Genomic DNA, 275,139 nt, shown 5'->3' with positions numbered 1-275,139 from the left:
TGCGATATTGGCTAAGAAAAACTGCAGGTTTGGGGGGTTGTCCTTTCTGATACTTAGGGGGTTTCTTCCCCTTTTCCTTTGTTTTAGGTTAGCGTTGTTACACTGACGATGAGGAGGTACCTAGGTTTCATCCTTATTGGGACCTTCAGGCATAGATAGCCAGATATTGTTGTATGGGGTTCAAATTCAATTCAGGGGCCTTCACACTTTAGATGACAGTATACAGTGTGTTTGCTTTAGAGGCTATCCAGGTCCTGGTGTTCAACCTTAGACTCACTCTTGCATTCTCCATTCCTGCCCAGTCCATGTTCATATGCTCTCATTCCATAAATTGAAGATGCCCACATCCTTTCTACATAAAATATTATTGGATTAGAAATATTAGAATACATAGAAATATGTAGCAAAGTCAATCGAAAGACATTTGTTCATGTATGAGCTATATGGTGGAGTGAATAAACCAATTTATTTCCTCTACTTCCAAGAAAATCTTCAAAATCTTCAATCTTTGTTCTGTTGATATGGCTTTCACAGATTAGCCATTCTCCTTGCTGGCTCAGATCAAAGGCCCATCTAGGGTAACGTTCTTCATCAACCCAAATTAGTTGCCCTTCAGCTTATTGTTAGGATAGGAGGGAAATAAGGTAAGGAAAGATACACTATTCTGAAAAGTGGATTTTAATTTTTTCCAGATATTAAAATTACCAACTATTGATAAACCCAGTCTCAAATCTAATCATTTACTTTAAAAAAATGTAATATGGCAAATGTCAGATCTTAAACCATTACAGTAAGTCATTGTAAGGAAAAAGAACAAGAGGACAACCAGCAGCAAGGTGGATGGACTCAATTACAGTGGCAATGGGTGTGCCACTTAAACACCAAGTTATGGACAGATCATCATGGAGAAAATTTATTTATATGGTCTCTAAGAGTAGACATTGATTTGATAGCTCATAATCAATCAAAAGTGAATTATGCTCCCAGACAGGCTTATAATTAAAATCCATACAAAATAGTATCTTTTCTGGCAACTTTTATTAAAAGGCACAAGCTTATACAAGAGGGGCAGGGCTGGGATTGCAACATCACACCCACCATCTTGCAGATTTTGATCCTCCCTGTAGACACTACTGAATTCTAGTGTGATTATGTTGAGACACTTTTTTTGTTTACATCTTCTATAATATCATAAACCAACATCATGATTCCACTTCTTTTATTGCATCAAGCTAAAAAGCTTCAATCTTTAGCCCTTTGGGAAGCTAGAACCTATGTCCTCATGTGATCCTGTTAGTTCATTGTTCTGTTCCTTATTCAAATCAATTGTATTCTTAGGAGGCAATTAATGTGTTCCACTGTTAAATGTAGGCATATCAGGAGATAGACAGACAGACATTATTTTAGTTTCATAGAATTTCAAATAATGAAGTTGCTAATGTTCCCTTGCTGTATCACTCAGAGCTGATGTTTCAATGGGCTTGTCCCTATAGGCTAATAATGCTAAGTACTGCAAAACACACAGCTTCTACTAGACTGGGTCTTTATGGCAATGTTAATTTTACTTAAAAGTTCCAACAGAGCCAGTTCTTAACAGAGATTTTAAAAATCCCTTTAAATTTTAAGATTTTTTCCTCTTTCTGAAATAACTTCTTTTTATGCCTGAAAGCGTATGAATAACATTAGTAGCATAATAATTGCAGTTTTACTTTCATATTCAAACAAAATAAAACAGTTCAAATCAACGATTCAAAATAAGGATTTCTCTGCAACAATTTCAAGGATGAACTAAAAGTACCAATTTTCAGTGATAATAGTGCCATAACAGCCAATAGTGCTTCTGGATTAAAACTGATGCTGAGCAAATTCCTTAACAACTGATATGCGCAGGAATGTTTTTGCCATTTAGAATATGTTTACAGGATCCACAACAAGTAAATTATACTCATTTAAAGTGACTGCAATGACAGTAAAGATAAATGCTTATGTAAGAATTACTGATAGCTTGGATGGAGTGGTATCATATCCCATGTATGATAAGAGCAGAGGGCAAATGTTTAGAATTGTCTATGCAGTCAGAACAAAAAGATTTCATGTCTTAAAATGTTGCTACTGTGGCTGTTCTGGGACAGAAGAGGGCATTTTAGGACGTGGTCTAAACAGTCAGTGAATAGTTGAGTTGGCAAACAATTCCCAAAGACGACTGCCAGCTGGAATGGCTTCAGAAGATCTCTAGAGGGTCAGCTGCACACTCATAGCACCAACGTCTTGCTTTTACAAGCATTAATGAAGTAAAACAGAAAACACAGCAAACAAAATGTTCTTCTTACAGCAGGGACTTGTGAGGAGAGCTGGCCCCACTCCCACCTATTGGAGCCAAAGCTTATGATCTAGTTTCTCAAGTATGCAACAGATTTCTAAGAAGTACAGAAATGCATTGTCTTCTGCATCCTATAGTCCCACATAGGTCTATTATTCACATGGCCACCTAGAGGTTAAGCTCAAACATTACACTAAAAAGCCCTCCTGACCACATACTGTGATGGAATCCAAGGCTCAACTTTATAGGTGGATAGTGAACATTTCACAAGTTAATTTTAACTTATTGCATGCAGAGAAAAGACAACAAAAGTATTAAATAATATAGCCATGCGGGAATCCTGTTCTTCAACACACAGATCAAAAATGCTATGCTAAGCTGTATATCAAGAAAGCTGAAACCAGAATTAAGTGGGCAAATTTGGGCATTTGTCAAATTTTATATATTTTACTTGCTTGTACAAAGTACAGTAAACAAAGCTGTGCATCCAAGTTCTGACCACTGGAAGTGGTTTCAGCCACCATTCTACTTTCTGAGCTTTTAAGAGACAGTGCCTACCTATTTGCAAAGTCCAAAGAATTAGACATTTACTTCTCAAAACAGCCAAATCTGTTAGAATGCAGAAAGTGAGTCCTGTGCCCACTTAACATATAATTCAGAGTCTCACAAGTTGTCTATGACTCTCTTCTACAAGAGGAAACCAAAAGATATGGTACAAGTAGAACTTCCTGTTATGAGGCATGAAAGATGTGACTTAAACTGCCATCCTATTCACCTGAGAGTGAATCCCATCCAACTAAATGGGATTTATTTATAGGGTGAAGAGACATAGAGCTGTCATTGATCAAGAGTGACACAGATTCCAGTCAATCAGTCCATTGTAAGACAATACAGTGCTGTACTATAGTTATATCTCAGTTTAATCCCTGAGTATTGTTACTGAGTATTGCTGTTTTCTTTTTTGGTGAGCTATTAGCATCTCACCCTTCTAGCTAGCTTGCTTGAAGTACTTGGGTGTGCTCATGTGAAAGCTGTGATTCAAGTTATAACTGTGTCCTTCTTTGTAGGATACAAACCTGTGCAAAAGTAGTAATTCGGAAGACCTCACACAAATATTCTAATCCTTCCCCAAGCATGTACTTTTACATCATAATTAATACATCACTAGTGGCAGCAAAGTTTAGTATTATTTTGACATTAGTTTATTTAACTGTTTTTTCACCCATTTCACACTTTTCTGTTTTCTTGATACACTTACTTGGAACTAATGATATAACCTTAAAGGTAGTCCTCGACTTACAACCACAATTGAGACTGGTAATCCTGGCACTCCCCATTGCCATTGCTAAGTGAATTTCACCAGTCATTAGCTGAGGACCCACCCCAATCCAAGACATTCTGGGCTTGGTTCCTCTGAGCCTCAGCAAGGTAAAGACTGCCTCCAACTCCCTCCACCTGCCTATCTCCCCCCCACAACTCTGCCCTTTTGGCCGTACTGCACCCTCCTTGTGGGTCAGCAAGCAGCCTCAAAACCACACAGTTCTGGGGCTGTTTGCCACACTGTGGCTCAGGGGCTTCTTGGTCCTCCTTTGCTCACTTGCATGCACCAGCCCCTTTCTTCCCCCCTTTGCTCACTCACAAGCACCAGGCCCCTCCTTTCATCTTCACTCACTCAAGGACTCCCCAGGGGTGCTTCTGGCATGCGCTCTGCAGCTCACATTGGAAGCTGCTAGCCGTTGGTGAGGCTTTCTCCTTCCTCCTGCAAAGCCCCAGAGCCACAGCATAGTGTGAAGGGGCGTGGTGCGTGCGAGTGAGCAAAGGGGGGGAAGAAGGGTGTGGTGCATGCATGTGAGCGAAGGGGGAAGGAGGATGCTGGTGCATGTGAGCGAGGGTGGTGTGTGTGTGTGCAAGAAAGCGAAGGGGAAGAAGGGCACTGGTGTGTGTGAGCAAAGGAGGGAAGGAAGGTACAGTGCATGTGAGCAAAGAAAGGCTTGGGGGGTAGCAGAGACTTCCCCAAGTGACTTGCGACCTCCCCTGCCGACTTCCCCATTGACTTTGCTTATGGGAAACAGCACGGAAGGTTGCAAATGGTGATCACGCAATCGCGGGGTGCTTGGCAACTGGTCATAAGTGTGAACGGGTTGCCAAGCACCCAGATCACAATCATGTGACCATGTGGGCACTGCAATGGCCATAACTTTGGGGACCAGTCATAAGTCCATTGTTTCAGCACCATTATAACTTCGAACAGTCACTGAACAAATGGTTGGTCGCTGAACAAATGGTCATAACTCAAGGACTACCTGTATATTACAGTTACTTGGGAATAAGTCCTATGGAGCTCAGGAAAATTTCCTTCTGAGTAAATGATATTGCATTGTAAACTTTAGAGACATATATGCAATTGTTCTGTGGTGCCTCACTGGCCTTATTTAAATCTACACATGAAAAAGTAACCATAAATCTACCACAATCTCTATTCTCCTTAATATAGGAAAGGATCATTTAACTCTAAGAGATATGAACAGCTAATCTGAAGCGACTCATTTTTCATATTTTCTTGTGAAACATGGATTGCCATTCTCAAGTTATTCAATCAAAAAGAAGATAATTTATTTTTAAAATACACTAACCTTAAACTGAAATGTATTTCCTCAGGAACTTCAGTAGGGTTAGTGGTGGCTTTTTCATTGTCAGTGTAATTCTCTGGGTCACCTAGAAATCCAAATTTTCCTATTTCAAGTTCCAAAGTTCAGATGAGCATGAGAAATCTGGGCAAAACCCAGCCTGCAGTAAATACATTTCCCCCCCAATCATCACTGTACATCTGCTCATTATTCAGATTACTGCCTGGCTTTGAGGAGTATGTTCTAGAATTTACAAGGCAGCATTTGTTGGTCAATATAATTAAATCAGGACTTAACCTGCAACAAAAGACAGCAGTATAGTTCAAGAGAAGTGCCTTCTCTATTGCAATACTTGGGGACAACACTGGAAAAAGCCTTCCCCTTGGGGACCTTCCCCTTGGGATCCATTTGACCCCCCCACACTTTGGCTGTGTTTAAAAAAGCCCAGAAAACCTGGCTCTCCCCCCACCCCACCTTGGGCTAGATGGGTGGCAGGTCCTGGGTGCTGTATTGTTTTTAAAATGAAAGTCCTCTTCTTCTCGATGCCTATTATTTTGTACTTGTAACTTTTTTAGTAATGATTTCATTCTTGTATGCTGCCAAGTTGTCATGGAGTTGGGTGGCCTTATAAATAAATAAAAGAAGAAATAAGACAGGACTGTGCTCAATAACCTCAAATGCTGAATTTTTCCACTCATCCCGGTCCTCTTCCCAGCCTTTAGAAAGCTTATCAGAAGTGTCCATAACTGCAGAGGAGCAAAAACCTAGATGCTTCAATCTCCTTACATGTGGAACCTTTATCAAAAAGGAGGGTTCAAGGGAGGGACTATAAAGAAGGGCCAAGCTTGTCTATCTGCTCTATTCTATGTCTGTAATTCTTTTTAGATATTATTTCTTTGCAGTAACAGTGACCTTTTCTGAGGGATCTTGGCCCCAGAGATTCTAAGATGGGAAGTTTTCTGCTTTGGGTAAGAAGCAACAGAGTAAGCTGTGAGAGATGAATTTGTATAGAGCAGAGAGAGATTCTCTTTTAAATTCACATTTGGTGCCAACATGAATTTGAGATGAATCAGGGGGCATAAAAGAGAACATCAGATTTCAGGAAGGCAATCTTGACACTGATTTGACATTTCACTTTTCAATCCATTGTGAAAATGAAGTAACAGTAGGGGAAGTTTATGAGCCCCCTCGTGCCTTAAGATGGTGTTGATAAATTCTACATCAATCAAAAGGAAGAGGAAGCCCATCTGTGATCTAGTCCCAGAATAAAAAGGTTGATCTGATATCTAAAACACAATTGGTTGGAAGCTGGTTATTGTATTCTGTTCTAGAGAATGTCAGGATATGATGGTGGTGGTGGGTCTATTAATGGCTCTGTAGTTGAGGACACGTCTATCCAGGTTTGGATTATACCATTTGTACTCTCTGCAGAAGCAGAGAACCAACAGGATTTATGCTTGGGATTGTGGGATCTGAGTGGTTCCATTTAGGGGCTATTCTGTAGTAAGAATGGCAGGATGGTACGTTCAGATAACTGTTGGGACTTTTTTAGTGATTTTTATCAGGATGCCCATTCTGCGAAGAGAAAACACCTATACAGTTTTTTAGACCTGTCCCATGAAAAGTGAACTGGATTAGTAAGCTTCATCAGTGATGGGACAGAAAAATTAGAGCAATGATAGTCCCCACTATAACTGAAGAGGATAATTCATTTCCTAATCTTCTGTACTACAAAACATTTGCTCTAATTGTTTGCCATGTCCCTAGTCCTGGCTATGTATTTTCTAATGATAATATGAATATCCATGCAGGTTGTCATAGTGGGAGATAGGGATGGCCTCGAACAGTTCCTAGAAACAGTCAGGGAAGGAACTTGAGACAAAACAATTAAAGTATCCATTCAAACTTACCTTATCAATCCACAGTACATTAAACAGCTGCACCACTGGTCATAATCTGTGTTGCCAGTATCTTAAGCACCAGGATAACAAATAGAGAAACGGATAACATATTTTTACAGTTCCTACAAAAGTATCTTTTACTTTTACTCCTGAACCAGCATTCATAAGAGTTTATTGTTAAGACTGATAAGTAGGGTGATCAGATTTAAAAAAAAAAAAAAAGTGAAAAGAGAATCTTTAATGGTTGCATACAAAAAGCTAGGTGGAGCTTCAATCATACTCTCATGGCCATCTTGACTTTGTTGACCACATCTTGTAGACACCCCTGGAAAGCTGTAGTTTGCCAACTACTGAACACAAAAGAGATGTAGAGCATAAATACAATCAGCCTATATTATTTTGGTCTTATAATTAATTATAATACTGGTTGATACAGTCACAAAAAAAATGGTCATACCTTCACATTGACATTTACAATTAATCGTAAATAATCTCCAGAACCCAGCACTGACATGATGAATGCTAGGAACACAACCTGTTTAGAACTCATCTTCAATAGTTCAGAAATTGCTTGGAGCTTTCCACCCAAGTCATCTCTGAAAAACAAAATATATTTTTGAAAGCTTTGTTTCTACTTAAATTGTGAGAAATGCTAGAGGAATTCACATATATCTTGGCTAATATCATCTGGAATCAATCAATGAATATTTTTTAACGGATCGTACTGGTGGACAATTTTTTACCCATAAATAAATAAATAAATATTGCAGCATTCACATGAGGTAGGATCTCTTAATGACCAATTGTTGGATCTCACGCTATCTAACTTAAATGTTGTATTTTAAACATCAGCAACCATTGCTATCTTCAAGAATTTGCTTAAACCTCTCTTAGGATAAGTTTGTCATATCACACTAAATCAGAAACATTTGAAAGGAGCTCCAGATCCATTTGCTCCCACATCAGCTGTATTCATGAGCCAACCCAATTTATTTTTAGCTTGCTGCAAGGCATTTGCAGAAACTCCTCCCTTATAGTGCCTCCCATCCCCTGAGCTTCAAGCCTTTGAAGGGGAAAGGTGTCTTGATGCTTTTTCAACTCCTTCTCCCCATAGAAACCACTGAGATTTTTCTGCATACAACTAGAACAGTGCACAAAGCCTGGTCATGGATGAGCAAGGCAAAAATGCAAGCAATTTATTTATCTACTGCATGGAGTGGGAGTGTGGGAATGTTTATTATTGCTGGAAAGCCAGCATCTTGGGTAGAGCACTGCTTTTTGATTCTAGTTCTCAGTATAGAAGTCCGCAGGCTTGAAAATGATTATGGATCTTCATAAAGAATCAAAGAGCACATTTCTACTGCACTGTCTGTTTGCTTTTTCTAACAAGGCAGCATGTTTTGTATACATACTCTTCATTTCCAAAATGAGCAATCACAAAATTCACCAGTTTCCCTATGAAGTTCACAGTCATGAAAATGGCTGATGCTATCTCCCCTTCAGAAGGAAGAAGATGGTAACTGGATTTCACTATTTGGTACCTTGACAAAACCATCATTCTGCAACATAACATAATAAAACTCCTGGATAGTGTTAGTTCTAAAATGTAACATTAACTAAATTTAGCACTGGGTGTTTAATGATTTAAGGCAGTATTACTGGCCCAGCAATGGAAAGACAACATAGTCTGTATTACAGGTAGTTCTCACTTAATGACCATTTGTTTAGTGACCATTCAAAGTTACAACAGGCTGAACAAAAGGACTTACAACTGGTCCTCGCACTTACAACCGTTACAGCACCCCCATGCTCATGTGGTCATGATCTGGATGCTTGGCAACCAGCTCGCACTTATGACGATTGCAGCATCCTGGGGTCACACAATCGCCATTTGTGACCTTCCCAGCTGGCTTCCAGCAAGCAAAATCAGTGGGGTACTATGTGACTCACTTAACGACCATGTGATATGCTTAACGGCCGCAGTCATTCACTTAATGGTAGCTGCAAAACAGGTTGTAAAATCGTGTGCGACTTGCTTAACAACCAGCCCACTTAACAATGAATTTTCTGGTCCCTATTGTGGTCATTAAGCGAGGATTACCTGTACACTTAACAAGGGGGAGAAGTAAATGCAGAATTAAAAGGAAAAAAAAAAGGGGTAGGTGGGAAAACCCTGGACATATTATTACAAATCTGTATTTCATGGCAACATGGGGAAAACACATACAGGTAGTCCTCACTTAATGGCAGCAACTGGGATCAGCAACTCTGTCACTAAGCAACACAGTTGTTAAGTGAAACATGACCTGACTGCACTGGACTTAAGTGAATCACCTGCAGTCATTAAGCACGACATCATGTGACCACAACTTGCAACTTACTGCCAGCTTCTCCACTGATTTTGCTTGCTGGAAGTTGCTGGCTGTAAAGCTTGCAAATGGCAATCACATGACTGCAGGATGCTGCGACGTTATGATTGCAAGCCATTGCCAAGCATCCAAATTGCAATGATGTGACCATGGGGACATTATGACGGCCACAACTTCGAGGACCAGCTATAAAATTACTTTTTCAATGCTGTCATGAATTTGAACGGTCACCAAAGTCTACCTGTAAAACCAGTTGCTTCCACTTTAATTAAAAATGATAGAGAAAGTTGTGGAGCTGATTTATTTAAATATTGAGTCATATTTCTAACTAATAGCCCTAAAGGCAAAATATAAAAACAATATCGTAACAAAATTATGTTTTTCACATTACCCTGATCCTGCCTTAATACCAGACTGATCCACACAATAGGCTATGCATAGTTGTGACCTTCATCCTTTAGTTTATTATATTGATATCTTTAAGAGTTGAGTACTTAATAGTATAACAATCTGGATGACAGCAAAGAGATACTTTTACACTTCTCTTTTCTGCAATCTAGTGGTCATCATCTGGTTGCCCTAATTTTAACCAATTATTTACAGTGTGTTCTATTTAGCACATAAGATCTAGGGATTGTGTTAGGATTTTGGCCACAACTGTAATTTATCAAGCCTAGAATTTGTCTGAAGGGAAAGATTAGGCAGGCAGACTTCTCAAATCAAGACATACCATAAATGGAAAAGGAATGCTTTTGACTGTATTGGGAAGTTTTAGAAATAAGCTGAAAACCTATACTCTCTGTACTGAGCTTTTTATTCTTGTTACATAATCTGGAGTCATAAATTTAAAAAAAAAAATTTCAAAGTGTGTCAACAGCTTAGCATATTGATTTTTTCAAAGTTTCAGTAGGAGTGTTCACAGGGTGCAGTTAAAAAGTCATGACGGCAGCCGTGATGGTGCAACTGGAGCTCTGCCCGTTTTTATGTGCTTTACAACTGCCATCTTGACTTTCCTGACCACTCCCTGAGGACATCCCTGAATTTCAGAAAGCCAGTTTGAACACAATGAAGGGTTGCAAGCTTGGATTGAAAGCTGTATGGCCTTTTCAAGTTTCAAGAAATGCTTTCAGATCAAAGTTTGCTTAACAATACATTTCACAAAGAGTAAAGATCTTTACATTATTGAAACCAGTGCTTCAAATAAGCAGTTTCAAGGGAAGTCTTTTTACAGCAAGGTTTATTTGTTAGTCAGCAACATACCAAGTATTCTTCTGTTGGAATAATATTACACTAAGAGCAGGTAAAAACACCTTGGTGGATCTTGAAATAGCTAAGCAGCATTGGGCTTGGCTATGAGACCACCAAAAAGCTGTAGACTAGATTGAAAAGTCAGAGCATTTTAAAAAAATCCCAGAGGCAACATTGACAAACCACTTCCATTTGTTGACCCCTTGCAAAATAAAACAAATATGGGCATATCCATGTAGACACTAGATTTTGAAGAAGCGGAATATGAAGAGTATTGACGCTTTTGAACGTTGGTATTGGAGAAGACTCCTGAGAATACTGTGGACAGCCAAGAAAACAAACAATGGAGCACTGAACAATCAACCCAGAGTTCTCACATGAGGCACAAATGACCAGGCTCAACTTCGGACGCATTATACAAAGACCTAGCTCTCTGGAGAAGGCACCTAATGCTGGGAAAAGTGGAAGGAAAGAAAGGAAGAGGACAACCAGCAGCAGGGTGGATGGACTCAGTTACAGTAGCAATGGGGGTGCCATTGAAAGAGTTGAAAGACCAGGTTAGGGACAGATCATCATGGAGAAAATCTATCTATGTGGTCACTAGGAGTCAAGAGTGACTTGATGACACATCATCAATCAATCAATCGCAGGGTATAGTCCTTAGCAGATGATTTCCTTACACCTGGGGAAACATTTTCTCTTGCTCATACATATGTTACAGGCTGTGCATGCTTTGAAAATGACTTGGAACAGGTTCTTTAGAACACAAGTGCAAACTCAGCACCTCTTTGAGGCAGCCACATCTTTGTTCAGGTTATTGTGCAAGCCTGAAGTTGCATTAAAGACATGGCCACTTTAATGAACTGACTCCTTAAAGCAGCCATTTTTTTTTCAGGCTCCTGCAGAAGTCTCAAAGACTGAGGTGCTGTACTCATGCTCCTACACATTCCAAAGAACCTTTTTGCAGCATGTATTGCCTTTGCACATATATTTGTGCTAAGGTTTATGTGGAGCTTAGAGAAAGAATATGGTGTAACGTGTACATTGCCAAACAAAGCAAAGCAAAATGGCAGCACAGATCTGCATTACATTTTCATGTGAAAATGCAAGTCTTATACAACACCACTCACCACAGCAGTGAAGAATGAGATAATACTGTTAGTCAAGCACTAAGTCTTCATGGGGAATCACAAATCTCCTTTACTTCACTTCTCATGCTTTTTATTTTTACGCTGAAATTAGAGTGGGCCATCTTTCATACAGATGATTCTTTCAAATAAGGGGTCAATCTTTTTGTAAAACAGCATCCATTCACCATAGGGCTGTGTTTGTGGGTGAGCTAGAAAAAAGGAAGTATTAGAAGAACATCTGGCAATTTGAAAAAGACACACACAGAGAGTTGACTTTGGAATGGCAGCACTTTCTTTTGGAGTAGCAGATGTATCATTCACATAAATACGAGCTCTCTTCCCCAGATGATGCTATCCCTAAATACTTTGTACCATCCACACTTTTAGTTTTCCCAGCTTGCATTTCTGGGAACTGTGCTTCTTTGGAAGAGAAAACAGGTGGGAAAAAATTGTGCTGATGGGCAAGGGATTTGCCTTTTTATTTGCATTCCATGGCAGCAATTTTCTGATAATGCTTAGGGTCAAAATTCACAACATCTCAGTTAAATCACAAAGTAGGACAGCCTGATATAAAACCTTAATACAATGCAACAATCCCACTGCAATTCATTCAGTGTCCATGTCCTTTATTTACCTTTTTAATAAAATAGGACTACTCACCCCCAAGAATGATCTTGTTTACTTGGGCCAAAATCTGTATAAAAGCCAAGTTTTTGTCCCAACCACATGGCTGGATCACATTTTCCAATGCACAACCTTGAGGCATCACTCTCCACAATTGTAATAAAATCTGCACCTAGGAAACAAACGTGTTTTGAAACAGCATACCAGTAATCCTTCAGCCATGAATCTGCAGGCAAAAATTATGATATGAGCAGAGCAGAAAACTGGGATTTCAGTTAATTACACTATCCTCCCATCAAAACAAAAACATTAAAGGCCTTCATTCTTCCATTTATGCATTGGCTCACAGACATTATGCATTGGCATGGTTGATATATAATATTAATATGGTTTGTTTCTTCTTAGCATAGTACTATGAATCGAGTCTCTGTAGTTCGTTCAACAAAAAATGTTGTTAAATAAATCTTGAGTTAGCAGTTTGTGTGAACTGTACCATTGAGTGAAAGTTTTTAGATGCAAAAGACAAACATTCTAGGTTGGGTCCAGATTGGAACAAACCTATTGACCTTGATTCCATTTAGTTGTCATTCCAGTAGGTTTTTTTATTCAATGTTTAATAATATTTTATACTATCTTTCAAGCTTCCGCCAAGCAATTCTGTCTGGTTAAAATTTGATAACAACTAACAAAAACCGTAAAAGAATAGTATGTAACATTTAAAATAATAAGATGAAAACAGGTATCTGTTCATTTATATATTATTCTTGTTATTTAAAGCAATATCTGGATTAATACTCTGAATATTAGTTTAGGCTAAGGATATTGAAATAATAAAACATGTTAATATTTTTATGTAATCATTTCAGATGGATGGCTGACTCTTCTGAGACTATTACCAATCTATCTTAAAAATGAGTATTACACAGTAAGCTAATAATATATATAGTTAACATGATGGCAGTACGTTAGGGGGCTCTCATACAGTACCCTAACTGAGTTTGCAATCAGTTGCAGTGTGATAATTTAAATAATACAGTTTAAGGCTAAAGAACTGATCTTTTTAGCTCACAGCCTTCACCATTATGTTACAGCAGCTGTCACTCCAACTTGCTTCAACAGCATCTTCAGTCTTCAATCAAAAGTGAAATGTCTGTTCTATCATTCTAATAGCATATGAAATGCTTAGCAACAGAGGACATGTTTTGCATGTAGAAAATCTCCAAGGATCAAATACTGTAATGTGAAACATCTCTGCCTGTTACTTCATCAAAGCTGATTACCCTTTCCAATGATATGTTACTTAAACTCTCTTTTGACCATGCTGGCTGTGATTTCTGGAAGCTGCAGTCTCAGTCTCCAGAACTGGATCACCAAGCTGAGGAAGGATAACACACTGAATGGATGGATGACCATGGATAAACAATTTCACCTAGCTTAATTCTGCTTACATGACAAGATGTAATTATTGATGATTTTTGTTTGAGCTGAGAGTAGCTCCAAGCTCAGTGCCAATCGTTGGACAATGACTTCAATTACCATTATGGCTCTTAGGCCTTAGCAAAGAAAGTATCTTTCACTGTACTGCAAGTGGAAGAACCTACTATGAATACCAAGAGACCCACAATATGGAGACATATATTCGTTGAAAGTACCTGCTTGATTCAACAAAATGGCAGATCGTTCTAAGTTAAATCATCTTTCATTATCATAACCAAATCTCAATGGCCAAATAAAAGCAGAGAAATCTTTCTTTGGTGGCTGAAGATAATTGAAAAGAAAAAAAAATCCTGCTGGATTTTGTCATAGCATTTCACTCATCTATCTTTCCCTCTAGGTAGCTAAAAACAAAGATACTGACGGCATAACAGAGATTGGCAGAATTAGAAAATGTATATTAATCCCAAAAAGGAAGGAAAATTGTGACTCAAAATAAAATAATTATCCCAATTCTAATCTCCAGGTAGAACTGAATCTAAACACGTAACCACATTACCTTAATTCACGTTGTATTAATTATCAGAATTCACACCTGGGTATAACAGTAAATCTCAGTTTGCAAACACTTAACCCCTTATTTATGTATGGGGTTGAGTATGACTTGGCTGAAGACTCAGATACAACTGAGATCAATTAGAAACTCTACAATGACCTTTACTTGTGAAATTATTAATAACGTCAAGTACAATACTGAGATACTTTATAGATAATAAGTAGGAAAAATATACAGCATAAATCTGCCTAAACATTTCACCTATGTACTGGTCACCTTACTAATTAATGATCTGTAAATGAATCTGAACTCTTCCATTTGCAAGGACCAAACAGGGAGTTTTACACATTATTATGGACATGATATTGTATAATTAATTCATATATTATATGAATAGTATTGTATTATATTAATGGTTGGTGATTTGATGATGCTCTCTCTATGTTTTAACTATATATATATATATATATATATATATATATATATATATATATATAGTTATATATATATATATATAGTTTATATATATATATAGAGAGAGAGAGAGTGTGTGTGTGTGTGTGTGTGTGTGTAGTGAGATGGGAAGTGTACACATTTGATAAATAAATAAATGTTGAATAGTACTGTGTATAATTCTGTTCACTCCTTTCAAATTATTATTTATATGGCAATGACTGCATGCCTCAACAGATGGCAGCATCTAACCAATCTTAGCTGAACTGGAACAAAACTGGTTAGTGCTTGGATAGTCAACCACCTGGGAATTCTAGGGTTGATAGTTAACCTGGGATATCAAAAAACATGCAAAAGAAAACAATGGCTTACAATTTCTTCAACAGTGCCAAGATTATTGTATGAATTAGTCAGTAGGAGTCAAACTCTACTTAAAGGCATCTTTTCTTTACCTTAATGAATGCATTAATACAATGTATTAGTAATATGGTTAAAAAAATAGAATTACTTACTCCATGGCCCAGTTTTTTCACATAGGCTTTATATCGCAGTCCTAATCCCAATAAACCTATATTTACAAACAGCCATAAAATTAGAAAGAGACGATATTAAAAATGCATCTGGCATAATATTAAAGGAAAATGAAGTCTTTAAATATTAATCTGTGCTTTAGTTTATAAACATGCAGATCCAAATTAACATTGCAAAATTTCATCACAAAATGAACAAGCGCAATATGTAGAGGCAGAATTACATTCACTCAAGTACAGTATTTTAATTTGATAATGTTTGACAATACAGTATTGTGATACACAATTCCAATTCTTCAAGTTACCCATTGTTGGTTTTCTTATAAAACAATGTTTCTCAAACTTGGCAACTTTAAGATGTGTGACTTCAACTCCCAGAATTCCCCAGCCAGCCAGTTTGAAAAACACTGTTATAAAGGCTTACTGGAATTTCGTAATATTTTTAATTATTGACATGTATCCTAGTTGAGTATAAACTTCACTGCTCCCTTATTAAAAATCTCTAGAGTTCTGGCATTCCAAAATTTTGCTAATTAACAGACACCAAAACCAGCTGTGAACTGGTTTTTTAAATTTTATTACAAAAATAGAAAAAATACATAACAGTGCTTTAACATAAAAGTGAAACAGTACAATAAAAAAGTTAATATATCACTATAATAGTACACAGTTTCAGTTCTATATATGGTTATCTAATACAAATATATCTGTACTTGAATAACATTTGTAACAGAGTTATATGACTAACCTGTTTTTTTTTTAACCCAGTGTATTCTGTATAAATGAGTCCCATATTTCATTATACTTGTCCATACAAAGTCTACGTCTATAGGCAATCCGCTTGTAAGTAGCAAGTGCAATCAGGTCCTCAATCCATTGACTAAATGGGGCCATACATTTATCTTTCCAATGTTGCAATATCAGCCTTAGTAAGGGCATGGAGAATCCATTTACATTGCCCAGTTGTCAAGTTCCATATACTAGGTATATTGTTCAAAAGACTATTATCCTCTGAAAATTTTAGCTTTTGTTGCATAATCATATTTATATAGTCCAATACTTTCTCCCAAAACTTGATAAGTATAGGACATTGTAAAAACATACATTTTAAAGAAGCATTGTCCTTATTACATCTCCAACAAAATGTTGTTTTTCACAGTCCTTTTCTATAGAGACATAGTGGACTCCAATGAATTCTAAATATTATTTTTTGCTGTATAAGTTGTAATTTAAGGTCCATTGACACTCTTGGTATAGAAGTTAAAACACTCTCGCATTGTCTAGGCAATATAGAAACCTCTGATTCTTTATTTCACTCATCTCTTAGCATCTGCATATCAAATTGATTTATTGATAACAAATATCTATAAAAGCTAATCGTTTTTCTAGTTCTAAAGGATTTAACAAGTTGTTCTAATATCTCAGGTGTCTCAGAAGCTGAGAATCCTGCTGGTTCAAACAATGTTATTAACAAATGTTGTGATTGTAAAGATTGCCATTGGGATACCTCTGATAGATGATATTTATCTCTTAACACACCATATGTTACAAATTCATCATCATCATCTATCAGTTGGTCCAAAGTCAATATCCCCGCTTCCATCCAATTTTTCCATATCCTCATCTTTTCCCAATTTTTAAAGTTGGGTTTCCCCATAAAGTCACTTTGGCATGGGAAAAAGGGTCAAATCTTTTTTTATTAGACATTACATTCCATAGCTTTCTAATTGACGTAATTGTTTCCAGAGATATTAGAGTTTTAGTGTATTTCGATCCTAATAGTGTCCATCCAACCAAAGGTGTTATATGAGTGTATTCCAAAGTTGCCCAAATCAGAAAATTAACACTTGTTGGCTTCCAGTATTTAATACTTGACAATAGGTAAGCATGATGATATAGCTCCAGATCTGGAAGACCAAGTGCTCCCTCATTAATGGATAATTGCATTTTCTGTAAAGATATTCTCAGAATTGAAGAACCCCATATAAATTTTCTGAACAAAGAATTTTCTGAGAATATTTTACCAGCTGTGAACTCTGTGTCTATCTTTGTTTTACACTATAATATGAAGGGCATTGTTTTGATACACAATTTTACACTCTCATAATATGTGGGCATGCATGTGATAGTGCACTCTATCTTATTTACAAAGGATTAACTTGCTTTGTAAAGAGCACAGTATTTCTTTCCCCCACCTTATCCTTTTGTTGAATGCCTGATTGCCTTCTAAGAGACCACAGCAGTCCCCCACCCCATTTCCTTAGAAGCAATTAGCCATATGCCTGAAGCCATAAATTAGATCGGTACCAGGCAAAGAAGTTGCAACGAGAGAGGCCCTAAATTCCAAAGAAGTTAGGTATTTAAACTTAGATTCACCTCTTTAGGCCCACCTTTACTTTTCCCTGGGTCATCCCAAAATTCCCTTGTATGGATATAAGGGGATATACTATCTGAAATATCTGAATATGCCTATAAAATCTTTGTTGCTTGCTTTGCAAGGTGTGGTTCTGGGCAACACTCCTTGAGCCATCCAGAAGGTTTCCTTGGCCAATAAAACCTCTGTTTATTAAAAGCCTCATCTCAAGTCTTCTTATTTGGCTTTACTGAAACTTGGGAAATAAAAGGTGCCATACATTTTTGGCGAGCCAGCCAGGAGTCCCGAAGGCAGGGATTCCTTGGGGAGGCTGCTTTTAGCCCCTCTCTAAATTGCCTTCACTACAACGGATGGAGGAAATCGACAGGGACCTTTAACAACGTCAAGTGCGCGCCTGGAAAGTTTTCCAGTGACCTTGTGCTGGGCACCGTCGACAGACTCCGCTCCAGCTGAACCTGAACGCTCAAAATTGAGGCTTTTTCTTTTATATTTGTTGTATAAAGTGGATTTGGGGAAACTGGAAAAGGGTGAGTATGCTTTTATTAGGTGGGGAGAGCTGCCTTGAGAGTGTGTGAGTGAGACATGGGAAATTCCACTAGGGGCTTGCCTACGAAGTGAGTGCAGTATGTGTGCTTGTTGGAATATATTGTCCTAGAGGAGGATTCTAGGTTAGGAGGACTCACCGTTACATGGAGAAGGATTTCACATTAGGGAGGGTACACTGGCCAGACCCCGAGCTGATGAAAGGAAAAATCGGGCCGAGAAATCCCTAGAAATCCCGAGCTGAACCCCTGCGTCGAGGGAAAGACGGACAGGGAGGGAAAATAAAGAGCCCGAGAAATTCTCCAGGTGAAGTTCACAGAAACCCCGAGTTGAAGGAAAGACCCGAGAAATCCTTTAGTTAACAGAAGGCTTAGAAAAAGGAAAAAAAAAAAAAAAAAAGGAAAAAGAAGAAAATCCACTAGGTGGCACTATGGGAAATTACAACAGCCATCTGAGTGAAACAGCAACGAAGGAATCCATAGCAAAAAGAAGTTTTACCCCATTGCAATGCGTTATCAGGCACTGGGAAATTTTAAAACCCAGAGTAGCAATGGAGATGAATTTTAAAAAGAATAAACTAAAAACTCTCTGTGAATTCATTTGGCCACATTATCATATTGGTCCAAATGTAGGATCTTGGCCACCAGAGGGTACTGTTGATGGAGAGTTTATAAATATTTTTGCCAGTTTTTTGGCTTCAAGCGGTAGGCTTGAGGAAGAGGTTTATGCCAAATTTTTCTTTAACCTCTATTTTCGCCCAGACATTCAAGATCTATGTGGGCTGAAAACCAATCCTGCAAAACTTTTTTCCCTGCGGCCAAGAGCTGAGCAGGACACAGAAACAAAGCTAAAGCACAAAACAGAAGAGGAGGAGGAATCCCCCCCCCATTGTACTCTAACGGCTCCTCCTCCGCCCCCTGCATCAGCTCCTCAGGCAACTCCATCGCTAGCCCCCACGGGCTCTGCTGTTGCAGCAACCCCCGCAGCTGGGACTGCTCCCCCACTGCCTTTAACCTCTGCAGCTGCTTTTCAGCCAGCTTCTCAAGAATCTTTAGTGGCAGCTTTGCAATTGCCAGCGGCTGTGAGTAGCCCTTCACATACCAGGACGGGACTTGTTACAACACTGACTGTCCTGATATTTTTGTTGCTTCACTACGGGGGCAGGACCCTAATCTCCTTGCCCCTCTTAGAAAAGTACCAATGGGCAACCAATTGGCTTTTATTCACACCCCTTTCACCACTAGTGATTTATTTAACTGGAGAGAAGGACTGCCTCCTTATCGTGAGTCTCCCCAGCAATATGTGGATCTTGTTCAACACATTATTTTTACTCACAAGCCTACTATCCCAGATCTTTTTACTTTGCTATCAATCTTCTTATCATCAGAAGAAAAATGCCAAGTGCTTAAAGCAGCTACTGAAGCATACACAGCTGCAAGGGATTTGGATGTGCAGGCTGGTCGCCCACTCGGTGCGTGGCCAGCTGCTGAAAATGTTCTGGTACCGAGTTATGAGGCTAATCCCAATACCCCAGATGGGGCACTAGTTTTGGAAAGGGTTAGAACTGCTTTCCTTCAGGGACTGCGATTGGGTGTGCTAAAGACAGTGAATTTTCATTGTGTCCATCAAATTGTCCAGGAATCTAAAGAATCCCCTAGGGAATTCCTGACACGCCTTAAAGATGGCCACCGCTGCTTCACTGATCTTGACCCAGAAGCCCCTGCCAATGAAGTTATGATCAAAGCTGCTTTTGTTGGCCAAAGTGCTCCAGATATTAGGAAAAAGCTCCAGAAGTTACCTGCCCCATCAACCCAAAATTTTGAAACTCCTATCTAGATGGCTTTCACTGTTTATTCTCAGAGAGAGCTCGAAGAAGAAGAAAAAAGATGAAAAGAAGGAAGATAAGAGAATGCATAAACAAGCATTTCTTCTTGCACTGGCCATTTGCCCACAAAGCAAAGGGAGGCAGGAATCCTCCCCCTCAGAGACTCATATAGAAAGATCAATGTGCAAAATGTGAGCAAATCGGCCAGTGGAGAAATTAATGTTTGTGGAATGCCAAGCCTGATGCCCAACCTTCAAGGGCCAACAGAGGCTGAAAAAGACCAACACTGCAAGACCAAAAACCAGAGAGAAGCAGACCTCAAAACTCCCAACAGAGGTCTGGACTCCTTTTTCTTTTTAAGTGCTCAAGCCTCTGAATTTTACCCTGAGAACAGTTCATATTGAAGGGACTCCAGATGACTTTTGTTTTCCCCCGATCCTCTGGCTGAGTTAAATGTCAACCCTGTCATTTTCTCATTGATACGGGTGCAACTTATATTGTTTTAAATGACAAAAATATTCCTAGTCTGACCATTTCCTCTGCTCCTGTAATTGGTGCAACAGGAGTTATAGAAATGCCACCAATCAGCTAACTTTTTTCAGTTGTTGCTCCCAGGGACCTCAACTGGATCATTCTTTTTTGTTTATGCCACATTGTCCCATCAATCTTCTTGGTTGGGACCTTTTAGTAAAATTAAGAGCTACCATTTAATTCAATGATCAAGGCTTGAGTCTTCACATTCCCCCAGAACAGGCTTATTTTTGTTTTTATCCAAGCCAACTGAAGCCAGCCCACTTGATAACACCCAGATTGACCCACGGGTGTGGTATCAAGGGAAACCAGGGTTTGCTCAATTTGTCAAGCCCCACATGGCTCAGTTGTTCCCTGAGGCACAACCCATCTCAATCAAGCAATGTCCTATCAGATGGGAAGCATGCCTGGGAATTAAAATATTAATTGACCATCTTGTCTAGTGACTAAGTATGGTATACAGTTATTGAAAAACAAGGATGCATATTAGGAGTCCTTACCCAGAAATTAAGACCTGAAAAGGATTCCTATTGCTTATCTATCCAAAAGTCATGGATGCTGTTGTAAAAGGCTGCCTTCGTTCAATTGCAGCTACCACGCTTTTAATTCAAAAGATGTCTGCACCCCCCATTCTGTTCAAACATTGCTAGAACAAAAACTTCCTGCATGGGCTACTTCAGCCCGATTGACTAAATATGCCAGCTTAATTTTGGAAAATGATTCAGTTAAACTGTTTCGCTGTGAACAGCTCAACCCAGCCACCCTCCTGCTTCGACCATCAGAGGAGGCTAGCTCATCAGAAGGCCCCCATGACTGCCATCAGGTTTTAGAGACTATTCTTGGAATTCGCCCTGACCTCCAAGTTGAACCTTTTAACTTGGCAGAATGTCAGTTTTCGACTGATGGTTCTTCTTTTGTTGAAAATGGGGTCCGCCAGACAGGTTTGGCTGTGGTCACCACTGATGGACCTATTTTACTACGTAAGCTGCCCTCTCACTGGTCAGCCCAAGCAGCTGGACTGTTAGCCCTCATAGAAGCTTCTTATCTTGCCAACATTTTTACTGACAGCTGCTCACACACGTGCTGCTTTTTGGAAGGCCCGAGGATATGTGGAATGGAAAAGCTCTGAAAATGAAATCTCTTTTTGATCTACCCAATTAGCAACAGTTTATTGCAGAGGCCACCAGACTGATCGAGGTGAAATCTCCCGAGGCAATCGTGCTGCTGATTATTGGGCAAAACAAGCTGCTTGTGGGGGTGATGTCATGCCTGCAGAACCTCACCAACTTTTGCCCCTCATTCCTGTAGACCATGATCGCCCATTTCCCCTATGATTAGAGAGATCATCTTGATCCACGTGGAAAGATGGGTGGTGGATTGTTAACAATCGTGTTCAACTACCTCTTCAAATCCTGTGAAAGTGGCTTTCTCAAAGATACAGCAACAAGAAGCTGAGGCACCTATGCCAATCAGCTGCAGCTCAATATGCTATCTGCCACAGAAATAATCCAAAGAGTGATAAACTTACCCCTCCAGGCCACCTCCATACTGCTCAATACCCAGGAAAAGCCTGGCAAGTGGACTTTACTGAACTTCCCAAAAAGGGACCCAAAAATCATCTTTTAATCTTTGTGGATTTGTTCTCCGGATGGCCTGAAGCCTTCCCTGCTTCATTTCAGCTTGCGGGGAAAAATGGTTAGGGCCTACTGGAGCACATCATCCCAAGATTTTCAGTCCCTAAAAGATTAAATCAGATAACAGCCGGCACTTCACCTTTGAAGTCATTCAGCAAGTCAGTAAATTCCTGGACATTCCTTGGTATTCACATTCTAATTACAAGCCTCAGGTTTCAGCCAGGGCTGAAGACATGAAAGGGGGCTGAAAATCATACTTTAAAAGCTCAGCTTGCAAAGCGACTCAGTTGCCGTGGCCCAAAAAATACTGCCCCTTGCCTTAACATATATCAGGGCTATGCCCAGAGGGCCACTATTGCCGTCCCCCTTCGAAATGCTTTAGGGGAGACCGGTTGTACTCCATGAAGTGCAAACTGTATGGACAGGTGAAGTTGGCGCATGTTCCATATTTCCCTGCAGGTCCAAGATGCCTTGCCAATTGCTCCTGACGTACCACCCATCGCCCAGCCAGGCTAGTGGGTCAGAGTGAAGGAGCTGTTCCCATCCTGCACTGATCTGAAGTGGTCCGAGTCGAAGCAAGTCCTACTGAACATGCCAACTGCTGTAAAAATTGAGGGCATCAAAGCTTGGGTGCACGGATCCAGGATCAAGCAGGTGAAGGAACCCCCAGACATTTGGCAAGTTTCCTCGGTCGACAGACTCAAATTAAAATTGCAGCGCTCTCTAGCTTCTCCAACAGATCTTTTCAAAGACTGATTAGGTCCACCGGTAGCGACCTAATTCAAGAACAACCAGAAGATTTGGCATCATAGATTCTACCAGCCACACGACCCCTAGACGTCCTGGCTTTGTCACAAACTAAGTTGTGAAACTGATATTGTTTTTATTGTGTTGATTGTTTGTTCTGAAATACTTTTCCTTTGTTGTTGGTTTCCCCATGTTTTGGGGAAGAGAATTACTATTTACTGGAGGGAAGATGTCTTAATGCCCTGGATGCCCAGGGACAGATCAAAGAGTGTTTGTTTGAAAAATTTGATCATAAGCCTATTGATAATTGAAGTGTTCCTTTTGGTTGACAATACTGATGCTTATATCCAAAGGTATAGAGTTTGGAAATCACCCCGCCTGCACTGACTTATAAGGTAATACGTAGAAAAGATAAAGAGGAGTTTGTGTCCCGTTTATGGCTTAATAAGACATATAATGCATACTGTGATTTTGTCCCAAACTCTGCTGCAGGAATGCAACCCCAAAATAGTAAAGGATTGTTGGATATGTTTACCTATAGCCCCAGGGGTTCACTAAGCCCTTCCTGTCCCAGCAGAATGATGGTACAAAATCAGGACTAAGTTGGTTTTCACTGGGAAAAAATCCCAGAGTGGAATTGCTCAAGCTTATTTTGATACACTTAAGAGGATGATATTGGGAATGGGACTGAAACAGGGCCCCCCATAGATGGGCCTGTTGTTATTGGAGTAGAAATGTTGGATAAAACCACCAATATGTGTTCAGCAACATGATCCTCATGAACTTAAGAAAGGAGTAGAAGTGGGAAGAATTGATGTGAATGCTTGTTCTATGGTGATTTCAATGGTTTGTAATCATACCCTCACGATGATGAAAGCTACAGTGGGGCAAAAAAGTATTTAGTCAGCCACCAATTGTGCAAATTCTCCCACTTAAAAAGATGAGAGAGGCCTGTAATTTTCATCATAGGTATACCTCAACTATGAGAGACAAAATGAGAAAAAAAATCCAGAAAATCACATTGTCTGATTTTTAAAGAATTTATTTGCAAATCATGGTGGAAAAAAAGTATTTGGTCACCTACAAACAAGCAAGATGTCTGGCTCTCACAGACCTGTAACTACTTCTTTAAGAGGCTCCTCTGTCCTCCACTCGTTACCTGTAGTAATGGCACCTGTTTGACCTTGTTATCAGTATAAGACACCTGTCCACAACCTCAAACAGTCACACTCCAAACTCCACTATGGCCAAGACCAAAGAGCTGTTGAAGGACACCAGAAACAAAATTGTAGACCTGCACCAGGCTGGGAAGACTGAATCTGCAATAGGCAAGCAGCTTGGTGTGAAGAAATCAACTGTGGGAGCAATAATTAGAAAATGGAAGACATACAAGACCACTGATAATCTCCCTTGATCTGGGGCTCCATGCAAGATCTCACCCTGTGGGGTCAAAATTATCACAAGAACAGTGAGCAAAAATCCCAGAACCACACAGGGAGACCTAGTGAATGACCTGCAGAGAGCTGGGACCAAAGTAACAAAGGCTACCATCAGTAACACACTATGCTGCCAGGGACTCAAATCCTGCAGTGCCAGACGTGTCCCCCTGCTTAAGCCAGTACATGTCCGGGCCAGTCTGAAGTTTGCTAGAGAGCATTTGGATGATCCAGAAGAGGATTGGGAGAATGTCATATGGTCAGATGAAACCAAAGTAGAATGTTTTGGTCTAAACTCAACTCGTTGTGTTTGGAGGAGAGAGAATGCTGAGTTGCATCCAAAGAACACCATACGTACTGTGAAGCATGGGGGTGGAAACATCATGCTTTGGGGCTGTTTTTCTGCAAAGGGACCAGGATGACTGATCCGTGTAAAGGAAAGAATGAATGGGGCCATGTATCGTGAGATTTTGAGTGAACACCACCTTCCATCAGCAAGGGCATTGAAGATGAAACGTGGCTGGGTCTTTCAGCATGACAATGATCCCAAACACACCGCCCGGGCAACGAAGGAGTGGCTTCATAAGAAGCATTTCAAGGTCCCGGAGTGGCCTAGCCAGTCTCCAGATCTCAACCCCATGGAAAACCTCTGGAGGGAGTTGAAAGTCCGTGTTGCCCAGCGACAGCCCCAAAACATCACTGCTCTAGAGGAGATCTGCATGGAGGAATGGGCCAAAATACCAGCAACAGTGTGTGAAAATGTTGTGAAGACTTACAGAAAACGTTTGACCTCTGTCATTGCCAACAAAGGATATAGAACAAAGTACTGAGATGAACTTTTGATATTGACCAAATACTTATTTTCCACCATGATTTGCAAATAAATTCTTTACAAATCAGACAATGTGATTTTCTGGATTTTTTTCCCCATTTTGTCTCTCATAGTTGAGGTATACCTATGATGAAAATTACAGGCCTCTCTCATCTTTTTAAGTGGGAGAACTTGCACAATTGGTGGCTGACTAAATACTTTTTTGCCCCACTGTATTCTTGTAGCTTAAGTCTCTCATTATCCGTAGGTTCTGCTTACAAGTACTAGAAATGTTACGTATTGGGAATTTGAGAACCACCATTTTAAAAACTAAACACATTATGCAAAACAGCAGAGCTTGACCACACACTTTCAACTGGACCATACAACTTTTCCCAGGATCAAACATGGTTTAACATTGAGCACGAACTGGCCCATCAGATTCAAATAACAATTTTCTCCCTGAGAGTTTTTTGTTTAGAGAATGCATATAAAAGCTCCTGATATATAAATTATAACAGTCTGTTCATAGAAGAAAAGCAGATATGACTTAAAATTCTGTGTATTTTTAGATAATGAAATCAAAGTCCATTCTCAAAGTCATTTGCATTACAGTATTTCCTCATTTTGACCCATCCTTTCCTGTCACAGAAATTATGTGGATTGCAAAATATAATAGGGGAACTTTTATTTCATCAGCAAAAAAAATGTCTGTTTAGTTACAGGTTTGTTCTCTTCTTTTTATTTTACATCCATCTATATTGACCCTTCACATAATAGCATATAAGTCATTAGAGCCAGTCCCAGTTGATAATCCTTTGAAATTTATTTTTTATTTTTTACAATGTGTTTTATTGCTATATTCTCACAAGATTAAAATATTGGGCCCAACACTAAATATTTTAATCATGGTTTATTTAATATGACCAAACAGCTGGGTTTGTTTAATGTTAAACCATGAACCATTGTTCATAAACCATAGTGGCTAGGATTACCCAGAACACTAAACCCAAAATGAACAATTCATTTACTAGTAGCATGTGTGAACGCAGCCATGGAAACATTGCCTGATTCAAACATTTTTAAACTTTGCTTTTTAGCTTGGGGTTGTCTTTTGTCTGTTTTTAAATTAAGGATTGTTTTGTTCATTGTGTATGCATAAAACAAATTAATAAAAAAAAAACAGCACAAACTTGCAAGATTCTGTTATTATAGCCTCTCTTAATAAAAGTACAGGTTGTCCTCACTTAGCTACCATTCATTCAGCGACCGTTCAAAGTTACGATGATACTGAACAAGGAGACTTACAGCCAGTCCTCAAAGTTGTGGCTGTTGCAGTGTCCCCGTGGTCACAATATGGGCACTTGGCAATTGGCACACATTTACAATGGTCGCAGTGTCCCATGGTCACATAATCACCATTTGCAACTTTCACTGCCAGCTTCTGACAACCAAAGTCAATAGGGAAGCTGGCAAGAAGTTGCAAGTCAGAGTCATGTGACATTGCACTTAATGTCGTGATTCACTTAACAACTGCAACCAGAACTGCCATCATTATATGCGGTCACATGATTTTTCATTTTACCACCATGCTCCCAGTCCCAATTACATCCGTTAACTGAGGACTACTTGTGGTTTTAGACTTCCTGCAAGCTTGATTCTTGGTCTGGTCTACCTGGTGGAGCTGATACCCACCCACACAGTGCACTAACTCAGTATTAACTGAACCATGGTTTATCAAATTGATCCACAAAATAGGGCTGGGATATTGACCAGGATTACTATTCTTGAACAAACTGGGGCTATGCTATCCTTGGTGGTGCTAGACAATCAAGCTTTCCTTGTATTTAATAGAAGCAATGTAGGCCTGTTGTATTGAAGCACTCTTCGCATACATTCAAAAGAGAAAACTTCCTTAAAACATTAGGACTTACTAGAAAAAATAAGGATATTCAAGCCTCATAACTGTAATTTAAAATAATGTTACAGCTGAGGGGGTGGTTCTGCGGTTTGGTTTTTAGGAGTGAACATGAGATCAAGTCTCTAATTTGGAAATAAGACTAAATGTTTGAGAACACTGGTGCTTGCAGTTTCATCATTTTTAAAAAATCAATTTTCTTTCAAATGCCAAATATGTACCAAATATGCAGAATGGCTGGAATCCCCAACGTAAATTAATCCCCAGCACTTCTACATATACAGGCAGTGTTTTTTTGACACACTAACCAATGGCTTATTTAACCTTGTTTTTCTAAATTAGACCCATTTTCTGGGGGTTGTACACAAGGTCCACTATGTTGAGCTCACAGACTCTTGAGCAGCCTTCCCAAACACAGATGTGCTCCAAATGTGTTGGATTTCAATTCCCATAATCCTCCACTAGCACGCTCCAGAATTACGAAGCTACCAGGATTGTGCTGAGAAACGCAACAAGCTCCGAATTGGCTCCGGGGGCATCCACAGAGGGGAGGGGAGGTCAAGAAAGTCAAGATGGAGGCTTTGAGGCACAATGGAAGCCCTGTCCCTTTGGTATGAAGGACATCCATAAAGCAGACGACGCTTCGACTGCAGAATCACGGTCACCGTTTTGATATTTTTGTCCCCCCCCCCAAGAAAACCCTGCCATTCTAACCACAAGAATGCGTGACTTGTTTGGGACTTACGGTAACATGAGGCCTAAGAACTGTAAATTAAAGCACGGCTAAGAAAACCGGGCTGAGCGTATTACTCAACCCACACGTGAGAGGCTGGACCTAAATGGATACCCGCAGACTCTCCTAGCGCCTCGGCCCGCTCTCCTCTTCCCGCGCCCAAACCCTCCTGCTCTTTCCACAGGGGCGGCGCGAACGGTAAAAGCAGCCTCGCTTTCTCGGAGCGGCCTTTCAGCTAGTCCGAGAGACGCGTCTGCTTCTCCGGCCCAGCTTTCCCGGGCAGGACAAAGCTCCGCAGCGGGGCCAGATCGCAAAGACGCCCGTCGTCCAAACGGGGGTTCCTCCGCGGGGCAATCAGACCCCAAGAGGTGGGGACCGAGGAGGCGGAGGAAAGCGGCGGAAGAGGCGGAGAGCAATCAGCGGGCGCCCGGATGGAAGGTAGGGGAGCGGGGCGCCGAGCAGCGTGGGGTGGCGGGGTGCCGGGGCGAGCTCCGCCCCGCAAGCCTGCCCTGCAAGGTCGCCCCTCCTGGGAGGCGAGGGGGGCTGAGTGGCGAGAGCCGCCCATTGCACGCTTTCCGGGTCGATAGTGGCACCTCCTTATTCCCAACCAGCCGTATGTAGGATTGCCGTCTTCCTATAGAGTACGTCTTAAAGTTGCCAAGGTGGAGAAACACTGCTGTCGAGTTAAAATCAGGCCCAGGAACGATTGCAGGAGGATGGTCGTGTGAATGTGTTGCAGTAACAATAACAAGAGGCCGTGACTTCCCGTGACGCGAGCAACGTGATTTATTTAAACAGCGCCTGTGGCTTTCTAAGCAGGACTTTTCGTCGTAGCTCGGGGCCTCGGTTTTTACTCACCAGAGGTTCTCCTGATTCCCCGATGGCTGCACCTGCCATCGGACCCTGATGGGATTCCCTGGCCCAGAGGGGAAGGTTAGGGAAGTCGGCTTTATGCTAAGATATGTTTGTTGCAGGGATACAGTAGGGATTTATTTCAACAACAACTTGGCAAGGCAGTTCATCTGGAGATGCTGCTTGTAGCTTATCGCACTTTCCTGAAACCCAGTGGTGAAAGTGGATCCCAGGGAATCTGCTTTTGTAAATACCAGGTTTTCATGGTTTCTTTCAAACCAGGATGGTGGGTATGCTAGTTAGAGCTGTAAGAGTCCCAGATCCCAGTTGCTGGAGCAGTGTTTCTCAACCTTGGTGGCTTTAAGACGTGTGGACTTCAACTCCCAAAATCCCCCAGCCCAGCAGTGCTGGGCTAGGGGATTCTGGGAGTCGAAGTCCGCACATCTTAAGGTCGCCAAGATTGAGAAACACTGTGCTGCAGTATTCGGGGTGAGGGGTAAATGTTTTAACTAAAGTGCCCAAAGTTCCACTGAAGTTCTCCATTAAGGCCCTTTCTCTGGTGATGGAAGGGAGTGGCATGAAGTGTCCTCACTTCTCCATCACTTCTGGCAGGAGGTAGTTGCTGAACCAAAATGGCAGAGATAACAAACCCAGATGGGAACAAAGAAAAAGAAGAAAAGGGGGCTTCAGTCACACTCACCAAAGGCCTTGGTGAAGAGCCAGGCCTTCCGGGCCCTTTGAAACACCAATAGGGTAGGGGCTGTTCAAATCTTGGGGCAACCTCATTCCAGAAGGTAGACACTGCCTCAGAGAAGGTGGGGTCTTAATAGATGGCATTGTTTAATCAAAGGAATCCAGATCACACCAACCCTGCAAGATGGAACTGGCCAGGCAGATAGTATAGGAGGCAGGCAGTCCTTCAAGTAACCAGGCCCTATGCCATGTAGGTAGCAACCTGCATCTTGAGTCGTACTTGGAGCAAACTGGCAACCAGTGCAACTCACGAAGCAGAGGTATGACATGGGCACACCAAGACATGCCCATCACCACCCGTGTCACTGCATTCTGGACCAATTGGAGCTTCTGGATGGACTTCAAAATCAACCTTACAACTGTATAGTAAAAAGGGCATTTGAAGTTGTCTTAAAATGCACACTGGATTATTTTATGAATTCTTTTCTTGTAGGACACTCACATTTTGGGAGGTACAGATTTGTTGGAACTACTGAAAAAAACATGGTTTCTACTCCAGTAGATCCTCAGGCTTCTTCAACAGAAAATAAGAGCCAGGTTAGTCCTTTCTTTTCTGCAGAGAAATGTTTGCACTGGGTCAAAGGCTGATCAGATGGACCAACTCTATTGGTAGGTTGTGTCATGCGATTGTAATTCAGTATTCTAGCAGCAGTGTTACAGTAATATGTATTACATTAAATCTAAACTAAACTATTTTCTCCCCTAACTTTAATTTTTTTAATTGACTTGTTTCAGAAAGTTATATAAGATTTTGATGAGCTTCAACCAAAGAGATGATTAACTAAATCATAGACCATAACTTTTTACACTTTCAAGAATTTTCTGTTTTGGCACAGAAAAAAAATCCCGATTTTTTTTTTCCTTTGTAGTTCAACATACTGTTCTCATACAATGATTTATTTAGGTTTTTATTTTCAGAACTTACTCAATTATCCAACATATCTTAATACTGAAGACATTGAAAATATCAATCAACAATGTAAAGAAGAAAGTTTCTGGTACAGAGGTATACTTGTTTGTTCTTGATACTATAAGAAATATAACTGTATTTTTGTCTGCATTTCTTTGTTCTACTATTGTCAAGTTCACTTGAGGATTACTAATATTTGGAAAAGACAACACGTTCCGTCCCAAGGACCATATTCATCGCTTAGTGGGGGCTGTAGATGTAAATGTATTTTATTTATTCCTTCCATATATATCCTGCTACAGTCCAGTAAGACTCTCAGCAATTCACAAGCAATAAATAGCACATAAAATATCCACAGCGCTTTTTAAAAATAGAAACAGCCAAAATAAATCACTGAAAATAATTTTAAAAACCCAATCTTGATGAATAATAACTTCAGTTCATTATACTCAATCATGATAATTCCATATATGTATGCATGCAGTCATTCTTCCTCTCCACGTGCATGCTCATGGATAAACATCTGTCTCCCGGCATTATCGTTCCTGCCCCCGGCCGTCCCTTAATAATCTGGGTATCCTAGGTTTCACAAGATTTAAATCCCAAACTGAGATTACATTCCAATAACAACCATTTTCAGAGACTGCATTTGGACATTTATTGTCTTTATCATTGTAAGGAATTATGTTAGATACAACCAACCTGCCCTCCCCACCATCCCCATTTCATCCCAATTTAAATCCTACATCAGTCTGGCTGCTCTGTATGTCTAGTGAAGGGAGCTGCAGCCCACGAAAGCTGATGCCTTTTAATTAAATCTGTTAGTTGGAAAAGGTGCTACCAGACCCCTCCTGTTTTTTCACTCCTTCAGTAGGATTGCAATATCAGAAACTTTTGCTTCCATTTTTAATTAACCAGTTTATCCTTACTTTAAAAGGTGCTTTATTCAAACAAACCACATTTCATTGACTAAAGTTTGAAGCTGATTTGTTTCAGAGGGTCATAGCTAAGACTAGTCTAATGTTTCAAATCTCTTTGTAGCCATATTTGAAGAAGGTAAAGAAGAAAAAGATGACTCTGGGTCTTATCTAGTTCATTTTCATAAAGAGAAGCCATGATGATTATGCCCAAATGTATTCAGTGGTAAATTTGGATGTTTTTTTCCCCTCATTTTACTAACTAGAGGGAGATATAAGGCATTTGCTTACTGAATCTTCTCTTCATGGTGCAGACAATCAGATGAAAACTTCTAATATTAGTTTCCTGAACTAGGAAACTATGATTAGCAGCTTCAGAACAAGCCAGGATGTTACAAACTTCAATCTGCTGCTTCATTGGGAGTGGAGGCTCATTGGAATGTACACCAAGGCTGAAATTGTTTGTTGCAATGTTTGTTTACAGCGCTTCCTCTGTCTCTTGGAAGTATGCTTATTGCTCAAGGACTAGTTACTAAAGGTAAGCAGATTTTTTAATTAAAAATGTGCAGAGAATTTTCAGAAACTATCAGTTACTGACCATTTCCATGTAATAAATATTGGGGGGCGGGGAACGAATCTGCATGACAGTGAAACTACAAAAAGCTGGAAATCTAAAGATTTCATGTGCAGAATATGTGACATCTCTGCACATTTTACCCACAATTGAGAGTACCTCTGTCTTTCAGAGGTACTTTTTCATATCCATCTTGAAACAATGCCTTCCACAGTGAATGCTTTTGTATTGCTTAAGATTTTTAGCTGCCTGTAATGGTGCCTTCAACAGTTAGAGCGAGCAGAAGAGGTTTTTCTTAAATTCAGAAATAAAATATATACCCACCATTTTTTTTTCATTTTCATGTTTACTCTGAAAGAAAGCATGTTGGAAAGTAAGAATTCATATAAAAATTTAAGTACCTTTCCTTCAAAATTTGCCTACAGGAATCGTGACTTCAGTTTGAAATGTTCCCGTTTATCTTTTTCATCAAAAAATATTATATTGGTAATGAGCAATCTGTCCCTTTGTCTTTTTTCTTACAAGTGCACATTACAGTTGGACTTCCAGTTTAACAAATGTGCTTAAGGTGGTAATGTTCATCATGCCTTGAGTTTTGACTGATTGTGACAACCTTTGCAGCTAGAGGAGGTGAGGTCAGCTTTTCTGTAATGTATTAACCAAGCAAAGCTGGTTTTGGTTTAGTGCATTGTATGCATCCCACAATTTTGATTTTTAAACTGGCTTATATCCAAGTGTGATATGTGAACCCATTCAGTTATATCTTAATCAACAAAACCCAATGATATAAACATAGTTGATCCATGAATCAGATCAAGATTTCTCTCTAATGAAATGCACAAACCTGGTGCTTCGTTTTCTGCTGGCCTAGATTTTTTTTCTAAAAATGATTTCTTTTTCTAGGTGTTATCAAGACTGGTTCCTTGAATACAGTAGTGTGTAAGTTTTGAAAGATTGAAATTACAGAAGGAAAACTCTAATTAATATATAATTAGTATAAGTTAATGTCCCTGAAACCTTCTGTACTTATTTTATTTTTATATTATTTATCAAAATTGTATGTCTGCCCATCTTACAAAAAAGGGACTACCTGCACTCAAATACAGAGCATTGGGAAATCCACAAATCAGCCCTTCAAGGTAGGCCCGGTGAGGAAGCAGACAGCCCAAAGATTCCAGGAATGCCATCTTATTGTTGTAAGAGAATTTTGAAAGCCTGAGCACGTTTTCCCTCTGCCCCCTCTTACACCAAACAGACTCAAGGCAGGATTATTTGGATCTTCTTTCTCACACCTTTTCCTTTCCTAGCACTGAGTTGTCTTTTATTTTGCTTTAACTATTCCTGTTCTTCAAAGTTAGCTACACATTCCTTTACCTCAAGAGAACTTAAAGCATTTAAATTTTAGTAGATTGCATAGTTGCACTGAGAGTTTTGAAATAATTGTTATTCTTATGAATTAAGGACCCACAGTCCATGCTTCTTGCATGATTTATTTTATTTAAAATATTTATAGCTTGCCCACTGTGGGGCCTGTTGCTTTATGCAATGAGGTTTTAATTGTGACAAGTATCCAACTTTAACATTAAAAGACAAATAGCCGATGGTATTTCTAACTCCCACTCTCAAAACGACAATCAATAAAACATTGTTAGAGCAGATTTCCCATGTTACAGATCAATGCAGGGGGAAAAAAATCTGAGGAACATTTGTCAAAAGTTACTGATGCTGTTGCTCTTCCTTTGTAGTTGTTGGTGCTTTGGCGTTTTTTGCTGGGAAAATGTCGTATATTAAAAAATGCACCCAGAATTTTAGAAGTGTTCTTCTGCCACAGGGACCAGAACAGAACAGGTTTGTTTGGAATCCATACTTAAGATGATAATTTGGTTTCTTAGAGCAGTGTTTCTCAACCTTAGAAACTTTAAGATGTGTGGACTTCAACTCCCAGAATTCCCCAGCCGGCATATAAATGTAATAAATAAATAAATAAAGTTGAGAAACACTGGCTTACAGTGATAAGGTGGTTCAGATATTTCTATGTGGATTATGTATGCCTGCCTTTTGGTCTTTCAGTATAATTGGAGGACCATGGTTGGTGTTACCATTCTGACTCCTGTGTTCAATAGTCTTGATCATCTGCCCTGCCCTCTCTTCTTCCTTTTCCTGTTTTAATGACAAATCATATGGGACTTTGAATTCAGCAATCTTGTATTTTATGATTTTGGCCATTGTGTGTGAAAGGAGGAAACAGTGGATGATTCCAAACTTTGGGTTTGACTCTTGTATTGTTAAAGTGTGATTTAGCATTACATCTGAATATTACCATGGTTTTCAAAGAACTTTTCAAGTGTTACTCTCTGTAGGTGAAAACAGAACTGATGTGGAAAAATTAAGATGAATCCCTGTTGATGTATTTATTATACATGAATCATGTATATGAATCATGAATCAGACTCAGTTCCTCTCAAGTTATGTTCCTGGTTTGAATACTTTTTTTCAGGATTGAAAGAGCAATGATTGGTCCAAGAACTGGATCCTAGTATCACTGAATGGTTCTACGTACAAAAAGAGCACTGTCAGGAAATCCTAAGAAAAGTACGATAAGGCAATTTTCATAGATTTTCTTCTGTTCTCATCCATGCTCAGTAAAACTTCTGAAGACACAATTTGGGACAACAGGGAAACTGTTGATGGCAGAAAGAATCTGTGAAAACCACTATAATAATAGGAAGAAGAAGAAGAAGAAGAAGAAGAAGAAGAAGTGCCTTGGGCACAATCCCAAAACATCTGGAGTACCACTTGAATACCATCAGCATTGACAAAATCACCATCAGTCCATTGCAAAGACAGCTTTACTTAGAACAGCTTACATCCTGCGATGATACCTTTATCACCATCAGACAACATCTGCCTATCCCAGGACCTTGGGAAGGATTAGACAGGTGGATAAAAATGCCAAATCCAGTCCAAACATCTGGCTGACTATGCAACCAACAATAATAATAATGTCAACCTCAAGTGCATGGGAACTGTTCCCCCTCATGAAGATCATCATCAATCCCAAGAGAACATAGTTATTTGTATCAGATTGGAACTATGGCCACCTAGCAATACAGAATCATGGAATACGCTATTGTAGTTTTTGAGAAATGACCATTAGACTTTAGACTTGCTTGAGCCTGGCAGTGACTTAACCTAGTCTAACATTTTGTGTCACATAGAAGCCAATGTAATGCTTTCAGGAAATGGATAAGCGTAGATAGGAGGCTCTTTAGGAAGATCAGTGAAGAAGCAATGGAAGATTGACTAGTGACTATTATCCTGACAAAGTGGCATCATGGCGTGGTGGGGATGAGTAGATGAGCTTAGTGTCATTTTTGGTTTGTGTTTTGTTGTATGTTTTTAACTTTAATTATAGTATTGAGGTCTGGTAAGCTGCTCAGAGTTAACAGATTGAAGCCTCATAGAAACCTGTGTAATGAATGAATGAATGACAGCCTTTATCTATTATTGCTCCATAAAGCTGCTATTTAAGGCACACATTTTGTAATTTCAGAGGTAAAATTATGATTTTATAGTTTAGCATTATGAGTATAATACTGGGCTTTTTCAATAAACCATAATACATTTTTTTAATTTACTCCTAATGTTTTTAGGAAAAGTTCTCCCACAGATGAAGAATGCAAAGCAAATCTTCAAACAAAAAAATCAGATACTTCTATTTCTTAAGACAGGTACACGTTACTAAAGTTAATATTTTAATCACATTGATGTATCTCCATTCTTACCTTGCAAATAGAAAATTATGATAAATATTGGAATAAAATGATGATTCCTGTGCACTGGTATATCTGGTTCTTTTCTCTAAATACAAAGAATTCTCGTTTTTCATGGTAGTTATGTTCTGTAAAATTGCCGCAAATATTGAATTAGTGAATGCTGAAACCTCAGCTGGGAACCTGTGTGTCAGGCAATTTTGCCACTCCGCATGTCCATGAATAAGCATTGTAAGTATCAATTTTGTGGTTACAAATAAAGTTTTGCAAGTAAGCAAATTCACATATATGGAGTCTGTGAATAATGAGAATTGCCGGTAACATGACTGGTTGTCAGTTAAATTGACAACGGTATTTATTCTTAGGTTATCTTAGTATTGTGTGTTAAATTATAATTGTACTTAATTGATTACCTGATTTATTTTTTGTTATTGCTTCTCTGAATGCCACCTGTTTGGCAGGACACAGTATATATATCCCTTTCTGGCCTGCAGATCCAGTAACATTGGTGTAGAACTTGCAAACCAGCAGCAGTGCTTCTGCTGCTAGGGAAATTGATGGTGCTCTCCTGCAGATTATGGTTTTTTAATAGTTTTTATTGTTTTAATGATTTTGGTTATGTTTTTGGTTATTTTTTTTTTTTACTTACAAAAACAATACAAAAAAATAACCAAAAACACAACAACAAAAATGTGCTATCTCCAGATTAACTTTGTAAGCTGCCCAGGGTTAAAGAAGCAAGATGGACGGCAATATAAATTTAAGAAATAAAATAAAAATAAAATAAATATATTAAAATAAATATATTTAAACATGTCCATTTCCAAATTGATGCCAAATAATAGAAGAGGTGTGGCTGGTTTTTAAACACAAACTGCCCAGTATTGCAGTATCAGCCACTAAGTGTAGTTTGAAAAATATCAGAAAACAAAATCTCTCCAATGTTGCTGGCATCTTGATTGGAAGGGAATATATTAGAAATATGGTTCTGCTGCCCTTCCTGAACTGGGATGTGTGGCATCAATTCATTTGTCTACTCAGCCTCTTCCTTCCCTGCTTTCCATCCTGTGTTCTAACACGCTCTGAGAGGGAGCGAAAGACCCCTCTGGATTGGCTATTTTGTTTGTTAGATTCTCATTTAAGCAACAATAGAATTGAACCTAACATTTTGAAAAACACTACAGATTGCATCAAAGTATTTGTTAAACAAAAAGGGTTTCGGTCTTAGGCTGATTACTTAATATTAAGATCTCCGTTGTATTGTGACTTAGTGTTTTTTGTACACCTTGATAAAGGAAAAAAATCTTACGCTCATTAACGTTGGCATTCTAAATTGTAATTAACATTGATATAATCTTTTTTTATCTTCAACAGTCTAAGATACCTAAACATTAAGAGTGTTAGTCATCTTCAAACAATACTGTACAAATATCACTGTGTTGAAACAATATAATGTATTAAGATTCATAACATAAAAACAAACAAAAAACACGTATATATTTAAAAAAGCAACAATAAACAATAGAGAGCAACGCTCTTGCTTGACCTTAAGTATTCTCACAGACTTAAAACTCCACATATTCACTTTGGACATAAACAGCATCATGTTCACTATAAACATGCAGCCATTTTGATGTGCAAATGATGATGGTTCTTCAAAGAAGAATTGTTGCTATTTGCACCAATTCCCCTGTCCTTTTTCTCCATTTCAAAGAAGTTCCAAATCTTCATTTAGCTAGTGGTGCTGTTTCAGAAACATTAAAGGAATCCCACGTTCTGCATGTTTTCAAACAAGCTTTCTTTTTTTAGTAAATATTTCATGCTTTCACATCCCACTCGTTCTCTAAAGTTGGAATGTTTTAGCATCGCATTTTTGTTTAAAATCTCCTTTACTTAAAAAAGATATCAGAAACTTTTGAGGTATAGCTCACTTTAACATCAAAATGGCCAAAGACCATTTAATGAGTGAGCCTTTCTGTTTCAGAAATATGGAAGAGACCATTTTGTCAGAGTGTCTGTGCTATAAGACAGTCTCACCATTCTGTAAAAATCTGCCTTCATCCAGTAACATTATTTTTAAATAAAATTTGACACTTTATCATGGATGGTGGAACACAATACTACGTTTATGTTTTGGAAATTTTCTTTCAACAGCATTATTACCACTGCAAAGAACTTTTGGTCCCAGATTTTAAGACTGCCCCGTCATGAGTGTGGGGGGAGAATAAGGGGATATTTGCCCCCCCCCAGAAGCCCTCATATTTCCCATGATTCAGGACCAGGCACAGGTGGGTGCTGCCTCATGCAGACATGGTTCACATAGCATGTTAGGGGAAGTAGCTATGTACTGCATGGTTGAGACCTGGTTGCTGGGCAGTCAAATCTCAGCTGTGTCTTCCTGGTCATGGCCCAACAAGTAAAGGGGAACCCATCAGGTGCAGTTTGTGGGCATCAGCTTCATTGATTAGAAACTGCATCTAACTGGGCATGATGTTCTTGGTCTGGAGGGGACCAATACCAGGATTGTTCCAGCTGGTACCAAAATTGCCACCATCACTCTTTGGATGAGTGTTCTAAGACTGCTGATTAGTTACCCTGGAGTGCAAAGAGATGGTGGATACTAAACTAAGCACTTGATCCCTTAGTAGAGTTCCCTAATCAATGGAACTGTATTGTCAACCCTACAAGGTAAAAAGACCAGGAAACTGACACCACAGGATGACTATGTTTTAAAACTATATTTTATTGAGATAGGCTATAGTAACAGAATCTTGCAAGTCTGCCCTTCCTCTCATATCCCAAAGGAGTCAGGGAGATGCCAATCTGAGTCTCTAATACTTTCCCATTCCCCTGGGCTTAACTCATGTTCCTTCATGTTGTTGTCCTAATGGCTCCTGGATGCCTTTTTCAAGGTCATTTCCATGGCTCCCTACATTTACCTAGCTTTTTTTGTTCAAGTGGCTTTTGTTCAAGTGTGTATGTATGTGTGTGTTCATTTTTACAAGTACAATAGTCTTATTTTACTAGTTCAGCATTTTTTACTGCTTATTAAGTGAGAATTCAATTTCATTTGCAACCAGGATATTAATAAAACACTAATTTTAAACATGCTTTTAAGGCCTTTATTTTAAGCTTTTCATTCTGTTTTTGTTTTCTCCTCCCTTTTGGCATATTTTCTAGAACCATTTGAATCTGTTTTCAGGCCTAATTTTAAGTACAGAAACTGTCTTTGTCATCATGTGAGATGATTTGCACTGGGAAAGGGACAGGCGAAGTAGGACTTAAGATCTCTCCAGTAATTTTTTTATTCATCATGGGATCTTTTCTGGATAGACTGCCCAAGTTAGGATGTAGGACATAAAATGATCTACTTCTCTGTTCTGGAAAGGATTGTTTTCTCATTGAAGATACAAAATTTGGCTTCTTCCTAAACAAACACCATTAATAAAGTTTCTGGGGAAAAGCCATGATAGAGGCAAAAAATCAGGAGGTTAGTAATACCTTATTCAAATAACACATTTCATTGCTGATAGGATCCTGGTTTTCTTGGACAAAACTGCTTTTCTAGATCCATTTCAATTCAATTTCAGCCTGGCTGTGGAACAGAAACTGTCTTGGTCACCCTTTGGGATGACCTGTGCTGGGATAAAAATGGAAATGCAATCCTTTTGGTCCTCCTGGGCCTCTCAGCAGCTTTCAGTACCAACAACCATGGTATCCTTCTGGTCAGGCTGTCCGAGTTGAATGTGGGGGCACTGTGCTACAGTAATTCTGCTCCTAGCTGGATGGCCATTTTCAGAAGGTGGTGCTGGAGGATTAGTCTTCTGCCTCACGGCAGTTGGGTTATGGAGTCCTTCAGGGCTCCATGTTATTTCCTGTGCTCTTTAACATCTACATGTAACTGCTGGGGATGTGGGCTGAGGTGTCATCAATATGCAGATGATACCCAGCTCTACTTCTTCTTTTAATCTAAGACAGGTGAGGTGGTTTGTGTTGGCACTTGGGCAACGGACTGGATGAGAGCCAATAAACTGAGACTGAATCAAGGCAAGACAGAGATACTATGTGTGGGTGGTACACCTGTCCAGCTGAGTGGTGCACTGCCTGCCTGGAGGGGTCCAGGTTTGCCCTAAAGGAACAGGTTCACAGTTTGGAGGTGCTCCTAGATCCATCACAGTCACTAAGCACAGAGTGTTTTTTTATCAGCTTTGGCTGATTTACCAACTGCCCTGCAACAGTTATTCATGCTCTGGTAACTTCCCAGTTGGATTACTGCAATGTGTTGTACATGGAAACTTCAGTTAGCTGAAAATTGAGCAGCTAGACTGCTTACTGGGACTAGCCAATATGATATGCCAGTTTTTTGCCATCTACAGTGGCTACCAGACTTTTTCCGAACCCAATTCAAAGTGCTGACTTTGGCAGTTAAAGCCCTAAATGGCTTAACACCAAATCACCTGAAGGAGCACCTTCTCCCATATGTACCTACCAGGACTTCAAGATCATCTAATGAGCCCCTCCTCCAATTTTCCTCACTAGAGGTAGTAAGGTGGGTCTCTACAAGGGGGATGCCCACATTGATAAACTCCCTCCCAGAGAGGCTCAACTGGCACCCACATTAGCATCATTTTGGTGCCAGGTGAAGACCTTCCCCAGGTTTTTTAATTGGCTTTCAATTGTACTTTAATTCTTAGTTTTTGAATGACCACCATGCTGCTGCCTAGTTTATATTGTGTTTTTATTTTGTATTTTATTTGATTTTATCATATATGTTTTTACTCAGATTGTATTTTGTAGTGTGTTTTATTGGAAGCTGCCAGAGAGATTGAGCTATTGGGTGGTTTAAAATGTTTAATAAATAAAATTTATTCATTTTATGAGATTCAAAAAGCCACCAACTCCCAAATGACTATCTTTGCATTACTGCATCCATTAATGAATAAAGTGACTGCATTATTGAAATGCATTTTCACAGGGCAGACTTTGAAAATGATCCAGAACCTAACTGGGTCTATGTTTGTGCTCTGCCATCTGATCTCACTATCTGTTTGTAGAACCCCTTCAGAGGCTGGGACCAGTTAGCTGAGACCATTTCCTCCTATATTTATCTTCCCAGATCCCAAGCCATACTCTGCGTGCTCCGTCAGATGAGACAGGTGATTATAAGAAAGGCCTAATCAGGGTTGACATTCTAGTTGTATAGAAGGCCCTTCCTAGAAAGGCTCATTTGATACCTAATTTAGGTTCCCTTGGGTACCAATAGAGGCAAATATGTGTAGTTCAGGGTTGAACTGTGGAGTCCTTGGGGTTCTCTGAGCTTGGTTCTTTTCTTGCAAACGCTTCGTTACCTGGCTAAGTAACATCTTCACTGCTAGAATGGGATGAGGTTTGCTCTCTATTTATCTGCTGTGGCATGCCCTGCCAGTGTTGGTGGGGGTGGAGGTTTTGTTTTGTTCCTCTGGTAGTTCCTTGATTAGGGTATTGTTTACTGCTTGATTGTGTGCTTGGTGGTAATCTCTGCTTATCTGGGTGATGATTGCTGGTGAAATGTCCTGGTCTTTTGTCTTCTATTGCCTCTCTTGAATAGTGTGTAGATGCTGTTTATCTCTACGTGTCTGTTGATTGCTGCCTTGTCTGAATACCAAGCTTCCAAAAATTCCCTTGCAGTTTTGGATTTAGCTTGGTCTAAAATGCTGAGAGTTTCCCAGTTAAAACTATGATTAAGTCTGTCCATGTGTTGTGAGATTAAGGAGTTTTCATCATGTCTTCTGACTGCTAGTTGGTGTTCTTGGATGTGCTCTGCCAGCCTTCTGCCTGTCTGTCCTACATAGTGTTTGTTACAGTCCTCACACTATATGTTGTAGATGACTCCTGTTTTTTCTTCTTGTGCTACTGGGTCTTTTGGTTTACTTAAGATATTTTGGAGGGCTTTAGTTGGTTTGTGTGCTATGGAGATACCATGTGGCCGTAATGGTCTGTTGGTCGTTTCTGAGACATTTCTGATGTATGGCAGTGTGATCCTTTTCATAGCTTGTGTTGGTTGTATTGTAGTAGGTTGAGTGGTCTGGGACTTTTTGATAAAGTTGTGTGAATATTGTTGGAAGTTGTATGAACATTTTGTTGGAAGATGTTATATAGGTGGTCTGTTTCCTTTTTCTGCTGTTCTGGGTTGCTCCAATGCGTTTGTGCTCGCTTAAATAATGTTCTTACACAGCTCCTCTTGTGGAAGGTTGGATTGTTACTTTGGTAATGGAGTACTTGATTAGTGTGGGCTGTCTTCCAATAAACTTAGGTTTCTAATTTACTGTTGTTTCCTCTGCTGATGAGGATATCTAGGAAGGCTGGTGTGTTGTTGTTTTCTTCCTCTCTGGTGAATTTTATTCCTTTGAAGATTTTTTTTTAACTTTTATTAAGATATATAAAAAGTACAATTAAAATACAAATCAGAAAGCATAGAAGAGAGAGAAGATAGAACTACAAGAAAAAGACAAAAACTAAAAAAGTGAGATCAAGTAGAAAGATGAAACAAAGTGATTCCCAACTATCTCCAATACAGATATAAGTGCAAATTAAAAAAAAAAATCTCTTACCACTATTTAATCCTAATTCACATTATTTCTATCAACACAAACCATCTAATCATTAAATCCCACAATCGAAGCTTCATTTTTTCCCAACCCAAGCACGTAATCTAGGAAGGGTTGCCATGAGGAGACAAATTTGGAAACAGTATTATCTCTTATTAGGGCTGTTAGCTTTGCCATTTGAGCCAAGTCCATTAGTTTAATAATCCACTCTTCCACTGTAGGTATTTGTGAGTCTTTCCATCTTTGCGCATATAACAGTCTTGCAGCTGTGATCATATATAGAAGCAAAGATCTATATTGTTTCTCCAATCCTTTCTCCATCAAACCCAGTAGGAACAATTTTGGTTTTTTTTTTAATAATCACTTTAAGAATTTTTTTGAATAGCAATGCATATCTGGTCCCAAAATTTTTTAGCCTTTTCACAAGTCCACCAAAGATGATAAAAGGTTCCTTCACGCCGAGAACATTTCCAATAAACATCTGTTATACCAGTATACATTTCTGATAATTTATCAGGAGTTAAATACCAGCAGTACATTTTATAAAAATTCTCTTTTAAGTTATAATTCAACGTAAATTTCAAACCTTTGTTCCACATATTTTCCCATTGTTCCAACATGATATTGTATCCAAAGTTTTTAACCCATTTAATCATACAATCCTTGACTTGTTCGTCTTCTAAGTTCATCTGTAACAACGTCTTATACATTTTAGCAATAACATGCTCATCATTTATACAGAGTTGAGTCTCAAAATAAGTTATTTCATTAACAAATCTATAATTCTTTTTATCCAACTTAAAATGTTCAAACAATTGCATATGAGTAAACCAGTGACATGTAAAACCTAAGTCTAACTGTTCTCTTGTTTTAAAACTTGGTTCACCCTCCTCAAAATTTAATAAATCTTTATAGTTTAACCACTTCATTTCTCCCACATTTTCTCTTCTAGTAAATGCTTCCTGAGGTGACAACCACAAAGGTACATCAGGAGACAATCTTACCTTATACTTATTCCAAATCCGCAGTAAGGCATTCCTAATATAATGGTTCTTAAAATCCTTATTAACTTTAACTTTATCATACCACAAATAGGCATGCCACCAAAATCTTAATTCATAACCTTCAAGTTGTAATAATTCTTTATTCTCCAAGGTTATCCATCCAGAGCAAACAACAAGCATCAAAATACAGTTTTAAATTAGGCAGACCCAAGCCTCCTCGTTCATTGGCATCTTCTAACAATTTATCCCCTTCATGGATCACTGCCTTGTCGTGGCGAAGGGGCTTGCGTAACTCAGTGAAGCCATGAGCTATACCGTGCAGGGCCACCCAAGACGGACAGGTCATGACAGAGAGTTCTGACAAAATGTGGTCCACCGGAGAAGGAAATGGCAACCCACTCCAGTATCCTTGCCAAGAAAACCCCATGGACAGTGTTAAAAGGCTAAAAGATATGACACCGGAAGATGAGCCCCTCAGGTCGGAAGGTGTCCAATATGCTACTGGGGAAGAGCGGAGGGCATTTCCAAGTAGCTGCAGAAAGAGTGAAGCGGCTGGGCCAAAGCCAAAAGGACGTTCAGCTGTGGATGTATCTGGAAGCGAAAAGAAGGTCCGATGCTGTAAAGAACAATATTGTATAGGTACCTGGAATGTAAGATCTATGAACCAAGGCAAGCTGGATGTGGTCAAACATGAGATGACAAGATTGAATGTCGACATCTTGGGAATCAGCGAATTGAAATGGACGGGAATGGGTGAATTTAATTCAGGTGACCATTATATCTACTACTGTGGCCAAGAAACCCTTAGAAGAAATGGAGTTGCACTCATAGTCAATAAGAGAGTGGGAAAGGCAGTAATGGGGTACAACCTCAAAAATGACAGAATGATCTCAGTGCGTATCCAAGGCAAACCATTCAACATCACAGTAATCCAAGTCTATGCCCCAACCACTGATGCCGAAGAAGCTGAAGTTGACCGGTTCTATGAAGTCCTACAACACCTTCTAGAACTAGCACCAAAAAAAGATGTCCTTTTCATCATAGGGGATTGGAATGCTAAAGTAGGAAGTCAAGGAGTAATCGGAATAACAGGCAAGTTTGGCCTTGAAGCACAAAATGAAGCAGGGCAAAGGCTAACAGAATTCTGTCAAGAGAACAAGCTAGTCATAGCAAACACTCTTTTCCAACAACCCAAGAGACGACTCTACACATGGACATCACCAGATGGTCAATACCGAAACCAGATTGATTACATACTTTGCAGCCAAAGATGGAGAAGCTCTATACAGACAGCAAAAACAAGACCAGGAGTTGACTGTGGCTCAGATCATGAGCTTCTTACTGCAAAATTTAGGCTTAAATTGAAGAATGTAGGGAAAACCACTAGACCACTCAGGTATGACTTAGATCATATTCCTTGTGAGCACACAGTGAAGGTGATGAATAGATTTAGAGGATTAGATTTGGTAGACAGAGTGCCTGAAGAACTATGGACGGAGGTCTGTAACATTGTACAGGAGGCAGCAACTAAAACCATCCCAAGGAAAAAGAAATGCAAGAAAGCAAAATGGCTGTCTGATGAGGCATTACAAATAGCTGTGGAAAGAAGGAATGCGAAAAGCAAGGGTGAAAGGGAAAGATATAAGCAACTGAATGCAGATTTCCAGAGAATAGCAAGGAGAGATAAGAAGGCCTTCTTAAATGAACAATGCAAAGAAATTGAGGAAAACAATAGAATGGGGAAGACTAGTGATCTCTTCAAGAAAATTGGAGATATCAAAGGAACGTTTAGTGCAAAGATGGGCATGATAAAGGACAAAAAAGGCAGGGACCTAACAGAAGCAGAAGAGATTAAGAAGAGGTGGCAAGAATACACAGAAGAACTATACAAGAAAGATCTTAATGTCCCTGATGTCCATGCTGGTATGGTCACTGACCTTGAGCCAGACATCCTAGAGAGTGAAGTCAAGTGGGCCTTAGGAAGCATTGCTAACAACAAAGCTAGTGGAGATGACAGTATTCCAGCTGAGTTATTTAAAATACTAAAAGATGATGCTGTTAAAGTGCTGCACTCAATATGCCAGCAAGTTTGGAAAACGCAACAGTGTCCACGGGATTGGAAAAGGTCAGTTTACGTTCCAATTCCAAAGAAGGGCAATGCCAAAGAATGCTCAAACTATCGCACAATTGCACTCATTTCACATGCTAGCAAGGTTATGCTCAAAATCCTACAAGCTAGGCTTCAGCAGTACATGAACCGAGAACTACCGGATGTACAAGCTGGGTTTCGAAGAGGCAGAGGAAGTAGAGATCAAATCACCAACATTTGCTGGATCATGGAGAAAGCACGAGAGTTCCAGAAAAACATCTACTTCTGCTTCATTGACTATGCAAAAGCCTTTGATTGTGTGGATCACAACAAACTGTGGCAAATTCTTAAAGAGATGGGGGTACCAGACCATCTTACCTGTCTCCTGAGAAATCTGTATGCGGGCCAAGAAGCAACAGTTAGAACCAGTCACGGAACAACCGATTGGTTCAAAATAGGGAAAGGAGTACGACAAGGCTGTATACTGTCACCCTGCTTATTTAACCTACATGCAGAGTACATCATGAGAAATGCCAGGCTGGAAGAATCACAAGCCGAAATTAAGATTGCAGGGAGAATCATCAACAACCTCAGATATGCAGACGATACCACCCTAATGGCAGAAAGTGAAGAAGAACTAAAGAGCCTCTTGATGAGGGTGAAAGAGGAGAGTGCGAAAGCTGGCTTGAAACTCAACATTAAAAAAATTAAGATCATGGCATCTGGACCCATCAATTCCTGGCAAATAGAAGGGGTAGAAATGGAAGCAGTAACAGACTTCATTTATTTGGGCTCCAAGATCACCGCAGATGGAGATTGCAGCCATGAAATTAAAAGACACTTGCTCCTTGGGAGGAAAGCTATGGCAAACCTAGATAGCATATTAAAAAGCAGAGATGTCACCTTGCCGACAAAGATCCGCATAGTCAAAGCTATGGTTTTTCCAGTAGTAATGTATGGCTGTGAGAGCTGGACCATAGCTGTGAGAGCTGGACCATAAAGAAGGCTGAGCGCCGAAGAATTGATGCCTTTGAACTGTGGTGCTGGAGAAGACTCTTAAGAGTCCCCTGGACTGCTAGGAGGTCAAACCAGTCAATCTTAAAGGAAATCAACCCTGATTGCTCATTGGAAGGACTGATAATGAAGCTCAAGCTCAGATACTTTGGTCACCTAATGCGAAGAGAGGAGTCTTTGGAAAAGACCCTGATGCTGGGAAAGATTGAAGGCAAAAGGAGAAGAGGACGGCAGAGGATGAGATGGTTAGATAGCATCACTGAAGCAATGAGCATGAAACTGAGCAAACTCAGGGAGGCAGTGAAGGACAGGAAGGCCTGGCGCAATATGGTTCATGGGGTCACAAAGAGTCGGACATGACTTAACGACTGAACAACAACAACAATTTATATTTCATTCTTGGTTTTTTTGCCTTGCCAAATGAACTTAGATATATCTCTCTGCCACAGTTTAAACAGTAAATCTGTAGTCAAAATTGGCATAGTCTGAAAAAGAAACAACATCCTAGGCAAAACGTTCATTTTAATCACTGAAATTCTCCCCATGAGACACAATTGTAATTTTTCCCATCTTACCAAATCTTTTTTCACTTCATTCCAAATTTTGCCATAGTTATTCTGGAACAACACACTATTTTTAGTAGATAGAATCACCCCCAAATATCTCACCTTTTTTTCAGTCCTGAAACCCGTCTTGCTCATCAATGAATCTTGATCAGGCAGAGTCATGTTTATAATTAACATTTTTTGTTTTTGTTTGTTTATTTTAAAACCCACCAGTGAACCAAATTCCTTCAGTTTCTTCGTCAAATACTCAGCAGATACCAGAGGGTCTTGTAGTATCAAAATTAAATCATCAGCAAAAGCCCTCAATTTAAAAACCTCTTGTTTAATCTTTAAGCCCTTTCTTTGTTCATCCCTTCTAATGTCTCTATTAAGAACTTTGAGAACCAAAATAAAGAGCAAAGGCGACAAAGGGCAACCTTGTTTTGTTCCTTTTTGTATATGACATGAGTCAGTTAATTCTGACTTAATTCAGTTTATTGTGAATCGCCCAGAGTTCCCCATTGGGGGGAGATGGGCGGTTGAAAAAATTAATAAATAAAATAAATAAATAAATTCTTCATTCACAATAATACTAGCCTCCTGAGGCGTATATATTGACTTTATTCCCTGTATAAAATGTTCTCCAAAGTCCATACTTTCCAAAACTTTAAACATCCAATTCAAATTGGATGCTTTGGATGCTTTCATGCTTTGGATCCAACTCAAATTGGATGTTTGGATGCTTTCTCTGCATCCAAAAAAATAAGAGCCGTTTGACATTCATTATGATATTGTAAATGTTCTATAATCTCCAGCATGACTCTAACATTATCTCTTAATTGTCTTTTAGGCAAAAATCCACATCGATCATGATGAATAAATTCCTGCAAAATATTTTTCAACCTTTCTGCCAACACTGAAGCAAATATTTTATAATCATTGTTCAACAATGAAATTGGTCTATAATTCTTAATTAAAAGAGGATCCTGTCCTTCTTTAGGTAGAAATGCAATGTTGGCTTCCTTCCATGAGTCAGGCATTGCTACACCCAGGAATATGGAGTTCATCAATCTTTTAAAAGGTAAAAGAATCTCATCTTCAAAACATTTATAATATATTGCAGGTAATCCATCAGGTCCTGGTGCTTTTCCTAGTTTGGTTCTCCTTATGGCTTCAACTATTTCAAAAGTAGTTATAGGACTGTTCAATATTAATTTCTGTGGCTGTGAAAGTTTTGGTAATTTTTGCTTGTTCAAATATTCATCAACCTTTTCTAAAGAAATTTCTTGTTTTTTATATAAGTTAGAAAAGAAATTATGAAATGCTTTTTAAATTTTTTCATTGTCCAATAGTTCCACATTTCCTTCTTGAATTTTAGAAATAATTTTCTTGTCTCTCTCTTTCCTTAATTTATACGCTAAGCATCTTCCTGGTTTATTTGCAAATTCAAAGTGTCTCTGTTTAGCATATCTTAATTTCATTTCAGTTTCTTTCACAATCAACATTGAAATTTGTTGATGTAGTAACTTGAGTTGATAAACAGTTCCTTCTCCTTCAACTTAATCTGATCTAAAATCATTTGTAATTTTTGCTGATACTTTTTCTAAAGAATACGATTATGATAAATAAAATTTCCCCTCATAACCGCTTTACTGGTACCCCACACTGTTTTTAAAACTACATCTTTATCTAGATTGATCTCAAAAAAGTCCTTTAATTTCTTCTTACAGTCCTGCACAACACTTTCTTTTTGCAAAATAGATTCATTCAGTTTCCATCTAAAAGACCTAGTAAATTTTTTAATTATCATACTTACAGGATTATGATCTGAAAAAGTCTTTGGTAAAGTATCCACTGTAGAAATTTTATTTGCCAAGTCCATTGAAACCCATATCATATCAATTCTTGAAAAAGATTTATGTCTCTCTGGATAAAAAGTAAAATCTTTTGCCAGTCCATTTTTATATCTCCATGAGTCCATCAGTACCAAATTATCCATTAAATCAAAAAAGGACTTTGGTAATTTTCCTTGCTTGATTTTAATTTGCTTTTCAGATGTTCTATCAATTAATGGTTAAGCAACTCCATTCCAATCTCCCATCAGACACCAACTTTGGTACAAGAAAGCTGACAATTCATTCAGAAGCTGCATAAAAAAATTGCTCATCATCATTCAGAGCATATACTCCCACAACAATCATTTTAAGTCCACGAATCTCCACTTCAACAACTACATTATCTACCATAATCATCTGTTAACAATAAACGTGGTTTCAAGTGATTTTTAGCATATAATACAATTCCATTTATTTTCTTCAAATTGGCTGAAACAAATTCCTGTCCCAAATTATTTATCAAATATTTTGTATCTTTCTTCTTAATATGTGTTTCTTGCAAACAAATTACATCATATTTCAATTTATTCAAATAGTGAAAGACCTTTTTTCTTTTCTGTGGAGCATTTGCCCCATTTATATTCCATGTAAGACATTTCAAAGCCATCTTTATGCAGATGATTCACCAGTCTTTAGGAATAACAGCTGTCTCTTCCCCATATGTAACCACATCCATTTGCTTAGTTCCAGATGTATCCTGTTCCAAGTTGGTTCCAAATCTGGCTAAAAAGTCCTTAGCCTTAGAAATCAAAGTTAATTTAAATCTTTGTTGGTGGTAGGAAAAAGTTATCCCTTCCAGTTTTTCCCAACAAAAGGGAATTTTGTTTTTTTTCAAAACATTTGTCAGAAATGCATATTCTTTTCTCTTCCTTAAAATCCTTACTGGTATTTCTTTGAGGACCATTATATCCACACTTTCAATATTAAGTTTAGAGTCAAAATGCGCTTGCAAAATCAAATCCTTTTTCTCCTAGAGAACTGTACCGGCACATCTCTTGGCTTACCATGTACAATTGCATATCTGGAGTTTATGTGAAAAACTTTTTCTATCTCATCCAACATTTTATCTTCTTCCCAGTCAATTAGTTCTGCCATGGTACATGTAATCATATTTGTTTTCTTCTTTAACTTCAGGGATTCCCCTAAGCCTCAGACAGAACTCTCTGTCTCTCAACTCCAATAATGCAATTTTGTCCAGTTCTTTTTCCCTTTCATTTTCCAGCAAGTCTATTATTAAGATTTTTAATCCCTCCTTCTAATTTCTTCTCCATTATTTCAATTTTCTGATCAATTTTTTGATCTAACCTTTTTTCAAGTTCAAGAAACTTTAAATCAAGTGCTTGAGTAACACTTTGGATGATCATTTGTGTTGTTTTTAATGTATATTTTTCAAACATACCTTTTATCCAGTCAACATCACCAGAGCCACATCTTGTTAACTTTCTGGTGGCCATTATCTTTATTTCTATCTTCTTTCCCCCCCTTACTTAGAAGGAGAGAGAAAAAGGCTATTTCTTCCTTTCAGTAATCCAATAATCCAAATATAATACTTTGGCTCCCTCTTGTGGCCCAAGATAGTATTCCCAACAATCAAATGTAACCAGATATCCACAACTAGAAACAAAGCAGAAGGAGAGGAAATCTACAGCCAATCACAGCGTAGGAAAATCAGCATCTAAAAATAGAACACTCCAACTCCACAGGAAACCACTTATATAAAAATCTTCCTTTTCAAGAACAAAGGTAAGGTATACCTAGAAAAATAGTCTCCTGAAAATATACAAAACTTTCTACAGCACTTTAAAGCTTCAGAGTTGTGTGCTCATATTTCAATCCTTCCAATCCTGTACAACACACTTAGAAATCCCAAAAAATAATGAAAAGCCAACCAAGAGAAGTATTACTGTAATGGGGATAACCTCTTTAAATTCTTTGAATAATAAACAACAAAGGTGATTTTAGAAGTGGGGTGGCCGGAAGTAGTGTCTCTTTAAGGAGGCTTTAAGCGCGGCTCTGACAAACTGTTCCATCCACTTCCCAGCTGGTTGATCACCGTCCGATCGCATCCGACAAACGTTTGATAAGCTATAGCAGTCCGGAAGACAAGAGGTCCAATTCAAGGCTTCTCCCTGCCTGGAAAATGCTTCGTGTCCTGGAAAAAATTCCTGGGACACCTGGGTAACCACGCTTATAATTTCGGATTCAGCAGAGCTTCAGCCGGAATTAACCTTCTGCCATTGTTCCTCCACCGGAAGTCCTTTGAAGATGTTGTTTATGGTTTCATTATTTACTGCTTGATTGTGTGCCTGAGATTACCAGCAGGCACACAAGCAAGCAGTAAACAATATCCTAATCAAGGAACTACCAGAGGAACAAAACAAACCCCCCACCCCCACCAACACTGGCAAGGCATGCCAGAGTATATAGAGAGCAAATCCCATCCCATTACAGCACTGAAGATGTTACCTAGCTGGGTAATGAAACGTTTGCAAGAAAAGAACCAAGCTCAGAGAACTCCAAGAACTCCACAGTTCCTTTGGGTGCTAGTAACTTTTTGATCCTCTTTTCATGGTTTTAGAATATCAATCTTTTATTAACTTATAATGTTATATCCTTAATTGTTGTTGTTATTGATTTTATCCTGTTGTACTGTTCTCTGCTGCTAGCTGATTTTGTATGCTTCTCTTGTTATAGCACAATTTAAAACAAAAAATAATTTAAATAGCCCAACTTCAGTGCAGGTTCATATGAACATTTCAAGTTAAAGTAATTGAATTTCCAGCATCTGCTTAGGTTTTCCTCACTGTTACCCACCAGGAAGACCTCAAGTTCCATAATATCAGTGAGCTGGGTGACATGATGCCCCACACAGATAATTTTGATTTTATGAAGTTGAAGAGGAACCAAAAGCACTGTACTTTGTTTTTTCAGCAAGTCTGCCTATTACTTTCTTCCAAGACTGCAATATAGTAATCAACTATACACATTCCTGATTAACAAGGGCCATTGAAGAGTTGTTCTGCATAATATTGGGTATGGTACATATTAACCATCTAGAAACTAGAAGTGTGCAAAATAGTTTGTGCACCAACTGGTTTTCAGATGGTTCATGCCCAGAAAAAAACTGGGAGATTTTGTTCCAGGTAAGGGCCCAAACATGATTGTTTTGGGTGGCAGAAATGTTTGAGCAAGGTGGGCATAAGAACAGGAAAAAGCTAAAGACATCAGCCATGACTAAGGGGAGGGAGAACACTAGGAAGAGCTGGTAGGCAGGATGGACTAGAGAGAGATGTCACACTGGGAAGACAGGGGAAGGGAGCGGGACTGTACACCAGTAAAATTATTCCAGGTTCTCTGTATGTTTTGCTTTAGCTGAAGCCTGGAGCAACAAAAACATTCCAGATTTTGTTTCTGCCTAGCTGCAGCCAATCCAGACTGGTTCATCAGAACTTCTATTCTGAGCCCAAAGCAAAATACACTTTCCACTTTGTACACACTCTTCATGTAACAAACTCTTTCTGAAAAAAAAAGAGTGAAAAAGGGAAACAAATATATCTTTATTGTAGATGTATTATATCTCCATTTGACAGTAGAACATTCAGCTATTTGACCAACAGTGATTAAGCTGAAATAACGGACCAAAGACAGGTCTTGAAGAAGTGCAAAATTTTCACTCTTCCCAAACATCTCCATACTTATTAACCTTGGCTGGAAAAAGAAGAGAAAAAAAAAGTCATGCACATAAGACCTAATCCTGCAGCCCACTTTACCAACAAACATTAAGAACAGGATGGACCGCTTGCCAAAACAGCATACATTATTGTGGCAATGTGCCAACACTACTGTATGTTTCTACTGTATAGCCATTGCTTTCACTAGGTTTAAAACATCACTACAAGTAGTCCTCACTTACCAACCACTCATTCAGTGACCGTTCAAAGTTACAATGGTGCTGAATAATGAGACTTGCAACTGGTCCTCAAAGTTATGGCTATGAGCATCCCCATGGTCACAATTATGATACGGGTGCTTGGCAACTGGCGAGCATTTATGACAGTCACAGCATCCTATGGTCACATGATTACCATCTGTGACCTTCACAGCCAGCTTCTGTCAGCAAAGTCAATGGGCAAGCCAGCAGGATGTCACAAGTCATGGTGACGTGACATTGTGCTTAACAACATGGGCAATTTGCTTAACAACCACAGCTGGAACTGACGTGGTAAGCTGGCAGGTCACGTGAAGTTTCACTTTATGACTGCACTGCTTAGCGACAAAGTTGCCGGTCCCAACTGTGATTGGTAAGTGAGGACTACCTGTACTGTATCATATTTAGAGAGGTATGAATTGCACTGGTTCTGATACTGGGGACAAGTATCAGAATCTGGTACTATAATTCTGTTTTATTTGCTTGTCTAGATGTTGTTGCATATCTGCTGAAACATATTTGGCTGGTTGAGTTAGGTTTCTACAAAATGCTACCATTAAGTTGAAGACATACACCAACATGTGGAAGTGTAGGTAAGGAATGTTCTACAAATCATACTGCTCGGTCAGTCCACTAATATATTCCTTCCTCCATCTTGTTTCATAGTAGCTCTTGTATGAAAAAATGCCTGAAAGTATGTACTAAAAAGATAGAAGACACTCAATTTCTCTTTTTTCCTCAGATCACATTTTCTTTTAAGTAAGAATAGTCTGACTAGCTTGCCTATTTCATTTCTTAATTTTTCTATAAAGTATCATTTCTAATAAGAAAAACCATCTCAAGATTTGGTGCCAAGCTCAGTTTCCTTCCAGCAGAATGATAAACAGAAGAAAACAAAAAGAGCCTCTGCATTCATAAGTTTTTCTTAAAAAGTTGTTTTCAAATATACAACTGAAAGAAAAAGATCCCTGGCTGATGTCAAACTGATGTCTCTTAAAAGGGAGGGCTTTCCATTTTCCTTAACATGACGTCCTGCTGACCCATTTTGTTAACCTCCCTTAAATTACTTTCTTCTTACAGAAAACATTTTTTTCCTTCCTAGCCCAAGTGAGTGCCATTCATCTCTCCCAACTTGCATGCCTGAGTTATTTATTAGTGCTAAATCAGTAAGATTTTTAATCTTTTGGGTAAGTTGAACATCTAGTCATTCCTCTTTTGCTCATGTTACCTATTTTTTTTCTCTAATCCTCTAAATTCTCCAGTTTCTTTCACGCTTTTTTAAAATGTCAGGATAGATCATAAACTAGTTTTTTACTATTAATTTCCAAATCTTGGAGGGTTTTATGGTGCAATAAACCCTTTCTTTTTTGGTTTACAGTAAAATCTTGATTTATGGGCTTCTTGGATCAAGGTTTACATACTTAGTAGTTAAGTTCTCCAGACTTTAGGAGATCAGTGCCAAGACACCGATCAGATTTTCTGCAGAGTTTGCCCCATGTCCAGGGCAATACCTTAGTATTGACTACTAAGTATGTAAATCATGATTTAACAGAAGACAGTTTAGCAGACTTAACATATAACAGACAAATTTTTGCTTGAACTTCACTACCATTTGATGGACTACTCTTAATTAAATCAAGATTTTACTGCAAATACCACCATTTACATCAATTACATAATCATGGAAATAATGTCAATTGATAAAAATAATGTAAATTTGGATTTGAGAGACATTCAGATTCAACAGGCACCCTAATGGTCTCTTAAACTGGGTATTTATTCACCTGCATAATAATAAGGATGGGGCAAATGGAAACAGCATGTACAAGCATTCTGTTCATTCATAATTTGGACTGTTAAGTCTTATTTCATATTTTAAATCAGTCTTCCAGATTGGACTAGAAGATTTCTTAGCAATGGTCAAGGTGCCTCATGAATTCTGAAAGTTCAAGTCCCTCCAGATTGTGGAGTGCCTCTATGAAAAAGTAATGTGCACGAACAGCCATCGGCTTTATTATATAATCCCACCCACCCTTTATAGAATACAAATATTTATACTCTTACCTACCAAAGAGAGAAAATTCATTTTCACTGCTTTAGTTTGGCCATCAATTAATAGACCTTACTTTACATATGTTTAATTGTATATATTTATTTGTTTCTGTGGGAGTAGGTATGGGCCATAGTCAAAGTAGAAAGAAGCAATAATGGAACACAACAGCCAAAAACAAAATTGTCCAGTGCATGGATTTATATTCCTATACTTCATTTCACAGGCTGCCAGTTATCATAAAATCAGCCTTATATAGAAATATTTAAACCCATGTCCTCTCTATAGATAAAAAAGGAAAGCATGCAAAATGTAACATGCAATAAATAAACATCTTAGCTGTAACAATAAAAGTGTAAATGAAGTATTTAAGTGTAAATTACCAGCCAGATTTATACAATTGTTTATGAAAAAAGTTGCCTGGGAAACATGACTTAAGTCAACCTTGTTTGCTGGTAATAATCCAATAACTTGATTTAAATCAAAGTGCCTTGAGTGCTTGTTCTTTCTTTTTTGATTTGAGGTCTCTGTACCAAATAATGCAAGGTATACATTTGCTTTATTGGCTACACAGATTTTTCTATATTAAAAAATGCTAAAACTCTACAAGTAACTTTAAAATGATGATCCCAACAAAAGGAAATGATGTGTATAAAAATAAGTAAAAAAAGAATACTGTTTCTTGTTCATGGCTTGGTGTATTCCAAGCACAACTAAATACATAATTAAATACAAGACTTTGGGTCCTTAGCACAATTGCTGCAATGTTGCATTACTATGTTCCCTACTGAATATTTACCTTTCTCCTTTACTGGGGCTGGGGCTGCTGGAGATGCAGATTTCTGCATTACTCCTGCCTCATATCCTTCTCTGTTTCTGCTCCTAAGTTCTTCATATGTGATTCTTTTCTTTTTCGGAGCTTCTTCCACACGTTCAGGCTCTTAAAGCGAAGAAGAAATACCCCCCAAATAAATTAATAGGTCTTGCTGCACATGGATGGAAAGTATATACTGAAAAGTATATTTATCAGTCTTTATGATTTCAGCAAGAGTTTTGACTTTGGTGGAAATTTAAATAGGCATTATTGAAATTATAGTTGATATAAATTCAAATGACCTACCCCGTGTCTGATTTAGAATGTTCAACATAACATCTATACTGTATATCTCAATGCTGACCAAAATTCAGAAGTTGCATCAGTTTCCATCTGATTTTCAAAGCAGCAAATTTCAAAGAGGGTACATGAATTGGGAATTCATGTCATTTTTATGGTGTCTATTAATGTGTTGGTTTCATGGCTTGGCATCCCTAGGCCTGTGGGACCACCCTCTCTAATCAGCTCCAGCCCAATCAGTTAGATGTACCAGGGAGAAACTGCTGCAAATGTTGCACTTTCAGGAGGTTCAGGGAGCCGAGGCAAGGAGGTGCTGCTTTTCTGCTGCAGTGCTGAAACCGTGGTGCAGCCTCCCTGTGGAGATCAGGCTCTTTGCCCTTGAAGCCCAAGCTGTTTCAGAGAGCCTTTCCATGATTTGATTTGATGTTGCCAACTTTCTCTGTTCTTTTTTCTTTGTATTATTGTACTGCTGTGTTTTTATTTTTCGTACTATATATGTTTTATATTTTATTTTTTCTGTGTAAGCCACTGAGAGCCATTTGGATTGCATTACTGATTACTGAATAGAGATCAGTTTAATAAATAAAAAATAAATAAATGTGCAATCTAGTAAACAAAGTTGATTAAATATTTCTGCCTATATAATGTTTGAGTCAGATGTGTTAAATGTTACTGCAGTGTGTAGTTCTGAGTCCACAAGCAAATATTTTCATCTTCCCAGCAAAAAGTTCTCATGCAATTCACCTATAAGCTTATCCTTATCCAACCCTAAATATCAACCTTATAAGTCAATTCAAACTGATACTAGAATTGACAGAATCTGCAAAGCAACAGGTGCCATCCAGTGCTGACTGTCTCTTGGGGGTGGGGCAAATTCCTCCTCCTCCTACAGTCTCTGTATCTGTTCAGGAGAGTTGGAGGATCCTCTGGACCAAAACTGGGGAGTATAAGAGGATGCAAAAGGAAGAGAGCAAAAATAAGTGCGTTTAGAAGACTGCCTCCGTGAGATACATTCCATTAACCGATAATCCAGGACTAAAAATGCTTCACACGTACACATGCCAGTTGTCCCAAGCTTTCTGAAATTCTTTTTTCCCAGCCAGATTTCAAGACCAGAAGTTCCATAGTCAAGGAGGAAAACCCAAAGCCCACTGATGAAATCTCATGGGCAGAATTGGCAAGAAGAGAAAGGACTAACTGTTGCCAAATTTTAGACATATGGGAATCATGTTTATTAGTGCAATACAACTCCCTAGTTTTCCTACTTATCATGCACTGACACTTCAAATCTAAATAAGCTAAAGAAGAATCTAAGTATTAACTACAGGAGTCTAAGTTCTAAGACAAAGGCTACCTTGAGGGATGCTGTCTGTAATTCCACTTGGAGCAGACTCATTCATGGAAGAGCTAAATGGGATTGTTTCATAAAAGCTTGGAGACTCTGGCACATCTGTCGCTGGAGCCCTTTCAGGGGAGGAGGGTCTTCTTGAAGGTTCTGAGTGTTGTTTTCTAAGTCTGTGGAAGAAGAGAGATTGCAAGCACTCTTCTTGCAGTAGGAAGATTAAAGGGGCTAACTTCACTGTTGAAGCAGATGAAATTTTCATTCAACTCAGTAGTTCAAGGGAAAAGAGAATTGTTCTCTATCCTCTGCCATAGTTTTTATACTATTATTAAAAGGGAATTTTGTATGTGTGGGAACTATGTAAAGGTTAACCACAAAACTATGTAAAGGTTAACCACAAAATTCTAACCGTGTTTTCAAACTCAAAAAACTTGGTCATTTTACAAAATGTTTCTTTCTAATTCTTATACTATCATCTAATTTTTTAACTTATGTTTATAGGTGAAGAAAATACACACACACACACACACACGGAAAACATACATAAGCAAAAAGGAATCAATGACAAATTAGCCTCCCAATGCACACTTAAACAGATGAGAAATTTGGTTACACAGGCTAACATTATACTGAAAAAAACAGCTACAAGCATCATAAGCCTATCACAACCATTACTTCTGAAGTAGTATAAAAGAAGCATGCTTAATTTTGAGAAATTAAGGTATATTTGAATTAATCATCCACAACATCTTTAGCAGAAAGTTCTTTCTATTCTTCCATTCCTAACATGTTAAAAAGTTTCATATTTTTCTCTATATTTAACTCAAAACTTGTGTTAAATTTTAGAGAATAACACCTTAAGGACATACATACTAAGCTGAATGTGGTTTGTTTGGTTTTGATACACCAAAACACAAACTGGGTCAGTGAATAAGCTGGGTATAAAGCACTAGAATACAGTCTGAAATTATGACATTGTTGGCTTACTGACTCTAATTATTTTGACTGCCAGAGAAATAAGCCATTAATACATAAATAGTCTTCACCCAAAAATTGCATTCCCACTGTCTATACGAATGTTTTCCAACCTTGGTAAATGGACTTGAACTCCCAGAATCTCAGCTGGCATGGCCAGTGCCGAGAATTCTAGGAGATGAAGTACACACATCTGGAAGCCACCATGGTTGGGAAACCCTAGTCTGTTTCTTAGTTCAGCACATAAACAGCCTGGGCCTATTCAGTTTTACCATGCTATACAAGCACATTGTTTTAATACTTATTAATACTTTTAGTTAAAACCAGTTAAGAATCTTGCCCCAGTTGGACTTGATGGCACAATCCTTCATTGTAGAACAACAATACTAGATGTAGCCTTCTACTCAAATTCAATTCAAAATGTTGTTGATGACCCACAAAACCCTTTACTGCATAGAACCAGGTTACATCACAGTTTGCCATACTTAAACCTGCCATAAGAAGATTGCAAAAACCATGTCCCACCCCATATGAGATGAGGGGGACACGGACCAAGCAACAGGCCTTCTCTGTTGCAACTCCTCTGCTTTGGAACTTCTCGTCTCTGAAGTTTCAAGCAGCCCTTTCCTTCCTCACATTTCATAAAACTGTTAAAACAACACTATTCCACCATGCTTTTAACCAGGAATGAATGTTTCTGGATGGGCATCTGGGGGACTTTAATTTTATGTCTTTAAAAAAAAAAGTATTTTCACTGTCATATTCTGCCCAATTTGTGGATTACAAATTTAAAAAATAAATAATATATTTTTTAACCACAAATATTTTAATAAATATTTTCCAACCACCCACTCTCTCAAGCAAGACTACCTTTTGGAGGACTGTGAATAAATGTCCAATGTTTTCATTTGTATATATTTTTAAACCCACAAACATGTTTTCTGATTTTAAAGAAAAGGCAAATGTACATAAATACAATCAATATTATCCACCAAGTCCATTTTGTCCCAGTCTAAAAGAAAATGTCAATTTAATATTTTTAAAAGTCTCAGAATTCAAGCTGATACCACTCATATGTAGAGCACGCTCATTTTCTGAAGACATATCATGAATTATTGCAACAGAAAAGCAGCATACAGTGTCACCCTATTATTTTAAAGCGGGTTTCCTTTCTAGAAATGAAAATCAAACTCAATAAAAATTCTTACTGTAATTCATTCTTCATAATTTCTCCCAGTGGTGAATCCTCTAGGTTCATAAACTTCTCTTTGCATACATTTATATAAGATATCTTCCCAGCAAACCATCCACAGATGCCTGCAACTTATTTACAAAGGAAGGCAAATACTGTTTTAAGCTGTTTGACACTATGGCATTTTAAACAAAAGAATATAGTTAAAACAGAATCCATGAAAATCACACACACAAAGCCAAATAATCTCTTGCTTAAAACAAGTGTTTAACTTTCTACAGCTTTTTTCTCCACATTTCTTGATAACACACACAGGTCTTATAAAACTACTAAGTAAAGAGGTCAGCAACAGAAAACTCAGATTTGCCTATTTTAATACAACAGAGTAAATTATCATTAACTTTTAAGCAAACACCTCTATTTTCTATCTGTTGTTCAGCAAGATGGTGATATCACTTGGTGAGATCACTATTACAAGTCTAGAGCTGAAATTCTTACTACAGTTTAGGTTCATAGCCAAGTATACATGGATAGGACTATAGCTTTCCTACTTTTCCTATTTGTATCTCTATTTTTTTTAGAACTTAAAGAAAATGAGAAACATATATATTCCCTTAGTTTACTTGGCATACAGTCTGAGACCACTGAGTACATGAATGTCTTACCAGGTGATACAAATGATGACATGTCTGACAACTTAAGTCACCCAAATGCTGCAATTTGTGTATTTGTGTTAACAGTTGAAATGCAAGCCATAATGGTGGCATTTGTGTGGTGTCATTGCACATGTATCATTTTGGGGTCAGTGCTTATTGCTATAGACCAGGGTTCTATATTGACCTCCAAGGGTTGATGGGACTACACAAGGGGTTGATGCTATTCTTATTATTCATAGTACTATTAGCTAAATTAGTATTTAATAAAATATTTTCATATAATAAATGTTTAGGGGTTAATGAAGGGGTCAATGAGTTGAAGAGTTTGGGGACCCCTGCTATAGATACTGTTTACACAGGTCCACTTGCATCTAAATTTTGAACCTTGATACTACTGACCTATTACATTGACCTGCTTCCCATGCCACATTTCTTACATCATTTGTTAAAATGCACAGAATATTTCCTCTCTCATTAAATAACAATGGCAATCCTCACCCTCAGCTATGATCCATTAAGTACAACTGAAGTCTGATATGAATGCAAACTCACATGCCATTTTTGGTACAGCGCCAAACTTTGGATGAGGTGTAATAATTCCTGATAATAAATATTAAGAGGGGAAAAAAGTAAAGTTACTATACAAAAACATTAAGTAAAAAAATGACCAGGCAATTATTTCACCTTCAGCATGTATATATCACTTAGGTTCATTTTTTCCCCCAACTAGGACATGCAATAAAAAGGGCATAATTAGGGATTTGCAAAATATGTCAATCTAGAAATGGAATTCTTCTCCAGAATTTCTAAACACCATATATCAGTTAAGATATCTAAATTGCAAGGTTTTAATAATACTAATACTCAAAATTCTGAGGTATCAGTTCCGTAACATATTCATATTTTATGTGGATATTTTTAAAAAGTACATTATTTTCTTCACCAGCTTTTTAAGAAAAGAAAATTATATAAAACAATGCCACAATCAAAAGCAGTATATGAAGGCAAAATAATACAAAGGAAAAATTATAAATGGCAGACTTTCAAATTTAAAGGTACTGGGAACATACCTTTACGAATTAATATATGAGTGAGCGCTATGGCAAAACTTGAAAAAGGCAAACCTAAGAGACAAGAAAAAAATTAACATTTGTGGGGAGGTAAAAGTTCAGTATATTCTAAGCAACAAGTGCTAAACGTGTTTAGGATGGTACAAAACAGGATTCTTTCAAATCAAAACACTTTCAAGTCAGTAGTGGATTAATTATTGGATTTAAATCAAGGGAACTCATGTACAAATCTTTCTCTGACCAAGTTCATTAGATGACCTCTACCTAAATCAAATTACTTCACAGAGTTACTGTAAGAACTTACAGTTCTTAAATCTAAGCTTCTGGAAGCTGCTTCTTAGCTTCTAGAAGGAAAGATGAAATAAAAATACAACATACAAGCTGGATTCATACATTTGCTGAGCCATAATGTGGCTTAATTCTGGTTATCATGATATGGGAATCCAGTCACTGTAGCCCCTCAATAAGAGTCTATGGCTTAGCATATGTACACGTTGGCACAAAGTGTGGAGTATGAGATACATAATTCAGGATTCCTTGTACTTCAACAGTAGAAAGTAGAATTAAATCCTGCTTCAAATGAAAAATTGTACCACCATCTCCTCCGCTATTGCATAAATTCTAGGACACATATATTACATTGCCACATGGGACACTGAAATATTTTCACACAGCCTTGAACCTACAAATATTTTATAATTGGTATTAAATTTTTCACCCTCTTGGAATCAATTTCTCATGTCTTGAAAGAAAATTCTGTAAAACCAATGGATCATAGATGTGTGAATTATATGGAAGTGTTTCCCCCTGCCCCCAACAATTACCAGTAATGTTACTAAACTGTGTAAATTTGCATGAGCTATATTATTTATAAAATCAATTACTGATTATTTGGCAAAAGGTGACATTGCTCAGCAAAACAACAAATAAGCACAAGCAAGGTGTATTTTTTGGAACATTTTACTTACATCTGTATAAGAAGCTCTCTCTCATGCATTCTTGGCTTACTCTGTATTCTTCTGCTGTGAGTTCATATGATTTATCTAGCTTGTACTTTTATTAAAAAGAAAACAAAAATAAAATATTAAGAGTTTGAAGTATCTCAGCTGTAATAAATATCAGCAACAATAAAACAAACATAAATGTTTGCTGTTATTTTATACTTAAGATTAATTCAAAAAACTTATAACCATGTTCATGCTTATGTAGATGTCTGCATCCTCCAGAGAAAACTGGAGTGTGGAATTATGACACAATTTCTATTTCCTCCCATTTGCTTTGTATACATATCCCTGTACAATACCTGTACACTTTCAGATATATGCTGTGATAAATGTATTAGTATGCCACAGAAGCTGCAACCATTCTTGATACAAAACTCTTTTAGCCAGACTTTGGGTAATTCTATACTAAGAAAAATAATAGAGAATATCCAAGAACAGCATTTTAATATAGTCTGTATTCCAAGGACATCATCATTAGTTTCAGACATCCAGTGCCACTTTTTATTTGAACAGTACTGCCAAGCGTGCTGACACTTTTGAAATTGAGTGTTCACAGTACACCAGGGAGAGGGGAGTACATTTCATGGCACTGCAATTGTCTATCATAAAGACATTCTGTGAAGTCCTTGGAAAGACATTTCTCACTTTGTAGCACTTCATTATTCTTTGGGTGATCAAAGCTTCTATGCAGCTGACTGGCTAACATTTTTAACTGTTTGCAGTAGTAATACACATTGCTCCAATAAAACCCTTAATACAGCATTCTTGCTCAGGTAAGGATTATATCACATAAAGAGTTGTTTGATCTGCTGGCTATTTATTTTATGCTACTCTGTTTTATAGGGGTTTATCCTGTACTGCCACATCTTACTCTAAAAAGATTTAATATCAACAGTATTTATTTATTTATTTATTTATTTATTAAACTTGTCCCCGCCCATCTCCCCCCAATGGGGGACTCTGGGCAGCTTACAACATATTAAAACAATAAATAAATATACAGTTAAAATTTATAAGATGACACATTTACAAAGAATACAGGGAAAAGGAAAGATCCAGGAGGCCGATGGAAGCAACACCAGGCCTCTAGGGGGCTAGCCAACCCCACATCTGATGACCTCCCTCCCCACACCAGGCCAGATGGCAGAGCCAGGTCTTCAAGTCCCTCCGAAAGGCCGAGTGAGGGGGCCTGTCTCACCTCCGAGGGCAAGATGTTCCAAAGGGCAGGGGCTACCGCAGAGAAGGCCCGCCTTCTGGACCCCGCTAGTCGGAGTTCTTTTGCCGAAGGGGTCCGGAGCATGCCCTCTCTATGTGATCGGGTGGGACAGGTTGAAATCGTGGGGGAGAGGCGGTCCCTCAGGTAACAGTAAATATAATTCTTATGGTTAGAAATTAATCCTATAAATTTTTACAATTCTGCATTACTCATCCTTATAACACTGATATTAACATGTTATTCTATACCTTAAATTCTTATTCCTGGGTTGGTTGTAATTCTAGATGTTTTATACTGGTTTACAACCAAAACAAAGATCGACTGATTCACTGTCCTAGAGAAGCCTGTATGTTTAAACCCTTTTAAAGACCGGTCTGCATAAAGTTATCCACCAACACAGGAGCACAGTAGGTTTAGCTGCTATTCGCTCGCTCTAAAACTATGAAGCTTGGGATTGCGCTGATGCCTAACCTAACTCCGCATGTTCTTTCTTCCCTTCTGGGTCCGAATGAGAGCAATCATTATCAGTCCTGGAAAAAAAAAAGCAAGAACCTCAACGTCAGGCCTCTAGAGATAATCTTCCAATTTCTCGTCCGATATGGAAGAACCAGGCGGGAGAAGACATGCTCGATCCTTAACTCCCCCCCTCGCTTCCCCGACATTGAGAAAGGTAAAAGGTACCTTGCCAGTGATCCCGTCGATGGGACCGTGGGACCCAGGGCCTCGCGGCTGACCAGGCGATTCCATAGGTCGGTCTATGGGGCAGAGACACCGGGGGGGGAAACACCTGGCGCTCCTACGCAGGGGGTCCCAGGTAACAGGGCAAAAAGCCCAGCGACCGGAACTCCGGCTCAGAAACCGGAAGGGCACTAGGTAGGACGCACGCCGGGCAAATTGTAGTTTCCATAGAAAAACGGCGGCTAGATGGACCCCGGAAACAGTGCGAAGGGGGCGAGGAAAGGAGCCGCAAAATCTCACCATAGAGGTAAAGCTTATGGAGCCAATGAAGGCGCATAGGTTATTCCGGTTCTCATGATACTTCTGCAGGCAAGGGGCGAGAGTGGGCGATGATGCAGGGATCCACGTTTAAACGTTTAGTAAAAAAGCTTTCAGGGCAATGCTTTCAATTAATTGCACACTCGACTCCAAATGGTTGCTTTGGAGTTGCATGACAATCCTTTAGTAGTTACTGAAACAGAAATACGGATTTGTGGCGTGGGGGGTGTTTGTTTTGCCCAAACAGGCTCTACTGAGGCTGACATGCGTGGGCAAGAAAAGGTCAGTCAGCAAAGAAATTTGAAACTAGCATTCAGGGTAGGATTTTAATAATAGCTTAAATAAGAATTACAAGGGGTGTTTGGGAAACTTCGTGTATTTGCTTCATTTGAAAGTTTTAAAAAATACAGCTAGTTCATACTAATCCACCACTAACAGTTTAAAACAACTTTTTTCTCCATAGGATTACATCAGTATTTCTCAACCTTGGCAACTTTAAGATGAGTGGACTTCAACTCTCAGAATTCCCCAGCCAGCATGCTGGCTGGGGAATTCTGGCAGCTGAAGCTCATTCATGCTGGCTAGGGAATTCTGGGAGTTGAAATCCATGCATTTTAAAGTTGCCAAGGTTGAGAAACACTGGATTACATGGTATTTTCAGACAAGCATAAAAGAAAGGTTCTATATGGACAGTGAAAAAAACTAGTAAAAAAAAAGTATGGGGGAAGCATGTTTGTTGATTATCCAAATTTATATCCCGTCTTTCAGTGTAAAACATTTTTCCTTGGATCACCTTAAAGGCCTGTTATATTGAGTTTAAAACTGAGTCCTGTTACCTATGATTTTAGCTGAGCATTCCTTTGAAAAACAATAGATTTAGCACAGGTTTAAATCTACCCTTGGCTTCCTAGTTGAGCTGGGGAACTTGCAATCTCTTATCCCACCCCACCCTACAGGGTTGTTTGATAATGGGGAAAAATTGAGGGAGTGCTGTGTACATTGCCTTGGGTTCCAGAAGGAAAGGCTATCCATGTAACTAATAAGTACATTTTAAAAAGCAAGCATACAACTGATGTAGTTCCTAGTACTGTATACAGGGTTTTATGTGGAAAAATCATAGCATGGTTAGAGGTGGTGCCATTTTCTTCACATTGTCAGAAAACGACAGACACGGGTTCGGTTGTCCAGTAGACAGAAGTTTTTATTAGGCACGTTTGCAAAGGTGGGTCCCTCCCGCAGCAATGGAGGAACCCCGAAACAAGGTCTGACAGGTTTTTATACCCCCTATCTGTCCTCCCCCTCCTAAGAGGGCTTGGCTCACAATCTCACCTTTTTTTTTTTACCGCCCCGGAGCGCCGCTAATTAACCGCAAAACCGCAGACATTCCACTTTCTGAATCCAATCAGCGCAATACACATTCCAATACCCACTTGACCCAACAGCCGCCCCCTGCCGTTTCTCTTCACTCTGGTGCGAACGTGCCTTCTGCCTACAGTATTTCCTCCCTCCTGCCGTCCCTCTTCACTCTGGTGCGAGTGTGCCCTCTGCCCATCCTCCCTCCTGCCGTCCCCCCCAAGGCTGCCCCATGGTGCACAGCGCTCTCCCCTAGCAAACATGGTTTGTTTGAGGCCCTCACTTCTCCCTGCCTTCTCACAATCCCCCCTTTTTCTTTTCACGCCTCTGTTGGGCCTCAAACCTGGCTAACAGGATTGCTCCCTCGTCCCGGACCCATGGCTTCACACACTGGGACAGGTAATTCCCACAAGCAGGGAGACATTGCATTAAGCAACATACTAGGACCAGTAAGGCAATGAAGCCAGTAGCTAGCACAGAAAGTTGTTTTAACCAAGCAAAGTTAGGTTAACCCTAACTAGTGAGCCACAACCAATTCCATCCCTCTGGATCCTCGGATATGCGAGAGGCTAAGGTCTTCAACTTGGCTAGTTTTGCTTCAATATAATTCTCATTGTTGGTTAGGTTAAAGCAACAAAGACCTTGAAAAGATTCACAGCCTTGTCCTGCCCTTAATAGGAGATAGTCTATAGCTATCCGATTTTGAATGACCGCCCTCCTGATCTCAGTGACTTCTTCAGTGAGAGCTGCAATGAGAGAGGATGTAAGGTTGACACTTTTAGCCAGGAGGCAGGCCACCTTCCTTAGGTCCAGGTAAGCTCTTCCACTTAGTGCAGGAACCCCTACTAAGGAGAGGGCCAGAGCCATGGCTTCTGTTTCGGACAAGAGTGTCACATCACTCTCACAATCAGATGGCAGCTCCCTTTTTCTTTTTTCTTTTGATGGGTGCGCTTGCATTGGAGGCAGGGCATATAGAGAGGTCAGGCGCCCTACGGCACAAGGGCCCCCTGAACTATAGGCTGGAACATAGGTATAAGCTTCATGTCCACATAACAAAAAGAAACCTTTAGGTAGGTATAGAGGGGTTGAAGCGTAAGAGATATTATAGACCCCTCCACAAGTGAAAGCAGGACCTTTTGAGGGCAATGGGTGGGTACGGTTCTGGGTATTGTTGAAATATACACACTGAGTTGCATTGGTTATCCCCAAGAGATTTAGAGCCATTTGCCTTTGATTAGTCCAGGGTCTTGGTATGGGAGAAGACCCAAAATGATAGAACATCCCCCCCCCACGGGGGATCATCCCCAGTGATATCAATATTCGCTATCTGAGTAACATTCTTCAGTGCTTCCAAGCTGATGGGCATTCCAAAGAAACAGGTGGAAGTGACACCATTCACAGTCAAGAGTTGCCCCACACAAAAAGTTGTGCTGTTCAAAGCTGTCTGTGCCAATTCTACAAAAAAATTGTTGTTAGAGCTGTGCTGTAGAGCATCTAAGCAGTGACATAACAGAATAACCTGGATGCAAGCCTTTATGTTGGTCATCTCCTCCCCTGCCTTAGTTCAGTTCCTTTTAAGTTTTACTTTGAGTCCGTCTCCCGGTTGGGCAGTCCACGGTCGGGGGTCGGGAGCTCGCTTAACCCGATGGTAGTGGGTCCAACCCCCCTGTCAGGTCCGAACCGCTGATTCAATTGTCAGGAGAACTTGGTATGGTCCCTCCCAAGACGGTTTCAGCTTCTCATCCTTCCACGTCTTTATCAGGACCCAATCCCCTGGCTTATGGGGGTGTTGGTCTTCCAGCAAGGGGGGCCGTTTTGCGAGGAGTCCCTGTTTTCTTAAAGATAAGAGAGATTGTGACAGTACCAGGAGATACTTTCTCAGGAAGGCATCCTTTAGCTTGGGGATAGGCTCTCCCATTGGAGCCAGGAAAGGTCTTCCCATCATCAGCTCGAATGGGGAGACCCCCACATCCTTGCGAGGGGCTGTCCGCATTTGAAGCAGGGCAACCGGAAGTGTCTTTGTCCAAGGTAGCCCTGTTTCCAATCCCAGTTTGGTGAGATGTTGCTTCAATACCCAGTTAGCCCTTTCCACTTTCCCACTGGATTCAGGATGCCAAGGGGTGTGGAGTTCCCATTGAACCCCCAGGCTTTGCATGACCTCCTGCAGCACCTTGTGGGTGAAGTGGGTCCCCCTGTCGGAATCCAGACTCTCTACTATCCCATACCGGGGAATGATCTGTTCCAGGAGAACTTTTGCTACTACCTGTGCAGTTGCCCTCCGGCTGGGCACCGCTTCCACCCAGCCAGTGAGGTGATCTTTGAGTACCAACAGGTACTTCAACCCAGCCACAGGAGGGAGTTTCGTAAAGTCCACCTGGACTTGCTGAAAGGGCCACACTGCCAAGGGCCTTCCTCCCCTCTCCCTTCTCCTCATGGCTTTGCGATTGGTTTTCTGACAAATCAGGCATTTCCAGCACACAGCCTGCGCCTCTGTCCACATCCCCAGGCTCCAGTACCACGGCTTTACAGTGTCTATCAAAGCCTGCACCCCCCCAGTGAGACCCTTCGTGCAGTTTCTCCAACATCCCCTTCATGTCAGCACGGCTCACTACTGGGGTCCCCTCAATTGTAACCCAACGACCTGCTTCCTCCCTGCAACCTTCCCTTTCCAGCAGCACCTCGTCCAACTTCCCTGGCACCCAAGCCGGAGGTTCTTCTATCTGGGGGATTGCAATCATGATGGCAATGGGGACACCCTCCGCTGCCTCCTTTGCTACTCGATCAGCAAGTCGGTTCCCTCTTGCCTCCATCGAGTCCCCCTTCTGATGTCCCATTACATGCACCACTGCAATCCTGTCGGGTTCTTGAAGAGCTTCCATCATCCCCTCTATCAGTTGCCGAGCTTTCACCTCCTTCCCAGCAGTTGTGAGTAAACCCCGTTCCAGCCAAATTTTCCCGAAAGTGTGCACTACTCCCCAGGCGTATCGCGAGTCTGTGTAGACGGTGAGGGACACTCCCTTTCCCAACTCTAGTGCCCGTTTCAAAGCGTGCACTTCACACAGCTGAGCCGACCAGTCCGCTGGTAGTGCCCCCTTCTCTATTGTCTCTCCCTCCACCATCACTATCGCATATCCTGACTTCCTTTGTCCCTGCTCTACTCGGCTAGACCCATCCACAAACCAGACCTCACCCTCCTCCAGCGGGACCTCCTGCAGGTCCTCCTGGGTCTTTGTTTGCAGCTGCAACAGGGTGGAGCACTCGTGCTCCGCCGGCTCCCATTCTTTCTGCTCCCCCGCAAGAAACTCCGCTGGGTTCAAATTCCTGTCTGTTCCTACCACCACATCAGGACTTATCCGGAGAACTGTCTCATATTTCAACATCCTCCCTTCTGTCATCCAAGCAGCCGCCTGCTGACTAAGCACACTTAAGATCTGATGGGGTGAATGGACAATCACAGGGCTCCCAAAAGTGAGTTTTTTCCCTTCTGTCACTAACACAGCAGCGGCAGCCACTGCCTGCACACAAGTCGGCCATCCCCTCACCACCGGTTCTAGGGCTTTGCTCAGGAAGGCCACTGGTTGATATTTCCCAGCCCGTCTCTGAGTCAGCACTCCAATGGCGGTTCCCCCATGGGCTGTAACGTACAGGTGAAAGGGGAGGGCCAGGTTCGGTAGAGCCAGAGCCAGAGCCAGGGCCGTCACCAGGCTCCTTCGTAATTCTCCCCACTTCTCTGTGTCCCCGTCTGTCCATTCTACCCTGTCAGATGATCCTTTCAACTTCTCATACAGAAACTGAGCCTTGCTCATGTACTCATCTATCCATAGCCGGCAATATCCTACTAGACCCAGAAACCGCCGCACCTCCGTTTTAGTATGAGGAGGCTTCAACTGCATTATCCCCTGTATCCGAGAAGGATCAATCAACTTCTCACGCTTCCGGAGTACATGTCCTAAATACTTGACCTCCCTTTCCACAAATTGGACCTTCCCTTTTGACACCTTCAATCCTTCCTCAGCCAACCAGTTCAATAAAGCCACTGAGTCTTCTCTCACCTTTACTTCCTTCTCTCCAGACACCAACAAATCATCCACATACTGCAGCACCCGAGAACCCCCAGGGGCCCGGAACCCCTGGAGTTTCTCTTCCAATGCCTGTCCAAACAAGAGGGGGCTCTCGGTGTACCCCTGGGGCAGCACCATCCATCTCAGTTGTTGCTTCCTCCCAGTCTCCGGATCTTCCCACTCAAAAGCGAACAGATCCCTACTTTCCTCTGCCAGAGGGCATGACCAAAAAGCATCCTTCAAGTCTATCACCGTGAACCGCCAATCCCCGGGAGGGATCTTCCCCATCAAAGTGTAGGGGTCAGGCACTACCGGGGTCCGGGCCAAGACCAAATCGTTGACCCTCCTCAGATCCTGCACCAGCCTGTAACTATTGTCCTTCTTCTTCACAGCTAAGATAGGGGAGTTGAAGGGGGACATAGCCGGTTCCAACAGCCCTTGCCGCCTCAGCCCATCTATGATGGGCTTCAGCCCACGCCTCCCATCCCGGGACAGCGGGTATTGGGCTTGCCGCAAACCCGTCACCCCCGGTTTCAAGGGGATGCTAATTGGGGCGATGCGAAACTGACCCGCCCCCCCTTCTCCTGCCCATACCTCAGGGTTCACAACCTCCATGTCCGCCTCCCGCAACAAACACATCCTTTCTGCCTGTTCCACATTCCACAACTCCACTCCTAGACTACCCATTAGATCCCTTCCCAGCAAGTTCACTCCCGCCTGTGGGATCAGTAACACATCTGCAGTTACCTCCTTCCCATTCCACTCCAGTCTCACTCCCTCCAGTACGTCTGCCTTGACTGGAGAGCCTCCCACCCCCATCACCGATACCGATGCGCCCCGGGATTTCGCAATCCCTGGGATCGGTTGGCACAGCGATGTTCGAGAGGCTCCGGTATCCACGAGGAACTGCCGTTCCTCGCCGGTGGGACCCACCGTGATGTTTACCAAGGGTTCCCCGTGGGTCCCGGTTGGGGAACCATGACCCCCCTAGTCGTACAGGGGGAAACTCCTCTCACCCGTGGGGCGATCCACCTGGCAGTCCCGAGCAAAGTGTCCTACCCACCTGCAGCAGAAACAACCTTGCCTATCCCCAGTCCACCTCTCCCTTCTGGGGTCGACGCCACCTCTCCGGGGCCAAGGTCCCCGGACCAGATGGGGAGAAGGTCGCGCCTCCCTCAGTCCCTCCCCCTTCGTCTCATTCTTGGCTGCCGCCTGAACGGCTGCCATCATCATTTAAGTTTTCTGCCTGGTCTTCGCCTCCTCCCTTCCCACATAGGTCTGTTGAGCAATCCTTAGGAGTTCCCCTATCCCCTGTTCGGTCCAACCCTCCTGTTTTTGTATCTTCTTCTGAATGTCTGGCCACGCTTTGGTGACGAACTGCATTTTTAACAAGGTCTCAAAGGCTGGGGTGTCCGGAGTCACGCCCGAGAATTTGGTTAGGCCAACCCGGATCCTCTCACAAAAATCTCCGGGCGATTCATCCTTCCCCTGGGTTACCTCAAAAGCCTTGGTCAAATTCTTCCCCTGGGGCACTGCTGTTCGGATGCCCTCCAAAATCATCTCTTTCATGTCTCTCATGTTCTGCCGGTGTGCGGCATTATTGGGATCCCAATTTGGGTCTGCCAGAGGGAATTTAGTATCTGCGGCCAGGGCATTTGGGACATTTGCATTCCTTCGCTCCCAAGCCCCGAGCGCAGCTCGCCGAATCTGGCCCCTCTCTTCTGGCGTATAGAGGTGGGCTAAAATGTAATTCAGTTCCCCCCAGGAGTATTCCACCGGGCCAAGAAAAAGTTCCAATTGTTCGGTGGCGTTATGGGCGTTCTCTTGCATACAAGGGAGGGTCTTTTTTAATTCCCTCAACTCACTGGGTTTGATGGGAACCGTTACGTAACTGGTGACGGCCACCCCCTGTGCGTTCGTTCCGTTCGGGACCTCCCGGACAGGGAAGGCACTGGCCGACCTTAGAATAAAGGGCAAGTTCTGAATGTCTTGGTTCAGCTGGTCCAGCTCTTTCCGCAGCCCGGGATAGGGTGGGGGTGCCGGAGGGGGAGTGGTAGGAAGAGGAGGAGGAGGAGGAGGAGGTGGCGGCCCCCATTGGGGTCCAGTCAGCCAGAGGTCCTCCTCATCCTCCTGTTCTTTTTGGACAAAAATTTTGGCTAACTTGGGTCGAGGCCCCTCCCAATGAACATGGAACCAGACTTCCACATAGGGTTCCTGTGTTAACATTTTATGTTCCACAATGTAGTTTTTTAGTTGGGTCACCCAGTAATTACTGGGAATTCCAAGAGTATCCCAATGGTAGGGGAATTCGGGGTCCACTAGTGGATATTTTGGGCATTCTTTAGTGCACAAAGTTATCATGGTCGGTTTTTCCAGACCCCTGGTGAATGGACACAACCAGGGTGTCTCCCATTGTTGCAACAATTGTCCTAATGGAGAATCCATGGGGATTCCCCCTACTGCGTTTTTCCCATTGGCCCCTGGCCTTATACTCTTACTCTGCGCCTTACCCATCCTTCCTGACTACGTTTCCCACCTTACAGAAGGTCCCGGACTCTTCTGTCCCCTTGCGGCGTCCAACGCCTCGTAACCACGCTAATCTCCCTGAGATTATGGGTAGGCTGTACTCACCAGACCTCCTGGAGGTCCCCTCATCAGCCGACTTCCTCTTTACTTCTGTCTGACTGGTGATTGGAGTCCCGTCCCGGACCCGACTCCGGGGAAAACGGGAGACACCTCAACGGGGTGTTACGGCCGATTACTCACCGGTTCCCCACAGTCTGGTCCACGTCGAGGACTCCTGCCTGGCTCGCCAATTTTGTCAGAAAACGACAGAAACGGGTTCGGTTGTCCAGTAGACAGAAGTTTTTATTAGGCACGTTTGCAAAGGTGGGTCCCTCCCGCAGCAATGGAGGAACCCTGAAACAAGGTCTGACAGGCTTTTTATACCCCCTATCTGTCCTCCCCCTCCTACGAGGGCTTGGCTCACAATCTCACCGTTTTTTACCGCCCCGGAGCACCACTAATTAACCGCAAAACCGCAGACATTCCACTTTCCGAATCCAATCAGCGCAATACACATTCCAATCCCCACTTGACCCGACAGCCGCCCCCTGCCGTTTCTCTTCACTCTGGTGCGAACGTGCCTCTTGCCTGCAGTCTTTCCTCCCTCCTGCCGTCCCTCTTCACTCTGGTGCGAGTGTGCCTTCTGCCCATCCTCCCTCCTGCCGTCCCCCCCAAGGCTGCCCCATGGTGCACAGCGCTCTCCCCTAGCAAACATGGTTCGTTTGAGGCCCTCACTTCTCCCTGCCTTCTCACAACATGAAGCAATTAGCATGCCAACAATGGAGGTATTCCTGTACCACCCATTTGTTCCTTCAACTTGCAGCTATTTAATGGTGCTGGAGAAGAGACAGTACCTTGGAATTGCAAGATTTTATTGCCTATGTGAGGACAATGAATAAAGGACATAGAAGACACTTAGTTAATGCATTCCGATTGAAGGCACTTTGCGATCTTTCCTTCACAACTACATTAATGTGCTTTCCTTCAGTTCCTGAGGTGGCACAAAAATATGCCACCGTACTTTGCACTGCCCTCACTGGCTCAGCAATGAGGCCAGAGATTGGTGTTATCCTTGCAAATGAGTTTAGAAGAGCACATGGTAGATTCCCATCTGCTGAAACGGCCACCTACTGCTCTTCTAAACAGAGGAGGCAAGTTTTGACTTCCAGGGAAGAAATGGCAAACTGAAGACAGCTCCGTGAAAAACAGAGCCGACAACCACGGCAGAATGAAGAGATAGTGAGTAACCGGCTCTTTGTAATTCCTCTCCAGACAAGGAGAGGACTTGACCCTGCCCACAAGTGCTCCAGACAGTTGCTCCTTGCAAGGAGACTGCAAGACAGTGGTCTCTGGTGGGTTTAGAGCTCTGGGTGACAAGGGAATAGCCATCTTGCTAAAACCACAGTCAGCGCCTTCAAAAGGACACTGGTTCACATGCTTCCTTTTCTAATCACTTTCAGAAATTGCTTGTTAACTGATTTTCAGCTATTAGAAATGTTTGGATCAACAAGCTTTACACCAGGTGAGTTTCCTTCAATCCTTAGCGAAGTAGTTTTAAATACAAGTTTAAGGACTTAATTTTTTTTTTCTGGAACAAACAGCAAAAGGGTGATTAAAATTTTGATTTTAGAAAGATACAAATGGACTAAGGGTCCAGATAAATTTGAAATAAGATTTTGGAATTAATTATAAAGAATCCTTCCTGTGGGAAAATTTTTTGTTTTGTTTCCCATGGGGGAAAAAACATAATAAGACAAGACTTTAAAAATTGAACACTAGAGAGAACAAGAAGGAACTAAAGGAGAAGAACACTCCAACTCGATTTTCTAATACAGAATAAAGCAAAATATTTTAACATTGGACATACTGAAGAATATTTTCGAACAAAGGACCGAGAAGTTAATTTTAAGAGCGTCTGCCTGTACAGATAGACTGTGTTTAAAAGATGGTATGGAAGAGATACAAGTTTTACCTGACATGATTGAGACTGATTTAAAAATGGCAGGCTATAAGAATGACATGGAAAAAGATGTTACACTGGATATAGAAAGGAAACTGGCTGATGTCTTAATAATTAAAAGGGATATACAAATAAGAAACCAAGAGAGTGACCTGGATAATTTTCCTATATTGGATTTACAAAAGAGGCTTGTTAAAGCTTTGAAGAATTTTGTGAGAAGGGACAAAGAAATAATTAAAAGAAATAAAGTTCTAGGACATTATTTGAAGGGACTAAAGATCAATATTGTTAGACGTAAAAGGAAGGAATATAAAGTTGGCTTATTTGATCAAGGTTAAAGTAGATATGTTGTTATCTCTGGTAACACTTAATGGAGTTTTGCTGACATCAGGACTGAACAATGAGGCTTTAAGGATTTGTTTATAGTTGAGAGATGAGATATGGGAAGAAGAGATCATTTGTTGTACTGTATTTAAGAGAAGGTGATAAATTACTAAAATTATTTATACTTCTTGTGAGAAAGGGGGAAGTCACTTCTTGATATATTTATTTCTTTTTATTTGCTATATTCTTTTTTTCTTTCTTTTCTATTTTTCTTTCTATTTTTTTCTTTTCTGCACCTTCCATTTTTTCTTTTTTTAATTTGTATTAATTTTTATTGTTGTAAATTGTAATCTTTAATAAAATTACTATGAAAAAAGAAACAGAGGAGGCAAGTTTTGACAGATCACTAACCTGCCTATCAAAATCTGGTCCACAGCTAGCATATCTGTGAGAGAGGATTGACCAGGCACCACTACAATGCAGATTAGGTGCTGTTCTAATCTGACCTGTGTAGGGAGTTCTGCCCAGTAAAGCCACCCTACCACAGGAAAAAGTGGAAGTGCTATTTTTAAACACATATGGTGCAGTCTTTGAGAAGCCCATGATATCTGTTGATGAAGATTCTCAGTCATCCAGGTGGAATTATCTGGAGGTTGAGTCATGGCAACTGGACTTCTTTTCTTTTGGTTAGATATGTTTCGCTGCTTCTCCAAGCAGCTTCTTCAGTCTAGAAAGTTGGTTGGGGGGACCCCATAAATGTCTTCCAGGGTAACTGCGTTTCTCACTAACATGATGAGCTCATTGAAGGGACAATAGGAGATGTGATTAGTAGAGTCTTTGGGATGTGGATGTTTTACTCTAAATCCCCAAGTGGGTTGTTAAGGGCTGCCTCCCTAGTGAACTTGTGGTCTTAATCTTCCTGGGGACTGATGAAAGAGCAGCATGAAAAATGGGAGACAAGTTGTGTCTGAGGCCTCCACCGCTATTGAGGGGAGGATTTTCCGGTCTGGCATGCGCGCATGCACACACACACTTCTGCTGGCCTGAAAAATGGGCAGGTGGTATGATTTGTAAACTAGTGTGTGCAAGTTAAGTGTCTGGCCTTAAGCTAAAATGGTCATGGGGTAGAGGGAGCTCATGGGGCATCCTGTAGCAACCTAAACTGGCCAACAGAAGCTGGGCAGATCCTAACCTCTCATTGCATCCCCAGCAGCATTGATGATGACAAGACTTGCATCAGAAGAAAAGGAAAAACATTACTTTAACATCTTAATACAACTTGAGGCTGCCTCTGTGCCTGTGAATGAATCAATGGCCACATCATGAGGATAATTCCTTTAGGAACAGTTAACAAGACAGTTGGTGCCAAGATTAGCAAGCTATGAGTGAATATAATTGCAGAGTTTTAACTGTGCACATACTTCTGACCCTCCTGATTCTTGATTACCACTTTGGAATGCCATCCTTGGTCCTTGATTGCCAGAACGGAACTCCTTGGTGGTTTTGACAAAGCATTTGCCTCTGATCTACTTGGGAGTGAAAGCCAGTTTCTCTCGATCCTGGAATCCAACAGCTTTAGATGCAAAGCTTACTAAGGCTCTATAAAAGAAGACTGAGTATACACAGAGGAGTTATTAAGGAAAATGGGAGAAGCTATAACTACATGTACAGAAGACACAGAAAAAGCTAAACGACATAAAACCAGAAGATTGCAGACACACAGAAAGAGCAAAACATGCACTCAGCAGATAAAGCTGTTATTGAAGAAAAAGGTAGCATTCTGGTGTAGTGGTTAAGGTGCTGCGTTAGAAACCAGGAGACGGTGGGTTCTGGGCCTCCCTTAGGTGTGAAAGCCATCTGGGTGACTTGGAGCCAGTCACTCTCTCTCAGCCCAACCCATCTCACAGGGTTGTTGTTGTTGTGGAGTATTAGGTATGTTCACCACCTTGAGTTATATATAAAAAAGGTGGGATAAAAATCTAATCATCATAATCAACTACCAAGTCTATGAAAACAAATCCCTTTCCAAGCCATAAAGAACTTCCTTGTCTCCTGAAATGTTTACTGGAGAACATTATATATGTCTGTATGTCTGTGAATATATGCTCTGTATATTTTTGTTTATTTTTTTAGCTTTATTTTTTTTTCTTTTATAATTTGTGCATTCTTTTTCTTTGGTTTTCATATTTAGTTGTTAAAAAAGCAACTTCCTTGTCTAGTCTAACAAAAGGAATGGACTGTCAGTCTGGAGTCTGAACTCAACAAAAGGATTTGAATCTCTGAGCTGAGTGCCAAAATCGAAGGAAGGAAGGAAGGAAGGAAGGAAGGAAGGAAGGAAGGAAGGAAGGAAGGAAGGAAGGAAGGAAGGAAGGAAGGAAGGAAGGAAGGAAGGAAGGAAGGAAGGAAGGAAGGAAGGAAGGAAGGAAGGAAGGAAGGAAGGAAGGAAGGAAGGAAGGAAGGAAGATCATTATAGATAAATATTAGTTTCTAACTTCCTCTTTGTTGTATAGTACCATCTTTCAATTTCAAGGATTTAGGCAAGGAAGAAATGACAAAATGAACAAACAAACCTAAATGTTCCTGAAGCTTCTCTAGTCTATTTAATGGTATATATTTGTATAAATAAAATTATTTTATTTATAAAATATTATTTAATAAAATATTATTTTATTAAATAATATTTGAATTTTCTAAATATTTTTGTTGCTTTCTATTAAGGAACAATAAGGTTAAATACTGAGGACCCCAAGACAGCAGCCGTCTAATAAGTTAAGGTGGGACTCCTTGGAACTCCATCCTTAGTGCACATAGACCTTCATACAGCTTGCTAACCTGTTTAGCCAAAGGTTATTTATTTATTTATTCAACTTATTCAGCTGCTCATCTCAAATACATGACTCTGGGTGGCTAACAATGATTAAAATCAAGATTAAGGCATCATAAACAAACCAATAAATTACATATATAGCAGTTGAGATTAAAAAAAAACAACCAACACAACAATTGATACAAGCATGATGTAGGCTCAACCACACAGCAAGGGCCCCAGGCTCAGTAGCAAAAAAGGTCATCAAGGCCTTACAAATGTCCAGCAGGGTGAGGGCAATTCTAGTTTCTGAGGGGATGATATTCCAGAGGGCAGACACCACAGCAGAAAAGGTTCTCTTCTTAGGCCCCAGCAGATTACCCTCCTTAATGGAGAGAAGTCCAGCCCAGTGCAGAACACAGATATCAAGTTCTCAATGTACCTCTGTCAGCCTCTTTCCACCTTTTCAAACCAATGTATTCTCAGCCATACTTTTCCCAGCCTTTGGGGACATTCTTGTCCATGTTGATATAATAATCTTGTCTGGCAAAAGCACTGCTCATCCTATCTCATCAGTTTCTCTCTAATGTGTCCTGCCTGCTGGATATTATAGCCCTGCTGGTCCCAAAACCAACACTAAATATAGCAGAATTAAACAAAAATGAATAAGCAATTGACTAATTTTTCTAGCTTTCTATGAACATTCTAAGTGTTTTCTTCATGATCAATATCTCTTCCCTTGCTAAAAACTAGTTAAAATAATTATATATTAAACATCATTGTTCCAGTAACTTTATGGGCAATACTTAAGTAAATAAATAAAGAGGGGACACTGAGGGGTCCAGTTAAATTTCCCACCTAGCTTGTCTAGCTCATTTGTTAATGCCATAATCACTGTTATAAAACTGATTTATCTGCCTTTTTCAAAGCTCTTCCATTTTGGCCTTCTTCTGTTGCACCAACGAACATGTTCTTCCCCATAAGCTTTTCTGTGGAAGTTGCAGTTTGAAATGTAATTTTTAATGTAACAGAAGAGGTAAAGTTACGGTTTGCATGGGTATTATTAATTGTGCTTAATTTAATTTGATGTCAGTTTAAATGTAAATTATTTTCCTTCTTTTTTGTCCTGGCCACATCTCACCCACTTTTTAGAATGATCCTGCCGCAGCTTATAAATAAAAGCATGGCCCTCAGCCATAAGCTATACCTCCTTTTCTACACAAATGTACTGTATTATCTATTTAATACACATGAAAATTGCACCTAATAGGCTACCAGACAACATATAAAAGAAATATAATAGTACAGTAATCATTTTAAACATTTTTAATCACATGCAGTTAAAGAAGCATCAAATTATCAGTACAGTAATATTAAATAATGAAATAGAAAGGTACATAAACATTAAATATCATTAAAATTCTGATCGAAGAGAACAATTTTCACTTAAAGCATAACAGGGAACAGACCTCTCCACTAATCAGGGTTTACTGCAGAGAAGTCCTATCTCAAGCATCTATCATCCTAGTTTCTTTGGATCATGGGAAAAATAACATATTGCATATAATTAGCAGATTTGTATAGAAAGAAGTGATCAAAAGCTCTTAGCTCCAAACTATTTATTTAATACAAAATAATGTATTTTAAAAAATTAGAGATTGCATGTCTGAAAAGTAAGAACCAAATTACAGTCAGAACCAATCAAAGCCTCTTGCTCATTCCTGACTGTATAATATCCATCTTCACATTGGTCCAATAGAGATCTTTATAGTTGTGTCAAATCTACCAAATACTATTACCATAGTATGAATATAAATTGAATATAGTCACATCACTTTTCAGCTGAATCAAGAGAATGCACACTCACATGTACACCTGGATATACAGTATATAGGTGATGGGAGAAAGATGCTCACTATCTATGAACTATTGCAAAAAATATCCTCAGGTTCCTCAGAAACATAATTCTGAAGTTATATATATCAACAATTACAAATATTCAAACCGTTAAAAACACTGGAATCACTTGAACTCTCTGAAAATTTCTATAAACACTAACCTAATAAGGAACCAGTTAGTGACGTACGTTCCAGAACACCTATAAATAGTATGAAAAACAAAGCTGCAGGCAGATGTGGCTGATAATGACTAAAGAATTTCCTTTTCCAACAGTGGGTTCACCATGCCGATTATGAAACTTGTATCCTGAGATTTTTCAGTTGAAGTCATTTGCTGCTGGCCTCAAAATATTAATCCAAGCAACTTTCCCTAACCTTTCATTTTCCAACTCAGCTATGTTATTTATTTACCTGTTTGTTCATTTATTCATTCATTTTATTTGCTCTGTAAATAAAATGAATGTTTGTTCATTTATTCATTCATTACATTTGCCCCCTTGCCACTGCATACAGCAAAGCAATTAAAAACCATACTATTGCAATGTGTGTTCAGCTCAAACTTATTGTTTGTGGCTATTCCTCTTGGACATGGATTGTATTGTAGTTTTTATTTTACCATAATTATTAACATTTTACTTGGTTGTTGTCTGTCCAGAATCCTAATTGCTTGGAGCTGCCTACAAATATTTATATATATTTGTCTATTTATTTATTGTATTTACCTGAAAGGAAGATTAGATTTCCCCCCCAAATAATTTACTTTTAAAAATGGGAGCTCATCTTACTTACAGAGAATATGATAATGGGAGTAAACACATTTTTCCTCCTAATCCTCTTTTGGAGTGAGGATGGAGAGGGTAGGGGGAGAGCAGAAGGTCATCTCAGATTTTGATTCATCTTCCCTTCAGGTAATTGCAGATTATTTCCAATAATCAGACAATTTCAGATTACTGTCTTTTTCTCTGTGATCATTAAACTCAATTGATGGAATGATCACATCTCTACAAGTGTTTACAGCAGTAGATATTATGAATAGCTTTGACAGGGTTGTGAAAATAAGCATACTGTAGCTGTTATAAAATGTAGCATATGGCGATGCTAAAGTACATAATTGAGTAACGTAAAAGGGCTCTCTTTAAATTCAGTCAAAAAGCCTGGAAAATTCAGTACTTTATCTAGTGTGAATAATTATCTAATGTGAATAATTTCTGGCATAGACCCATATCTGCATATTTGACATTACATAGGTTCCCCAAAATGAAAACAAAAACACCTCTCTCTCTCTCTCTTTCTTCAAGTATTATTTAAGAAAAAGAAATATTATTTTGGTATCTATAGAAGAAGATCTTAATGGGCAGTAAACCTTATGTAACAGTTGCTTAGAAAGTATAAATATGGTGTTGATATACTACCAGAATAACCACTATAATTCTCAATCCATGTTCTGCTCAAGATAGGATGAGGAACTACAATAGAAATAATAAAAAATGCTGGAAAAATCTTTGAGAACAGTGCCTCTAGTCCCCAGCCCTTGGAGGTGGTCCAGATGAATATCATGGTCAATGGCATCAAAGACTGACTAGAGAACTGACAGGACCAAGAGGCATATGACACACCCCACCGGTCCTGACAAGGATCATCTGCACGGGTAACCATACAGGAAATCTACAGTACTTCCTCATGCTCTCCAACAGATATCTGGCCATCCTAAACAAGCCCCTGGCTCACAGTCCATCGAGACAATAAAAGAAGAAAAGTAAAACCATTTCACCCCCTTTATTGCTGCAGAGTTGACCTAAATGTGAACTCTGCTCCATGATCAATCAGATTCATTTTTTGTCTTTCTCTGCATGCATCCCAGGCATTGCTTCTATCATTTCATCTCCCAAGGTGCCTCAGGAACTGCTTGGGAGCAATCACACTGAGAGTCTGAGTAATCCCAGTACCAGATGTCAACCAGGCAATCAGCAGAACTATCTGCCAGATTGCTGGGGAACTCCACAAGCACCTGCCAAAATTCATCTAGATTGATCCATGAGATGTTTGATGTGGACCATCTTACTAGGCCTGTTTGTCCCACAGAGATCCTGAGTGACAGTCAACATAATTTGGACCATTAAATTATTACTTTCTTGATTTTTAATTATTTGAGGGGTAGAACTCTCCTGGAAGAATATTCAATATATCTCTCTAAAAGAACAATTTCTCCTCTGTAGAGAACCATCAAGAAAACTATTCTGTGTGTTGTAGAATGTATACTTCAGCTACAAAATCAGCCACCCATTTCCCACACCATTATTAAATATTTAAATATAATGTTTAACTAATTAGTTGATTTTAGTTATTTATTAATATCTGCAGATTTATTTATCTGTTTATTTATTTATCATTTTCATTTATCATTTATTTATCATTTATCATTATCATTTATCTATTTATTTATCATTATTTATTATCTGCAGCATTATTATTATCTGCAGATCCCTCTCATCCTGGATATAAATTGTTTCAACTTCTTCCCTCAGGACGGCGTTACAAAGCACCGTATGTTAAAACACCTAGACACCAGAACAGTTTTTTCCCTCGTGCCATTGCTCTGTTGAACACCTAATTAATGCAGCATGATATACTGATTGACATTGCATGATAAGATATGACTGCTAACACGTGACTGATAATGCCGTGTTAAATGTGAATATATGTTGGATAATAGCTTCTCCTTTTAAAAATGAATATATATTAGTCAATAGCTGCAGTATTATTCTTCCTCCAATTCTCCTCTTCTGACTGCAGTGTTTTAGTATATAATGTTATTAGTTTTATTATTCTTTATTTCCTGATGCTATGCAAATACACTGAGAGCTCTTTGCACCAAAGTCAAATTCCTTGTATATCTAATCATACTTGGCCAATAAACCTGTTGTTCTGTTCTGTTCTGTTCTGTTCTATTCATCACTGTGTTTGGTGATGACATAAAGCAAGACTGGGATGGGGTACATCCATCCTGGCCTTCCTCAATCTCTTAGTAGTTTATGATACCATCAATCATGGTATCTGCTGGACTGGCTCACAGCTGGGAGTGGGGGGCATGGTGTTACAGTGGTTTTCCTTCCTCCAATCCCTTTTGATGAGGGTGGGGGCAAAAGGTCTAGCTTTCAGCTCTTGTAGGGTGTTTCTGGCTTGGTCTTTCCCTGTTGTTGTTGTTGTTTAGTCGTTAAGTCATGTCCGACTCTTCGTGACCCCATGAACCATATTGCGCCAGGCCTTCCTGTCCTTCACTGCCTCCCTGAGTTTGCTCAGTTTCATGCTCATTGCTTCAGTGATGCTATCTAACCATCTCATCCTCTGCCGTCCTCTTCTCCTTTTGCCTTCAATCTTTCCCAGCATCAGGGTCTTCTCCAAAGAGATCTCTCTTCGCATTAGGTGACCAAAGTATCTGAGCTTGAGCTTCATTATCGATCCTTCCAATGAGCAATCAGGGTTGATTTCCTTTAAGATTGACTGGTTTGACCTCCTAGCAGTCCAGGGGACTCTCAAGAGTCTTCTCCAGCACCACAGTTCAAAGGCATCAATTCTTCGGCGCTCAGTGTTTAACATCTACGGTAAGGAAGCTAGGTAGGGTCATCTGTCAGTACAGAGTTAGGTGTCATCAGTTATATATCTCAAACCTTGGCAGACAAAGCAATGTCACTGAGATTCTGTCTCAGTGTCTGGAGATTATAGAGGTCTGGATGGGGGAGTACAGGCTCAGACTTAACTCTAGCAATGCCAAAGTAACTGTGGATTTGAAGGCTACCTGGATCCAGAGAATTTCTGTCTTTGGTTCTGGATAGGGTGTACTACCCTAGAGAGATCTGGTGCAGAGTTTAGGGGTCCTCCTGGATTCATGTCTGCTGCTTGAAATGCTGTTGTGGCTCAGAGGACCTTTGCACAAATCTATTGTGTGCCAATTGTGCCCTTTCTGAATTGAGAGGCCCTACTCACAATTGCTCATGTCTTGGTCACTTCTTGTATGGATTACTGCAATGCGCTATACATGAGGTTACTCTTGAAGACTACTCGGAAGCTAAAACTGGTCTAAAATGCCGCAGGGTGAGTGGTTATAGGTGTACCTCCGAGCACCCATGTAATACTGCTGCTTTTCGGACTACACTGGTAACCAATAGGCTTCTGGGTTCAATTCAAGGTTGTTATCTATACTGTAAAGCCTCCATGGCCCAGTACCTAGTTACCTGTGGGACTGCCCATCTCCAATTACTTCTGCCCATCTGATAAGATTTGACAGGATAGGCATGCTCTGAGTCCTTTCATTTAAGCCATGTCATTGGGCAGTGCCCAGGAGACATGACTTCTCTGTAGTTGTGCCTGCTCTACAGAACAGACTTCCCCTGAAAGTCAGATGGCCCTGATCTGGCCTGCTTGTCAGAATACCCTGACAATGTGGTTTTCTCCCAGGGCACTGAAATGGGAGGTTTTACAAGTCTATGGACTGTTTTTGATTGTTTTTAGTTTTTGAAATTGCTTCTAGGGCAATATGCTTTATTATATTATACATTTAATGCATTTTGATCCTTATTTGCTGTTTTTAAATCTGAGTTGCACATTGATAGGGCAGCTATATAAATTGATCTTGTACTGTAAATAAATAGTAAGGCGAACTACCTGCTTGAAGTATGGGAGCATAGTAAGACTGATGAGGGAAGCAATATAAAATTGTTGGCAAGTTCATCTGCCAGCTCTATTTCAGAAGGTTTATCTCACATGAAAAAGGTAAAAAAATAGAAGGAATTTGGTAGCACCTTGTACAACTAACACAAAAGGCATAAGCTTTTGTGAACTGCAGTGTTACTACCGTTTCTCCAGTTTGTGTATACTTTGTATACAGAAAATACTTTTTTTAAACTGAGAATTTATCGGTTTCTTTTATTTATTCTATTTTCATATTTTAAGATTCTCATTTTGGTTACTTATTATTATTGCAATTCCTTAGTTTACATTTATAAGTAAAATATGGCACTTATGACAGAGGAATTTCTCCAGTGCTAATGAAACTCTCACCAACCATTCATGCCTTGGCAGAAAACTATATTGGCAGATAAATTAACTGTATACATTGCTGATCCCAGTCCTTCCACAAACTGCTTCTCTTCCATCACTGCAATCACCTGTTCCCTCCCTGCAAGGTGATGTAAGACAGAGGCTAATAGTCTTGAGGCTGTCCTTGGATGACTACTTCAACACCAGTATAGCTAAGCATGATTTAAGCCTGTCTCACTCATGGACTAGGGATGAGATGACGGCAACATCATGGGGACATAGAGAAAAAAGATGTTGCAGGTCACGTTGGAACTATACTTAAGTACAAATGGGAAAATTGTCCATATTCATGAGTGAACTGACAAAAGACTTATGATAGACTTTCCTGTCCTGGAATCATATAGCATTTCTTTTATTTGCCCTAACTGTTAACTCCAATAAATTGATAGTTACTGTCCTTGAGTTCTCAGTGATATAAATTATTAGGTGTTAGTCTAACCTGTTCTGATTGCCTTGCTGGTGGCACATCCTGTTGGCTCCTCTGATTCCTGTAGATATTTAGAGGCTGTATCATTTTGGGAGGCAACTATAAAAATTGTGTACAAATTCCGACTTAGTTTGCACATGACATTAAGCCGCTGATGAACAATTATTTAATAAATCAGCCACAGTTGGCTGGCCAGCTCAATACCCTAATACATAAATCATGATTTGCAAGCTATAGTACCTTGGTTCACCCAGCACATTAATTAATTGCTTTGGTTTTGGTTTACTTAGCATGACATGTGAACCTTCTATTGGAAAGTAGAATTAGAAACTTGACATGGAATACTACTTGTTCTAGTATAGTGGCAGTGGAATATTCTTCATAAAATATACTCAATTCAGTTTTTATTTTGGTTATTGATCAATACTCAAGTTCCTTGATGCAACAGAAAACAAAAACAATTATACAAAATGAATACGTAATGAAACGTTTGCAAGAAAACAACCAAGCTCAGAGAACCCCAAGGACTCCACAACAACAACTATCGAAGTGGGATATGGATTCATCCAGAAAAACATTAAAAAATGTAATACAGTGGAAATGAATTGCTTAAGAATTATGTGTGCTAGATCAAGAATTAATGAGTGCTGATGAAATATGGACTGAATACAAAAGTATGTTGAGGTGGCTTAGTCATGAATGAATATCAAATTGCAAAACAAGTATCTGAAGGAAGAGCAAACAGATCCTGAGGGCGGAGAAGACAGAGCAAGTTGTAATTGGACAGAACAAATGAGATCCTAAGAGACAGGTGTGAAGTTTAAAGAACAAAAGGTAATGCATTTAGCAGTACGTAAACTTGGTGGAAGCAATGATTATTCACAAGGATAAAAAGGTATGAAGAGTTTACGTTAAACTAGGTTTGTATTTTCCCTCTCATTTCTTACTTTTAATTTCTTTTGCGTTTTATTTTTTACTCCTTTTCAGAGTTTTGCATAAAGTTGCTTACCCCGAGTTGGATAAATAGGTTTGTAAGAAAGCCTGTATGGTGCAGATGCTTTGTTGTTGCTTTTTTGCTGCAAAAGCCTAACATTACAACTACCCTTCAGACTTCTGCAAAACAATAAAAACGTGTAACAGAAAAAATTTAAACCCTACTATTAGGTAATTTACACCTTGCCTGCCAGCAAGAACTATTGTTCAGGTAGCTGCAAACCAGTTAAGACACCTCTATTCTTTACATCAGTTTTTCAACCTTGGCAACTTTAAGATGTGCGGACTTTAACTCCCAAAATTCCCCAGCCAGCATGCCGACTGGGGAGTTCTAGAAGTTAAAGTCCACACATTTTAAAGCTGCCAAGGTTGACAACGCTGCTTTATATCAACCAACGGGAGCTGGGCGGTCCCTTCACCCGTTCATGAGCTCGAGGACAGGCTGGTGAAGTTTAGGAGTGACTTCCATCTTGACCAATGACATGGAAACGACAGTGCCCAAAGCACCAATAGCAACGAGCATTGCCATCCCTGTGATGCGATTGGCGGCTCAGATGTCCCGCCTTTGCGCAAGGGCTCGGCGGTGAGACTCCCTTGGCCTACCAGCCAGTCAGAAGGAAGGAGAAACGCGGAGACAGAGGAGTAGCATGGCTTTCGACGAATGAGCGCGCGAAATGTTTGTTCCTGTTTAAGAGAAGCACTCCAATGGGGAAGGCGCTGGGGCGGGAAAACGGCGCTGGGCTGCTGAGTTCTCGGGAGAGGGAAGGAGCGGGGAGAAAGCCCCAGGGAGACGCCGATCGAGCCCTTCAGTCGCTCTCAGACCCGAAAGGGACCCGGCAACAGGCATCGCGGCGTGGGTGGGCGGCGAGGCTGGTCGCCGGCATGGAGGGGGGGTCTCTGGGCTGAGTCCGAAGCATCCACCACCCCGGAGGAGGCGGAGGAGGAGAAAGCGCCTTCTTCAGCTCTGAGGAGGACCGCTCCCGCCGCCGTCAGGTAAGGCGCCTCCTCAGGGGGCAGCGCTTGCGGCGGAGCATCCTGCACGGGGGAAAGGGCGCCGCGATGTGGAGCTCGACCCACCTGCTCAGAAGAGAATAACCGTGCGGGAGCCAGACAAACCTCGCTCAACCGCTTCTCCCTCACCGGCAGCCCGCCTCCTTCCTCTGCCGCCGCCCGCCGCTTTTGTTCAGGGCCGGCCGAGAGCCTGGGCTTGTGTAGTGCCTTGAGGCGGTTATTCCCCCCCGCCCCTCTGTTGCCCCTAGAAACGGGAGTGCGAGGAGGGGGGCTCGTTCTCCCTCCTTCCCTCCCTCTCTCTGGCCAGTTGCCCCCCCATCGCCTCCCCCGTGGCTCCGCTCCTCTCCGCGGGGCTCGCGCTGGACCCTCTCGAAGGCTCCCAGGACGGCGCCTCTCCTGGGTGCGAGCGTGAAGACGCCCCTGCCGGGCCGGGCCCCTCCCCTGCTTTTCTGGGCAAGAAGGCATCGCCCGCGAACTTTCTCCTCCCGGGGGGCTGCGAGACGACTTTCCTCCTGCCAGGCGGGCTCCCCCGCGCCGAGACACGCGAAACGTGAGGATGTGGGCGTGACCTTTCTCGCTTGCCCGTCGTTCCGGCTGCGGTTGCATTGCCTCGGGCCAGCCACTCCCAAACGGTGACTTTATTTTGAGCGGAACGGGAGCCACTGGCGGTGACTGGGTGGGTGGTTTGGGGGTGGGGTAATGGAGTGCCTGTGAAGCCATGGGAAAGGGGAGAGAGGGCTGTTGATCGGCTGTTGCTGGGAGCGGGGGACGCGTAGCGTGGGTACTAAACTACACGTGTGATGAGAGAACAAGGGCTCTCTGTGGAGGGCAAACAGGGAACGGGTGAGACAATGGGTCTTTCTTAAGTCGGCTAGCTCTTCCAGAGGCCTGACTTGGATGCGAAGAGTTCTTTAAAAAGTTGCAGGGACAAGGCACGGCTATTCCAAAGAAAAACTCAGCAATCTTTGGGGTAGAGCGCGGTTTGCTTTGGGTCTTGTTGTGCAGTCCAGGGGTACGAAAGATGGCAATTCTGAAGAGTGGAAATGAAACATTTTAGGAAACGCTCATCTTCTCTCCCACCCCCCCACCCCGAAACGAAGAGTTTATTCCTTCCTGAGTAAACGGGAATCAGTTGTGGTGGTTGCATAAATAAGCTTTCCGAGCAGATTTTGTAGGGATATGTGTTCTAATATACTGGCAGCTGTGTGCAACACACCTTTAGGAGAGACTTGAAGATTTCCAAATATGGACTCAAATCTTGGTTCCAGATTGGTTGTTTCTGATCTCATGACAATGATGAGACATCTCCATTTAGTGGCGATGCTTTCTTGCTCTCTCTGTAGAACTTATTTACAATTAGAAACTTCAAGATGTTTATTACTGGTATTACAGTTCCTGTTGTTATGATATTGAAATGATACATGGGCAGTAATATATGAACAAATGGTAATAAGAGATGGGATCTATTTCCTTAAAATTTTGGCTTCTTTCACCTAGAGAAGCAAATGTTTGAAGTTGTTAGCGTTTTAGGTTTCTTCATAGATTTGTTTGGGCTGGGGGATGCTATTCTCAGGTGGGCCCATTCTGGAATGTTTTCTCCACCAACTCTTGTATGTATGTATGTTTGATGTATTTCTTGTGAGGAGAAAAATAATTTCTTCTCTCATCCCTCCCATCTTGTCTTCAGTTTAATGATGCCCTGATATTTTGCTTTTATTTCTTAGGGGGGGAAAGGTTGGAATTCTAGTTCAGTAAGATCTGGAGGAACATACATTTGCTATACTTCAAATATCAGAGAGTGTACACTAGATAATTGTTTTAAAGGGGGGGTTGTGTACAATCACAGAAATAGTCCAATCCATTATTTATGAGCTTTAGAAAAGGACAAATATAAACAATAAAATTGTGGCAAATAATAGGTGTTGTTATAGACAAGAACTGATTTGGACTCGGGAGACTTTTGTTTCCGCAATATGTTACTATATGACAGTGCTCTTACTGCAGTTGTAACTTAAGTAAGCTGTATAAAAACCTTTCCAAATCTCCACAGAAGGTAGCATAAGTGCTGAAAAAAATAGTAACGATCAAACCCAGTGATGCATTGGTTGGGTCCTGATAACACCAATTTACATGGTATTTTTTTACAACTATAAAAATATAGATGCATTACCTTTAGTGATAAGGCATTCATTCTAATGTTTAGGCTCATACCTGCCAACATATTAGGAGTTGTTATTTTTCAGTTGACAAAAAGCCAGGTGAATGATATAGAAGGAAATTGGAATCAGTATGAAGAAACTTCTGTATATTGTCTGTACAGGTGGTCCTCGCTTAACAACCACTTGTTTAACAATGTTTGAATTTACAACGGTGTTGAACGAGTGGTACTTACGACTGGTTCTTGTACTTATGACAGTCGCAGCGTCCCCTTGGTCACACGATTGCAATCCAGGTGCTCAGCAACTGGCTTGCAATTACAACATTGCAGCATCCCATGGTCATGTGATCACCATTTGCGACCCTCATTGCTGACAAGCAAAGTCAGTGGGGAAGGCGGCAGGAGTTGTAAATGGCAGCCATGTGACATTGCACTTAACGGTGCAGGATTTGCTTAATGATGGCAATTGGAAGTGCTGTCACTAAGCTGTGCAGTCATGCGACGTCACACTTAACGATTGCATTGCTTAGCAACAGAAATTCCAGTCCCAATCACTGTCATTAACTGAAGACTACCTATATATTACTTTTAAATGGTCTTTTAGCTATTGTCACAATAATAATTTATTAACCTTGTATGCCACCATGCAGTTATACATACAGTACTGCTTTCAAACATGTTGCAATGCATATAACTTGATGATACTTATCCTCAAGTTAACAACTATATTGTATGTCTCTTACTGGAACTTGTCCAGAAAAAAATATCAGTTTGTTCAATCAGGGTTTATTTAATAAACCACAATGGTTGGATTGACACAGTATGTTAAATTATAGTATAGCATGATATATGAAGGGAGTCTTTATATCCTGTTTTCTGGATATTTGCCTTCCTAATATTTATGTCTCATAGATACTCCAACACTCCTGGACTTAGAGTCTGCTCTAGATATTACCATAGCTGTTTCTTGGGGGTTCTTTTGTATTTATGGGGTGCCATCATTTACAAAATCTTTACAGACATAAATGACTGTAATGTCTGATCAATGCAGGTGCTCATTTTTTGTTTTTTTAGAAGTTATTGAAAGCGACAATATAAATCAAGAGATTATTTGCAGTGTTTGCTCGTATAATGCTTAGTATGTTTTTGTTCCTGCCATATTCACAAAGATAGGAAATGCCTAGCTAATTCCATCATAATACTGACTTCTGGGATATTCTGTGATACTGAGTGGACAAGTTTGCAAAAATCATTTGTTAAGGCATTAGAATGCATATGGGTAGAAGAGTATTGTATTTCAGGAAATATTGTTTCAAGAATGATTTGTGATGCAAAATAAGCTTTGGCTGTGTTCATACAATGATTATAGTGATGCTTTACAGTTTGAGCACCTGCAGTCCAAAGTACAGGCGGAACTGTGAGAAATGCAGGACAAATGGTGGCAGAGAAAGGCTGAGCAGGTGGAACACTGTGCAGAATGCATGTAACCAGAGAGTTCTTCAGTGCCATAAAATCAATTTATAGTCCTTCTAAATCAGGATGTTCCCCCCCTGCTGTCAACTGATGGGTTGAGCCTGATCAAAGACCAGGAAAGTCTGAACCGCTGGGCTGAACACTTTTCCAACGTACTCAATAGGCCATCCACGGTTGATTGTGATGTCTTACGGTAGATTCCTCAGCTACCAGTCTTGCATGCCCTAGACCTCCCTCCCTCTACTGATGAGATCAAGAAAGCGATCTCACAGATGAACTCAAATAAAAGCAACAGGACAGGATGGCATTCCTGCTGAGATCTACAGAGCACTAGATCCAAACACCTTACAGGCATTCCAAGACATCTTGGAAGACATTTGGTCCACAGAGAAGATTCCTGATGACTTCTGCGATGCCCTCATTGTGGCTCTCTACAAAATAAGGGAAGCAAATCAGACTGCAGAAACTACAGACGTATCTCACTGCTGTCCATTGCAGGCAAGATCTTTGCCTGCATTCTCCTGAACAGACTTGTCACTGTCTCGGAAAGGAACCTCCCAGAGACACAGTGTGGCTTTTGGCCAGAACGGAGTACAGCAGACATGATATTTGGCATGAGGCAAGTCCAGGAGAAGTGCATCAAGCAGAACAAGCCTCTTTACTCCATCTTCATTGACCTGACAAAGGCATTTGACACTAAACAGGGAGACTCTCTGGATCATCCTGAGATGTTATGAATGCCTGAGGAAATTCGTGAAGTTGATTCAGCTACTCCATAATGGAATGATGGGACAGGTTCTTTACAAAAGTGATACATCAGCTGCATTTGCCATTTCCAGTGGAGTAAAACTGGGTTGTATGCTAGGTCCAGTCCTGTTCATTCTGTTCTTCACTCCATGTCATGTGTTGTCCAGGGTCTGAAGGAGAGAGTGTACATCAGGTGCCAGTTGGATGACTCTCTCTTTGACCTTTGCCGCTTAAACGCACAGACGAAGTGCTCCATACAGTTGCCCAAGAAACTCTCTTTGCTGATGACTGTGCACTCCTGGTGACCAAAGACAGTGATCTACAGTTGATGCTGAACAAATTCTTAGAGGCTGCTAGGTACTTTGGCCTGACTATCAACTTGAACAAGATACTAGCCGGTGCCAAATACCAACCCTGTAGAACCAAAAATCACTGTTGATGACACACAGCTGACAGATGTAAACAGCTTCAAATACTTGGGAAGCATCATCTCGAGCAATGGGTGTTTGGACAAAGAAATGGACTCCAGGATCAGTAAGGTCAGATAGACACTGGGGTGGCTGCATACTAGAGTGCTTAATCAATACAACATCTATATCTCCACAAAGCTGAAAGTCTGCAGAGCTATGGTCATCCTTTCTCACTTATATGGATGTGAGTCCTGGACTCTGTACTGAAGGCACATCAAAGAACTGGAGAAATTTCGCATGCATGCTCTCTGCTCCGTCCTCGGCATTCATTGGTAAGACTGTGTCTCCAACCTGGAGGTCTTAGATTGAGCCGAGTCCACCAGAATTGAGCCCCTGATTATCAGAGCCCAGATGTGGTGGGTCAGACATGTCATCCGAATGGATGACCACTGTATGCCTTGCCAGTTGCTCTATAGTGTACTAGAGTCTGGGAAGATCTCAAGGTCAACCACGCAAGCACTACAAAGATGCTGCGAAAGAAAACCTACACCACTGTGACATCCAGCCAAGGGAACTAGAAGCTGCGGCTGCTGACAGAACCTGCCAAGCCTCCACCGGCTTTGAAGACAGGCACTGCCAAAAACTGATAGAAAACTCTGAGTGGCTTCACAGAATAACACCCACAGTTACTACAACAATGGACTTTCAATGTGTCAGGTTCGGTCAGCACGAGGTTTCAGGGAAGCACGGGGCTGCAGGGAAGCTCGCAACCAGACCACGCGGAATCCACCGGCGGTAGCTAGCGGGGAAAAGAGGAACCGAAAGCGCCGCTAATTAACGAGCCACCTGCGGCCAGCTAAACAGGAAAACCGCAGCGGAAGCTTTTAATTACGAACTGATAACGGCGCGAGCAAGCAAGGAACGGGGCCGCAGGGCAGCGAAACAAGATCGCAACGCAGCACAGAACCCGCGGGTCTGCACGTAGCAGGGAGGGGCCAACCCAGCCGGAGGGGGACTGGCAATCAAGGACAATGGACTCTGACCGACCCTGCCATCATGAACGATCAGGGGGGACATTTGGGGGCCTAATTGCCCACAGCCGCAACGCGATCACGAGGCGGGAAAAAGCGCGGGAAGGGGGAATATAACAAGTGATGCAATTGTACCAAGCCAGTCCTGGCTTTGCTTGTGACTACTACGTTACGCATGAGTAAACCTTCTTTGTGAACCACACGTGTCACGAGAGTTTCTCTGTCGAACGGGGCAAATCTCACATAAAGCCAGGACTCACCGTCAGCGCTACCCGGTACCACCGAGGAGCGTTTTCTTTCTCAATACAGGCATGACCAGCGACGAGGAATCCGTGGGTCAGCTGGAGCGCGAGGGATCCAGGCTCGCGGAAGGGCGGTCGGAGCCGCCCGGGAGCGACGGGGCAGCGGCCAGGGCCGGGCGCACTCCATCCGAGCGGTGGTCGATGGGCGTGAATCAAGGACCAGACGATTCGGGCGTTACGATGACCCGGGGTTCGGGGTTCCGGGACCGAGAGTGGAGCGAGAAATTCGCCCGACTAGAGGAGAGAGTCGAGCGACGCCTAGACGCCGTGGAGGCGATGCTCCAGACCCTACTGCAGAGAGTGGGGCCACCGGCGGTAAACGAGGAGGCGAGCGACAGGTGGGGCGGTCCGACACCCCCGCCGGCACCACCCACGGCGCCCCGGTCGGAGGACCAACGGGCGGCAGACGCCCTGAGACTTCGAGGTATCACTGGGAAGTTCTCAGGGGACCCCGAACAGCTGCCGCACTTTCTGACGCACGTCAGGGGGTTCATGCAGAGGGGTGGTCACCTATTCGCTAGAGACGAGGACAGGGTATCCTACGTGGCCGAGCTGCTAGATGGCCAAGCCGCCAGCTGGGTGATCGGGCTGTACGATGCCAACGCGGCGGAACTACGGAGTTTCCCGGACTTCATGCAGGCGCTCCGGGACAGATTCGAGGACACATTGAGCGCCAAGCGGGCGGAGGACGACATCCTACAATTCAGGCAGCGGGGCAAATCGGTATCAGAATATGCCCTGGAGTTCCGGAGGTTGGCCGAGAAGCTCGCGGACTGGCCGGAGTCCCTGAAGGTGAAGTATTTTAAGAGGGGACTCAACCCAGAGATCCTGGAACGGGCACTGGGGCGGGACGACCCGGCCACAGTGAAGGATTGGATCTGGCTGGCCGGAACGGCGGAATCGGCGTGGCGGCAGATCCAACAGAGCACAAGACGACGGGACCAGACGAGGGACCGGCCGAGGGAGAGGACCCCGAGGAGAGACGGAGCGGTCGACGGCAGTCCACCGGGAGGCGAGAGGCGACCAGAGCCCCGAATCTGTGTTTCCGATGCGGAGGCAGAGGCCACCGAGCGGCGCAGTGCCCGACGGAGCGGGAAGGCGCCCCACCACGGCCCGAAGTCAAAACCCCGCGTGCGAACGGGAAAAGGACCGGTGACCGACCGCGGAAGGGGGCAGTGGCGGCGGTGACCGAGAAAGGACGCGGGGGTGGTCGACCCCAGAGACAGCATCCTCCGGAGAGGACTCGGAGCCGGCGGGAAACGGCGCGCTCGCACTGAACGGCGTCCCAGTGCGAGCAGGGAGTCGAGGCGCGCGGACCCAATAGGAGACGAGGACTGCCCACCGTTCCGGGTGAGGATACACGTCCGGGGGTGAGATCCGGAGGGGAGGCGCAGCTACGGGCGCTACTGGACTCGGGCTGCACCCACTGCTTGATGCACCCAGCGGTGGTCTCGGGGCTCGGGCTACAGCTGAGGCGCCTCCGGGAGCCCATTTCATTCAGCCAGTTAGATGGCACGCTGGCAGGGGGGGGACCAGCTCAGTATTACACCGAGCCGGTCCAGATGACGATCGGGAGTCACCGGGAAGAACTGAGGTTCGTGGTGGTCCCGGTGGCCGACTACGCGGTGGTACTCGGCTTGGCGTGGCTGCGGCGGCGGAACCCACGAGTCGACTGGACGGCGGAGGCAGTGCGGTTCGGGGTCGACAGACCGGCGAGGGCGAGAGCAGAGGGGACCGAGCCGTGGAGACGGAGGCAGCCGCAACCACCGGCGGACAAGCGGAGGGTCCGGGACACCGGGAGACGGGACGAGAGCAGATGGGGCCCGAGACCCGGGCGGCGACAGCAACAGCAGCAGCAGCAGCGCCGGGACCCCGGAGACCCGCCACGATCCCGAGGCGAGGGGAGGCAGCGGCGACTGGCGAGGCAACCGCAAAGCGAGGGGCCGGACCCGGGAACCCCCGACGGGCGGCGGAATCCCGAGGCAGTATCGAGACCTGGCGGCAGCGTTCGGGGAGAAGGAGTCTGACCAGCTCCCACCACACCGGCCCAGTGATTGCGCCATCGAGCTAGAGCCAGGAGCGACCCTGCCTAAGCCAAAAATGTACTCCCTGTCGAGGAGGGAGATGGGAGCCCTGCGCGAGTTCATAGACAAGAACCTAGCACGGGGATTCATCCAACCCGCGAAGTCACCATTAGCGGCCCCGGTGTTATTCCGGGAGAAGAAGGACGGCTCGCTCCGTATGTGCGTAGACTACCGGGGGCTGAACGCAATCAGCACGGAGTACAAATACCCCCTCCCCTGATGAAGGACTTGATGTCGCATCTGTCGAAGGGGAGGGTGTTCACAAAACTGGACTTGCGCGAAGCCTACTTCAGAGTTAGGATCCGCGCAAAAGATGAGTGGAAGACGGCGTTCAACACCCCGCTCGGAAGCTACCAGTTTTCCGTGATGCCGTTCGGATTAAAAGGGGCCCCGGGGGTATTTATGCAGCTAATTAATGAGGTGCTGCACGACCTACTCTACCGGGGCGTCCTGGTCTACCTGGACGACATCCTCATCTACACCGAGACCCTGGCGGAGCACGTGAGCCTGGTGCGCACGGTGCTCCAGAGACTGCTGAAGGCACAGCTGTACGCAAAGCTCTCAAAATGCGAGTTCCATCGAGAGCAACTAGACTACCTCGGCTACCGAATATCCAGCCGGGGAATTGAGATGGACCCGGCGAAAGTAAGGGATGTCCTGGGCTGGGAAGCGCCGCGAACCCGGAGGCAACTCCAAAGCTTCCTAGGGTTTGCGAACTTCTATCGTCAGTTCATCCCGAACTTCGCCCAAATCGCCCTTCCCCTAACCGACCTGCTAAAAACCAAGGGCACTGGGAACCCCCCAAGCCCAGCATGGCACTCGCGTGGACTGCAGAATGCCAGGGGGCGTTTGAGGAACTAAAACAGCGGTTCACCGCGGAACCGATCCTGCGCCATCCCGACCCAGACCGGCGGTTTATAATCCAAGTGGATGCATCAGACGTGGCAACGGGAGCAGTCCTGCTCCAACCCAGCCCGGAGGGCCATCCACCCGTGCGCCTACGCCTCCCGCAAATTCACCGAGACGGAGAGGAGGTGGATGGTGTGGGAGAAAGAGGCGTACGCGGTCAAGTGGGCGCTGGCCACGTGGAGGCATCTACTGGAGGGGGCAACTGAACCGTTCGAGGTGTGGACGGACCATAAGAACCTCGAGGCCCTGAAGACCCCGCGTAAGCTATCCCCCAAACAGGCACGGTGGTCCCAATACTTCGGGAGGTTCAGGTTCACACTGAAACACATCCCCGGGAAGCGCAACTTCTTAGCGGATGGACTGTCTCGCATGCCCCAACACGCCAGCCTACGGGAGGAGATCGTGGACTCCGTCATCCCCGCCAGCAGGCTGGCTGCAAAGGCGGTGACCCGAAGCCAGACCAAGGGGGAGCGACGGGACGCGGCGTCTGAAGTAAGGCAAGGGTTCGCGGAGGCAGCGGAGCGGGACGGTTGGCTCAAGCAGAACCGAGAGGCGCTAACCGGCCAAGAGGGGTTGTGGTGGCACGAAGGAAAGCTGTACGTGCCCGAGGGTTGCCGACGGGAGGTCATGGAGAGAGCCCACGACAGCCGGAGCGCGGGGCATTACGGCTTCGTAAAGACACTCCACTTAATCCGGCGGCAGTTTTGGTGGCCCACGCTCCGGAAGGACGTGGAGGCGTACTCAGAGGGTTGCCCGGTGTGCGCAACGGCGAAAGGAGCCAAAGGCAAACCTAGAGGCCTACTCCAGCCGGTAGCGGAACCCGACGGCCCTTGGCAAGAGGTCGCCATGGACTTCATAGTGGAGCTCCCGGAGAGTAAGGGGAAGACCGCCATTTGGGTGGTCACGGACTTATTCTCCAAACAAGCGCACTTTGTAGCGTGCCGGCGAGTCCCCACGGCCGAGGGGCTGGCGAAACTGTTCGTGCAACATGTCTACCGACTCCACGGCGCACCTCGACGTATCGTCAGCGATCGGGGCGGCAACTTCATCGCGCGGTTCTGGCGGGAGTTCCTGAAGCGGGTGGGGACGAAACAAGCCCTATCCTCCGCGGCGCACCCGCAGACGGACGGAGCCACGGAACGCCTGAACGGGGGCTCGAACAGTACCTGCGCTGCTACGTGGGGCACCAACAGGACGATTGGGCGGAGCTACTACCATTCGCGGAGGTGGCATACAACAACGCCGTCCACAAGAGCACCGGGTTCTCTCCGTTCAAAGTAGCCACCGGGAGAGAATTCGTCCCCATGCCGGAGCTGCCTCAGCCGGAATCCCAGATCAACTCCCTGGACGCCTGGTTCGCCCAAATCGACGAGACCCGGCGAGCGGCGCACGCGGCATTGCAAAGAGCCAAAGCCGACTACAAGAAGCACGCGGACCGCAAGAGGCTCCCCGAGGAAAAGTGGAAAGTGGGGGACCAGGTGTATCTGTCAACCAAAAACCTAAAGACGCACCAGGCATCGACAAACTCAGCCCGAGGTTTGTGGGGCCGTTCCCATTTCGGAGATCATCAATCCGGTGACCGTCAGGCTGACGCTCCCGAAAAGCCTCGGGAAGATCCACCCGGTGTTCCATTGCAGCCTGCTAAAGTTGCACCAGCCGGGGAACGCCTGGCACAAGGCGGAGGGAGTACCACCACCCATCATGGTCGGGGGAGCAGCATTTCGAAATCAACCGGATACTGGACGCCCGGAGGCACAAGGGGCAGACCCAGCTCCTAGTGCAATGGAAACATTTCCCCAAGTCCCACAGCGAATGGGTGAGTAAAGCCCACATAAGGGCGCCGGACCTAGTGCGGGACTTTTACAGTAAATACCCCGGGAAGCCGAAATAGGACCGAGGGGGGGGAGTTGTCTTCAGGGGGGCGGCATGTCAGGTTCGGTCAGCACGAGGTTTCAGGGAAGCACGGGGCTGCAGGGAAGCTCGCAACCAGACCACGCGGAATCCACCGGCGGTAGCTAGCGGGGAAAAGAGGAACCGAAAGCGCCGCTAATTAACGAGCCACCTGCGGCCAGCTAAACAGGAAAACCGCAGCGGAAGCTTTTAATTACGAACTGATAACGGCGCGAGCAAGCAAGGAACGGGGCCGCAGGGCAGCGAAACAAGATCGCAACGCAGCACAGAACCCGCGGGTCTGCACGTAGCAGGGAGGGGCCAACCCAGCCGGAGGGGGACTGGCAATCAAGGACAATGGACTCTGACCGACCCTGCCATCATGAACGATCAGGGGGGACATTGGGGGGCCTAATTGCCCACAGCCGCAACGCGATCACGAGGCGGGAAAAAGCGCGGGAAGGGGGGAATATAACAAGTGATGCAATTGTACCAAGCCAGTCCTGGCTTTGCTTGTGACTACTACGTTACGCATGAGTAAACCTTCTTTGTGAACCACACGTGTCACGAGAGTTTCTCTGTCGAACGGGGCAAATCTCACACAATGCTCCCATTTTTGCACTTCCAGACTGGGACTGTAGAGCCACTTCCGTGTCCACAGATGACCTGCACAAAAGCGTGTCTTCTTCGAACCCGAAGGACTACCTTATATAGTGATGCTATATGTAATTCCAGCATAACAAAAGAGAAGGCATTAAGCAAAGAAATGTGCTGTGTATGTGAAGAATCCTTTCTTCCTCCTGGGGAACTATAAGCAAAATAGCTGATTTATCTCCTTTGGAAATCACTTAAAAAAAATTGAGTTCTCCCAGATCAGATTCATGAAAATAAAGTAGGCTTGTATGAAGAAGTTCATATATAGTTTGCTTGTAGTTTTTGGTGCAGTATATTTTCCAGATTTTTCTGAATAAAATATAGTAACTAATAAACTGTATGATTAATCTGATTTACCTTATAGAAACATGTGCTTAAAAATGACTGACCTTTTTAGCAGCTATTTATAATTACTTCAATTCTACTTTGAAAACATAGGCATCACTTACTAATAATCTTTAACTCACTAATGTTGTCTATATCAGCTGTATGTATAGTCCAAAGAACTGGTTACTTTAGGTAACCCACCATACTTGCATTGGTTTCCTCTTCTAAGCAAGCTAAAGAAAAGGCTTAGTAGCTTAAATTGTGTTTTGCGGGGGGGCATATAAAGTATTATCTCCAACTTTTTCAGCAGAAATTTGTTTTCCTTTTATGAGGAACATTTATTTTGAGTCAAAATACTAATTTCAGAAATTTATATTTTGCTTTTTTGCCAATAGCCTACAAAGGAAACAAACTGTACAAATAGAATAAAATGACTGGTATTTCAAAATTTAAAAACCAATAGCGCCACTTTATTAATACAATACTATGCTGCAGCACAGTAAAGTTCACTTCAATTTTTTTCTGGCAGATATCCCAACACCCTGGATCAGATTGGGAGCAGGTATGTAGAGGCTGCAATGGAAAGACGATACTTTTCAGCAACTTTTATTGAGTATAACTGATAACTTCAATAAATGACATAGTTGCATTTGGTATAAACATTCCATACCTTTCATATCCTATCTTGTACCTGGTAAGCTGCTTTCAAAGTAGAGTTGCTTGCCTGCCTAACAACACTTGAAATTGATCAAAAATGCCAAAAACATTCTCCTGTGGATTTTATGCAAATATTGAACAGCATTAGGGACAAAAAAAAAAACCCTCTCAACAATTCTACCATACTCCAAGGAAAAGTAGTATTTCTTTCTGTTCCTATCGTAGTGATTGGAAATTGCCTTGCCAGATAGGAACAGAGGTCCTGAGTAAGATGCCTTAAATCCTGGATCTCTGTAGTTGAATGGGAGTTAATGGGGGGTTGAGCTGAGAGGCTGTTTGGTCTGGAGGTTGTGAGCTACCTAGGATCATTATATGAGATAGGTAGCCGTATATGTTCTGTAAATAAATTCCTCCTTTTACATAATTCTCTTGTCCACCAGCCTTTAGTCCCCAAAGTGGATCTGAAGCTAATATAAAATTGTCTTTGTAACTTTTTTCTGGAATTACTTTGGACCCAAATCAATTTCTATAGGTTTGGGTTGTCTTTTCTTACTACAAAAGCTGATGTGACAGTTACAACTAGGTATTTGCTTATATGTTTTTTCTTGCATTATATGTGGCATAAATTATGTTTTACAGCTTTCCAAATACTATGCAATTGCTAGTGTAAAACTGAAAAAAAAAGTTAAGGTGTTTAATAGGATTTGAGCATTCTTAAATTGTTGATTCTTTGATAATTTAAGTTCTTTCTAATACAAGTTGTACAGATTCTTACAAATGTCATTATATTCAAAAGTGTGTTTCCTGATGCATAGACATATTTCAAATGGGCCTAAAGGTGACTGGATTTATTGCTTTAATAGTTTCAGCTGTGGATACCTGTTCTTCCCTTGTATGCTTGATTTCATTAGATATTCCTGGCTGACACTTGAAGTATCCTGTCATATCTTCAGAATCCCACATTTTTAAAGAATCTATCTTTGTTGGAAAAACCACCATGTGTGTTGTGAGACCTTAAAGATTAACAAATTTATTAACTCATAAGTTTTTTATGGATCATGGACACAACTGTTTCTGGAGGTAGGGAATAGAATACTATTAGACTAATAACTATTAGAGCAGTAGTTTGTTATGATACTGGCATTCTTACATTGATATGCAATAAATCTTGGGCTATGTTTAATTCATGAGAAATGGTAATAAATCTCTTACAGTACTGAATTCTAGCACAGCTGTTCCCTGATGGAATAGGTCTTTGTAATTACATTTTTTCCAAGTATATTTGGGAATTGAAATGTTTTTCCATTGATTTTGCAATCATTTATTCTTTTGCATAGAGATTGGCTAGTTTGCCAGTAAAGTGTAGTGGGGCATTGCTGACAGATGAACACACTGAAGGATGAGGTTTATTTCCACTAATGGCATTGGTGATATTATTGGGTCCTTTAATATTTCTATAATGGTTTGGAGGATGGAGTTGGTGTCTGTGACATTGCATCAAAGTTAATCTGAAGAATATTGGTGATATCTGATTTTTCTGTTCAGTACCACTTGTAATTGAAGATACTCTTCTGCTTCATTTTGGAAGTTTTCTGGTATTTTTATATGCAACATTAATAGTTTAACGCTGTTAATACTACTGGATTATGTATATTAAACCTTTGGACACTCTCTGCTTTTGCCTGTCCTGTGTTGTGAAACAGATTTTTATCTTGTTTTTCTGGATATCCCCAATCAGGAAGTAGAATCAATTGTGCATAAAATGTGGAGGATGATTAAGAGGGAGTCGGTTTCCCATGTTTAACTATTTCCCATTGTTTACTGCTGAAAGGAAATCAGTAAATTCTTACATCAGAATGCTTGTAAAAGTGTTTTGAGTATAGCTTTGTTTATATCTTAGCCTTTTTGTAATAACTAACAGTTTTTGGTTTTGTTTCCTTAAAACTAAATGAGATGTAAATACTGTTGTTGCATGTTGAGACCTGAATTGTTATAAACAGTCAAAATGCTTGAGGGGCCTCCAGGGTGAAATTATTATGTTTTAAATATGAACATGGTTGTATCTCCTAATAGAAAAGAGGGATGGATGGAAGGGGGCATATTGCAGATCAAGCAAGTTAAAGCAAGTACTACAAATACTATACATACTTAGTTAAAAACTGAGACACAATTTAAACAAATATGTATGGTATCTATGTATCTTTCCAACTGGTCACTGTTAGTACATTTTGGAAATGGAATTAAATATACAGTGGTACCTCGGGTCATGAACTTAATTCGTTCCGCGACTCTGGTTGCAACCCGAATTGGTCGCGTCCCGAATCAAATTTTCCCATAAGGTTCAATGTAATTACGGTTAATCTGTTCTGAACCATATGTATTTTTTTTTAAACCACAAAAATATGAAACAAAATACAGTACAGTGCAGTACAAAGAGAGAGAACGCTAACCTTGCTCGAGGCGACTTCTGGCATGGAGAACAGGAAGGCGGGTGGGGAGCCGGTTATTGCTTGGAGGGAGAGTCCCCCTCCCTACAGGAAGTCACGACCACGTGTCACGGCAGGGAAAATGGCCGCGGATCCTGTTCATCACCCGATGCGGAGTTCGCGGACAGAAGCAAAATTTTGCCAACGGTGCTGTTCGTGACCTGAATTGGTCGTGAGCAGAAGCGTTCGTGACCCGAGGTACCACTGTATCTATCTTGCTTGCACTGTTTGAATGCAGAATAAATAACATTCCACAGTATGTGAAACTATGAGATAAGTGGTCCTTAGAATAGGCCCACAAGAGAGTCTGGGAATCTAAGGAGGCCTGTTGCAGTTTTGTGTCCTTTGTGCACTGCCTAAATAGAAAGAAAATAGATGAGCTCATTGCTAAGTAGAATTGCTAGATTGCATTAAGTAGGACTGAGGTCAGATGACTTGCTTTTTAGGAAAGTGATAATTGAAAGACAATACATTTGTTTTCTTATGTCAAACCTGCTGACCAATCAGATTAATTAAATAGAAGCTACCTTTAAAATAATAAATACAGAATAGCTTTTCACTAATATCATTTTTCTCCTTTTCTTCACTTCTCTAAATAAATTCTATATAATCTTTGCCCAGATTACCATGAAAACTTTTCATCTTTCTGCTTTTATTGCATACTGGGGTCATAATGCAATTATGGATCCATCTTGGGTGGCTTGGAAATTATGTTAGTTTTCCCTAAGTATTTTCTTCTTACCATTAGTTATGTCTACTACTGTGTTATGTCTACTATTGGATTACTGTGAGAAGATATTTTATTACTGTGAATTTTCATAGGAGATTTAGAGAGCAAGGGCATCCTGCCTACCAAGTCCACATATGCAGTGCTGAGAGGAACACTACTGGAGACAGAATTATTTCTTCTTTTAGAAAGGGAAAAATCTCTAGGCCAACCCTTCCAAAATGAAGGAATGCCTTCCATTAGGTCTTATATGAGATTATATTAGAATTCCATTTATAGAATGGATTGTAAGGGACCAGTAACATACTGTTCCAAATCTTTCTCCAGAACATTCTATCAGAATCTACATTAATTGATCATACATTTAACAAGTGTTTTATAAAAGTATATGTAAGTGTGCAGCAGATAACAACAAAACCTTTAAATCAAGAGTGGGCAACCAATAATCCCCACTGATGATGTGTGCTTAAAAAAAAATGAATGTCACAATTTTTTCCCATTTTAAGGGTAGAAAATATGAAAATATAGTGTATGCTGTAAAATAGATATATCACAGTTTAAAAAAATCAAAACAGTATCTCCAAAGTTCCAAAACAACTCCCTCACATTTAAGTCTGACTATATGATATGACTTCACTCCCTTTGTGTCCCTCAGCCTGCCCAGAATTGTTAAGTGAAGAACTTTGTTTTCCAGCCTGCTTTAAATATGTCTGTGAATTCTGCTTCCTGAGGGAGCCAGCAGTTATTTTCCTTTGAAGTCGCTTTCCTATCACTTGGTATGTTACAAGTGCATTCCTCAAGATCCCTGGAGGTAATAAACTTAGACATGTAATTTCCCAATTTGTGCCCATGAAAAGAAGGAAACAAGGAGCCCAATTTTATATTTAGCTGTTCTATCCAACTGAAATAAGAGTATGGTTCACGTTGAGTTTATGCTAATTACTTTCCTTGAAATAAACTGAATTAAGTATGGGAGTAAAAGCTCCTGAACTTGTTAGAAAATAGACTTATGGTAGCAATCAAGATTGCCCTGAGTAAAGGGCTATCTTATGAAAAAGTACAGCTGTGTGCCTACTTACAGTTCCCCCAGTTTCAATATTGTATGAATGTTACAGCGCAATTCTTAAGTACGTAGGAATGGGCGTTCTACTGTTTGGCTCTCAGGCTGTGGAATGTACTTCCTTAGGGAGACACATTTAACTTGTACCCTTTCTCTATTTAGGAATATGGTAAAAATCTCTTCTGCAAATATTTAATAGTTAATTTGTTCTAATGATTACTTTGAATTCTATTTTAACTGTAATAATGTTGTAAACTTATTAAAATGTTGTATATTTGTATATTTTAATCTTGATAGGATAGGAATTCAATAAATAAGAGATTTGATGACTAATCTGTTTTTGAGATTATCCTCAACCATCCTCAAGAAGTACTGCCCTATAGAAAAAAAGAATTGTTGGCCATGGTTCTAAACATGGGATCCAAAAATTCAAAACCTTGGTGAAGACAAAAGGCACTGCCTTGTTATACAGATTCTATAGGCCTTTTTTTATATCCACTAGCATCACTGCTGAGGATGCACATCTGTTGGTGGATTTTAAGAATGTCATACTTTTGTTGAATCAAAAGTATAGTCTCTTGACGCCCATATGTGGTACAAGTAGAGGCGAATATGTGTAGCTCAGGGTTGAACTGTGGAGTCCTTGGGGTTCTCTGAGCTTGGTTCTTTTCTTGCATCTGAGTTCTCAGTGAACATTGAGAAAGAAACTATGAAATACTGTAATGCCCATGGAGGAAAACAGAGGCAGTACCTACTAGTCTAATGGGTTCTTTTTTGAGACTCAGAAAATTAGTCTTTGTGATGGTTGATGTTCAAAGCCAATTTCAGGAGGAATTGGGAAGAGTTCAGGAAATCTTTTGGATATTCTTGAAAATATGCCTTCTCTCCATCTGTTATGCAATTCCTGGAAAAGATACAGCTGCTTGCAGATAGGTGCTATATTCCAGAGAATCCTTTCTGAAATTGAATCAAAAGCTTGCACACTATCGTGGCCAGCAACTTTATGGATAGATTTCTTTCAGCTCTCTTTCTGGAGATAGATGATAGTTCTCTTTGTTGGGAATTGGGTTTTGCTCCAGCTGTGAAAAACGGCTAGAGTTGTGGCTGTTCCCCACAAATCTAACTAGAATTATTCACCTGAAGAGCCAGGGAAGCCAAGGTTTAAACTGTGACACTATCTACAGTATTAACTACAGACTTAGATATTCACGCTGTTGAGAAAATTGTGTAAGACTACATTGGGTTGTAGCTGAACCTGAAGAAAAATGGAGTTTTGCATTCTGAGTCTGCTTCTATGAATTGCCTTTGTCTGAAATCATTTGAATCAAGGTATTAGTTTCCCATTCCTGAAGAATAGCCAGGAAAATTCATAGGCTTTATCTTAATTAGAAATATTAAAAAGACACTAATAAATGATTAAATTAGCCTGATTAATTTCAAAATATGACTGGCAATTGGTCTTGGGTGTGAATAAAATTATAGCTTTTTGCCATAGATTTCAGAGTGTGTTGGGTTTTGTATTCCTTTCTTCTCTTTTGAAAAGAGAGAACATTCAGCTTCTGTGTTTCCTGGCAAAAACATCAGAATGCATAACAGGGTAGAAAACTATCCATAATAGGAAGGATGGATGGGAAAGAAAATTGGAAGTCTCCTTATGAGGTCTTGATCCCAGCACTGTTTACTTTGGAGAAATGAAAGAACTTAAAAACAAATGTCTGTAAAAGGCAAGCTTTTATCTTAGAAACATTACCCAGAAACCTTAAATACTTATCTCTCTGCAATCCTGTTTGTCTTGAATCCAGTTCCTGTTGCTTCGAGGCACATTGGTAATGGATGAAAATTATTTCTGTTCACCCTGATTTGTTTGTAGTTTTATGCAGGAAAATGATCTGCATATGAGAAGATGTTTCTGAAAGTTCCTTGGAACAGAGATGAATAAATACTGTAGATGAATGAGTCCTACATTTTGAGCTTTGTAAAGGGTTGCTAACATAGTTTGCTGGTTAATTGTTTATTGTTGGGCATAGAGGGACATCTGCAAGACTTTTTTAAAAACTAGGAAACTCTTGGTAAGGAATCTCAAAGTAAATTATTTCTGAAATTAATATTATTTAATATTAGAAAAGCAAACAAACTCTAAAGCATTGTAAGTTTTCCTTGGATATAATTCCCTTTTATAGTCCAAACTGGCAGGAATGGGGAAGAAGAAAATAAACTACAAGAGAGATTTAGAATGGTCTGTCTAAAAGAAAGTTAAGAATCCAACTAAGTATAATTGAATGTAGTGCTAGTATTACATTTGTTAAATGCAGATTTTTTTTAAAAAATCTTGTTTTATTATCAGGTCCATAAGATAATACAAGATCCTGTATCCAAGTTTTAATGTGAAAGCAGGATTTTGTAAGCTGAGTCTGCATGCAGTCCCAGACCCTATTTTGTAGCTATCAGAATAGCTTCAGATTATGCTGGTGAAATTCAGTAATTCAGTTGCTCACTCTTGTTCAACAGATGTAGAAGTCTCAGTATTGTTTAATCCATCTGTTTTCCACAAACATCCTAGACATCAGAAAGGGGGAAAGCTGCCTGAAAGGTTTTGGCCATGATGTCACTAACTATGGCCTTTGCAGTCCCTAAAGGCCAAAATAATAATAAAAATGTAGAACCTAGCATGCCACCCCCCTCCAATTTTCTATATCCATATTATAGGATCAATTTATCTGAAAGTTAAATAATTTGCTTTTGAAAATATGACATACACATTACAGTGGAACCTCGGTTTACGAACTTAATTCGTTCCATGACTCTGGTTGCAACCCAAATTGGTCGCAACCCGAAGGAAATTTCCCCATAAGGTTCAATGTAATTACCATTAATCCATTCTGGCGTGGAGGACAGGGAGGCGGCTATTGCTTGGAGGGAGAGTCCCCCTCCCTACGACCACGTGTCGGGGCGGAAAATGGCCGCGGACCACGTGTCAAGGGCGGAAAAATGGCCGCGGACCGTGTCACGGGAGGGAAAATGGCCGCGTATCCTGTTCGTACCCCAAGGTGGAGTTCGCAAACCGAAGCAAAATTTTGCGGCCGGAGCTGGTCGTAACCCGAAAAGTTCGTTAACAGAAGCGTTCATAACCCGAGGTTCCACTGTATATATCTCTAATCCCAACTATAGATTGGAAAGTTTGTCAGTCAAGGGCAAAGCTACAGTGTAATGTGATTCAAGTCTATTAAAAAATCTGTCTAGTTTCAGTGGATCTTAAATGTGTGAAGGATTGCAGCTTTAATTGGTGCTCTTTTTCTTGCCAGAATGGAGCTGCAACAAGACAGGACTGTAACATAAGAACTGGAGTTTCTCCAGGGACAGTTTTATTTCCAGCAGCAGTTACTGTCATCAGCAAGTATGAGGTTTTGGAAACTTAATGAATGACAGAAAAATTTACTTATTGTAAGTACTTATTTAGCAGTTATCATAAGGAAGACAGCCCATAGGATGTAGGATATGTAAAATATAGGAATACTTTGTTTCTCTTGTATTAATTCACAGTGCCAAACTACCTGTGGCTTAAAAAGAAATGAAGAAGTGTCTCCTGACTGGAATTGGGGCAGCTTTATCAAGATAGTAGAATTATCTGCTTTTTCTTATTTGAAATTGCTCCCTTCCAGCTGCTATTAACTCTTTGATTGGGAAACGTTTTTTCTCTCCCCCAGTATTTCTTAACAATTGAATATTTGTTTGGCAGTAACATCAGTTGAGAGATGAAGTCATTTTCTTCATTCAACACTGTTGTCTGCTTATATTATTTTCCCTTGAGTTCCTTAAAAAAACAACAGGAGATCCAGTGTTGGATCTTTGTATACATTCTTACTGAGTGGAAAAAGAGACCCTAGATGTTTTCAGAAACACATTGGCAGATCAATTTTTGAAAATATATTTAGAACAGGTTGAAAAGTGTTAGAGTTAATTTAATAGCTGTTCCTGTCATTAGAATTGTTTGTCTAGAAACCCCAGAAACTGTTATATTGCTGAGTACTGAGCCATATTACAGTTCTGTGATGACTGGCAATAGCTCTCCAGAGTTCAGACAGCCTATCGTCAAAGGAAAAATTAATACTGGGATTGAACCTAGCATCTCTGTGTGCAAAGCATTTTCTCACCATCTAAGAATTTATTATTTTTTTTTCGCCTTCAAATGTTAACACGAAGTCAGTACAGATCAAATGTAAGTTAAGCACATTGAAGGATTAGTAGTGTTCATGGAGTGCTTTACAGTGCCATCTGATGGCAAAATAATAATTTTTTATTGCCTAGTTTCCCTTTAAAGATGGTGCTCATAATTTTAAAAAGTAGACCTGGGTCTGTAGCATCAGTAAAGAGATACAAATACGATTCTCCTCTGCCCCTATATTGTGTCCAAATGGTCCATTTATTTTCTACCTGAATGAGAAGAGTGGAATGACAATTCCTTCTTCATTGAGGGTGAAATGTTGGCTGGCCTGCCATACTCCTTAAAGTGATAGTGCTTAAATCTAGGAACTGCCACTGGCCTTCTCAATGGATTTTTCAGATTCTTGAGGAAGGCTTACAACCATGTAGAAAAAACGACTGCTTTTAAGAGCTGGTTTGGGTTATTAACATAGCATAGTAAGGAACGTTAAAAAGTTTGCCCTTGGAGAAAAACAAGAGAAATTAACTGGATAAATTGTCAGTGTTCAATAGGAATGAATCAGTGGTTGAGTTACTGCTGTTTAGGAACTTTACCGCAGATTAATAAATAGTGGGGCTGTCCCAGCATATTGGTGACACAATATATACAGTAGTTCACATTAATGGATTTGGTGTTTTTTCATTATCAGGAACATGATATACTATATACATGGTATTCTTTTAGTCCCTTGTTTACTTTCTGTAGAGGTTTAAAACCTGAAGCACCCATTTTTCTCTACAGGATTATTATCCTTTCTGAAGGCTTGTGGAATCTGAGGGCATCTTGTCCACTAGGAATTTACAGTTAGGATGCTGGCAGTCCTGTTGAAGCCATAGTTGTTTTGTGGAATTGGGAGAGGTCTTGAGTGATAGAAACAGTTGCTTCCAGGTGTACTTTTGTGCAGTACAGAGTATACACAGCTGCCTGCAATGAAGCAGCAAACCACGGGGCAGGAGCAAAACAAAATATAGTGTAAATCTGACCAAATGTAGTAAAGCTCATTATCAAGCTTGTAACAGGAAAGTTGATAGACTGCTTGATTGCTGCCATTTTATCATGAGAATGTCATCCAGTGAAATAGTCTGGAGGAATAGTGGACTTGTTTCAGCTTGTTGAAGAATATGATTAGAAAGAATCCTTGGAGACTTGCTGGAGTATCTGCTAAGTATTTTGAGGGTAATTGCTTGTAATTAGTGTTGCAATTCAGCCAAGGCATATATCTTAAAATGCAAAATTAAAATAAAATTAAAATTTAATAGGTCTTAAAATTAGACCTATTTCATGGATTTTAGTGGACCGTAGCACATTGCCTATTAATTTTGCCTGTTTTGACATATAACAGTTAATAGAAGGGCTGGATCAAAAAAATAATTGTCTTTCTATGATAAGGTGCATTCCTAGCTTCTTGAAGGAGGTAATTGGAAGATAATGCCTAAACTATCTCCTATTGAAACTATCTTCTAGGGCAACTGTTATATGAAACTGATTGTCTGCATACATTTTAATTTCTTTCCTCACGTTTAGTTTTTGTTTATCAATTGCTTTAGTTTCCCTTTGTTTTCAACACTTTGTCCTCCATTTTAAGTTTCACCTACTGTAGTTTTATTTTGGATGGGCTTTTGCAGTTAGAGATTAAGAGCACAGTGTGTCATTCAACTTGCTTTGAATAAGACCACATTCCTCCTGAAGGATTAGGACTGCAATTTAAGGGTATCCATTTGGATTTGGAGAGGTGTCATTTTTGATTCTCAATGGGGAGCACTCCTAGAATGGTGTGCTGTTGTGCAATTGGGAGTCCTTTTGGACTTGCAGCTCCTGCTCGAGAGCAGGTGAGACCTGTAGCTAAGGGGCCTTTGTGCCCATTCTTGGCCCAAGAGGCCTTGCTCAGTCATCCATACCTTGGTCACTTCCTGGTTGGATTACTGCATTATGCTCTACAGGGTCTGCTCTTGAAGACCATCTGGAAATTATAACTCATCCAGAATGTAGCAGTGCACGCAGTTATGGGCGCCCTTGGGCTATCCGTATTACATCACTACTGCACAAACTGCCCTGGCTTCCAGTTTATTTCCAGGTGCAGTTCAAGATGCTGGTTATCACTTTTCAAGCCCTGGAGCCAGGTTGTCTGGGAAACCACCTCTCCCTGAGGGCATAGGGTGGGCATGCTCCAGGTCCCTTCTGTTAAATGTTGAAGGCCTGGGGAGCATGCCTTTTCAGTAGCATCCCCTGCCCTGTGGAACACCCTCCCCCTAACTGTTCTAGTAGACCTTTAAAAGCTGGCTTTCCCCCCAGGCATTGAGCTAAGGGGAAGTTAGAGGCCTAGCAATTGTGATTGCTTAAGTATTAGGGAGTGTTGGTTTATGGTGCCAGGAACTGTTTTTTAGATGCTGGTTTTTATTGTTTCTTTTATGTTTTTATTGCTGTTGATGTGAGCTACCCAGACTAATGGTACATACATAAGCTGGCGGCCATATAAGTCACATGCATACATACATACTCTTTGCTCAACTCATGTAATTTGAATTATTTTCTATTCAAAAAAATGCACAGCTTCTGACAAAAATAGGCTTGCTGCAGTTATCCATAGTCTATTACCCTTCCGGTTAGATGAATATCGAGAAATCTACTAAGACGCCTTCTTTGTTTATAATTTAACTGAACTGCTGAGTGTTTTGAAACTATTATTTATCTATCTTTGGTTCTGTATGTGGATATGGTGCCCTTTACATTCTTTGCTGAAAAGGTACTTCAGGATGTGCATAAACCTGCATATTCCATCTGACAGTTTCTCCTTAAAGAAGCTTGCATAGCTTGCATGATAGCTGCACAATCCCAGGAAAATATATGCTTGAATTAAGAAGGTGCCAGCTGAGGGTGACATAATGCTTTGGAGCACATGTGAGTGTGCTGTTTTTATTTATTTACAAAGTGACTCTGGGTGGTACACAAAAATGAACTACAAAAACAATACAATACTTTAAAAACCAACTAAAACCATAAAATGGCACCAGACTAAAATATACTGCAACACAGCAATTGGGACTACTCTCATCCAGATCCAAAGCCCTGGGCAAGGAGTCAGGTCTTGACAGCCTAAAGGCCTGCAGGATCAGGACCAACCATATATCAGAAGGCAGGTTATTCCAAAAAGCAGGGGCTGCCACCAAGAACTGCCTCTGAGGTCCCATAAGGTGACATTGTGTCAGTGAGGGGACTCAGTGTAAGATAGATACTCTAGGGGGGAGGCAGTCCTGCAAATAACCCAGTCCTTTGCCATATGGGGCTTCTTAGGTGATAACCACCTTGAATTCTACCCAGAAGCCTGATGGGAACCAGTACAGCTTGTGAAGTACAGATGGGTATAATGAGGAACTCTCATAACTACAGCCTAGCCGCCTAGAGTCACTTGTATAGTGAGATGGGTGGCATATATAAATTTGAAAAATAAATAAAATATCCCCATAACTACCAGTGCCACTATGTCCTGGGCCAATTGAAGGTTCCAGATGTTTTCCAAGGGCAGCTCCATGTAGAGCATGTTGCAGTAGTCCAATCAGGAGGTGACTAAGTCATGAGTGACTATGTTGGTGATTCCTTAATTCAGAGACCACCCATGATCAGGCAGCTACTGTATGAATCCAGGAAAAGATGAGGGTTCCCCCCCCCCCCAGGAAGTGTTGGTGGGTGCAGTGTGTACGTACTTATCCAGACGATCTTTTTGGCTGTTGATCCAAAGCATTGAACATTGTACAGTAGAACTACAGATGATCCATTTTAAACTTCAAATTTGTCCATTTCCTATGATGGTTATGTAACTTAATTCACATTTCTCTTTGACTCTTTATTGCCAGATCCTTGCTTTCTAACAAAGGCTTTTGAATAACTTACTTATTATGAAGATAAGCCACAGTAGGGCTTGAGTTCATATACTCCCATCTCTTTATTCTAATGTAAATTGCACAGCTGTGGCTGATTAAAGCAGGTTGTGATGGTTTTTTAAACCTGTGGGAAAGCTTAACCATAGCTAAAGGAAACAACCTTATCAACAGTGGTGTACTGTTATGGCTAACAGTAAATGCTTAAACATAGTTTAATATTTGAACAAGTGGCAAGATGTGATTATTCAGAAATGGAAGCTTCCATATTCTTCATAGCCACTTTGGATGGAGTAGCTGCAAGCTTGAAGCTTCCCTAGCCTTATTTGTACTATGGGTAGGCTCCTTACTTTTATTGATTAAAAAAAAGAGTAGAAGAGTGTTCATAGAAAACAACTTGTATGACCAGCTGTGTTAGATAACTTCAATCTGTCAAACTTTATTATGGGTCATTGGCCCAGACTTCATTAAAAGAAAATGTTAATTTCTTTTAGAGAATTTGCTCTCTCATTTTTCTTTGGCTTCTTTTCTCTAATTTATTCTGCCTTCTTTTTCATTCCCAAAATGAAGGCAGAAAAAGTTAAGCAAAAACAACCAATGGAACTTCCCAAAGTCCTGTATTGAAATCTGTCTAGACAAAGGGAGGTGCTGTAGGCCAGATCAAAGATTGGTTCAGCTTAGAGGACAGCTACTTTATGTCCCTACTGGTTTCATTTGCTGTGAGTAGAAAAGATCACAAGTATAAGACTTAATTAAGAACTTGTTTCTCATACACTGCTAATTGTTTAATACTAATAACAGTCTAATAGCAAGCTAGAACCCAAACAACACTGGACCCTGCTTTGTAACACATGATTCAGTTTTGAATGAATAACTCTGGCAGTCTGTTTGAAAAGTTGCATCTTAAATCATGTTCTAGTTGCAGTCATGAATGAACAGATCCATTTGATCTGGTTTTCTTGATAAATTCACTCCTATAGGTCAAGAGCATCAAGCTGATAGTTGCTGATTTCACCAAGTCCTTGCTGGTGCTGAGCAGTTTCATTTGCTTTGCAGCACCAAGCAACATAAGGAGCAAGGCTAGCTTGTGGCACAAAACATACTTTTTTGGCTGGAATGCCTGATTGTAGTTTAAGTTATTGTTTCCTTTTCAAGGAAATTCTGCTCTGTGTTAACCAAAGTGCTTTGTTTAGGTTGAAGTTATCTCTTTAATTTATTTTGCTTTAGCGATTTATTTACTGAGTATGTTACCACTATACCATAATCAATGAGATATGTAAAACCTATTATCTAAAAAAATCTGCTCTATTTTTAGGCTATACAAGTTGAAATTTGTGTGTGTGTGTGTGTAATACACGCACACCCCGAGTAAATTCACATTACCTAGCCGGGTAATGAAACGTTTACAAGAAAAGAACCAAGCTCAGAGAACACCAAGGACTCCATACTATATTATAAATAAAGTTACAATCATTAATAAAATGCAGAGTAAATTGCTCAGCTCCACTTTAGTATTCTTTATGGGGTAGTTTTCCGTTTTTAAGACAGAAATTGTTTGAGACTGCAGAGTTTCTACAGGATTTTCAATTAAACTGCATCATTCATCACCTGAATATTTAATTGTTCTGACACAGCTACTTCAAAGAATTGTTCAATTGCCTCTGTCTTTTTCACATATTGAAGCCAGACTTTCTGCAAAGCACAATCACAATCCTTAATAACAGACTAAGTACACAGGGAAGTAAGTGTGTTTGTGTTGTGACGCAGAAATATCTGGGCAAAGCTCCTGTGAGCCTACAGGAAAGGGATAGGTCAGATGCTGAGTGTTAGAAAGAGGCGGGAGGAGGGGGTGAATCTCAAAGGTAGTGGAAATCTCACATACTCATTCAAGGTCTAACTCATCCCTTGCTGTCAAATCAGTTCATTTCAATTCATCATGCCCCATGTCTTAGCATGCTTGCGCAGAATTTATCAACAGGATCATGGCAGCCCACATTTGGGTTGCAACTTGCAGATTAAGAACCACTAATCAGACTAAAGCAAATAGATTAGTTGAAATGAAAGCAAATATGATATGTAGTAAACTAAAGTAGCTTGAAGTAACAAATTGTCAGCCGTCCCAGGTAAACCAGGCAGGAAACAAGACTAGATGAATTAATTCTACTTTATTATAAGGCTACATTAACATATTCTTGCAAGTCTGAGAGCACATATCTCCCGCCCTCCCTATTTATCTCCTGAGTAGTTATGGCGGGTCTTTCCTAAGTTTCTTTCTTTGACTGTTACCCTGTTGCGGACTCCTTTCTCTTTTATCTGATCATTCCCTAGGCGGCATCTCTTTCCCCCATCTTCCAAAGCCACCCTCACATTCCATCCCATGAATATATAGATACAGGTAGTCTTGGACTTATAACTATCCATTTAACAACCTTACAACAGCACTAAAAAAAAGTGATGACCGGTCCTCACACTTAGACTGTCAAAGCGTCCCCGGGGTCACATGATCAAAATTGGGTTGCTTGACAACCGGCATGTATTTATGATGGTTGCAGCATCCTGGGGACACGTGATTGCCATTTGCAACCTTCCGAGGGGGCTTCTGACAAGCAAAGTCAATGAGGGAAGCTGGATTCACTTAACGACCCCAGTAAAAAGGTTGTAAAATCAGGTGTGACTCACTTAACAACTGCATTGCTTAGTGATGGAAGTTTCTGTCCCAGTTGTGGTGATAAGTTGAGGACTACCTGTATAATTCTTTTCTGCTTAATTTAGGCAAGGTATACTGTATATCTCCTATCTCAAAATGAGCCAGTTTGATATAGTGATTAAGGCATCAGGCTAGAAACCAGAAGACCATGAATTCTAGTCCGGCCTAGCCACAAAGCAAGCTGAGTGACCTTGGCTCAGTCACTTTCTCTCAGCCCTGGGAAGGAGCCAGTAGCAAACTACTTCTGAAAAACCTTGCCAAGAAAACTGCAGGGACTTGTCCAGGCAGTCTCCAAGAATCAGATACGATTGAATGGATAAAAAAACAATTGTAAATCTCTTATCTCAAAATGTTATATTTGTGTACCAAGACTTACCCTTGTTTATTTCAGTGTGTACCATCAGAGTTAAAAGGTCAGTGAAATGGCATTACAGTGGTACCTCGGGATACGAACTTAATCCGTTCCGTGACTCTGGTTGCAACTCGAGTTGGTCTCAAGTCGAGGTAAAGTTTCCCATAAGGTTCAATGTAAATACGGTTAATCCGTTCCGCCTTCCGAATTTGATCGCAACCCGAGGGAATTTTCTCTTCAGAGCCTTACTCCCACCAAGCCTGCTCTGCATTTTCTTTGGAGCCATGCTAACACGCACACCAAAAACCTTCGCAAAACACCGCAAAACACACCACAAGCCTCACCGAACATCTCCTTGCTACCATGACCTCGCCCACAGGAAGCCGCGACCGCATGGCAGCAGGGAAAATGGCCACGAATCCGGTTCGTAAGTCGAGGCGAGTTCGTAACCCGAGGTAAATTTTCCCTGCTGAAGCTGGTCGTAACCCGAAATGTTCGTTAGTAGAGGCGTTCGTATCCCGAGGTACCACTGTACTTGATAAGTTTGCTGTATACTTATTTTACATGTTGTTGTATCTCTATGGATACTGCCCTATTCACCATTTTAGAGTCAAAGGAAAAAAGTACAGTGGTACCTCGGTTCACGAACGCTTCTGTTCACGAACAATTCGGTTCACGAACAGCTCTGTTTGCAAAATTTTGCCTCCGTTCGTGAACGCCGGATCGGGTTACGAACAGGATCCACGGCCATTTTCCCTCCCGTGACACGCCGCGGCTTCCTGTAGGGAGGGGGACTCTCCCTCCAAGCAGTAACCGCCTCCCCGCCCGCCTTCCTGTCCTCCACCCCAGAAGTGTTGAGCAAGGTTAGCTTTTTCTCTCTTCGTACTGTATTTTGTTTCATATTTTTGCGGTTTAAAAAAAAAACCATATGGTTCAGAACGGATTAACCGTAATTACATTGAACCTTATGGGGAAATTTGATTTGGGACATGATCAAAAATCGATTGGCGACCAAATTCGGAGGGGTCAGAACAGATTAACCGTATTTACATTGAACCTTATGGGAAAATTTGATTTGGTTCACGACCAATTCGGTTCGCGACCAGAGTCGCGGAATGAATTAAGTTCCTGAACCAAGATACCACTGTACTTGGTGGGGGGAGGGGGAATGTTTCCATAGCACTCGTCAGCAGCTCCTTAAAGCAGCTGTGTCTTGTCTTAGAACCACGTGGTTGCCCTCTGCAGCAGCATAAACCCTGGTTTAAGATGTTGAGAAACTTCATGTGCACACCCACGCATGCTACTTCGGTTTGAATATGAAGCCCACAACTCCAGCGGATACTTGCTGGAGTTCTGCTCTAATCCCAGCATGAGTCCTGATTGGAATGAGGCTGTTCAGGATGGTTTTAAACTAGTAGCAGGACAAAGTTGGCTAACATTCAGAGTCTTCTTCAAAGCCTTTCAGGGCCCTGTTAATGCTTTATCCCTCAGTAGAAGTGTAGCTTTGTTTTAAATGTTATAATTGTTTTGTGAAAAATAGTGGTGAAAAATAAAGTTATGGGCCCTTAAAAGAAAATTAAAGGCATAGCACAGTAATATCTATGAATATAATGTTCTAATTTTCATGCAAATTTCATCTTTCTGATTTTAATTAAAAAATTAAAATAATGTATCTATTAAAAATATTTCTAAAGTTAGATAATGTGAAGATGAAGCTTTGCATTTCCTGAGTAAGGCTGGAAAATTGGGCATCAGATGGGACAAGTTATTGCCAGACCAAACACGAGATGGGGAATTGGCAGCAAAATGTGTGAGGTAGGCCTTTTACAGACCTAATTGTTATATTAGAATTGGCAGTTATAATTGTCTCTTCCAGAATTTCTCTTTTACTTTGAGGTGTTACAACCTATTACCAATAGATGTCAGCCTAACAAATATCTTCCGTACAGCAACGATTTTTGTCAAGAAACATATATTCAGTGTTTAGTGATAAATTGCTCTGATATCTTTGAAGTCATTTTAGGTTTGGTTTGATGCCAAATTAGATCTTATTTGATTCTCTCATTACCAAAATCCAGAGAGGTGTGTTTTTTTAAATTAAATTAAATTTCTTCTTTTTTATTATTCCATAAAAGTATGCTAGTGCCAATATATTCAGTTTAATAAAACTGTAATAGATGTTGGAAAATTACTGTGGGTAATTTCCAGTTTAGTTTGCACCCAGCACACTTCTAGTCAATCCCTATATCCAAATCTATTTATTTACTATTTATTTATTTAAATTAAGAGCAAGCATACATATCTTTAAGTTCAGTTGGCAAAAATAAATAGGTGGGTGTTTGTTTATTAAACATAAAACAACAAAACAGTTTACTAGCAAAACAGGAAGAGAAAAATATGAAGCTGAAAAAAGCTGAAAAAAAAGCTTACCTTATCTGTATTTCTAAATAGCTATATTTAAAGGGCACAGAATTTTCCTGAGTCACTGGAAACAGTACTGTTGGTAATTAGCATGGACAATCCCAAAGGGAGTAGCTTTTGGTTATTCCAGCTTTAACCTTTTTTGTACCTAGTAGTAGCAGAATAGAAATGGAAAATAGGACACCAGGTGACCCGTCCTTTGTTCTGCACCATGAAGAAACAATTTGATGGATGTATCCAACATTCCCCTTTCCCATCAGCTCTGTGCACTGAATTACTATAATTGGTTGTACCATCATAATCCCTGAGCTGCCACCATATAATCTGTTCAGTGGTATATAAGTTTTACTTGTCCCTTTTCTTACATGTCTTTCACATAGTGTAGTTTAACATCTGTGTATTTCATGTTGGGTCTGGGTTGCTTTGTGCTGGCAATTCTTTTACATTCCAAGTTGTCCTCAAATAATGTGATTGGGATTGGTTATTTATTTATTTTATTTTGCAGTCTATAGTAGTTTGTACAACCACACACATTCCCTGCATGCTTGTTCTCTTTGTGACTTTCCTAGATATATCTAAGTGATGCTCATAAACATAGGCTGATTTGTATATAAGTATTGCAGTTCATTCAGGTTAATATTTTATCTATTAAAATGAGCAACACAATGTTTTTAAGTCCCAAACTCCGTAGCCTTTTGTTCCTGTTTGATAGTTTAGCATTATTCCTAACTGGGTTCTGCAGTTTATTCCTTTTTTCATTAAGGATAGATGCATAAGCTTTACATCAAAATACCTTTAGGAGAGGTTTGGGTTTGCTCCCATTCCATAACTCATATGAGGTTTTACCTGCACCTTTTGCTGGGAAATTATTTTGCACGTAAGTAGCCGTGTTAAGTACTTCTCTCCCAAAATAGTCTGGTAACCTTGCATCAACCAGAAAGATACTTTATCATACTTTAATTCTTTATTTCTACAACCTCATTTTGTTCAGGGCCCTAACTTAATGTTTTTTCAAATAATTGTTGTTCAAATAATTTTAAAATTCCCAGTTGCAATATTCTCCCCGTTATCAGACTTTAATGTATTTATTTTTATTTTTTAATTTGTATTAAAAGTTTTATATGTAAATAATTTGTATTAAAGTTTTAATAACAATTAAAGAAAATACAAACTAATTCAAAAAGAAGGGAAAGTAAAAAAAAAGTGTACAGTAAAAAAGAGGAAAGAAAAAGAATAAGGGATAGAAAAAAAAGAAATATTTAAAGAAGTAGCTCCTGATCTTCATCACAAGTACAAACTTAATAATTCATCTCCTATAATGTTACATGCAGCTATCTCTTCTTCCCATAACCCATCCCTTATCCATATGCAAATACATGAATCATTAGCATTTCAGTCCTAGTGTCACCAAAAAGTCCGTAAAGGGATCCCAGATTTATACAAATATGTCCTAACCTTGATCAAACAAACCAACTTTGTACTTTCCTTTTGCTTCTAACAATCTTAATCTTAATTCATTCAGATGTTGTCATAGGATTTGATCTCTCTTCTGTTTTTCTTTTTCCCATCTTGAAGATTTCTTCAAGACTTTAACCAACTTTTGTAAGTCCAGTAAAAAGTCCTTATCCAGGTCAATTTCTTGGCTTGTCATTTGTATTTCCACTTTAGTTGTTTCCTCTGTCTTATAGTTCATTTTTTTAAAAATTTTTCCAGTCCTTCAGCAAATTCTTTATTTATCAGGCAAAATTTGTTTCATCTTTTTATCTTGTAAATCTTCCAAGATGTTCTCTTTTGCATCAGTAATTTCTGCTTTAATATCTTTGGGACATAATCAATTCATAGAAGTATACATCATTGCTGAGATTGTAGCTGCTATTTTTTGACCCCGTTCTTCAAAAATCTCATAACATATTTCAAATGTTAAAGTGTTTACTGTCATTTTGCAAGTTCCAGTGCTGACTAAAGACAAGAGACAGGCTTACCCCCCTGTTTTTCCTTTTTCCTTTTTGCCTGGAATCTTTAGTCCCCTCTAGTGTTCAATTTCTGAAATGTTAAAGTTTCCAGTTTCTGTTTTGAGTTAGGATAGACTAAACATGTCGGTTCCCATGAATGTTCTGTTTATTTATATAATCATTTCCAAAATCTTACAGTAAAAGTCCTAATATTCCATTGTTCCAAGTTTGTCTGGTCCCTTAATGCTTTTATAACCTCTTAAATCAGATTCTTATTTAGCTTTTTGCCGTTTATTTCTAATTCTTTAAGTTCTTAAGTTTATTGTTAGTTTTTCTTTTATTCAGGAACAAAAATAAACTCACCAGATGGCTTTTCAAACTTGTCGTTTTGAAGATCTCTAATATCCTTACGGTAGTTGAATAGGTAATTTCCAAAAGTGATTGGAAAGTGAGTTAGCAAATTCAGTGTCCTTTAAAGGCTCCGCTGTGGTTGAGAGCATGATGGTTCTCGTCTCCCAGTGCCCAAACCCACCCGAAACTGTTGTCCTGGGGTGTCCTCATGAGGCCCAGCTGTCCAGAGCACAAGTGAGTGATCTCCTGTCTTCTCTTTATCCAAAGAGATTCCATGGGGCTGGTCTACTCACCGGTCCTTTGGTCTTAGCTGCTGTCATAATTTCTGCACATTTGAAGATGTCTTAGCTCTCCATTCCTCACCCAGAAGCTTAATGTATTTATTTTTCTGTTGAATGTGTTTTCTGTGTATGCACAGTGCAGTTTGGATTTCTCAAATACTTCACTCCTGATTAACAGGTCATGTGAAAAAGTAAGTATAATCCTTTGAAATGCAAAATTTGCATTTATGTTTATTTAAATTACACAACAGACTACAAAATATAAATGATACATGAAATTTGTTATATTATATTCCCTTTATCAGTATTGTTGAAATGAAGATCAAATACAGTATCTATATGTTGAAATATGTTGAAAAAGTCAAAAATGTCAATGTAATTCCCTTTGTTTCTCACAAGGACAAACATTCAATCAGTTGCTTAGTCCTTATCCTTTATTTTCTTAATGTCAGAGTCGTCTCTGTGACCAAATCTATGCAATTTGTAGGATTATTATCTGTGCATCCTGCTATTCTGTTTGTTTTAGATTGCATAAACTCCAGCAAATTAGATTCATTGTGCCTTTCCATTAGCTTTATTACATGGTCCTTTCTAACAGTCCAAAATCCATTTTTTAGCACAAGTTTACGACCACAATATATAAGGTAACATAGACTTAGGTAATTTGCATCCAATTCAGGTAGATAATATACTTGAATATTCCTGTTTTCATTATGATTTATCAGGTGTTTTAGCTCAGTACTGCCTTTTCCATATACTTCAATCAATATTCCATAAGCTAAATTAACTTTTCCCTGGTAAGCTTCATCAAAGCTTATAAGCATATCTTTTTTGCAGATATATTGACTATACACTATCCAGCAAAAATCTGTTTTTCTTTTCAAATTCAAAATCATGTCCAGTTTCAAGTAAGGATTCATTTATTAACATAAGCTCTGTTTCTTTGTCTGCACCTCGATGGTTTTGCAATTCCAGGACAGACTTGATTTTTTAAAAAATACTTTTGATTTCATCTGTTGTATGGGTCTCACCATGTAAACTCTGCATTCTACTTTAATATGGCCCTTTCTGTTGCAGTAATGACAGATTATATTTCTCCCTTTAACTTTGTATAGAGAATTCCCTTCAGTTGCATCTTTCAGATCATGCTGGTATGCCTCCAGTGTGGCAATTACATGCTCGAGAAATTTCATCATGAAGTTTGATTCACTCTACAATATATTTAGTTTTCTGATAACAAACTTAATAACAGTTCCCTGTTTGTGACTGGAGTGCTCTAGCTGCTCAGAGCCCAGCTCTGGCTCCCTGTTGGGCACACAACCCTCTTGTTGGAAAACCATAATAGGAAATTTCCAATTTAGTTTACACCCAACATACTCCCAGTCAGTCTTTACATCCAGATCACAGCAAACACATATGCCACTCAATAGAGCTAACAAAAAATACAGCTAGATGTTTATTTATTAAATATCAGTAAACATCGCAATAGAGTTAACTGACAAAATGGAATAAAAGGCAGGCAAAAGCAGGGAGACAGACATGAACATGTCAACAGTCCAGAAGGGAGTGGTTTTTGATTGTTCCAGCTTTAACCCTTTTATGTACATAGTAGTAACAGAATAGAGATGGAAAATGGGACTCCAGGTGGTCCCTCCTCTACTGTGTCTCATGAAGGAACTGTTTGGGGGAACAAGGATGATGTATCCAACAATGGAGACAATAGTTTTCTTGTTTAATTATCTCTTTATTTGCATTCCCATCCCCTACCCCCAAAATCAACAAATGGGTAATATCTTTATTAGAAACAAGTGAACTGTTATAGCAATGATAATATTTGGAGTTGTGGAGAACTCTTTATCAGATTAAATGGATTTAATCCAACCATGGGATGCAGGAAAAAGCAAACTCAAAACTGAACAAAATATTTTGGTCATGTGGTTTTCATTTTAGACACTCCAGTGCTGCAATTTCAAGGAGTAAGCAGTGTTTTCATAACCCAGATGTGTTTCCAACCTTGGTGAAAAACACAGATTGTTGGATAGCCTAAATTAATACAAATTGTATTAATAATAGTAATTGTAGTAGTAAACGGTGATTAATTTTAAGTAATGGATCATCTCTGAAGTGTTATCATTTGGAGGGAAGCAGGACCTTCAAAATAGAAAGATTCTGTTCTGAGGAAGAAAAAAGAATTGACCGGTTTTGCAGTTCCAATAATGTTTGCATCAGCTTTCTTATCAAGGCATCTACCATCAGGCAAGGGGAATGTTTGAGCCCATTATTATTACCATTATTAAAGGATGTTATTTTAGTCAACATTATTACAAAACTTAGGAAAGGCTGGTAAGATGGATAATAATATGCTAAGAAATAGAAACTAATATCATAGGCATGTGTATAAATGTTTCTCTTTATGTTTGAGGAAACATGCAGTAATTAATTTGCATGTTTTTCTAAATTTTCTGTTTGGATTTGTGACTTCAGCTTTTCTACAAAACCTATTATGTATTTTGTTTTGCCATTGACTTGTATACTAAGCTTCATAATATTGCATTTTCTTAATTCTTGAACGGAAAATTTGCAGTATCCTTAGTTCACTGAATATGCTTGTGTTTCTTATTTAAAGTGTATGTTCAGCAGAATGCTGTCAGATCCAATGGTAAGTAAGAACATTGCTTTATCAGCACAAAGATACAAATTTTTATCAGGTTAAACTCAGGTGACATTTGTTACATTTCAGTACTATATATAACCTTTTTTTAGCAATTGGTAAAAATTTAACAGAATTTCAAGGATGCTGTAACATGGAATTACTGTCCTAAAATGTATTGTTAAATGTGGCCTTAGCATTCGAAATCTGCTGCAGTGTGGGTATTTTTTTCTCTCAAGTATCCTGCTATGCTGTTAGAAATAAAAAAAAAAACCATCACCACCAAATGGAATCACCAGTGACTACTTCGTGATTGATGGTTAATCTGTTCTTACCTTTGTTTATATATTGAGGTTTACATAGAAGTCCATTCACACTGCTCAAAAGCTCAGACCTGCCCTCCATGCATCCACTGCTGTTGCTTTGTGCTGTATGAGAAAATAGTTGCTAATGCCTGGAAAAAAGAGTTCTCCCTTCTGTAGAATTAGTTGCATCATCCAGTTCTTATTTGTTAACTTGGGATTTGCCAAAGATAGTTCACCCTGAAGGGACAATATAAAAGGGGAGAGATAAATTCAGTGGTCAGCTGTGTGTACAAGTCCTTCCCTCTTCTTTTCAGTGATACAAGTTTTTAAATTCTATTGAAGGTACTACATGACTGTTTGGCATAGCTTTTTTCTTGATTCAAGAGTTTTGTGCACAGTGTTAGTTTTGATACTGATATTGTTGGCTATCTTGGGCTATTTTTATGAAAGTTCAAGCACAGTCTTTAAGTAACTTTGAAACCTGAAAGTTCTATGATAATCTATCTGCCATTTCTGTATTTATTGCTAATCCAATAGAATAGCCTGCAAAAATAGAATGTGCTGTGCAAAGTAGCCATAGAGAAAGATTTCCAGAGGAGATTACAGTAAATGAGTGATTTTATTTAATAAAAATATTACAAAACCCTAATTTTTAAAAATTCCTTATATCATTATATGTTGTTAGGATGTAAACAGTGCTAGTGAATCTAGTATAGGTTAATTCAGATATCGCTCAGAACTATGATTGCCGAGGACCAGAAAATTGTTGCTAGCATTTGCAATAGGACTTCCATTCTGCCAACTTGTTTTGAGAAAGCCATAATTCTGGTATACTGTAAAGCCTCAGTATTACTGTCTGAGTAATGCTGCTGCTTTCTAGGAGTACTGGCAGGTAAGACTTCAGGTTAGGGACAACTGTAACTTATCCTGTTGCTCAGAAGCTAGATAACAATAGAAGCTTCACATACCTGACACTGCTAGTTAGGCTCCTTTATTGTACACAGGAAGCCATACAGATGCAGATGATCTGCCTCTACAGAACACAGAAATCAAGCTGTCTATATTTGTCATCTCCAGGTTTTAGCACTCAAGCCTGTTCCCTGCCTTTTCAAATCAACGATTTTTGGCTTTTCTTTTCTTAGCCTTGGGGTTAGAATGTACCTGCTCAGTGTCCACACAATGATTCTCTCTGACCTGAGCTATGGTAGTTGCCACCTCTCCCCTTCAGCCCTTACCTAAGAAACACTCTCTTACCACACTTTGTGGTGAATTCATTGCATCCATGATATAATATAGTGCAAAACTTATTTTTCCGGGTGGTATTGTTGAATCGTCTGTGTAGTTTTCATAGTCAAACTGTTGATGGTCTGTGAATAAAGCTGAATGCTAAAAGGAAGTTTCCCACCTTCATAGGCTCTTTAATAAGGGTAACTTGATTCAAGTATATAAACCCAAAGTCAGATGTCTCTTTCTACTTCCCTCTGGTGTAAATACCAGTATGTATCTGTGTGTGTATATATAATTCTTGATTTCTTCATTAGAGACTTTGAATTGAAAATCTGTGCGAATTTCTGTCCTGATAAATGCAGAAAGATGTGTAACTTTAGGCAGTATAATTAGCCTTAGCTTCAACAATTTCTTGTTCTGAAAGTATTTTACTTAAATTTTAAAGCTGGCAAATTTACATACATAACCATCACACTGCTCTGGAGTAAATGCAGAAGACAAGGCCTGTAAGACCTGTAAACAAATAAAAGCAAATATGTAAGAAATAGTAAGCCACAGAAATTAAAGGCATGAGATAAGAGAAATGTAGTTAATTCTAGTTTACACCAACACCATTACTATACCTCTCCATGCCTTTCCATCCTTGTAAGCTATTCTTGCTTCCACTTCATTAATGCACCACTTCCTGTACTGCCTTTTGTTCTTTAAACTTCTCTTATTTCTCTTTTTGAAGATCTCCCCTTTTTCTCAGCTTGACCACTCTTCTTTCATATGGTTGTTTTGCGGTTTAATCCTCATTCATTTTCTGTATGTGACCTTTGTACTGATCACTCACTTTAGTATCCAATCCACATTCATTCACCACTCTTGACCCTATCTCTTCTTGTTTTACTTAAGTAATCCATTCCTATTGGATTCAGCTTTTTTTTCCTTGGTATACCTAACTGTCACTTTCATAAAACAAAATGGGCAGAAGCCCCTTTTCATATCTTTTCACAAATACTAATTCCTTGACAGACTACACATTACCCCATTATGTTTCTACCAGCATTTGCACATCTTTAAATATTTCCATTCCATTTTTCCTTCTTTATTAAGCATATGAATTCATGTGCTTGCTCTAGGTTTCTCCATTTAGGAATAACTTGGAATAATTCACTGTTTTTCCTGTCAACTACCTTGGTTTTTGATACTTTAATTTTAGATCCATACTCCTTGTTGCATTGTGTAATTTGATAGTCATTGCAAATAATTTGAGTTCTTTGCAGCATGATTTAACTGCACACAAAATTGCATGTCCCCAACCAACACATATCTAACCTCACCACAAGCTCTCCTTATAAATTTATCCATAAATACATTAAACTCAAGGTAACATCACACATCTCTGCTTAATGTTGAACCATTTGCTGAGCTTTTTATTTTCCATATGGTTTATTTTTATCAGGTATTCCGGTTGCTTCATTCAGCAGCTAATCTTCAACATCATCTTTGTACAAAACATTCCACAATTAAAACTGATTAGTTTCTGTCATATGCTTTTTCAAAACAAGCAGTTACACAGGAAACGTCCTTTTCTCACATTCAGACATTTCTCAATGACCCATGAAGAGCAAAAATATGAATTGCCCACTTTTACCTTGCAATGTTTCATGTTACTTATAGTCATGAAAAGAGTTAAGTGACAGCAAACAGATTTATCTGGAAAAAAAATAAGTGAAATATTTTATATTATGTAAATGTGTCTGACTACTTTAGTGGTTATTAGTGTATACTTTTTTTCTTTGCTAAGGTTTCATCTTCCTACATGATGGTATATATCTCAGAATTCAGCTCATCCCAGTATTTACAAATATAGATAGATGGTTTTTGGCTGAAACTGTGGTAAGTATGATTGTTTGAACTAATTTCCTTCCTTCCTTCCTTCCTTCCTTTCCACATAAAACAAAAGCAGGTCTGAACCAGTCCCTAAATACACATAGGCTAGAATTCTTCAGAGACCTGTCTCATTAATGCTATTCTGTTTGAAATATGTATTATATGTGGTAGTAAACATTGCTTTGCACATTCATTTGAGTAAGAAAAATGAAAGCTGCACACCTGGTTCCTAAATTTCTCCATGAATAAAATATAAATAATGCAGTATTACAGAAAATACCTTGTATAAAGTGTTGTGACTTAAATTACTATTTATGGACAGCCTTTTTGAGGCAGAATGATATTTTGTTAAAAAAATAATTACAACTTAATTTGTGTTATAGACTGAATGGATTCTTAGCACAGAGTATTGGAAACCTTGGTAACTATATTTGCAAGGGCCACAAACATTTCATAATGATAACTGTTATCTTTTGAGTGCAGAAGTATACTCCTCCCTTACAAGATAAAACTAAAAATTCCAGCTAATTAGATAGAAATATGTCTTTATATGTATGCATGTAGTATATTTATATTTTTTAAATTATCGTTTTGCTACTTTTACTGGTTTATGTTTCCAATTCACAGTCTCAGGGTATTTATAAGGACTGGGCTCTTTAGTTTGTTAAAATGTACATCTTTAAAACTTTCTCAGTTAGCTGTTGGCTTGCTGGTGTTTGAACTGTGCACCACCCAAGTTTAATATGACATCATTATGTAAAGTAGCACAAATAGACCAGCTTGTAAAGGTTCTTCAAGGAAGTTTGCACAAGCATCTGGACTTCTGCTTGTGGCTGTTGAACAGAAGACTTTAATCATTGTTCTAGGAATGGTAAAACTCAAGCATGGATTTTTTTAAAAAAATTGTCCCTTCTGTCATGTCAGGAGATGTAGTTTTAGATGTTGGAAGTACAGTCTGTGAAAACTCTCCGAAACTGTTGAAAATGAGGCGTGTCAGTTTGTTTTCATTAGGACAGACTATAGATGAAGATGGCATTCATTTTCTGCATCCCAATTACAGTATGTATTGATATATCTTGATTATGGGAAATTTGGGGGCAAGTGTAATGTTTAAAAGATAATGCTATTATCAGCAGATACTTGGACTACTCCAAGCAGTTTTCTTACCTTGAAAATGGAGGTTTGTGTACTATCTGCTGAATGGCTCATTTATTTAAAAGGTGCCCAAATCATACATTGTTCTGTGAAAGATACCTGTCTGCAGTTTGTAAATTACATGATATAATGTGGAAAGTGTAATGTATTGATGCTGAATGTAGTATGTTTTCTTATTTTTTGGTTGCTTGGGTTTTGTTTTACTGATGTAATAGTTATGAGAAGCCAGAAACATTTTAGGGTTTCTTGCTTGATCCTTTTTTCATAGCCCTGTCTTATTATGGAGTCTACATCTCAGTACATTAAATATTTGTGATAATTCAGTCCTTAAATGTAGCATTAGTTAACGGTTAGTCATATAATTCACTTCCATTGTATGAATTACCTGTGTGAGATGAAGCATTGTTTTTCTTTGTGTATTACAGTTCACTTGGCATACATTGAAAGATTACAGGCGCTTTTTCAGTGCTTGCATTGCATTATATAATTGCAGTATATAAAATTTAGTAGTTTAGATCCGAGTATCCTGTCCCTAAATGGAAAAAGGTTCAGAGGGCCCAGATGCCTTTTAAAAGATCTTAAAAACTTGGCTGATCCCTTGAGCTTTAGGGCCAAGATATTATTAAAGCCCAGTTTGTCTGTGCATTTTGCTCTGTGCCAATCAAAGAGTTGATTATTTTTCCCTGGCATGTTTTATTTATTTATTTATTCTTTTTATATGTATTTTTTTATGCCTTGCTAGCTGACCAGAGTTATTTGATTAAGGTGACTGTATACTTTTTCAGAATAGATAAATATTTTATAATTTTTGAAATTTCTTCTGTGCAAGAAAATGAAAATCAACTGAGGAGATTATGAAAGTAAATACAGAAAGCACTTTCCAGTTGTATTACTTTCTATATTGTTGGAGAGGGTGCACAGTTCTTCCAAAGCAGTATTTAAGAGCTATAGTAGGAGGAAGAATTTGTAAAAATTATCTCCCTTTTCTTACTCTAAGGATGCTTGCAGGATCCAATCTGAAACATGTTTCTCATAATGACTTGTTCGTTTCAATTTGTATATGTTCAGTTTCTTTTTCGTTTGTGTACTAGCTAATACATTTTGAATATTTATTTCCTCATCTGATGATTCCAATGTTGCAAATAGAGTCTAGTTCTAAAAGGACTATGTTTTCCCTTCTTAAAGCTGATTATAGCAAATAATATTGTTAATATAATTCCCATTTGTGTTATTTAGTCAGCCACCAATTGTGCAAGTTCTTCCACTTAAAAAGATGAGAGAGGCCTGTAATTTTCATCATAGGTATACCTCAACTATGAGAGACCAAATGGGGAAAAAAAATCCAGAAAATCACATTGTCTGATTTTTAAAGAATTTATTTGCAAATCATGGTGGAAAATAAGTATTTGGTCACCTACAAACAAGCAAGATGTCTGGCTCTCACAGACCTGTAACTACTTCTTTAAGAGGCTCCTCTGTCCTCCACTCGTTACCTGTAGTAATGGCACCTGTTTGACCTTGTTATCAGTATAAAAGACACCTGTCCACAACCTCAAACAGTCACACTCCAAACTCCACTATGGCCAAGACCAAAGAGCTGTTGAAGAACACCAGAAACAAAATTGTAGACCTGCACCAGGCTGGGAAGACTGAATCTGCAATAGGCAAGCAGCTTGGTGTGAAGAAATCAACTGTGGGAGCAATAATTAGAAAATGGAAGACATACAAGACCACTGATAATCTCCCTCGATCTGGGGCTCCATGCAAGATCTTACCCCGTGGGGTCAAAATGATCACAAGAACGGTGAGCAAAAATCCCAGAACCACACGGGGGGACCTAGTGGATTACCTGCAGAGAGCTGGACCAAAGTAACAAAGGCTACCATCAGTAACACACTATGCCGCCAGGGACTCAAATCCTGCAGTGCCAGACGTGTCCCCCTGCTTAAGCCAGTACATGTCCGGGCCCGTCTGAAGTTTGCTAGAGAGCATTTGGATGATCCAGAAGAGGATTGGGAGAATGTCATATGTTCAGATGAAACCAAAGTAGAACGTTTTGGTCTAAACTCAACTCGTGTTTGGAGGAGAGAGAATGCTGAGTTGCATCCAAAGAACACCATACCTACTGTGAAGCATGGGGGTGGAAACATCATGCTTTGGGGCTGTTTTTCTGCAAAGGGACCAGGATGACTGAACTGTGTAAAGGAAAGAATGAATGGGGCCATGTATCGTGAGATTTTGAGTGAACACCTCCTTCCATCAGCAAGGGCATTGAAGATGAAACGAGGCTGGGTCTTTCAGCATGACAATGATCCCAAACACACCGCCCGGGCAACGAAGGAGTGGCTTCGTAAGAAGCATTTCAAGGTCCCGGAGTGGCCTAGCCAGTCTCCAGATCTCAACCCCATGGAAAACCTTGGGAGGGAGTTGAAAGTCCGTGTTGCCCAGCGACAGCCCCAAAACATCACTGCTCTAGAGGAGATCTGCATGGAGGAATGGGCCAAAATACCAGCAACAGTGTGTGAAAACCTTGTGAAGACTTACAGAAAACGTTTGACCTCTGTCATTGCCAACAAAGGATATATAACAAAGTATTGAGATGAACTTTTGATATTGACCAAATACTTATTTTCCACCATGATTTGCAAATAAATTCTTTACAAATCAGACAATGTGATTTTCTGGATTTTTTTCCCCATTTGGTCTCTCATAGTTGAGGTATACCTATGATGAAAATTACAGGCCTCTCTCATCTTTTTAAGTGGGAGAACTTGCACAATTGGTGGCTGACTAAATACTTTTTTGCCCCACTGTATATCTGAGCTCTTTTCTGAGGAAGAACTGTGCAACAATACAGTGACCAAGGTATCACCCGAACCATATAATGTTGGTATGAATGTTCCTTATATACAGACGCCCTGACATACTCCTATGGTAATTCTAACAGCACTAAAATATGGAAATTGATCCAAAGGTAGGATTTCAATTGCGGACTTAAAGTTCACAGGCCAGTTGTTTTGATTTTATAGCTTGGTGAAATGAACATGCTTGCATTTAAAATAAAATGTACCAGTCATGCATATTATAGATGTTGGAAATGATGAATCATTGAACAGTATAATAGATTCTATATAGTTCTTGATTTAAATGACTAGCTGGAAAAAAACATTTGTGGTCTGAAATGTCTGTTGATAACATTAATGTATTCTTAATTCTAGTGTAATGCATTCTCCAAAATACCCATTCTTAAGTTATCTTGTTGAGGTAGTTCTACAATTTCTTTTTTAATTATATAAAAAAAATACTGAATAGGCATTTTAACAGAAAGATACCTATTATGTTCTGAGCAGTCTGTCCAAAATAAAAGATAGAACTTAGGGAACCTTTTGGTAATTACATTAACTTTTTAAAGGAACACTCTCTACAGATTTCCTGCATTCCACCCAAATTCCCCTCCCTCCCTCCCTCCCTCCCTCCCTCCCTCCTTTCTTTCTTTCTTTCTTTCTTTCTTTCTTTCTTTCTTTCTTTCTTTCTTTCTTTCTTTCTTTCTTTCTTTCTTTCTTTCTTTCTTTCTTTCTTTCTTTCTCCAAATTGGCTATTCCCAAGGCAATCTAAATAACTCCCTCAAGTGCTTCCCCCCCCTTCATGGAATAAAAATTATATAAGTACAGCATGACCCTAATTAAATACTTTACTCTTTTGCCCAGGTCCTTCTGTCCTGTTAGAAGGCAATAGGTGATTGAGGCTATATATGATGAGTGAAATTGCATTTTCATGTCTTTATGTGAGCTTTTCATAACTGAAACTTGGTGGGACAAAACATCTGAGTGGAATGCAAGGATTGAAGGATATAACTTATTTTAAAAAATGAGCCAGACCAAAGGGGGTAGAGTATTGAAATTCAGACATCTGAGCATGTAGGAAACTGTCTTCAAAAAATTTGAAGGGCTGTCAAGTAGAAGATGGATATAATTGTTCAGACCAGAACAGGAAACAATGGATTTAATTTGAAGTAAGTAGATTTTGGTTGAACAAAATGGGTTTTGTGGAACAGGCTGTGTTGGGAGGTGGTAGATTCTCTTTGCTTGAGGCATCAAAACAAAGTCTGTTGGGGATGCTGTAGTAGAGGATTCCTATACTGGACTTGACTGGATGATTCTCAAGTTCCTTTCCAATTTTTATATTTTATGTCTTTGAGATTCGAAAGGAATAGTTCCTGGAGTGTTACTGGCCTCAGAAGGGAAGCAACTTATTACTGGTGGAGCCAACACCAATCTTCTGTAGGACACAATAATTTAGGGGGAGGAAGGGTAATATTTCAGCTTAGAAAACAACATGGAGATAAAGACTTAAATCTCTCCCCCATTTTAGTATTGCATTGCTGTAGACTAATCATAACCCAATTGGTTGTTTTTAATGAATTACTAAGAGTGTGTTGTTAGAGTGTTAATTTGAAAAAATCTAAATATCTACTACATCCCTGGTTCTAAATATCTACTACATCCCTGGGTTAAGAACACACAGTTTAAGGATGACCCATAATAATTAAGAACAGAGTCTACCGTAGCAAAATCTGAGTTAAATACACAATGATTCGAGTTAAATACACAATGGTTCAAGTTAATTACACAATACTACTTATACAGTATTATACAACAATACTGTTCCGGCTTACATACAAATTCTACTTAAGGACAGACCTTGGGAATGGAACTTGTTCTTAAACTGGGGACTACCTGTACACATTTGCCAAAAGAATAATGAATTGTGCAGAGCTTTTCCTGAATGTCTTTGAGCCTTGGCGAGTTTAGAATCAAGAAAACATTGAAAATAGTGTTTTATTCTTTTCGTGTTTCATTTTTTGAATTTTGTAGTTGATATCTCTGATCTTCAAACTGAAATAATATTGTATGTATGGTGGTATAGTGAGACTGCAGGTGGCAATCTTAAGCAGCAAAAGTGAAAGAAAGGTTTTACCATTTATATAGGATATAATCTAGCTGGTTGAGCAATTGAGATGACAGGCATAAAGTATTCTAATTGCTTGGTTGAAGATTAATCCTGTATTTGAATTGTTTAAATGCTGCCAAATGCTTAAGTCATTAGAAATTTCTCCAATTCAGTTCGCATTATTGCTAGTAAAAAACCTATGTGAACTTATGAGACATAGATTTATAGTAGTCTACAATCCTGCTTTTTAGAATAGTAGACAGAAGTTGAATCCTCTTTAAATTATCTGCTTATTTCTATTTTTGTATCCTGATAATGCAATGAAATGTTCCTGAGGCATACAGTCATAAATTGCTGAATTACTAGTGAGATGTTGCTAGAAGATGGGGGCCTGACACAGGTAACGAATAAAATTGAACATAGAATCTTGTGTAAGGATCTTTTAAATGTGAGAATGTAGCTATTTGTTCGATTTGTGAATGGAGTAGTGATAAGCAGTGAAAACACTGTCTTAGAACTCTGAATATTTAATTTGTACTTATTGAAATAATGAAAAAAACCAAGCACAATTGAATGTAGAACTTATGGCAATAATGAAAAAATAGTGTTTTCATCAGATTTCTCTCTGAGGCATAACAATAAATTTCAGCTCTCTGGAAACTACCACAGATTTTGTAGCTAGGTAACAGTAGAAACTTCAAGGACTTAACACAAATAGACAAGTTGCTTTGTTGCAGAAAGAAAGAAAGAAGATATCTGCAGAAGATTTACCTACTGCACAACATAAGAATCAAGCCCTGTGTATAAATCAACCCCAGGATTTAATTCTAGGCTTCTTTATTTATTTAGATATTTACAGATTTCTTAGCCATTAACAATAGTCATATGATAATTAAAAATATAATAAAATACAATAAAATATCCATAATCCAAAATTAAAAATTGAAAAATTCAGGTAACAAGTTCATAGACTTTCCAAAACAATTCATTTTTTAAAACCTTACAGAAGGCCGGAAATGTGGAGAAAAATTAGATTTCCAGTACAAGGCTGTTCCATAGCATAGGCATCTCTATTGAAAAGCAGTGCTTGCAACCCTTGGCCCCCTTTGCAAAAATGGGGAACCAAAAGCACTTTCTATTAAGATGAGCAAACTGAGCAGATCAGATACTGCTGAAGAGGATAATTCTGAGTGTATTTCAGCACCAAGCTACAAAGGGCTTTGTAAGTCAAAACCAGCACTTTGAATTGAATTGCACCTGGAAGCTGATAGGGAGCCAGTGCAGGTCCCAAACCACTGGTGTAATATGTTCCTTTTCAGGGCAACAGATGAATGGCTGTTCTTTTCCAGCCTTGAGTGCTATGGACATCTGGTCATGTATACGCATTAGCTCTCTTTGGACTAAGTATCATAAATTTTTGCTTCACCAGCTTCAATCTTTACAGTATCTATCTAGCTTTAACTATTATTTTTTGTTGTATTTATAGAAACAAAATTTTTTGATACATGAAATTGATAATGATAGTTTAACTTGCCTAAAATAGGAAAAAAACAGCTGTACTTAATTACAAATTTTAAATTATATATTTTGTTTTCTTTTTAAGAATGAAATATTGGACAGGTATGTAATATAAAAGTCTTGCAAATCAGTATTGCTTCTGTTAGTGATATATAAACTTAAAATATATATATTTGTGTTCTCTGTGTGTTTTTCTTTCACATAGATATGTAAAATAATTATAATGACTTGAGAATTGTCTTCAAAACTGAGACTATTATAGCAGATGTGCAAAAAGCTCAAAACAGTATGTATTTTTAAAGGCAGTAAATAAAGAAGTGCCGTGAGGATTTTTTTTTCCATGATGGTGATCTATTTGGTAGATACATCATTTCATAATTTGAACTGGACTTTTCTGTTTAAAATCCTGGAAGGTATGGACTTTGGAGAAAAATTTATTAAATGGGTGAAATTGATATATACTTCACAAAAGGCCAAAAAAGTATATAAGCTAAGGTAAGGACATTTGCAGATCATTTGGTTTTAATTTTGGAAAATCCTATGATTTTAATGGAATAGAGATATTAATAGAAAAATTAAAGGAAAATATAGATATTAATGGGAAAAAAAGGAATTCAGTGCATTAGCTAGATTTAAAATTAACAATTAAAAAATGAAGATGTTAACAAAAAATATGAAGATGGATAACGAAAAAGAATTGATTGCAAAAACTGGTTTTCAGATTGTGAAAAAAGTAAGATATCTGGTATTACCATGACTAATATGAATAGTATATTATTTCAAAATAATTATGTAAAGGTATGGAATGGAATTAAGAAGGACATGCTAAGATGGGAAAAGCTACAATTATCACTGTTGGGGAGAATTTCTGTGGTAAAAATGAATGTATTACCTAGAATACTTACTTTGACAAATGACACACCGTTTAAGCAATGGTAAAAAGATATATCTAGATTTTTATGGCAAGGGAAGAAATCAAGTATCCTGTTCCAGGCCAACATGCACACGAAGAGGTGGTTGCAATGCTTTACTAGAAATGGCTGGTAAAGTCAATACGAGTGCAAATACACACACATAGTAAAACAAGAAGTCCCAAAGCTTAGCAAGCTTGCACAGGCGGGCAGAGAGAAAGAGTAGTCAGGTGAAGTCCAAAGGTCAAAACTGGGTAGAAGTTTCATCAGCCAGTCTGGGTCTAGTGTAGAGGTCTTGAGGTTTGCAGGTTCAGAATCAAGGTGCATGGAGCAGGAGTTAATAGACAGTTGTCAACAGAGAAGTTGAACTTGCTGTTCCATTTTAATAGAAGCAGCTCTGGTGTAGTTCATTTAGTGGGGCGAGTCTCCTTCCATGTGAGTAACCTCACAGAGTACCTTTGCTCTACTTTCTTTGCAGCCCACCGAGCTCTTATGTTGGGAGGGCACGATAATTCCTCTCCTTTATTTTCAGAGAGTGGCAGCAGCTGTGTGTGCTGATTGCTGGCCAGCCCCACCTCCTCTGCCTGCTCAGATGGAAGTCTGTCCAGTGCCTCTAGAGCTGATGGCTCATTGTCTCTGTGCACTTCTGGAGCTGACTGCTCATTGGTCTCCTCCCCTGACTCCAAATCTGAGCCTACCATGATACCAAGTATTAAATATAAAATTTTCCAAGATGCAATGGAAAGAGGAAGATTAGAATTGCCTGATTTTAAATTTAAATTTTAAACAGTCTGCTGTTTGGTTTGGATAAAAGAGTGGGTGCTGTTGAGAAATAAAAGAATGTTAGAAGAACACAACCTGAAGTTTGGATGGCGTGGCTTTTTATGGTACAACAAAGTTAAGGTTAATGTAGACTTTTAAAAATAATTATGTTAGAAATGCCATACTAAGAATATGGAATAGATAGAAACCCAGGCTGTGCCCGCAAATGCCTTTATTGGTTTCAGCACAAGAAGCATTTAATAGAAAAGAAACAGTGAGCAAGGAAAAATGGTTAACATATCAAGATTTGTTAGTACAGGAATATTGGGAACTTAAAATGAAGTCAAGAGAAGAACTGACTGCAGAGGGATTTAGTTTTCATTGGTTTTCATATGCAAATTTGAGATATTTAATATAGATAAAAAAGTAATTGGAATTGAAAAACACAGAATTTGAAATTGAATTTTGTACAAATGAACATGTGATTGCTAAAATGTACAAACTTTTGCTGAGATTTGAAATGGAATAAGAACAAGTTAAAGTGTGCATGATAAAATGGGCTAAGAATTTTAGTTATAACTAGATAACCCGTGATATGTTGACTCATCGTTTCAGAGATATTTCTTTACCTAAACAGAGAAACAGAATGACCAAGAGCAAAAAAACAGTGGGAGTGTGAGCAACTTACGACTTGCTGCCCGCTTCCCCATTGACTTTGTTTGTGGGAAGCTGGCAGGGAGCATCAGAAACCAACCCTCCCTCCCTCCCTCCCTCCCTCCCTCCCTCCCTCCCTCCCTTCCTTCCTTCCTTCCTTCCTTCCTTCCTTCCTTCCTTCCTTCCTTCCCACATATAATATAGGCTTGGGCTGTTTGCCCTCCCCTCACAACTCTCAGGAGACCTCTGGTGAAACTGCCGCCGTCTCCTCCTCCTCCTCCTCGGCTTACCCATGGAACTGCCTGCTGCTTTGCTGGGGGGAGGTGGAACAAAGGGAGCCGCAAACCGCGAGGAAAACTGCACCCCCGCTCCTCATTCTGGCATGTCCCCAAGGACCCCCTCCCTCGAGGAAGAGGGCTCCTCTGTTGACCGCCAGCACCCCCCAGCCAGCCCTACCTCGCCAGCAGGCATCCAAATTTTTTTTCCCTTTAATCTTACTTTATATCGTTTCATGTATATCTTTTACTTCTGTGAAAATCTATTAAAAAACCAATTTCATTTATAACAATGTATTTTGCCTTACTAAGTTTGTAGTTCTACAAGTAAACCATGGTGTATGTATGGGTGAGATATTAAGGTCTAACTGAAATTTTTTAAACCTTATAATTTGCATGATGGGCGGTCGTATAAGTTGAATAAATAAATAAATGCCTGATACTTGCACTAGCCAAATAAGCTTGGAAATCTAACAACAGGGTAGAAATCTTTTAAATTTCATTGGTCTCTGATATTGATTAGCAGCCCAGCTTTTCACACAGCAAATGCCATAATGAACCCAGCTTTAATCACCAAATTGACAGATCATGACAGTATCTTTAAAGCAAACCTTCTCAGCTTTAGATTGGTCCTCCCTGGACGATAGCAAAAACCATATTTCAGGAATGAATAATACTTGAATGATATAATGAGACAATGCAGTGGGAATTGTGGGGATCATGTACTCCTTAGTTGATATAATGAGGCCTAAGTAACAAGTTGTTAGTGTATTCTGAAGTCTAACCAAATACTTGACACTTCTGTGATCTGTGTAGTTCAAGTTGGCATTGATTTTAGAAAGACAATAGTGCAGCTTCTGTTCCATTAGCTAGCATCGAACTTAATGTATTAAGCATTACAGCTTACAGGTAGTCCTCACTTAACAACCATTCATTCAGTGATGTTTTGAAGTTACAGCAGCACAGAACAAATGGCACTTACACCCAGTCCCTGAAGTTACAGCCATTGAAGCACCCCTGTGGTCATGTAATCAAAATTTGGGCACTTGGTAACCTGCCCGCACCTATGACTGCAGGAGCACTTCAACTACCCCCCAGCATATCTCCCTCCCCTCTCTGCCCTTTTCATCACCCTGCACAATGGCACTCCTTGGTGGCAGCAGTGCTGGGGCTGAAGTAGAGGCCCAGGGGTGGGGGCGGCCAGCTGAGACTGTTGAAGGGCCCAGGCCTCTACTTTAGCCCCAGAGCCACTAGCAAGGAGTGCCATTGTGCAGGGCAGCCAAAAGGGCAGAGATGATGGGGGAGATAGTTGGGTGGGAGGAATTGCAGAGTTACCAAGGCTCAGGACTGGGAGGGACGAAGCCGGGAATGGCTTGAATCAGGGTGGCCCCTCACCTAACAACCGGTGGGATTCAGTTAACGACAGCAACAGGGACTGCCAGGTTGCTGTTGCTAAGCGATGCAGTCACATGACATTGCGCTTTACGACCACATCACTTAGCAATGGAAATTCCTGTCCCAGTTACCGCTGATTATGCTCAGAAGTCCCTGCTTATGGACTGGTTGGATGGAAATAGGGAAAGAATGGATTGGATAAATGGAAGAACAGCAATTCTAAAGTTGGGGTCACATAATGTAAAAATATTTTGCCTGCAATTTGTGAACAGATGGGGGTCTCTTCCACTGATTTCTTTGATTCTAGTAGCAGTAAGAGCTATTACAGTAAGTTGCCACTTGAAGTTCTGAACAGCAAGGTGACTAAAATCTTTGACTTCAGCTGCATTTCAGTTTTTATTTTTTGGTCTTGTTTGGGGACTAGTGTATGTCAAGAAATATGAGTATCCTGAAGGACATCCTCCTGTGACAAGCATGGGAACTTTATTTTCCTTACTGAAGGTCATCTGCATTCAGCAGCATTTCTACCATGGTTGTGCGTCACTTGGAGGCTGCACAGTAATGAAATACTGATGCTATGGGCCAAAACTCTGTTGTCTGTGAGCAAAAAAGGGATGACTGGTAGACAAGCCATACCAACAAAATTATAGCTGCAGCAGCTCTCTGAGACACGATGTTGAGCCTACAAGACTCTCTGCTTTTTGAAATTAACATTAAATCCCTGCTAAAGTTATGGAACAGCAGCTGTAAGTATTTTATCTTGGATGAGGCATCTACATCATGAGAGTTCTTCCTTGCATGCTAATATTTGAGTGTTAAGCTGCTGAAAAGCTTACTCTGTTGTGAGAGATAAATGGGAGATATAGTTAAATATGGATGATTGCAGTATATATTTCCTCTTAAAAACTGCAATTAATTTTTGTATATATTTCTGTGTTTTAAAAAATGTGGCACAGTTTCTTCTTTTAAAGAGAAGTGACAATTTAAATCCCAGGCTCTGCAGAGGTTTTGGGTCTGACCAATGTTATTCCATAGTTCATTTCAGGACAAAATATGCTTCGTAGCAAAATCAGGTGCTTAGTGCATTGCACAGCAAATGTAATGTTTTTAAATGTTAAAATGTTTGTAATGATATAATTGATGTTAATGTTTTTCAAAGAATAGTTGTATCCCAGTTCTTGCGATGCATTTAGTTTGTTTAAATCAAGTGATGGAGGAAAAAAAATTCTTGACCTTAATAGCCCCATTCCCTTTGAGGAGCATAGATGCCCTAGGAAAAATTGGAACTAGGAAGAGAAAGTAGAACCTACCATCCTTTTTAGCTAGAATCTAGACAGACTACACTCACTTCACAAAAATTGTCAGGGATTTTCAGTCTTCCCATATATCTGTCGTATGAACATAACATGGAAGAGAACTCAGAAAGATTTGCTTCTTTGCTCTTATGGCACTAAAGTTGTGAAGTAGTAATGATACCTTCTTTTGATGCCAGTCAGAGTTAATTAGTTCTCCAGTTCGTAAAAGTGTGCTATATGCACCTGATTTACATGCAAATATTTTGTGTATTGAGAAGATGGTTGGCCTACATGAGAAATTATATAACTTTAGAAGTTAGCAGAGTTCAAAATGTGGTATATCTCTCTCAGTTCACTCGGTATAGATGAGAATTTTCTTTCTGCCTCACTTTCCTTAGCTGTGCTACAGCTTTCATTTTAATTTGTTTTAAAACGTGCTGAGCTTTCTACCTCTTTTTTTAGTTACCTACAATGGTAAAGACCTCAGAAATAGCTACAAATAATTTACAAATGAACAGTTTTTCCTTTTCATCATCCCTAAAAACCTTAAAATAAACTTACCTTCCCTAAGTTTGTTCCTAATTTTTAGGTTCTTAAGCTTTGTGATACCATGACTCCCTAAAATTATTGATGAATTGGTGTGGACACCATCCTGCATGAATGAATAATTGCTTGCTGGCTTGCATAGGCAAAAAAGCAGCATTGTCAAAACTCACTCCAAGCTTTGATTTTCTGATTCCCCTCTAAGTTGTCCATGACTCCCTAAAAGGGTTGCAACCCAGAGTTTGAGAGCCATTATTCTAATTTATGTTAAATGTTATTCATTTCTCAAATTCAGTTCATTTAATTTTTGAACCTAACATTTAATGTCAGTGGTATGACTTTTAGATATGTTTTAGATTGCCAACTGGTGGGAAAGCTATTTATAATTTTCTTTCCTTAAAGGTAATTTTAATATGAACTCTTATATATAAACACTACAGTTCTTTACTTATAGTTAGAAGGGAACAAAGGCCAAGGACACAGGCTGGGTTTTTGATATGATCTCAGATGACTGTTCTTATAATCCAAAATAATTGTTATAATCAAGGCTACTGGAGAAGATGGCTAACTGAAGAACTCTGCGAAAAAGTGGAGCCAACGTTTACGGATATTTTTAAAAGAGCCGGTTAACAGATCAGCTCCTTTGATCCTCTCTGGATAAGAGAGACAGGCGCGAGATTGCCCAAGTTGTTTCTTCTTATGGTTGTTTCTTTTCCTCATGAAGAGACCACAAGACAGCAATCTCTGGTGGTAGGGGGGACCAGGAGATGGGGGAATTTGCCATATTTGCTCTAGCCACAAATAGAGCCTTTCAGAGTTCTATGCACTTGCCTTTGGAAATTGCTTATTAACAACTTTAATGAAGTTAGACGCCTTCAACGGGAAAAGGCTTAAAACACCCAGTGAGTGACTGTGTTCAAACCTTATAACTTTTAAGAATTTAAAATAAACAGCAAAAAGCAAGACAAGGTTTTGGCTACAGAAAGTTTTAAAAAGATCAAGGACTTGAAAAACATTGGTTGAACTTTGAATATTAAGATTTTGAAATTATTTTTAAAGAATAAATGTGTGTATGTGGGAAATAAATTATCGTAGCTGTAAGAAACTGCGATGCTCAGTTCCCAACAAAAGCAACTCCCCTTGAAACCAATGCAGGTTCAAAGAAAAATTCATTTATCGAGAAGTAGTATACAGCTTCTAAAGCATTGCTGAAACTCAAGTCCATTTAGAGACATCTTCGAGGAACTCCACCAAGGTCTGCTTCAAGACTTTGAATCAATTATGGCAGTTATGTTGTATCTTTCTGGGAATAGTCTGTCTTCAGAACAAGTTATACAACAAATTCCATTTGAGAATAACATGAATGAAAGTTTGGATGAGAAGCTGCCATCCGATGCAAAGAGAAAACTGTACAGGTAGTCCTCGCTTAACAACCACAATTGGGACCAGAATTTTCATTGCTAACCAATATGTTCGTTAAGTGAAATGTCACGTGACAGCGTCGCTTAGTGACCACAATCCTGGCACTCCCAGTTACCATCGTTAATCAAGAATTGCTGGTTGTTAAGAAGAGGGAGTCCCAGGTAAGGAGCACAGGGGTGCCTCGGGGGTGGGGGAGGCCCTGGGAGGCCCAGCACATGCTGCACATGAGTTGGGGGGATGCTGTGCAAAGCTGCAGCCATCCCTGGAAGCCTCAGTCGCCCCAGCACAGTCCAGCAACATGGCACACAGCTGTCACACCCTGGGAAGCCCCAGCCAGCCCAGCGGCGCTTATAACTGCAGGGGCACTGCAACTCCCCCCACCTGCCTATCTCCCCCCGTCTATGTCCTTTTGGCCACCCTGCACAGTGGCACTTAGCAGTGCCAGGGCTGAGGCTGAAGTAGTAGCATAGTGGCTGTTTGGAGAAGGAATGGGGCACACTATTTGAAGAATGAGGTCTTCCGAATCACCATCAGAATGGGGCTCCTGCCATTCTCCAAATACAAAGGTCTCTGTTCTTGCGAGACCTGGGGAAGACCAGAAGGTTTCTGAAGGATTGCAAGAATGGGATGTGTGATTTGGAGAAGAAATAGGGTGTGCGATTTGAAGAAGGTATGGTGTGAACAGCTTGGAGAAAAGTAGGAGCAACCTTGGGAAGAAGGCCTGGTATGGCCAGCAGCTGCCTCACATACAGTAGAGTCAGCCCAGACTTGCTCATCAGCAGTGGGAAGAAGATGGCCAAGGTCAGCTGGGTGTGGCAGAGTCTGTGGAGAGCAGGGTGGCAGGGGCAATTGGGCTTTGTACAAGAGTGCTGGAGAGGCTGGCCGTGATGTAGGGCTTGAGGTGGCATTTCTCAGTGGTAGCAGTGGCGCTGGGCCTGAAGTAGAGGCCTGGGAAGCAATGGCAGCTGGCTGAGACTGCGGAAGGCCTTGGGCCTCTTCTTCAGCCCCAGCTCTGGTGCTGCTGCCAACAAATGTCGCTGTGCAGGACAGCCAAAGGGGCATAGATGAGGAGAGGAGATGGGCGGGTGGAGGGAGTTGCAGAGCCCCTGGGGTCGTAAGTGCAGATGGGCTGCCGAGTGCCTGAATTTTGATCACATGACCGCAAGGGCGCTGCAACGGCCATAACTTTGGGCATGGGTCATAAGTCCATTTTTTCAGCACCATTGTAATTTTGAACAGTCGGTGAACAAATGGTTGTTAAATGAGGATGAGCTGTATGAGGTTTTAAAAAATAAGGAAGAAATAAAAAAGACAATCCCAGGGAGCAATGGGAATCATTCTTTTTTGTTGGATTTACAAAAGGGACTGCTTAAAGAATGGAAGAAATTCTTACTAAGAATCAGTGACTACTGGACTGGATTATAGAAGTCAAATGTTCTGTATAAACAAAAGAAATATAAAATCGGCTTATTCAACCAGGGTTCAAATGGGGCATATTGTTACCCTGGGTGGTTTTTTTTGGATTTACTGATATTTTGACTGGAAAAATGTATACTGGATATGCTTATTTGGTGTTTAAATTCTTTACTTTATAGCTATTTTCTGTATCCTAATTGTTTAGTATCTAAATGCTTAGTATCTAATTGTGTGATTTAAAAAAAAAAGAAATTAGCTCTTTTTGTAAGGTTAAATTTTAGTCTTTTTTTTTTTTTTTTAGGATGCTGGGATTACTTTATATTTGTGAATAGTTTAGAGTTGAGCTATGGAATGTTTATTTGAATGGGATAGGTTGTTATTTGGGGTGGTTATCTTTGGAATGGTTGGCATTTAGAATGGGTTGTGTATTGGAGTTCATTGTTTGTTTAAAGGAGAAATGGTCTCTTTGTTATGTTAAACTTTAGGTTTGGTTTGCTTATACTTTTTATGCCTTTTAAATGGGGTTTTGCTTATAGTTAAAAGTTGAGGCGTGGAAAGTTGAGTTTTATATTTGTTAATTAATTTTAATATTTTAGAGCTCTGTTTGGACTTTTTGCTGGCAATTGGATAAGGAGAAGAAGTTACTTATTTGATTTGTTTGTTACTAAGAAATGGGTTATGGGGATAAGAGTTTTATATTTCTTAATTAAGGGGGTTGAAGAAATTATGAAATTGTTTATTACTTCTGATGAGGGTGTGAAGTCGCTTTCTTAAAAGAGGGGGATTTTTTTGTATGCTTTTTTCTGTTCTTTTTTCTTTTACTTTGTGTTATCTTTTATTGTTCTTTTAAAACCTTAACAAAACTATTAAAAAAAACAGTGGTTACAATCATGCACTAAAAATGCATTTGTACATAGAGTTGTGATTATAGGAAGAACCAGCAATTTAATGCTTTGAGTATTTAGAATAATGTTATTTACCAATCCTTAGCGTGAAATTGGTCTCAAGGAAGTTTGAATAGCTGCATGACCCTCAATTGTGTCTGTTATGTTGTGTCTTCAGTTAAAAAGATGAATAGTTGTTGCTGTTTTCCGAAAGAGGAAGGTATTTGGACAGTTTGCTTACCACAGAAAGATTAATCAACATCTTGCATTACTGTATTCTAAATATCTAATTTTAGATTAGAAAATAGTTGACTATCGATTATGTATTTAAGCTGTTTATGCATTTAACTAAAATGTTTTGTTTACTATATTCCCTCCACCATAAGCAGCAGATTTTTGTCTTGTTATTTGGGAACTATATAATGCTGCAGTAATACTTCTTATTGAAGATTTGTTTGCTCAGAAACAAGTAGTATTGACCAGTGTGATGTGAAATAAGACATTGCTTAACATATATACCTTTATGACTTATCTTAGTCCTTTCAGATTATCTCAGTAAAATTTCTTGTTATATTGAAAATGTCAAGGTATTATATAAGCATATATAGATTCTATGATTATATACTATGCTTAAATGAATGAAAATATACACTCAGGAGCATTGTTCCATTGGATTTTTTTTTTTTAAGTTTGCTTAGGTGGCAGAATGTTGTGGCAATGCTAGCTAGAGTTTGATTGTAGTTGCACTTTTTTCTTTCACTAATAACAATGGAGTGGTATTCATAAGGCCTAGTTTCAGGATGCTGTGTCTCTGCCAACAATTCTTTTTGCATTGAGTCAGGAACATTCTGTTAAACTAGCTGAGTATTGAGGATATTTAGCAGTTAAGCTATCCCTTATTTCATTCATAAAATTGACAGAGGATGGTATCTTACTAGCTTTTGCTATTACATTACCAAATATGAAATCTTTGTCAGAGGCCACTGGAGTTTTTGTACCAATCCTCCATACTTTGTTTGATGTTGACATCAATATCAGCATTAAATTGGTACATCTTGGACCTGACCCAGTGCTGGTTCCTGGGAGTATTGTGTTATTGCAACTGTGGAAAACAGGGTGTACCCAGGCTGAGAAGCCAGTATCTATCAAGCCCAAGATATCCTGAAATTCACAACAGATAATCAGAGGGCAACAGAAGTGGAATGGGAGAGAAAAAGCAGACCAAATGGTCTGAGCAACAGGTGGTCCAAGCAACATTTGACAGGAAGAAGTGAGGAGATAGACAGAAAAGATACTAAGGCAGAGAAAACATGCTTCTCAATTAAAGAGGAGTTTCACTTTTCTTGTGGTGAACAGTAGACTGACCTAGGAAGATCAAGGCATCCATTTGGCAGCTCCCTTATTTAGTCTCCCAGCCAGAGTTTCAGGACATAGCATCCGACAGTTCTTCCAACCCACCAGTTATAAAACTACAAGACCCTCAAGAGGCTAGCTCCTGCTTTTTTTCAGACACTGAATGTTTTAAAATATCCTATAAGCATCATGTGACATAATACAGAATTTATATTTGTGTCAGAACCTCTGCAATCAAGCAACTGTTCTGCTAGCTTACTTGCTTCAGCCCTGCCATTCAAATGCTAAGAGGATGAGGGGGGAGCTGGTAGGCACTAAGGGACTATCGCCTAGTTTCTCAGCAGGAGACCAAGAGATCATTGGGGACAGGTGCAAGATGACCTGAATTTCTGTACAGGGGTGTCTTGGTGTACTTGGACGATATACTAATTTACACAGAGACCTTGGAAGAGCACGTAGAATTGGTGAGGAAGGTGCTACAGAAACTGTTAGATGCCCAGTTATACGCTACTTTTTCTAAGTGGGAGTTTCATAAAGAGCAGATTGATTACCTGGCTTATCGCATATCCCACAAGGGGATTGAAATGGACCCAGCAAAGGCGTGAGACATAATCGGATGGGAGGTGCCAAAGACTTGCAGGCAACTACAGAGTTTTCTGGGTTTTGAAAACCTTTACAGGCAATTGGTGCCTAACTTCGCTCAAGTCGCCCTACCACTCACAGTCTTGTTAAGAACCAAGGGCAAAAATAAAGCAGCGGCTCAGAGACTGGGCACGCCACTGAAGTGGACAGAGGAGTGCCAATTGGTGTTTGGTTCTGTGGTAAACAATTGCTTTATATTTTCAGTCTTAAAGCACCCTGAAAAGCCTTTTATAATTCAGCCAGATGCCTCAGATGTGGCTGTAGAGGTGGTCTTAATGCAAAGAACTGAAGATGACATTTTGCAACTGTGCACTTACATTTCTTGGAAGTCCTTGGAGACCGAAAGGCCCTGGATGGTGTGGGAAAAGGAAGCATTCGCGGTGAGGTGGGCGCTAGTTACTTGGAGTCATCTATTAGAGGGGTCGCCCAATCCATTTGAAGTATGGACTGATCATAAAAACTTAGAAGCCCTGAGATCCCCAAGGAAATTATCCCCAAAGCAAGTTAGATGGGCTCAGTTCTTCAGCTGGTTTAACTTCATGTTGAAATATATACCAGGGGGAAAGAATTTCCTGGCAGGCGCACTATCTAGGCTGCCTTAGCACAACAGTCAGAGGGAAGAAGTGGTGTCTGCAATCATCCTCTGCTCCCAAATCGAGATGGTAGCCCTTACCGGGGCTCAGAGTAGGCAACGGGGAGGAGCCCAGAAAAGATCTATTAGCAGGATTGAACAGCAATTTGGAGAAAGACGCGTGGTTCCAAGAGCACAAAGGTTCCCTGACAAACGAGGGAGGAGCGTAGTGGCTAGGAGACAAGTTATACATCCCAGCTGAATCCTGGAAGGGGATTTTGGAGTGGAGCCATGACACAAAACAGCGGGGTATTTTGGATTCGTAAAAACATTGCACCTCGCGCGGAGACAGTTCTGGTGGCCCTCCATGAGGAAAGACATAGCTGAATACGTAGCTACTTGCCCAATGTGTGCCATGGCAAAAAGACAAGGCAGCCAGTAGCAAATCCCGAGAGACCCTGGAAACAAATCGCTATGGACTTCATTGTGGAACTATTGGAAAGTAAAAAGAAAACAATAATCTGGGTGGTCACGGACTTATTCTCCAAACAAGCACACTTCGTGCCGTGCGCATCATTCCCTCCACAGGGAAACTAGCCAGGTTGTTTATACAGCATGTATATAGACCCCACGGAGTCCCCAACCAGATCATTAGTGATTGCAGAACACAGTTCACCTCCAAGTTCTGGAGGGAGTTCGTAAAGCTAATTTTTTCCAGAGGGGCAGTATGTCAGAACCTCTGCAATCAAGCAACCATCCTGCTAGCTTGCTTGCTTTGGTCCTGCCATTCAAATGCTAAGAAGATGAGGGGGGAGCTAGTAGACGCTAAGGGACTATCGGCTAGTTTCTCAGCGGGAGACCAAGAGATCATCAGGGACAGGTGTGAGATGACCTGAGGAGCAGGAAAGGGATTGCCAGTGACTGACGCAAGACAAACTGAGAAGCAGAAAGGGGGGAGATGCAAGGGAAAAAAAGAGATAAGTGTAACTTTTGGCGTGCGTGGGGTTCAGTTTCAGCAATCCTCTCGACCTGTATACCAGTCCTAAATAAACGAACTTTCCTTTGAATCTACAATGGTGTCAAGAAGAGTTGCTTTCATTGGGAACTGTGTATTGCCAGTCATTACAATTTGCTGCATAACAGTATTTCTGTGAAGAGTTCTAAAGCTAATGGAAGAGCTAATTTATCTGGAAGTTGAAGTTCTATTTTAGGGCTATAGAAGGGAAGGGATTTATTCTTTTTCATTCAGGACTTGAAAGAGGTATACATATCTCCTCCTGTTCCCATTTTTCCCTACAACAACAACCCTGCAAGGTAGGTTAGGCTGAGAGGGAGTGACAGGTCCAAAGTCACCCAGTGAACTTCTGTGGCTGATTTATACAACCATGCCCAGGCCAGCATAATCTTTGGTGGAACAATTGTCCTCTGATGTATTGAAGATCACTAACACAAAACCCAGTGTGCTATTATCCCATATGTGTAATACAGGCAGTCCCTGTTTTAAGAACGAGATCTATTCCTGTCTTTAACTCAAATTTGTATGTAAGTCAGCACTCGTACTTAAAAACGAGCTGCCTATTACTAAAAATGGCGGACGGTGTTCTCCTTCCTTGAGCTGACAAACTGCTGAAGCCACACAATGTTTTCATGAACTGCTAAAAACTGGCTGTATATTAAAAACATGTAGCTTCAGTGGTTCATTGGTTTGAGGAAGGAGACCCCCATCCACCATTTTTAGTAACAGGCAGCCTGTTTGTAAGTACGAGTTGTCCATAAGTGAAACGTTCTTAACCCAGGGACCGCCTGTACCCAGAGTCCATGAAGAATAGTTACATGTTGTTTTCCTCTGGTTCTTTGATTCATTTAGAACAAAACAAATGATATCAGACTTTTTTTAAATTAGGTGACTAATATTCTGTTTGCTTTTATTCTATTCAGTTATTCCTTTCTTCATTCTCAGGCCAGGTACAGAGAGAATTCAAAGCTTTATATCCAGAGTTCTCAGGTGATCCCGTTTCTATACTAATTAGGCGCATATCAGATTAGCTGCAGCAATGGTTGCATCGTGTGCCCTCAAAAAATTACATTAAATGTAAGCCTATATGATGAATGTACATGGCCCAGGACAGTTCAGGAAATAATGAAACGTGTCCTTCCTTCCTCAATTATTGTGTGCTATACAGAAGTTTATTTTCATAAGTAGATATTCCTGTAGAATAAAATAATGATTTTTGGTGAATGTATGTTGTATCAGCTGAAGATACAAGATTAGTTGTAAATTTGAACTGTGTGAAGCAAGTAATATCAAGTTCAAGTTCTAATGCTAGTATTCCATGAAATTATTAACATTAATTTTTACCTTAAAATAATTACCTATGAATTGAGTGTATAATCTTACAAAAGGAATGGGCAAGATGTACAAATTGCAATAGGTATTTGCTGTTGAAAAGTAAGAATGCCTTGAAGATTAGTTGTTGCTCCCGAGGGGCTGTTCATTTGGTGAATCTGATCTTTTCTGAAACAAATAAGGCTTCTCTCTTTTTTATTTCCCCCTTCCGTTTCTTTTTACATCTTCCATTTCTGTCAGTTTTGTTTTTCTACTTGTTCCAGTAGGGTTATCCCTTCCATTTAACCTATCTGCATCTCTCCACCTTTTACTTTCTTTCTTTCTGCTGGAAGGGTGTATATATGTGCATGTGCATATGTATGTATTTGTGTAAGAGAAAATTGTTTATATAAAGAGATTGGTGTCAATTAATTAGGAACCGGGACACCTTATTTTATAGGTAATTTATTTTAATTTACATCTATTAATTCAATGAATGCTTATTTTGCCTTAGTCCTGCTCTTGAGTGTATTGTCTGACAGGTATATATACCAACATATCTGTGATACACCATTAGACAACTTTATTGGATATGAAGGGGGAAATCCCCAAGATTGGTTTCAGTTGGAGCTGGCAACTGTAGGTTGATTATAAGGATAAAGAAAACATTCTGTGCACAAAGCATTCTGAATATGGTACAACTAGGTGGTCCAAATCTAGATCAGACATGAATGTTCTGCCAGATGTGTTTGGAAGTGACAGAGAGCAAGTAAAGCCAAAGACATCAGCAGCGACTAAGGGAGCTAGGGAAAGAGAGGCACTGGGAAGATGGGTGCATCAGCTCACAGGCCACATGAAGGAGGAGGGGAGGGACAGTGAGGTATGCCAGTCTTTCCCTGCTCTCTCCATAAGGTAGAACTAAAATGTTCTGGGTTTTGGTTCTGCTGAACTGCAGCCTTTCCTGGGATGGTTCAGCAGAACTCCCAAAGTACAGTGTGTTTGTTTCAGGTTCAAAACAAAATACACTTCCAGTTTCTCTCCAAGTTAATGAGGTGGAAACTGGGCATGGCCCAGGCTATTTCTTTCTCTCCTGTGTCTATTTTCATTCAGAATTGTTTTCCTACGTCACCCTTAGTGAGGTTTCTTCACTAAGGGCCCTTGCTAATTGCTCTACTTCAGGCAGGTAAAGAACATTTAAGATGGGGCTTTCCATGTGTGGAATGCACCTGTACCCCTCTATTCTGGGTTATCTGGAACCTTTCTTGCATCTTCTTTAAAAATATAAAATATCTTTTCTGAAACTTGTAAAAATATTTTTGACTGCACATTTTTATGATAACTTCAACTGCTATTTTAACAGATATGTTATATTACATTACAGTTAATTGTATTTTATCTTGAAATTTGATTTAGTATAAGCTGTTTTTGAAAATTATGGAGAGGTATTTTCTAGCCTGATACTTTATGAATCTCTAAAACAATTTAGAAGCTGTTGACCTCTGAATATCCCTTTATGGACAGTAAAGTCTTAATTCCCTTGTATGCATTGCTTTTTTTTTTACATTGCAATCAACATAGTGAATCATTAACAAGATTCATTTAATAAACTGGTACCAAATTTATGCTTGTTATTAATGCAGATATACAATTTATATTCTGTTTGTTTAAAATGATATTGCAGTAAATCCCTCAGTGCTGAATATATTGCAACACCAAATGATCACCCTATGCTTTAAACTGTAAACAAGATGTTTGCTCCTGTTCCCAACTATGAAGTAATCTTGTATTGTTTCCAAAGTGATTACTTTATTTACAAAATTGCTCTTTTGCTTTACTAAAAAGACCTTTGTCCTGAGAAGTACATCATACATTTTCCACCTGCACTAACTGTCAGATTTCACATCAGGCACAATACATCTCAGCACTCCAGGAAGAAATCTTAGCCTTATCTTTAGGAATTGGTTTACAACAGATATTTCACAATATGACACAACTTTATAAGCATTTTTATGACAGACAAGAAAGAAGCCATATACAGGTAGTCCTCGAGTTATGATCATTTGGTCAACAACCTTTCAAAGTTACAGTGGCACTGAACAAATGGTACTTATGCCTGGTCCCCGAGGTTTCAGCCATTGCAGCCCCCCCATGGCCATGTGATCAAAATTTGGGTGTTTGGCAGCCCGCCTGCACTTATAACCATAAGGATGCTTCAATTCCTCCCACCTGCCTGTCTCCCCCCATCTCTGCCCTTTGGCCCACTGCACTCTGTACTCCAGTGCCCCCAGCTGACCTTCACTGTCTTCTTGCTCCTGCTGCTGACCTTCCTCCCGAGGCTGCGCCCGCTCTTTGTCCAAATCATGTGTGGCCTTCTCTCAAGGTTTTGGAAGGCTTCTGAGGCTTTCAAAACCTTGTGAGAAGGCCACACGCAGTTTTCTTTCTCTCCTGAGGTGGAGCCCATCTCTTGCCAGAAGCCCATCTTGTAGGTAGTATAGACCATGGTCCAGGAATCCAAAGTTTTCTTGATGGCGCCATCCCTGGAACCAGCAGTTTACCTCTGAAATCCTCCGTTCCCTCATTGGATGTTGACCATCTGTTGCAGGTAGGGATGAAAACACAACCTGTGCTCCTAACTCTTTTGCCTTCCTGCCTAGTTCATATCATAGTTCCTTGATATTTTTTGCAGGCTCTTTTTTGTTGTATCATTTGCCCCTACATGAAAGAAGAGAAAGGGATAATAATCAGTGGGCTTGATTAATTGGGTAAGCCTCTCTGCCACATCTTTGATCTTTGCACCTGGGAGACAACATACTTCCCTTGATAGCTTGTCTGGTCTGCAGATTGCTAATTCTGTTCCTCTGAGAAGTGAGTCACCAATCACCACCACACACCTTTTCCTCCTAGGGACACCCAGTAGACTCCTCTTCTCTTTTCTTCCTTTTTACTTTTCTTCGAGCTACTTTTCTTCCTGTTACTGGAACACTTGATGAAGACCCTTCTCCAGATGCCTGAATGTCTTCTTCCAGGAGGAGAATATGAAATCGATTGTTAAGCTCCAGTGGCAGGGATAGTCTTCTCTCTCTTTTTTTTGTCCTCTGAGTGACATGCTGCCATCCCTCCCCCTCTAGGGCTCCATTTTTCCTGGTAGTTGTTTCTTCCTTGCTGTGTTCAGTTTGTAGACAGACTTTGCCTTTTCCAGGAAATCTTCATTTTCACGGATAAGTTTCAGAGTGGCTAGACATGCCTCTAGACCAGTGATTCCCAACCTTTTTGAAGCTGCCGCCCCCCTAAGGAGCGGAAAATTTTTCAACGCCACCCTTTGTGAAAATCCTGTAATTTAGGGTATGGGGGAGGGGGGAGTTACTGAATTATAAAAGGCAAAAAATTTAAGTAATTTTTTTCAGTAGACTTACACACCAAATTTGTTCGATTTAACTCGATACTTTTGCCCTGGAAGGTAATTGCATTCCTTTTATTAAAATTAAAATGACTAATGCAAAAAAAATGCTTAAATGCTCTTTTATGTAAATACGTTTATTTCAAAATGCTGTAAATACGTTTATTTATTTTTTTGATGCTCATTTTTTTTTTAAAAATTATTTTTTATTTTATTTTATTTTTTTTGCAAATGCTTTTTTAATGTTTAAAAATTCGTTATTCTTAATTAGATAATTAAAAAAACAGCAAAAAATACGCTAAAAGAGTAATATCAATGAAACATGCTTGATTATGTCAGTGGGACGGTTGTGCTTGATGGTTCAGAGCCATTTTCTGAACATTCGGTTCAATATTGTTAGACAGATGAAGGCGCAAGTCCCCTCTTTCCACGATTTGGAGTCGACTTCTCTTTTTTGCAATTAGATCAGTCACAGCACTGAATCCTCATTCAACAAGGTAGGAGGAAGGGAAGGCAATTAAAAATTTTTTGATGATAGTCCACAGTCCTGGGTGTAAGGTTCGGCCGGCACGGCGCTTTGGGGAAGCTTGCAGCCGCACCACACGAACTCCGCCGGCGGTGGCTAGCTGAGGGAAAGAGGAACTGAAAGTACCGCTAATTAATGGGCCACCTGCGCCCAGCCAAACAGGAAAACCGCAGCGGAAGTTTTAACTCTACACTGATAACGGCGCGAGCCAACAATGAGCGGGGCCGCAGGCAGCGAAACGAGATCACCACGCAACTCAGAACTCGGGCTTGCACGTAACGGGGGGGAACCAACCCACGCCGGAGGGGACTGCCAATCAAGGACAATGGACCCTGGCCGAACCTGCCATCATGGACAATTAAGGGGGATTATTTGGGGGGCTGATAATCCGCAGCAGTAACACAATTGTGGGGCGAAAAAGCGCAGGAAGGGGGGAATATAACAAGTGATGCAAATGTACCAAGCCAGTCCTGGCTTTGCTTGTAACCGCTACATTACGCATGAGTAAACCTCTTTTGTGAACCACACGTGTCATGGGAGTTTCTCTGTCGAACGGGGCAAACCTTACACTGGGTAGAGGCGATTGATGTTACTTTGAAGCCAAAATTCTGTGAGATGATCACGATTCTGGAAGCTGGCTTTCAAAGTTTCATTAGTTGAAAGTTCGGCCAATTCCTCCTGAATCTGAACCTCTGCTGTCTCAATATTCATAAAAGGGTTCATGACCCATTGAGGGACTTCCAGGGACAAAATATCCTCAAAACGCTCAGAAAAGTCCTTGTGCAAAGACTCAAGGTGTTGACAGTAAACTTGTGTTTCATTGAAGGGGATTTCACTGCTCTTATGCAGATCCGACAAGATTGGAAACTGGCTGAACTCGTTGCGACCAAAATTCTGCTTCCATAAAGTGAGTTTTTTTAGGAAGGCAGAAATAACAGATTTTGTTGTGATCAAATTGAGCTCTTCGCCTTGAAGCTGCAAATTAATTCCATTGAATTTTGCGAATAAATTGGCCATGTAAGCAACATCAATTTTAAATTGTAGCAATCTGTCTCTCAGAACTACATCTTTCTCTTCGAGGAACTCAAGTACAGAGTCGAAAAGATTCCAGAACCTATTGAGGCAGGCGCCTTTGGAAAGCCAGCGAACCTCGGTGTGTAGAAGCAAGCGATTGAATTCTTCATCGTTGTCCTTACACAGCTGCCCGAATAATTGATCGTTGAGAGCATTACTGCGAATTTTGTTCACAGCAGAGATGTCATATTGTAATGACTGATGCAAATGGTCACTGAGGTTTTTTGCAACTAAATGCTGTCTATGAATCATGCAGTGAACAGCTAAAATACCTGGTACCTCTTTCTTCAAAAGGGCAATGAACCCATGATGACGACCCACCATTGCAGGAGCTCCATCGGTGGCAACAGACATAATGTTTGCAAGAGGAATATTTTTCTCTTTAAAATAATCTTTGACAGTATTAAAAATAGATTCACCTTTAGTATCTGCAATCAATTGTTGTTGTTGTTTAGTCGTTAAGTCGTGTCCGACTCTTCGTGACCCCATGAACCATATTGCGCCAGGCCTTCCTGTCCTTCACTGCCTCCCTGAGTTTGCTCAGTTTCATGCTCATTGCTTCAGTGATGCTATCTAACCATCTCATCCTCTGCCGTCCTCTTCTCCTTTTGCCTTCAATCTTTCCCAGCATCAGGGTCTTCTCCAAAGAGATCTCTCTTCGCATTAGGTGACCAAAGTATCTGAGCTTGAGCTTCATTATCGATCCTTCCAATGAGCAATCAGGGTTGATTTCCTTTAAGATTGACTGGTTTGACCTCCTAGCAGTCCAGGGGACTCTCGAGAGTCTTCTCCAGCACCACAGTTCAAAGGCATCAATTCTTCGGCGCTCAGCCTTTTTTATGGTCCAGCTCTCACAGCTATACATTACTACTGGAAAAACCACAGCTTTGACTATGCGGATCTTTGTCGGCAAGGTGACGTCTCTGCTTTTTAATATGCTATCTAGGCTTGCCATAGCTTTCCTCCCAAGGAGCAAGCGTCTTTTAATTTCATGGCTGCAGTCTCCGTCTGCGGTGATCTTGGAGCCCAAATAAATGAAGTCTGTTACTACTTCCATTTCTACCCCTTCTATTTGCCAGGAATTGATGGGTCCAGATGCCATGATCTTAGTTTTTTTAATGTTGAGTTTCAAGCCAGCTTTTGCACTCTCTTCTTTCACCCTCATCAAGAGGCTCTTTAGTTCTTCTTCACTTTCTGCCATTAGGGTGGTATCATCCGCATATCTGAGGTTGTTGATGATTCTTCCTGCAATCTTAATTCCGACTTGTGATTCTTCCAGCCTGGCATTTCTCATGATGTACTCTGCATATAGGTTAAATAAGCAGGGTGACAGTATACAGCCTTGTCGTACACCTTTCCCTGTTTTGAACCATTCGGTTGTTCCATGACCGGTTCTAACTGTTGCTTCTTGGCCCGCATACAGATTTCTCAGGAGACAGGTAAGGTGGTCTGGTACTCCCATCTCTTTAGGAATTTGCCACAGTTTGTTGTGATCCACACAATCAAAGGCTTTTGCATAGTCAATGAAGCAGAAGTAGATATTTTTCTGGAACTCTCGTGCTTTCTCTATGATCCAGCGAATGTTGGCGATTTGATCTCTAGTTCCTCTGCCTCTTCGAAACCCAGCTTGTACATCCGGTAGTTCTCGGTTCATGTATTGCTGAAGCCTAGCTTGTAGGATTTTGAGCATAACCTTGCTAGCATGTGAATCTGCAATCAAACCTCTTGCAAAAAGCATCTCTTGAATAATTTTTCCTTCCTTCACAAACCGGATGTACGCTAACAGTAAAGCCTCATTAGTACTTGGCAAGGTTGATTCATCAACCTGAAGAGAAAATTTGGTGGGTATCAAAAGTTTGCATAAGGAAGCTTCAACATCTTCAGCCATCTCATCAATTCGTCATCGCACTGTATCATTGCTTAATGGGACATTTTTTATAACATTGGATGCGGCTGGATGGTGTAAAACCGTTTCTAAAACTTCCTTGACAGCCGGCAGTATCAACTCTTCGCCGATGGTATGAGCTTTCCCTGATTTAGCAATTAATTTTGATATATTATAAGAGGCTATCAAACCATCGTCGCATTTTTTTTATGAGGTTGCTAGTAAGCCTGAGACAGATGGTGCCTTCAGAAACTTGTCCCTGATGTTCGTGAAAAATGACAAATCTTTATTTTGTTTGTCAGGATGAATTTTTTGCAGATGCTCTTGCAAACGAGACGGTTTCATTGCCTCATTAGATAACACTTTGTTACAAAGTAAACACATGGGTAGTTGCGAGTTCGACGGCAAAGGAACAAATCCGAACTTCAAGTACGTGGAAGTGTATTGACGACACTTCTTTTTATTAACCGACATCGTTGGCAGCTGCAAAATATGATGAGGGAAAGATAACTATTTCTCAAAATTAATAATTCACGACCACGATAAAGAACTAATAAGCGCACTTACCTAGCCGACTGGTCAAATAAACAATGAAAGTCAATCGAAACTGAGGGGAAAAAACAGAAATGAAGCGAACGAAAAGCAACTCAAGAAACACGGGTCAAATCAAACATTCATATTGAAAGGACGCTCAACGCACGCACTGCGATTAATCGCGCAGGAAGACAGCTGACGCACGCGCTGTGATTAATCGCATGGGAAAACAGCTGACGCATGCGCTGTGCTGGTTGGGATCGGAGAAGAATCGTAGTGTCGAGTTCTTCAAGGTCAGCTTACCTAGAATACAAATTCGTCTCACCATTCTTAGAAGTGCGTGAGGGCAGCCGTCGCGTAAGTTCGTTTTATTGCTGGTACAAATGGTGTAAACCGGATAATTGATTTAATAAATTTTTGGGGGAGTTTTAAAATTAAGTTCAAATGCCAAAACATGCTCATCGCCCCTCTACCGCCCAAAACATGCCCACCGCCCCTCAGCATCCTTCCACCGCCCCGGTTGAGAATCACTGCTCTAGACCCTTTACTTTCTCCTCCAGCAATCTGATCAGTTTGCACTTGGTGCAGGTATAATTGGAGTCCTTGGGTAGGAATACAAACATAACACACACCTTGCAGGTCACCATGGTGCTAGCCTCTTTCTCCATGTCTTTATTACTCTTAAGGGTTGTGCAGATCCAAATAGATTTTCCAAATAGATTTTCCCTTGTAGACTTCCTGATTTAGATTCTTAGTTACAAGATTTGCATGCCATTAGGTACATGGGCTGCTAGTTTGAACCGATGAGCCAAGTCTCACTTCTCTGTTGCTCGCAGTAAGCTCCTCTTCACTCTCCCAGAATCCTCTGGTGGTATGCCAATACTCCCAGTGAGGGTCCTTGGCTAATGACTGGTGGGATTCAGTTAACAATGGCAGTGGAGAGTACCAGGATTGCCATCACAAAGCAATGTGGTCACATGACATCAAGCTTTACGACTGCATCGCTTAGTGATGGAAATTTGGTTCCAGTTGCCATTGTAACTTGAGGACTACCTTATGTGTTGAAGATTTGCTTATTGCTGAATACAGAAATCAAAACTTGTATACATGTATCATTCTCAGGATTTAAATTCTAGGCCTTCACCCTGCCTTTTCAAGTTAATAGCCTTTTTCTGTTCTGTTCCTAGCCTTGAAAGTAAGAGGTACTTGTTCAATGCTTATATATTGTTTCTGCCTGGCCTAAGAATCACTGGTTCCCAGTTTGCCAACTTCGGCTCTTAGACTATTTCACAATTGATTACAAAATAATATTGATCTATTCACACAGCAGATATGCTTCACTGTAGATTTAGAAATTTCTAGTAATGTTTAATTTGCTCAGGGATTTGGATCCTAATTTAAATAGAGCTATTGAACAAATTAAAACTTTATATACCATACTGTGAAAGTCAGTTCTCACACTGAGAAAGGAACAAGCAACTATCAAAACAATGAGGAAATGCAGGCTGCCCAGTCCTTAAAAAAGCAGCAGGTATCCTATCCTGTTGAAGCTACCACCACCATTGCTACCATAATATCTACAGATGTCTCGTTTGAAAGCAAAATACTTGCTGGAATTCTTGTGTTGTAACCTTATTGTTCTTTCTAATAAATATCACTATCAGAGCTCTTTGAGACTTGCTTTTTGAATTAACTGTTTCCTGACTAAATCGTTGAAGAAACCCCTATTGGCAATATGCCCAACATGCTAAGTCAAAATTGAACAAAGTACATTATGGCTTAGCATGATGTATGGAGTTATTCTCAAAACCATGTTTTGATTAACAGCTGGAAAATAATGTGTGGAATACATTAATTTTTTATTGAATTCTATTGCATATTAAATATGATATAACAACTAGATTAGAGCTCAAAATAATACACACATAACTGCAAATATATTAAATAATTGTGACTACATATAACTAAACTGCCTGACTGCCCTGTGGCTAGAAATTGCAATTATAAAAAGCATAAAAGAAATTAAGTCTAGAAAAAGAGATATTTGTATCAAAACCAGTACCATCTTCCTGTGGTGCTCAGGATATTTAAGAGTATCATATCATCATCAAATCTTGAAATAGAGGAAGCATCTAGTGTAGGCAAGATGTGCTCACAATAAATCAAAGCAAAGAGGGGACCTTAAAGTCTATGGAAAACTATAGACCAGATAAAAGGGAGAGAAAAGGCGTAAGAAAAATAATAGTGCATATTAGATGATCTCTCAAAATAGCTTTTTAGGGTTTTTTTAGTAGTATTTTTCAGAATTACTGGTCACCCTTCCTGTTTTTGCCATTCTGGCCCTTACAAAAAGCTGGGTTTTGTGGGATTTTGTTGTTGTCAATTGTTCATTGTTTTCTACTTGGTAGTGTAAACTTGGCAATAGATAGTGAATCCCACAAATCAATCTCAGTGTAAGAAAGATTATGGCATTATTTTAGTTGATAACCATATTTACAATATGTTTAGTAACTTTTAGTTAAAATCAGGTTGGACTGTGGCAGTATTTCCAAGCACTGCTGTAACTGACAAAAATTTGGAGAAAGGTTATTTTGTATGCTGCATACAAAAGTTATTTCTATTTTAACTCAGTAGTTATCTATATCTGTATATCTATCTCAAAGATGTAGTATACATTTTCATGGAAGATTTTATGTCTATTATGCTTTTCCATTTCCTGTCCTATATGCTCTAAAAGCTAAGGGGAAAAACCATTTTTAAAAAAAGCTGTAAGCATTTTTTCCCAACAAACTAAGCATAATTTACTTAACTCATGACTCTTGACTTTGCTTCATTCTTGGTCTCCTTGAAATTTTTTTACACAATGAAAAGGCAGCATTCAGGCCCTTAGGAACACTGCTTGTTCCTTAGTCATTGTTGCAACGCCAAAACAAGAATGAAACAAGCTGCATGATCAAGTTCTTTTTCTTCCGAGGTCTTTATGTGCATTATAAATATGGAATGAAGATATAGATATAGATATATAGATATATATTTGTGTAGATGTAGATATAGATATAGATATCGAGATATATGCACACACACACTCAAATTATATATACTATATATTGACATTTACATTTACTACAATTAATAAATCTGTCTAAATTCTATTACTTCATATACAGATTGATACTGATATGGTTGAATAAAACAATATTTTAATTATATTTTTTCTGTTTTTGTTTTACAATTTCTATTTTTATTTGTTATAAGCCAATGTGAGTGTTGTATGAACAGAAAGGCAGGATACAAATTTAATAAATTAATGCCATAAAACCACAGATATATAATTTGGGTTAAACATATTGACTGCCATCGGGGAGTCATTCTTTGCAATTTATTTATCCTGGACAAGACCAGTATATAGATAATTAAAGCAACATGTGTGCTTTTTACATAAGATTTTCAGCCTAAACTGATAAACAAGATGTCTTGGCCTTTCAGTTGCTAAGCTTCCCTAATTAACACAGGCTGAGATAATTCCTATAATGTATAACTTGATCCTTCAAGTATGGTGCAATTCAATTTAAGATTAACTGCAAACTTCTATCCAGTGCAGATAGTTTCTTAACCCAGGTCCCTTCTATCTTTTTGGATTAAGCTTTATCCCACCACAACCTCTAGGCAACAGCCCAAGTGCTAGGCTTCTCTGGAAAAGAGGTAGAAGTGAATATCTCCTGAACAATGATGATTAAAAAAAAAACTTTTTTTTAATAAGACAAATGTTTGCTGCTATTAATCTAAACAGTTAGTCCTTGCTTAGTGACCACTCGTTCAGCACCTGTTTAAAGTTATGACAGCAGTGAATGAGGAGACTTACAGCCAGTCCTTAAAGTTGCAGCTGTTGCAGCATCCCCATGGTCACGTGATCGTAATTCAGGCACTTGGCAACCAGCACAGAACTACTACGGTCACTGCGTCCTGCAGTCACATGATCACCATTTGCAACCTTCACTGCTGGCTTCCAACAAGCAAAATCAATGGGGAAGCCAGCAGGAGTTTGCAAGTCTTGGTCATGTGACATCATGCTTAACAATTGCACACGATTCACTTAACAACTGCAGCCAGAACTGCTGTCACAAGTTGGTGCGATCACATGATTTTTCGCTTTACAACTGCATTGCTTAGCGATGGAGTTCCTTGTCCCAGTTACAGTCACTAACTGAGGACTATCTGTATTTACTTTTACCCTTAATTCTATATCTGTAATCCTACATTCACAATTCTGCAATCTATTTCTGTAAATTTATAACTATTAACTATATTTATTAACTACACTTATGAAATACACCTCTGAAGTATTATACTTGCAAATGATGAATGGTGATTTTGGGTTACTTCGGAATTACTTCCCCTTACTTTTTTCTGCAGCATTTTTTCATGGTCCCTTTCTGACAAGGAGAGAAAACTAGCCCTTTCACTCCCTGCCCCACCAGCTTTGCTACTGAGCTGTATTCTCCTGTTCAGAACAGCTGGGCTGGTGATGATGGCTTTTTCTGGCTCTGTAGTTCCAAGTGAGCACGTTATTGCTGCTGTGGTTACTTGATTGGCACTGTTGCCATGTCTTATGCTTCTGGCTGTTGCTGGGTTGGGATTGTTTTGTTGCTGTGGCCTTTCTGCTGGTGACCGGGGGGTTGGGGTGGATTGTCTACTGCTGGGCAGGCAGTGTTGAGGAGGCTTCATCTCATTGCCTCCAAATTCTATCATGGTCAAGGGATGATCAACAGGGAAAGCAGAAAATTATGTGGTTTTGGTTGCAAAAACGTTATCAGTGTAGCTATTTATTATGTCTGTAAAGCAAAACATCATAATTTCTTGTGGGAAATGATGAATATCAAAATTGTCCAAGTTTTCCATATGGAGGTGGTAAGCTTTGCTGAGAAGAGTTAAATTTTGTTCATCGTACAGCTGACTTGACAATAGAAGACATGGCAATCTCAATTGTGCTTTGCCATTATGCATCATACTGGGCTCACTTGGGAAACTGAATCTAGGACTGAGGGCTTGCCTTTTGATCAGGATGGACTGTTTTGTGTGGAGTTCATCAGCATTTCCTTTTGGATGTTCTTACCAAACTTTATCCAGGGGCTCAGTACTATTCTCTTATCCTAAGCAACAGGCATTCAATCCACAGCTCTTGCTGCTGTCATTGACCACAGTGTATTTCCATATCCATCATTTGGAGACTGGTCTGATTCCAAGGTATGTGGGTCACTACTGTATAACAGATTGCCCAAGAATATCACATTGAATTTTGAGATAATCTACTGCTGAATTCCAAGGCTTTTTTAGAGGAAGTCCATCTCCTTTTGCTAAAAGAGCTAATTTGGGAACCATATTGTCAATTTCTATTCAAGATATTTTGAAATTTATCCTCTTTTTGAATTCTGCTTTAGAGTCTGGTACTGGTATGTCTTGCTGTGTGTGGGGGGACCCGTTTCTTGGTTAATATAGTGATTATGATGGGTGATTATTCTCAGCTGCTATGTATTTTAATTTTTGTATTATTGTAATTGTTTTTATTCTTTTTTTAATTTTGTTTGCCGCCCAGATTCATTTGGTGAGATGGGCAGTCATAATGAATGAATGAATGAATGAATGAATGAATGAATGAATGAATGCTCATAGTACTGATTCATGTGGTGGGAGATAATAACATATTGTGCTATTGGCTCAACTGAGTTTCCTCTACCACTGCTGAACACCAATTGCATACTGCAACTATTAATGTTTCAGGTGTCACTTGAGCAGTCCTGTTGTATCTCAGGCCAACTCTGCTTCTGCATCAGGAGTAGTGTAGACCAACATTCCACTGATTATAAGAAGACATATGAAGATCTGAAGGGATTTGGCCAACTGCCTCTTCATCATCACTTGATGCTTTGACAGCTGTGAAAGCCATGGTTTATGTTGACTTGTCACGATTATCTATGCCTCTCAAAAGTTTCCTGACCTGGCATCTCTCCATTGAGGAGACGTGTGCTATCTAGATATCAGTCAGCCTCACAGAAGATTTGGTTTGAACTTCCCTCAGATCACAAATGGACAAGATCGTCTGGTCTCTCAGAAACCCTCCATTAGAAATACCTGTGCGCTAAAGTGGAAATTTGCGCAGCACTGAATGTGGAAAAAGAGCAGTTTAATCCTCTCCAGTGTTAAATTCCTCACGTTTTGGTTTCCTTAAGTTTGAAGCTTATGTTACTAGTCTTTTCAGGTACATTTGTCCAGGGACCACACAAGTGGTGGTGATTACTGCTTATCTCTTATGCTTATATAAAGAGGTAGTCTCTGTGCATTTACTCTTAATCCATTTTCATAAGCAGCGGTGTTCTATACTTTACACTGGTAAATGAAATCTAAGCAAGTATGGCCTTCTTGTATGTTTGATTGTTTAGTTTATACCCCACTTTTATTCTAGGATCTCATAACTCCTTCTCTTCCAATTTTTCCATTCTTTTTCTCCAGTGAGAAAAATGAGTTGGCTGACAGCGAATTGGCACTAAGATACCCATGCATGATAGATACTTACATCTAATTGTCCTTGATTCATTTGCAGTGGTTCGTTTACCTGAGCGTGTTTACCTGCTATTCACAAGTCTTAAATCTACTTCATTCTTCTCACTTCAGTTCTCTGTCTAATGATCCTGCATTGGCTCCAATTCTGGAACTGTAACCATGAAGACCATATCTTTGTTGTAATTCTCCATGCTTTCTTCCTTAATCAGATTTTTCAGTTGCTTTATATCTCAGTTGCTCCTTGTCAAGCATTATGTGTCCAGGTTTGTTGCCTCTAGCAAAAAAAAAAAAAAAAGTCTCCAACTATGTGTTTTTGAAGATTACTTTTTTATGATTGAGAAAGACTTTCTGGATTAAGTAATTTACATAGGTGAACTAGAGTCACAAGAGATTCTTAGATTTTATTGATGCAGAAATTATTTGTATGAGCCTGCTTGTGTTAAAATTACTATGGGGAAAAAACTTCTGTTTGCAGTTATTAAGTCTTCTGCTGTTCTTAAAAGAATTTCAGTACAAATCTGCCACAACTGCTTACAAAGCAATATTGGTAGGGCAGCACTTTGTATTTTGACAGCAAAACAATTTCAGGCACAATTTATATTGAGAAGTCATATCTGTTTCAGCGATTTGTTACCTATGGTGAATTGCAGTCATCAGTTATTGCAGTAGTCACCATTTTTATCTGGGCAGAGTCCCTTGTCCATCTCTGCTTCTTGGTTCTCATCAAATATATATTGAATAATGCTTACTTTGGCATATTTATGCATCTCGAAAGCTTCTGTGCAAAAGGGAGTTGAAAATTTTTAGCTTGTTCTATTTGAAAGGAAACCTCTTTTTCATTAGGAAAGGTTTTTCAGTTTGAAATAAGTGGACCCATAGTTCTGTTACTTCACTTATCAGTTTTCTCAGAGGTAGAAAATTAATACTTAATTTAAAGTATTTTTTAAAGGCCTAAAAAGCTGGAGAACTGCATTTAACTGCACTTTAGAAAAATTAAATACTTCCACCAGATTTTCTGCCCCTGTGTAATCTGAATTTACTTTAAATTCTTTTAATCAAGACAAATAGATCCGTAGCATGCTGCAAAGGAAATGCATCAACCTCTACCATAGATATGGGTGAGTGAAGGGCTGAGTGTTGTCCCTGGGCCCCTTTTTTGTGGTGTCCAGAGCACCCAGGATTGCACCACCAAATTCTAATGGCAAAATGCTGAATCATACTAGGGTACTTTTTGGAACTTGGAACTTTGCTTTTTAATAAAGCATTGAAGGGCATTATTTTAGTACACAATTTTATATTCTATATATATTCTATAGAGAGATATATATATGTTTCACATAATGTATAACTATACCTGTAAGAGTGCACTCTATTTTAAAGGGTTAACTTATTTTATAAAGAGCACACCATTCCCCTACCCCATCTCCCTTAGAAGCAATTAGCCAGATGCCTGTAGCCATAAATTAATTCCGTACCAGGCTGGTGTTAGGCTGGTGTCCGGAGAAAGAAATTTGAAATTCCAAAGAAGAGATAAGAAGAAGAAAAAAGTTAAACTTAGATTCAACTTTTAGGGACCACGTCAACCCCTCCTTAGACCATCCCCAAAATCCCATGTATGGATATAGGGGAATGTACCACCTGAATACATTTATGGATGTCTATAAAACTCTGATGTTTGCTTTGTTAGGTGTGATTCCTTCAACATTCCTTTCTAATGGGTGTTGATTGGGGTCACCCAGCTGTGTCTTGATCAAAATACATCTGTTATTTTAAAGAAGCCTCATCTCAAGTTTTTATTTGGCTTTTATTGAAACTTGGGAATAAAAGGTGCCATACAGTATAATAGGATATAATAGAATCTTGATATAATAGGGCTATAACAACAGAATCTTGACAGCCTGCCAGAGTTTCCTTCTGTGTTGGCTTATACCATGCAGGATCATATGTGTGTGTGTGTGTGTTATTTTGAAACTCTTCCTTATGCCTCTTTCCCAGGACTTAGATTTCATTTCCTGTCTCTTATCTGTTAATGGCTTTCCTGGGTGGAACTGCTTCTCAGGCTTCCCACCCATTGTTTGTTTGTTTTTTCATTCTTGGTTGTGTACTATGTACCAGGTATACTTGGATGTTGGGTGAACAGTGGTTTGGGTTTGGTACACTGTTCATGAGGACAATTATTTTGGGCTTTTGGAGTCTGCTTCTGGAGAATAAGAACTAGCCCACGGGGAGAAGAAATTATGCTTATCTGGGGCCCACATGGAGACCAGCAAAAGACTGAATCCTTTCAGTTTTTCAACCTGCAGCCATCCATGTTATTTACCCCTTTGATTTGTTGGACTGGAGAATTAGGCAGAGTTGGCGAACTTTGATAGTGGATGAGCTGCGGTGCTCGGAACTGTTGGTATTTCTGCGCGGTCACTGTTACGGGCTCATGGGGCCTAAGAAGCTGGAGAACTACATTTAACTGCACTTTAGAGTCTGAGGCTAGCATAGCCTCATTTTACTGTGAACCTTTCTTTCGTTCCTGGCAGTAACTCAGTGGGATCTCTGTTTGAATTCCGACTGTAAGACCTGTAAGATTGCAATTTCAATCTAAATTATTGGCAGGACTGGGCCAACTAAAGGAGCTGCTGAGTCTGGAATGGCTAACAAGGTGACTGCTGACGGAACATGGGGAGGGGCTCTTGACCTCTCACACCAATTTAACCCTGCTTGAAGTAAGAAGCAGATGGAGGCAAAATCTGTGACACTTTGGCTTTATTGAGAATAGTAATATTCCCATGGTGTTGGGTTATGAGAGATATGGTTGAGAGCACTGAGCACATTGTTTCAGGGTGAGGGAGACCTCCAGTGTAGTAGTGATCTAAACTTCCAGTCTAATCACTCCATTCTGGGAACCAGGTGGCCATTTTGCTGGTAACTTAGCTCTTGGTGCTGGAAGCATATAACACTTATTTTGCAGGCCCTGCATTGGTTGCTGATTGGCTTCCAATTTAAGGTGCTAGTGTTCACCTATAAACACTTCATGACTTGGCACCTGGTTACCTGTAGCTCTGCCTGCTCCAACTGGAATCATCTGGATTCACTGGATTCTCTAGGGAACAATTGTATTTTGCCCCACACTTCCAAGAGGTGTGGGGGAAAGGAACTAGAAGATGCTGCTTTTCTGTTTTGGTGCTGATGCTTTGGAATAGCCCCTGGTGAAGATCAGACTGGCTTCTTCTTTGTTGATTTTCAGGAACATGGTGAAAATGGAGCTATTTCAGAAGGCATTCTCCTAATTTTGTTTTTGTTTTCTCATTTGTTATTTTTATTTTCAGAGTTTTATGATGTTATCTTTTAGCCATACTGTGGATATTTTGCCTTTTTTGTTACATTATATTCTATAGAAGCTGCTGAGAGTTAGATTGCAGTGGGTATAAGCCTATTAAATAAATAAATAAAAATTACCAAGACATAAATAATTACATTGTTTCTTTGGATACTACTTCACAAAGAAAAGGTTTTATCAGTTACAATGTTTAAACTATGGACTAGTCTTTAAAAAAAAAGGTTTATAAAAACCCCTCCTTGCTTCATGTTAAATAGGATATTAGGTGCATTTTATTCTCATGGTTAATCATTTTAAATAATTTTACAATATGAGCAGAATAAGATGTTTAAAATATGTGTTCTAAAGTCTTGTGGATGTTTTTTATGAGTTGCTTTGTTGATGTTTACCTGCTATATTTTAGTTATGATTTGTATTTGTATAGAATCTTGAATGTATAGAAATTCAATTACCTTCATTATAGAAAGGTGGGAGTTAAATAGCATTTCCTCTGTCCAGTGCAACAAGCAACTCTTGAAAGGAATTTCAGAAGTAGGCGGTATTAGGGCTCATTGATCAAAGCAGAATGGGTTGGGATGAGGGGATCAGATACTTACCACTGGACAATGATTAAATATTTTGAATCAGCCAGATATCTTGGTTAACTATGAACCACATGTTCACACAAATATAATTTTTCCTTGCTTGTAGAAGCAATAAAAATCATATTTATAATATTTTCATGTTTTTAACAAGGAACACTTTGAATTTGTCAAGAATATATTGGAGAAAGAGGAAGAAGTATGGTTAGATGATCTCTAACATATCTTTGATAGTTTTTAATTGCTTTTCTGTTTTTAATATGTGTATTAATACCACATTAAGAATTGTAAAGAGGGTTAAAGAGAGCATAGATGGCATAAATTGCCTGTTTATTCCTGTATTGTTGGTTTAGTTGCATATGACCCCAATATCTGTCAATGATATTTATCCTTCAATTTATACATTTTTCTTATGCTTCAGTTGGAAACAAACTTAGAACTTTCTCCTCTCTTAGAGGCCTTCCTTAAATTCTGACGTTCTAAAATATTTTGTTGTATGTAAGAAATGCTGATGCTTTTGATTTACTCCGTTATTAATGATCCATATTTCTCTTCCTCTAGCATCAGCACCAGCCAGAAGCATTGCTAAGCACAGAATTTCTCCCACCATCAATTCCACCTGGGAAAAGAGAAGCATCATCATGTCTAATATTACCATTGATCCAGATGTCAAACCTGGTGAATATGTCATCAAGAGCCTCTTTGCTGAGTTTGCTATTCAAGCTGAAAAGAAAATTGAAGTTGTAATGGCTGAACCTTTGGTGAGTTCTGTTATGCAGCCTTCTTTCAGTTTGTATTTTTCTTAAATTATTTAATCTTAATTTGAAAACAACAATGAAAAGCCATAATATGCAGTGAAGCATAAGGAAATCCTATATTTCCTCTCCTTTCCTTTCTTCTTTCATGTAGCTAATTGCTTGTTAGATCAGAGTTGGAAGGATGTTAACCACCAGGCCAAATTGGCTCATTTTTATGTTAAGGCACCAGGCTAGAAACCAGGAGACTCTGAGTTCTAGTCCCACCTTAGGCATGAAAGCCAGCTGGGTGACTTTGGGTCAGTCACTCTCTCTCAGCCCAACCTCACAGGGTTGTTGTTGTGGGGAAATAAGAGGAGGAAGGGGTATTAGGTATCTTTACTGCTTGAGTTATTTATAAGAATAATAAAAGTGGGATAAAAAAAATCTAAAATATATATAGTAGAGCAAAGGAAGTACTTAGAGATTTTGCAAATCATAAAACTGTAAAATAGAACTTACTAGCCAATTACAGACTTAATTTGTACCTGATTAAAATCCCCTTTATTTTAGTAGGATTTGAGCATTATAAAACATGCAAAATAGAAAACATGCTACTAATAAAGTTTATAAAATATCCATATTTGATTGTGTGTTGCAGTTTTTTGATGTTCCCTTCTATTTTATTTCATTGATAACTGGCTGTTCCCCTGCTTCTGCTGATCCATGGCTACTAAAAGCTTCCTTCTTTCCTGGCCAAATAAATACTTTAGTCTAAAGTGAAATTTATGTAAGTAGTCATTCTGATAAAAAGTTGACTCAAATATGTTGAGTCATGTTAGATTCCCACATAGCCCCAGAAATATGGGAACTTCACTTTCAGAGACTATATGAAGATTCCTCCGCTGATATGGAAATACAAATGAAAGATGGCCTAAACGAGTGGCCGCCTGTCTCAACAGCTGAAATCAAGATGTTAATTGGTCAACTAAGAAAAGGGAAGGCCCCGGGAGCAGATTTTATTCCAGTAGAAGCATTGAAAAATTTCATGGAATGGTGGGCTCCAATGCTAGCATCCCTCTTTACTTACATTGATAAGACGGGACGAATCCCGGAGGATTGGGGCTTGGCTATTATAGTCCCAATCTTTAAAAAAGGCAGGAGGGATGACCCTACAAACTATAGGCTGATTAGCTTGCTAAACTCAATCAGCAAATTATATACGCTAGACACTTACAGGAAAAACTCAAGGACTGGATGGTCCAGAAGAACCTGATAGCAGATGAGCAGGCAGGATTCAGAGAGGGACGAGATACCATCGAACAATGTCAAGTTCTTCAACATCTGATAGAAAAGTATTCCAGCAACAAGATAACATCATTGTATGCTGCCTTTATAGACCTCAAGGCAGCCTTCGACTCTGTTTCTAGGACCAAGCTTTGGGAGAAGCTGGAAGCTGCATCAATAGACAGTAGGCTTCTCTATTTAATTCAGGCGCTACATACTAACACCACCCTTAAGGTTAAATGTAATAGGCAAGGGTTTCTTTCAAAACCAATTAAAGTGCAAAAAGGGATGAAACAGGGATGTATCTTGGCTCCCTTACTCTTTAACTTTTACATCAATGACATGGTGAGATACCTAAACCACCTGGATTTTCACCCGCCTAAATTAGGGGTTCATAGCATTGCCCTGCTGCTTTATGCAGATGACACAGTTGTCCTTTCTAGGACACTGATTGGTCTAAGAAGAGCCCTGAGAACTCTGGTCCAATACTGTGCAAACAATCGTCTAGATATAAACTATCAGAAAACAAAGATTATGGCCTTTTCCAAAAGACCAAAACAACACGTCTGGACCAACAGTCATAGAATAGAACAAGTGAATAGTTTCAAATACTTAGGTATAATCGTGCATGCCCCTGGATCAAGGAGAGCTCATTGTGAATATGTGGCTGATTTAGGTCTTCGTTCCACCAATGCCATTTTAAAAAATTTTCGAAGTAAAGGGGGGTATTTTGTCCCAGCAGCTCTCAAGCTTTTCCAGGCGAAGGCGCTAGCCCAACTTCTCTATGGGTCTGTTGTCGGCTCTCCAGCTTCAAGTGTGACATACTTGGAAAGAGTCCAAGCTAAATTCATCAGGGCAGTCCTGCAAATGCCCAGATGTGTCTCCAATGCACAATTACGCTTGGAAACAGGCACGATAAAGGTCGAGTCAAAAGTGCACCTAGCTTCGCTGAATTTTTGGCTAAAAATAAAGCACTACCCGCAGGGCCTAGCTCCACTTACCCTTCAAGATAAATTTCAATCCTTGTGGAAAAAGGATATCGAGCTCAACCTCTCTAAGTTAGGCTATTCTACAGCTGGGATTCTAGCGATGGAATATGAGCAGGCAAGAATGGCCATAAAGCAGAGGACAGAGAATATAGAATGTCAAGCAGATTTAGGGAAGGTTTCATCCTTTTTATCTCCGCCATGTAGCAAGTTTATTGTCACTGCTGCCAGATATCTAGCGCAGCTTGAGCTCCCCAGTCAGTGGAAAGCATTCTCTTTAGCTCGTTGCCGTGTTCTTCCTTCAGTGGTGCTGGATGGCAAATACAAAAAAATTCCATTAGCCGCAAGACTTTGCCCTTGTGATGCCAAGGAAGTAGAAGACATGGGCCATGTTCTCCTCCGCTGTATCTTTTACCAAGTCCCACGGAGTAAATTGCTCGCGCCCCTGATCAGCAAGCAGCCTGGCCATCAAGAATCAGATTATCTTCAAATGCTTCTCATGGATGACCGGCCTTACGTTACAGCGCAGGTAGCCAGGTTCTGTGCGGCAGCAATAAAAATCCATCAACATCGAATAGGAAGCTGCTGAAAGGTTTTGCAGTAATGGATTATAGCCAACTAATATTTTAGTTTGCATTAACAGTTCCCAAAGAGGCCTGAAAATACTACTTCAAGAGTCTGGGGGCCTTGCTGACTGGAATCGATTTTGGTAGGGGTGGACTAAGTAGGTGACCATGAAAAAACAGACAGAAATATCACCAACACACTTCAATTTTAGATATTATCATTTTATCATCACCTTATTTTAGATAACAATAATTGTAGGATATCATAATTTAAGGAGTAATAATTACATTTGACTTCATGTATAAATGACATTTAGGTGGCCAAATTATAATTATGATATAGATTTTACTTGATATTATTATATCTAAGATTTTTAATTAGACATGTTATGTGCATTTTTAGTTGTACTGACTGTAATAAACTGATTGATTGATTGACTCAAATAGACTACCATTAGAGCTGTAAACATAGACTTTGGAAGAAGGCAATAGCAAACCATTGTTGCCAAGAAAATTACATGGACATGCTCATGTAGTTACTAGGAGTCAAGTGCAACTCAGAGAACTCTATCTTGCATAATCTTTAGGTACTGTCTCCACTTTAGTCTTTTTTATTTTTTTATTTTCTTGTTTCAATGTGGGACAACAGTTGGAAAAGGAGATGCACTGGGAAGGAGAAAGAAGCAGAAATAGCAGCCGGTGTTCATCAGCAAGGAAAAAGGAGACTTAGAGGAATCATACTCAATTGATAAAGGAGGGGGAAAGTTACAAAATAAAAAAAGGAAACTACTACCTGGAGGCAGTGGAGGTGTTTGGCTATATATCTTCTAGCTCTGGCTTGCTTTTAAAGCTCCCCATTGGAATTGTATTAGACCTGCAAGGACTTGTCTGATTTTTTAAAAATTATTTTTAGTTTACCTTACTGCTGATTCATACAACAGTGTTGTCTAGATCAAGGGCTTTCAAACTTTTTCAGGCAGTGGAATCTGTTAGTTAAAAAAGAAATTTCCTGGAACTCCTAACCAAGAGACAAAGTTCACAGTTTAAAAAATTGGCCTGGTTAAGAAAAAGGATAATAAGAGATTATAGGTTTGGGTAGAGTATTATATAGTTTACATATGTCAATTCTTATATTCAAAGAAGTAATTTTTTAACGTAGATGAAAAAGTTATAAGGCTCTTTCTAAAGGAAATAGGAAAAAAACTTTTTATGGTTTACAGTAGTGTTATTATTTGATAATTGAATCATTCAATTAAGATAAGATACAAATCAAGGCTTAATGATATGCAACAATAAAAAAATATAATTAATGCTAAGATATTACTGACTATGATGAATTTTCAATTTGTCTCTTATGAATTAATTTTATCCATTTAATATTTTTTTTTAGCATTGTACTGGATAGTTATGAAACTGATTTGTTCTTTAGTGTTGTTGCCACTAATTTGTGCATCGGCGCTTAATTTGGAATTTGCAGAATGGATACCAAAGAACGAGAATACTAAAGGAGATACCATGGCAGCAACAAACTTAATTTATTAAGAAATTATCCCTGAATATACTCACAGTGTTGGGGTACTTCCTCAATCTGCCACAGTGAGCCCAAGTGGTGATGACGGTCTCCAGAATTCGACTCATAAGGAAGTTGTATTTGCAGGGCAGATCTTATAGCTCTTTATCCCACTCCCCCACCCTTTGGAATGCTCACCCTGTGTCAAAATCTGCAAGGCTCAATTCCCAATCCCAGTAAATCCTCTGGAGACCGATTTGTTCCAGTAAAGATTTCTTTATTGAGAAGAAGCATACAGCGTTCCATAGATTGCTGAAACTGAAAACCCCGCACTCGGAGACTTCCTTTTAACTGCCCCCTGCTTTCAGGTTTCAGTCCTTTTTGCGCCTTCCTTCGGATCTCTTCTTGTCTCACGCCTGTATGACCTTGTGAATTCCTGAGAACCTGATAACATCTCATCTGTCTCCGCTGTCTACCTAACGCTCTCCCCCCCCTTGTTTTATGGCACGAACGAGCAAGCGGCTTGTATAAACTAACAATTCTAATAAAATAACACTTCTACTTTATGGCTGGAATAAGCAAACATTCTAACTAGGTTAACAGCTCTAATAACTCTACTAGTTGGATCCAATTGACGATTGATTGCGAGGATCCTGACACCCTGGCACTGGATTGATTAGCCAGAAGGAAATTAATATTTATGATGACATTCAGTGAGGAGGAATGAATTACAAATGAGTAAACAGGGACATAAGAGAAGATTCTCATTGAAAGGAATGTGATAGCGCTGGCTATTTGCTTAGCGTGCTCACTGCAAACCACTCTTGAAGGCAAAAACCATGAACTATTAAATTTATTAAGGTCAAGGCAAGGATTTTGTCAGTAGAAAGAGAAATGCTTGAATAGTTGGGGAGATTATAAAAGAAGCATAGGATTTGAGTTTGACTGCACCAAGCTGCCTGTTTTAAAAGTTGATTATAAAATTATGATTAAAAAAGGACCTGGATTATGACTCTTCCAAAGAGCAGTCTGCCCAAAGAGGGCCCAAAAACAACATCAGTGTCAATTTAATTAGAAAAGGGGGCATTTTGCACATGCAAATCAGCAATTGAATCATCAGATCAAAATCATTCAAATCACATCATTTTCATTACTCAATCTGACCAGTTAATTTGACTTGGAAATTCAAATTGTAGCCCTGAATTGAACTTTAACAAAACATAAATCTATCCAATAATTTTCAATTCAAATGGGAATTTGCTATTTCTTAACAAGTAATTTGTCTTGTAAGATCAATGCCCATATTTGAGGACTGGATAATAGACAATGTAGCACCATTTTAAAAACAGGATATTGGAGAGGGGCTGTGGGATGTTTCTTTGTGGTTAGTTTAATGTCTGTTCCTGCTGTATTGGAGGAAAGTATTTTTCAAAATAAAACAAATTTCTAACATATAGAAGAAGCCTTGCAAATGAAAAAAGTAACTTTGAACATAGAATATCAATTGGAGTATTTTAGATACACTGCCAAAACCACTGCTTCCTGTCTTTTGCCTATCTTGGTTACTGAAGGTTAATTATGAGGGCTTTTAAAGAGAAATGGTCTGTGTCACCATGAAATAATTCTTAGAGCAAGGAGAGATTTATAACTGCTATCTAGGTATTATTTCTTTTGTTAAGGTATTAGAAAAGGTGATAACACTTTAAATTGAGGTATTTTTAGTTGACATGAATTAACTTATTATCTAGATTTGAATGTTTGGTAGTCAAAGATATTTTAATGGAAGATATCTATTAATAATTGTTTCTTCTAAGACTCTGAGCATTCTAAGGCTCTGAGCTCTTCGTAACATTGAGTATGATATCTGGCTGGACCAGTTCTAAAGATTAGATGAAGTTAAGTTTTTTGCTTCAGCAAGAATTTTCCACTGTTTTTTTTTTTAATGGGAGAGGGTTATGTGGTAATATTATGTGGTTGATAGTCCTTTATACTTAATATCCATAATATTACATATTGATTAAGCTTCAGCATTTTGTGTTTAAGTTTTCAAAGATGGATGTTAGTGAACAAGTAAACCTTTCATCACACAAATTTTAGTATTTTTGCTTTTTTGTTTTAATATTTTGAAACTGTTTAATTTCTAATGGTGAAAAGTGATAATCTACATAGAAACTGAGCAACTTCATATACACTATCCTCAACAAATAAACCATATTAGAGCTTAATATCTTGGCCTGGTTCACAACATATTGAAGTATAGCTACCAAAACACAATTTAGCTCAGCCTAATACATTTTTAAAATTGAGCCTTTGAGTTCCTTGCATACTTGCTAATCTTAGAAAGCAAGTGAAACTAACCAACCTCTCTTTTCATCCTTTAGCTCACAAGTTCCCAAAATCCTAAACCTGTCTTGGATGGTGTGTCAAAAGGAATGTGTAAATAACCTATGTGTCAAAAGGAATGTGTAAATAACCTATGTAGCCAGTACTTCTGTCTATAGATAGAAATAAAAGATTTGTCTATCTGTATTTTATACCAATTGTGTTTTGATTCTTTGGGAGTCTTTATGACTTTGCAGAAATAAAACAACTTTAATTGTAAGATCCTAGTGGACAAAAATGAGGAAAAAAAATTAAAAGGAACTTAAAAATAGAATTCTACCAAATTTTTCAGTTGATAATATTTGCTGTGTACTACTTATAGTTACCAAGATGCTGCAGATTGCATGAATGATTTTAAAAGGAATTAACAAAATTACTATATTTTCCTTTTCCCCTTCTTTTTGTTTTTGCATTTCTGTATTAAAAAGCAAAGAGCTAACACAAGGAAAGATAAATAAGAAAACAGTACATCACTAGAAAAATATTAGTTTTCAAGATGTGTCAAAATAATGCTTTGAAAGTGTTTTCATGTGCTAGAAAACTGTAGGGGAAAAAGGGAATACTTTATTTAGTGGACTATAATCCAGAGTATGATTATGTTTTTCCCGAATAGGTTAGCATTGGAAAGATCATTCTGTCATTTGAACTTCTTAGTAGGACAAATTCTTTCATTCTCAGGTCCCAATCAGATTAAATTAAATTAAATGTGATGCAAGCTAAAATAAACTACATAGATGCTATAATTGCTACTAATCAGTAGGAGACACTATGCAACCAGTTTCATCCTTATTCAGGCACAGCTAATCTCCATATACTCAGACCCCTTTATCAAGACTTGAACTCATGGGCCTTCACACTGAGGTGACTATATAGCATCTTAAGCTTTAAAGCTATCTCAGCATAGCTGACAGTAGCTTGTAAGAAGGGACATCTATAGGTGCTATAGTGGTTTTCCCTTTCTTTGTGCTCTAGTGTGAGGCCCAGTAGTTCTCTAGTCTGAGAGTGCAAAAGAACAAGCAAAATAAAACAAGCAAAAAACCACTGTAACACTATTACATGGAGTTGTATAGATTAAAGATGATAGTAATCAGGTAGTACAAGGCATCAGCAGCTTATGTCTAAAAGAAAGCTTTTGGGGTATTTGGTGGTGGCGCTGTACAATTATCTTGCATATAGTGTATGTGTTAATTTTAATCTTTTGCACCATGCTTTCCAGTCATGGTTTTCTAGTGGATCATGCTATAAATTTCCAGTCTGATCAGTACTGTTGCATTAGAATTGTATTCATTTGTTCTGAAATGTATTTGTACTCTTGGATTAACTAAATAATTTAATCATATTTTCTTATTGAATATTCTCTCAAATGCTGTGAACTAGTCCTTTTTTGGTGAAATTTGTGTGGTATATTTATAATTTATTTTAGCTTGCAAAATAACATGGATGAATTTATAAAAATTCTTAGCAACACCATTAATTAAAGATTTATGTTGTATGTAGTAGATGCATTTCAATATATTGTAGAGCTATATTTTAAAAATGAAATCTAAGAAGCAAAGTAGAGATCAGTTTGGATTGTTTGATATTGGATACATGTATGATACTGTACCAGATGTAACTTAATACTTTATTATTCCTATTTTAGGAAAAACCCTTGTCTAGATCTCTTCAGAGAGGTGAAGATCTTCAATTTGATCAGGTTGGTAAAATTTCTTTTAAAAGTTAAAACCTTGTATTGGTTAGGATTTTTAAACAGGAGAGGTAATAGAAGTCCACTACATACATTTCCTAAAGAATATAAGTTGGTTGACCTAGATTTTGCTGCTCAAGTTGGTTAAAAGCAGGTTTCTATGATATCTTATATTTGAAATATTTCAGAGATAGGGTTTTTACTCACTTTAGAATAGGTAACGAAACGTTTTCAGGAAAACAGCCATGCTCAGAGAACCCCAAGGACTTCACTTTAGAATCGTTTAGTTGCACCAAAGAAGAGTTCTGATTGAAAAAATAAGACTATGTTTTTTGCTAAGCCCATTAAAAAAAGTCATTTTACCTAAAATAAAGAAATAGTATAGTTCTCAATTTCATGTTTTTTGTTTCTTCCTAGCTGATGTCAGAAGGCTGGAGTAAAGTAATTGCTCAATTCAACATCCAGTAATGCTGAAAGCATCACTTTAATGTTAATAACTCATGAACCTATAAACCTTAATAAAATTAAAATCTGTTAGGTATAAATTTAACCTTGAAATTGACTCAATATGAACAGCAGTTTGTTCTTCACTATATGATTCGTGGGTCACGAAGAATCAGACATGACTTAACAACTGAACAACAACAACATATTGTAATGTGCTCATTGGAATTGGAAAATCTAAAATCAAGAGCACATGGAATTGTAACTTCTTATATCAAGTCTGGGTTTTATACCAGCCTGGGGTTCTATCACTGCCTAAATGCTAATCACCAATAGAAAAACATATTCACCTATAATCTAGGAGTTGTCAAATTGTGGATTGTGATCTTGCTGAGAAACCATGAGCAACTTAGAAAGAAGCCACAATTTTAAAAAAAAATGTCTCAGGTATTGTAATCATGCTCAGACTTTTCAGTATTACTAAGTTTACGGTTAGTTTTCCACATGTGTCCTTTTCTTAGCTAAGGTACAAGGATTCTTTAAACCACCAACAATTCTATATTCTTTAAATTACAAGGCATTATTTTGTGTAGCTTTTCTGAGAAATATTTCTGTGTCTCTGGCATTTCTACGAGTGAGCCTAGTAGTATATCAATAATATTGAAAATATCTGTAGAAGGTTATGGGATTGTAAAGTCAGTATTATTAGCTGTTTTAAATGTCTAGTCTTTCAGAATGGAAACATTTCTGTTGGGTGGTAAGAAAACAGCTAAAGATGACCATAGTGCTGCTAAAAGTTGGCAGCACCTTATTTGTGTGAGTCAGGTTTTTCCACAGTTGCTGCTACACCTATCAAAAATAAATGTGGAATGAGAAATGAGTATTGCTGTCATAAAAAAGAAAGGTTAATTTTTTAAAAAATTCAGAGGAAATGTCACACAAATTCATTTATCATTTAAGGATCACAGTGTGCAGAGTTTGAGAACCCTGATCTAGTATAATTTAATACAAAGCTTGGTGTTCATGCTACAGTATGGAAATGACAGAGCAAAGATGCTTTGGTATTATTGCTGCACTACAATATGGACATCCTATCCATACATATGTAAGAGAGAATGTTCTCAAAAGGATGCTATATAGACTGATTACTCTATAAAACCCTTAATCTTTTCTCTTGACAGTTGATAAGCTCTATGAGCTCAGTAGCAGAGCACTGTCTCCCCTCCTTATTACGCACCTTGTTTGACTGGTACAGACGCCAAAATGGAACTGAAGATGAATCTTATGAATACAGGCCTCGTTCCAGCACAAAGTCTAAGGGGTGAGTGCATTGCAGTGATACACACCCTTGGGATTTTCTTATATGTTACTGCTGTAATTACATATAATAGTTTGAATAATTCAATGTTTTATAAATGACAGCTTTAATGTAGCCTAAACATGTTAGGCTTATTATCTGTCAGCTCTAAACTCAAACCCCAATGCACACTCTCACATAAATTAGTCTTCAGCTTCATTGATGAGACAACTTGATAACACTTAAATAACAGATAATAAATATAGATGGTCAAATATTGAAACATAGTTGCATGGAATAATAAAAGTGGTATTATGATGAACAAAGTCAACCATGCAAGACCAGACAGCCTAGCCTGCAACTTTAAAATGGCAGAGGACCAATGCCAATAACAAAGATATATTTCTTTGGAAAAATGGTTTAAAGAAGATTGGAAATTTTGCCCAAAATAAATAAATAAAGCAGTGCATGCTAATAGGCAGTCATGGTCATGCTTACATTTTCCTTCTGTAGCTGTATCAATAATTGACCAGCCGTGGTCTATTATATGTAATTACAGATGTAAATGCAGATACTCAGAAACAATTAGCAAATGATATAATTCCTTGTTGGCTTAAATATAGTAGCGGTTGCTGACTATTGCTTTGAACAATAATGATCAATTGGGTGTTTCTCTGAACTTAATTTCCTAATCGTTTTTCTTAAAATTTTTGTTTCTGCTGCTGTCAGATGGTAAGGGTAGTATGGAATTCCAGGATGAAGATGGGCATGAGTGTAGAAAGATTTTGTATAACTTTGTTGCTTGCGTGCATATTCATAAAAAAAGTTACATGTATTTCTGTTTTGAGAAAGTAGCCTGCATTATGTCTAATGTATCTGACATTTGTATTTGTTTCAGGGATGAGCAGCAGCGCGAGAGGGATTATCTACTTGAACGGAGGGACTTAGCTGTAGATTTTATTTTTTGCTTAGTTTTAGTAGAAGTTCTAAAACAGGTAAGCTCTTTAATTTCTGCTAGATATAAACTAATATTTTTTGTTTTAATTTCAAAAACAGCTGAATGTCTATGTGTCCTGCTTAAGGATGGAGTCCAAAACTGAAGTGTATGTAAATAGAGGAAGCTCAGTAATCTTTGCAATCACCTTAAACATACCTTGTATCCTAGTCTTTTTTCTCTTACATTGTGCAGTGTAAAATATAGTTCTATTAAAATGAAATTAATATTTCTGTGGAAAAAAAGAGTTCAGAATAGTAGAATGTAATTTAATTTATTCAGATCCCCAAATAAAAATATGCCCTTCTATATATTAGCATATAAGTTTTATCCAATTACAGTACAACTTGCATTCTGATAAAATGTCTAAGCCATAAAGATAAGCATTGCATGCCTTCTCTGTTACAGATACCTGTTCATCCAGTGCCTGACCCTTTAGTTCATGAAGTTCTAAATTTGGCTTTTAAGCACTTTAAACACAAGGAAGGGTAAGTATATTTAAAGCACCTAAATGTCTTTAACCATTTCTGTCCTTTGAGCGAGTACTGACCATTCCAGTATCTCAGAGAAGTTGCACTAATGCAAAACTTTGGGTTCAACTTGTTAATAAAATTTTCATTTTGATTAGTTACTTAAGTTTTATTTAAATTTTTGCTAAACAGTGTTTTTGTGATTTAACTGATACCTATCCCACTGAGTTTGGCTGAATTTATTCCTAAAGAAATGTGTATAAAATTGGGGACTGAAAAGAGAAAGAACATGCAGATACCCCCTCCAATCCTATATTGCAAAATAATAGCCTACTAAGATATTAAAATGCTATTTAATAATATCTAAAATATTAGGATGGTTAATAAATAACCCTGGATAGATACAGTAAAATTAAGAATAAACATAGAAGTGGTTAAGATTCTGCCTAGTTGGTTTCAAATGTGGGAAATTCTACTCTGTAGTGGTTACATGATTTTGGGGCCTATTGCTATAGGAATAGTGCAAAATTTTGTTACACTCCTGGAAGTTGTTGATTTATCTGCTAGAAAGTGGAGAGTGAGGTGGTGGTATTCAAAATTTGCATGATAGATTGGTACAAGAGGGATGATAGATTTTTGCACCGTTGTAAGTTAAAAGGGCAATATGGATGATTGTTTCAATCATTAGCTGTCAGGAGCAGAGAGCAAATAGTCTGAAAGTTCCATGGGGAAGGGGCATTCAGTGTGCCTTTCCAGGTGTGGCACTGATTCCCCAGGTCTTTTACAGAGTCAGGAAATTTAGAGCAGATGCAGTCTTTGTAACACCTCTTCTGTCCCAAGTATTTATCCAGAGCAGAGTTCTTCCAGCTAACAGTATGGAATCTGCTCACATCTAATTTAGTCAGATAGTTTATTGTTGGTATCTGGGAAACATACTAACTGTGTTTGCAGTGCTATATGGAAACCCTTTTTTGCATGCTGAGCATACCTATAACCCAGTCTTATGTCAGATCAATTGCATTTTTTAATTTTTGCAGGTTAGATTTGATTGTTGTGAGCTGCCCAGAGTCGTTGAGAGTCAGGTGGCACACAAATGTAATAAATTGTTGTTGTTATTGTTGTTATTTTGGCAGCCTTGGCTCTAATATCATTGAGCTCATGCAGCTGGATTGAATAGTATTTTAGGTAATCACTCCCATTTAAACAGTTACTGTCTTGGGTGTCTCCCCAGAAATCTCCTCTAGGCACTTACATGAACTCTCAACTGGATCTTTAAGAACTAAAGATTTTTTGTTTATTTTGTTTTTGAGTTCATACCTTCTTGTTCAGTTAGTTATTGAAACTTAAAATACTCTGTAGTGGCCATCATTTTGTCCAGGACAGTTTTGGTATTGGAGAGCATTTTGAATTTCCATTGTCTTTCCAAGATTGGCTTAAATGTGGGGGAGAAGCTTTCTGCTATTGTACACCTACAGTTGATTTTTAAAGATAAACCTGTCTGAAAAAGAATGAACATTGTGGTTCAAAGGTATCTTAATTTAAGAAGTGGAATTTGGTTACTAGTTTCAGGAGGAATCATTATCCCAAGATATGAAATACCACCCCTGAAACTCAGAGGACAGAAATTCATTTTAAATCTATATTTTTTTCTTGAATTGATAGTGTATAGCTTACACTTATATGCAACGTTGTGTTAATTGTATACATTCCTAATAACAAATTTGTGTTTTTTGTTTTATACACTTTCTTTTCATTGTAGGTATTCAGGAACCAACACTGGAAATGTCCATATCATTGCAGATTTGTATGCAGAAGTGATAGGGGTTCTTGCCCAATCAAAGTAAGCAGCTCCTTTTTCAAGATTCAGACATTTATTCTTTGCCACATGTTTGTATATAAAATGCTTAATGATAATAGGTAGTGTGCTTTTTTATCATAACAAATAGCTACATAGCTACCTAAATAATATCTACTGATCAGTTGTCATAGCGATGAATTGTTATCTCTGTTAATGAGTTCATTCACTCTGAGTATTTTCTTTCAAAAAAATTTTTTCTTATCTCAAACACACAAAAATAGCTTTTTATGACATCACTGCTAAAAATCAAATTGACTTTTTCATATATCTTAATGTGATCTAGTATGGCCCAGTATTGTTTGTATGGATATAACTATCTTTTAAAAATGAGAGCAGTTATTTGACTGTTTATAGGAAATCTTTTTATCCATTATTCTTTTTAAAAACCTTGGTATCTGCCTTTCTGTGACTTAGGTTTCAAGCTGTTAGAAAAAAATTTGTCACAGAATTAAAGGAATTAAGACAAAAGGAACAGAGTCCTCATGTGGTACAAAGTATCATCAGTTTAATTATGGGGATGAAGTTTTTCAGAGTAAAAATGTATCCTGTAGAAGATTTTGAAGCATCATTTCAGTTCATGCAGGTAAGCTGTTTCATCATATTATAGTTAACATCATTGGTGTGCTTATCCTTTACAGAATACCAGAGTGCAAGTTGTTGCTGTATACTTCTTAAAATTAGGTAAAAGGGGAAGTAAAGGATAGTACAGTGGAGACAGAGATAAAACAACATAGAACTGTTTAAGTGATACATAGTTTTCCCTGTGACATTCTATGGAAGCGAAAGTTGGACTTTGAAGGAGGATAGAAAGAATATTGATGCTTTTGAACTTTGGTGTTGGAGAAGACTCCTGAGAATACCATGGATAGCCAAAAAAAGAAACAAATGGATCACTGAACAAATTAACCCAGCCATGAATGACCAAGCTCAAATTACAGTGGTACCTCAGGATATGAACGCCTCTGCTTGTGAATTTTTCGGGTTACGACCAGCTCCGGCCCCAAAAATTTACCTCGGTTTGCGAACTCCGCCTCGGGGTACGAACCGGATCGGTGGCCATTTTCCACCGTGACACGTGGTCCGTGGCCATTTTCTGCCCGTGCCACGTGGTCCGCGGCCATTTTCTGCCTGTGCCATGTGGTCCGCGGCCATTTTTCCGCCTGTGCCATGTGGTCCGCGGCTGTTTTCGCGCCGCACCGGGCTGTTTTCGTGCCGCGCCGCGCTGGGCCGTTTTCGCGCTGCGCCGTTTTTGCGCCGCGCTGGGCCGTTTTCGCGCCGTGCCGCGCTGCGCCACACCCGGCCGTTTTCGCGCCGCACCACGCCGTGCCTGGCCGCTTTCCCGCCTGACGCGTGGTCCGTGGACGCCAGAACGGATTAACGGTAATTACATTGAACCTTATGGGAAATTTGCCTCGGGTTGCGACCAAATTCGGGCGGAGGGCGGAACGGATTAACCGGATTTACATTGAACCCTAGACCAAATTCGGAGGGCGGAACGGATTAACCGGATTTACATTGAACCCTATGGGGAAATTTCCTTCGGGTTACGACCAACTCGGGATACGCCCAGAGTCACGGAACGGATTAAGTTCGTATCCCGAGGTACCACTGTATCATACTTTGGACACATTATATGAAGATGTAGCTCTCAGGAAAAGCCTATAATAATGCTGGGAAAGACAGAAAGAAAGAGAAGAAGACAACCATCAGCAAGACGGATGGACTCAATTACAGTGGCAATGAGTGTACAGTTGGAAGATCTAAAAAACCAGGTTGGGGACAGAATATCCTGGAATGTGGTTGAAAAAAGAACACGACTTATAATTAAGTGATTTATGCTTAGGTTTGATTATAACTTAGTTGCAGTAAAGCATAGTAATTGCAGGTTGATTTGGGAATAATGTGTGTGAGAGAGAGGAATTTGCAGGAAGTAGAAGTGGCATAATGCAGATCTTTTGGAAGGTAGCTGCAAGAATATGCAAGAGTGGAGTCTTTAAGGAGTAAATGAATGAAAATTAGATGTAAAGATATATAGGGGTGTAAGGGCAAAGAGAGAAGATGATTAAAATGATGTGAGGCTTTGAGGGTAAAAAAAGGGAGGGCTTGTATAAGATTTAGGAGTAAACAAGAAGGCAGGTAGGAATACAGAGAATTCCAGAATCTCTTAGGGCCCATTTCACCAATTAGAAAAATTATGATTGCCATATTTAAAATTATATAGAGTCTTAAACATGCTTCTAATTGAATTACTGATAATTAAGCTGTATTATGCTGCAAATGGAAGAATACAGGGACTATAGGCATAGCAAGAAAGTTTGTTTATCTTAGCCTAAAAAGCTGAGATAGGGTCATCCAGACTGGTAATTACTATGTTTGTTGTTTGCTGAGTTGCTAGTGAATTTATTTATGAATTTATTTCTTACTTCAATGTATATAGCTGCCCATTTCAAATGCATGACTCTGGGCAATTCATAGCAATTAAAACTGGATAATAACCCCCCCCAAAACATATATATAAAAACAATATTAAAAAAATGTACAATAACACAAATCAGTAGCTGAGGTATACCAAGATCTGCCAACAACAGTCAGCATAGCCATTGTACAGGCTCTACCACGCACCCAGGTCCTCAAGCCCAATGGCTAAACCAAGACTTTAAGGCCTTACAGAAATTTTGCCAGTAGGGTTGGGGCCAATCTGATCTCCAAGGGGATGATGTTCCAAAGAGGGGGTGCTGTGACAGAAAAGCCTCTCTTCCTTGGCCCCACTAGATGGCACTCTCTAGCAGGCAGAACCCAGAGCATTCCTCTCCTGCTGGATCTAATGGGATGGATAGATGTAATCAGGGAGAGGTGGTCCCTCAAATAACCCAGTCCCATGCAGTAAAGGGCTTTATAGGTTATGCCGGCACCTTGAATTGAACCCAGAAACATTCTGGTAACCAGTGCAATTCATGGAACAGAAGTATAATGTGTGCTAGATAGTTGAAATTTGTTCAGTATTTAACAAGTTAAAAAGAAGAACAGCAGACTAAACTTAAATTAGAAGAGTAACCTCCCCCTACCTGATGATCAGCAAAAAGCTCTTGGCTAGGAATTCTGGAATTCTAATCCCAACATATCTGGAATAAAATCCAAATGATATAGGGGTTTATATATTGTCTATTTTCTGTAATGTATAGCCCACTACAACTAGTAATCTGATGCATTTATGCATGGTAAAACTAATTAACATCCCCCCCCCAACAATGATATAGGTATTATTAGGAAAGAAAAGAGAAAGCGACTCAGCAGAGGAATCTAAATTCAGTTAACCATATGGTAGTCCTTTGGAAATGTGTGGTTGAAGTTGATTTTTGAAAAACTCTTCTTGGGTTAGATAAACAGGTTCCTCATAAGTTTCCAAATAAGATTTTAGCCATGACTTCTGGGAAGTGCTTCCTGAATTCATCTTGCAACCAGACTACATGAGATTCAAGTTTTTCCCTAAGATCATTTTCAGGATCTTTGTCTTTTAAGAGCTTCATCAAGCTCTCATTAACCCGAACTCATTGTATCCATAGCTAAAGATTGGCTATGAATTCTTGAATTATATCACAAAGAACAATAATAGTGGTGGAAAGCCATCATTCTGAAAGTTTCAGCCACTTGGTCTTCTCCATGATATGCCAAAAAAGGACAGTTTCTTCCTTCAGGTTATAATTTGTCCCAACATCATTCTGTTTGACAACAATTGAAATCAAAGTGGAACAGAAGAACTTTGTGATCCACACTACCAAATATTCACAAAGGAAGGGAAACAAGCTGAAGTTTAATGCCTTGCTTATCACATAATTAACTACTTTGATAGCATTGTTGAGTTCTTCTCATACATCACTAGGCAAAATTTTGGAAGCCAGTGTTTGGCTTTGTATGACATAGTGCATCCTGAAAACATACAGGGATTTTTTTTCTGAAAAATTGTTTTTGGATGCAGCATTGCAGGAGCCTAATCGGTACCAACTCCAGACAGTTTTTTTCCTACCATGTCATTGTTTTGAAGATTTTGTAATGGCTTCAAAATATCAACTATAGCAGTGGTCTTCAAGACTTGAAAAAAAGCAGCATTTTCCCCATAATACATGTAACTGCGTATCACAAATACTTGAACACTCTTTCTTTCAGCATTTGATTCATCACAAATATTAGCAAAAAGGGGCAATGATATAATACTTTCCAAAACCTGGAATTTTGCATGGGAGAACATTGTTCATGTCTGTTTGTGTACTTTAGCTCAGTCAGCTGAAGCTTATGTATATAGAATAAAAGTTTTGAAGAGCTGTATAACTTAAGAAGGTTCCCAAATTCATTCCAGTTTAAACTGGGCTATTTTGGCTGCCTGTGTCTGATACTTTAACTACAATCTATAAGCTTTTGTTTTTTGTTATTTTCACTTATTCTTACTAAACAAGGTGATGCACAGCAGAAATTTGATAGCTATTTTCTTGCAGGAATGTGCACAGTATTTTTTGGAGGTAAAAGATAAAGACATAAAGCACTCGCTTGCTGGTTTGTTTGTAGAAATTCTCATCCCTGTTGCTGCTGTAAGTAAAATTTGTTATTTCACAAATACAGTGTGTGGTACATATTGTGAAAGTAGAGGAGATGTTTTCTCCTCGGAGTGTGCAGCTCTGAAAAAAAAAAACCTTTTTGTATTTCAGGGTTTTGTAAGGGTGTATTTTGCCATGCAGATGATGATGAATGTAGTCTATTTCTTTTCTACAACCAAGTGTATGATTTTTTTTAAAGTATGGAGGAATTTAGCCATAGCATTGATTATATCAAGTTATGGATTTCACTTGTAAAATTAAGCCCAAAATTTACCTTTCTCACAATTCAATGAAAAACTTTCTTTTTTCATTTTTTAGCAGAGGAAGCAGTTAAATGAAAGTAAATATATGGCTCTCTCTCTCCCCCCCCCTCCCTCTCCCAACCCCCTCTTCCACCCCCTTGCCATTTATGGTGGAACTTGTATGCAGTATTCAAAGTAATTATTTAAAGTGTTTAATTCTATGATTGGACTAAGTGTGATGCTGCATAACTAATTTATTTTTAACAGCAGGATTAAATCTGTGAGAAAGTAATACTTGATTCTCATGATTTGTATCATTTCTGTTTCACTACTTTTATCTGTGTTCTTGAAGTTTTATTATAGATCTGTTTCTTTTGATTCTAGGCTGTTAAAAATGAAGTGAATGTGCCATGCTTGAAAAATTTTGTGGAGATGCTCTATCAGACAACCTTTGAGCTGAGCTCAAGAAAGAAGCATTCATTGGTATTTAAGGAATATTTTAAGTTGTTTAATTTTTGTCCAAAAGAGACACAGTGCATGTAATTTGGTAATAAGTCACATAGCAAATATCTGGGATAACCTGCTATTTAGGATGCCAGAATTTGACGAAGAACTAGAATTATAAATTTTTTTCCTGATAGGTTATTTTAAACAACTGAAATTATTTTAATGCAAATTTAATAAAATTATTTTATTTTATGGGCTGGTTCTGTGTTTGTATCTATATATACTATTTGTTTACAATGGGTGTAAAAACTAAGGTAGCTTGAGATCTTTTTCTGCACTTAGCCTCAAGGGCTGCTTTTTCAAGTTCCCCATCTTTTGGAAAACCAGGAATTGAAGAAAGCATGTTCAGTTGCATTAACTGGTGTTTAGAAAACCTTTCTCGGGTGTCAAACCTATGTTTTGTTTTGGGCAAAAAGCTGCTTCCCCATGAGGTCTTCTACTTCTTGTTATTGTTCAGTCGTTAAGTCGTGTCCGACTCTTTGTGACCCCATGAACCATATTGCGCCAGGCCTTCCTGTCCTTCACTGCCTCCCTGAGTTTGCTCAGTTTCATGCTCATTGCTTCAGTGATGCTATCTAACCATCTCATCCTCTGCCGTCCTCTTCTCCTTTTGCCTTCAATCTTTCCCAGCATCAGGGTCTTTTCCAAAGACTCCTCTCTTCGCATTAGGTGACCAAAGTATCTGAGCTTGAGCTTCATTATCAGTCCTTCCAATGAACAATCAGGGTTGACTGGTTTGACCTCCTAGCAGTCCAGGGGACTCTTAAGAGTCTTCTCCAGCACCACAGTTCAAAGGCATCAATTCTTTGGCGCTCAGCCTTCTTTATGGTCCAGCTCTCACAGCCATACATTACTACCGGAAAAACCATAGCTTTGACTATGCGGATCTTTGTCGGCAAGGTGACGTCTCTGCTTTTTAATATGCTATCTAGGCTTGCCGTAGCTTTCCTCCCAAGGAGCAAGCGTCTTTTAATTTCATGGCTGCAATCTCCATCTGCGGTGATCTTGGAGCCCAAATAAATGAAGTCTGTTACTGCTTCCATTTCTACCCCTTCTATTTGCCAGGAATTGATGGGTCCAGATGCCACGATCTTAATTTTTTTAATGTTGAGTTTCAAGCCAGCTTTCGCACTCTCCTCTTTCACCCTCATCAAGAGGCTCTTTAGTTCTTCTTCACTTTCTGCCATTAGGGTGGTATCATCCGCATATCTGAGGTTGTTGATGATTCTCCCTGCAATCTTAATTTCGGCTTGTGATTCTTCCAGCCTGGCATTTCTCATGATGTACTCTGCATATAGGTTAAATAAGCAGGGTGACAGTATACAGCCTTGTCATACACCTTTCCCTATTTTGAACCAATCGGTTGTTCCGTGACCGGTTCTAACTGTTGCTTCTTGGCCCGCATACAGATTTCTCAGGAGACAGGTAAGATGGTCTGGTACCCCCATCTCTTTAAGAATTTGCCACAGTTGATTGTGATCCACACAATCAAAGGCTTTTGCATAGTCAATGAAGCAGAAGTAGATGTTTTTCTGGAACTCTCGTGCTTTCTCCATGATCCAGCGAATGTTGGTGATTTGATCTCTAGTTCCTCTGCCTCTTCGAAACCCAGCTTGTACATCCAGTAGTTCTCGGTTCACGTACTGCTGAAGCCTAGCTTGTAGGATTTTGAGCATAACCTTGCTAGCATGTGAAATGAGTGCAATTGTGCGATAGTTTGAGCATTCTTTGGCGTTGCCCTTCTTTGGAATTGGAACGTAAACTGACCTTTTCCAATCCCGTGGCCACTGTTGCGTTTTCCAAACTTGCTGGCATATTGAGTGCAGCACTTTTAACAGCATCATCTTTTAGTATTTTAAATAACTCAGCTGGAATACTGTCATCTCCACTAGCTTTGTTGTTAGCAATGCTTCCTAAGGCCCACTTGACTTCACTCTCTAGGATGTCTGGCTCAAGGTCAGTGACCACACCAGCGTGGACATCAGGGACATTAAGATCTTTCTTGTATAGTTCTTCTGTGTATTCTTGCCACCTCTTCTTAATCTCTTCTGCTTCTGTTAGGTCCCTGCCTTTTTTGTCCTTTATCATGCCCATCTTTGCACTAAACGTTCCTTTGATATCTCCAATTTTCTTGAAGAGATCTCTAGTCTTCCCCATTCTATTGTTTTCCTCAATTTCTTTGCATTGTTCATTTAAGAAGGCCTTCTTATCTCTCCTTGCTATTCTCTGGAAATCTGCATTCAGTTGCTTATATCTTTCCCTTTCACCCTTGCTTTTCGCATTCCTTCTTTCCACAGCTATTTGTAAAGCCTCATCAGACAGCCATTTTGCTTTCTTGCATTTCTTTTTCCGTGGGATGGTTTTAGTTGCTGCCTCCTGTACAATGTTACAGACCTCCATCCATAGTTCTTCAGGCACTCTGTCTACCAAATCTAATCCCCTAAATCTATTCATCACCTTCACTGTGTACTCACAAGGAATATGATCTAAGCCATACCTGAGTGGTCTAGTGGTTTTCCCTACATTTTTCAATTTAAGCCTAAATTTTGCAGTAAGAAGCTCATGATCTGAGCCACAGTCAGCTCCTGGTCTTGTTTTTGCTGTCTGTATAGAGCTTCTCCATCTTTGGCTACAAAGTATGTAATCAATCTGGTTTCGGTATTGACCATCTGGTGATGTCCATGTGTAGAGTTGTCTCTTGTGTTGTTGGAGGTCTTCTATTAATTGGTTTAAAATGGGGGTGAGTGGGGCTATCTGTTGAATATTGTAGTTTAGATTCATTTATACCCCCTATTGATTAATAAATAATTATTAATAAATTCCTGGCTAATGTATGAATGCAATCATAGATAGAATCACATATTTACCAATGTGATTTGTTTGCAGTTGGCTAGATTTATACAGTTCACAGGTCCATTAATCATTTTTTGCAAGTTTACAGTGGCTGAGTTTGCATGCTTTGTATGTGAACCCAGCTATACTATTACTCATTTTTCTGAAAGTTGTAATAAGTTGTTCTTCTCTCACAGGCTTTGTATCCATTGATCACCTGTTTGTTGTGTGTCAGTCAGAAGCAATTTTTTTTAAATAACTGGCATATCTTCCTACAGAACTGTCTGTCTCATTTGAAGGTAAGGACTGTTTGCATCATGCTCCTGTCAGATTTGGTAAATAATATTTTCAGTCTAGATTAACCGCAAAATAATCTCTGCATAAAATAAATGTAAGGCTCCAGTAGAAAAGAATATATATAGTTCAGGGTTGAACTATGGAGTCCTTGGTGCTCTCTGAGTTGGTTGTTTGTTTGCAGATGTTTTATTACCTGACTAGGTAACATCATCAGTGTAAGGTTGTTTGTAAGGCTTGTAGCTTATGTGAGGCTATTTGTAAAAGAGCCTTCTTGAGTACCCTCTGTTGTTAACCAAAGATGGGCAATGTTTTTGCAGCCAGGAGCTGCACTTGTTCGCTTTATTTGTTTGTTTCTACATTTATTTATTGCCCCAAGTTGGGTGCTAAAATATCAAGCTTGTTTGCATTGTAATGAGGGATTAAGGGCAAACTAGTGGTATTAAACATTACAGAATCTTAATACACTTACTTCTCCTCTTAATCTTGTAAAAAAAAGGGTGGGGGATCATATACTCCAAAATAAATAGTTTTGACACTGAACTTCAGTGGCATAATCTGAAAAGTATTCTAAGATACAAAAATGGGACTGGGGAACCTTATGCTAATGCAAGTTGCTCACTGATGTAGATTACCTATTACCAAAATGGAGTATCATCCTTTCTCCTGTAAGTGCACAGAAGCTTGAAGGAGGGAGAAAGGGGAGGTAGAAAAACAATATTAGCATTAGAGAACAGAACAAAACAGAACAGAGTATAATGTGTTGTATGATTGTTCTGATGTAACCCTGCTTTCTCTTGTGAGTTCTGTTTTTGTTATTGTGGAGATATATGGATGAAATCATAGGAGAGTAGAACATTCACCATTCCAATAATATAACAATATGCCCCATAGTCTTGCTTATGATGTAATCCATCCACTTAGAGTTTTAAGTCACAACAATTTTAATGGAAAATCTAAAAGCACTTTTTAATTACTGTCACTGTAACATTTGAATTACATATGCAAATCACGATTGATTTTTGTTAATAGTATATTACTGTTAATGTTTGAATTCACGTTTTTCAGCTACCTAGGCTTTACATTGTGTAACGACAAAATCCAATAGTTGAATGTGTTAGGATAGTAACTGTATTCTTTCTCTTACTATATATTTTGTCAAGGTTTCGTGTATTTCTTTACACATTGGCAACTCTTTTGCAACATCTCCCCTTTTATTGTCTGTGTCTACCTGCTGTTGCTATGTGTTAAATATAAAGGGGTGTGCAAGTATCTTTTTAGTTTTCTTATTTAGAAATATCACACTGCTGACAATGGGGTTATAAAATCTTCCATTGCCAGGGACTTTAGTTATTATATGGCATGTATCACATATTTTAATATAGTTTTGTTCCCCTAACAACATAACATTTTATTATGTGGCTCTGTTCAATAGAAAAATTTAAAGCAGTTACAATACTATTGGTATACCAGTTTTTTTTTAAAAAAGTCTGTCAGATTTGGATCAATAATTGTATGCATTATATTCCAAGATACTGAGATTTTAAAATAGAAGCTTATATAATTAATTATGCTCGAACTCTGCAACTAGCTAAAAAAGCTGCCAAGTAAATCTTTTCTTTTAACATGTTTTAATGGTTTTAAAATACCATTAAGTAGTTTTAAGCTATCAGGGTGCAGGATAAGAGTAATACAGAGCTTATATAAAGTGTCAGAAGTAGTGGCAGAGTTTTAAGATATGTCTCAGAGTGCTGGTTGACAATAACTTGTTTACCAGCCTGATCACCTCAGTGCAGGAAAATGTGGTTGAGCAAACTAGAAGGGTGAAAGGGAAAGATATAAGCAACTGAATGCAGATTTCCAGAGAATAGCCAGGAGAGATAAGAAGGCCTTCTTAAATGAACAATGCAAAGAAATTGAGGAAAACAATAGAATGGGGAAGACTAGAGATCTCTACAAGAAAATTGGAGATATGAAAGGAACGTTTAGTGCAAAGATGGGCATGATAAAGGACAAAAAAGGCAGGGACCTAACAGAAGCAGAAGAGATTAAGAAGAGGTGGCAAGAATACACAGAAGAACTCTACAAGAAAGATCTTAATGTCCCTGATGTCCACGCTGGTGTGATCACTGACCTTGAGCCAGACATCCTAGAGAGTGAAGTCAAGTGGGCCTTAGGAAGCATTGCTAACAACAAAGCTAGTGGAGATGACAGTATTCCAGCTGAGTTATTTAAAATACTAAAAGATGATGGTGTTAAAGTGCTGCACTCAATATGCCAGCAAGTTTGGAAAACGCAACAGTGGCCACGGGATTGGAAAAGGTCAGTTTACGTTCCAATTCCAAAGAAGGGCAACGCCAAAGAATGCTCAAACTATCGCACAATTGCACTCATTTCACATGCTAGCAAGGTTATGCTCAAAATCCTACAAGCTAGGCTTCAGCAATACGTGAACCGAGAACTACCGGATGTACAAGCTGGGTTTCGAAGAGGCAGAGGAACTAGAGATCAAATCGCCAACATTCGCTGGATCATGGAGAAAGCACGAGAGTTCCAGAAAAATATCTACTTCTGCTTCATTGACTATGCAAAAGCCTTCGATTGTGTGGATCACAACAAACTGTGGCAAATTCTTAAAAAGATGGGAATACCAGACCACCTTACCTGTCTCCTGAGAAATCTGTATGCGGGCCAAGAAGCAACAGTTAGAACCGGTCACGGAACAACCGATTGGTTCAAAATAGGGAAAGGTGTATGACAAGGCTGTATACTGTCACCCTGCTTATTTAACCTATATGCAGAGTACATCATGAGAAATGCCAGGCTGGAAGAATCACAAGCCGGAATTAAGATTGCAGGGAGAATCATCAACAACCTCAGATATGCGGACGATACCACCCTAATGGCAGAAAGTGAAGAAGAACTAAAGAGCCTCTTGATGAGGGTGAAAGAGGAGAGTGCGAAAGCTGGCTTGAAACTCAACATTAAAAAAACTAAGATCATGGCATCTGGACCCATCAATTCCTGGCAAATAGAAGGGGTAGAAATGGAAGCAGTAACAGACTTCATTTATTTGGGCTCCAAGATCACCGCAGACGGAGACTGCAGCCATGAAATTAAAAGATGCTTGCTCCTTGGGAGGAAAGCCATGGCAAGCCTAGATAGCATATTAAAAAGCAGAGACGTCACCTTGCCGACAAAGATCCGCATAGTCAAAGCTATGGTTTTTCCAGTAGTAATGTATGGCTGTGAGAGCTGGACCATAAAAAAGGCCGAGCGCCGAAGAATTGATGCCTTTGAACTGTGGTGCTGGAGAAGACTCTTGAGAGTCCCCTGGACTGCTAGGAGGTCAAACCAGTCAATCTTAAAGGAAATCAACCCTGATTGCTCATTGGAAGGATCGATAATGAAGCTCAAGCTCAGATATTTTGGCCACCTAATGCGAAGAGAGATCTCTTTGGAGAAGACCCTGATGCTGGGAAAGATTGAAGGCAAAAGGAGAAGAGGACGGCAGAGGATGAGATGGTTAGATAGCATCACTGAAGCAATGAGCATGAAACTGAGCAAACTCAGGGAGGCAGTGAAGGACAGGAAGGCCTGGCGCAATATGGTTCATGGGGTCACGAAGAGTCGGACACGACTTAACGACTAAACAACAACAACAACAAACTAGAAACTTTCAGTTATTGAATATGTGGTATCTTTATCCTAATAAAATTAATTCTATAATGCTTGGATTTGATTGCACCTGATTTATGATTCCACTTCTTATCATGAGGTTTAAGTGAATTGATAATAACTTTGTGGGTGTACATATCAACTTTTGATTTAAAGAGAATTAAGAGTGTAATCCTATGCATGTCTACCTAGACGCTAGTCCCACTAAATTCAGTAAGGTTTGTTCCAAGAGAGATGTGCATAGGATTGTAGCCTGCTTAGTGGATGTTGAGGCCATAAAGGAAATACAAGCAGTTTTTTTTTAAGTATTTGTAAACCAAAAAAGAAAGAAAATAGACTTTGTAAGGAGAATAGGAAAAAAAAAATTGCATAATGTTTTTAGAATTGTAAGAGCAAATAATAAAAAATTGTTTATAGAATATCTTAAGACTGATCAGTTTTTTATGTTGGAATTCAAACAGCTATTTTCAGGATGTTCAAAATTGTTCATATCTTCATTGATATAAGCCAAGTTTAGATATAAACCATACTTGCATGTAGTTTCTAAAGCTGATAGTGAATACTAGATATTGTAAATGACATACAGTATATTAAGTACATTGAATTACAGTATTGGAGTATCCCAATCATGCTTATCAAAAATGGAGTCTTTATCTGTCTATTTCTGTTGAATGGAGCCCTAGTAAACAGCTTTCTGTTTGTCCTTTTTATTTTTTCATCTAACATGCATGTGCTTCCCATTCTCATGTTTGTTATGTTTTGCTATCTTGCATTGCTTTATTTAGATACCATCTAACAACAGTATCAGAAAACAAATAGAAACACTTCAGGTGAGTTAATATGCTGTCATAGTAAAGTAAAAAATTGCTTTGCTTTGTGTTTTTCTGTTGTTTCATTGTATATTTTGACTCTGTAAAACCAGCAGTTTTGTTTTACTGTATCTCAAAAAGATCATTATAAGTTAATATTACTTGGTGGGGAAAAGATACTTGGTGACACAGTATTAAGCATATTATTATTATTTGATACTGTTTCCTTTAATTAAATATTTCTTCCCTGTTAGTCACAGAAAACAAGTTTTCAATTTAAATAAAGACTGAAATAGCTTTGGTTTTCCTACTGTGTAGTATTCTGTAGAAGAAGACGTTTTCTGCAACAGGCATGGCAATGTACATTTGTAGATTGGAATTATTGGATTATTTGTGGGACAGGTCTTACAGAGCACATTCTGAAGCAACACTTTACTTAAACTATGAATATTAATATGGTTCTTATGCTTATAAAGAAATACAGAGAATCAATTTCTACTCAAGTTTAATGCCTTCAGGTTATTTTGAATGTCCAGTATCTTGTCATTGCAGGAACTCAAATTACAATTTTAGGAATGCTTTGGTTCTTAGAGCTACTACAAAATACTTATCTGCAGTGATGTGAAACAGTAACAGCTTTTTTTTAAAAAAATTGTTTTTAACAGAATAAAGATCCGAAAATGTCTCGAGTTGCACTGGAATCGCTATATAGATTATTATGGGTTTATGTTATTAGAATAAAATGTGAAAGCAACACTGTAACACAGAGGTAAGCCATTTGGTTAAATATATTAAAATGTTGATGATGTTAAAAGCGCTGTTGCTGTCTTTTGGTAGAGTTGGTAGCAGGATTTTTCAATATTGTCTTCTAAATTTTCTCCTCTACAGCCGTCTGATGAGCATAGTATCTGCACTTTTTCCAAAAGGCTCTCGCAGTGTGGTCCCTCGAGACACACCTCTGAACATATTTGTAAAAATTATTCAGTTCATTGCTCAGGTAAATCCTTATAAAAGCTTCAGCCCAAATATGATAATGCCTGAAATATTTCAATATTTGCTCATTCCCATGTTTATACCCTACTGTTCTGCAAGCACTTTTAAGTTATATATTTTTATCCTTTTAAGAAAGCTGTGAGATAAGTTAATTTGAGACACAGGAATCTGCCAAAACTACTCAGAGCTACTATTAATGAACAGAAGACTTAAAGTTTAATTTTCCATACATAACAAATATGTATGGAATATCAATATCAAATATCAAACTTTTTGATTTTTGAAATTACTACATTTCCTCATATAGCAAGGAATTGTTCATAGGATTTGGGAATATAATTTAGGAGACGTATTTGCTCTAGGTCCACCTGTCAGTCACATCAGTCACTCTTGTCACTTTTGAATACACCCAGTGGCACATACAGTACAAAGGACAGAAATCAGTGAAGAAAAGCAGCTGTCTTTTAGAAAAGTTTGTATGACACTCCTGATTTCTTCATTGATAAATTTCTAATAAGCCTCTGGGAAAAAAAAATTCCAACAGTTTGAAATTCAGTGCTGTAGTCGCTACTTTATGCTGTTGATCTTGGTTTGTATAAAAAACTAACTGTTCTTCATGTAACTGTTTATCTGAAGAGTCGCCTGTTTTTTAAGATTACAAAACAAAGCATAATGCCTAATCATTTATGCCTGATTCACACATAGTGCTAAACCAAAGTGGATGGGTTTGGTAAATCAAATTATTTAGTTGGCTTAGCATTACCATATTTATCTGAAAGGTACAGAGTCCCCCCTCTCCACCCACCTTCCCATTGTTTACCTTTTAAGTTGGGAGAGGAGTAATCTTATATTTACATTTGCAATTTAAAGGTAGTCACTAAGATATTATTTAAAGAGGCAGCTAGCTACCTATCCAGGTGAAAAGTCTTTGAGCTTCAAATTATGAATCTGGTGAATGTTAATTCTTTTTATAATGCACTTTTTATACAGTTGAAGGAGAAAGAGGAATTTGTGTGAATGTGTATTTGCGTATACACACACACACGAAGAATCATTTAATTTTATAGTTTGATTTTATAATTAAAACCTTATTTTACAGGCAAGTAATTTTCATCAGTAGTTATTAACTGCTTTTTTTTTTTTTTTTTTGCCCTGGCCATTTCATTTTTTGGAGTGTGATGTTTGCATATATGCACATATAGAAATGTGTATATTTATTGGTGGGGAAACAGGGAGATCTCATAAGTTTAGTTTCATCTGGTGTTGGTAAGTCTAGGTTGACAAAATGTGGAAGCTTGCCACCACTTAGGATCCTTGTGTTTGTTTGCCCCACAGCCAAACCATAGATTTAAATAATCATCTTAAACTCAGGTACATCTTTTTTTGTGGGAACCTGGTCTACATATGATAGCACAGAAATTTTTAAAATAATTTACATTAAAATTTACATTACAATTTTCATAATAATTGGGGGAAATGTACCATTTTGCTACATTAATTAATTAGATTTATGCCAGTTACATACAAGTCAAGAATTTTAGCAATTTTTCTGAAATGGTTTAGCACACATTCTATGATTTATAAAAAGTTTTATGATTTTAGTTGTGATTTTCTTTCTAGGAACGTTTGGATTTTGCAATGAAAGAAATAATTTTTGATCTTCTCAGTGTGGGAAAATCACCTAAAACCTTCACTATTAATCCAGAGGTAAAAAAAAATGGAGCTAAAGTATTGTATTGCAATTTCTTTTTAATGAGATTATAAACATGTGCACTATAATCGGTATCCTTAGAAATACTAGAGCCAGTGTGGTGTAGCGGTTAAGGTACCAGGCTAGAAACTGGGAGGCCGTGAGTTCTAGTCCCACCTAGGTGCAAAGCCAGCTCGGGGACTTTCAGCCAGTCCCTCTCTCTCAGTCCTAGGAAGCAAGCAGTGCCAAACCACTCCTGAAAAACCTTGCCAAGAAAATTGCACCAGTCGCCAGGAGTCAAAAACTGACTCAAAGGCAAGGGACCGGGGGGGGGGGGGGGGGACAGACAGACAGACTAGAACTTCGTTTGTTTGTTTGTATTTCAAATTTAGTCACTGCCCATCTCACGCTCAAAGAGCAACTCTGGGCGGTTTACAGTAAAAGAATAAATACTATTTAAAATACAATAAAAACAATGTACATGAACAAATAATGTATTCCAGGAATTGATGGTAAATGAAAGTTATTAACCTATGGGAGCATCTTCAGGGTGCCAGCCACTGCCAGGGTTGGTTACCCCTCCTCACTCCCCACACGAGTTGGCAGAGCCAGGTCTTCACCCCTTCCGAGAAGGCCGGGAGAGTGGGGGCCCGCCTCACCTCTGTGGGGAGAATGTTCCATAGGGCAGGGCCAATGGCAGAGAAGGCTCCTCTCCTGGGCCCCACCAGTCAACATTCTTTTGTAGATGGGGTCCATAACATACCTTCTCTGTCGGACCGGGTAGAGCAGGTTGATGTAATGAGGATGAGACGGTCCCTCAGGTAACCTGGTCCCATGCCATGTAGGGCTTTAAAGGTAATAACCAACACCTTGAATTTGACCCAGAAGCAAACTGGCACCCAATGCAGCTCCTGCAGCAAAGGTGTTACATGTGCCATCCTTAGGACTTCCAAAATTGCCCACGTGGACGCATTTTGAACCAGCTGTAGCTTTTGGATATTCTTCAAGGCAGCCCCATGTAGAGCGCATTGCAATAATCTATATGGGAGATGACTAGGGCATGAGTGACTGAGCAGATGGCTTCCCAATCCAGGAAAGGGCATAATTGGCATACAACACAGTTAGAAACTTAGAACTTTCAATTATTTATGACCTATGCTGGTGTCTCATCATCTTTGGATCCTTTGCTAGAGATTGTGGTCACATATAAAGGTAAACCAGAGCAAAAAGAAACCTGAGTTAAACACTGAGTTTGAGGATGTGCTCCTTTCTGCCTGTGCAGCTATCAGGAGAACTGAGACAGGATTCTGTTCCCTTTGGCCAATCCTTTCTTGTGATGGGCAAACCAAGTATCCTGGTTATAATGAACTAACTAATGTTCCAGCTTAATCCAGCTTTTGTCATTTTTGTGTTTAGCAACTGAATAGGGTTTATTTTAAATCCTGAATTTTAATTTATATGCAGTAACACATTTGGAATTGGCTGAAGTGAAACAGAATCCTTGTTTGTTCTTTCTGCAAAAGGAGGATGAGAGCATGTGAGTCTGAGTGAAAAATCTGACTCTGGATAGATTTGTATATCATTTACAAAGCCGTACATTTTTAACCATAGTTGCTGAATAAGCTACAATTGTCTGGGTTCATATATCACACTAAGCCATAAGTTATGGTTTTCAAATCACAATAGTTGGTTTAAATATTGCACAAAGCCAAAACCAATTCTAGGTTCTCAGTGTCTGGAACAAGTCGTAATAATATAGCATGTCCTGACATCATTGCACAAATGATGCAAATTACATCATGACATGTATGATGTCACTTTCTCTCCCCAAAGGCACCCATGGCTAGGTTATTGTAGTCATATAATGTCTCCTTGTAGGGTTAGCAGAGAAAAGAATCTGACTTTTAAAGTATTCTATCATTGATTTAGCCAATAGAAATACAAGATTTGATCTGCTTAATTTAGTGAGATGCTATTTGTGTTTCTTGAGAGATTTTATAAAACGGAAAGCTCCATTCTGCCACATATGTGTACAACAGATGAGGATGAGATGGAGAGAGGCTATCTTTACTCATATTACAACATTTAACCTGTGGTATGTTGTGATCCTTGCTGGTTCCTGATAGACATTCCTCTGTCTTCTGCAGAGAATGAATATAGGTCTCAGAGTCTTCCTTGTGATAGCAGACAGTTTACAACAGAAGGATGGCGAGCCACCTATGCCAACTACAGGAGTAGTACTTCCATCAGGAAACACACTCCGTGTCAAGAAAATTTTTCTTAATAAAACTCTGACTGATGAAGAAGCAAAAGTTATAGGTTAGTAAATTATGGTATAGAGAAGGAATAATATGTTTATTATTAAAAACAGTGCAATAGAAAAATAACACTGTTTTATTTTTAAGCCCAATCAAATTAATTGCTTATGGGTTATGATTTTAAACATAACAGTGATGCAAATAGGGAGGTCCGATTAGAAATATAACATGGTACAATGTTCTGTTGCAGCATTGAGTAGTACTGAAAAAAGACGTTCTTGATATGCTTATTTTTATTTCACTTCAATTGAAATTAGGTCAAGAGTAGACTTTTGGACTAGTAGTCTATACAGCCTCTAAGCACTAACAGAACATTTGCATAAGAATTTTTTAACTTTGAGAGATCCTGCCTTTTACCTAAGTTTTAGGAAGACTGTAGGCTCTCCCTAACATTATGCTGAGTCATACAGAAATTCAGAAAATCAATGAAATATTGTGTTACGTTCTGACCCTCAGAAAAGTTAATGTTTGGGAGAGAACCCATCCAGCCCACCTACTATAGCTTGAAGCTATAGAAGAAAGGCAGGCTTTGAATTTGTTACATTCAAAATTATAGTAATTACAGTTATAGTAATTCATTATGATCTTTGAAAGAGTTAATTATGTTTGCTCCTTTTTCCTTCTGACTTTGTAGCTGACTACCCTTACACCCAATTTTGTTGCACTTACAGTGACAAGTAGAAACCTTGGCTCTCCTATCCAGGTTCTAGCACTTGCTTTTTCTCTGTGTCCTGCATCTGGAATACTTCAGAAGTCCAACTGCAGAACCTATCCCTCACCCTTTCTCCAATTTCAACCTTAAAACTGGGAAGGAAGACAGTGATTTTTTTCTCCTTCAAGCTGGTTTTCAGGGATGCAAATAATAAATTTAATAAATATTTTAAAATGTTTAACCAATATTTGACTAGTCAAATGCCCAACTTAATATATATGACTTCAAAAATATTTTAAAGTAAGACTCAGTGGGATTTCATTTCAAGTAATATATACAGGATTTGTCTTAAAATGTGTATCCAATAAGATTCAAGAATTATTTAAGAATTGAATGATTGAATTCAATTGAACTTTATCCCTTCAGGAATGTCAATATACTATCCTCAAGTAAGGAAAGCACTAGATAGCATACTTAGGCATCTAGACAAAGAAGTTGGCAGGCCAATGTGCATGACTAGTGTGCAGATGACCAATAAAGAACCTGAAGATATGATCACGTAAGTAGCAAATTAATTACAACTAATTCAGTGCAGAGTTCTTTTATACTTTAAGGAGACTTGGTAGGAGATCTTTATTAATAAGAAAAGTTTTTGATTGTTATGGTTGTTTTTAGTCCAGGTTGTCATGTTTTGCTGTTATGTTTTAACTATGTAACATTTGGAGGTTGTAAGCCACCCAGAGTCTTTTGGGGTGGGTGACCATAATGAATTTATTAAACAATTAAATAATAATAACAATAGTTATCATAATATTTTGCTAGCAAAGATAGTGGAAGATTCCCCAGACATATTCTAGAAACTGTCTGGATTCATCTGGCAACTTGGTTAGTCCATTTAACTGGTATATCACCTGGCCATTAGTTTAAATCTGACTAGGGAATCTGTCAATGAAACCAGAGTTCCATAAAGCTCCTCCACTTTTAGATCACTTCATTCCTTTGATGGGGACCCCCTCATTCTGGATAGCATTTTTTTGAAACAGCAGCTTTAAGAAGCTGATGCATGCAATCCTGGGCACGTAACCTTTGCCAGGAGTCTAAAATCAGAGCCTGGTCCTGTGAAGAAGTTTTAGTCACTGGAACATCTAATGTTTTTGGGGAGCTGCAGTCTACAGACAAACTAGCAATCAGGTAGGAAGATGATAAGTTTACCTGTGTTTTGCTCAGTCTTCCTAGGCAGGTATGGTCATCTTTGCCTTGGCTTTCATTGGGTACTCCTCTGGGATGGCTCTTAGGCCATAAAGAAAACAAGGGACAAGAATCAAGTTAATCTGAGGGAAAATTATATTCACATCTCTCACCCATCTTTTTGTTGTTGTAATGCAGAAGAAACTCCTACTTTCTAAATCATATATCACTTTTGTAATGTCAGTTTATGTACATAGCACGTTTGTACTTATGAGAGAGATAGTGAGTACAAGAGCTATTTTTGACAATCAGCGGGAGTCTGTAATTATTCCATAAGCTTTCAGTTGACCTAATAAAGACATTGCTTCAGCTTTTTCTTTTCTGGGGTCATCATGGCTTTTACTTTTAATATTTAGTGTAGTAAGGTTTTGTTGATTCCAACAGGGCTTAATCAAAATGTATATTTGCACAACAGTAACGCTTATCCATTTCTGTAAGTCTAAGCTCTGTTAAAACATATAATTTAATAGTTGTAATTTTTAAAATTCTTAAGATTGTGTGGATGTACAATCAATCCAGTAACTGTGGAATAAGCTCATGTAATCTGATTCTCTTTCACAGGGGCGAGAGAAAACCAAAAATTGATTTGTTTAGAACTTGTATTGCTGCTATCCCAAGACTGATTCCAGATGGCATGAGCAGGAATGACCTTATTGAACTGCTTGCAAGGTAGGAAGAGCCAAGCTTTTACTAGAGTAAACGTTGGTCCCCAACAAGTTCCCCTGAGAGCCCAATGTATCTCGGATACCACTCTTTTACCTCTTCTTTGTTGTTATTGAACTTTAAAATAAAATTATTGTAATTTTTAAAAATGAGAATCTGGAATACTTCAGTAGCATCATTATACCCAAGAATTCCTTTCAGCCCCCAGATTGTTCTTAGAAAATAAAATAAATGTTCTTAGAAAATAAAAATTATGAATGGTTGGGGATTCCTCAGATAAAATATTTACAAAAGATCAATTTTTAAAATTGTGGAACTACTCTGAAAGATGCCTTATAATCTGAAATATATAATTTATGGTTAGCAAAAACAAATTCTCACTTGCTGCTTAAAATGTAAGAGGATTAGCAGAGACTGTTCCACAGTCAAGGCCCAACTACACATTTGGGCTAATCATTAAAATTCCACCAGTGATGTTGGCTTCAATTGGATCTCAATTAAAGAGCAGATTTAACTGGAGAACCTAACTCTTTGTTTATTTTGGACCTTCCCTATTTAGAGTTTTATAATTTGAAATTGTACCTGGGAATTTGAATTGGATTTAAACACGTCACAGCTCCATCTGTTGTCTGCCAGACCTGGGGCTCCAGAGCCAGTGGACTGCTGATCTGAGGCTGCAGGCAAATCAGTAGTTCCTTTGCTACTGATACATGAAGTGTGTTTAATTCTAAAGTAATAATGATGGATAAAACCCTAATTGAAAGTTAATAGTGAAAGGACAGGAATTCATTCCAGGGAGTAGAAGAGCTTAGGAAAAGAGTGATCTTATAATTTACTTCTGGTTTCTCAATCACAAATAATTTGCAGTACTGTATCTGTACCAGGCCTCATTGCTAGATGTAAATAATTCAAAGGATTGCCAAGTTACCACTGTAATCCTGATGTTGCCTTTCATCTTCTTCAGACTTAACTCAGTTTTCATTAATAGATGTGCTAATTCTTCATTCGTTTCTAAACAAGAAATGTTCTCCACAGGCTGACAATTCACATGGATGAAGAATTGCGTGCGCTAGCTTTCAATACTTTGCAAGCATTAATGCTGGATTTTCCAGATTGGCGGGAAGATGTTTTGTCAGGATTTGTTTATTTTATTGTCCGTGAAGTCACTGATGTTCATCCTACTCTTCTTGACAATGCAGTTAAGATGCTGGTGCAACTAATTAGTCAGTGGAAACAAGCAGTCCAAATACAAAACAAGAACCAAGAAACTCAGGTATAATTATACTGTATGAATTTATGTGTTTTAATTGAGCAGTGAATCCCCACAACTTCTTAGGGACCAGAGCGTAGGCATTATGTTAGATATGTGAATGTATGGATGATTGAGCTGTGCATGTTGGCTACATCCCTGTAAGTGCCTGACCCTTACCATATTGCACAGTGAGATGAAAATGTCACATTTGTTTGCATAAAGGTAAAACTGTCCATGTGACTGGCTTTTATATGGCCCTTTATATTCAGAAGGCATAAGTAGAAATGAATAGATCCCATTGATTTTAGTAACTTCTGTTTTTCCTCTTTTAGCGTGGCATAGCGAATGGAACAGCTCCTACCCTTTCCCTGGAAAAGACCCCTTATTCAAGTGTGTTCCATGTGGTTGAAGGCTTTGCATTGGTTATCCTTTGTAGCACAAGATCTGCCACTAGAAGACTAGCTGTCAGTTGTCTTAAAGAAATAAGAGCTTTGTTCACTGTTTTAGACATGACTAAGGTAAGCAAATTTTCTGTGTAGCTGTGTTTATCTTAATGCTGCCTTGACTTTGTCATGCATCAGATATTTATCTTCTTAGGGTGATGATGAGTTGGCCATAGATGTAATGGACAAATTGAGTTCATCAATTCTTGAAAGTTTCATACATCTCACTGGTGCTGATCAGGTAAGATTCATTCTTTAGAAATCATGAAGAATAATAAATAATTGATTGATGATTAATTAACCTTTTGCTTTACTTAGTAGATATAATACACGTTATACATGTATAGCAAGCCTTGTACATAATGAACTGAATGTTGAGCACTTCTTCTTAAATCTCAAAATGCCTTTAAGCCTACCCTAAATATTTTAAATGTAGTTATCACAGTTGCTCAATAAAGAAGACTCCCCCCATGATTATGTGAATGGAGAGGGTTGTGTTCACTGAGAATAGTAGATGCTGTTGAGAGTGACTAAATGGGTGGGAGGTATAAATGGTTGCAGACATTGTTTTAAAATGAGAATGGCAGGGCTGATCCTCATTCCCTTTTCTCGCTTCTTTATTTCTCTGTTTAGTTGCCTCTTTCCCTCACCTCATCAGTTTAGTTCACCACTTTTTCTTCATTTCCCTCCCAGTGCAGCTACCTCTTCCCTTTCCCCGTCTCAACATCCTGTTTTTTTCTTTTCTTTTTTTTTTCTTTTCTTCTGGAAGGAGGAAAGAGTCTCTTTGCTTCTGTGAGTAAGAGAGAATGATTGCTATATGCACATGGGAAAATAATGTTATAAATGGTAGCTTATTTTACAGACAGTTAATTTTAATCCATAGCTATTAATTCAGTTAATACAAATTTATATTTTGTCTCCCACCTGCCTTTTTTAAGTGTGGCTTCAGGCACATTCACTCATATACAAGTATGGCACTCACATATTTGGGGGGTACTATAGAAGTTGGCAAATGTAGGTTGATAAGGTGGGTATTGCACTTGATTTGTGTGTGTGTGTGGGTGTGTGTGAATGACTTTCTGTGTTTTCTTTGAGGGGTTTTGCTATTGAAATTGTCTTAAATTTAGGGTTGTCTTCCTTTCTGGTAGATACAATAATCACTTTGAATAAGGGACAGTTTACTTTGGCAAATGAAATTGGGAATATTTGCTTTTCTTCAATCCTATCCGGGGGGGCAGTATCATTGATTCTGTATCCATCTATACTCTTGGGAGGGTTCAACCTTGTTGCTATAGTAGACTGAGAGGCCGTCCGAGCTCTGGAGTGAGATGCCACAAGTATGCTGTTGTCATATAACTCAAAATCTGAAGACACCTTGAGTTGCTTTAATGCCTTTAAATTAAGTTAAAGTTTCAATTCAAATTTAAATTATACTTTAAATTAAAGCTTGTGAATGGCTCAGTAAGAATGAGCAAGTTAAAACTAAACCTAAACAAGGAATTACTGTAAAAAGCCAGGCTCTGCAATTGGGATTCAAGTAGTTTTGAAATACCAGGTTCACAATTTAGGAGTGCTCCCTGATATTTTTGTTGGCAGGGATGGTAATTAGCATTTTAACAAAATTATGTTTTATATGTCATTACAGGCATTTATTTCTGAGCTAGGCTGATCTAACAACATAGCTGTACATGTCTTAGTTATATGATGATAAATAAACTGTTTCTGTGTGGGGCTACTTTTAAAGTACTAATTAATGCACATACTGAAAGACTTGCACTGATAACTAATTCTTTAGTGCCTGTATGTTGAAAACAATTATTTTAAAAGAGCTACAGAGATTACTGACTTTTCCCCCACTCACAGTTTTAAGAGAATAATACATCTTAATCTGTGCACTTTATTGTGTTCTCAGCATCAGAGATGTAATGATACCAATATCTTAACTGTGTGAAATTTGGAAAAGGCTTCTAGCCTTTTCTTCTTTTCTTTGAAAATCCCTGCGTTCATATTTCATCTTTGCTAATGTTAGCATGATTAGCATGAGCAGTAAAAGAAAAGTTTGTGCATTGCTCTGTAAACCATGACCTGACTAAATTTACCTGAAAAGATGTCTCATATTCATTTTTTTTTCCAAATAAGGTACTTTGTTTTTGTTTTTCCAAATAAGTCATTTTCATTTCGCAGCGGGAATGGCCTTAGTATTTTATGTATGCCCGTAGCTTCAGATACCATTTTAAAGCATTTTCAGTGAGCTAAATGAATTTATTTTTGTTTCCATACACAGACTATGTTATTGTACTGTCCCAGTTCAATAGATTTACAAACATTAATTGACTGGAGCTCTTCTCCTATCAGCCACCAATTTGATGTCATCAGTCCATCACATATATGGATATTTGCACATGTGTCTCAGGGTCAGGACCCCTGGATTATTAGCCTTTCCAGTTTGATGAAACAGGAGAATCTTCCAAAGCACTGTCCCACCGCAGTGAGCTATGCTTGGATGTTTGCTTATACCAGACTCCAACTGTTGTCTCCACAGGTTGACATAAAGTAAGTCAACTTTTAATATAATGAAGTACTTTCATTCATATGGAGAAAAATTAGCAGGCTGGAGAAATGGCTTACAATTCAATGAAAAATGTAGGACTGGTTTTTGAAAAAAAATGTGGAATGCTGAAGCAAAATTATTTTTGCAATACCATCAGTTCATACTTTAATACTGTTTTTATATACATAGCTGAATTTAAATTGCTAACTTTATAACTGAATATAATACAGATAGTCCTCATTTAGCGACAGTTGGGACCAGCAACTCAGTCATTAAACAAAGCAGTCACGAAATAAAACAGCAATTGTGCTTATGATCTTACTTCAGCTCTCCTTTGCTTACAGACCTGCAAAGGTCATAAGTGTGAGGATTGGTCGTAAAGTTACTTTTTGTCACCACCGTAACTGCAAACAGTCGCTTGAGGACTACCTGTATTAGAATTTTCACAGGATTTGGAGAAACTCTGATAAGCTACCCACATTCTTCCCTTACAATCTGAGGGATAGAAGCAATATTTTACAAATACAAAGATTTAGTTTAAAAGCTTATCCTAGACCAGAGTAATTATTATAGTTGTATGTACATAAACCTCAGTTGTGATATCTATATACACAATGAGTCTCATTTAAACATAATATTCAGTGCATTATGAAATCTTCTCCCCCACCCTTTTCATTTTTCTGATTTTCTTAACAGCAGCCCTGTCAATGCCAAGAAAGTAAATACCGCCATCAGCAGTGATTCCTATATTGGGCTCTGGAGAAACTATTTGATTCTTTGTTGTAGTGCTGCAATGTCTGCACCGTCTTCTGCATCTGCAGGTTCTGTCAGATGTTCCCCTCCTGAGACGCTGGCGTCTACTCCAGATAGCGGCTATGGCATTGACTCAAAAGTATGTTCATCCAATGCATTAAGCAGTTCATATTTCTTTTCTTCTTAAGCAGTTTGAATTTCTTTTCTCCCTGTTGAGGTATTAGAAGGATATACAATTATTGTGTTTCATTCTCTTGTTCAATGATTAGAAATGGAATTGAGAAACATGGTGTTGGTTTATTTGTTTCCATCACTTTTTTAAATCAAAAGATGTATTTGTCAGCACAGGAAAGCATAGATAGAGCTACAATGTTCTGAAGCCCCAGTTGTTACTTTTTTGCATAGAAATAATTTATTATATATGGTAATTTTGCCTATAAAATGATGTTTGAATTTTTTCTTACATGAAAATCCTGTTTTTTCATACTTATTTCATCTTACCAAATAAAATAATCCCTAAGGCTTTGGTTTTATTCTCCTTCCATTTGACAGTCAATATAGCTAACAGTTTTGTTAGTGAAGCTCCAAATTGTATTGGACATGAATGAGCTACTGTTTGGATACACAAGCTCTCTAATAAGCTGGTCTTTGCAGAGGAAAAAGTCAGGGTTGAATCCAGTAAGTTCTGGTGACTCATAAAGTTTCACTTGTGACCCAGCATGATAACATGAACAGAATCAGTAAACATTGGTATCTTAGGACTGAAAACTTCAGCTTGCAGCCATGGTTTGTTCCTAGCTTTCTGATTACAAATGTAGTTTAATCCAAATGAGGTACAAGTAAGGTCTCACGGTTTCTTTGCAGTTATTTGGTTTGTGTGGTTTATTCTATCTATCCAAGGCTCTAAAGAGTTCACAGAAGTGCAAAGTAGGAACAGTTAAACAAGGAGAGAAATCAAGACTTGGTCAGAGAAGTTATGATCATTTTGTTCACTACCATGCAGAAAAAAGTTAAGGAAAGAGGACAAAGGAACAGAATTTAAAATGAATGTTTTGCCAAGTTATTATTAGTCTCATTTTCTGAATCGGAAATGCTGTCTGTCAGCAGTTTCGACTTCTATTGAAGGTTTGCGTATATTAAGTATATGAAAGAGTGGAGAAGCTTATTTCAGTCATTATATACAAAATTATTGTAGGAATGGTTTAATACTTCAAATGTAGTTTTATGATCAAAGCAAGTTATGCAGCATTCATTTTATGATGTAAAGTAACCATATAACTGTAAAGGGTGCTATAAAATAATATTGTCTACATTTCAATGTTCCTCAAATATTCTTTTTCCCCAAAAGAGGATTTTTTTCCACATTGTTTCAAAGTTTTTTTAACATGGTTTGTCTGTAAATTTAGAAAATCAAACTCTGATTTGTTGTCAGAACTGAGCCAACATACATATAATTTTGTAAAGTCCAATATTAATGTAGGAATATAAAATATTTTAGGAAATTATAACTGATGTACCTAAAATGATTAATTTCCCATGCATGAAGTACCAGATAAAATTGTGATTCGCAGATGAAGTTATATCTGTTTCATAGATGAAACTGTGATGTCAGTTACTAGTTAGCCACAAAGACATCACAGATTTATTTTTAATATAACCAGAAGTACTGTAGCTACTCATAAAATAACAGGGAAAAGAATATAGGGGAAAATAGTAATTTTTTTATTTATACTGTACTAACAGGTGAAGCCTGATGCTTCACAAAAAGCAGTTAAACAGATATGCCCCAAGAATTACAGTCCATGATTTAGTGGAGAACCCAGTGGAGAAACCAGTGAGGGATAGAATAAACAAGAGAAGGACAGGAAGGGAAATGATGGAAGGTAAAATGTCTGCAAGTTCCGTGAAGACTACTCAGAGCCCCCTCCTCCCAACTGCAAAAACAGATCCCCAAACCAGAGATAATGAGAAATGTAGGGGTACAGTGGAACCTCGGGTTACGAACGCTTCTGTTAACCAACTTTTCGGGTTACGACCAGCTCTGGCTGCAAAATTTTGCTTTGGTTTGCGAACTCCACCTCGGGGTACGAGCAGGATATGCGGCCATTTTCCCTCCCGTGACATGGTTTGTGGCCATTTTTCCGCCCCTGACACGTGTTCCACGGCCATTTTTCCGCCCCTGACACGTGGTCCGTGGCCATTTTCCACCCCTGACACGTGGTCCGCAGCCATTTTTCCACCCCTGACATGTGGTCTGCGGCCATTTTTCTGCCCCTGACGCGTGGTCCGCGGCCATTTTCCACCCCTGACACGTGGTCCGCAGCCATTTTTCCACCCCCAACATGTGGTCTGCGGCCATTTTTCCACCCCTGACACGTGGTCCGCAGCCATTTTTCCACCCCTGACATGTGGTCTGTGGCCATTTTTCTGCCCCTGACGTGTGGTCCGCGGCCATTTTCCGCCCCTGACGTGTGGTCCGCGGCCATTTTTCCGCCCCTGATGTGTGGTCCGCGGCCATTTTTCCGCCCCTGACACGTGGTCCGCGGCCATTTTCCACCCCTGACACGTGGTCGTGGGGGCGGGACTCTCCCTCCAAGCAATAGCCGCCTCCCTGTCCTCCACGCCAGAACGGATTAACAGTAATTACATTGAACCGTATGGGGAAATTTGCTTCGGGTTGCGACCAATTCAGGTTGCAGCCAGAGTCACGGAACGAATTAAGTTCGTAAACTGAGGTTCCACTGTATAGTAATTTGTGAATCTTCTATTGTTACAATCAGTGCAATTCATTTAAAGTGCATCAGTTGCACAAGGAGGTTCCTGATAAGGCTAACTAGTCTCTTCTTTCTCCTTGACTTTTTTTGTGTACCCTTGAACACAAATAGGCAATGCAAACAGGTATTGGAGTACATTAGAAATTACCTTCCAGTCCTCACCCAGCTCCCTCCCTTTAATTGAGGCTAGATTTTAAGAGCATGAAAACCCTGCACCAAGAGGGGGAGGATTGACGTTCCTCCTGACATCCAATCACTCTGGGTATGCATTTTGCAGTTATGTGTAAGCTTAAGAGGGGTGCAGCATCAGGGCTTTATTAAGCCCTGTGAGGATCCTCTACATTTGGTGGATTGGGTGGAGCATGTCCTGGCCAATTCTAACTCTTTTCTAAGATGTAAGCTAAAAGCAATTTTCTGAAATAATTTTTAAAAATTGAATGAAAATGAAAATCAGACAAATTGATATGATGTCATTTTCCACAATAAAACTTGGTAAAAAAACAAGTAGCAGTTGAATCAATAAAAACATATGCATGGTATCTCATTAATGTAAAAGGTTGTGAATGGAAGTAGTATAGCTGGATGCAAAAAATGTTAGATAAATTATTGGATTTCAGAATCCTCTTAAAAGCTGTTTAAGAAAAATATTTGAAGCTGAAGATTTTGGGGAGAGCTATTTACTGAAATGTTTTACAGCACCATGATTCTATGTGCTTATTCATGAAATGTGCATCAACTAACAAAGCCAGGCTGTAATTTTTGGCTTATATCTATAAATATATAATAATGCTTAGTTTTTGAAAGAAAACAGTTTCCTCGCTGGGCTTAATTGATTAATATGGTAAAAGAAAAGTATAAAGCAGGATATTAAAAGAATGAAAAAAAGCAGGCATTGGAAATTTCAGATATATTTGTAAAATTCAAATAACTTGTGAAACCTTGGTAGACCACAGAACCTATGTATGTATGTATTGTATTTATATTAAATACAATATATATATTTGTGTGTGTGTGTTGTATTTATATTTATATATTACTTGCAGGGATGCTTTATAATTCTTCCTCCTCCATGTCCTTAACTGCCTTTTCCTGAGCATCATTACTATTCATCTTGACACCAGTTTGATTATGATATTAAGTGAACTTTGATGCCATTTTTTGCTTCCAGATTGTTGGTGTGCCATCCCCTTCATCCTTGTTTAAGCACATTGTTCCAATGATGCGCTCCGAGAGCATGGAAATTACAGAATCCCTTGTGCTGGGCCTTGGCAGAACTAGCCCAGGGGCTTTTAGGTAAACTTTTTTAAAGTATCTATTTTTGTTGCCGACTTGGAAGAAAATAAAGCACAACAATCCTATTCTTTTGAAAAACTGATCATGTTGTTTTGGCTAGTGCTAAATAGTATGCAAATAAATAAAAATAATAAAGTGAATGCAAAATCCTATAGTTGACAGACCTTTCTGGTGACTGAGTCATATTGCTTAGCAATTCAGCCTATCTTCTTTTGATCCTATCAAGTCATGATACTTCTTGTTCAAGAATTACTCATTGTGAGAGTTTCTTCTCACACTGATAAAAAGATTGGCAGTTATAAAAACAGCCAACAGATGCATAGTGTCCACTTTTATAAAAGCAATAAGTTTTCAACCCCTTTCATCATAAAGAATGGGAGAAAACAGGCTGTATAAATTGCCTATATATAAGGAAGATACTTGCTGGAAGTCCTGTCTGGTAATCTTAACCTTCCTTCTAGTTAATATTACTAGGCATAGCACTGGGAGAATTGAGAACAGGGAAGTCAAACATTTGTCCACTAGGAGACAAGCTCTGCTTGTGATCGAAGCAGCTAGAATAGGAAGCTTCTGGTTCCCTTCATAAAGGAAGTCTGTCCAACTTCTATCCCCTGATGGGCTGCTCCAGGCTTTGTGTGATATATCAAGGACTGCACACCAAACTGGGTGGAGCGAGGGCATATCTTGAGGGAAGTTTCAGGAAATGGGTTCTTAAGGATCTGGAAGGCTAAAAGCAAGCACTGTGCACCACAAAATCCCACCACTTTGCCCCAGAATTGCAAAAAGATATGCCAATGGGTGGCCTCACCCATTCTGAGGACCCCTAAAGAAATGCTGGGGTCTCCATTTTTAAAGTTATTATTTAAATATTCTTCTGCTATGTATTTCTTATGAAAATGTAAAATATGTACTTTGGGGGAAAACTGAACATGTTCATTTCTTTGTTGGCAGGGATTCATAATGCCTGTTATATCCTATTCTTTAGTAAATTCAACAACTATACTTAAAATTTTACTTTTCTATAGTTATTGTAAGTGGACTTAAATATATATATATATATTAAGGTATGAACGTGAGGTTGATATCTGAATGTTTGTAATATTTAGAGATACAGTTATTGAATTTAAAGTATTACCAAGCTGATTTGTAATTATTACACAGGGAATTAATAGAAGAGTTGCATCCTATAATTAAAGAAGCACTTGAAAGAAGGCCAGAGGTAATGAATATTTTAAAAACTATGTTGAGCATCCAGTTATTGAATTTCTAATTTAAATATTAAATAGAAGCCTTAAAACTATGGCCCACCAGATTTTACACAGTGGCCTTTGAAGTTGCAGCATATTTGAAGGCCCCTGGTTGGGAAAGAAGATATCTAGCAGTCATTGGCAGCTGGATGACTTTGTTGAGGCTTGCAAGTTAAGCAGGATTGGGCCTAATCAGTACTTTGGTGGAAGACCTGCAGGAATACCAAGGCTAGATTTGGAAGTTGAAAAAACATCCTTGAAGAATGCACTAGCAATCAATGGTGGTAGTATTACCAAGGAAATAGCATAGATATGCCTATGAAATCACCAGGAGACCAGCTTAACTCAAAAGAAACTCAGTAACAGAGCATGCAAGGCTGGCGCACTTAAGGAAAAGATAAAAGGCTGCAATTTGATTGATCCAGAACTTGCTGTGGTTCAGCAGGTTTCAGTTTTTCAGAGAATGCTGGTGGAGTTGCCCAATGTTGATTTCCACATTTTTGTTTCAGTCTCATGCCTTAACTGTGCTGAGAATTACATGGTGGGGAGTTTGCACATTTGGTGATTTGGAAGTTGCCAGTAGAGCAAGCTTCTGATTTTTCTTTTTTACTGTTGATGAACCAAATGTATTTTGACCTCTGAGAATTAATGTTGAAGAATAAATGGTTGAATTTTCACATTTGTGTTGTCCAAGAAAAGAATTGCACAGTATTTGTTTCTATGGTAAGATTAAACGTGTGGTCCTAAAATAAGTCCTTTTCTGAATCCAGTTGAATTGCATAGGATTTATATTTCCTATGCTGCCCTTCTTGCTAATGGTGTAATAAGTAAGACCTTTATGTTGATAAAGGTTGGGTACATTAAAATAATGACAGTCAGGCTTCGCATAGAAATACATGCATGTCTAGTATTGTTCTGACAGGAAAGAACACATTTATGATTTAGCTTTTGACATTCCAATTTGTGCAAAAATACCAATTTGTGCAAAAATTATGAGTTTTCCAAAATAAAGCGTCATATTGTTTGCCTTTCAGGCAGATGGAAGTTAAATGTCAAAACTGGCACATTACTTTACTGTGGTCTCAAATATCAGTATAGCTTTATTGTGCTGTTCTATTTATCTTCTTTAATAGAATATGAAACGACGCAGGCGTCGAGATATATTACGTGTACAGCTTGTACGAATATTTGAACTGTTGGCAGATGCTGGTGTCATTAGTCACAGGTAAGCATAATATTTAAGAAGGGTCTGCAGAGAAGACTACCTTAAATGCTGTGCTGATATGCTAAAGAGGATCATAGGACATTATTTATTTATTAGATTTATAACTTACCTTTTCTTCAGGTGCTCACGGCAGTGTACGCAACATTCCCTCTTCCTGTTTTCTCCCCACAAATCCCCCCTTTGACATAGGTTGGACTGAGACACACTGACTGGCCCAGCATCACCCATTAAGCTGAGGGTGGTTTCCCGGATGTTACTCCACTTAATCACAGTGGCTCTCATTCACTTGCACATTCTGTATAGTAGAAGAAATATATCAGATTTACAAGTGATCACAGATTATGGAGTAGTTCATCTGGTTAGTTCATCTAGCAGTGCTGCAATACTCATTATCAGACAAATTATGGAGACCCATATAGCCTGGGAGTTAACACTAACATGCCTATCTTGGTCTCCTACCATCAAAATTCCTCCCTACCAGTTGCTGCTGTTTGTTTCTACAGTAGTAGAAACTCCTCCCACAGATGTTTATATTTCAGGAATTGCTTTTGTATGAGAGATGAGATAAGCTCTGATGGGTAATGGTCTGTTGCCCCCTTCAATTCTCCAAAATCTTTATTGGGCATTGCTTTATAAGAAGTGAAGGTGGGGCTTCTCGTGACAAATAAGCCCCAAGAAGCAACTTGGCTTCCATACAGATCTCTGGTTTTCATCCAGTAAGACCATCTGAGGAGATGCTTCATCCAGTGAGTTCATCTTCTGCTTCTATTCTCCAACAGATGGATGAGCTCAGATTCTGTTGGCATTTTGAATAATGGACCCTTCTCTCATGATTAGAACTAGAAAGGGAGGGAGATTAATGAACCCACAAAATATTTCTGCTGTTTAGAAAATTCTTAAAATGTTAGTGATAACAATAGTTAATTTATTGGTTAATAATTGTTTTGTGTGTTATTTTGGTTGTGTCTAAAACAGGCACCTCACAGCTCTGGATTTTGGACATTTTTCCCCCCATAGGCCAAAAGAGTTATAAAACATAATTGTCTTCACCAAAACAAGATAGCCATATTTTGAGCCATACACTAAAGCATGTTTGAACATCTTTTTGTAGTACTAAAGGCTGCCTGCAGAACAATAGCTAAATACAATACAGATAGTCTTCGCTTAATGATATTCGTTTAATGACCGTGTGAAGTTACGATGGTGCTAAAAAAGCTTCTTACGACTGGTCCTTGCACTTAGGACCATCGCCATGCCCCTGTGGTCATGTGATTGTGATCCGGGCACTTGGCAACCAATAGTTGCAGTGTCCTGGGGTCACCTGATTGCCATTTGCGACCTTCCCAGCCAGCTTCCAGCAAGCAAAATCAATGGGGAACCACGTGATTCACTTAACAACTGCTGCAAAAAAGGTCATAAAATTGGGTATGGTCATATGATGCCTCGCTTAACAACTGCCCTCCTTAACAACAAATTTTCTGGTCCCTTTGGTGGTCATTAAGCAAGAACTACCTGTATCCAGTTTTTGTACTTGAAGTGGCTCAGACTTGAAACAGGCCTGCTTGGAGATGTTCTTAGCTTGAAACAATTCTAGAATAGCTGGCACAGTATCAGATACTTCTACCAAGATCAGAACAGCTATTTTGAGTTTAAAATGGATCATTCAAACTTGAAATGTTTTAAACTCAAAACTTTTTGCACAGTTTTATTGTGAAGGTATTGCTAGTTTATTCTGGATTCCATGGGATTCATATGTTTGGCAGTGCTAACATTTTTCTTCACAAATTTACCGTATTTTTCCGACTATAAGACGATACTTCTTTCTAAAATCCTTACCCTAAAAACTGAAGGGCGTCTTATTCAAGGAAGTCAGCAGAGAATCGCAGTTGCAAAACTGCCAAACTTTGTTTCTGCAGAGAGGCTTCTTCCTATTGCTAGCCTCCAATCACGAGTGAAATAGCTTGTCTCCCAAACAGACTTCCTCCAATCACGAGCCTGATGTAACTGACGTCAGCTGATGCTGAACAAACCAATTGGAGGAAGGCTGTTTGCAGAGACAAGCTATCGGCAGTTTCACTCGTGCTTGAATGTAATCAGTTAAGCAAAAGAGCCTGGAAATAGAGCTGCAGAGAGACGGTTTGGACCTCCTCCCACTGAGTGTATCAGGTAAATGTTAACTAATTACTAAATAAAAATGTGTTCTGCACTATCTTTAAAATATTGATTTTTTAATTTTGGGCTAGAAAAGTGGGGGGCGTCTTATTGTCGGAAAAATACGGTATCTATAGTTTGCAATAATTTGAGAGTCTCTTACATTACAGGGACCTGTGTTTTTAGAAGCATATATTCAAATGTGTATGCTTTTCTTTATAGTGCAAGTGGTGGCCTTGATAATGAAACACGTTCCCTGAACAACACCTTACTGGAGTACGTGGATCTTACCAGACAACTGCTAGAAGCAGAAAACGAAAAGGACTCTGACACACTGAAAGATATCCGTTGCCATTTTAGTGCCTTAGTGGCAAATATTATTCAGAATGTTCCAGGTATTTTTCCCCGATTCTTTGGTTGATGTTTCAAGCTCAACACATCAAATGTGCAAATGTATTATTCTTGTAACTTGAAAACTGCTGATAAATTATGGATCTTATTTAAAACCTCTTAATTCCAGTCACTCTCAGCCCTAGGAAGGAAGCAGCGGCAAACCACTTCTGAAAAACCTTGCCAAGAATACTGCAGGGGCTTGTCCAGGCAGTTGCCAGGAGTCAAAAACTGACTTGAAGACATGCACACAGACAAATCCAGTTTCGGTTTCTGTAGATTTAGCAGCTAATAATAAGTTGTCGACTTCATTTGTTTTGTAATTTGTATCAACAAATCTGTGTATCAGTGGGATATTCCGCAGCCATGGACTCCAGTCTGTAGTAGCCAGATCTCTTACTTGGTGGAAGGATCCCCAAAAACCAGCTTTTGGGGGGGGGAGTCATGACCTCTCTTCCCAGTTATGCAATATGCTGGTAGTTTATTTCAGCAGATCTTGCATACTTCACTTTGACCTATTGATTTCCTGCACCAGAGGTGCCCTTTCACCTATGAGGTTCACAAAAATTGATCTGATTACAGATCAAGGCAATATACCAGGGGGACAAGTATTCACATGGACTCTGCTGAAGGATTCTTAGTATTAGGTTTGTCCAATTTTTTTTAAGAGTAAGGCGGGAGAGTGGTGTCTCTTTGAGATTTTCATTTCATTTCATTTTGATGCAAAATGTTCCCTCTGTTATTCTCTGCTGTTGTGCAGTGCATCAGAGAAGAAGCGTCTTTCCACAGCAGAGCCTCCGTCACAGTCTGTTTATGTTGTTTAGTCACTGGGCAGGACCTTTCAGCATCATGTTTACTCCTTTGGACAGATACAGTGACAGAAATATGCAAATAAACAGACATCAGTACTGTGCATTAAAGGTAATAAGCTGTCACTTGCTTAGCCTTTATTTCAGAATTTTGTTATACAGTAACCTGTGTTTATACAACTTGTCTGCCATGATCATAACTCATCTGTAGTGGTTTGCAAATAATCAGACCATAATTGCGCAACATAGAATCCATTACTGCTCCAGATAATTATGATCCTTGGTAAATAGTATAAATAGTCAAAATTTACACACAACAAAAGAATGTTAATTTTTCTTAGTTCTTGGGGAATGAAATAAATACTTACACATATTTATTGTATAACTATGATATAAATATAATGCTTTATATGATAAATGTATAAAGTTTGATATATAAGTAATGATAAATAAATAATAAAATATTTATATCCAGCAGACATTGTGTATTTCTTTTATTTAAGTAAAACCACAGTCCAGCTTGTCTGATGTTTTCATCTATTTTTTAAGGCAATGTCTGCAGTACTTTGTTGTGGCCCAGTTGCGGATAACGTAGGACTCTCACCAGATGGCTATCTATACAAATGGCTTGATAATATTTTGGATTCTCAGGATAAGAAGGTATTGTGTACAGTATCAATAACTTTTAAAATTTCTGTTTGTAATCAGATAATCTGGGGATTAAATGTAGAGAAGCTGAGAAAAAGGTAGCTCCCTATACACTAAAAATAATTAAAATCAATACAGCTAATTTTAATAAGACAAGAGGTCTTCTCTTTGGTTTGGATTTTTTTTAATGTGTTATAGTTACTGAGTTCAGTAAGAACATAAATTATTCAGCCTATCTCAAGGTTAGATCAACTTTTTTGACCTATAGGCTGCACTTTTGCTCTGCCAGGAGGCAGAAAGTAAGCATGCTGGTGACCTGATATGTCCAGAGAAGACAAGGCCAACATTTCTGTATTTCTGTATTATACTCATTTAGCCCCCTTTTCCCAATTTGGGAGACTGTGAGGAAATTGAGGTCCTAAACTCCAATCCATTTTGCTCCTTAATTTCCAGAATAGAAAAAAAATGGCTGATTTGGGGATATTTGGGCCTCTTAAAATGTACAATCTCCCCTCCCATTAAAAAAGTTCAAAATTTTGCCTCTGACTTCTTGGGAAGCTCTAGGGGCTGCAAATGCAGTGCTGGAAGTTACACATAACCCATAGGTTCCCTCCCCTATTTAATAATAAATAGCTTTATTGAGGGAATTAAATAATTAACCCATTTCTTTTTATGTATACTCAGGTATTTGCTACTAGAAACAAAGAATGCACATCTCAGCAACAGGGTAGAACTTAAATTTTATATTTTATTTGTTTAGGTGCATCAGCTTGGCTGTGAAGCAGTTATGTTGCTGTTGGAGCTCAACCCTGACCAGAGTAACCTCATGTATTGGGCTGTAGATCGTTGTTATACAGGCTCTAAGCGTGTAGCAGCTGGATGTTTTAAAGCCATAGCCAGTGTATTCCAAAACAGGTATTAGAGAAAGAGTTTTGAATGGATAATAGAATCAGTTGAAGTTGCAGTTGTATGTGCCATGGTGGGGAAACCATGGCTCCCAAAATTTTGCTGATCATCAATTTTAACAAGCACAGCAAATTGTGAGGAGCATAGCAGTTCAATATGTGGGCAACTTCAGATGCTCTCCACCAACCACATGCATAATTGGGTTAGTGGCAGGATAAGCATGTCATAAAACACCATGATTTAATCTGCTCTGGGAGAGATGAGGAATAATATTTCCCATCAGCTGTTTTGTGTGGATATTGTAACAGTACAAAAGAGGAGTAGTTCTAAAGCTGTGCCTAATCAGTCCTCTGAGGAATAGTTCAGAATGAAATCAGCTTTCATTCTGCCATGAGTTGCACAACTCATTAGCAGGATCTTGACAGCTACAAACCATGTCTCCTTAGTGCTGATTTCTGGTGGTGTGAATCATGCCCACTGCTCACTGCCTAATCAATGGGGAAGGGCAGTCCTGTTGGTGTCCTGGTACAGGGATTCATGGGATATCCTGGAGAAACTGGGGGATGATTGTGCATTCCCCCAAATTCTAGCTTTGAACCTAGTTAATGTGATTGTGTGGTGGTAAAATCACTGATAAGGATATACTTTTGCATCTGTGGTGCAAAAACCCATGCAACCACTAGATAGTAGCAAAGAGAATTTTCTGTATCTTTTTACCATTGAATGGTGAGCTGGAATTTTTGTAGCCTTAGATTGGTTTAGTAATTAAGTAGATTAATTAAGTGCATTGCATGAACAGAACTAATCAGACTACTGAAAACAGCTGTTTTTTGAGTAGCTTTGTTTGTAGGATTACATTGTACATTTTTTAAAGTATTTAATTTATCCCATCTTAAGCCAGTTATTAATACTTTCTTTTCTTTATAGGGATTATCAGTGTGATACTGTTACTCTTCTCAATCTTATATTATTTAAAGCAGCTGATTCTTCTAGAGCTATCTATGAAGTTGCTATGCAACTCTTGCAGGTTAGTTTGAAAAGGTTTTTTATCAGTGATGTAGATTTTTTTGTTTGAAACTTTTAAATTTAAATACTCTTGTAAAAGCTTTTGGGTAAAAATTAATATTTTAACATGTTGCTATATTTCTGCAATTAATTTCAGGAAAGTTTCCACACATTTGTCCAGTAGGAACAGTTTTTTTCTCCACGACCTTCAGGGTATTTTATTTGGGCTGCGTGTAAGGGATAAAATGTAATTGATAGCCTTGCAGAAACTTAAAAATTGAAAACCCACAGAAATGTACATTTCCTTCTTGGTTGTGGGGTGGTATCAAGAGACAAAACAGGTGTATCTGCAAGGTTTAAAGCAGATGGTTTTTTAAATTCTTCCCCAAAGCCTACCTTAAACCAAAACAAAAACAAGTCTCAATGGTTCCATTTCATCCTCAACCTCTCCCATGTGGTCAGATAGAGGAAGTGTCAATTACAGATTGCCTATCCTAGTGTTTCTCAACCTCAGCTGGCTGGAGAATTCTGGGAGTTGAAGTCCACTCATCTTTAAGTTGCTGAGGTTGAGAAACACTGGCCTATCCTAATACTGGGCTGTCTTAGACCTAGAAGCCACATCATGTTTTAAACAACAGTGAGAAAAAATGATAAACAACACATAGTTAACATTTTTCTGTTTCTCTGTAATTCCATAGTTTGATGCTATCCAATAATCTGAATTTATTAAATGCATTTACATGTTCTGTTTTCTAGATCCTAGAGCCCAAGATGTTTCGCTATGCTCATAAACTGGAGGTTCAGAGAACTGATGGAATATTGAGTCAGACTTCACCTTTGCCACATTTATATTCTGTGTCCTATTATCAGCTCTCAGAAGAGTTAGCAAGAACATACCCAGAATTAACTCTTGCAATATTTTCAGGTATATGTTTAAAAAGTATATTGTTTCTTAATATTTATTGTTCAGAATTATTGAACTATCAAAACAAAACTTCACTGATTTTTCACTTTTTTTCTCTTAACTCTAGTCGATAGTGTATCTGTTTCTCTTAACATTAAATAGTATGGTGTTGGTCCATTTCATATAATCTCTTATTATGTTTTCTAATCATCATAACCCATTTTATACACAAGCAGTGTACATATATGCACAGCCTTTTTGTTCCTTTGTTAGCTCACATCAGCAATTAGCCATAGTTTGCCTTTTCATTTGAGTGTGAAGTTATACTTGTCAAATTAAGAACAAGGAAGGACCAGGATGGATGCACTACTCCCATCCTGAGCCTGCCAAAGGTCATCAACAAGCATGATCAATGTAGCCTCAGTGCTAATAAGCATGTTTGAATCCACACTGAAAGGAGTACAGATAATCATACACAGAGAGGAAGAACTATGTATTAATTGCTTTAGAATAAGACAGTATTATTAAATTGAAGATTATCTAGGATTATTCTTTAAGAACAAAGAATAATCCTAGATAATCTTCAATTTAATAATACTGTCTTATTCTAAAGCAATTAATACATAGTTCTTCCTCTCTGTGTATGATTATCTGTACTCCTTTCAGTGTGGATTCAAACATGTTTATAGCACTGAGGCTACATTGATCATGCTTGTTGATGACCTTTGGCAGGCTCAGGATGGGAGTAGTGCATCCATCCTGGTCCTTCCTTGATCTCTTAGTGGCCTTTGATCCCATCAATCATGGTACTCTCCTGGATCAGTTCAGGGGATTGGGAGTAAGAGGCACAATGTTGGAGTGGTCCTCTTTTCTCTGGGGCCATTTTCAGTAAGCATTGGTGGTGGGAAGAGATCAAGCTATAGACTGACTTTCCAATCCAAAATAGTGTATGTATCATAATTTGAATGTATTTCCTCCCTTCCATCATCCTTCTAACCTTTTTACCCTGTAATGGAAGATCCTATTCCCTTTTCCCACTCTGAGAATAGTTACCTAATTTGGAAAGGGCCTTCATTTCACATTGAAGCAATAGTTATTTCAGGAAGACAAAAAGCTGAAACAACTGTCAGATAAATTAGTTTTCTAATAACACACATATTTTCTTACTTATAAATTATTAAACACAGAGGTAAGCCAGAGAATTCAAACAGCACATCCTTCTGGAAGACAGGTGATGCTTCACTATTTGCTGCCGTGGATGAATAATATTGAATTAATGGATGTGAAACCTTTACCCACAATTCGACGGCAAGATGAAGATGAAGAGGATCTCCTGAAAGACAGAGAATTGATGGTGAATAGCAGGCGCTGGTTGAGAGGCGAAGGTTGGGGATCACCCCAGGCAACTGTTTTGGTTTTAAACAACCTAATGTATATGACAGCAAAGGTAAATTGAATCAAGTGTTGGGTATTTGATGGATTATTTTGAGAGTTCTGTTGTTTCCTCAAATTGTCACTACAGGATTGCTAATAAACTGTATTTTCTGAGAACAGAAAGACAGAATGAAATGAGAAAACAAAGTATATTAAAAGCTGCAATTAAACATGAAAAGGAAGTTAGTATTGCAGCCAGCATAGGCTGTATTTTTAAACAAACGAAGGAGAAAAGCACTGTGGAACTTCCTTCTGCATAAAATACATTAAGTTATGCTTAGTGTTTTCTTATATAGCTCTTTGAGCACTTAATTTTTAATGGATACATAATTCATATTTTAACTTTGTTTTCTAGTATGGTGATGAAGTAGCTTGGTCAGAGATTGAAAATGTTTGGATTACTCTAGCAGACAGTTGGCCAAAGAATCTGAAAATAATCCTGCATTTTTTAATCAGCATTTGTGGAGTAAATAGTGAACCCAGCCTTTTGCCTTATGTAAGTTACACAGAAGTTATTTTCCTATTCCTCAATGTTGTGAGATGAGCAACCATATATATTAAATAAATAAATATGTTTTATTTAAGTATTGCTTTTAGCTTGACCATGTAACTAGTTGTCTGTGCTGCAAGCAGAGTCAGAATGAAAATAAAATAATGGGTAGTTTGGGATTGGCAGATAATATATGGGATAAAATTCTAACTCCAGAATCCTGGGCCAATTTCTTCTATGTTTAGCCCTGTTTTGCACATTACAGCTAGAATATTTGTTTGAGTAATAAGCATTTATAAGAAAAGATATAAACATTAAAAATATTTCTAAACAAAAGTAATTCTATGTCAGGAAACATTTAGGAAAAGACATGGTCCTTTTAAGCTGAAACACAGAGTTTAACTTCGATTACTCTGTTAAATACCAGTTATTCTGGGTTAATAAACATGTTATTTTCAGCAGGAGTTTATGTACCAACCATTTTTTAAAATTATATAATGAATTTACTTTATGTAAAAGAGTCTGTTAAATCATTTCTGATCCACTATGTACTGAAGTGCAAGATAACAGAATTCCATATGATCCAACATTTCAGATGGTGAAATATTAAGCCTTTAAATATGCAACTGAGGTTTATTTAGAATATCTTGGTTTTCCTTTTCTACCAAATTCAACTTCAAAAATAATGAAACATGGTTAGTTATAAGACTAACCATGGTTTTATAATTTGTCTGTTAATGGAAAATTCAATTGTTACCTGAATTTACCATTTTTTTAAATTAACAATTAAACACAAGCCATTTTTCGACTATATTTAATGGTGTTGTTAATGATTTGTATTTGTCTTTGGCAGGTGAAAAAGGTAATTGTTTACTTGGGTAGAGATAAAACCATGCAGCTTTTGGAAGAGCTGGTGAGCGAGCTACAGCTTACTGATCCAGTTAGTTCTGGAGTGACACATATGGATAATCCACCGTATTACCGTATTACTTCGAGTTACAAAATCCCTTCTGTCACCTCAGGTGAGACAATTGCATCAAACTGTTTCTAACCTCTCAGTAGAGACATTCACTGTTGGGTAACATACAGCGCTGCACAGCCATTTGGATCCAAAGAAGAATAAATACTTCAGAGCGGGCTTGGGGTATTCTTTGCACCTGCCAGCCCCTTGCTAAAGAAGCAGTGTCTTTTTCTGGGTTTGCCCCTTAAAATTTAGAAATTTTGCCATTAGTCTGTTTTGCTGACAGCTGCGCTACTCCCTCGGCTGCAAATATGCTTGGCTGGCTATATGATCCAAAAAGGAATGCAGTATACACTTCTACTGATTTATTTTGAATTTTGAAGAGAAGAGCTCATGCTGGCCACTGCAAGTCTTTCCTTCCACAGTATGCTTTACATAGAACAACTGATGAATCCTGTTTATTACAAACGTTTTACATTTTTCTGTCGTGTGACACAGAAGAGGTGATCTAAGAAAAATAAAGCTCATTTGCATGGTTGGAACTAATTGCAGGGCTGTTTGAGACTACAATTTTTCTTTTCTATTTTATATACATTTGTGGCATATGGTTTTTAGTGGCCTAGTATGACTGCTGTTGTGCTGGCATGAATCAGGAAATGGAGAGAGAAAAGGGGAGAAGAAGCTCAATTTTGGCCTTCAAGGGTAGCTGTGCTATCACGAGGGCTGATGAGCTGACCTGGCTGCCAGCCAGAGCTGTTGTAGGGAGATGGAGAGACAGCAGTCCCATTGGTCCAGCCTGGTATATAGGTGTGGAATACTAGAGCCCTGAGGGGACACCCACCTCCTCAGTTGCTGAGGGATATGCTGCCAGTCTGACACAAAATTGGGGAGAGAGAAGCAGAGGAGAGAAGAAGACTACACAAAACAGAGTGGCTGGAGAGTAAAGTTACAGGAGGGTAAGGAGCAATTGTCAGAGCAGTTGTTGATTCCTGGTGGGAGAGGGAGAAGAAAAGTCTACGGGTGGCTTCCCTGTAGGGAAGGGAAGTGAAGTCCCAGAGAGATAACATCTTCACCCAAGACAGGAAGGAGAGAATCAGCTGCTGTTGGCGAAACCCTGGTCTCTTGGGCAGGACTAGGCAGAAGACCCTGAGAGAGGTTCTTCCCTCAACAGAGGAGAAGGTGATTAGCTGAGTGGATCCAGGAGAAGCACGCAAGCAGTAATCCGGCACACTCCTTCATTTTCATTCTCTTGATAAGACCAGAAACAGGAGGAAGATGGAGTGAAGGGGGAGGAAGTAAAGCAGTTAGCAGGAGAGCTGGAGGGGAATAGTCTCTGGGGGAGATACTTAGGAGTAATCCTGACACCAGGATTGTGTGGTAAATACCTATTGTAAATAGCTTCACTGTATAGAGTTTTTTAAAAAAGCGTAAAAGCCTCCACTGTCTTGTTTATCTTGTGTCAATTGCCAGCCTTTCAAACCAAAATACACCTTCAGTTCAAAGCAAATCCGGTCACTCTGTGACAAAATTCATTTTGTAACTTTGAATTGAAAGCTTGTTGAGTAGAACTTATATGGAAATCATAATAATGAAGATAAGATGAAATAAAGCAGGTCACAACCATCATAGAAATCTGCTTAGCTGGGTAGCTGGGTTTATCCCTTCACAAGACCATTATCACCAACTGGCCAGTTGATTGGTCTTTGAAAAAATGGGGAGGGAGGGAGGTATCAGTCACCGCAGGAGTCTGTTAAGTAGAAGCCTCACTGTTCTCCCCAGCCATTACACACTGCCTTGTGGAATTATTTTAGAACTTCTTTATTTGTTGTACTTTTATTTAGAATTCTTTATAATACTTCTAAGTTACTTTGGGAGGATTGTTGCCCTGTACAGCATGGTGGTGGTGGTGATGATTATGATTTATTAGGGTTTAAATAGCTTTCAGGAATTATGTCTCAGTTTTTACTGCAATCATTGTAAATATACCACTCTAATTTCCAGGAACTACTTCCAGTAGCAATACAATGGTGGCACCCACAGATGGTAATCCCAACAATAAGCTTACAAAAGATAGTATTGATGAAAGGTAAGAAGGACTTATTGAGATTTGGAATATTGGTTGTTTTCTTAAATAAAACCTTCATAGGTCTAAGTTTTAAACTGATAATTGATTAAATGTTGGCCATATAGATACTATAGTATCTGATAATGATTCTGCATATATTTGTGTTGTGAATGCCAGCCTGTCAAAGCATGAGGAATCATGGCTTTTTGTCATGTAGATGGAGAGATACCTGGTCCTGCCCTCTGTTCTGGGGATAGAGAATTTGAGATTTAAAAAGACAACTGAAGGAGTGGGAACTGAGGTGGGGAAAAGCATGGAACTAAAATTGTTCCATATAGCCTCTGATTAAAATGTGGACTTACCAGGGATCTTTGGGGTGTCTAGGTAATTGAGACAGTAGGAACATCTTTTTCAAGGGGATTCTAGTTAACAAGTCTATCAGGAACCTGCACTAGGATTAATGTCTTTTTCTGGTGCTCTGTAGGTCTAATGTTTCTATTTCTCTGTACAACAGGGAACATTGAGTTTTATATATTGAATTAAACCTCAGGCTGTACGAGAAGATAATTAATTTTATTTATAATCTTATTACAGTCTAAAAAAATGAGTCCCACTCCAGTTTCTTTACAAGAAGTTTTATTTTAGCAGACCAGCACCAGCCAGAGTATAGCATATGCCTTTTGTATTATTTTTATTTGTAAGCTAGGTACTGTGAACTATCAGCTTTGTATTTATCTCCTTCAAGTTGAACATTTACCTTTTAATGTATAAAATACAATAGGTTTCTTATCATTTATCTTTTTAAAAAAATAAGATTTTATTTTGCTTGTTTCATGTTAGATTGGTCTGTCTGCCAAGGAAGGGCACATGTAACTACATGCTTGTACCTACATGCAGGAGGCTGCGTTATATAAATTATTTCTTTCTTCCACCATTTTAGCTTTTAATCACTAGAAGGGCAGCACAGAGTGTGGGAACCCTGTATCTCTTACACACCAGTTTTAGGATGCCAGAGGAGGCACCTTCTGGAAGATAGTTAATGACAGTGGGAATTATCAAGTTGCTACCCCAAAGTGGGAAACAAGGCCAGGGTGTAAAGACCCAGAAAGCTTCTGGGTGAGTGGGTCTGAGATCTCCAGCCTTCCGTCCTATTGGCTCAACATCTCACTATAGTCTTATTTTGCTCTGCCTTCTAATTTTGCTTCTAGCTTTTCATATAAGTAATAAAATTGATGTATCGAGAATCAATCCATTATGTAAAACTAATAAATAGAAAATGGCTGAATTTATGTATCTGAAACTATTTGCTCATATTATTTTGTGTGTTTATAATTGGTTTTATAAACATTAATTGTACTTCAGCTAAATTGTCCTCCAAAGTCAGCAATTACAGATTCTGGTTTAAGGATTCCTATCTCAGAGGTATCCTGCACCTCAGGGGTTTACAGTTCTGGCCCCTCTTTGATACTACTAGTTTTCCACTGTCTTTTGGACTGTGGGTTCTTGTTATTCTCAGGACTATTGTGGATAGAAAAGACATGAACATATACTTCTCAGGGTTCTTCCAGCCTGACTCCTAGCATACTTGTGTTTTCCTAGTACATTTGTCTGTGATTTAAGCTGAATATTTTTCATAAAGTAAAGGGCACTTAAATAATTATATACAAGTAGTCCTTGCTTAACAACTGTTTGTTTAGCGACCATTAGAATTTATGACGGTGCTAAACAAAGTTACTTACAACCGATGCCCGAAGTTACAACCATCGCAGTGCCCCCACGGTCACATGATTGTGAACTGGGCACTTGCCAACCAGGTCGCTCTTACAACCATTGCAGCATCCCAGGGTCACGTGATCGCCATTTGCAACCTTCCCAGCTAACTTCTGGCAAGCAGAATCAGTGAGGAACCACATGATTCACTTAATGACCATGAGATTTGCTTGACAACCACGTGATTCACTTAACAACTGCAGTGGTTCACTTAACAACCGCCGTAAAATAGTTTGTAAAATTGGCTCCAGTCACATGATGATTTGCTGAAAACGACCACATCACTTAGTGACTTAAATTCCAGTCCCAATTGTGGTCATTAAGCAAGGACTACCTGTGATGGTGCATTCCATTAGATAAACTTTTAGCTATGTGGAAAAAGGAAAACAGCCTTTGATAACACTATTACTATGCTTATTCCTTCAGCTACATCCATCTAGATATCTACAGTGGATTGAACAGTAATCTGAACCGCCAGCATCATAGGTTAGAATCTCGATATAGCAGCAGTTCAGGAGGCTCATATGAAGAAGAAAAAAGTAATTCAATCTTTTATTTTCTTTTAACAATGCAAGTTTAAGCAATCAGTTACATGCACAAACGTTGTTAATTGGTAACCTTTGTAGAAGAATCTATGATCTTTACCTGTTGTGGCAATGAAAATTATGTTAATTCATCTGAAAAGCCATCTGCGTAATTGTTTAATTTGTATGATGGGGGGCACTAGTATGTTAGTTGGCAAAGACTAGTATAATTATATGTCATATTATAAAGTACCTTCCTTCTATGACTTTCAAAATTTTAGCTACTGTTTAATCTAAGAAAAGTGTAGAAGATGTAGCAATCACATTTGCATCTTATTACTTGATTTTCGGAAGTGATAGTTGTAGTACTTTTTTCTTTGTTCAACACAATCTTGCATTAGACTTCGATGCATATTGCTTTCAGGAATATGTAGATAATATGGAATTGGTGAAGATGGTGAAACTGACTACTTTGATTAAAGAAAAGAAATTATCTAGCTTTGTTTCTATTTGGAAACCACTCTTGGACTTTTTACTTGATACACAAAAAAATGAAATTCTGATTTTGGGATTTGATGACTGATTTATTCTATAGCTACAGAAATATCTTGTATTATTCTTTTTATATTTTTGCAGACATAAATTTATGTTGTAATTTTTTTAAAATGTTAGAGTAAAGAATAGCTTTTATTATGTGAATTTTTAGATATTGGAGTAAGAGGTGAATTTATTTCTGTGCCAAAGGAAGTCGGAAATTACTTTTTCTTTTCTTCTTCTTCTTTTTCTTTTGTATTTTTCTCTTGTTTTTTTTTCTTTTTTCTCTTCTTTTGATCTTTTTGTATTTTACTTTTTTTCTGAGACTCAATAAAAATTATATTAAAAAAAAAAGAATATGTAGATAATGTTTTTATATAGTGTACCCTGAACACATCCAAAACAAGTTTTGGAATACAAGAAAATGTTAGTAAGCTTGAGAAATATGGAAAAAAACAGCATGCATATTTGAAAATAACGTATTTCAACAAATATAACTATATATAATTGAAATATCTGACTCAAGATATTAATACTTTTGATAGGTGATTCAATGCCATTGTATTCAAGCTGGCGACTTAAAGTTATGGAACACAATGAAGGGGAGCCATTACCTTTTCCACCTTCAGGGGGTTGTTGGTCACCATTGGTGGATTATTTGCCTGAAACATCATCTCCAGGCATGTCTCTTCATAGGTAAGCAGTATAAATAAGACACTTCCAGATCCTCATTAATATGAAGTATAACTAAAAAAGATTGTAGCACAGTACTTTCCTTCCAGGAAAAGAAAGGAGGAAATTAAGAGATTGTGCCCTCCTTCTAAGGAACATATAAGATTTATAGGAAGATGTGACTCACCCTGCTTCTAGATTATTCTTGTCTTTTGAGAGTGGAATCTTCATGGTTCATCTTTCAAGACAGAAGCCTTTTTTTTTTTTTTTAATATTTTGGTAGCTTCTATAGAAGCAATTGTTCCATAAGATTCTTACGTATTTTTCCACCCTTTTTCAACTGAGAAAGTATTAGGTGATCTAGGCTATATAAACACTGATATTGTGCCTCCTGTATCAAATTATTTATTTTCCCTGCTTATTGCCTTCATATAGCAGCCTCTTTACCTTGGCCATGCTGTGCAGGGCGGCCAAAAGGGCAGATATGGAGGGGTAGATAGGTGTGGGGGGGGGAGTTGAAGCAGAGCAAGTTTGCGCAGGGCAGGAGAAGTGTGAGGCCTACTCCTCACCTAACAACTACAACCAGGACTGCTGTCGCTAAGCAGCACCGTCACGTGATGTTTCACTTAACAACTGCTTCGCTTAGTGATGGAAATTCTGGTCTCAGGGTCGTAACCTGAGGACTACCTGTATAAACCTTGCTTAATAGTTCCTTAGTTCTCTGTACTGTGGCTTGCATTAAACATCCTTATTTCTTTGTTGGGACAATTAATATTTATTTCCCAAGTGACAAGCAGATCATCTTTGTTATAGTCACAGTAATATGTATCTTAAATACTTTAAAATATCAGTATCATCTTCTTTAACATTTTTGTCAAGCTGTTCTGAGGGGACCAAATTTGCTTTGAATGGTAGCAATTCTAATATAAATAATTTATATAAATATACATTTAAATTATGATAAATAAATCATATAAATAATATGATACTGTATTTTTAAAGTATATTTTTTAGTAATCAACTCTGCCACCCCCCATTAATTTAATTGGTACTCCTTCTTTGGCTTTTAGGTGTAACATAGCAGTGATTCTGTTGACTGACCTAATAATTGACCACAGTGTAAAGGTAGACTGGGGAAACTACTTGCATCTCTTGCTTCATGCCATTTTTATAGGTAATTATATTTTTATTAAAATTGGGAAATACTGTTAGTTACCACATTGTTTTATGGTCTTGCATGTTTAATGTTCAGTGCCAAAGGGTTGACTTGATTGATTTAAAACTTGAGAACAAGTGATACCCAAGTTTTCAACCAACACAGCAATTTCAGAAGACTGAAATCCCAGGAAGAACAATTGTTTTTATATTAAATAAAAATACTGTAGCAAGTAATGAAAAATAATTATGTAAGAATCCTTATTTCTTGAATATATTGCAACAATAAATAGTGAATGGAACCAGGCATGTTCCTTTTAAGTTAAGTTTTAATTCAGTAGCAACAGTAACATACAGGTACATCATTTGACTATGTTGATCTAATTTCTTGGATGTAGGACTTGATCATCACCATCCAGAAGTATATGAACACTGTAAACGCCTTCTGTTGCATTTATTGATTGTGATGGGCTCTAACAGTAGTGTCCAGTCTGTGGCTTCTATCCTTCTCAGGAACAGGGAGTTTAATGAACCCCGGGTGCTCACTGTCAAGCAAATAGCACATTTGGATTGCATCTTCACAGGTATCTTCAATCTTCTAATTAATACACAAGATAATCGGGGGGGACAGTTTGTTTAACAAGATTTAAAATGTACTGTATTCATAATAATGAAAATAAAACTAAAAGTTCTTTCATAGCCGTATGGTAGAAATTCTGTGCTGTTGAATAGGTAACTGATAAAGCTACATTAATCAATACCTCCTTAATATTTTGTAACAAACTTGACCAAGGATAGTAGGCCTACCAGAGCTAAGAACCTAAGACATTTACTGTAATAAAATATATAGGAATCATTAAGTTAATTATCTAGAAATCTCCTAAACATTATTTTATTTTTTACTTAGACCAGAATTTAAAGATTTACAAAGATGAATTAGTAGTATATTTAACCTCTTTTTCTGAAGAGCAGACTATACCTATGCTGTATTGCAGACTTCTCTGTTTCAAAAACTTTTCACGGTGTGGTACAGGAATTGGCTACTGGAAGTTTTCTGCAGAATTCTACAATCCCAGTTCCAGTACATGCTATTTCCTCTAGACAATTTTTTAAATATTTTATTTGTAGTAATGAATCCAGAGCCATTTTTTAATATATAGTATTGCAAACCTTGATTACAGTTTTCCCTGTACAGTGAATTATAGGAAGGGATGCAGTGGGCTCATTCATTGTTCAGCTAGACATTCTTGATGATTTCATTTTTCAACCCTTGTTTGGTACAAGGACACTAAAAAATAATATTAATTATTTTTCAGCAGGTGGCAGCACCTCTCTATAAAATATAGTCATGTAGAATTATTAATGTAGAAATGTTCATTTTTGTTGTTAACCATTTGTATTAAGTTAGATTGATCTTAATAGCTTTTTATTTTCCAAAGACACTTAGATTTATTTGGGATAGCTATACACCGAGAACCAGACTGGGTTTTTTCCAAAGAATGGTGGTTGTATGGATGTACAAAGCACTCTAAACTTAGAATAGTCCAAATTTGAAATAGCAGCTTTCTTAGCATGGAGCAGTTCCTGATGAAAATGTATGTTGGGACCAGATTGACATTCAGAACACGCATATTCAGAGATTGGGAACTACTTTGAGCATAAGAAAAAACAGTTGCTTGCTCAATAGCTAAGTTTACTGCTATTTTAAATTCTTTAATATGGGAAATTAGGGTTGATGCCTGTGTGCTCCTGGTGCTAGGTTCTCTTTTTCAGGCAGTTTACTAAATGCAAAGTGTGCACTGGGCACAAACATACTAAAAACAAAGGCAGTAACTCTAGTCAATACTGTTCTGCATATACTGCCTTTAGCAAGAAATTATTGAAGAGGGTGCAGTAGCTTTGAAGTTTGATTCACCATGACTCTGTCATTACCATTCTTATGAGAACTGTTCTGCTTTTTGCATGTTCCAAGGGATAAATCAATTGAATAATCTGGAATTCTGGGGGGGAAGTAAATTTTTACTATGAGTTTCTATTTTTCAGATCATTGAGAGGACATACTTTCTATTGTTACAATTCGTTTGGTCATTGCTTAGGATATCAGTTTCCAGTCTTTCTATTAATGTGAGCTACTTCTGAGTAATGAGAAATATCCCCTCCCCCAAAACTATATTGAATATGGGTGGCTTGAAAAGAAAATGATCAAATGAGTCCCCTTCAGTAATGTCATGACATCGCTGGCTATCCCTCCTGTGCTTCCAATCAGAGCAAAAGGACAAAGTGCAGATTCCAGGCCACACTGGGCTAAAAAAATGAAATATAAAGAAATCAGAATATCTTCTGGAAGTTTTGGAAAATCACTGTCAAGATTTTAAGAATGATAATTATGTCTTTCTGTAATTAGGTGTTAATGATTTTATACCAGATCACCAGCCCTCTCCAATGACAGACTCAGGACTCAGTTCAAGTTCTACCTCTTCTAGCATCAGTTTAGGAAATACCAGCGCTGCCATTTCTCAAATGCAAAGCACGATCCTCAATGAAGTTGACATTTCAGGAGAACAAGATGAAAAAATGAAGTCACTTATGGAGTTTATTACTTCAAGGTAACATTTAAATGACTGCTTTTACTCAATTGTATAGAAATGCATATATTTTCAAAAATTTGCCAAGCTCTTGAATTAAGATTTCATAATTTCTTGCATGAAGATTGCATAAATGTGACATATTCAGCATTACTGAGCTTTTGGTACCATGGAAAAGACACCTGACTTGGTAAATTTTAGGGGTAAACATTTCTGCTGGAATCAGGGTGAACTTAGGGTTAGTCTTACAAATATCTTATAAGATAGCCTTACAGTTCTGTTAAGAATAGATTGCCCCACTGGGTAAATTTTAGGAGTAAAAATTTATTTTCCAAGTAGGATAAAATTAAGGTTAGGATTCCTTGAATCCTGTGGTTAAATTTAATGGCAGAGTTAGCTTTCAGGTGAGTTTTTAAAGTTAGCGGTGGTCTTCACTTTACTTTTGATGGAGATTGCCTTCAAGGATAATCTTAGGGCTTTTTTGTTGTTGTTGGGTGTAAAGTGATGTTAGAGTTAAGTTTCTTGAATCATGTGGTTAAATTTAATGGCAGAGTTAGCTTTCCTGTGAATTTTTATAGTTAGTGGTGGCCTCAGTGTTCTGTTATGAGGGGCAATACCTAACTTTGGTAGATTTTAGGGGTAAACATTTCTATTGGAATTATAGTGAAGTTAGATTTCTTGAGTTCTTGAGCTATATTTAACTGCAGGGTTAGTAATTATTATTTGTGTTCCTTAAACTTTTAATACAGAATGCTGATTAGCTGGCTATCTGTCTCATGATTCCTAGGACTTGAAAGTTAATTTTATTAGAGGCAACTAAATTATTTATAAACTTCTTTTATAAGTATCTCGTAGTGCAATAGTTGGCAAGTCTGCATTGATATGTTTCCTCTTTGAATTTCTGCAGGTTTTTCAGAATTCTGTTGATGTCAAGTAATGTTTAGAAAATAATGTGGCAATATAACTTTTACCAAAGAAAATATCTACAGCTATTGTATGTTTATAAAAGTAACTATGTTTTATATCTGAAAAGATACAACTGTTGTAAAAAAAAAGCCCTTGGTAAATCAAATAATCAAGGAATCAAAATGGAAGCTTTCAGTGCAGATAAATGAATTGTTTTTAACAAAATGAGTTTCTGGTTTGACTTTTTTTTTTTAAAACTAACTGTAGAAAACGAGGACCACTTTGGAATCATGAAGACGTTTCAGCAAAGAATCCAAGCATAAAGAGTGCTGAGCTGTTAACTATATTTCTAAAGCATGTTGTTTCTGTATTCAAACAGTCAAGTTCAGGTATGTTTTGAAATTTTTCACTTTGTCAGTAAATGTTGTCAGTTTTATGAAGGAACATGTTTCACATAGATTTGCCCTTCTGAAATAAAAATAAATGTCCAATGTGTTGTCATTAGTTTTGCTAAAGTAAATGTGTGTAGTGTCATAATTAACTTTAAGTATTATTAATGTTCACTGTATCTTGCAGTTGGATTTCAGCTTGAACAGCATCTTAGCGAAGTTGCTCTGCAGACTGCACTTTCTTGCTCTTCTCGACACTATGCTGGAAGATCTTTTCAGATTTTCAGAGCACTAAAACAACCTCTTTCAGCAGACACACTTTCTGATATTCTGTCCAGACTTGTAGAAACTGTTGGAGATGCAGGAGAAGAAGCTCAGGTATTTCATTTTTTTTTTAAATTACAGTGTAATAATTCCTGAATTTTTATCTTGATTTGAATGTATATTATTAGTATGCTAAGTGAAGATTTATGCCTGAAGAATATTATTTATACCAATTATAGAGCATGGTATCAGAGCAAATCTTTTTGAACTTTTAAAATTGATAGCTTGATAGTCTTTTGTAATCAGATAGATTCTTACAGTAGAGCTAGGCAATCTGTGATCCTAAAATGTCATATAGACACATCCTCATTTTCTGCCTCTTTTAGAGCCTCTTCTAACCATGATTGGTAAAAATCAGTAGCATGATTTTCTGCCATTTTGAGGTGGGAAAGCATGAAAATGGTAGTGTAACCCCTGACATATGCATACCATAATTAAAAAAGAACTCCTCCCAGAATTGTGCCCCACCCACATGTACAGTGTTACTTCACCCACTCTCAGACTGTAATTCCCCCACCCAAAAGTTAAAAGAAGCTCTTGGTCATTCTGGAAGTAATCAATTTATTTTCACATAAAAAACGTTTATTTTCACATAAACATTTGTGGACCATGATGCCTCATTAGATGAATAGAATAAGATCTGTAAGAATGCTTTTATAAGTGCCTACGGTTATAGGAAGGTGGGGGAAAGGGGTGGGTACTAGTCAGAATTGCTATGAGGGTCAGGAATCATTACCTACCCATTCTGTGTAGAGTCGAATTATGTATATTGCAAGTTGTATTTTAGCAACAAAATATTAATATGGTTACTTAAGTTTTAATGCCTTTAATTGTATTTGGTTAATAAATTGCCTGTGTACTATTTTGCTGTCTATAGGGTTTTGTCATAGAATTACTTCTTACACTGGAGTCAGCTGTTGATACATTGGCGGACACCATGAAGCATTATGATCTTCTCACTGCACTTTCCCAGTAAGATGTTATGATAATATGCATCTGAATTTCTTTTTGCAATATTTGGGCTCGACTTTCTTTCAATGATTAGGAATATATGGGCCCTTCTGTCATTGGTTCAGAGAGAACCTAAAAATATGCATCTATTTAAAGTAGGGTGGTTAGATGCTAGGGTCTGCAGTGGGGTCCAGAGAAGTGGCAGGATGACAACAGCAGTGCCAAAGTGACTGAAGTCCTCTTGTACATGCATTGTTGGAATGAAGCTTATTCTACAATGCGGCTTTTGTTGCTACGATGAAAGCAACAAGCTCGTGCAGACACTGCTGAAAATAGGACTGGAGAGATTTTAATAAGTATGCAGAATGGTGAATTTCAATAGTTTAGTTGCTTGTCATGAACATTCCATTTTTAAACTACTGAAGAATTCCTGTTCTTTTTTTGCACTGTATTATTCTACTTGGAAGTTCAAAAATGAAAACAATTTTTGACCAAAGCATTTATGGATTTTAGGAAGCAAATTTATCTGCTTTGTATCTCCTATACGTTCTTCCTCTTGCTGGCCAAAATATTCTGAAGTAAGCAAAAATGTACTCAGACCCGCCTAATTAATAATTTCTGAAAGCTAAAAATGATTTGCAATCCTATACATACCTATTCAGTAGTAAGCCCTTTTACTTTCAGTAATACTTACTCATTATCAAATAATGTGACGTGACCACAACAGGCCACAAAAACAGAGCAACAAAACGCTGCTGATTGTCTCCACAGTTCAAGCCATTCAAACGCATTTCTAATAAGCTACATCCTGTACTGGACAATGACACTGCACTTGGTGATAAGCCATACTTGCATACAGGCAATCACACAACCTGAAGCTGATTATCACAAGCCACAAGCAACCACAGGATAACAGTGCCAACATGGGAACCAGACCCTGCAACAAATCCAGATGACTACTTTGCTCCTCCATTTATACCAATAGCACCATAATGGGCCCAAGCAACTTCACACAGAAGGCTAAAAGTATCTTGACATGTTCCTCTAAGGTGATATAATATGCCATATCTGCCAACGGTGCCTATTTATGTAAGACAAACAAGCCAGATTTTGTACAAAAAACTTAATAGACACAAATCCCATCAGACTCAGAACAAAGACACAGTAATATCAGAGCATTTCAGCCTCCCAGGACACTCCATTACAGATCTCAGAATAATAGTTTTGGAACAAAGAGAGTTTTCCAGGACACTTGAGCAGAAGGCAGCTGAACATGCATGCATCAGTAGGTTTCAAACTATCTCAGGAAGTCTCAACAAATATACTGGGTTTATAACACATAATTCTTAATTGATAAGTTACTTGTAATCTGTCCTCCATGAAGTTTTAACTGCCCCAAATTCCTCTCCCTTTCCTATCCCTGCCCCATACATTTAAATCCTACATCAGTTAAGCCACTCCATATACGTGATGCCATATACGTGATGATGTGAACTGCAGTTTACAAAAGTGAATGCCTTTGAATAAATGTGTTACAGTAAGTCTTAAAAAATGCTACCAAACTCTTCTGATTTTGGAATACCACAATGACTCTCCTATAATGCTCTCCTACAATGACACATTTTGAGGGAGCCTCTTTTTCAAGAAGATGAGAATGCACGTTTGAGAAAACCTTACAACTCATTTGTACAACAGATATAAGAAACATGTACTGGTCAGTAAAAGGAATATTTGGAGAAATTGTTGTGGGGTTTTGGTCTGTTGTATTGTTCAGGGTTCTGAACCTTACACCTTTGGAACTCCTCTCCTTGAGAGTAGTAGCTGGCTCACTATATCTTAACCAATGCTGCTTTATCCATTTTCTAGTCTATTTGTAAGAGGCCTTAAGTGGTCATAGTTATAAATGGAGGATATAAATATTGAAAATAGATTCTCTCATAAGCCCTGAAAAACACTCCCAGAAGGTCAGTGAGCATGATGCATCATAATGTGATATAATACCATGAAATCTAAGGAAGAAAATAACAATTCCCCCCTTCCCTTGAAGCACATGGAGAAAGGTACTTCTTTCTTTTTCATTCTGTAGTTGGACCTACTACTGTTTACATTTTCAGGTTCACACTCTAAAATGTTATAAGCTGCTTGATTATTATTGTGTAAAGTACTTGATTAAATGAGAAGTAATGTTACTTCTCAATATTTGAAACTGAGGGATGTTATCAAATAACGTTTTCCTTAATGGTCTTGGAGTAAGGAACTTAACTTTTTTGTGCTGTATTCTCTTTTCATTTTAGTGCTTCCTATTATGATCCATTACTGGGGAACAAATATGCAGCAAACAGAAAAAGCACTGGGCAGATAAACCTAAGCACAAATCGCATTAGCTGTGGCAACTTTGTAGGCTATTACAGTAACATCAGAAGCAATTCTTTGCGACTGAGTTTGATAGGTGAAAGGAAGGGTGACCGACGGAGGAGCAACACGCTGGATATAATGGATGGAAGGATAAATCACTCCAACAGTTTAGTAAGGACTAAAAGCCTTTCCTCCCTGAAAGAGGGAGGAATGCATGATGTGCAGCTTACTACTGATCCTGTGAATCTGATGGCCACTATATTCTGGATTGCAGCCTCTTTGCTAGAATCAGATTATGAATACGAATACCTCTTGGCTCTCAGGCTCCTCAATAAACTTCTTGTTCATTTGCCTCTGGATAAACCTGAGAGTAGGGAGAAGATTGAGCAGATGCAGAGTAAATTAAAATGGAATAACTTTCCAGGCCTTCAGCAGTTATTCCTGAAGGGGTTTACCTCCGTATCAACACAAGAAATGACAGTTCACTTACTTAGCAAACTCATTACAGTTTCCAAGCATACATTGGTGGATCCATCTCAGTTAGCAGGTAAATTTATAAAATGTTTTTGAAGCTATACTGTCCAGAATTGTGAATAAATGTAGAGGTCCTTTTACGTGTTTGTTTATAATATTTATATCCTGTCTTTCCTATTCAAGGCTGCTTCTAGCAATTAAAATTACAAATTATAGAGCATAAAAGTGCTACCATTAAAATTAAGACAAAATTTAAATTAGTGTCATTAAAATCAAAATTCAACTGACAGTTAAAAGCTTGATGAAAAAAATGAGTTTTCACAACTTTTATTTCCTGGGAAAGTGGGAATCAATCACATTTATTCAGGGAATACATTCTGTTTTCTGGAGGCCTGATAGGAATATTATTAGATATGTGAGGTTCTGAAATGGGGACCCTAAAAATGGCCTTTTCTTCAGAGAGTGCCTAAGCCATTTAGGGCTTTACAGGCCAATGCCAGCAACTTAAATTGTACCTACTAGCACCAGTGCAAAGCTTTCAGTATAGGCATCCTAGGATCTCTACCATATTCTGAACTACAATCTTACTGCTGCATTTTGCACCAGCTGCAATTTCTGGACACTTTTCAAGAGCAGTCTTGAATAAAATGCATCAAGCAGTAGTCAAGACAGGATATGGATGAGGTATGGATAATTGTTGCCAAGTCTGTCCAGCCCACAAAGGATTGCAATTAGTGTAGTAACCATAGTTATGTAAGGGGTCTCTTTGCTATAGCTGTCATTTGCAAACCTCACAGTAACTGGGGGTCAAGAAGCACTCCCAGATTGATACTTTGTTCTTTCTGAGGATGTACATCCTCATCCAAAACAGACTTTGCCTCAATCCCTGCATGCAACTTTCTCCTTACCAATAGCACCTCCCTCTGGTTTGGATTTCATTTCTGGGGGTTTTTTCCCCCCGTCATCCGTTATTAAGTTTAGGAAACATTCAGGGGCAATTATTGCTTCCTTGGAATTAGATGTTAAGAAGCAATACATTATCAGCATACCATGGTCCAAATGGTCTGGCCCAGCAGTTTCACATTAGGCAACATAGGACACCAGATAAGAAGCCTATGGGACACTATAGGTCAACAGCCTAGGTGTCAGAACAGTAGTCCAATACCATTTTCTGGGTGCTTATCAACAACAGGGACCAAAACAGTGACCCCACTGCAAGTTTTGAGAGATGATGATAAACATTTGGGTATAGGCATCTGTCACAACAATCAGTTGAAGCAGTTTTGTAATTGATTGACTAAGTCTGGATTGAAAAAGAAGAAGAGAGATTTTGGAAGAGGTACAGAATAAAGACTAGATGTTATAAAACTACCATAGTGTATTGCAAGGATAGACAACCTGGTGTCCTGATAATTTGTACTACTGGCCACTTGTTTAGGACTCGTGCAAATTACAGTCCAGTGCAACTGGAGGCAGCCAGATTGCCTATCCCCAATACAACAGGTTTCTTAGACATTTTTATTGTTGTTGATATTAAAATATTTATGGGTAGTACACCTTGAAATAAGTTGTCTAGAAAGGATAGAAATTAGTTTTTCTAAATTCTGCAGATAAATTCAGCTTCATCTTTTTCTGTGCAGGATTTCCTCTTAACATATTATGTTTATTGCCTCATTTAATTCAACATTTTGATAATCCAAGTCAATTCTGCAAAGAAACAGCTGACAGAATAGCAAAGGTAGGTAATAAATGGAAATAATTCCAAACTTTTAGTTTTCATGGTGAAGGCCGTGACAAAAAGGTGATTTGATCAAATGTGTTGTCTACACATTCACACTCATGGGTTTGGGCCTATACAGACCTTTGTCTGAGAGAGTTCTGCACCTAATCTTGTTTCCAGAACCCTATCCCTAAATCTCTTTCCCTCACCCTTGTTCCCTCAGTTCTCTTTTGGCTGCCTTAGAGTCACATTATCCAGTTTGCCTTTGGTATAAGCTTTGTTTTTCCTTTTTTACTCATACTTTTCCCCATCTGTTGTTCTTATCCTTTGTGTTGTAATGTTCCTCAGTATTTCACCAACAGATCCTTTGTGCTCATAGCTGTTATTTTATGGGCATTGTAGTCAAGGAAGTAAACTTCCACAAAAAGTTGGCAACTCAAAAAGCCTCTTCTGTCTTTAATAGAGACTCTGAGTTCATATGTATCCCCACTATCATAGTTTACATCATAGACACAGAGAAATGGGTTGTTTCACTTATAGTATTCACTTTAAATCTATTATCACTTTAGGTTAGCGATAAGTAGGTCAGACATTGCTAATGCAAATAATTTTTTTGATAGAAAAAAATGTCAATCCTAGATCTGTTGCTCCTTCAGTCAGCAGGAACAATGGGACGCCCAGAGTGTGGTCTCTACATCTGGCACTAAGCAACAGCCCAGAAAAACAGTATTGCCAGATTCTTGATGCTTTTACCCCAAAGCAATCCCAGACACCAGCTCCCAATCCAAAGTCTAAATACTGCAATGCCACACAAGCTGGGGACACAAGTGAATATGGACCAGGGGTGAGCAAGAATAGTATAGGAGTAATGAACATACCAGAAATCATAGGAAAGATAGAGTATGGTAAAGATAAAGCTAGAATAGTACTAAGATAAGGTTAAAATAAAAGCTATAATAGTTTTAATAGAGATAGTTTTAGTAAGATACAAGGCACATAAGGGTATAGACTTTAGTAGTAATTTAGATAAATACACTAAATTTATCATAGATACTTGTCTAAGAGTAAAAAGGGAATATATTTACTTACCAAGAAGAGGCTGGAATCTCAGTTGTATGTCAGTATTTTGCAATAAAAGACCCTTTTATTCACAAGAATTGTATCACCTCCTGTCTAGCTCTGTCAAAATCTACAAATCAGACCTCAGTACAGGTGTCATTTTTCATGCCATTCTGTATAGTTACTCCAGTAAGATCTATGAACCCTCTCTTGCTACAGCCACTTTCAATACTGGTATTGCCAACATTCCTCTGGTCGCCAATACTGACTATATACATCCTCACAACAAAGAGATGCCATTTTTTTCATTGGGCTTCTTGCTCTTCTTCTCAGCGTTTGGAACATAACTATCTTATCCAACATCTTGCAGGGCATGTGGACCTATAAGTATTGAAGATCACATTTTGGACAGTCCTTCATATTTCTATTGGCAACAAACCTTCATGCACTCCTGTAACTTTACTGCCACTGTAATCATTGTAAGGACTAATCAGCACAGCTTTTCTTTTCAGCTGCGCAGTTCTTCTGCATTTGGGTCTCAGTCTTGCTAACGGCTGCATTATTGAAGCCATTTGATCTCTCATTGATTGCTTCATTCTCTTCATGCTAGTGTCTCTAGGATCACCTTCCTAAGTGCTACAGATTGTACCAGTTTTGCTTCTTTAGCTCAGCCTAAATTCTGATAGTAAATGGATCACAGCAGTTTTACCAATAGCAAAACATGAACACTCAGTCATCTCAGAATGTGACAGTGAACATCCCTATAATGGATTGTTCATTACTGCAGGTTCCAAGAGACTCTCCTATGCTTTCTGTCCATAAAACTTTACCTTTGGCATCTGCATAGCAAAGCAGTGAGTTCTCTGCTCTGAGGATGAATTTATCTTACCTGACTGAGCACAGAGACAAAGTATCATTGTGGCCAAATACATATTTCCTTTCTAAGGTTCTCTTTGATGCCTTTGTCAGTCAGACAGTTAAACACCCACCATTTTCCCCAGACCCAAATAGTCCAGTGGAGACTTCTCTGTGTTGTTTGGAAGATCATTGCCTTATGCATTAGTCACTAAAGAATGTCACCAAACTCAGATTATTTATCTCCAGTGGAAGCCCCAACTAGGAACAATATCTGTCCCTGCTGCATTTATCATGATGAATTATAGCCATAATCCATTAATTTATCACCTGGCTCAGTTACCAGTCTTGATGGCTGTTATGAGTGCCTTCCACTTAAGCTGTGGCAATGTCTGTGCAAGGGGAGTTCCCCTTCTTTAAATCTCTAGAAATTCTATTATCCACATTTATCCAGCATTATCGTCATAATGTCACATACAGATGCATTCTGGGGATAAGCTATATTGTCCAGTCCAATCTTAGCTGATCTCTATGAGGTGAGGTAGGAAATTTTCCATATGTTTGGTGCATGGAGACCACAAAGAAAAATGACAGGTAATTTACCAGTAGCTGTGGTTCTTTGATGGTCAGTTGTGTATTCATGCAAACCTGGCTGCCTTCCAGTCTTGAACTGTTTCCTTCTTGATATATTCTTCTATGACAGTTACTAGAACTAAGGAAAGGAGAGTGAAGATACAGTTCCCACCAAAGGTTCCAGGACAGTGGTCTGCACAGGCAGAAACACTTCTGCATAGATGAATACTTGAAGAACAAGTTACAGATCAGTAATCTCTCATTCTCCAATATATTGGGAGGTTATTTTGATCCAAAAGACTAAGTATTTCATATACAGTGGGGCAAAAAAGTATTTAGTCAGCCACCAATTGTGCAAGTTCTCCCACTTAAAAAGATGAGAGAGGCCTGTAATTTTCATCATAACTATACCTCAACTATGAGAGACAAAATGGGGAAAAAAATCCAGAAAATCACATTGTCTGATTTTTAAAGAATTTATTTGCAAATCATGGTGGAAAATAAGTATTTGGTCACCTACAAACAAGCAAGATGTCTGACTCTCACAGACCTGTAACTACTTCTTTAAGAGGCTCCTCTGTCCTCCACTCGTTACCTGTAGTAATGGCACCTGTTTGACCTTGTTATCAGTATAAAAGACACCTGTCCACAACCTCAAACAATCACACTCCAAACTCCACTATGGCCAAGACCAAAGAGCTGTTGAAGGACACCAGAAACAAAACTGTAGACCTGCACCAGGCTGGGAAGACTGAATCTGCAATAGGCAAGCAGCTTGGTGTGAAGAAATCAACTGTGGGAGCAATAATTAGAAAATGGAAGACATACAAGACCACTGATAATCTCCCTCGATCTGGGGCTCCACGCAAGATCTCACCCTGTGGGGTCAAAATGATCACAAGAATGGTGAGCAAAAATCCCAGAATCACACGGGGGGACCTAGTGAATGACCTGCAGAGAGCTGGGACCAAAGTAACAAAGGCTACCATCAGTATCACACTACGCCGCCAGGGACTCAAATCCTGCAGTGCCAGATGTGTCCCCCTGCTTAAGCCAGTACATGTCTGGGCCCATCTGAAGTTTGCTAGAGAGCATTTGGATGATCCAGAAGAGGATTGGGAGAATGTCATATGGTCAGATGAAACCAAAGTAGAACATTTTGGTCTAAACTCAACTTGTCGTGTTTGGAGGAGAGAGAATGCTGAGTTGCATCCAAAGAACACCATACGTACTGTGAAGCATGGGGGTGGAAACATCATGCTTTGGGGCTGTTTTTCTGCAAAGGGACCAGGACGACTGATCCGTGTAAAGGAAAGAATGAATGGGGCCATGTATCGTGAGATTTTGAGTGAACACCTCCTTCCATCAGCAAGGGCATTGAAGATGAAACGTGGCTGGGTCTTTCAGCATGACAACCATCCCAAATACACCGCCCGGGCAACGAAGGAGTGGCTTCATAAGAAGCATTTCAAGGTCCTGGAGTGGCCTAGCCAGTCTCCAGATCTCAACCCCATGGAAAACCTTTGGAGGGAGTTGAAAGTCCGTGTTGCCCAGTGACAGTCCCAAAACATCACTCCTCTAGAGGAGATCTGGATGGAGGAATGGGCCAAAATACCAGCAACAGTGTGTGAAAACCTTGTGAAGACTTACAGAAAATGTTTGACCTCTGTCATTGCCAACAAAGGATATATAACAAAGTATTGAGATGAACTTTTGATATTGACCAAATACTTATTTTCCACCATGATTTGCAAATAAATTCTTTAAAAATCAGACAGTGTGATTTTCTGGATTTTTTCCCCCATTTTGTCTCTCATAGTTGAGGTATACCTATAATGAAAATTACAGGCCTCTCTCATCTTTTTAAGTGGGAGAACTTGCACAATTGGTGGCTGACTAAATATTTTTTTGCCCCACTGTACAGTATAGCTCTAATGGTATAAATGAATTACACCTTTTTAAGCTTGATCATTGTAACATTTATACTTTTTTAAAGTCAAATGTCTAGGTAAAGGCCATTCTCTTGTATTCTGTTGCAGATGTGAGCATTGTCTAAAGATAATAGGATAGATCCAAATTTGTCAATTTAGAGTAAACATAGTCACTGGGATTTAAGATAGTCTTAACTAACAGAACAACTTGTTTCAGTCAATCTGCTCTATCTAAAACTGGATTCACACATTGTTTGCTAAAGAGTGTTTTGTTTACCCAAACAATTTACTAACCAATTAGTTGGGTTCATATATAACATTAAATCAGAACCAAACAAAGCACATTATTCTTTAATGGGGTTTTGAACTCAGACAAAACCCAAGTTATAATAAAGTCAGGGCTCTTTTAAAATCAAATGTTTAAATACATATTCCAGTAACTAATATTTTGGCTTTTTGTTTTTCATAGGTCTGCACAGAAGAGAAATCCCCAACTCTTGCTAATTTGGCTCATATGATGTGTTTATACAGTACACACAGTTACTCCAGAGACTGCTCTAATTGGATTAATGTAGTGTGCAGATATTTGCATGACTCGTTCTCAGAAACAACTTTTAATCTTATAACATACCTTGCAGAGGTAATAATTCTTTGTACACTTAAGTATCTCTTTCAGGTACAGGATACTATTCTCCATTTGAAGTTGTTCATTTTGCCTTCTCATATTTCAGTGGTACCAAATGGATTGGAGTAAGAGGTTTTCTTTGTACAAGAGGCAGATCTCCACTTCCATCATTGTCCATGTTGTTGGCTGAAATAATATTACTGTTCCCTTTTCTTTCCCCTTCATTGATTTGGAAGAAGAGAGGGCCTGTGCTTTCAAAACTGCAGAATATAGAAATGATGTGTCTTCATATTCATGTCTATATTGGAGAAAGCCAGTATGTGGTAATAGTTAAAGTACTGGGCTAGGATTAGATTCAAATTGCACTCGGCCATGAAAGCTCAGGGGATGAATTTGGGCCAGTCATTGTCTCTTAACCTAACCTCTCCCAGGTTCTTGGCCTAAAACTGCTTGAGGGGTTACTATGCATCTAACTAATAGCAACCATCATCACTTTCTCTTCCCTTGGAAATATCCTTTACTTTTAGCATTTTCCTATTAAAACTCAAGATACTTGAACAGACTGAAAAACTGAGTAGCATTTAGTATTTGTTATCTGCTTATATTTAAGACCTCCCCCTGCACCCCAAGCAACCATTTTATGAAATAGGTTGGACTGAGAGAGTGTCAGGCTCAAAGTCACTAGTAAGTTTCTGCAGCTGAGGGTGGACTTGAACCTAGATCTTTCAGTCCTAATTCAACACCTTAACTACAGTGGCTCTTAAACTTCCAAATCTATACTTCTAATGTTATGCATCAGATAATACTTATTTTATTGAATGTGAGGGCAGTCTTATTAAAGACATAGGTTATTTAATAGCTTACTACTTTGCATTTAATGTCATTTGATGTTTTGGATAATCCATTTTACACATCTGTTTTTAGCTGTTAGAAAAAGGGATCTCCAGCATGCAGCAGTCTTTACTGCAAATCATTTATAGCCTTTTGAGCCACGTTGACCTGTCAGCAGCACCAGTGAAGCAATTCAATTTGGAGATCATAAAGGTCATTGGCAAATATGTTCAGGTGAGTAATTTAAAGGGGCACAATTGAAAATGTCTAATTATGTTTCTTTTGAGAGAAATTGATTTTTGTATTCTTCTAGATCAGGATGCACGGCTGCCAGGTTTTGTCTAGCACATATTAACCTAGGCCATTGTTTTTCAAACTTGGCAACTTTAAGATGTGTGGACTTCACCTCCAAGAATTCCCAGCCAGCCACACATCTTAAGGTTGCCAAGTTTGAAAAACACTGGCCTAGGCCGTATGCCCAGTGTTGGTGAGGCAAGGAGTAGAAGCAAGCCTGATTTGGGGCTGTATGGGAATTTATAAAGGGTGAAACAGACACCTTAATTCCTTCAAGACTTAAGGCACATGTTGTTCCTTGAAAATGCCCTTCCAAACACAGAAAAAGGCCACATTTTTACCTTCACAGTCTTTGGGGTACCCAAGAGGGATACTGGAAAACTGCATGTGGTCCCCAGCCCCCCCCCTTTTTTTGCATCCCTAAGCTAATAGCAATACGGAGCTTTTGTAATATTTTTATAAATAGTATAAAGTTCGATTTTATTTTATTATTGCATATATTTTATTCAGTCTATATGGTTCCACAACAATTCATATCTAGCTACATCACATTTATTTTACACCAAGTATTTCAGATGTAGTTGTTCAAATAGTATTGAAGGTACATGGATGCAACATTTTAGCTGTAAGGTAAATCAGTTGACATTCACAACACAGTTCTCAAAAGAGAATGACTCATAAATCCAAATTCTGCATAGTATATTTTTTTTCCAAATGAAGTTTGCACCTGATAACATGTTTGAATTATTTCCTGCTTTCTGCCTTTCTCCAATAGATACTAGAATTCTTTAGCAGCAGAATGTGCATATAGACAGAGCGAGCCCTGGTAATCTGCTTATCCTGTGACAATTAGGAATAAGGCTTCTAAGATAGTTCATTGAAAGTATAATCCCTGGCAGATATTTAGGCTTGTTAATGGATGCCTTTTCAGAAGATCAAGAGCATATGCAGACAATTTTTTGTCTATTTTTAGTACTGAACAATAGCACACAAAATAGCTTAAGCTTTATCTAGAAAATTGTTAATGTCCCATCTTTATATATTATTATAGTTGATAAATTTGCACAAGTGATTACACTTCTTAGATGATACAAAACTTAGCCAAGCAGATTCAAGTTTTCATTCCCTGCCATTCGTTTTTTTTCACCTCTAAGTTTTTATACTGAAGTTTCGGAACTGTTGCTTCTTAATCAATACTTTAGCTACAGAAAATGTTGGCAATCTGCATATTCATGATACTAACATGAAATCTGAATAAGCAGAAATACCAAATGTCGTTGGGGCTTGGTGGGAAGGGAAATGTAGATACTTAAGTATCCACTTCTGGATTTGCTTTTAAGAAAAAGCAGAGGATTATAAATTTGTTAGGGGGACGCGGTGGTGCAGCGGCTTAATGACGCTGAAAGTTGCCGGCCAGAAATGGTCGACGCTTCAGCGGTTCGAGTCCAGCCTTCACGTTAGCAGGGTGAGCTCATGTTTCCTCCCCAGTTCCTGTAAACCCAACAGTTCGAAAACTCACGTGAGTAGATAAATGGGTACTCTCACTCCGGTGGGAGGAAAAATGCTGGTGGCACCTTGCAAAAGAGTCGGGAGCAGGTGCCGGTAAGCGTGAAAAACCGTGCGGGCCCGAAAAGGGCGCGAAGCAACGGAAACCCCGCCTCCTGCGTTCGCCAGCTGGGCTCTGCTCTAGGAAGGAGGCTCTGGCAAACCACTTCCGAAACAATTGCCTTGAAAACTGCAAGGACTCGTCCAAGCAGTCACTGCAGAGTCGGTAACGACTGAGCGCAGATTTAAAAAAAAAAAAAAATGTTGTTTTAAGATCCTGACTTTTTTAAAAGCTGTAACCATAATTTTCCGTTTTGACTGAACCACTAATGGTGGTTTATTAGAGGCTTCCTGATTTATTAAAGTTCACATGAAGGAGCTATATTTGTGGCCAAAATGCTCATTGATATCTTGATTTATTAATCTTTAATCTGGATGTAGTGTTATGATAGGGCATATTTTTGTTCTGTTATTGTTATGATAAAGTATGTGGTAATAAAAGGAAATAGTTAATTATGACTCTTTCTTTTTTAAGTTTTATCAAGTGGAACCAGTCTCCCAGCAACTTAAAAGCAAGACCTGCTGTGCTGTTGTTGTTGTTTTTTTCCATTTTCCTTCTCATCCCATTTTCTGACCTGTCAATTGGATATATTGTTTTGAATTTCATCACAAAATAAGGCAAATGCACTTAGCCAAGCCTCTTCCTGTGGTGTGGCCCTCTTACTCTGATTATGAATAGAGAACTTGGAGTCTGACCCCCTGTGTATACTGATTCTGAAATTAAGCAACTGAAGCAGCATTTCTAGCTAAGATCAACTTATTCCAGTTGTCCTGTTGTGAACTTGCTGTTAATTTAAACCATGTGATTTTAAAATAACTATGAGAAAGGTAATTAAGTTCTAAATAGCATGTACAATGCTAAATACTTTAGCATGCATAATTGACATATGTGAATACTTTTGAGCAGTAGACGGTAGGCCTGTGTGGAAATTCTTTGAAAGAAAGGCTTTGGAATGTGCTGGAGTGTGTACAAAGAACCTCTTTAGGAAAGTGGTGCAGCTGTGCATGTAGACACATGCAAAGAAACCCAGGAGCACCTTAAGCAACTGCATGGAGCTGAAAAAAGATGCAGCTGTTTAACAAAAAAAAAAAAGAGGAGCTTCATGCATGTTCTTATATGCTGTGAAGCAACTTTTTTCAAAGATTTAACCTATACATCTCTACAGGTTAAAAATTCAAAATCACATTTGTTGATGCATGCAATTTTGACTTGTTCATAAAAATGTAAGCTTTAGAAGTTATATTAATACTTCCCCAAATATCCTTAAGTTAGTTTTTGGTATTTTTTAAAGTTATTATTGTCATTAATGGGAGTGTATATGTCTTTTTCCTGTCTTCATTAATAGAGTCCATATTGGAAGGAAGCGCTTAATATTTTGAAACTTGTGGTATCGCGTTCAGCCAGTCTTGTTGTACCAAATGATATTCCAAAATCTTACGGTGGTGATATAAGCTCTCCTGAAATTTCATTCACAAAAATTTTTAACAATGTTTCCAAAGAACTGCCTGGGAAGACCTTAGATTTTCATTTTGACATATCAGAGGTAAAGAGTTGCTAAGTAAAGCTTAAGATTTTGCATTCCTAATTTCTTTCTAAGTTGACATTAGGGGTGTGCACCATATGGAAAAAATGGCTTGTTTTGAGCTCTAAAGAAAACATCCCATCCAGAAGGCTTTTAAGTTGGCTGCATTTCAGTAGAACAAAACACAGCAGTTGAACTGCTCCGTATTTCAAACAATGCTTAAACCATGGTTTCAGCCAAAGGAAACAGTGGGGGGAAAAGCTTCTTGTTCCCTTCTTTTCATCCTAGGATCACAAGAATAAATAAGGTATAAGAGGGAGAGAAGGACAACTGCTGTCAGGTTTTCAAGATTCTGTTATTATAACCTAAATGAGGATTCTAATATTTCTAGTGGTGTCTGTTTCCTGACCTGGCCTACCTTGATCTGCTGACATTGGCAGATTTGACTGCCAAAAAAAAAAAAAGAAGCAGCCATTTCTGCCTGATAACATGAGAGGATTAGTGAAAGAAAGGAAAAGCTGCTTGCCAGGAAAATGTTCCCACCCTGGAAAACAAAAAAATCTCTCCTCCCCCAACTGCCAGCATTTACCTGTTCTGTGAACCTGGGTATGGTGATTTGTAGATCATAGTTTATGGCTTTGCATGTTATGTGCACCTTGCTGGTTGTTCCACACCATGACACAGCATGATAAACAAACCCTGTCTTACAGACCTTTGTGAAATTGAGCACATATGTTGAATTGAAAAACTATCTTGTCTTCATTTTGTAGACACCAATTATTGGGAACAAATATGGTGATCAGCACAGTGCAACGGGTAGGAATGGCAAAACTAAAGTCATTGCTGTTACAAGAAGTACATCTTCCACTTCCTCTGGATCAAATTCTAATGCTTTGGTTCCTGTGAGTTGGAAAAGGCCACAGTTATCCCAGGTGATATATTACATAAGTCTTAAAAATGCAGAAGGCATATCTTTGTAGCAAAAGAAAGCAAATGCGACTTAAATATTTATAAGTAATTTGATTTTTTTCCAGCGACGAACAAGGGAGAAACTAATGAATGTATTATCTCTTTGTGGTCCGGAATCAGGAATTCCCAAGAACCCTTCTGTAAGTAATTGTAAATTCCTGAAAGAAGCATGTGTCCATCAAGCAAACAAATTTTTATACTAAAATTGGTAAATTATTATATCACTGTCATGAGAGTTTAAGAACTAGAAAGCTTTTGCATAATAACAGAACATCTTGTTGATGATTAATGGCATTTAAACGTATTTCCATTGGCTCCTGTCTTTTAAGATGCAACATCTGTAAATATGGATATTGGTACTCTAATTATAGTCATGCTTATCTCTGTTACTGGTGACACTGTAGGTTGTCTTTTCTTCTAACGAAGACTTAGAAGTTGGGGACCAGCAAACAAGTCTTATTTCGGCAACAGAGGAAGTAATTCAAGAAGAAGAAGTGGTTGTAGAAGATAACACAAGTGAACAACAGTTTGGAGTTTTTAAGGATTTTGACTTTTTAGATGTTGAGTTGGAAGATGCAGAGGTAAGGCTGTGTAACGGTAGCTTCATTCAAGTCTATTCTTCAAGCAAAAATAACAACTTTGAGACTCTGTCCTTTACTTTTGCTGTAAGCTTGTACTGTGATTAATCAAAGCACTGGGGGAAAAAAAAACATCAGCTGTGTCACCTCATGCACTTCCTGCTTGGAAGAAAAGCATCTGATCCACAATTTCATGTTGTGCTGCTTGGCATACCATGAGCTATTTCCTATTCACTTTACTTTCTTGTGGAAAGTATGGAAAGAGTTAAGTTAGTATTTCGCTTTGATCTGATCTGCTGTGTAGAAATATGATAGAATTTTACTGAGCAGTATCTGACATTTTGGAAATTCCCTGCTTAATAATGAATTAAAGAGCATATCAGTATATAACTGAGAATACAATTGTAGAAAGCCAAATGAAACTGTATACAAAACTTCAAGTATAGCCTATGGTACCAGCAAAACCTGAGCAATGAATATATCATTGAACATTTTGAATTAAATGCCATGTTATCTCATACTATTGTGTAATACTATATTGGCATGAGGAGTATGTTGAAAATGATTTGATTTACAGCCATTCGCATTGTGTCTGGGTTCATGGTGCATTTATCATCTTTATCTGCATTTTTCTGTTTTTAACTAGTAAAATGTAATAGCTCTGTCATATATAATATACAGTTGCAGTGCATGGAAATATCCAAGAGTGGATATTGGGGAGATCTGGACAAACAGTTCTTCAAATGACATCATCCCTATTGAGGGGGAAGGGGTATTCACCTAATTTTTTTATACCTCTGGAAAACAAAATTCCTATAGATTAGGAATTTTAGCAATTCACAGGTTCCTCTCTATACCAAGAAAGAAGTTCTCTTCTCTCCTTTGTCCAGTAATCCAGATGAATGCCAGATAGGTAGTCCTGGACTTACAACCACAATAGGGACTATAAAATTTGTCATTAAGTAGTGTGGCCATTAAGCAAGGCATCAGGTGACTGCACCCAATTTTATGACATTTTTGCGATGATCATTAAGCAAATCACCATGGTAGTTAAGTGAATCATGTGGTCATTAAGTGAATCGTAGTTCCCCATTGATTTTGCTTGTCAGAAGCTGGCTGGGAAGGTCGCAAATGGTGATCACATGACCCCAGGACGCTGCCACCGTTGTATGCCAGTTGCCAAGCACCTGCGTTTTGATCACATGACTGTGGGGACATTCCAATAGTCATAAGTGCAAGGACTGGTCATAAGTCACTTTTTTCAGCACCATTGTAACTTTGATTGGCTGTAAGTCGAGGACTACCTGTAAGCCATTCAACACCTTGATTTCAGAGCCATCACAACACTTCCAACTGCCAACTACTTCTCTGAAGTGTTTTCCGTACGCTTCATTGACTCAGAAAAGTGTGGGACAAATGGAATGGAGTGTTTTAGATGTTCTGGAAATGGTGAAACCAGATTCAAGCCACTCTCCCCCTCCCCAACCAGTGATCTTATTCTGGATGGCTTTGAGTCAGTGGCTATTAAGCCAATCTACCTCACAGGATTGCTTTTGTGACCATAAAATATCTACAGTGAGCCAACAGTCAATTTAAATTGTAAGCATCTGGGAGGGTTACCCAAAGAGGAGTGAAAACTATAACATCTAAACATGCTTGATCAAGACTGATTAGCTCAAGTGTTTATGCTTTCTTGCACTGTGAATAAAATTTACATATTGTACATTTTATCAAATAAATGTAGATAAAGTCCATTTTAAATTTTCACTGCAGTTGCCTTCAAGCAGTTCTCAAAATTAGTTTTAATATATGTTAACACTGAAAAATGTGCCATAGCCATCTGTTTTAAGTGTTTGTCTCATAATGTTTTTTGCACCAATTTTTCTAAAACCAATTAAATAGTAGGGGACTTGGCAAAAAAAGTTTTTCCAGAGCTTGAATCAGTCTTCTACTGCTGGCAAGCATATGCAATAGAAAATAGCCTCCATTAAAAAGTATCTTTTAAGTGTTTGTCCTCGTTCTAATTATGTGTGTTTTTCTTTTTGCGAACCAGGAGCTGCAGGTAAGTTGCAGCCTGGTGCGGTGGCTTGTTTCATCTGTTGTCATCTGTAGTGTATTTGTCTGTCTGTGCTTGGAAGTCAGATGATCTTGTACTGCTAAGGATATATGGTTGTAGACAATTTTAAGCCAATTTAGTTCTGAAGATGAATCTGTGAAAGAAAACATTTAAGAAAAATTATGTTGCCATGTATTTAAAGTAAAACCATGTTAATGGAATTTAAATATCTAATTAACTTGAAGGGCTGATTGAAACTCTGTTCTCAGTGAATTCAGTATTTGTGTGGCTTTGTTTTGCTGTGTCCATTTCAGTATTCGGGGTAGCTTAAACACTTTAGAATAAACTTCCTTTTTATTGCAGGGCGAGAGCATGGACAACTTCAACTGGGGAGTCCGCAGGCGCTCACTGGACAGTATTGAGAAAGGAGACACGCCATCCCTCCAAGAGTATCAGTATTCAGGTAGCACTCCCAGCTTGAATTTGACCAACCAAGAAGATACTGATGAATCCTCAGAAGAAGAAGCCCTGAGTGCAAGTCAGATATTATCACGCTCACAAATGGTAAAACATAGATTGTTTTCACATCAAAGTAGCAGCCCTTTGATTTAACCTTCACAGCTGTGGGGCAGCTTATGAGTTTGGGGGCACAACACTAGACCCTCTGAGTTCCCAGATTTGGAATAGGTGTAACCCATTAAATGTTGGTTTAAACTGTGAATGACACTTACCCTACTTAACAGATTGCTTCTAGTAAAATAAGAAATAGTGTAATGTGTTTTAAAATAGGTTTACCAATAGAGTGCAAATATGGATGTTCTTAAGTATATATGTTTAGAATAGTATAAAGCTAATATGCCAATAATGAAGGCATTGGTATTTCAAAGTAAACTTCTGTCATTTTCATAACTAGACAATCATACCAACCATAGAAAATTTTCATCTACCTTAATTCTAAAAACTAGAGTTTAAAAGTTTAAGTGGAATACGATAAAATACATTTAATTTGATTGGTAGTTAAATTTATGATTTTTTCCTAATCACGAATTTGATTAGGGTTAGGATTAGCTAGGATTAGCTAAAACAAATTAAAAACTAGAAAACTAGTTTGCTGTTTCTGATAATTAATGTGTAATTTGATTAACAAATAATTTTAAAATATTTAGAAATTATTCTTCTGGGTCAAAATAATGTACTGATGAACACAAAATCTTTTTGCATTTTTGGAATCTGAGATTCTGCAGTGAAAGAAGAATGACAACATATGTTAATTCAGTATTTGGGGAGCAAAGACATCTGTCTGTACATGTTGAGTAAAACTGGTTGTGCTAAAACAGCCCTTCTGATGGGTTAGCCAGTGCGTGTTCTTCATCTATATGAAATTGTCTTTCCCCTTATGAGAATTCCAGTTCTTAATATAATTTTTAAGCATGGCAGATAGACTCAGGATACAGTCTAATGAATGTGTCTGCATTTTGCTTTACATTTACATATAAATGTCTATTGAGTTTATTTTGCTGATGTTATTTGTAAAACATACATGGCTACATTTTTGTCTCTTTAGCTACACAGTGATTCGGCTGCCGATGACACCATACCAGATCACGTAGGCTTGCTGCTGCAGTCTCAAGATTCCACTAGCAGTGTTGGAATGGAAGAGGTGCTTCAAATCAGAGCTGAGACTCCAAGTTCGGAGGTTGCCTCTCTAGCTAATGCTAACAACCCGCTGCCTGAGGTGGGGAGAAATGTGGGCTGGAGCATGGCTGATCTGTCCTCTTTCTAGCATCGTATAAAAGCTTTGTGCATTCTATCTGTAAGAATTTTTGTCATGCTGTTTACGTGATTTAACTTCAGTGTTTCTAGCCTGTTGTTGTGGCCAAAAAATTGCTTACTGGAAATTATTGTTTGTTTGGTAGACTGAAGATATTCACACCACAGGTTAAAAAGGTTCTGAAGTTCTAATAATGATTTGGGGTGCAGAAGAACAATTTGATATACAAGATGGTTTTCTGGGACCATTTTCTTCCTGTGATGCTTTCTTTTCTATGATCTTCCCTCTGTCTCTAATGCTTGCTTTGCCTTTGTGATTGGTGCTTTGATTGGGATTTGAACCTCAGGCCAGCTTTGTTAGCAGCTGGTCAATTTAGTGCTCTTGACCAAGCCCTCTGTGTTCTAGTGGCATGATTTTAAAAATGAAAATACATACATGGAATGAGCAAGATTCCCAGCTAGTAGCTGATTACAAAAATCAGTGAGTATGTTAAGTATGTATTTGCCATTTCCATCAGCAACTCCAGTGTTCTACCCTCAGAGCAGTTATTCCTATTTTGCAAAATTTTTAAATATCTTGAATGAATGAATGAATGAATGAATGAATGAATGAATGAATGAATGAATGAATATGAATGAGTATATGCAGAACATGAAATTATTAATATAATTTTATTAAGTCCTTCAGCTCTTAAGCATTCATAGCCCTTTTCTCTAGTACCTTTGAAGTCTAAAGTAAGTACCATGACTTTAAAATTGTCTTAAGTTGGATTCTTGTTTTGAGATAGGCTAAATCTATGTATGTTGTTAGGAGACATTTTTGAAATATGGGCATTATCAGCACTTCCTGAAATAGAATCATGGTCATGGGGACTGTAGTCTTAATCTCTAGCCAAGAGAGCTGTTGTCTTGTTGAGATTTAGGATAGATTTTTGCACAGTTTAAAAGGGGAATTTTGAAAATGTCCAAAGCAATATATGAGCCCTTCCTGGCTTATGTCTGCTACAACACGTAATATATAAATGATTATACATTTGTAAATGCATTCTATACAATTTGGTCTGCATTTCTTGTATATTATGTACATCATTAAGGCAGGCCTTGTGCACATATCTCATAACTACAGGTTCTTCTTCATGTTCTGTATATAATCATTAAAAAATATCCCATTATACCAAAGTGGAGAACCTGCAGACCTCCAGATACTGGGCTTCAATTTCTATCATCCCTTACTATTAGTAATGCTGACGGGCTGGCAGGGGAGGGTAGTTATCTTGTATGATGCCAAAAGATGTAAAATCCTTTGGGATTATTACGTCATTTTTGCACTTGGCCAATTACTGTTCAAAAGCCATTTAAGGAAATTGGACATTAGACATCAGCAGTTTCTAACACAAAAGTTAATGCTTTAGACGGGTATTTTTCCTCCATTTACTGAACAAAGAACATGATGATGATGATGATGATGATGATGATGATGAAGAAGAAGAAGAAGAAGAAGAAGAAGAAGAAGAAGAAGAAGAAGAAGAAGAAGAAGAAGAAGAAGAAGAAGAATGGTGTGTGTGTGTGTGTGTGTGTATGTGTATGTGTATTTGAGAGAGAGAGATAACTGGGTCAGCAATCCTTAATCTCCTGCGACATGCTACAGGCTCTGTTTTGGTACGAGAAATAAAACATTGGATTCTCCTCTTGGCTCTCTACAGTCTTCTGCAATTGACTCTCTATGAGATTATGAAATGCCAGCTTTGGAAAGCTGCAGAAGAGTTATTAAAGGAATATCCCCTAACCCCAATCCAGAGAAAATGTAAACCTGCATTTGGGCTGCTCTGCTGTAAATAGTTTCACTTCCATTGAGAAAAATAAGAGGATGAGTTTATTTATTTAGATTTATATCTAAATATAAATATACCTGTCTCTCCAAAGCAACTCTGGGCAGCAAACAGAATTTAAAATTAAAATAACAATATAAATACAATAACTATAAAAAACCACAACATATAAGCAAAGAAAAAGAAATGGCAGCCAAGAATTAAAAAGCCTCAAAGTAGCAATAAAACACCTGGGCCTCACTAACTTCCCGACCTGGGCAAACAGCAGGGTCTGAAGCATTTTCCAGAAGGCCAGCAGGGTGGGGTGACATATTTCAATGTGCCTCCCCACCCCAACACCCATCTCAAAATCAAAAACTAGCAAGTGCTGCCTTTTTCTCCTTCCATCCTATTGGTGCATCACTGGCAAGTTTTGTTCTGTTTTGTTTTAGAGTTTTCAGTGTTTCTGCATCAGAGCATTCCAATTTGATTAGGTAATAATTATAAATATAATTAGTCATTTTAAGCTCTATCTCTTTTCATTCCTTTAACTGAAAATTCAACTCACTGAATTCAGTTGAACTTCATTTTGAATAGATGCATAAGCATGCAGTGTTTGAAGTGAATAATTTTCACAAAGGAAACAATATTCACAGATGTTTTTGAAAAATTAAAATATTGAAGATGAACAAGGAAGAAGTTTTTAACCTGAAACTGTAAAACATTAAATGACGCTATTTTCAGAGTGAAATAACATTGCTTATATTTTGTTGAATTTCTTAATTTAAAATACTGTAACTATGCACAACCCTTTTCAAAATGAAGTATAATAAAAGTATATTTCTTCTTCTCCAGGATGGCAGTTCATCTGTGAAAGATGAACAAAGTACAGCTAGTGAAGATACTGGATCAATTGTATTGCAAGAACAACAAGAGTCCTTAGTCTGCCAAGAACCCTTAGAACTAGAAGAAGCTCCTGAAATTCAAGAGCATCCAACTACTGAAAGTTACACTGAATCAATCTTTGAAGACGATGTTACCCTTGCATTGAAGGAGCTTGATGAAAGATGCGAAGAAGAAGAAGCTGACTTCTCTGGTTTATCCAGGTGAAATGTTTTATCCAGCAAAGTGTTGCTGTAGCCTTTTTAGTATTTGATTTGAAGCCACCAGTGTGCTGGTGCAGTGGTTCTTAGATTGTTTGACCCAATTACCCTTTTCCCGGTTTCAAATAATGTCATTACCCCCACAAAAAAACCAGACTCTATTGTTTTACAAGTGTTCTGGTAGTGGCATTTCTAAATCGGATCCTCAACTCACAAACAAGCAATTACAAATTGCTCCATTACTCTCAGGATATGCCCAAATTACCTCTTGGGGATAATTATCCCCAGTTTAAGAACTACTATACTAAAAAGTGTTCACATGTTAAACTAAACCCAGAGTTTTAGTCCTGGCTTGTTGAATAAGTCATAATAGATGTATCCATCTATTACAGTAATCCCAAAACAAGCTATATTATGCTCTAATGTGTTGTGTGAATGCAGCCGTATTCTCTCAATTATGTAAATACATTACTTATTGCTATTGACTTAGAAAGACAATATCATCTTTGTGTGGTGAAGAAAAATGTAATCAACCCAAAGTTCTGAAACAGCATTTATTTACCATGATCATATTTGTTTTATTTGCAGCCAAGATGAAGAACAGGATGATTTCCCAGAAGTACAGACCTCTCCACCACCATCACCATTTCTTTCTGCCATATTGGCAGCTTTTCAACCACAGGCATATGATGATGAAGAGGAGGCTTGGCGCTGCCACGTTAATCAGCTACTGATAGATACAGATGGATCCTCTGCTGTCTATACATTTCATGTGTTCTCTAGGTTGTTTCAGGTAATGCCATATATGCTTTCTTCATTCACATGTTAGTTCTTAATTATCTAACATGATCTAATATCCTAATACAAAGGTTAAATTGGTAGTGCTTAGGATTTTTCTTTTAAAAAGCTTTATTATTTTTTTTAGTCATCACTAGAAGGTCAATTTGAGGATGAAGATTTTCACATCATCTCTTTCTACATTGTGGAGATTGCATAGGACATCTCTCTCCTCCACTCTTCTGTTCGTTGGAACTCAGTATCCATTTCTAAAACCACTGTCTAGAATGATGCTCGTACTAAATGGTGAACTTCTGTCACTGCAAGATTTCACAGAAAATTTCTGACAGGTCTCAATTTAATGGCGTAGCCCACTGTTCACCCAACCCTAGACATTCCCTGCTCTTCACCCTTTCATCTGATAGAGCCACATGGAAAAGGAGAATTTGGTCTGGGTGTGAAGCATCAGTCATGATAGAACAGGGCAGCTTCCCACCCCAACAAAAACGTGTGGGAAGGGGAGCGAAAGATGTGCTTGTGCAATTCTAGTTTTCATTTCTTCCCACTTTTCTCCAAAGCAAAAAAAAAAAAATCTAGGTAATTTTTGAGTACTTGCCTGCTAAGCCAAGAATAAATATTAAGGAATCTACAGAAAAATAAGTAAATAACTCTAAATATTTTCCCCCACCACCATTTTATTGTGTTTAGGTGATTCAGAGGAGGTTTGGAGCCATAACGCATGAAGCAGTCAGTTTCCTGGGTGAGAATCTGCAGCGGATTGGAACAAAATTTAAAAGTTCATTGGAAGTTATGACAACATATTCAGAATGCCCAACTGTTTTTGTGGATGCTGAAACGGTAATATATTTATGTCTACATGCTAACTTTTGTCTGTTTAGTGACTCTTACTACCAAGTTGATTATTTTGGAATTTGCACCAAAACATTTCATATAAAAAATGTGTATAAAAGCATATTAGTTGTAGAACAAAGTCTAAAATGGAAGTATCATATCTCAGCCCCCTAAAAATATTTGTTTCCTCCAGATCTCAGATCAAATTTTCTTTCAAGTATCTAAAACTCTTATCTGTTGTTCTAATAATTTATAAAAATTAAAAAATTTCAAAGTTGATCGTTCCCTTAGTATTAAATATATTTCAAAAATTAACTTCTGTTTTTTGCAATGTACATGAAATACTATTAAATTGTTTTTGCTTGTGAGATTTTCATGTTTTGTTTTTTTCATGTATAATTTCACAAATAGCTTAGAGCTCCAAAACCTACACATTTTTTTATCCAGAACTTTAAAAATTTTCACAAGTAGGATTGCAAGAAAATGTTATTGTGCAGAATATCCCTCTATTAATTCTACTCAATAGGTCCATTCCACCTCCTGCCTGCTTCAGTAATTTTTTCTCTTAGGAGTTTTTTCCCCCCCATTCCTGGCAGAGACTTCTGCAAGACTTAGAGCTCTTCCAAGCCTGTTAATACCACTCTTGCCCAAGAAGGGTGCAGTTTGGGCTACAAAAAGGTTAGCGCTTTCCTATGAACCTTGAAAAGGAAGGAAATGATACAAATAAAAAACAGCCTTGGTATGGTACACGTAACAATACAAGTAGTCCTCAGGCTCCAAGGGCAATTGAAACTGGGATTCTCATCGCTAAGCAATGCAGTCGTAAAGTGTGACATCACATTACCATGTTGCTTAGCAATAGCAGTCCCAGTTGCCATCATAACCCCAGGACCACATGGGTCATTAAGTAGGAAGAGGCTCACTGACCGCGGCTCACTGCAACATTCTAATTGTGAGCCGAGTGCCCAGATCACAGTCATGTGACCGCGGGGGTGCTGCAACAGCCAGAACTTTAAGGACCCATCATACATTCATTTTTTCAGTAGCTGCTGTAACTTTGAACGGTCGCTGAACGAGTGGACATAAGCCAAGGACTACCTGTAAATTGAATTATGCTGGCATTTAAATTCAAACTGATCACACAACTATAAAAAACCTAGGAAAAAGAGGAACATTTTAGATGTCTTAGCCTGGCATTGGAAAAATATCAGTGTGTGTGTCAAGTTTGCCTCCCTGGAGCAGGCTAAGCAGCATCCCAGAACTGAGCCTCCCCCCATTCCCTGCCCCCATTTGGAGGGGCATCCAAACTATTCAGGCTAAGGGAAGAAGTTTCCTTGAGCTATTTTGACCCAGCCAGTCCCAGTTCTGCAACTCTAGTTTGGACTGAGTTTTCAAATTCAAATTCCTTTGGTTTTCAAATTCCTCAAAGATAGCCCCAAATATAATAGACCGCGGTAATCCAATGAAGAGGCTATAGTCAAGAGCAAGCCAAACATTTTGACCACCCATAATAGTACTTGTCTTGTCTAGGCTGAATCTTGTTTGTTGACCCTTATTTAGTTTATTAACACGCTCATGCACTGATTCAAGACATCTGAATATTTCACCTGGCTCACATAAAATGGAGAGCTAAAGCTGGGTGCCGCCTGTCTCTTAATGACAATTCAGCTCACTTCTCTATATGATTTCCTTAGTAGTTTCATATAATTAAATAATGTAGGGGATTCAGTTGGGCTCTGAGAATCTTGTGGTGCAATTGCTGCAGAGCAGAATTATAATTCCCTATTAGAACCTTCTGGAAATGATATGTCAAACAGGAGTAGAGCTAGAATATAATAATGCCCCTAGTTTGCACAGTTTGGAAACACATGGTTTTGTGGAGTCCTTGGTGCTCTCTGAACTTGGTTGTTTGCTTGCAGACATTTCATTACCTGACTAGGTAACATCATCAGTGCGAGTATGGGGTTTGCTTCCTGTTTATATACAGTAGCTTGCCCTGCCAGTGTTGGTGGGGGTGTGGTTTCCTTAGTAGTTACTTGATTAGGGTATTGTTTTCTGCTTCATTGTTTGTCTGCTGTTAATCCCTGCTTGTCTGGCTGTTGGTTGCTGGAGAGGATGTGTTCTGATCTTTTTGTTTCCTAAACCACACCCCTACCAACACTGGCAGGGCAAGCTACTGTATATAAACAGAGAGCAAACCCCACACTCATTAGCACTGATGATATTATTTGTTGAGTAATGAAACATCTGCAAGCAAGCAACCAAGCTCAGAATGTACCAAGGACTTCACAGTTCAACCCTGAACTACAGATATTCTCTTCTATTGGAAACACATGGTACTGAAAGCCACTGTGAAGCCCAAGAGAATAAACAGAGTTGTCCTCTCCCTATCTCTATTGGCAAAAATTATTGTCCCATGATGCCAAAGTAGTTTGTCCCAAAGCCAGGCCTAAAGCCAATTAAAATGGATCTAGAAAACAAGCTTCATTCAAAAGTGCTTCGTATTCTTTGCACAAGCACCTTACTCCATGGGAAAAAAATTAGTAGCAACTGGGTTTTGCTTATTCATTACTTCTGGGTCTTGATTCTTCTAATTTGATTGTGGCTATTAGATCATTCTATACCCTCCAGTAAGCTTCAGGACAATGATAGGTTTGTCCTTGAAAAAGCAGATGCACATCTCAAGTTGCATTTGGTAAATGAAGCACATGCGAACAAATGATAGAGTGCTACCAGGCTACTCATCCCATTAGCCCTCCAGAGAAGCCCCTTCTTCTCATCAAGATTGTTTATATGGCTTCTGCAAACTGTTTTACTTGTGCTAAGTGAGTTTCTGCAGGAGAAAAACTTTTTTACATGCATAATTTTACACGTTTGCTTCCATACAAGTTCAGGATCCTGCATTATTATAACATATGAATTGCATCTTTTATATTTGGTGTGAAAATATTTAATCCATTGTTTAATAGATAATTCTTTAGAAAGAGTGCTTAACAAAGGGATGCATCTCATCTAGATAGTTCTTTTTTTAGTGGTACACTTCTGTATTTTCATGTGCCATGTAGAATAAATACTTCTGGCAGAGCTATATTCTTGATATTATCAGGGAATAGAATTGTTATTATATGAACACATCTAACAGCTTCCTTAATCCTTGGAGTTATTTCATTAATCTTAGTAGATGTTCTCAGGTTCTAGGTATTGTTTAAAAAATGTAAATAAGTAAATATTACAAATCACATAGGCCTAATTAATAAGGTTTTTAAACACTGTTTTTGTATTACAGTTAATGTCCTGTGGTTTACTAGAAACACTGAAATTCAGTGTTCTAGAGCTTCAAGAACATTTGGATACTTATAATGCTAAAAGAGAGGCAGCTGAACAGGTAGCTAAAATTTTTGTACAGTATGATACTGTGTTAAATAAGTTAATGATCACTGTAATTTTAAATAACATATATTGGACTCTCCTACAGTGTTGTGTAAATTGGGGGGGGAGGTCAAAGGTCATATGACATGTATTCATATTTGAAATAGAGTGGATCCACTAGGTCTTGTGGAGAAATTAAGTCTTACATTTATAACACAGTGTAAAACTTTTAAAAAGTAGCAGTTCAGAAGGAATAGAACTTTAAGCAACTTTTAAGAATTCTAATATAATGGTGAGTTTTTGCAAATATAACAAAAGCAGAGCACTAGATTTTCTTTTCAGAACCAGAATTTGATTTTCTGGAAGAAAACTTTTAATTTATACCTGCTGAAGGCTTACTTTGTCTCAGAAATATGCCTTGAACTATCTTAAACCTTTGCTCTGCCCTAATCATTCACAGATACTGCCATGAAAAACAAGCTGAATACAGAACTATAACCATAAGCAGTGTATGACAGCTTCTTTATAGAAAACTCATGTTAAGAGCTTCTATTGCATTAGAATGACAGAGGTCATTAAAGCTACCTGCCCATCAAACTGTATTAAAAAAACAGAGATACCGTGGTATTTTGGTATTCTGAATAATGGATGCTATGCACAGAGCAAAAATAAAGAACAATAACCCAGAAATAAAAAATGTTTCTGGGAAGGTCCTACTGGCCTTGTTCTTTTGATCCAAAGTCTAGTAGAAACTGTTCCCTCCCTCCCCTGTAGAATCTTATGAATTACATTTAGATGTTCTTTTTTCCCCCTTACATTTTCACTTGACATTCAACTTAGGAAACTATTAATAAACTAATACAACAACATATAAGAATGAACTTCTGCTTACATTATGTGGGGAAATTTGTCAGTTCATTTTATATATTGTGAAAGACAGAAAAGGATTTTTGTTCTAGGGAATGAGCAGATAGTAAATATTAGGAGCAGGATCGATGATGCACTGCAGTTGCAGTGAATGTGAAGATAGAATCTACAGTAGGATTTATAGAATCCTATTTGACTTCCCTTCTCTGCTGATCCTTGTACCTATAACAGATCATTAGGGGGAGAATGTTTTAGGGCTGCCATTCTCCCCTCATGCCCCCCTGTGCTTCTTGGAACAGGACAGGACAGAAATAAATGAGAGGTCTGTGGAGCCCTTTTGGGATCCTTTGCACAAGGGTAACTGGCCTTAGGTTTCGGTGTTATTTATTCTGATTCAGCTTGTTATCCATGGATACTATCAAATAAGACAAAAAAATGTCAAGATGTGCTGGGACTATGCTAACACTAAACATGCTAGTGTTTAGAAAATTCCATTTGTTCTCAAGACAAGTGCACAGTCCTGATTAATTTACTAAAAGCCCTAATTAAATAAACTGATGAGAAATTAGATTTTTCTTCTCTTGTATACAAAGGTAAAAAAAGGTCATCACAATCAGCTGGATTCATTATTCTGCTGGCATAGAGCTGCCTCCAACTTGGTCTAAAACACATTTAAGTTTTATTCCTTTTCAGCATGTGAATTAAAGCATATTCTTCACTGTCTATCACTTAAGTCAATAGGTGCTACAAGTATGTAATTTGATGGGGTTCTTTGTGCTTACATGTGTATATATGGTTGTCTGATTCACATCCAATACTACATATAAATGTGATTTGTATAGCTTAGCAAGATATGGCTTAGTGTTATGAACTAAAACTATGGTTTGTTCATTGAATGAGGATTAAAAAAAATTGTTAGTGATCTATGGACCAGACTTTATATACATATCAGTATTTAGAAAAGAAACTAGATAGCAGTTTTATCTCTTTGATGATGTATTGCTATTTCAATCATCTTGTTTTCTTCATCATTTCAAGTTACATATCAAAATATAATTAACTTTATAAAAGAAGTGACATTTTAAAAGGTATGCATCATATATTTTAGTATATTTTTCTGAATATGTCCATTAAATTAGTAAGTTATAACATTCTTTGATTCAAGCAAAATATCTTCTCTGTTCAGGCTCATGCTGGCATCAGTGATTTTGCTTTGGCTCTTTCAGCTTACTGCTGTTTTATTTTGCAGTGGCTAAAAGACTGCAAAAGGACATTTGGTACAGATGATGGTATTCATGGAGCTACTACAGATGCTCAGGTAGGTATCTGCTTCCGGTCACCGTGCCTATTTATGTTATGCATTAATATAAAACCATACACACTGCAGAAAGAGTGTGTTCTGATGTTCCCAGCAGGTTAAAGATTAAAATTTTTCATTTTAGCTATCACAGATATCTCTAGGGAAATCTAGAATGTATTAAGTATTGGCCTGGAAATAATGGATTCTTCTTATGAAAGGAAAAAGCCAGCCTGTGGGTCTGGGCTTAATAACACTGAACAGATAACCAGGAAGGATGGCATCAGTGTACAAACACTCCTCTGTCTTTTATGAAGCTGCTATTGCAAGGAGAAACTTGGTATTCTGCGTATCAGCTCATCAGATAAATTGCTGTCTACAGGTGCTAGGCTACATCTAATCTAATTAGTCCTGGGTATATACCTATGAGCTGTCTGGAAGGTGATATTTAAAATAATTAGTTGGGCAATGAAAATCTGGTCTGAAATATTTGCAAAGAGACATCCAGTAGAAAACGGGCTTATTTCTTAGAACCAATAATTACATGGAAGCATTTTTGGAAGGATCAATAATAGGACAGTATTAGTAACTATATAAAAATAAGAGGAAAAAGTTCTATTAAAGCCATGCTATTTCTGTAGTACTGATGGTTTGATTTAAGCTATTTTGATAAAAACTGGTGGCCAACTATAGCATTACCATAGAAGCTGTTATATTCTTTTCGCATTAGTAGACGTAACAGAGAAAAATATGTTCTGAGTTGTCCAGAGTAGTCTTTGCATCTGGAAAAGCAAGAGATCCTGATTGGTGGACAGACTCAATCTTCTGGTATACTTGTAAGAAGATTTTTCTTGTCCAGACTTGGAGAAGAAGCAAGCAGAATTTTTTTAGAAAACTTTCACATTTTGTTGTTAAATTTACCTTCATTTCTTTCTTTATTAAGAAGTTGGGAGGCAGCCCCAAGAGGAGAGTTAAATTTTAAACAGATTCAGGTTTTTTTTTTTCCTGATAGTGTAGATGCTAGTAACAATCTGTAGAAAATTTAAACAACTGCCTTTCTCAGCTACTTTTTAAAGTAACTGTAAAGGTTTAGTTTGAACTGAGAAACTGATACATGGTCAGAGAAGGATAAAGACAATCAGGGGACTAAAAACTAAGTCGAGAGTTGGGCATTTTTAGCGCTGAGAAAACTAAAGTGGGGTGTGTGGTAGGACCCTTTGAACATTGATAGGATGTCATGCAGAAGAAAAGCTTTTTCTTCTTGTTTGAGAGTGCAGGACACCAGATAAAGAGTGTAAGTTTCAAGAAGGCAGAGTCTAGCTGAATGCTGCGGGGGGGGGGGGGGGACCTCCCTGACAGTAAGAGCAGTTGATCAGTGGAACCCGTGACCCAGAAAAGTGGTGGGATCCCTTGGACTGGATGTGTTCAAGCAGAACCAAGACAGTAATCTGCCCAGGATGCTTTCATTTAGATTCTTGCACCAAGAGAGGATGTTGGACTTGATGGAGTAATTGGCACCTTCCACCTGTGATTCTAAAGTATTTATTTTCTAGATAAAAGCATTTTCCCCCTCCCTCAGATACTTTTAGGAAGCTGTGATTCTGATCTTCTTTTCTGTGCATTGTTATTTCAAATACAAAAGTATCAACTGGGAAAACAGTATCAAGCTTGGCCACAGCTACCTATTGTTAAAATAGAAGTGCACTGACAAAAAGGTTTAAAGCTGGGATAGAAACCCTCTAGGGTACTGACGAGAGGCCTGTTCAAGCCTCTGCTTTCAGGCTAGAGGTCTAAAAGGTAGCAGTATTTGTGTTCAGCTTGAGCTCAGAACCATTAGGAGGAACATTTGGGCCATGGCCCACTTGACTGGACAAGGAAATTCAATTGTCCTTTAACGGACAAGGAAACAGCCGCCCACTTTGCTGCTTCTTCACAGACAGACAGACAGCATAGCACATTCTGAGCTTGGAAGAGGTCAAGTCCCCAGTCTGCTAGCTCCAGGCAAACTTGCTTATTTTCTCTCAGAATAACTCAAGCCTTGACCTGAATGAGAGCAGCACATGAGCTTTCCTTTGGGTCTTTGCAGGGTTTGGTTTATCAGGAGAGAATTTCTCCTTTTTTTCTGTAAGAGTTGGGCCTTTCTTCCTCATAGAAGTCTTTTCCTATCTTCTCTTTTCCCACTCCTGCTACTTCATTGTTAATGCAGTTACATATATCCAGGAATATCCCATATGAGCACTTTTCATGAGGTTCCTTTAAATGCACGAGGTTTGATGTCTGCCTTCTTAGTTGCTTAAACCTATTTATCCCCAATTTTCTTTTCTCTCCATTCAGTATCAGAACTTAACCAATGCCTTCTACTTGTCACTATATAATTTGGTAATTTTGCATGATAACAAAGCAAGTAGTACAACCAGCTGTTCTATCATCTATCAATAGTATATATTATTTTTACACATGCATTAAATCTTTCTTTGGAAGTTTTTTTTTCCTTTAGTTTTATCTGGGACATTCTGAGACCCATGAAAAATGAAGTTCTATACTAATTCTTGATCTTTTTCCTTTTTGTATTTTGTGACCCGCACACCTTCTTGCTTAGCATTTGGAAATTCTAGCAGTAAGTGATGGCTCTTGATTTATCAAATACCTAACTATGCCAGTAACCAAACTGGCTTTCATTTTTGTCTCTTGTCCATTTGTGATATCACAATATTTCATTATAGATTATTATGAAAATAACAATTGCTTCGCTTATCTATAATTCTAACTCTTCAGCAGTCCTTTTAGATGGCAGAATATTGTAGCTATAGCAAATTATTCCATTATTAGTTTTGCTTATTTATTTTAAACCCATATTAACAATTGTATCCACTAATATATTTACATAGGCAAATAGAGGTGATACTACAGTTCTGTTCACAAATTCATTGCCTTTAAAGTTGAGACATTATTGTATAATCAAAATACTAAGAATATATGTACAGACTGTACCAAAAGTCAGGCCCTATAGGCCAGCCACAATATATTTTCTTAATTTTATTTTTTTTCTAGAGAAAATGTTACTGCACTTAGGTCATGAGTCAAGAGTAAGGAAGCTTATAGACGAAAATGGCAATCAATTTGAACATTTAATTTACATAATAAATTGTCTGTAGGCCCTGATTTTTGGTGCACCCTGTGTGTGTGTGTGTGTGTGTGTGTGTGTGTGTAAAACTGAGAGAAGAAATTGTATCTTTATTTGCAAATATGATAGACTGAAATGTGATCTAGGACAGTGGTTCTCAACTGATGCAATTCATTTCATGGTGAGACACAGAGTCCACATATGCAAGTAGACCTGCCAGCTGTCCAGAAACCCTGGTTTGCAAAGCCACTGGAGAGGACATCACTGGTCCTTTTCACCTATTTGTCTGATGTCTGGAGAAAGATAGGGGCTTCATGGGCAGTCCTGACCTCACCTGTCTTCAGCCGCCATGCATTCAGGGAGACTGACATGTGTTCACTTAAAATTATTACAGTTCTCTGTGTAATCGAGGAGCCTGCATCAGACCTCCTGCTTGAATACGTTTGTGAGGTAGAATGAAGTGGTGATGGAGTTGAGCCCCCTTTGAGCCTTTGACCTTCTGTGGAGGTGCTCAATCATTGCACACACTTGCAACCTGGACAGTGTGGGTCTATTGAATACAATGTGAGATGGAGATGGTAACATTCAGTATGTTTGAAGATGCAGGATAAAAACATTTCATTCCCTCATCACCCCATGAGGCGGTGCAGTTTGTGCGTTTATCTGTTGTGTCTGAGACAGGGGCTTCTTGGCACTTTGTGTTCCTCAGCTGGCTAGGCATGCTGCAATAACAGGCCTTTGATATAAGGCTGAGTCCAGCAGTGCATGGTCACCTGACTGGATGGAAGCAGCAGGTTGGGGCTGGGCAATGGGTTGGCAGGGTGGGAGCCATCGCTGCCGTAAAGTGAGGAAGACCCCAGGCAGAAGGGCACTGTTTGCCCACTGCCACTTAGAAAGTGGCTTTGAAAAGGGGTGTGGGCAATGATCGCAGATGAGGGGGTGGGATGGATGGGAAGAAGGTTTGAAAGGAAATCATGTCTGTGCCTGAATAGATTGCTAGCTTGGCTCCTCTCCTCCTCTGGTAGAGCTGGGAGAGTTTTCATTTTAGGGCTGTTTCTAGTCTGAGCAATAGAACACATGTGGAGGGAGGAAATGGAAGGTTGCATGCCATGCCCCAAGTGGCACATCCAGAACTGCCTGTAAATGAATGAATGCCAGTCTGAGGGGGGAAAGGATGGGACTATATAATGGGATGGACATTATTTGATAGAGTGTTCGATGGGATGTGAGATGAAAGGTTGAGAACCACTGTTCTAAAATTAGAAGTGACAGATCACCCAAATAATGCAAACAACTTTTCCCTGCTAGAGCATGGCATTTCTGAAATGTCATCAACATCCTTTTCTCTTTCCTCTGTTGGAAATTCAACTGCCCTTCTTAAAAGCCAAAGTTTATAATATAACCAGCAAGGAAATATTTACTTTTTAATTCTAAATCCACAGATGACTAGAAGCATTTGTTTTTCTCTGATTAGCTTCTTCGGCCATTATCTTAACCTTTCCTTCTCTGCAGTAAGCAAATAACTATTTTTATATTGCAAATTCTGCTCTATACAAGTTGTATGCTTTTTTCACTTCTTTTACTCATGTATTGTTTTTCAGGTAACAATTTTTTTCATTTACAGGAATTAGAGTTGTGCCGGAGGCTATATAAGCTGCATTTCCAGCTGCTACTTCTGTTTCAAGCTTATTGTAAACTTATCAGCCAAGTGAACGTAGTGAAAAAAGAGGCAGAGGTAATGAAAATACCACTGTTTGAAACTGGAGATTTGTTTTTACTGCAAGATGTAACTCTAAGAATTATGTCTCTGAATTAAAAGGTTAAAATAGATTAATGAAAATAGATATCCATTGTGATCATTCTATATTCTGCCTTCTATTTTTGCACTGTTCATTCATCAACCTATATTCTGCCTTTCCACCCAAGTGAGCACTCATCGTGATTGATACCAGTTAAAATACAGAATTCAATAGTTTATTAAAAGTTGGAAAATACAAATTAATATTAGAATTAGTTAAATATTAATCAGTGTGAGACTCAGTCCTCATCCAGTTTTATCAGATTTCAGTTAAGCACCTAAGTGCCCAGTATTCACTGTAAATACTTGAGGTACTTTATTTATGAGAACATAAACCAAAATGTAATTGTGGAAGCCTAATTTCTAATGCCTGCGTAAGTAGATTATTTAAACATGCTTTCTGCCTAATGCTGTAACTGAGTAGAAAAAATGCCTCTGCTACAAAAAAATATACATACCACCCCTCTAACTTTTTTCTAGGTAATAAACATGTCAGAAGAGCTTGCTCAGCTGGAAGCCTTCCTGAAAGAAGCTGCAGAGTCTGCTTCTTACAGTGTTATTGAAGAAATTGATATCCCAGAAGCCTCCCAGACCAGCACGGAGACAGCCATTCATTCTCTCATCGAAACCTTACGGAATAAGGAATTCGTCTCTGCTTTAGCACAGGTCAAAGTGTTCAGGTAACATGAAACGGCTTTTGCTAACATTCCCGATTTGAAAAGGATACAGCTGGGAGTGAGTCTCATCCAAGGGCTTAGACATGTAAGTCTGGGTCCTTGGGAAGGAAGAGTGCCACAAAATAATAATATGTAATACAGTAACTTATTCTAGCTTTGGAAAATACAGTTGGTTTTAGTGTAAGGCCTCATGCTAATTACGCCTGGAATTATACCTCAGTAGGAAAGCTTAGACCAATTAATTTAGAATAGAGATGACCAACTTGGATATTAATAAGAATAGCATCTAATAATATAATTTCTGTGTCCCCAGGTGTATTTGGCCCAATGATATATTTGGCGATTCTGAAGAAGATCCAATCCAAACACTGTTGCACATATTTTTCCGCCATCAGACCCTTGGCCAGACTGGCAGTTTTGCAATAGTTGGCTCAAAGCAAGATATGTCAGAAGCCAGTTCAAAATTAATGGAACTAAATTTAGAGATTCGGGAATCCCTGCACATGGTGCAGTCATACCAGCTTCTTGCAAAACACACAGCTGTGAGAAGTCTGAGTACAGGATTTTGAACCAGTGTTCCTTGGAAAAAGACTGAAGTGGTCCCTTTTATCAAGCACCTTTCATATCGGATGAAAAATGTTCTATTCCCCAGGGAAGAACTTTTCTAGAAATAAGTTACGTAATTTAGTAACAGTTCTCAAAACGGCTGTCCTCACCTTTAATGCTTTCTTACCTAGTATCACTAATATGAACTCTTTTAAAAATTGCATTAGAGAAAAGGGCTAAAAGCAATGCCTATAAAATGCATTTTTTTCATTACAAGTAGAAAGTACATGAAGTTGCAATAATAGCCTTTTAATTTGGAGATAATTAAAGCAGGTGAAATGAGGTTAAAATGAACGCTGGTTGTTTTGGCTGAAGACCTGTGAAAACATTCTGGCTTTTAGACAGTAAATAATCATCAAATGTTTAATTCATACTTTTGACAGCGTCATGAGGAATGTGCTGTATTATATCAGAATATAAAAGACTGCAAAATCCATTGATTTCAATGTTGTATTTACAATTTACTCTATTTTTGTCTGTAATGATGAAAATTATGTGTGAAAGTAGGAATGAATGGCTATCTGACCATCACATTTTGAGGATATGGATGTTTGATAAAGTCTGAGCATGCCTAAAAAAGCACTGCAAGATTATTTTTGGAAAAATATATTTTTAGCTTTAATTCCTAGTCTGTAAATGTTATGGCATTTAATAATATTTAAAACTGGAATTGTCCAGTTTTCAAAAAAGAAATAATATATCTCTAACTGGTTTGGAATGCTGCTCAGTTTTCTGATCAGTGCTTATTACAAATAACTGATAACTAACCAAAAAGTAGCTGCTTGCAGAGACTTTAAAATGTATATTAAAGATACCTGTTGTCCCTCAGAACTCACTAGAAAAAATAACTTATTTTATTCTGTACATATTCTAGAAATTGTATAGTGTAAAATCCAGTATTTTTTGTATAAATGTGCAATGACCTGTTATTTGAGAATAGTGTTCAGAGCTGGGGGTAGGGATGGGACAGTGTTTATATCTATTTGTTCTCCAGAGTTCAAGAGAAAGTTTAAGCTGGCATGTTTTTCATGATTTCTCTTTTAAATAAAGGCATTTGGGACTATAGTAGGGAGAGAACACAGCCTACCAGCCCCAGTGGTCGGCATGTAACTCCTTGTCCAAGCATGCAGCATAAAATTAACTGGTCTCCACTCAAACCAGACATTCTAATGAAGCAAAAACAGTGAATGTAGTTCCTCTTTTCAGACAGATCGAATCCCCAGTATTTTATGTACCTCTCATGCACTGTGATTCAAAATAAAACAACAAATTTCCGGGGAGTAAAACATTAGCGTGAAACTGTTAGCGTGGGCTTTTTTCTTTGGGGAAATTGATCCTGTTAAGTATGTAATTATGCTGAAATGCATTAATTGAAGGCACTGTGCATTTACAGACTGTTGGACTGCTAGCAGAAATTCTGTTACATTTCAAAACTCTGTTAACAAGGTATAGCACATTCATAATCATTGTTTTTTTTTTAATCCTGATAAAATTGAATTATTTTGAAAGCTCTGTGGTACTTCAGCTTGCATTCTTATTTAATAACCTGTTACAATATACATGTAGTTTTTAGTTGTATATTATAATTTTTACATCTTTTATCAGTCTCCTTTCTTGTGTTTTTGTTTTTTAGGGGGGCTTGGTAAAATAAAAATGACAATCTACTCCTTTGTGTATTTTCTCAAAGAATTTGGGGATTGCAGTTGGGGTGGAGAATGTTATAATGCTTGACCACAACATGTTTAGGGCCATGCATTTCTTTTCAAAACCCTTCATGCATTTTAACATTGGAATATGCATATAAACAGACTGTCTGTGATTTGCATTCAAGAGACTTGTGACTAGTGCAGTGTAGTGTATGGCGGTGTTTCTCAACCTTGGCAACTTTAAGACGTGTGGACTTCAACTCCCAGAATTTCCCAGCCAGCCATGCTGGGTTTTATTAGCATCTTGGCAGCACATGAAGTGGATTTGTGTTTCATGCAGACTCCAGACCTGTGTTTCTCAACCTTGGCAACTTTAAGATACGTGGACTTCAACTCCCAGAACTCCCTCTTGTGTTTTATAAATTTTTTATTGCTTAAGAACAAAAAGGAAAATAATAAAATAAATAATAATAATAATAATACACAAGAAGAAAACATTAAAAGGTGGTATTACAAAAAAGTGACAAAAATACAAGAACAAAAAAACCCTATACCATTATACAGTAAATAGTTACACATCTATATTTATCTAACACAAATATTCAAATACATGTATATTTCCAATACATTTATATAACTTGCATTTTTTAACCTCCTGCATTTTGTATAAATGAGTCCCATATTTCATTATACTTGTCCATACAAAGTCTGTGTCCATAGGCAATCCACTCATAAGTGGCAAGCACAATCAGGTCTTCAGTCCATTGACTAATGGAGCCATACATTTATCTTTCCAATGCTGCAACATCAGTCTTTTGGCCACAGTAAGGGCATGGAGAATCCATTTTCATTGTCCAGATGTCAAATTCCATGTACTAGGTATATCATGGAGTCCTTGGGGTTCTCTGCGCTTGGTTCTTTTTTTTGCAAATGTTTCATCACCCGGCTAGGTAACATCTGAGGAAGAAAATAACACGCTGCCCTTCCTGGATATCCTCAGCAGCAGAGGAAACAACAGTAAATTAGAAACCCAAGTTTATCAGAAGACAATCCACACTAATCAAGTACTCCATTACCAAAGTGACAATCCAACCTCCCACAAAAGGAGCTGTGTAAGAACATTATTCAAGCGAGCACAAATGCATTGCAGCAACCCAGACAGCAGAAAAAGGAAACAGATCACCTACACAACATCTTCCAACAAAATGGATACCCACGCAACTTTATCAAAAAGTGCCTGACCACTCAACCTACTACAACACAACCAACACAAGCTATGAAAAGGATTACACTGCCATACATCAGAAACATCTCAGAAACCACCAACAGACTATTACAACCACATGGCATCTCCGTAGCACACAAACCAACTAAAGCCCTCCAAAACATCTTAAGCAAACCAGAAGACCCAGTAGCCCAAGAAGGAAAAAGAGGAATCATCTACAACATACAGTGTAAGGACTGTAACAACCACTATGTAGGACAGACAGGCAGGAGGCTGGCAGAGCACATCCATGAACACCAACTAGCAGTCAGAAGACATAATGAAAACTCCTTAATCTCACAACACATGGACAGACTTAACCATAGTTTTAACTGGGAAACTCTCAGCATTTTAGGCCAAGCTAAATCCAAAAATACAAAGAAATTCTTGGAAGTTTGGTATTCAGACAAGGCAGCCATTAACAGACAGAAAGAGAGAACGCGGTGGTGCGGCGGTTTAATGATGCTGAAAGTTGCCGGCCAGAAATGGTCGACGCTTCAGCGGTTTGAGTCCAGCCTTCGCGTTAAACAGGGTGAGCTCCTGTTTCCTCCCCAGTTCCTGTCAACCCAACAGGTCAAAAACTCACGTGAGTAGATAAATGGGTACTCTCACTCCGGTGGGAGGAAAAATGCTGGCGGCGCCTTGCAAAAAGGAGTTGGGAGCAGTTGCTGGTAAGCACGAAAAACCGCAAAACCCCGCGCGCCCGAAAAGGGCACGAAGCAACGGAAACCCGCCTCCTGCGCTCGCCAGCTGGGCTCTGCTCTAGGAAGGAGGCTCTGGCAAACCACTTCCGAAAAACAATTGCCTTGAAAACTGCAAGGACTCGTCCAAGCAGTCACTGCAGGGTCAGCAATGACTGAGCGCAGACAAAAAAAAAAAAAAAACACTATTCAGAAGAGACAATAGAAAGAAAACAAAAGACCAGAACATCTCCTCACTAGTAATCATCACCCAGATAAGCAGAGATTACCACCAGAAACGCAAGCAAGCAGTAAACAATACCCTAATCAAGGAACTACCAGAGGAGCAAAACAAAACCCCCACCCCCATCAACACTGGCAGGGCATGCCACAGTATATAAACAGAGAGCAAACCATTCCAGCACTGAAGATGTTACCTAGCCAGGTAATGAAATGCTTACAAGAACCAAGCTCAGAGAACCCCAAGGACTCTACAGTTCAACCCTGAGTACACATATTCGCCTCTATTGGTACTAGGTATATCGTTCAAAAGAATATTATTCTCTGAAAATTTTAGCTTTTGTTGCACAATCTTATTTATATAGTCCGATACTTTCTCCCAAAACTTAGTAAGTATAGGACGTAAAAACATGTTTTAAAGAGGCATTGTCCTTATTACATCTCCAACAAAATGCTGTTTTGACAATCCTATTCAAATGGAGTCCAGTAAATTCTAAATATAATTTTTTTGTTGTATAAGTCATAGTTTAAGTTCCATTGATACTCTTGCTATAGAAGTTAAGACACTCTCCCATTGTCTAGGCAATATAGAAACCTCTAATTCTTTATTCCACTCATCCCTTAGTATTTGCATATCAAATTGATTTGTTGATAACAAATACCTGTACAAACTAATAGGTTTTTTCATTTTAAAGGATTTAACAAGTTCTAATATTTCAGCAAATGAGAAAAAGCTGCTGGTTCAAACAATGTTAACAAATGTTGTAACTCCAAAGATTGCCATTGGGTTACATCTGTAGATGATATTTATCTCTTAACACAGCATACATTACAAATTCATCTTCATCATCTATCAGTTGGTCCAAAGTCAATATCCCCGCTTCCATCCAATTTTTCCATATCCTCATCTTTTCCCAATTTTTAAAGTAGGGTTTCCCCATAAAGTCAGTTTGGCATGGGAAAAAGGGTCAAATCTTCTTTTATTAGACATTACATTCCATAGCTTTCTAACTGATGGAATTGTTTCCAGAGATTAGTTTTAGTGTATTTCAATCCTAATACTGTCCATCCAACCAAAGGTGTTATATGTATGTATTCCAAAGTTACCCAAATTGGGAAAATTAACACCACTTGTTGGCTTCCAGTATTTAATACTCAACAATAGATAAGCATGATGATATAGCTCCAAATTTAGAAGACCAAATGCTCCCTCATTAACTGATAATTGCAATTTCTGTAAATATATTCTCAGAATTGAAGAACCCCATAGAAATTTTCTGAACAAAGAATTTATTTTCTGAAAATATTTTCCAGATATTTGAACAGGAATTCCTCTCAGAATATAAATTAATCTGCGAATAATATTCATTTTGAGAACATTCACCTGTCCCCAAAGAGTGATGTTTAATGACTCCCATCTACCCATATCTAAAGAAACCTCTTTAGATATTTTATTTACACTAGATGTTACTGAGTTACGTCTTTCGGTATGCACATACCTAAATATTTAATAAATGCGGTATAAATATGAAATTGATATTTCTTAAACGGATGGGTAACTACATTTTCACCTACTAGCATCAATTCCAATTTGGACCAATTAATAGAATATCCTGCAATTTTACTAAAGACATCTAACAGTCGCATCAACACTGGAATAATAGTATGAGGTTTAGTAATAAAAGAATATCATCTGCAAATCAAACCAATTTGTGTTCAACTGAAGAAGTCCACATATCTTAAAGTTACCAAGGTTGAGAAACACTGCTCTAGGCAATGGAGGCTCTGCTTCCAACATCAGCCTGGGGTTCTTGGCAGGCCAGCTTCCTCTTGCTCAGCCAATAGAAGAGAGGCCTACTCTGCTGAATTCCTTTGTGCCACCTGGACAAGTCCAGAAGTAAAGCTCTTGGCCAGCCAATGGTGATGCACACAAGCAGCTGTTCTCTAGAGCTGGTGTGATGCTGTTCCATCACTCACCTCTGAATATGAGTGGAGCAACTGTCTCCCTTACAACTAAGCTCCTCCTGTTGAACACTTTCTGCCTGAAAGGGGTTTGAGGCTAGCACTTTACCTTAGCCTCCAGGCCATGGGCAACTACACTCATCAGTTCCCAGATAGGGCCAATAGGGAAGAGTGAAGACTCCCTTTGGCCAGCAACAAGCTGGATTATATATCATGTCAATTGATGTATACCTTTGTTTATT

The 275,139-nt window shown here is 38.9% G+C and overlaps 4 protein-coding genes across 25 annotated transcripts; 2 read left to right on the top strand and 2 right to left on the bottom strand.

The window, feature by feature from the left end:
• Positions 1-3,308: 3,308 nt before the first annotated feature.
• CWH43 (cell wall biogenesis 43 C-terminal homolog) lies at positions 3,309-15,249 on the bottom strand (the record flags this gene model as incomplete). The annotated part of the gene is given in 9 exon segments (XM_007445518.2): positions 3,309-3,396; positions 4,954-5,070; positions 5,072-5,107; positions 6,858-6,921; positions 7,308-7,444; positions 8,261-8,407; positions 12,256-12,391; positions 13,872-13,977; positions 15,175-15,249. Coding segments are annotated over 9 exon segments (906 nt in total), but the record flags the coding sequence as incomplete, so codon positions are not given.
• A 12,588-nt stretch (positions 15,250-27,837) lies between these two features.
• LOC112543033 (OCIA domain-containing protein 1-like) lies at positions 27,838-52,198 on the top strand. 15 transcript variants are annotated; one of them, XM_088130649.1, is made up of 10 exons: positions 27,838-28,182; positions 29,783-29,886; positions 30,268-30,355; positions 31,661-31,714; positions 32,654-32,689; positions 32,834-32,946; positions 33,496-33,598; positions 35,404-35,481; positions 47,763-47,843; positions 50,699-52,198. In XM_088130649.1, the coding sequence occupies exons 1-10, from the start codon at positions 28,176-28,178 to the stop codon at positions 50,704-50,706; spliced, it is 672 nt and encodes a 223-aa protein (XP_087986775.1). In that variant the 5' UTR covers positions 27,838-28,175; the 3' UTR covers positions 50,707-52,198. The 15 variants fall into 15 exon arrangements, 13 of the variants coding, with proteins under 13 accessions (XP_087986775.1, XP_087986782.1, XP_087986787.1 ...); XM_088130653.1 differs by lacking the exon at positions 27,838-28,182 and adding an exon at positions 28,192-28,385; XM_088130655.1 differs by lacking the exon at positions 27,838-28,182 and adding an exon at positions 28,392-28,677.
• OCIAD1 (OCIA domain containing 1) lies at positions 52,196-64,086 on the bottom strand. 3 transcript variants are annotated; one of them, XM_025177104.2, is made up of 9 exons: positions 63,886-64,085; positions 63,676-63,734; positions 61,953-62,037; positions 60,985-61,038; positions 60,467-60,514; positions 59,275-59,389; positions 57,104-57,264; positions 55,435-55,575; positions 52,196-52,365 (listed from the first exon to the last, which is right to left on the bottom strand). In XM_025177104.2, exons 3-9 carry the CDS (start codon positions 61,975-61,977, stop codon positions 52,328-52,330), a joined length of 582 nt encoding a protein of 193 aa, XP_025032872.1. In that variant the 5' UTR covers positions 61,978-62,037; positions 63,676-63,734; positions 63,886-64,085; the 3' UTR covers positions 52,196-52,327. The 3 variants fall into 3 exon arrangements, with proteins under 3 accessions (XP_025032872.1, XP_007444545.1, XP_087986761.1); XM_007444483.3 differs by lacking the exon at positions 63,676-63,734 and having other exon boundaries at positions 63,886-64,086; XM_088130635.1 differs by lacking the exons at positions 63,676-63,734; positions 63,886-64,085 and adding an exon at positions 63,187-63,556.
• A 22,329-nt stretch (positions 64,087-86,415) lies between these two features.
• FRYL (FRY like transcription coactivator) lies at positions 86,416-270,764 on the top strand. 6 transcript variants are annotated; one of them, XM_088130625.1, is made up of 64 exons: positions 86,416-86,677; positions 125,725-125,816; positions 166,330-166,529; positions 174,876-174,929; positions 176,546-176,685; positions 177,560-177,656; positions 178,064-178,143; positions 179,885-179,965; positions 180,398-180,566; positions 184,474-184,566; positions 185,199-185,297; positions 188,351-188,452; positions 192,911-192,955; positions 193,600-193,703; positions 193,823-193,931; positions 195,548-195,634; positions 197,765-197,936; positions 199,014-199,146; positions 200,397-200,504; positions 201,534-201,771; positions 202,083-202,268; positions 202,348-202,434; positions 204,478-204,746; positions 205,441-205,636; positions 209,440-209,564; positions 210,726-210,783; positions 211,945-212,036; positions 214,410-214,582; positions 215,338-215,498; positions 215,936-216,046; positions 216,795-216,949; positions 217,868-217,967; positions 218,702-218,870; positions 220,037-220,296; positions 220,639-220,779; positions 221,627-221,795; positions 223,736-223,820; positions 225,996-226,108; positions 227,173-227,323; positions 228,370-228,473; positions 228,853-229,038; positions 230,859-231,060; positions 232,213-232,334; positions 232,522-232,712; positions 233,536-233,630; positions 235,904-236,511; positions 238,079-238,176; positions 243,046-243,216; positions 244,126-244,266; positions 247,278-247,475; positions 248,225-248,386; positions 248,489-248,563; positions 248,828-249,004; positions 251,421-251,621; positions 252,622-252,792; positions 255,491-255,741; positions 256,327-256,531; positions 257,224-257,373; positions 260,654-260,752; positions 262,853-262,921; positions 265,500-265,517; positions 267,649-267,759; positions 268,303-268,502; positions 268,813-270,764. In XM_088130625.1, exons 3-64 carry the CDS (start codon positions 166,410-166,412, stop codon positions 269,066-269,068), a joined length of 9,093 nt encoding a protein of 3,030 aa, XP_087986751.1. In that variant the 5' UTR covers positions 86,416-86,677; positions 125,725-125,816; positions 166,330-166,409; the 3' UTR covers positions 269,069-270,764. The 6 variants fall into 6 exon arrangements, with proteins under 6 accessions (XP_087986751.1, XP_087986750.1, XP_087986736.1 ...); XM_088130624.1 differs by lacking the exon at positions 125,725-125,816; XM_088130610.1 differs by lacking the exons at positions 86,416-86,677; positions 125,725-125,816 and adding an exon at positions 126,691-126,869.
• Positions 270,765-275,139: the final 4,375 nt, after the last annotated feature.

This window comes from Python bivittatus, unplaced genomic scaffold (genome assembly GCF_059951505.1).
Source record: "Python bivittatus isolate LINGU-HERP-01145 unplaced genomic scaffold, Pbiv_v1 ctg000070_np1212, whole genome shotgun sequence".
NCBI lineage: Eukaryota > Metazoa > Chordata > Lepidosauria > Squamata > Pythonidae > Python > Python bivittatus.
The sequence above is the reverse complement of the archived record's forward strand: the minus strand, read 5'-3'. Positions and strand labels throughout refer to the sequence as shown.

Excerpts from the sequence above, each read along its gene's own strand:
- LOC112543033 (XM_088130649.1), top strand. Across the intron at positions 30,356-31,660 it reads AGAAAGTTTCTGGTACAGAG|CGCTTCCTCTGTCTCTTGGA; the intron begins GTATACTTGTTT and ends GTTTGTTTACAG. Across the intron at positions 32,690-32,833 it reads TTCCTTGAATACAGTAGTGT|GGACTACCTGCACTCAAATA; the intron begins GTAAGTTTTGAA and ends CTTACAAAAAAG.
- OCIAD1 (XM_088130635.1), bottom strand. The coding sequence starts at position 63,288 with ATGCTCCGGACCCCTTCGGCAAAAGAACTCCGACTAGCGGGGTCCAGA. Across the intron at positions 62,038-63,186 it reads GGAACATCTTGCCCTCGGAG|TACAAGCTAGATAAATCATA; the intron begins GTGAGACAGGCC and ends TTTTAATAAAAG. Across the intron at positions 52,366-55,434 it reads AGCCCCAGTAAAGGAGAAAG|CCAAGGTTAATAAGTATGGA; the intron begins GTAAATATTCAG and ends TTCTTTTTCCAG.
- FRYL (XM_088130610.1), top strand. The coding sequence starts at position 126,695 with ATGGATTTTTTTAAAAAAATTGTCCCTTCTGTCATGTCAGGAGATGTA. Across the intron at positions 178,144-179,884 it reads CACTTTAAACACAAGGAAGG|GTATTCAGGAACCAACACTG; the intron begins GTAAGTATATTT and ends TTTTCATTGTAG. Across the intron at positions 192,956-193,599 it reads AACAAATAGAAACACTTCAG|AATAAAGATCCGAAAATGTC; the intron begins GTGAGTTAATAT and ends TGTTTTTAACAG.